At 43.1% G+C, this 203,239-nt stretch overlaps 17 protein-coding genes and 1 non-coding gene across 24 annotated transcripts; 9 read left to right on the forward strand and 9 right to left on the reverse strand.

Moving 5' to 3' along the window:
* Window positions 1-53,133: 53,133 nt before the first annotated feature.
* LOC133891122 (gibberellin 2-beta-dioxygenase 5-like) lies at window positions 53,134-58,218 on the forward strand. Its single transcript, XM_062331841.1, has 2 exons — window positions 53,134-53,524; window positions 56,892-58,218. The coding sequence occupies exon 2, from the start codon at window positions 56,916-56,918 to the stop codon at window positions 57,981-57,983; it is 1,068 nt and encodes a 355-aa protein (XP_062187825.1). The 5' UTR covers window positions 53,134-53,524; window positions 56,892-56,915; the 3' UTR covers window positions 57,984-58,218.
* A 6,661-nt stretch (window positions 58,219-64,879) lies between these two features.
* Window positions 64,880-66,395, forward strand: LOC133890011 (peroxidase 1-like). Its single transcript, XM_062330444.1, has 2 exons — window positions 64,880-65,250; window positions 65,332-66,395. The coding sequence occupies exons 1-2, from the start codon at window positions 64,996-64,998 to the stop codon at window positions 66,103-66,105; spliced, it is 1,029 nt and encodes a 342-aa protein (XP_062186428.1). The 5' UTR covers window positions 64,880-64,995; the 3' UTR covers window positions 66,106-66,395.
* Window positions 66,396-71,387: 4,992 nt separating this feature from the next.
* Window positions 71,388-72,832, forward strand: LOC133891381 (peroxidase 1-like). The gene is made up of 3 exons (XM_062332095.1): window positions 71,388-71,858; window positions 71,954-72,119; window positions 72,228-72,832. The coding sequence occupies exons 1-3, from the start codon at window positions 71,457-71,459 to the stop codon at window positions 72,638-72,640; spliced, it is 981 nt and encodes a 326-aa protein (XP_062188079.1). The 5' UTR covers window positions 71,388-71,456; the 3' UTR covers window positions 72,641-72,832.
* A 6,127-nt stretch (window positions 72,833-78,959) lies between these two features.
* Window positions 78,960-79,668, reverse strand: LOC133891153 (leucine-rich repeat extensin-like protein 3). Its single transcript, XM_062331875.1, has one exon. It carries the CDS (start codon window positions 79,464-79,466, stop codon window positions 78,960-78,962), a length of 507 nt encoding a protein of 168 aa, XP_062187859.1. The 5' UTR covers window positions 79,467-79,668.
* Window positions 79,669-79,776: 108 nt separating this feature from the next.
* On the reverse strand, window positions 79,777-84,730 carry LOC133891805 (kinesin-like protein KIN-14N). Its single transcript, XM_062332562.1, has 16 exons — window positions 84,428-84,730; window positions 83,620-83,764; window positions 83,424-83,533; window positions 83,224-83,343; window positions 82,907-83,110; window positions 82,579-82,788; window positions 82,429-82,503; window positions 82,115-82,261; window positions 81,919-82,042; window positions 81,710-81,819; window positions 81,431-81,592; window positions 81,138-81,337; window positions 80,719-80,800; window positions 80,540-80,644; window positions 80,350-80,454; window positions 79,777-80,254 (listed from the first exon to the last, which is right to left on the reverse strand). Exons 1-16 carry the CDS (start codon window positions 84,632-84,634, stop codon window positions 80,096-80,098), a joined length of 2,265 nt encoding a protein of 754 aa, XP_062188546.1. The 5' UTR covers window positions 84,635-84,730; the 3' UTR covers window positions 79,777-80,095.
* A 5,101-nt stretch (window positions 84,731-89,831) lies between these two features.
* On the forward strand, window positions 89,832-92,239 carry LOC133891154 (uncharacterized). The gene has a single exon (XM_062331876.1). The coding sequence runs from the start codon at window positions 89,832-89,834 to the stop codon at window positions 92,127-92,129; it is 2,298 nt and encodes a 765-aa protein (XP_062187860.1). The 3' UTR covers window positions 92,130-92,239.
* A 4,050-nt stretch (window positions 92,240-96,289) lies between these two features.
* LOC133890048 (uncharacterized) lies at window positions 96,290-99,484 on the reverse strand. The gene is made up of 2 exons (XM_062330489.1): window positions 97,198-99,484; window positions 96,290-97,081 (listed from the first exon to the last, which is right to left on the reverse strand). Exons 1-2 carry the CDS (start codon window positions 99,239-99,241, stop codon window positions 96,495-96,497), a joined length of 2,631 nt encoding a protein of 876 aa, XP_062186473.1. The 5' UTR covers window positions 99,242-99,484; the 3' UTR covers window positions 96,290-96,494.
* A 240-nt stretch (window positions 99,485-99,724) lies between these two features.
* Window positions 99,725-108,083, reverse strand: LOC133890824 (uncharacterized). 2 transcript variants are annotated; one of them, XM_062331406.1, is made up of 17 exons: window positions 107,868-108,083; window positions 107,241-107,351; window positions 106,361-106,755; window positions 105,984-106,209; window positions 105,657-105,905; window positions 105,445-105,560; window positions 105,205-105,300; window positions 105,020-105,107; window positions 104,525-104,754; window positions 103,703-103,887; window positions 103,375-103,574; window positions 102,817-103,149; window positions 102,604-102,705; window positions 101,469-101,766; window positions 100,871-101,019; window positions 100,288-100,572; window positions 99,725-100,148 (listed from the first exon to the last, which is right to left on the reverse strand). In XM_062331406.1, exons 3-17 carry the CDS (start codon window positions 106,660-106,662, stop codon window positions 99,954-99,956), a joined length of 3,054 nt encoding a protein of 1,017 aa, XP_062187390.1. In that variant the 5' UTR covers window positions 106,663-106,755; window positions 107,241-107,351; window positions 107,868-108,083; the 3' UTR covers window positions 99,725-99,953. The 2 variants fall into 2 exon arrangements, with proteins under 2 accessions (XP_062187390.1, XP_062187389.1); XM_062331405.1 differs by lacking the exon at window positions 107,241-107,351.
* Window positions 108,084-109,839: 1,756 nt separating this feature from the next.
* On the reverse strand, window positions 109,840-110,970 carry LOC133890825 (quinone-oxidoreductase QR2-like). The gene is made up of 3 exons (XM_062331407.1): window positions 110,751-110,970; window positions 110,574-110,667; window positions 109,840-110,473 (listed from the first exon to the last, which is right to left on the reverse strand). Exons 1-3 carry the CDS (start codon window positions 110,771-110,773, stop codon window positions 109,964-109,966), a joined length of 627 nt encoding a protein of 208 aa, XP_062187391.1. The 5' UTR covers window positions 110,774-110,970; the 3' UTR covers window positions 109,840-109,963.
* An 8,210-nt stretch (window positions 110,971-119,180) lies between these two features.
* LOC133890696 (uncharacterized) lies at window positions 119,181-123,718 on the forward strand. 3 transcript variants are annotated; one of them, XM_062331189.1, is made up of 5 exons: window positions 119,181-119,357; window positions 120,304-120,712; window positions 120,840-122,253; window positions 122,401-122,547; window positions 122,828-123,718. In XM_062331189.1, the coding sequence occupies exons 2-5, from the start codon at window positions 120,662-120,664 to the stop codon at window positions 123,406-123,408; spliced, it is 2,193 nt and encodes a 730-aa protein (XP_062187173.1). In that variant the 5' UTR covers window positions 119,181-119,357; window positions 120,304-120,661; the 3' UTR covers window positions 123,409-123,718. The 3 variants fall into 3 exon arrangements, with proteins under 3 accessions (XP_062187173.1, XP_062187175.1, XP_062187174.1); XM_062331191.1 differs by having other exon boundaries at window positions 120,843-122,253; XM_062331190.1 differs by lacking the exon at window positions 119,181-119,357 and adding an exon at window positions 119,391-120,165.
* A 146-nt stretch (window positions 123,719-123,864) lies between these two features.
* Window positions 123,865-128,362, reverse strand: LOC133890697 (sugar transport protein MST3-like). The gene is made up of 3 exons (XM_062331193.1): window positions 128,136-128,362; window positions 127,702-128,024; window positions 123,865-125,135 (listed from the first exon to the last, which is right to left on the reverse strand). The coding sequence occupies exons 1-3, from the start codon at window positions 128,266-128,268 to the stop codon at window positions 124,044-124,046; spliced, it is 1,548 nt and encodes a 515-aa protein (XP_062187177.1). The 5' UTR covers window positions 128,269-128,362; the 3' UTR covers window positions 123,865-124,043.
* A 13,170-nt stretch (window positions 128,363-141,532) lies between these two features.
* Window positions 141,533-145,761, forward strand: LOC133891539 (uncharacterized). The gene is made up of 6 exons (XM_062332266.1): window positions 141,533-142,076; window positions 142,842-143,498; window positions 144,051-144,512; window positions 144,650-144,822; window positions 145,147-145,330; window positions 145,426-145,761. The coding sequence occupies exons 1-6, from the start codon at window positions 141,621-141,623 to the stop codon at window positions 145,513-145,515; spliced, it is 2,022 nt and encodes a 673-aa protein (XP_062188250.1). The 5' UTR covers window positions 141,533-141,620; the 3' UTR covers window positions 145,516-145,761.
* Window positions 145,762-152,838: 7,077 nt separating this feature from the next.
* Window positions 152,839-152,977, reverse strand: LOC133891826 (small nucleolar RNA Z247). Its single transcript, XR_009904283.1, has one exon. It is a non-coding gene; the product is annotated as a small nucleolar RNA Z247 (small nucleolar RNA).
* Window positions 152,978-154,429: 1,452 nt separating this feature from the next.
* Window positions 154,430-155,264, forward strand: LOC133891540 (dirigent protein 1-like). The gene has a single exon (XM_062332267.1). It carries the CDS (start codon window positions 154,480-154,482, stop codon window positions 155,062-155,064), a length of 585 nt encoding a protein of 194 aa, XP_062188251.1. The 5' UTR covers window positions 154,430-154,479; the 3' UTR covers window positions 155,065-155,264.
* Window positions 155,265-157,925: 2,661 nt separating this feature from the next.
* Window positions 157,926-158,954, reverse strand: LOC133890960 (dirigent protein 1-like). Its single transcript, XM_062331624.1, has one exon. It carries the CDS (start codon window positions 158,914-158,916, stop codon window positions 158,146-158,148), a length of 771 nt encoding a protein of 256 aa, XP_062187608.1. The 5' UTR covers window positions 158,917-158,954; the 3' UTR covers window positions 157,926-158,145.
* A 13,604-nt stretch (window positions 158,955-172,558) lies between these two features.
* LOC133891424 (dirigent protein 1-like) lies at window positions 172,559-173,331 on the forward strand. The gene has a single exon (XM_062332139.1). It carries the CDS (start codon window positions 172,587-172,589, stop codon window positions 173,190-173,192), a length of 606 nt encoding a protein of 201 aa, XP_062188123.1. The 5' UTR covers window positions 172,559-172,586; the 3' UTR covers window positions 173,193-173,331.
* Window positions 173,332-176,435: 3,104 nt separating this feature from the next.
* LOC133891423 (uncharacterized) lies at window positions 176,436-182,017 on the reverse strand. The gene is made up of 8 exons (XM_062332138.1): window positions 181,534-182,017; window positions 181,311-181,412; window positions 181,123-181,204; window positions 180,968-180,987; window positions 180,312-180,372; window positions 178,181-178,275; window positions 177,358-177,450; window positions 176,436-177,239 (listed from the first exon to the last, which is right to left on the reverse strand). The coding sequence occupies exons 1-8, from the start codon at window positions 181,972-181,974 to the stop codon at window positions 177,174-177,176; spliced, it is 960 nt and encodes a 319-aa protein (XP_062188122.1). The 5' UTR covers window positions 181,975-182,017; the 3' UTR covers window positions 176,436-177,173.
* Window positions 182,018-183,638: 1,621 nt separating this feature from the next.
* LOC133890751 (serine/threonine-protein kinase EDR1-like) lies at window positions 183,639-190,213 on the forward strand. 4 transcript variants are annotated; one of them, XM_062331272.1, is made up of 10 exons: window positions 183,639-183,959; window positions 184,068-184,484; window positions 184,813-185,038; window positions 185,241-187,167; window positions 187,256-187,333; window positions 187,572-187,724; window positions 188,265-188,576; window positions 188,712-188,834; window positions 189,588-189,675; window positions 189,815-190,213. In XM_062331272.1, the coding sequence occupies exons 4-10, from the start codon at window positions 185,446-185,448 to the stop codon at window positions 189,988-189,990; spliced, it is 2,652 nt and encodes an 883-aa protein (XP_062187256.1). In that variant the 5' UTR covers window positions 183,639-183,959; window positions 184,068-184,484; window positions 184,813-185,038; window positions 185,241-185,445; the 3' UTR covers window positions 189,991-190,213. The 4 variants fall into 4 exon arrangements, with proteins under 4 accessions (XP_062187256.1, XP_062187259.1, XP_062187257.1 ...); XM_062331275.1 differs by having other exon boundaries at window positions 184,913-185,038; XM_062331273.1 differs by having other exon boundaries at window positions 183,639-183,911.
* Window positions 190,214-203,239: the final 13,026 nt, after the last annotated feature.

Genomic DNA, 203,239 nt, shown 5'->3' on the forward strand with positions numbered 1-203,239 from the left:
TATGTAGCGGTGGTGGTTTGGGTTTCGTCGAAGATGGCGATCGAGCACGTGGCCATAAACATCGATGTCGGCTTCAGTGGTGTTCAGTGAAATGAGGAAAGCATGGCGTAGAACGCGGAAATACTAACTCAGCGGTATGGTTGGTTTTGGAAGGGGTCATCCGCGGTAGCGGCAAAACAGCGATGACTGCTGCTAGGTTTGGTGGTGACCGCGAACAGATGCAGGAATGAAGAGGCTCGCGTTCCAGAAGATTGACTATAAAATTTGAGAAACCGTTTGAATAGAGATGTTCAGATATCCTGGGAACACAATGCTACGGTATAGTTTTGGGTAGATCATCCACTGAGAGGAAGAACGATCAGCGGAGATGAGACGGGTGATGGCTGCGACGTGTTGTGGTTGGCAATGGCGTCCTGGTCGTGTCACTGCACAAACGGGGATGGGCTCCTAGGGTCACGTAGAAGACTCCATGGGACACGCTGTGACGTGATTGGTGCATCCATACGGCTTTCGGATTGACGGGGAATGCGAATGCAAATCCGGTGCGCACGTAGAACGCGTCCAGAAACCAGACAGCGGGTATATCGACCTTGATTTCGACAGTTTGGCTGCTCTAATGGCCGACCTGGTTGGCGAGGGTGTGGGGAACATCATGGGACATGCACCGGTGAAAGGTCTTGGTGATTTGACCTCTGGTCGGTCGTGAACATCGATGCCAATCCGCTACAGCGTGGCTGTCCGCGACGGCGACGACCGTGGCGGCGTAGATCGAGCTTTGGCCGGGGCTAGAGCTTGGCTAGGGACTTAGTATGATGATAAAACAGTATTAAGGGAGGATAAGAATGGGTCCTCACCTTGCTTTGATGGTCGAGGAAGAAGGATTCGCGGAGAAGATGACGTAGCGCATCACGGGCAGAGGCGGCTCCGGCGAATGGCGGCGCTCCGACGACGCACGGATATGGCAGCAGCGACTTCTAGGGCTTAGGGGCATGGAATAGGGGTAAGAGAGGGTGTGCAACTCATATTTATAGGGCTAAGGGCAGCTGGTTGCGGTGGAGTCCAAACTGAACACGAATCGGATTCGAGTTCGAGTCAGTTACGATTTCCTTTTTCGCAGCTCTCTATTCTGAGAATGATATCCCCATCGTCCAGACTCCAAATTAGATGTTTCTTGATTCTAAATTATATTAGTCGAAAAGATCTACAACTTCGGTAGTCATTGTAACTTCTTAAAACGTCATATTGATTTCCAAAAATGCGCCACAAGATAAACTGTTTGAACTCGGACTTATCTGCACAGCACTGATTTTAGAGCCATAACTCCTAGCTCTATTATCCAAAAGAGCACTTCCATAGGTTCAAATCGAAGCTCTCTTCGAGGCCTACAACTTTGGTATTGTCAAGATTTGCATTTGAGGCCTTTTTAAACTCCGAAACGTTATGTGAAGATGAGGCTGTCTAAGACTCCGCAAAAATTTATAAATTTCATGGATCCTTTGTTGGGCCATCTAGAAGACTTGGCTAAGAGTTTGGACTTGAGCAAGATTGAGCCCAAAGACACTTTAGGTATATCTAGGGTTTAGAAAAGAAACTTTTGCAAAGAAATTTGAATAGGGTTTGAATTTGAATTGAGCTTGGAGTGAATTTAAGAGAAACGAAAAAGATGAGGTTGAACAAGAATAGGAGTAGATAAGGAATTTGAATTTGGATTTGTATAAAATTTTGAGAAAGAGAAGTGATTGACTTTAAACAAGGATTTGGATAAGATTTGAGTTGAACTAGAGAAGGATTATGTATGATCAAGGATTGAATAGATGATAAATTCAAAGATTTTGAATTCCAACCATTAAGATCCTTAACTTATTCACTACTGAGTTTTGTAAAAACCTTTTCAAAATCTTTTTCACTTAAAACACCAAAGAGAAATAAAAAGAAAAAGAACTCTAATACATTTACCTGGCTCCTAACAAAACTTAGCATGCAATGCACACAAAATAATAACCTATATTGATTGATTGATTAAGAAAATGTGTTTTAAACCTATACTACTATTGAAGCTATTTAATAATCTTAAAATTTTAAAATAAATTGTAAATTCTAAATATTAAAGTGTTACACTCCTCCTAAGCTATAAAAGTCCACCCTAGGCACCACAAGACGGCACCCTATGCCATCATTGCCTTGTTGGAGTCCCTTTCGCACCTCTAGCGCCACTCAAGAGCCTCCTTTCTTTCAACTCCGGCTAGAAGTCTAAGTTACCATCTGACTTGTAGGACGGAGCGCTGGTCAGGGCGGGGCAAGACAGGGCAGGATGGGGGTGGGTCAAGTTCTGTCCTGCCCCGTTTCACCCCGGAGTATATGTTACATGCACGTTTAGCGGGTTTATTAAGAAGTTTATTATCCTTTTGTAATAAAACTTTTAGTAAACTAATGCATGTATGTAATTATTATTATATTATATTAAATCTCATAAATCTTAGATATAATTTTTTATTGATTTGTATATTATAATAGCTATTATCTCCTAATAGCTATCAAAAACCCATCCCCATCCGGCTCCATCTGGATCTCTAACTCCGGCAAAGAGCATAACCATGCATGAACTCCGTCACCGAAGCCCCTCTCACGTTGCAAAAGAGCTTCATGGGATCACAAAGAGACAAGGAAGCTTCCCAGACCGCCGGAGCACCGCTCCCCGACGAGCTCCAAGGATCTGCTCCAATCTTCACTGCCACACCATTGCAGTACACTCTATCGCCCAGGCCCTAGCTAGGTGAGTCCGACGTGTATCGAACTCTCTTTTCTACCGCTCATCGGAGTCCATAGGCTAGGATAGAATTTTTCTGCTCACTCTCCGGTAGTGCACTGTCATACCGAAGTCGTCGCTGCCACCCAGTCAACCGGACCCAATCAAGAGCGTCTCTGGGCCGTTTGGTCCACACCGACAACTAAGATTAAAAGACTGTGTTACTCTTTAGTTTGATCAACCATGGCCGTTAGATGTTAAATCAAGGATAAAGATCCATCTCAATTCTTGTGCCTGCGTGGCAGTCAAACCCAGTCAGTCTTGCCAAATCACCTACACCACATCAGTGCCACCTCAGAGCCACATCGATCTCCTTCCGCATGTGACAGTCTATGCCAACATCCCAATCAACATCCTTTAATCCTGCTGACCTCACAATGATGTTGTGATGACGTAATAAAAGGAATTTTAAGTAGAAAAATAATTCTAACAAACCTGGTAAATACTTAATAATTCGTTTAATGTTTTTCTTTAGTAGAACGATTCTAATAAAATCCAGTAAATTCCTTTCTGCTGCAAAAAATTCCAGATCGCTCAAAAAAAAAAAGTTCCTATTCATCTAGAATCTCCTATTTTTCACCCTTTTGCCCTGTTTTAATTTTCTATAAACCCTATCTTGTCTGTCGTAACTTCGAATTGATCAATTCTTTCGGCAAAATTCATCAAAATCCTAATATACCTAATTATGTTGTTTTGAGTGTTATTTGATTCTTTTTTTGTTCTTGTTGTTTATTTTCTTGTTTTTACGAGTAGACACCGACATTATGGAGAAAGAGCTAGGAGAATTTCTAGACTAATATTTCGAAGACCCCACTGAGTATCAAGAAGATAGATTGTCCTTGACCATATTGTACCCATATTTTAAAAATATTTTCTTTTATAAAATTGCATGCAAATAATAGTGTTGGAAATCCTAAGTTAGGCTATATTGTTTTTCTGATTATCCTTGTCGCCATGGTTTTGGTGGGTTTATGGGTAGATCATGCTTAGCCTTGCTTTGGGATGGTGTTAATCATAATTGTTCAACTATAGCTGATAATGGTCTTATGCAACTATGATAAAAGTGGTTGAATAATGTTTTGTTAACAACATGGAATTTTGATTTAAGCAAGTGGTTGGAGGAGACTAGTGCGTGTTGCACGGATGGGATGGTGGTAGTCTTGATCATATCATAAGGACTGGTTCGTGGAACGACCATTCCGAGTTAACAATACAACCGCAAGGAAAGTATTGGATTGGCCTGTCTAATTAATTAGCTGTTTTGCCAACATAGTTTAGGCCAAGTGGGGGTGTAAGGACAGAAGGGTGTACTTCCCAGAACTATGTGGCACCAGAGGGGGCTTGGAGGGTGTACTCCCACATGGGTGAAACCTTAGCAAGCATGCATGTGTTGAAAAATGCTCTGTAAAGGCCTTGTAGTTATTTGTAGCTGCACATCTCGGAAGTGTGTAAGTGTTTGACCAATATGGGTAAAATGGAAAATCATGACTTATGCAAAGTGTAAAACCTCTGCAAAGGGTAAAACTTATTAATCAGTCGTGCTCATGATCAAAAGTGGTGAGAAATGCTCACATGATTAGAACTTGATGGTTTGTATGACTTTAGTCAACCTTGGTGGTTGGAACCATGGTTAAGGTGGTTTGGTTTCTGTCAACCTTGTTGGTGAGAACCATGGTTGAGGTGGTTGGATCTTTGGTTAAGTAAAGATGTGTAAATCTTGAGGTTGTTGTTCACTTAATTAATTATTCGATTTTAACTATTTTAAAACAAATTATGCTTTTATGCAAATAAGTCATGTTACCTTTATCCTTGTTTATGCCTTTATATGCATTTCCCCTATAACTTATAGAGTACGAGACATGCTCACACTTTCTATATCCAAACCATACTTACCCCCAGTTTGGATAGGCTTTTTTTTAGATTTTCCCTAAAAAGGCCAAAAGCTATCCAAATGACCGGCTTCTAGCCCTGGCTTTTGGTGACTTTTGGCTGTCTGAGGAAGCAGTTGTGGTTGAAATGAACTAAAAGCTTTTCTAACTTTTGGGTGTGCTGAGAAGTTAAATGTTTATTATAAAAGCCAACAACCAAAATTCAATAACCAAAGTCATTTCCTCAGCTAGCCAGAAGCTCTGAAGCCACAACCTATCCAAATGGGCCCTTAATCGGGGAAGAGCTTGAGGATTTCACCAAAGAAGAGGTGTATTCTAGGGTGTGTTCTCTGTCGATCGCCGGTGGAGCCACCAGGAAGAATAAAGTCTATGCTTAGCTCCGTTGCAATTTTATTTGCTCCTTGACCCTCGAAGGCCTCTTGACGATTTTATTCGGATAAGTTATGGATATTGTTTTGTTATCATTTATAAATTCACTATGTGTTGAGATTAATTCCTAGGTCAATGTGTAGCTGAAATTGGATTGTTTCTTAGTCTGATCTCGACAAATGTTATTGGTAATAGGACGAGGCTGGAACAGAGGATGGCGTGTCCTTCGAGGAGGAGGAGGCATTTGGCTCCGAAGACTCCTCCTCCATCGAGGAGGAGGACGAGGAGCTACAATCATCATCGTCAAAAGATAACGAGGATCCGAAGGAGCCACATGCGAAGAAGCCCAAGCTAGCATAGGAGTAGAATAGCTATAGAATAGGCTTAGTGACATTTTGCAATTCGGATATTGGTTTTTGTGTAATCCGAATTTCTTCTGTAATCAAGACCTTATATAATTTGTAGTCCATCACTACCTTATTTCTTAGTACCGCTTTACAAATATACCACTCTTTCAGCATGAATTACTACTTCAGCACTATCTGGTTCCTAAATTTTGCTCTGTTGTACCACTATGCCACACCATTAAAAAGCAAGTGCTCATATCAAAATTGATCCTTCCACCGTTATCTTCTTCTTCCTATCTTTCTTGCTCACTGGAGCTTCCTTTCACCTCTCGATCTCTCTCATGGCATGGCGCTGCTCCCCGCCACTAACCCATGATTCCGTGGTTTCTGTTCCCCCTACCACTGGAGACCCTGCGGTGGCGGAGGAGGGGCGTGCGTGCGAAGTGAAGGGTGCGTAGTGAGCTCATCCGTGCCTTGCCCTATCTGGCCCCATTGGCCCCTGCTAGCGCCATAATGCTTTCGCAAATTCCCCTTCTCGTCGACCTCATTATGCACAGTCTGCTGCCATTTTCCATCACCAGCAAGGTCAACAACATCCAAAGCATCCAATTCACTTTCCAAGCATACTCTCCATGGCAACCTACTAGCTCAAATCCAACCAAACACACTGAGGAAGAAATTTTGGATCTAGACAAATAAATGAGAAAATTACAAGTCAGGCCAATACTCTCTTCATTAACAGAAGAAGGAATCAATGGGATTCTAGATGAATCGATTGAGGGCCTGCCAGATCCCCTTCGCTGCCAAGCTCACCATCAAGCTCTCTCCCACCCACGAACTTGCTGGTCTTGGCCTCGAGCTCGAGGAGTTGCTGTGCCTAGATCCAACGCTGGCTGGAGCATGGGTGGGGGTAGTTGGGTCGATGTAGGGCCTAAGGATGAGGTGGGGCAACCAGCTGCTCCCCATGGTTAGGTGAGAGCATAAGGGAAGAGGAGTTGTGCTCATTGAGGTGCTTCTGCCGGAGGGGAGGAAGACAGGGATGCTAGCAGGAGAAGAAGCAACTAACGGAGCAAAACGGTGGAGAGGATCCAAGTCTAATATGAGCCGTTCATTTTCAATCATGTGGCATGGTGGTAGTTGGAGTAAAACGGTGGAACTTGTTAGTGCTAAAAGAGTAATTCAGAGAGCTAGAGTGGTATGTTTGCAAATAGGCTCCCAACTAGTGGTATATAGGCAATTTTCCCTATATATTTATACACACATATATATATATATATGTATAAGGGGACATTTGAATCAATAAAAGAAGAAAAGAAATGAAACAAGAAGGCAACCCGGGCTTTCTTTCTCCCTCTAGCCCACGTAGGCCCCTCCCCCTCCTTTCCTCATGGCCCAAATAGGCCAAGCCAGCCCCTCAACCCTCTCTGTGTTATAGCAGCCTGAGCTGGCCCAAGGCCGCCCCTCTCTCTCTTGCTCTTTCTCTCAGTTGCTCAAACAGGCCGGCACGAGGCCGCCCCTCTCTCTCTTGCTCTTTCTCTCAGTTGCTCAAACAGGCCGGCCCGAGGCCACCCCTCTCTCCCTTTCTCTACGTCTGGTCGCACCGGCTATCGATCGGGCCCTTTCTTTCTCGGTTGTATTATATGATTCAGTCGAGCTCTCTTCTCCTACCTCCACCTGTCTCCTTCCTCTAAGCTCAGTCGCCATTGCCTTCTCCTCAAATCGGTGCCTAGGACCCCGCACGCTACTCAGGTCTGAGTCAAACTCCTTATCTCTAGCTGGCTTTGATTCAAATCACTCCAGATTGGTTGGATTGCGATGCATCAAAGTAATCCCCTCCGAATCATAACCGATTTCATTGCTCTCTATCTCTTGCAAAACCCTAACCACCCACCTATATATAGATGAGGGATGAAGTAGATTAGGGAGAGATCAATCTTGGTTAGCCGAAGCCTTGCTACTCAATTTGCTAGCCATTGCTACGATCTCCAAAATTGGCCATCGCTGCTCACTGCAATTGATCTTCGTGCACCCCTGGCCAAAGCCTTGCCACTGTCAAGCCCTTCAACCAACACCACTGCCATGGTTCTCATTGCGAGTTTTCTCTAGGTGTTCCCAATGGTGGGTGCTGATTTTGTTTTAATCCTCGTATTGGGTACTGGCCAGGATCACTGTCATCATGTCACACCCCAGTATGCTAGTGTGGCGTGCTTTGTGCCACCGTGCTGCATATCAGCGCGATTGGGTGGCCACCCTAAGTTGTGCTTTGATTTATCGATATAACTTTAGCCTCCCCGAGTTAATGCTGAGTTGAATGGTTTGCCAGCAAGGTTGTTCTGCTACCATCGTGCCAATGTTCTGTTTGTGGCTGCCGCTATCTTGCCAATGCTCTTTAAGTTGTTGCCGTCATGCTAGTCATGTGTGCCATGGCACATTGTTTATGCTGGTCTTGTGTACCGCCGTGATTTTGTTTCCAGTTAGTGTGTGACGCCATCGTGCTGTTGTTTTGTTTGTTGGTGTGATTGGTGAGTTGCCTTTGTTATGATTTCTCGACCAAGGTGTGGGTTGGCCATCGTGTTGGTCCTGTGTGCCACAGTGAACTTGTTTCCAACCGTTGTGTGCCGTTATTTTTTTGTTGGTGCGATTGGTGAGATGTCATTGTTATGTTGCCTGGCCAAGGTGTGGGTTGATCATTGTCTAGTTTGTTGTTGTCATTGGTGTACTGCTCCTCCTGTTTGTCACCATGGGTGTCCTGCTCTGCATTTGTTGCTGCACTATGACGGTGGTCGTTGTTGGTCTGATTCTTGACTTGCTGATGTTAGTCTATGTGCAGCCGTCGATGTTGGTTGGCTTTTGACCGCCGTAGTGCATTCTGTTTTCCCAGCCACTGTGATGCTTTATGTTTTCTCGACCGTGGGACTAGAGGCCTCGATGTATGCTGGTGTGTTGTTGCTCCCCTTTTTTGTTGTTGGGTGCGAGCTGGTAGCTTTAGTGCTATATATGTGTTGCCGCCTCCTCTTTTCTATTGTCAGACGCGGTTATGGCCATGATGTCGTCGGTGTGTTGTTGTTTGCCTCTTCCTTCTATTGTCGGCTTGATGATGAGGCCCTGCTTTACAGTTGATATTGGTCAATCTATGCCTGGTGATGTTGCTGCCCTGTAGCTTGAAGTCTTGCTGATGAGGTTGTTGGGTAATGATGGTTTTGCACTTGTGCCCAGCCCCTCTTCTTATTGGTTCCATTTGTTGTGAGATGCCCTTGATAGTACTTATGGCATGATGGTGCTCTTGTAGCTTACTGTTTGGTGCCCTGTGGCTTTTGGGTGTCAATTAGGGCCTTGTTACTTAATGTTGATTGTTTGCTTATTTTTTGAACAAAAAAAAAGAGGGGAGGCTCCTACTGTAATTTTCTATTAAAAAAGAGTTTATGTACAAGCAAGAGGGTAAAGAATTTATAAAAGGGAAAAACTAGTTATAGACTATTCATCCAATTATTTAGAATTGGTTTCAAGGACGATTTAGCTCTATGGATAACCAAAGAGAAAATTGCCCGAACTCCTGTTTCCACCTAGGGAAGGAAAGAATGCCTCCATTGAAGATGATGTTGTTCCTATGTGTCCAGATTATCCGTGCTGCAATGATAATGACCTCCATAAAGCAGTGATATGAGAAGTTATGTCTTTGTTCTTTCGGCATCTCAACCAAAGGTAGTGTGAGACCCCATGAGATTTGTAAAGATAACCAGCACGCCTGTGAGAAAGAACAGCCGAAGAAAAGGTGTTTCATTCTCTTCAGCACCACCTTGACAGAGAACACAACGCACCAAAGGGATCCCATGAGATTGTTTGCTTATTGCTGGTCGATGATGTTATTGAGGCCCAGGGTTGCCTTGTTTCCATAGTGAGGACACTTGGGCTATAGTTGAGGGGTGGAGATGAGAGGCTAGTGACGTTGTGCAGATTGTCATACTCCTAGTTCCAGGTTAGCCCGCGGCACCAGTTGAAGCTATGCGAGACACTGTGCTCCTAGATTTTTCCCCTTTCTTTTTTTGTTTATATCCCTTAGGCCGATGATGTAGCTCACTTGAAGTTGATGATGAATGATCGAGTTTTCTATTGCTTAGGTTGATGATATGAGACCAATGATGCTCTAGGTTTCTTATAGTAGATGATGTGATTATCATTCAACACTTAATGCAGTGTTATTATATTACTGATGTACTTCTTTTCTTTATAGCTTATCCAGGCTCAGAGACCGTTGAAGGTGATGGCCATCAAGTGTAGCTCAATCGAAGGTTGTCCATTGAGATGGATGTAACTAACCAGAAGTTTCACAAAGCTCCAGGAACCAATAATTAGAACAGTCACCATATGTCTAGTTAGATGCGTGTTGCATGAGTCATATGTAACAGAAACTTGTACTTTGTAATTCTGAAAAAAATTAATAAAGAAGTAATGTTTCTTTTAATTTATGTCTTATGTTTACTTGTATACGTTGTGTACACTGGTACGTCCGCGCTTTATACTATTCTAAGATATGACATAGAGAGCATGTTTCTCTTGCACGGAATAGTTACCTTTTTAGTCTAAATTTTGCAACTTCCAAACTTAATGTCTTAATTATTTTGCACTAACAGCTGTGAGCCAGCTCGTGGCATCAACCGATAGTGATAAAATGTATATCCCTGTCGGTTTCAGCCACAAGCCGACAGTGATATACCATTGTCAGTTTGTATTATGAACCGACAGTGATAGGTAGTATCACTGCCAGTTCTAACATAATCATCATTGTTGGGGAACGCCCCAGCTTGGAGATATTTAGATGACGCACTGTGGTATTATTATAGCTATCATAGTGTCTATGCCATCATGTGGTATGTAAAGGGGTATAATACCCAAAATATCTCTCTATACATATGATTGTAACATAATATCTTAGGGGTTGGCTGGTAATTTCCCCTACCCCTTCTCTCTGTAAATAAGCCCTCAAAGGGCATGAGAGGGGGACCCCTAGAGGTTTTCCCCCATTACTAAAACTTCAACGGATAGTTAGACGATGTTTCTCTTAGCTCTCTCCTTTCAGCTCATAGGTTCATCTCTAAGCTTGAGCCTTCTCTTATGAGTAGGGCTCGCGCCGTATCTGTTCAGGGCACAAACTCGTGCACCAACAGCGCACCGTCCATGGGGATTTTTGACACAAGAAGCCATGAGCGGAGATAAGTTGAGAGCATGCTAAACTAGCAGGATCGAAAAACCTGACACCCTTGCAATACTCAAGCTCAAAGTTGAATACTGCGCAGTTCGACGCGTCAGAGGAGCAGGCCCGCCACCCTTCGTGGCCTCAACAGGGAGTATAGGGTGGCCACAACAGCATGGCTCTGCGCGAACGAGCACGCCGTCTCCCATCGGATCCTCCATCATGCGCAGTAGGCCAAGGGAGGCCCCTCGCTGGGCGTCCTCTGTTTTCTTCCGTACACCATGCTAAGGGCAACTCTGGTCACACAGCTCATCGATAGGTAGTGCGCGAGCCTGCAGGCCAAGGAGGCTGGCCATCACGAAGTATATATGTGCGCATATATGTCCAAACATAGCTCCATGTGAAGGTAAGCATGCACAGCTCCGGGCACCGCTCCATACGAAGCTCTTATTTAAATCTCCATAGCTCATTACTATGCGGCCTAGTGCACTGGCTGGCAAGCGCTACACAAGAGAAAAAAAATCAAGGAGCAGGTTGTGTCCACTCATGTGGACCCCTAACACACGCAATGTCCACAGCAGGGCATGGCACCGCAACACTTGACTAAAGCTTTCGTGTTCATACCATGACCCAGGGATCTTTATTCTCGTGGTGGAAATAAGAGTACTTTATTTGCTTGTCATGAACAAACGTGAGTCCCTATAGTTTATGGTCTGTGTTAGAGGGTGCATGTGGATGGTGGTGGAGAATAGCTCTTGATTTTAGAGGTGCCCGTGTATCCTTGCCATTAGCAAGCCTATTTGTGTCAAGGGTAGGCGCATTAAATATGGCAGCCCTCTGTGCCCACGCTCAACTTACTCACACATATTTTTAAGCCAACCATGTCATAGGAGCTAAGCTACCTGCTAGCCACTCCTTTCTAAAAAAATAAAGTATCTTGAGATAGCAGCCTACTGGCCACTCCTTTTTTTTAAGAGGTAAGGACATTTAAGATAGTCTAAGGCATGTGAGCTGAGAGCATGGTCAAAAGGCCTACAATGTTTTATTAAATGTAGTCCAATCGCCCTGTCTCATATCGGCTAGCTTCACCAGGATGCCTCAAGAGCACCATGGACATAATAAAAAGGGCTAGATATTTTTATTGTGTCTTGTCATATCTTTTTCCTAACCCATGCAGGCAGCTTAGGCTAGTCACAGCAACGCGCAGGGATTTAGGAGCGGCCACCTCATGTAGGCCTCAGCACTCTGCTCACGCCAGAGACTGAGCTCCCTGCCAGAGCTCTCACCGCACCTCTGCACTCTTCGAGCTTCTGACAGCTGGAGCTTCTCCGCCCCTCCGGCCGGGAGCCTCACTGGATTCACACGATGTATGACTTCGGGGACAAGCTCTAACTCTCCACGTCGCGTCAGAGCCGAGCCCTACTCTCCGGCTCCACTAGAGCCTCTAAACCTTGGTTGGAGCCATCTGAAATGTCGCAAGAGCACCTTCTTCTCCGTGGCTAGGCGACCCTCCGCATCGTGACCGAACCATTTCACCTCGCTGTCGGAGCCTTCAAACTCTCCATTGAAGGCCATTCCTTCGGTGTCCGAAGTCACCTAGGCTCGCCGCAGAGCCTTCAACCTCACCACCAGAGCCCATTCCTCTGGCGGCCTTAGCCACCTCCACTCGACGATAGAGCAGTTTGCCTCGAGCCCATGCCTTCAGCGATCAGAGCCACCTTGACTTGCCGCCAAAGCCTTCAACCTCCACCAGATCCCATGCTTCCAACAGCCGAAGCTACCCCGTCGCCGAAGCCTTTCATCCTCGGTGGCCATGCCTGCAGAGAGGACCTGCCATGCATCCGGGGCCATCCAGCCATTCACCAGAGACTGGGCTCCGTGGCCACCCCATCGTCGAAGCCCACCATCCTACTCGACCCACCTCTCCTGTTCCATCCATGCCGCGCTCGACACCTACGGCAGGGTGGTGAGCTAGGGCTCTGTGACACGCTCCGCGCCCACCTCCGAGCTTCGGCCACCCCCGTGCCCGGGTCTGAGTTTCAACCCACCTCGCCGGAGGCCACACGTACTCACCGGAGGCCATGCTATCTCAATATATTTTAATTTTTTAGAAAGGAGTGGCTAGCAGGTAGCTTAGCTCCTCGCCAGAGGCTAAGCTTCACACCATCTTCAATGGAGGCCATCGCCTAGCCCAGCGGATGGACGTGACTAGCATGGGCTCGGGGCTGTGAGGCGCTATAGGCCGCTAAGTTGTTGGTGGGCGACCTACCCATAGGAGGGGAGCTAGGCACAACTCAGGTGTCGAGTGGACGCCATATCCCCCAGGCTGTTGCTGCCTGCTGGTCCCCAAGACGAGTGGTTTGAGAGCTTTGGCTAGGGTTGTAGTACTGTCTCGTCTCATTGTGGACTCATGCATGAAATAATGATGTAGAAATTGTTATGTCACCGTGTTGGACTGGTACACGAGGCCCAGCTAGAGCACATTCTGCACAGCCCGGCACCCGCCGCAGACGAAGTAGAGCACCTTCTTCCGTAGTAAGAAGTTAAGCTCGATAAAGAAGATACCGACGTGGATGAACCAGCCAAAGGCGAGGCACCCGCAGATGAGCACGAGCACGAGGAGCTCCCATTACTAGAGGTGGAGCTCCGAGAGCTTCTTCTTGGACAAACTGTGTATGGTGAGGCTGCAGACCAGAGTGCTGACGATGACTACTAGGCTGACCCACTCGACGATGAGCAAGCAGTCCATCGTGTCATGCCTTAAGCCCGAGGTGGCCTTATGAAACCTCAAGTGGGAGCACCATCAACATCACTCCAAGCTCAATCACCTGATATCATTCAAAGCCTACATGGTGGAGTCAGCATGAGGATCTGTTGGTTGGCAAGGAAGCAACGACCAATTGGATGTGCTCCTCAAGTGCCATACCCAGTTTTAGTGGACAAAACCAAGTGCGGCTTATGTGTGCCCAGAAATTTTATCACGCATAAAAACATCACAGGTGAAATAACAAAAGCAATACTTTAACTTACAATCGTTTAAATTTTACATAAAGACTTCACCTAAATAACTCTATTAGCTAAACGACAACAACTAAACAATGGCAGCAGGACGAAAGCATCGGCGACCAAGCAACTCTACAGGCACCAACCGGAAGACACACTCCTAGAACACTAGGTCATCGTCTTGAAAGTTTCCCACTGAGCATCATATATATTGTGGGAGATAGTAAGGGTGAGTACATGGAGTGCTCAACAAGTGTGGGAAAATAATGATATGTAGACTTTCAACAAGAATAGGCTAACACCTGGTTTATTTGCATAAATGCAAGTATAGAAAACAGTAATGTAACTGAAAAGCATTAAAGAGTTATTATGTGAAAGTAACCCATATGACCCAACAACTAACATCCGAGGCTAACAACCTTGTAACCCATAACCATCTGGTATCACCAGTACCACAACCATAATTATATTCACAACCATAACCATAACCAACTAATCATGTGTGGATCTAAGTCTCTCATGACCGTGAGCACGATTGATATATCGGATTTTACACTCTGCAGAAGTTATCAAACTTTTATCCACGAGTCGTAATTTCATCACCTGCAAGCAGATGACTAAAGTCTCCATGTTACAATGCCAGTCAAGCACTATACACACTTCCGGTGTGTGTTTTCAGGAGATCACTATGAAGCCTTTACAAAGAATCCTCCCAGTATGTGTCACCAACACTCCAGATTTCACCTCCAGGGTTTACGCGAGTGTAACTCCTACCCAGAAGCCCCCTCCTGTGCCTTGTGGAATCTAGGAATTAACTTCCCTCATCCACACTTCCATTCTGGTCCACACAGTACTGGAAAAACTCTAATTAATTAGCTAATTCTACCCATATCAGTCTCATATTTGGACGGAATGTCTTGAGTTGTCGCTCCATGAACAAGTCCTTATTTAGGCCACTTGAGCAAAGACTAAACTAACAACATAACCATAACAAACCATAAATACCCCTTTGCTTAAGGCCTGAGGTTCCATGTTTCTATACCATTAACAGGTTAACTTTCATTGTTGCATATGTTCAATAGTCAAGTATAAGACATTTCCCAAGATTCCCGACAGCAAGGCCAATCAATTCTACCCAAAAAACTAGGTAAACCCTAACACTACCCATCAAATTGACAGACATGGCATGCAATTTTGTAAAATAAAATATTTAGAAATATAGGTTCAAGATGATCAAGGATACTTACCTTCTGCTTGTAGCAGCTCAGTGTACTCTAGCTCTTAGTCTTGATGTTCCTCAAACTGATTCGGGATAATGTTGACTAATCAAACAATTACCAAAAAATCACACAAACAAACACACTAAGAACAGAGCAAAAAACAATTAACAACAATATAAAACCTATCTAGAAAGATAGAGCTCTGAGGCACGAATCTAACGACGCAAGAATCGTTTAAAACGGAGCTACGACGAAAAAGATATGCTAAAAACAAGATTATGATTTATTATGAAAAAGAAAATGACTTAATTTGAATTAAACAGAAAGTTTAGGGACTTTTTTTGTAAAAATAGAGGGAACTATTTGTAATTTTAGAAAAGTTTAAGGACCTAAATGTAAAAAGACAGAGACTCTTCATGAAAATAGAAAAGTTCAGGGGTTTCTTTGCAAAATTACCAATTAACAAAATTATTTGGAATTATCAAAAAAAAAATTTGTGTTGGAAAACATTGATTTGCTTACTGGGTTTGACACGTAAGCAAAGAGGGTGACGTGGCAAGGTGACATGGCTTGATGGCGTGGCACTGGAGCTGACTGGATTTATGTGTGCCACGTGGTAGCTTCTGATTGATCGGCGAAGGGGTAAGTTAAGATCTAATTGTGGCTGTAGGCTTCGGATCCGACGGCACGGGAAGGAAGGGGTGGTCGGAGGGGAGCACACGACGGAGCCAAGGGGCTCACGGCGGTGGACGGCCGGAGAAGTCGCCGGACGGTGTTCGGGCGCATGGCAAATGATGGCGAGTGGCGGATCGAAGAGAGGAGATCACGAGGTGGTCATTTTTTGGGTTTACCTCGGGGGCTCGGCTCTGGAGGAGGCTCAGCGATGGCGTAGACGGCGGAGGGAATCGGGTGCACGACGGGAGGCGGCTTCAACGACCGGGAAAGCAAGGAAATGGCAACTCGAGCTTCGGTGGGCGGCGATGAAGCTCAGAGGCGGCTCATGTGAAGCTAGATGGTGCTAGGGTGGCTTGGCAGCGAGTTAGATGGAGGGCGACAACAATGGTAGCGGTGAGCTCGAGAACTCAGCAAGTTGTTCGGAACTCAGCGGGTTTGGCGATGGGAAAACCTAGAGGGGAGGCGGCTAGTTATAGAGGCAACAGAGGAGGGTTCAAAGAGGATCGAGACTCCTTGGCGGTTTCGCGGGAGACCGGCTTGGACACGGCATTGGGTTCAAGTCCGAGACGAAGACTACGACGTGTGGGCGCGGGCGTGGGGTGAAGGCGGCAGTGGCCGGGCGCCTTTGTCTGGCGGGCTAAGCGGCTGCAGCACAGGAACAGGCTAGCTGGGCCGGGAGTGCGGGGAGCAGCCCAGCCAGGGAGGGAGAGTGAGAGAGCAGGAGGTAGGCTGGCTCAGGTTTGGACCGAAGGGAGAGAAGGAGGAGGAGACGAGAGAGGCCTATGTTAGAGTTTGGCTTTTATTTTTCTATTTCCTTTCTAAATTCTATTCCATTTCTAATTCTATGCTAAGGCAAAACCAAAACAACCAAAACTAACCAAATAAACCCTAAATGCTTAACTCCAGCATGAATGCATTCAAACAAATAATAACCTAATTCAAATTTGAATTTAAATTTAGAAAATAGGATTTTTCCTATTGTAATTTTTAACCTATAATCTAATCTTTAAATTTTTTAGAAATTTAAGAAATATGAAAATCAGGATGTGACATCAAGCTACATCAGGAGCTGGGTGAGTTCTTGCACAGCAATGGTGTCATTCCGCGTGGCATGAACAAGGCATGCGAGCAACACGAGTTCTTCCTAGTGACAAACCACGGTGTGGACCCAGCGCTACTCGCCGAAGCACACTACTACCTTGACACCTTACTGAGGTGCCCAATCCATGCGAGGTACACCCCACCATTTCCCTCTCCAGTTCAACGTTGTTGTTTGCATTCGACCCTTACATGGTGCTCTACTGCAAATTAGCTAGTCGCAAACAAAGCAAATATCAAAACATAAGCTATACCTTAGTTTGGCATGCCCTAAGAATAGTCATCTGACCTAGTCATGACTTATGCTGCAACTAGCTATTCACTAACAACAGTAGATGACAAAAGTTAAGTCATATCTCTGTTGAATAGTAGACAGAAAAACCTAAGTCATATCTCTGTTCAAACAGTAGACAATAAGATTTAAGTTATACCTTTGCTCAAATAGTGCATAGCAATTAAAAACCTCTGCAAACGGAGATGACTTAAAAACCTTCCAGCATCTTTAAGGCCTAGCCTACGTGCTCGAGCAGTATGGACCCACCAGCATCTTGAAGGCATAGCCTTCGTGCCAATATGGACATGGACCCTCTAGCATCTTTAAGGCATTGCCTGCGTGCCGGAGCGGTATGGACCCACCAACATCTTGAAGGCATAGCCTCCGTGCCGGCATGGACATGGACCCTCTGACATCTTTAAGGCATTGCCTGTATGCCGAAGTGCTATGAACCCACCAAAATCTTAAAGGCATAGCCTCCATACCAACGTGGACATGGACTCTTGATATCTTTAAGGCATTTCCTATGTGCTGGAGTGGTATGGACCCACCAGAATCTTGAAGGTATAGCCTCCATGTCAGCGTGGATAGGGACCCTTCGACATCTTTAAGGCATCGCCTACATGCCGGAGCGGTATGGACCCTCCGGCATCTTGACGGCATAGCCTCTGCACCGGTGCAGACATGGACCCTCCGGCATTTTTAAGCCATTGCCTAAGTGCCGGAGCAGTATGTGCCCACCGGTATCTTGAAGGCATAGTCTCCGTGCCGGTGTGGATATGGACCCTCCTACATCTTTAAGACATTGCCTACGTGCTGGAGCGGTATGGACCTACCGACATCTTGAAGGCATAGCGTCTGTACCGACATGGACATGGACTCTCCAACATCTTTAAGGCATTACCTACATGTCGGAGCGGTATGGACCCACCGACATCTTGAAGGTATAGCCTCCATGTCAACGAAGACATGGGCCCTCCGACATCTTTTAAGGCATAGTCTACATGCTGAAGAGATGTAAACCCTCCCCACGCCGGAGAGGTATGCCCCCCCCCCCCCGGCATCTTAAAGGCATAGCCTCTACGCTAGAGAGGTTGCATCAAACCACTAGCCAATGAAGAGTTTAGCTCTGTTCACACCCAACGCAAGTAGGCATCCCTAAAAATCGCACCCCCTGACTGCTAGCAGCTGCAGAATGTGATGGGGCTGGGATAGAGGAGACAAAAGAAGCGTTGATGCGACCAAATTTGTAAGGCAAAAGGTGAAGTTAGCACAGTACAATTTCATTCATTCATTCATTCATTCATACATACATACACACACACACATTATTACATCATAGATGCATACATACTTACATGTACACATGCATACATACAAACCTGTGTACATGTATATATACTCACATGTGGTATAACCGCCCTAGGAGCTTCCCTGCCTTGACTAAAGCCATGACAATAGCGCTAATAGAACACGCCCTCCTCCCGCTTGCGGCCAAAAAGCGTGAGGGGTGTCGAGAACTCAGGGAGCCAAAAGGCTTGATTGATCATGCACAGGTTGCAGAGTTTCACTAGCTCCAAAAGGCTTGATTGATCCTCAAAGGACTGGTGCGAGAATCGAGATCGACCCCGTCTCCAGCTACCGTTGCAGGGGGATCCGGATGGCCCAACCTTCAATGAGCCCGTCGCATCCATGGCTGAGGTGATGATGGATTACCCCCCTCAACCTCGTCGTCAGCTCCACCTTTAACTATCGCTAGGGGGGTCACAGACTGCCCCCTTGGCCGCATCATCGATTTCGTCTCTGGCTTTCGCCACCAAGGGCTCCGAACGGCTCTACCTCCATCACACGCGGTTCATGTCGCCAAGCTCTGGATGGACCTGCCTCCATCAAAGCCTCGTCGCGTCCACCTTTGTCGGGGTAGCAGACTGCCCCCGTTGGCCGTGTCATCAACTCCGTCTCTGGATTCCGTCGCCGAGGGCTCCGGACGGCTCTGCCTCTGTCACCTACTTTGTTGACTCCGTCTCTGTCTCACGCTGTCAGGCTCTAGACGACCCTGCCACCATCAAAGCCTTGTCGCATCCACCGCTGAGGGGGTAGCAGACTGCCCCCCTTGGTCGCGTTGTCGACTCCGTCTCCTGCTTCTGCCACTGGGGGCTCTGGACGACCCTACCTCCATCAAAGCCTCGCTGCATCCACTGCTAAGGGGGTAAGCAGACTGTCCCCCTCGGTTGCGTCGTCAACTTCGTCTCCAGCTCCCACCGCTGGGGGCTGCGGATAGCTCCGCCTTCATCACCTATGTTGTCGACTCTGTCGTTGGATCATTTCACCAGGCTCTGGATGGCCCTCCCTCGGTCAAAGCCTCACCGCGTCCACTGCTACGGGGGTAGCAGACTACCCCCCCCCCCCTCAATCACGTCATCAAGTCCATCTCCAGCTTTCCCCGCTGGAGGCTCCTGACGGCTCCGCCTCCATCACTCACATCGTCAACTCTGTCTCCGGCTCACGCCACCAGGCTTTAGAAGGCCTTGCCTCCATCAAAGCCTCGTCGTGTCCACCGCTAAGGAGGTAACAGACTACCCCCTCGACCGTGTCGTCGACTCCATCTCCAGCTTTCACTGTCGGGGCTCCAAATGGCTCCACCTTAGTTACCTGCATCATCGACTGCTTCGGACGGCCCTACCTCCGTCAAGCCTTACCGCGTCCACCACTAAGGGGTATGCAGACTACCCCCCCCCCCCCTCGACCACGTTGTCGACTCTGTCTCTGGCTTTTGCCACTGGGGGCTCCAGATGGCTCCACCTACGTGACCCGCATCATCCACCGCTAAGGGGGTAGAAGACATCCCCCCTTGGCCATGTCATCGACTTCGTCTCCAGCTCACACCGCCTGGCTCCGGACGGACCTGCCCTTGTCATGCCTCGTCGCGTCCACCACTGATGGGGTAGCAGACTGCCCCTCGGCCACATCGTCGACTCTGTCTCCGGCTCACGCCGCTAGGCTCCGGACGACCCTGCCTTCATCAAGCCTCACAGCGTCCACCACTAAAGGGGTAGCAGACTGCCCCCTCTACTGCGTTATCGACTTTGTATCTGGCTCACGTCGCTAGGCTCCCGATGGCCCTGTGTAGGATCAAGGATACCGACTAGAGGGGGGTGAATAGGCGGTTTTGAAACTAATTGCGATGCAATCAATAAAACTTGCGGAATTTAAACTAATGATCACAAAAGCAATAAGTAGAACAACTAGAGCTAAAGAGAAAGCTTGCACATATAAGAGACAAGCAACAATTCAATGTCTAGGAATAAGTTGCTTAAGACAAATACTTGAAAGAAGATATCACAACAAAAAGTAGAATTGCTCAAAGAACACAAAGGAATTTTTCCCGTGGTATCGGTGATTTGCCGATCACCCCTAATCCACGTTGAGGTGAGTTTAAGCTACAACCCGCTTCTCTATCAAGTGTCAAATCTCACAAGAGAAAAGGCTCACTCCGAGCAACTTGATCTTAAGCCGAAATTGACAAGAACTACTCAAACCTCGTTAGCACTAGAGATGCACTTTGTCACTCCGACAAGGTGTGCTCAAACCTTTTACAACCACCACCGCGGCACCTTCACAATCTCCTTGAAGGGCTCAACGGTGCCACAACCTCCAATCCATCTAGGAGGCGGCAACCTCCAAGAGTAAAAAGCCGATGATGCTTGCTTGAAGATTCACTAGTGCCCAAATGCTCAAACCCTCAAGTTTATGCACTAGATTCTATCAAATCTCACAAGAATGCAAACTTAAAGCAAAGTGAGTTAGAGAGGAGAAACAAGAGCTCCAAGAATGAATATGAAGTGTTTTGAGTGCAAGAGAGAGGTCCAAAAGACCAGCACACCTCATATTTATAGCCACCTCAATAAATTCGACCGTTACCGTACACTGACACGTGAAGGCTGACTCTACCGGTCTGACCGAGCCCAATGTCGGTCAGACCGGCCGAGAAAACCGCTGACGTCAACGGCTAACTTGACTTTGAAACACTATGGGACGGTCTGACTGACAAAGTTCTAAGACAGACCGTCAGCACTTAAAAGTTTATGTACGCTCACGGTTAGACCGTGCAGCCCTTCCGGTCAGACCGAGCAAACAGAAAGGCTCAAGAGCTGCTCGGGGGGAAGACAGCGGTCAGACCGCCCAGAGGCGCGGTCAGACCGCCCAGAGGCACGGTCAGATCGCTAACAGAGAAAAATACAGAGACAGTCTTTTTCAAAGGATTTTTCTCTCAAACAGGTTTTTGTCGTATGTGTGAAAGCAAGTTTGAGCAAGTTGGCACTATAGAGGCTTCAAGTAACCAAACATCAACCCCTCTTTATAGTTCGGCATTTAACCTATAAATCCGGTCACTTTCTTCTCTAAACACCTTTGACCAGCAAAATTAAAATGCCCTAACATGTACCTTTGCCTTGAGCTAGCCTCTTACGCCTTCCATACATGCATCTTTCTAGCTCTGCAACGTCTTCGTGACTAACCTTTTCACAACTCAATTTAAACGAGTTAGTTCACAAAGATATATCGTCATTAATTACCAAAACCTATTTAGGGGCCTAGATGCTTTCAATCTCCCCCTTTTTGGTAATTGATGACAATATCTCAAAGAAGTGTTGTGTATAAGTTTTGAGCCCGCTTTTAGCATAAAGCATAAAGAAGACTCGAGGGTGAGTTTCCATAGCAAGAATTTCAAGGATGTGAGTTTTGAAGAAAAAGAAATACATGCTATACAAACTCATTGTAAGGTAAGCTCCCCCTACATATGTGCCCATAAGAATATGAGGAGAAAATGGCACATGACATGGATAGTAAATAGAATTTTGACGGAGTTTTACCTTACTTTCTTGGATCCGACGAAGTGAAGATAACAAGGAGATTTCTAAGAAAGCATGTCAGCAAAGTGCTTCTTCCTCAAGATAGCCAATCAAGTATTGATGAATAAAAGATACGCATAAGATTAAACATAGTTCATCACATATTACAATAAATACATAGTTCAAACATAGTACTTATGCAATAATAAAAAAAATGCACAATGTGAATACCAAAGATATGTCAAATCATCACTTCATTTCTTCTCCCCCTTTGGCATCAAGTACCAAAAAGGTCTACTCATCACTCAGAGGAGGCCGTGGATATATGTTATAGAAGTGCTGGGAGAAGGAGGCAAAGCTGCTAGTAAAGTTATGAAGCTCATTCTGTAGATTCTGCTGCTCAAGAGACACGTTGTTGAACATTTCAGTCAATTCCCGGTTTTGGGCTGCATTGTCTACTCTAACAAGAGCAATATCATTCCGATTCGCTTGAATGACTGGCTGAAAGAAGGATGCAGGAGGATGAGCCTAAAAATCAGTGAATTGCTGTTGAAAACCTGCAAACTCCTGTCGAAAGTCCTGAAATTGCTACTGGAAACCTAAGAACCATTGTGGTGCATCTGCTTGAGCTGCTTCGTGGACAGGATGTGCTGGAGGAGGGACATAATGCTGATGTTCACCGCCCTGTCCTTCCTGAGGTACATCTTGATCATCCAAGCCTCGACGAAGAATTTCTGGATTTACCTTGAAAGGCTGATAACCCAGATGTTTGCAAGTGCAAGATGATCCTGGGAAGTTAGTCTTTAGAAGCACAAGGGACATAATATAAGGAGCAAAATATAGATTTAGCTTGATGCTCATAGTGATATCCTCAATTTCCTTTAGAATATACTTAACGACATTAATTCTATGCCTCTTCATGATATGATCAATAAGATTCCAATGTATATTCCGAATGGCTTCATTGTTCCCACTCTTAGGAGAAAAGGTGGCTCTCATTATTTTGTTAATTGCAGCCGGGAGCACTTTTAATCCTGTAACAGTTCCAAGAATAACTTTGGGAACAACTCCTTGTGCTTCATAGTAAATAACCCATTCATTTTTGGTTAGGACCACTTCTCTATGCACATCACGAGAATCAAAAGCTTCATCATAGGAAATTCTAGCAACATTAGCAAACTCCTGAAAAGAAGCTTGATATTTCTTTGTCCCTGTCATCCATTCTATAAGCTGATGTTCAAAGGATATCTCGACTGTGGCATAAAAATGTTTGATGACACTTTCATTCCAAGGACACTTCAGATTTAGAAATTCATAAAGCCCTAACTCTTGAAAGATATTTTCTAGAGCCGCCAAGTTAGGTTGACTCCGAATATATGTCCAATCAATCCATTTATGCTTAAACACTGGCTTTTCTTCAATAAGACCAAAGAAAGCATCTTGTTGGACCATGGTATAAAATTGAGCGATAGTGGCATCGTTTTCCAAGTCATACTGATATATACTTCGGGCTCTGGTGTATGCAGATGCAGTCCAATGTTTTCTATGACCAGTGTATTCTTTAAAGTTAAACTTATTATCTTCATCACTGGCATTTTCATTCATCTCATCTTCATAAAAATTACTCGCAAAGGAGGAAGCTCCCTCACCATATGTACTCTGAGAAGGCATCCAGTCTGAACCTTGATCATCATCATCATCATCTGTGGCTTCATGTCTCCTTCTTTTTACCTTGCAAGCCAAAACCTTCCTCCATCTTCTAAGTCCACTTGTTCCTTCACCTCTACTGAGCATACAACAATCATAATGCATTAGAAAAACAAATTAGAACAACCTAAAATAGAGATTTATTCAATGAAATTGTCATGGAGAGCACAAGAACACCCCCTTTGATTATGGAATTTTGAAGAAATTCGAACCCATTGAGGTTTCCATCGAACCAAAACATGAGAGTATCATAGAATAGATGATAGATACACATTCCCATAAATTTTTCCCAAAATCCATTGCTGAAAATTGAATCCCCAATCTCAAACCCTAGGTATCAAAAATACCTTGAAATCCATAGTAAAGAGAGAGGGATTTGAGAAAATACCAAGCGGCCATGGAAGAGAAATCCTTGGTTAGACCGGAAAAGGTCTCGGATAGACCGGGAGCAAAGGGATTTGTTGTTCTTGGGATTGGCTTTGGGCACGGTTGAGAGAGAAAGAGAGAGCTCGGTTTGGGGAAGAGACTAAAGAGCCCGAGAGGATAAGGTCGACCTGGGCTTATATTACCGTGACGGTTAGACCGGGACTCTCATCGGTCAGACCGTGGTAGCGTAGAGACGAAATTGTTCTGATGGTCAGACCGTGATTCCCACCGGTCAGACCGTGGTGGCGCAGAGACGAAACTGCTCTGACGGTCAGACCGTGATTCCTACCGGTCAGACCGTGGTGGCGCAGAGACGAAACTGCTCTGATAGTCAGACCGTGATTCCCACCGGTCAGACCGCTGGAGATACATCTTGCTGAATTCGACATTTTAGCATACAAACAAGGTTAGAAATATCAAAAGATCTTTAAAAAGATTTAAACGATGGATCCATATAAGTGGAAACATAAAGTATCTGATCTTGAATTAAAAGATTACAATAACCGTATTTTTGAGTAAAAGAAATTTATAGGATAAGGTGAATGTAGTAGCAAAGAAATACGAAAGGCATGAAATGAGACATTTTATTAGCTAAAAACAAGAATTATATGTGTTCAAATATTTCAAGCAACATTTGAGAAGTCGATGACGTTAAGCTCATTTCGCAATCTGCAAAAGCGACTTTCATCTAGAGGTTTGGTAAAGATGTCCGCTAGTTGATCTTCGGTCCGAACACTATCAACTATGATATCACCTTTGCTAACATGATCTCTGAGAAAATGATGACAAATATCTATATGCTTGGTTCTAGAGTGTTGGACCGGATTTGTGGCAATTTTTACAGCACTCTCATTGTCACACAAAAGAGACACTATATCAAACTTCACACCATAATCTAACAAGGTTTGCCTCATCCAAAGCAATTGGGCACAACAACTACCCGCAGAAACATATTCGGCTTCAGCAGTAGAAAGTGCTACGGAATTTTGTTTCTTTGAAGACCACGACACTAATGATCTTCCAAAAAATTGGCAACTACCGGAGGTGCTTTTTCTATCAACCTTGCAACCGGCATAATCGGAATCTGAATAACCGATCAGCTCAAACTTTGCACCTTTAGGATACCAAAGCCCTATGCTAGGTGAGAATTTCAAATATTTCAAAATACGCTTAACGGCCATCAAATGACATTCTTTAGGGGATGCTTGAAACCGTGCACACATACAAACACTAAACATGATATCGGGCTTAGATGCAGTAAGATAAAGCAAGCTACCTATCATTGATCTATAAAGCTTTAGATCTACCAATTTACTTCCCTCATCAAGATCAAGATGACCATTTGTTGCCATAGGAGTCTTGATAGGCTTTGCATCTTCCATACCAAATTTCTTCAATAAATCCTTCAAATATTTAGATTGAATAATAAAAGTCCCATCTTTGAGTTGTTTGATTTGAAGTCCGAGGAAGAAACTTAATTCACCAATCATGGACATTTCAAATTCTCTTGACATCATTTCACCGAATTCCTTACAAAAATCTTTGTTAGTGGATCCAAATATGATGTCATCAACATAAATTTGACACACAAAGAAATCATTACCAATAGATTTAGTGAACAAGGTAGTATCAACTTTCCCAATTTTGAAGCCCTTTGAAACAAGAAAATCTCTAAGCCTTTTATACCACGCGCGTGGAGCTTGTTTAAGACCATAGAGGGCCTTAGAGAGTTTGTAAACATGACTAGGCTTCTTAGGATCTTCAAAACCGGGAGGTTGCTCAACAAATACAAGTTCACTAATTCTACCATTTAAGAAAGCACTTTTCATGTCCATTTGATATAACTTAATATTGTGAGATGAGGCAAAAGCAAGCAGAATTCTAATAGCCTCAAGTCTAGCTACAGGAGCAAAAGTTTCACCGAAATCCAAACCTTCGACTTGAGTATATCCTTGTACAACCAATCTTGCTTTGTTTCTAACAACAATTCCATCTTCATCTTGCTTATTTTGAAAAACCCATTTGGTGCCAATAACATTATGATCTCTTAGTCTTTCAACCAATTCCCATACATCATTGCGAGCGAAGTTATTCAATTCCTCATGCATTGCATTCACCCAATCCGGATCACTTAGTGCTTCCTCTACATGATTAGGCTCAATAGAAGAAACAAAGGAGAAGTGTTCACAAAATGAAGCAATGCGAGAGCGAGTTTGAACACCCTTACTAAGATCACCAACAATTTGATCAACAGGATGATCCTTGGCAATGGAATGATGAATTCTTGGGTGAGTTACCAATTCTTGAGATGGAGTTGATGAAGTGGTCACTTGGGGCAATTGATTGTCCACATCTTCTACATTATGATCTTGAGCTTGATCATTTGTGGTAGAGGATGATGGAATAGCTTGAATAGAGATAGAGGGATCATCTTCTTGTTCGTCTTCTTCTTTTGGCTTGATGTCACCTATAGACATATTTTTTATAGCACTTCTCAAACCTTCATTACCTACATCATCCAAATTTTCTTGCTCTTCTTGAGAGCCATTAGTCTCATCAAATTCAACATCGTGTGTCTCTTCAACCAAGCCGGTATTTTGATTATAGACACGATATGCTTTACTATTTAAAGAATAACCAAGCAAGAAGCCTTCATCACATTTACTTTGAAATTTAGATAAGCGAGTGCTTTTATTTAGAATATAACATTTGCATCCAAATACCCGAAAGTATGATATGTTGGGCTTTCTCCCAATTAGCAATTCATATGGAGTCTTTTTCAATAACCGATGACAATATAACCGATTTGAAGAATGACAAGAGGTATTAATAGCTTCGGCCCAAAAGTTGTCCGAGACATTATATTCCGAAAGCATAGACCTTGCCATATCAATAAGAGTTCGGTTCTTCCTTTCAACAACTCCATTTTGCTCCGGAGTGTATTTAGCCGAAAATTCATGTTTGATACCCTTATCATCACAAAAGTCCTCAACATTTGTATTCTTGAATTCGGAGCCATTATCACTTCTCACTCTCTTGATTTTGAACTCAAACTCATTCTCGGCCCTTTTTGCAAAGCTTTTGAACACGTTAAATACAATAGATTTATCATACAAAAAGAATACCCAAGTATACCTAGAGAAATCATCAACAATAACAAGACAATAGCTATTACCTCCAATACTTACATATGTAGTTGGTCCTAATAAGTCCATATGCAATAATTCCAATGGTCTTGAAGTTGACATTGAGCTTTTATAAGGATGTGAATTCCCCACTTGTTTTCCGGCTTGACAAGCGCTACATAACTTGTTCTTCTTAAATTTTACATCCTTTAAGCCAACTACAAGTTCATGCTTCAATAAACGATTTAGTTGACTCATACCAACATGACCAAGCCTTCTATGCCAAAGCCATCCTTTAGATGTTTTTGTAAATAGGCATGCGGTAAGGCTTGCATCGTTAGACGAGAAATCAACTAGATAGAGATTGCCATGTCTAAAACCTTTGAAAACAATACTACTATTCTTTATGCTAGAAATAATCACATTACTTGGAGAAAAAGTGCATGTGAGATCGAGATCACATAATTGAGCTACAGATAATAAATTAAAATTCAAGGATTCTACTAGCAAAATATTAGAGATAGATAAATCATTTGAGATAGCAATCTTACCTAACCCTTTTACCTTTACTTTGCTATTATCTCCAAAGGTGATCTTGTCATATTCCGATCCGTCGTTGCTCATAGAAGAGAACATCCTTTGATTTCCGGTCATATATTGAGTGCATCCGCTATCTAGTACCCAATGTTTTCCACTGGACTTGTAGTTCACCTACAAGATAAAGTTAATTTCTTTTAGGTACCCAAATTTGTTTGGGTCCTTGGATGTTAGTAACCAAGGCTTTAGGCACCCAAATGGCTTTCTTTTTAGTACCGATTATAGGAGTGCCAATAAATCTAGCTTTAACACTACCATTAGAGCATCTTCTAAGAATATAGCATGAATCGAAAGAGGCATAAGAATTATCCTTAACATTTTTGCATTCCTTCTCAACATGCCCGGTTTTCTTGCACCTCATGCAATAGCCGTTACCTTTCACAAACATAGTTTTGTGATGCACAAAAGCTTTCCTACCCTTCTTGGGAACATACCCAAGGCCTTCTTTGTTGATGGAGAACCTTTGACTATCCAAAACTTGTCTAATTTTGGACTCTCCAACATAACATCTTGCAAGATCATGGGTTAACATTTCAACTTTTTCTTTCAACATGACATTCTCATTGATAATCAAAGAGTTATTGCAAGGTATGGCATTTGGCATAGCAAGAATATTATCATGCATGGTAGATGAGCTCGAAATAGACACATCATCAAGGATATTGCAAGATATGCTCATATATACTTTTGTTTTGTTGGCTTCATAAGCAACAAGAGAGTTATGAGCTTCCTTAGGCAACTCATGAGTCTCCTTTAGACCCTCATGAGCCGTCTTTAGCTCCTCATGGGATTCTTGAAGATAGGTATACCTTTTCTTCAATTCCTTAAACTTAGCTCTTTCTTTGCTCATGAAATCATCAAAACCATTTATAAGCTCTACAAGATCATCATATGAATATTCATCTTCATCATTCAATACCTTTGAGTCACCTTTTTCCATAAGACAATGTGGAGTGGAGAAGAGTGAAGGCGCTTCTTTGATAGCGACACCGGCAAGGCCCTTTTGAGATGGCTTCTCATCTTCGAAGTCGGAGCTTGAGCTTGCATCCGAATCCCACTCAACATAGCAAGCTTGGCCATCCTTCTTCTTTTTTAGTATTTCTTGAATACTTTCTTGCCATCACCTTCCTTGTTTTTCTTGAAAGATTTTTCTTCCTTGTTCTTGCAATTTGTAGCGATATGACCTTTCTCGCCACACTCAAAACACCTTCTTTCTTCAAAGGGGTTTCCTTTGGACAATTGCCCTTTCTTGTTGAATACGCCTTGATACTTTTTCTTCTTCATGAATATCTTAAATCTTCTCACGAAGAGAGCCATTTCTTCATCACTTTCATCGCAATCATCACTTTGTTCATGATCATTCTTATCTCTTGACGCTTGAGCCTTGAAAGCAACATTCTTCTTCTTGACATCCTTGGCGTCATCATAAAGATCTTCTTGAGACTTCTTGAATATATCATGAGTAAGAATTTCGCTCAAGATTTGCATAGGTGATGTCTCCTTCAAATTTGATCTCACAAGCAAGGTAACAATTGTGTCATACTTGTTAGGCAATGCTCTAAGAAACTTATGAGAAAAATCAACATCGGAGACATCCATGCCAAGCCCCTTGAGCTCATTTATTATGTTATTCAAACGATTGAACATTTCTTCAATGCTTTCGTTTGGTAGCATAGTAAATTTCTCAAGTTGCCCTTTATAAACAAAAAGCTTGGTATCTTTTACCATTGTAGTACCCTCATGAATCTCCTTAAGTCTTTCCCAAATCTCATGAGCGGTCTCAAGCTTGCAAATGCGATTGAATTCATTAAGATCAAGAACACTATAAAGAACATTCATAGCTTGAGCATTAGCAAGAATATTTTCCTTATCAATATCGGTAGGATTAGTGGGATCAATAATCACATAATCATTATCAACAATCTCCCAAAGCTTACCGCCCATAGCCTTTAGGTAGATGGTCATTCTAGCCTTCCAATAGACATAGTTTGACCCCTCAAAGAACGGAGGCTTCCCCACGTTAACAAGAGCATCACTAGCTATAATCCTACTCCTGGATGGTTAAATTCACAATAAAAAGGAGTCCTAGGCTCTGATACCACTTGTAGGATCAAGGATACCGACTAGAGGGGGGTGAATAGGCGGTTTTGAAACTAATTGCGATGCAATCAATAAAACTTGCAGAATTTAAACTAATGATCACAAAAGCAATAAGTAGAACAACTAGAGCTAAAGAGAAAGCTTGCACATATAAGAGACATATAAGAGACAAGCAACAATTCAATGTCTAGGAATAAGTTACTTAAGACAAATGCTTGAAAGAAGATATCACAACAAAAAGTAGAATTGCTCAAAGAACACAAAGGAATTTTTCCTGTGGTATCGGTGATTTGCCGATCACCCCTAATCCACGTTGAGGTGAGTTTAAGCTACAACCCGCTTCTCTATCAAGTGTCAAATCTCGCAAGAGAAAAGGCTCACTCCGAGCAACTTGATCTTAAGCCGAAATTGACAAGAACTACTCAAACCTCGTTAGCACTAGAGATGCACTTTGTCACTCCGACAAGGTGTGCTCAAACCTTTTACAACCACCACCGCGGCACCTTCACAATCTCCTTGAAGGGCTCAACGGTGCCACAACCTCCAAGCCGTCTAGGAGGCGGCAACCTCCAAGAGTAAAAAGCCGATGATGCTTGCTTGAAGATTCACTAGTGCCCAAATGCTCAAACCCTCAAGTTTATGCACTAGATTCTCTCAAATCTCACAAGAATGCAAACTTAAAGCAAAGTGAGTTAGAGAGGAGAAACAAGAGCTCCAAGAATGAATATGAAGTGTTTTGAGTGCAAGAGAGATGTCCAAAAGACCAGCACACCTCATATTTATAGCCACCTCAATAAATTCGATCGTTACCGTACACTGACACGTGAAGGCTGACTCTACCGGTCTGACCGAGCCCAATGTCGGTCAGACCGGCCGAGAAAACCGCTGACGTCCAACGGCTAACTTGACTTTGAAACACTGTGGGACGGTCTGACTGACAAAGTTCTAAGATAGACCGTCAGCACTTAAAAGTTTCTGTACGCTCACGATTAGACCGTGCAGCCCTTCCGGTCAGACCAAGCAAAAAGAAAGGCTCAAGAGCTGCTCGGGGGGGAAGACAGCAGTCAGACCGCCCAGAGGCGCGGTCTGACCGCCCAGAGGCACGGTTAGACCGCTAACAGAGAAAAATACAGAGACAACCTTTTTCAAAGGATTTTTCTCTCAAACAGGTTTTTGTCGTATGTGTGAAAGCAAGTTTGAGCAAGTTGGCACTATAGAGGCTTTAAGTAACCAAACATCAACCCCTCTTTATAGTTCGGTATTTAACCTATAAATCCGATCACTTTCTTCTCTAAACACCTTTGACCGGCAAAATTAAAATGCCCTAACATGTACCTTTGCCTTGAGCTAGCCTCTTACGCCTTCCATGCATGCATCTTTCTAGCTTCGCAACGTCTTCGTGACTAACCTTTTCACAACTCAATTTAAACGACTTAGTTCACAAAGATATATCGTCATTAATTACCAAAACCTATTTAGGGGCCTAGATGCTTTCACCCTGCCTCTGTCAAACCTCACCGCGTCCACTGTTGAGTGGGTAGATTGCCCTCATCAGCCGCGTCACCTACTCCGTCTCTGTCTTCCACCACTGGGGGCACCGGATAGCTCCCCTTCTATCACCCCCCTCAGCCTCGTCAATGAATCCACCTCTGGCATCCACCGTTGAGGGGTTAGTAGGCAACCTCAGCCTCGTCAGCAACTCCACCTCCGGCTTTCACCGCTAGGGGCTCCGGATGGCTTTGCCTCCTTCACGCCCCTCAGCCTCGCCTGCAACTTCGTCTCTGGCTTCACCGTGACGCTTCAGTCAGCCTCGCTTCTATCGAGCATCGTCGTAGGGCTCTGGACCAGGGAGCACCTCCATCATACATTGCCACCGCCTCTTGCAGCCATCGCTGAGATGTTCTACAAGGACGGAAAGTTGTTCAGGATATCTTGACTCTAAGGTAGGGCTGGAGCCAGTTCTCTGATTCATCCGCTTGTCCCTCGGAACCTTGAAGCCAGCGGATGAAGGGGTACTGTTAGGGGAACACCCCACCCTGAAGATATTTAGACGACACATTGTGGTATTATTGTAGCTATCATAATGTCTCAGCCATCACGTGGTATGTAAAGGGGTAAAATACCCAAAATACCTCTCTATACATATGATTGTAACATAATATCTTAGGGGTAGGCTGGTAATTTCCCCTACCTCTTCTCTCTATAAATAAGCCCTCAAAGGGCAGGAGAGGGGGACCCCAAAGGTTTTCCCCCATTACTAAAACTTCAGCAGATACTCAAACGATGTTTTTCTCAGCTCTCTCCTTTTGGATCACATGTTCATCTCCAAGATTGAGCCTCCTCTTATGAGCGGGGCTCTCGCTGTATCTGTTCGGGGCACGTACTCGTGCACCAACAATCATTTTTTTTGCCATTGGTGGTTATGAACTGACAGTGATACCTTATCACTTTCATTTCTAGGAAGACCGGTACCAATTGGCGATCGCCAGTTGGGGTTTCTGTGGTAGTGTTGAAGGAACCTATGCAGAAGCCTTTCAACAAGCTTTTATGATAATGGGTAAGTCATGGAGAACCTTCAAATATGAGCTCAATCATCACTACGAGAAGGAGAAATTGGAACCTTTAAGGTGTATGGCCCGTTACGATCGGTATAGGACGATTTTGTGGCACAAAAGTGACCAAAACAAGCTTTAAAGTCAAGTGAGAGTTACAAGGAGATCCAGAATAAGAACAAACACTAAGATAAGCTAGGCTCATGTGGGTATGATAGGAAAATACCATAATGGATGATAGATAAGAAGAGGGTCATCGGATTGGGAAAAATTGCATTAGATGGGCTAGAAGATCAATGCAGGTTCTAGGCTTACGCTTGGTCATAAACAACCAAAGATGGGAAATTAACCTTCAAAAACCCAGAAGACGGAGAAGTGACCTAGAAAATGAAAGAGATGATTGCCCAACCTTCAAAAGGGTCTTTTAACCTGATAGGTACAACAACACACTTATTATGACCCTAGGAAACAAGGAGCACTCATGTCACACTTGAGGCTTGGGAGCTAGGGTTACCTAGGAAAATGCCTTCCCACAGCATGCCAACTCTTATAGGAGCCAGCAGAGATCCAAAGCCAAGAGCGAAGCATAACTGTTTTCCTTGTTAAACGCATGCGTAGAACGTGTTGTATAGGAAGCACTCAATAAGTCATAAGCCAACATAAATGCACAATCATGCCCCATGCCCGTGAGATTAGCCATGGGTTCAGTCCACTTTACGACAATTTATATCATGGAGGCTACATTGTGCAAGTTTGAAGTGTCAGCTTTGAGTATTTTAATCAAGGCTAGCATGGATTAGGTTTATCCAAACAAGGAAGGGATATCCCCAAGTTACACAAAGGTCCAAGTGGGCATGATACATCCTACCTTCATTGGCATTAGGATGGATATCCCTACAAAAGACAACATAACAATTTTATGGGATGCCCCCCATAATTCCATTATATGGCGCAACAAATATATTGTCTTGGTCACTCCAACGCCCGCCTCTCCAGTTCATTTGCCTCAGCTATCATGCCTTAACCTCTACAGCCAGCATCTTCGCTACCCTCACATCATCATAAGAAGTAGGACAAGGTGAATAGCATGATAACTATATAGTAGAGACATGACCAATCTGTAACCTCTCCTGTGAAGGTTTAGCTACTAGTGCGAGGCAACGCAAAAACCAAGGGTAAGGATTACAACAAAAATGCAAGTTTTGTCGCAATATGAGCGAGGAAAGCCATTCTGCGCACAAAATAAATAGAGAGAATGCCATGGTAGTTAAAGAGATTGCGTTAATCGTACATGGAAGCAACCAACAATAAGGGATTTTTTTTGTCCTTATGGCATACCAATATAAGCATTTCTTCCACCCTAGGGGTAAAATCCTTGTCTCATTTGATGACTTATGCACTCTCTACCATTACGACAAACTTGACCTTAATCCTTTGAATTGTTGGACATTGTAAGTGTCTAAAATCTCTACCTATGTTTGTGCACTGTTCAATTAAATGGCATGCCTAACTACTATTTTGTTTATAGATACATGTATCATCAATCCAAAACTATCAAGGAGCTGGTCGAATTCCTTGACCCACAATCCATTTGTTGGAAACAGATACATCCCAACACTGAAGATGTCAGGGAATACATTACAAATTCTATGCCCCAAATCCACGATAAGTTGTGCATACTTGGTGCCTACAACTTTAAGTAAGGGTTGCAATAAAATACTCTTGACTTGCACTTAATCGACAACCTAACCTAAGGCTTATTGGCTATGGATCATGTGCAGCAACCAATAGATTCTAGTTATGATGATGCAACATAATAGCATAAAGATGTTCTTGGACTCCTTGGACTATCATGCATCCTCCTACCAAGAACTATTATATGTTATTGATAGGGTTTTCGAGAATTACATCGCAAAAGGGGGGAGACACAACCCATCCAAGGAAAAAAAAAGTCTCACCATACTCATTTTCAAGCAATTACACACTTCTTATGCATGTATCTTAAAATTTCCAATGTTAAAGACTAGTCAAACGATGGTTATGTTGGAATATCTTTTGTAGTGTCACAAGCAGCCAACTGGCACCGTGCTATGTGGATATTATTTGTGTTGGTTTACAAGAGTTGTATACAAAGAAAGCATAGTTGGTTGTCACAACACCAAATATTATATTAGTTTCACCTTCTCAAAGAGCGCTTCACAAGTCTAACTCCACATAATCCGAGTAGAGATGCCTCACTTCATAATGTGGGAGGTCAACCACCTATTAGACGAGTTTTATGACAAGGAACCACAAATGAACTATTTGAGGTAAACTTATGATAAGGCCATAGACTTTCAGTTACGATTTTTAGTTTGAATAGATGAATGGTTGAAGATAGGGTTTTATATTGGGATTCCACTGCCAATGATGATAGTTGGCTTCCCATGAGATTTCATGATCATATTTGGAGATAATTATGTTTAGGTGGTACAAAACACCTAAACACTATTACCCCAAGTGTTATTTTGAAAATTGGGTCATAAAATCTGAGACATTCCTTTTTATCTTTTACATCGTTGTTTTCTTTCAACATGCAAATAATGTGATAGTAGATTTTTTTTTCATATATGTGACTACATAGCTCGATTGGAATGGTTATTATACATGCACCTTGCACATGTTTTTACTGTCTGAATCGAGTGTGTAGTCACCTATAGTTATCTCCATATTTTGATGTAGGGTTTGACATCTTCCTCTTTATCTTTTTAAGTTTATAAGACCAATGATATTTTGAAGTTTAATTTTCCAATGATGATTATTTGTCCTGATACTTTTGGCGATCACCGTTGATGATATCAAGGTTTAGGTTGGCTACATAATAGGATTAGCTACCAAACTCTGAGAGAACATTTCACCATAGCAGATTTCACTAAGGCGGGGGAGTGGTAGGTGTATGAGGTTTTCTAGGGTGCTCTTCTTGGGAATATTGACGCCACCTACCTCTCCCTCTACCTCAATGAAATTTGCTCGGTTATACATAGGATTAACCACCAAACTATTTTGAGAGAGGACACATTTCACCTACCCACACCTTGCTACCCAAAACGGTGGCCAAGAAAAGTTATAAATAGCTCATTTTCCTTATAAATATGTCATTAATTTAGTTTCCTTATACATATGTGTCATTAATTTCCTTTTTATTATAGATAGTTCTCATTAATTTTGTTTTCTTTTATATGATGGACAACTACACCATATGAATCTCAAGAAGAAGAAACACCCCCCCCCCCACACACACACACACACATGCTAGGCAGGGGTGGTAAGGCGGGAAAAACAACGGAGAAGAAGCACCCTCACAAACTAAGAATGATTTTTTTTTTTTTGACTTTTGTCGAACTTGTGATCATTGTGATATGCTTATGTGAATGTGATGACTGTGTGACGTCTTATGTCAATATCAGTTGCTAGTGACTATATGACTATGTGATATCTTTTGTTGCTCTCTGTGATATGAGTGAGATTATTTGTGAGTGTTTGTGTAATGTGTTGCTGCTACTTGTTTCAGAGAGCATGGCTAGCAATTCCTAAGGCTAGCCCAAAATTCAATTTTTTGTGTGATGCCTACAGTATAAATTACAATCGGTTTTCTTTTTGAACCTACTGTAAAAATGAACCAAAGAACAATCAATTCAAATAGAAAACCGACTGTATTATCATAATCGGTTCTAGTTGTGATCTGACTGTGATACATCTATTATCTTAGTCGGTTGTTTGTCAGAACCGATTGTGATAATTTATCCTAGTCAGTTATTCGTTAGAGCAGACTATGATAATACAATTATCACAGTCTATCTATTGCAGTTGGTTCTATACCTGATTGTGATAATTTTCGATTATAATAGTCACTTGAGTGTAGTTTGTTTGGAAACCAATTTGTCTTAGCGGTTACAAACCGACTGCATATGCCCTCGCTATATATACTGACATCAATGGCGATAAATTGCAGCTAAAGGCGAAAAAGCTAGATATATATTCCCTCCAGTCCAAATAAGTGTCATTTTAGGTTACGTGCAACCAACTGTTTTAAATTTTAGCTACAAATTATTTTTTATATATTAAGTTTATGTACTTGAAAATAGCACGAGTAGATTTATCTTGAAAAGTATTTTTATAATATATTTTTGTTATGTTTTTTAATATATTAAAAAATTATAATTAAATTTGTATTTTAAGAACATGAAAACACATTTATTTGGAACTAAAGGTAGATGCGCAAGAAGCCAATCAGGAACAGTATGGTGATAGGACTGGACACTGTCGTTTTTGCTGACCACCAATGTCTTATTATCCCTTGGATGCAAAAGGTCCACCAGTGTCCCCTTACTGTGACACTGATAACGATCTTGATTGATATGGACTTGCATCTTTTAAATTTTGTTGTTCTGGCCGGGATGCCTAGCCTAAATTAAGGACAGATTGACACAGAAAGGTAGTCTTTAATTTTGTGTCACTACCAAGTATGTAATTCAATCGAGAGCTAGCTTTCAGTTCCCTGTGCACTGTCTGCATCGGTCCAGATTCTCAAATTTGTGGAAGTCGGATCGGCTCTATGCCACGCCTTCCCAATATCCCACGATGCCTGACTGGTGGCATGAGATATCAAAGGCTACACCTAAAGCGCGGCGCAGCAAACTCAATAGTATTATTATCTATATCATGTGGAATATTTGAAAAGAGCAAAATCGCTGTATTTTCCAGAAGTCGGCAAGTCAATCGGGTGAGGTCACGGGAAGCAAAATTTACTATAAAAGACCTCTTCCTTTACGGTGGCATATGCCAACTTTTTTCTCTCAATTCAACTATTAGATCAAGAGATAAATAGTGTACATATAATCTTAAAAAATCTTTTTAAATAATGTCTTATAAAATTTGCTTTTGAGACCATAACCTCTCTACAGAGGACATCAATCAGAGGAGTGGCTCGTTGTTCTTATTGGAGTGAGGCAAGATGTTTTTCGCTTAAACTCAGCCTGACGCTCATGGCGGCTTCTTTCTGTATTTTTTAGACTGACTTCTCCTTCTTAAAGAATTAAGGCAGAACTCTGCCTGTTTTACGCAAAAGAAATTAATTAGTAGATCGGTTCAAAAGTTGCGATTTAAGCACACATTATTCGATTGTTTTTTCAGATCATTAAGAGGACATTATTCGATTATTCATGGACAAGTGCTGCCATAGCTAACATGTAATTAATGTGAGGCTGTTGTATCACCAGCTGGTATAATGCAAGGTCATGGCCTTGCTGTTCGACCACTACTAATTAACAAATGTCATCCTTATCCTTCTTTCATTACCGGTTCGAAGATAACCGATAATAATAAATTATCACTGACGATTCATAAGCTGAATCGATAAATCTAACTATAAATCCTTAAGAATCAACAGTGATAATTAATATCACTACTGTTTTCGTAGCTAGAACCTGAACCGACAGTTATATTAACTATCATGCCAGTTCAAAAGCTCACCGACACAGTAATAATTAAGTTAATATGAACCACAATAATAAGAATTACCACTGCCGGTTTAAAAGTTCACCAACACGATAATAATTGAGTGAATATGAACTGGTAGTAATAATCCTTATCTCTGTCGTCTCGTATTCTAAACCGACAGTGATAAAGATTATCACTGCCGGTTCATATGCTTACCGATAGAGCAATAATTGAGCGAATATGAACCGCCAAAGATAATTCTTCTATATATCACAAGTTTGTCTCTCTCAGCTATGCCCCATCTCACTTCGTTCATAATCTCCAGAAGCCGCTCCCGAGGAGTAGTGGTGGTCGAAATGATGTAATAGTCACCATCGCCACTGCAGCTACATGTGTCCAACTTCCACGTCCTCCGAGCTCGCCGCCTTCTCTCAAGCCCTAGCCACCTCGCGACCACCCTCGTTTCCCCGAGCCACCTCGCGACTGCCCTTTACTGAGCCCGAAGCTGCTCCCAAAGGGTAGTTATGGTCGAAGTGGTACGATAATCACCGTCACCATTGCGGCTATCCCTATCCCTTGGGCCCAGCTTCCACATCCTCCATCTCACTGACCGCGTTGTCTCCCGAGCTCATGGTCTCCTACCTTCCGAGCCTGTAGCCGTATCTCCCCATCTCCCTAGCCAGTACCCTATCTCCTGAACCCGTCTTCCCAACTAAATAAGTAGCAAGTTGAGTATCAAGTTAGGTAGCTAGATTGTAGAAATAGATATATCTAAATGAGTGGTAGAAAATACATTTGCTTCAAAATAATTTAGTTTTCGTCATTTATTTAGATGTACTATTATCACTCAGATAGTGCAAGATGTAAAAAGGATGGTGCAAGGCAATTGTTCCGAGAGCTCTTCAGTGTTCCTAAGCTTCTAGTATAGTAGTTTTACAACATACATTCCTATTTATCTAAGTTTGAGATGTAGAATACTCTACTGCGAATATTTGGTATAGGGTTTCTGTCTAAGTTTGCAGATCTTCATATTGAAAAGTTCATGATAGAATATTTTTTCATATATGGATGAATTATCATTATCCATTTTCGGCTTGAACTGATAATGATATTTACTATCACTGTCGATTCATAAGTCGACTATAATAATCTATGATTATTACTATCACTATTTTACAAGTATCACTATCAATTTATAAATCAGTTATAATAATTCATTATTATCACTATCACTATTTCACTATCATTCTAAAATTAATAATATGATACTAGTTAACTAGTAGTGGTGACATATTCTGTATCAGTGGAACCACAACTACCTATATTTGTGCGATCTTAATTGGTTAGTACTCCAATGCGCTATATATAGCTATAGATAGCTAAGCTACCGAGTACTTCTTTGTTGTTGTTAGCCCCTATGCATAGCTGTCGGCAAATGGATATCACTAGCCCGATATGTAGATGAAAGCTATGTGACATGGCCATTTTCGAGAAGATCGGCTTTTCCATTAATGACACTATTGATCCGTCTCACAGACCTCACCAGCCTAGCCTTCCCCATCAGACCGACTTATTAATTTCATTATTGCTTATCCTTACTATATAGTTGAGATATGTAAATAATATTTGTCTACAGAAAAGGTGGCAGCGACTTCTTAATTTCTTCGATCAAGGGAAATAACTAAAAGTGCATATCTATCTCTAAATAATACTAAAAAGCTATTTTTCAAAATACCTAAGTATCATTTTTATAGACGGTTCATATGACAAACCAGTTGAGTAGTAGGCTACGTCTCTATATGGTTGTAGATCGTTTGTGTAAATTTATTTTTATAAACGGTTTTTTATGTAAACCGCCTGTGAAAATAACTTTATTTTTACAGACGGTTCCTTATATGAATTACTTGTGGAAATGAGAATTTTCACATACAATTATTTATGCGAATTGTCTGTAAAAATGGGGTCGCTCGACCATCTCTCTTACATAATCTTATTATGGAAAATAAGCTGAGTAAATAGCGAGTTTTCATATCACAAGCGGTTCTCATAAAGAATCACATATGGAAATTAGTTTTCACAGAAAGTTCATTATGTGAACCGTCTATGATAATCTCTCCATAAACAGTACCTTGCAGTGAGGAGCTACATTCAGACAGAGAGTTCATTGTCAAAACAGCAGAGCTCAAAGGCGATCGCGGATTTTAAAAACAGAGGGGGTTTTGAAGTCCTTGGAGGAGCCATCTAAGGTAGGGATATCTCATTCCTAATTAGCATCTTTTTGAAGTTTAGATTTAGATTTAAGGTTTAATTAGGGTTTAGATGTAATCTAAAGATGCTCATGGTTTTAACCACTTAGATCATCGAATTAGCTAAAATTGTGACCAATATTGATTCAATTGCAGCCACCGAGAAGGACGTTTTGACTAAGAAGATAAAGGAAATATACTATCCATGTTCTGACTGTAAGAACCAGAAGTTATGGATCAAATCAAGTATAATCAAATCACACTTGATCTTGAGAGGTTTTATCGAGGATTACACATGTTGGTCCAATCACGGTGAACAATGTACAAGCAAACCAAATGACGACATCGCTGCTGATCAAGTGGATGGTGATGATGAGGTTGTCGAAGGCGACATTGATGTTATGGTGGATAATGATATTGATTTCGATCTGGAGGAAATATTGCGTCACGTAGAATCGTATGTTTTAAGGGACACGAGAGGTTTAAATAATTTTGATATGTTACAGAAGACATCGAATGAACTTTTGTATGAGGAATCAAATGGCTGTGATAAGGAATTTATAGTGTTGCATTTGATGCTTGAACTTCTAAGGTTTCTTAGATCTATTGAGTCTCTTAGCAACCTTGTTTCTGAAGCCTAACTCCTTGCCTACCATCACTTATTAGGCGAAGAAGCTTATATGCCCGTTGTCATTAGATGTGTAAAAAATACACGCGTTTTTGAACCAGTGTATCCTCTACCGTAAAGAGTACGAAGCCATGGATAGATGCTTAGTATGCAATGTGAGTCGGTACAAGAGGAATGATGATTGTGAGGACAAAGTTGCTTCCACCAATGTGAAGAAAAAGAAGAGTAATGCTGGTCGTGATGAAGAAGAGAAAAAGTCTTATCATAGTGATGTGGTACCAGCTAGTGATCTCCCGCTTGCAGCATTTGTACTCGAACTCTAGGGACTCTGAGCTGATATGTTGGCATTTCGATAAGCGCAAGAAAGATGGAACTAAGCTTCGATATCCCGCTGATGCTAGCCAATGGGGAAAGTTTGATGCCATGTATCTAGATTTCACTAATGAACTAAGGAATGTAATGTCCGCGTTGAGTACCAATAGAATGAATCTTTTCGGTGACATGAGCACCTCACATAGCACTTGGCCAATGATCCTGGCCATCTACAACCCTCCTCCATGGCTATGCATGAAGTAGAAGTACCTTATGTTGTTCATTCTTATCCAAGGACCGAAACAACCTAGCAACGATTTAGATGTATTTTTGGAACCATTAATGGAAGATATGGCGAAACTATGGAACAATGGGGTCCAGATGTGGAATGAGTTATGAATTCACGCTGAAAGCCATGATTTCGTTACCATTAGTGATTATCCCGCCCTTTCTCCCTATCAGGACAAGTTAAAGGGAAGCAAGGATGTGTAGTGTGCTTGGATGAAATCGTGTATGTGTACTTCCGTAGTCACAGAAGGTAGTGTACATATGACACCGACGGTTCTTACTCAAAACTCACAGATACCGCAAGATGAAAAAATATTTTGACAACACGATTGAGCAAGGTACTGGCCCAAAACCTCACAGTGGGGCACTAGTGTTTGAAATGGTCAAGAGCATCAAGGTTGTTTTTGGGAAGCCGTCGAAGGGTAAAAAGATAAAAAAAAAAGTGAGACACCAACCGGTATGCTATGGAAGAAGATGCTGATTTTCTTTAAGTATTTGCCCTATTGGAAGGACTTGGACGTTCGGCACAACATCGATGTTATTCATGCTGAGAAGAATATGTGTGATAGCATCCTTGGCCTCTTATTGGACATACTGAGCAAAACAAAGAATGGAATCAAGTCACGTAAGCACTTGGTGCACTTTGAAATCAGGCCAGAGCTACACCCTAAAGACAAACTAAATAGGAAACATTATCTTCCCCTAGCTAGCTACTCTCTAACACCTGAGGAGAAAAAGGCATTGTTCAAGTGCTTATGTGGGGTGAGAGTCTCAGCTGGTTACTAATCTAACATCAGGAAACTAGTCTCGATGAAAGATTTGAAGCTAATCGGCATGAAGTCTCACTATTACCATGTGATGATAACATAGATGCTCCCTATTGCAATCAAGGGTATCAAGCCAGGATACATAAAGGTGGTCATCGCATGGTTTTGCTCAAAAGGTAATAGATGCTGAAAAACTAGGTGCTCTACATAGTTACTTGATAGACACTTTGTGCTAACTTGAGATGTGCTTCCCTCCATCCTTTTTCGATATCATGTTATACCTCTTGGTTCACATCATGGATGAGATAATTGCACTGGGTCCTATATTCTCATATCAGATATATGTATTTGAGTGGTACATGGGTATTCTCAAGGGCTATGTACAGAATCGTGCTCATACAGAGGGCTCCATTATCAAGGGCTATAGTACCGAGGAAGTCATTGAGTGTTGCATCGATTACATAAAAAATGTTAAACCAATTAGTGTACCTGTATCTCGATATGAGGGGAGGTTGTCTAGGAGAGGGACCAAAGGAAAGAAAAGATTCATTGATTATGATTACAAAGTAGTGGAAGAAGCACAATTCATCATCTTGCAGTAGCTCCAGATAGTGGCATCGTACGTTGAGCTACACCTAAATGAGCTTCATACAGAAAATCAAGGCCGCTCATATGATTGGATTTTGAAAAAGCACAAGTATCGCTTCACCACATGGTTCAAGAATCAAAACCTTCTAGATGATGAATCCATAGATAAAAAAAAATGTGAAATATTGGCTTGTGGCCCATCAAGTTTAGTTATATCGTGACAAGCGTATGACATTAATGGGTACGTTTTATACCAAAGCAAAGGAAAAGAAGAGCACAACCCAAAATAGCAGCGTTCGGATAGAAGCCTATGACACAACAGGCGACTATGGAGTGAATCTGCAAATCCCTGTCTTTCGGTGCAAATGGGTCAAACACCCAAATGTTATGGTGGTAGATAACTACGGGTTCACAACTATCGACCTCAACATTGTAGGCCACAAAGATGATCCGTGGGTACTCGCTGATCATGTCGCACAAGTTTTCTATATAAACGACTCCACGAATGAAAAGAAGCACATAGTTGTTGACAGAAAACAAAGAATTATCGGAGTTAAGAATATGAAGGATGAGAAAGAATAAAATCAGTTCGATGACGCGCCATCTTTGGGAGATCCAGAAAAGATCAAACTTGTAGAAGCAACCCTCGATAGATTTCTGATGCCCTACATGCGCCTTGATAGTCTAGAAAAAACAGTTCAAGGTAAATAGTGCCATTTTAGGTAACTTAGTTTGCAATGTGATTTTCATGTCATGCAATTTCTTTTCCAATGTGATATACATGTTTGTAACTTAATACCAAGGGCATGTGTGGAGTACTAAAATGCTTTAATTAATATACGGGATTGTATTAAGGATATGTATTAAATATATGCATCTAGAAAAAATTTATCTGAGAAAAAATTTAAAAATATATATTTAAAATGATTTTCACAGGCTATTCATTAAGTCAACCATCTGTGAAAATGGTTTCTACAAGTGGTTGACTTACGAAACTACCTATGAAAATACATTTTCACAGGTGGTTTCTTAAGTCAATCGCCTATAGAAATGCATTCTATATATATAGCAGTGCGAGGCCCCCGAAACCTTAGTCCCATTGACCAACACATCACCACACGCCCACGTCGTCAGGCTACCTCATTCCACCACCACACCCCTTCGTCCTTCGTTCCGCCGCCGAGCCCTCTCCCTCCGACCATTGTTCCATCGCCTTCCGCCACCGTCGACACTATCCTGGAGTTCGAGCGTCGCGCCCCTTCCAACATCGAACCCTAGTCCCCTCCTTGAAGCGACATGCCCTCTCCCTCCAGCCTTCATTCCACCGACATCCACCACCACCGACAACGACGTCGATGCCGTCCCGGAGTCTGAGCTCCGTGCCTCCCCTTCCCCGCACTAGTAAGCTATCTTTCTCCCCTTCCCCGCGCTGGTTCCTTTCATATGTGCGAGATTGTGTATGTCTCTAGTTCATTTCATATGTGAGATTGTGTATGTCTCTTAGTTTTGTTCAGATGTGAGATTATGTATTTCTCTTACTTCTTTCCATATGTGAGATATGTGATTGCAGCATGTGCAGCCATAGTTTGCGGCAAGGAGCACATAGCAAATGCTGACATGGTGTCAAGACCTGCAATGTGCAACAGTTCTCTCGTCATTACAATGGATTCATGTGATATAACACCGATCAACAAATGAAGTACACATAAGTTTCTTTGGCAATTTAACCCATAGAGTATATACACATGGAGCAATTGTCATTATGATATTAAAAGTAGGCAAATAAACAAGATATACCTAAAATTGTATAGTGAATTCACTCAAACATAATGCGAAGACAACAGATGTCAGCAAAGGGAGATGAGATAAATGGGGGACATAGCAAGAGATAGCAGCGGCTGGGCCAAAGGCCTTCACCATGCAGTCTAGTGGCGGAATTTGCTTGGGCATGGGTGGTTCAGTTGAACCCCTAAAATTTTATTTGTTATTTTGGAAAATAAGTTGCACTTGCCATCGTTGTGAGATTTTTCATATGTGAGATTTGCACATGCTGCAATATGTACCCCAATTTTAATTTCATTTTTTGTTGTAAAAAAAGATAGGCAAAGTTTTACCTTTATAATAAAAAACTTTAAGTTTTTGTAAGTGGTTTAAATAGTCACCGAGCATACCAATAGTTTTTTCATGGCAATATTTTGTAAACGGAAAAGGTACCAAAAGAACAGGAAAAACAGGGCTATTTCTTTTGTCAACTTTTGTCATCCTGCTTCTAATGAAGTGTAATTATGAACTTTGTTATGATCCTGTCATTCTTCTCCTTTTGGTTGTGTTGGTGCTCAAATCAACTTACGATAGTCTGTTTCTCAACTTTCCAAGTGAATAGTGCATGCAGGATGCACGTTTGCATTGTTATTCTTTGTGAGCATGCGTGTTCTAATGTCCTCATATGACTATATAGAAAGACCTTTTTTATATTCGTGCACCCTAGATAAGATGTTGCCATACAAATCAATTAGTAGTAGAGTGTGCCTATTGTGAAAGGCGTATGCACTAATCCTAATGATAAACACTATATTGATGCTACTTTTAGATAATGTACTAACAGAAAGACTTAGTAATTTAGTGGCATATACCTGTAGAACTAATCAAATCTCCTTTTGAGTCATTGAGCTTTTTGGTTACAGTTCAGATGATATAGTTGAGAGAATACTTGGTTTACAATTCTATACTTATATGTAGTGAGCAGCTAAGGGCAAGATTAGTTATGTAGCTTGACTAAAAATGCTTACTGATTAATTGCTTTTATCCCAAATGAGGGTGTATTTGGTATGTAATGTAGTTTCATCACGCATTGTCTTTGTAGGAATGATCAGACTCTTTGATCTCGAGCCATCTACCGTCATCCCCTCTCGGTAAGTGAATATGTTCTCACAGACGTATGAACATCTGCCACACGATGGTGGTTGTGGACCTCTTGCCATGTGATGTGAATCATGGTCGTGCACCCAAGGCATGGCTTGCTTGGGAACATTCCATACGGAACGGTACGAGGTGGTCAATACATGGGCAACTACGTATGAGTTATTCATGTGGCATAGGACACACAGAGGCTGCTCGTGTGTGTTTAATTGACACGAGGGGTCCAACAGTGGTCAATATGTGGGCAACTGCATATGCATTATCCGTGTGGTGTAGGACATACGGAGGCCACTCGTGTGTGTTTAATTGACACGAGGGGTCTAGGATATGATATATATGTTGCTCTATGTTTAGGTGTTATGTTTGTGATGAATATAGGACCCTGTAATTAAATGCTGCCATGTGATATATATGTTGAATATGGGGATGCAGCATTTTATACTTCTTAAATGGAGGAATATTTTTTGTTTATATCAACTCTCCTTTTTTTCTCTCTAGAGGGTGAGGGTGCAAAGATCTTCGCGTCGATCATCTGCGCCACAACCTTCCACACCACAACCTTACGCTCCCTCTGTGCCTAAAACTTCGGGTTCCTCTGGGGGTACTCTGAAACGAAGAGGGGGCGAGCGAAGCAGAAACAAGTTGCTGTTCGAAACTTATACAATAACACAAGTCGGTGTTGAAGGGGAGCCTGCTGCACCTCGTGGGGCATGCACCAAATTTCGTAGTAGTTGTAGATTTCTTGTCAAAGAGTACATCCTAATCATTAATAACTAATTGGCGGTTGCTACCAAATGAGACGAAGGAGTTTCTATGGGTAACATTGCAGAGAACCATCCGATTCCCCTCAGGAACAGAGGAAGCCACCAAACAGAATGAATTGAAAACTATGGGAAAGAGCTTCCAGGGCTAAAAGAGTGAGCTAAATAAGGACTTTGTGAAGAAGAACTTGATACCCTTTAATAAATATGGAAAGATTATATCAGACCAATGGGCAGAGTTTGTTAGGCAGAAGACCACACCTGAGGCCATCAAAATGGGTGAATCGTTCAAGCACCTTACGAAGAAGAACAAGTACCACCATTAGCTGGGCTCGTTTGGGTACGCTCCCAAAAAAATTTAATGGAGGAGGCAAAAAGAAGAGGCTGCTCGGGCTAGGAAACCCAACCCTTTGGAAAATTGTGACTAACGAAGCAGGAACTAAGCCTACGCTCGGTAAGAATGAACCGAGTCTGGGGACTTAGCCTTCAAAAGCCCCGAGACCATAGAAGTGACACAAATCATTCAAGGGATTTCTATGAAGGGTCTCTAGAGCATGACAGGGAGAATGATCTGCTTACCAAAGCCATAGGGAATAAAGAACACCCGAGTCGCAATCGAGGCATCGGATCAAAAGTGGGCTGGAAGCATGGGTTTCCAGACGTTGTGGGCCAGTATAAGACCTATAATAGATATTAGAAGACTCTAGCGGAAGAGATACAAGAACAGGTTAAGGTCCAGTTTATGAAAATGTGGAATGAAAAGAAGAAGGAAAGAGTAGCATTAATGATGATAGAGCAACCAACCAGCCCAGGATTTCGGAGTAGTGTCAGATCCACATAGGTCGATAACTAGAGATATCTTGTGGGAGATATCACATAGGCTACCCCTTCCATGCTACATGTTCTAGTCAGCAAGGGAGACTTCACTATCGACGCTGCCACGAGCCAAGCCATTCCAAGCTGTGTATTTCACAATCAAGACATTCCAACCAGTTACTTCAAGGTACAAGTGGACTTGGTACAACCACTTTTCATGAAGTACAAGCTAGACATCAATACACCTAAGGGCATCGAGATTCTCGATGAGGATGTTGGCAACTTTATTCTGTGGCCCAAACGGGATATCATCTTTAACCGTCAGAAGTCACAATCGTAGCATCACAGCAGGCCCCGCATCCAGCATCTCTGCCTCAGGCACCTCCGCCCCAGAGCCAAGCCTTTCCACCTCAGGCACCTCCACCCTAGAGCCAAGCATCTCCGCCTTATGCACCTTCGCCCCTGCGCCCATTGTCTCTGCCTTAGGCATCTTCGCATCATGCTTCATCGTCTGCGACTCTGGCACCTCCGCCTCCAACGACTGTGACTCCGGCTTCTCTGCCTCTAGCGTCTGCACCTCTAGCACCTTCACCTGAGCATCAGAGAGTCCCTATCGTTGTTACCCCATATGAAAAGACTCTAACATCTCCGATGAAGAGGTAGCTTCTGTCCTCCAAAGCAAAGGCATCATCCACTCCGGAATCTCCAGCGAAGGGCGATCTCGCAAAAGAGACTGGTAAAATATTAAATACCCGTCAGTTGGATTTTAACAACATGCACGCTTTGTTCCACCGTGACAAACTCATAAGCGTGTGGTACATGTAAGTGCATACAATCTACCTCTATGTTCATATATCTACCAATATATTCTATAGAAGCTAATGATTAGTGACTTGTTTTGTAGAATGCAATTTAACAATGCGAAAAAGTTGAAGTTACCGGTCGGATTCATTAATCCGCAACGAATTTTCCAGCCCAACTTGATCGTGAAGTTGAGGACTGATGACCCTCAGATTAAAGGAAAGAGTAACAAGGAGAAAGCAATGGTCATAAGAGAGATGACCAAATCATGCAGACTTGAAATGTTAACATACATAGCAAGTGTTATGCTAGAAGTGCAAGATAAGGACTACATCATAGCTCCCTACAACTTTAAGTAAGTGTGATACGTCAAGAACCTAACATAAGTATTCAACTTAATTGGTTGATCAAGAACCTAACATAAAGATTCATACAGTAATCACTTTATTTGTATAATACTGATACCGAAGTCGAGAAGACACATAGTCCTTGACTCAACCGATCTCTCGCAAAAATCTTACCAAGATCTCATCGGCGTTATACAAAGATAAAGAAAATCCCTATACAGGAAATTCTTATAAATCATTTATGAATTGATAATTACTTCTTAGCATTAGAATAGGGTCTACAAGTAGTACGTAACGAAAGGTGGGATACACGATATGGTCAAGCCGGATACGATGATGGTCGTACACACTTTTTGGTAATAACACACTTCTAATACTTGTATCTCACTATTTATGACTAAGAGTCTTATTGAACTAACGAATACTTTGCGTTTTTATTTGAAGTGCCACACCGTTCTTTGTGGATATTATGTCTGCCAGTTTCTTAGGGAAATGGGAGGTACACAATGAACCCCGAGGATGTAAGTCATCATTGCGCTTGCATATTCTTATTTGATTATGTTTCCGTTGTCAGTAGTGTTTTAACTCTTTTAGTTGTGTTTTCATTTCAGGCATGGATGATCAAATTTCCCACACCCCACTCAAAGACGAAGATATCCAAAATATCCAACATGACATGTGTCTGTTCATCATGCACAAAGTCATTCACAAGAGTGACAGGTTCTTTGACATCGGAGGTGAATTGGCTAGTCATCCGAGGCTTTGTGAGTGGGAGATGAAATAATAATTGTGGAATATTTGGCTTGTGATGTAAAATATTGTACTTGTGGATATTATTGTATTTATGTTAAATATTGGACTTGTGTTGATTCAAATGTTGTTGAAGTCTGTGACATTGAAAACGAACTTGAAAATATGTTAAAATCTGGAGGGAATAAAATAGATGCTCATTATTATTTTTTAAATAAAATACATATCACAAATGGATCCTTATGTCACCCGCCTGTGAAAATCTATTTATCTACAGACAGACGCTAAAGTGCGTCACCTGTAGAAATCTATTTCCACATATGTTTCACTTAAGGAATCGCGTGGTACTGGTTTTTCACATGCAGTTTCTTAAGAGAACCGCCTGTGTAAATAGATTTTCACAAGCCTTTGATCGTAGACGGTTAGGCTAAACACTCGTAAAAATTGATTACGAACTACCTCTAAAAACAGTTTATGTAATAGTGAAACTTCACTAACAGATTTCTATAGCCGTACGTGTGGGCCATAGCTTATACATATGTACCAAAGATAGGTACATATATAAATCTTAATTTTCTTGTTCTAAGTAGAATATCCTTTAAGTTGACACTTTTTAATTTGTCATGGCAACTCAAGGAGATTCAGTACCCTCCTGCAGTATGTCATTCTAAAATGTTGGTTTGGTTTTGAAATAGGCTTCGTTTAGGGACTCAAGAGAAAATTTTCCACCGGATGCCCTTGTTGATTGCATGCATGAGTACGTGTATAATAAAATATTGGGGTAATTATTCGTCCTAGTTCTCTCAGAAGCATTGAAGTATTATTACCTGTGGTTTTATGAAAATTTAGCCAAATTCATGTGTTGGAATAGGTTTAGTTATGTAATAAAATGCAAAATATTAACTCGTCGATTTATATCTGTTACCTGAGATTAAATGAATGGTTTAGATCGGACGAAGTGACATGTAAGAATTTATCTAGAGAGCTAAAGCCACAGGGTTATCTAAAATTCAAATTAACTATATTCCATGTTCTCGTTTCAAAGAAATTCCTCCCCTTCATTTAGAAATATATGGCATTTTAGAAAAGCAAGAGACAAACTTCTCTAACTTTGGACACTAATATTAACAAAGAACATTTGGATTGGTCATGCAAAAATCGTACCATTGGATTTTTCAACGAAAATATTTCCACAAAATATTTTTACAAACATGTTCGTATATAATATAATGGTCGAATTTGCATGTTTGATTGGTCTATGTCTCAAACATCATATATATGTCCTTGAACAAGGGGGTAATTAAAAAAATGTTGGGCATGCTAGCATCTGCAAACCTTTTTTGTGAAAACACAGCACCTGCAATATATGTGCAAGGACAAATAATTACTCTAACAGCTCTCAACAACAAGCTGAAATGGCAATTCTAATGCATCGTGGGACATCTATACATATCTGGGAAAAATCGTATCTGTGCCCTTTCTGTTCTCTTTAAGGGCATTGTTAGATATGGTGTGATCCCTATCCACCGTTTAGTAGGCCAGCTCTATCTCATCAAGCGCTTTACTGATTCATAGAAGTGGAATTGCGACGGCAATCTTTTTCCACACTCCAGCCATCGCATCTTATAGATGTGTCGGCAGGAGGTGTATCCAGCACAGCCGTCACCATCTTCTAATATCGTCTCACCAAGGAGTTGTTTTGCAGCACTCAACTCCTTGAATGAATGCCCGTATGTGTCTAGCTATTTTGGAGGTGCAGGTGACATCGACAAAGATTATCATTTCAAATAATTGCATATTTGCATGAGAAGACGTGCATTTTCAATTTGATATTGTGGTAAGACTCATATTTTTCGGAAGGATGACATGAGTTTTGCCGATTTTTTTTAGAGAAGGAATAAACTTATGGACAAAAACAAAGGTAGGAAGTTTGGAGCAGGCGGACAATAGAAGCCCCTGCTACCACACCGACGCTACAGAAACGACAGCAAGAGAACAGAGTTACAAACAAAAGAGAGAGAACAAATCAACCGAGGAGGGCCCCTAGTAAAAGTTCAAGCTGCTGCTTGATCTTTTTAGCAACCTGCACGACATCACATTATATTCTATTTTTTTGGAAAATTCTAGCATTTCTTTTTTTTCCACATGTTCCAAAAAAGCGATTACTAGCCCATCGAATAATCATCGGTGCCCTTTGTCAATTTGGCGTGATGCCACGGTGGTAAGACCCACATGTTTGTACAAAATTAAGGGAATAGTCGAATATTGAAAGATTTCCGTAATATAGATCCCACCATGTGCATGATATGAATTTTTTTTTAATGGCACGACCCTATCTGTGCGGTCTTGCAGGAGACCAGTGGCTGGTGCAGGACGGGGGAATCGAACTCCCGCTGGTCGGGCTCCCACCTTGGAGCCTAACCACTGGCCTCCTTGCCCGTCTGCGCATGGTATGAATTATGAATCTGCCATCCATATTGCAGTCTGCAGGAGAGCCGGGCGCATGAGGGCTTATTTGGGTTGTCATGGGACAAGTCCCAGCTCGGAGTAAACTTCGGCGTGGATTATATTTGCTTCCGAACCACTTCTTGTTTTATCCGGTCAATCGTACATAAATTTAATCGGCCAGGAACACAGTATACCAATAATTAATCACAGGATGCATGTAAAAGCTTGTATAGGTTTGAACCCTCTAAGAAGAGCAATTGTCTCTATTATTGTTTTATTTCAGTATCGAAATATATTGCATAGATGGTGATCTCTAATTAGGATCACAACAGAAGTAAATTAGCATGGGCTACGAAGGAGGCGCTGTTTAGCTTACATTGGTCGGATCAAGTGAAAGAAGAAGGCATCAATCGTGTGGATTTGTGTCAAATGATGCCACCATCAATGCGTGGGAGGAGGGATGTCGCCGAAGGAGATCGAGGAAGAGCAAAACTCCAGGCGTCCGGAGAAGGGTGGTGGCACTACCTCATTCTTTACTAGAGCTAAGATGCGATAAGAAAAAAAGTCGTGCCTACTCGTCACCTTCTGCTGAAAGAAAATTTTATCTTGATAAGATATACGAGGAGCAAATATTAGTTTTATCTCTGGTAAGTAGAGATCTAACCAGCTCCAGTAACCATTCAATTCAAGGCTTATTTCTCGGCACCAAACACTTTCCTGGGTACGTAGTAGGTTGCGAGATTGTAGTTTCTTAATTTGTACCCCTTTCCTCAGTTGTTCGATTCCTTGGTCAAACATATGCGTTATAATGCTCCTTGACAAAATCTATCTTCTTAGTACAAAGATATGAGGTTTTCCTACATATTATAGAAAAAAAGGTATTGGGTTGTTGTATATATATGGTATATCATGAAATGTAGCCTAATTTTCAAATATTATTATATTATATATACTGACGTAATTAAGAGAAGAAAAGGATGAGGAAACAACCACATCACCAACAAAATATCTATGACTGGTCGAAGATTAAGAGGTTATAAATAAGAAGGTAGCGTCCAGCAACCATATAAATATATAATATTGATTTTTGTATGCATGTTGTAGAAAATATAGGGGAGGCAAATGGGGAGACTGTAGGTAGCCACGTGGTACGTATGTGCTGCAGCCAGATTCACACGCGTGAACGGCACAAGATACCGAACGATGATGGATGTGATCGGATGCGACGCCGACGTACTGCTCTATATGGTGACCAACTAATTAATGACCCTGTAGCCGGCCGGCCGGACATAGATGGCATCAAGGCCTCCTCGTCAACGTCGTAACCCAGAGAGAGAGAGAGAGAGAGAGAGAGAGAGAGAGAGAGAGAGAGAGAGAGATTTTTTTGTGTGAAAGAGAGAGAGATGTTTAGAGAAAGGGACGGACGAATACTGTGAGGAGGAGAGTCGCATGCTCCCTCTAGAACGTACGGTAGATGCAGGGTCGATCGCTCGCTACATGAAACGAAGAGCATAATTCGAGGGAGGGAGCTGGCCTGGTATCGACGGTACTATATAGACATTAGAGGAGGCGCAGGTCTCAACGTTTGCTGGCGACGCTCCACACATTTTTCTGATGGATCTGCTGCCGCTGATGGCTAGAAAAAACTAAACCCTCTCCGGCATCGTCTTCTTTCTTTTGGAGGTGATCGAAGCCTGGCCAGGTCAGTTCAGGTCGGCCCCAGCACACACTGCCCTCTACCAACCAGCTCCTCCTCTGTGTTATCCCTTCCCGATCGATCGGCCCCTAGCTGTAGCTGTGTGTCTCCGTCACAAGCACTCAATAATTGCCCCGGCCACCCAGCCCTATATATACACAAAGCCAGAGCTGCACCTTTTACTCACCATGCCCATGAACTGAACTTCAGCATTACTAGCTAGATATATAGCTCCCAAATGGTTCGGATGCCATGAGACAGACAGCAGATCCACAAACTTCAGCCTATATAAACTAGCTAGCTAGCAATGTACCTGGGGCTGGCAGATCGATCGAGGACACCATAGAGTCGAAGGTGCTAGCTAATGAGATAGAACGAGCGATCGATATATCCTAGCTATACATAGCTTGTGTTCAGAGGATACGCACGCACCAAATCCTTCACAGCCAGGTTTGACAATAATATCTCTCAGTTGTTTCGTTTCCCTTCTATTTTCTTCTACTTGCAATCTTTTATCACGCCGGTTCGTAACACAAACCGAATACGATAACCTTATTACTGCGATTTCAAAACCGACAGTGATACTACCGAGTATCATTGCCGCTTAATCACTGTCAGTTCAAAAACCGACAGTGATATTATTTTTTAATATGAACTTTTTTTAAGTAGTACAATCAGCTCCCAAGAATCCTGAACATTATATGATGCAAAGAGTTCACATTAGTATCATGATATAATCATACTTGTATAATTGTTTTTTCATAAAGATATAACCAATTGTTTGTGATCTTAATAAAGCATTGAATTTTTAATACAGCTACTTTGCAGCAGAGATTGATACTAGATTTTGTATGCATTTCAATGAGTTTCGAGGGTTTTCCGATTGTTTTATTAGTTATTGTATAAGAAAGAAATTTTTAGATCTTGCAGCTAAAGCCTCCTTAAACGTGTAATTATGCTCTGGATAATATATGTACATGTTCTCAGGATTTGTGGCAAGCAATTAGGCTTTCCATGCAATTATTGTTTTTACACTTCCTTTCGTAAAAGAACTGGTAATCCAATTTGTCCTAAATTAAAGTAATTTAATTCTTTATGAGCTAAACTGCTCTATTTGCCACTGCTATTTGGCAAACTCAAGCTATAAAATATTTTGGCAGTTAGATTGGATCAGAGGAAATTGATCATATGCGCGTAGTTTCCTAGACTTGCCTCGATCCTCTTCATATCTATACCTCTAAAGTATAAGCTTCAGTAATATTAAGAGGTTGACAAGACTTTTTCATATATCCTCATCGGATAAGGAAATATTTATCTTATTTCATGTGCTCTATAATTAAGAAGGAAAATTTCAAGTTTCTCAAATAATATTCAATTCAATGTTAAGTAGATCTTAGTTGTTTCTCAAAAGATTAATTATCTCTAGAAAACCACACTTAGGATACTTCAGAATCTCGAAGCGATATAAAGAAAACATAATCTTGAATCAAAATAATGTGGGGGGGGGGGGGGGGTCGTGGGGCGAATCTGCACCACCCTAAAAGAATAAATCAAAATGATATTCCTAGAAAAACCAAATTTATGGTTAAGTATAGATATATGTTCCAAAATTAAGTGGGTTTAAATAGCTTATTTGATTTGTATTTTAGGTTAGTACAGATTTTCTCTATCTAATAATAACTACTTTGTTTAAGATTCATGAACTTTTAGAAAAAGAAGTGCACTGGTGAACCCGAAATGCATAAATTGGTCCTTACTTTTTAGTCTATTCGCTATAAATATTTAACCAGATAGATTTAACCGTAAACATGGTCTATATATGAACGGTTAGTTCATCTATATATTACAATAGTTGAGATTCAAGAGACCTCGAGTTTGCTATAGATACAGGCTAGAAATTCTCATACTAATCTTAAAAAAGAGAAAATCCGATAAATTCTCTCGTATATGAGAAAAATTAAAATAGAAGGATATACATTGCTTGTTATTGTGTGGCAAGATTATTATGGTGTAGATTAATCAAATTTAACAAACAACAGAACCCTAGAAATTATGTCATTAAATGTATATGGAGATAAAAGGAGAAGTACACACATAGCTTATTTTTAGCCTTATTGCGACAGTGTAGATTAATCGTGTGTGTGTGTGTATTCAATATATCTTAGTTGTATAATAATACAACTATGTTCTAGGCAATATTGTTGTACAACTAATACAACCGTAGCACAATTGTGCATGCAATTATAGAATATAGAGAAAATGAACTATATTTTTAATTTGAAACCTAACTGTGCAATTGTGTCGATAATTTGTATAGTTTCAAGTAGAGAAAGACCTTTCTCGGCACCAAATCTTGAAGACGAGAAATGAATAAAAAAATTTCCACCAGAATCACTTTAATGCTCTGAGATCTCTGTTTAAGGAGAGACAACAGAGACATGTTAACTGACCAAAAACCCACGATGTGTAATATATAATATTATAAAATAGTATATATTGCAGTTATAACGGAATCAAATGATACATATACATATAGACACTTATCGTGATTTTGCTAGATAGGTACATAAATTAATGATTAATTAACTGTATTAATTCCTCAAGCAAATTAAACTAGCATTTGTGCTTAATTAATCAAGATGAGCAGTACGCTAAGTAGAGTGATGGTTTAACTGCAACGGACAAGACAAAAGAATCAGCGTAGGTCCTGAGAGAGAGAGAGAGAGTATATATATATACACACACACACTCACGATTAGGAAAGCACCTAATAACCAACTTACTTGTTCAGTACGTACGGAGTGTGCAAACAAAATATAGAAATAATTCATCTGTTCTTTCCCTATTCAACCTGCCAGATAAGCATTTTTGTTAAAAGTTATAAACAAACTAGAATATACTCAAAAGCAAGTTGAAAAAAATGTGCAAGCAAATTAGTTGCAAACAAAATGGCAAATCAATTTGATGTATTTCATTTGGAAAATTTATAGGGCAGTATGGTAGAACTACAAACAAACTAAAAAAATAATTTGATTTATTTTCTTGATAAATTTGAAGCAATATATAGGCAAATCAATACAAAATGCAAAAAGAAAATCGGTAGAATAGAAAGGCGCCGTCGTTGGAGATGAACCGATATTTATGTATATCAGTTTTGTGGTCGTTCTTTGGTGGAGCACTCCAGTGACACCTGAATTCGCTTTTCCTGTCGCCGCTTGCCTGGATTCCCCCTATCTTGGTGGGGGAGGAGAAGATCGAAGGGGGTGGAAATGTTGATGGGGGAGGGGAGGGGAGGCGACGGCAGGGTTGTTGGTGGGTGCTGCTGGTGCTTGTTGAGGAAGTGGCGGTGGGATAGGGTAGTAGAAACGGTCGGTAATGGAGTATCTTATGATATAAGGAGTATATCGTACGATAAATGGTATTTATATGGAGCATATGAGTATATAAGATCATCTAAGTGGTATGTATAATTTTTTTAGTGGTTTGTACATATTTTTTTGAGTGTATTACATTTTACATATAAATATGAAGGCATTATCAAAATTTATTAAAATTGATAAACTTCTTTTCAATTTTTTATGTAATTTACATTAAAGCATCTTAGAATGAGTATATAAGTATACTCGTAATGATAAAGGAGTATATTTAGTTTATTTATGTGGTATAGCATAGTATGGAGTATGTACTTCTGAGAGCATATACTAGTTTTCATGTATATATGTGGGGGGTGTGTACGTATGTATGTATATGTTATTGTCGTATATACATTAGTCGAGTTTTAAATTTTTTTAATTCGAATATATATACATCGCTGCAGCCTACAGCTCGTCCGTCGACGGCAATGGACGACTCCAACCCGCCGCTGATGGCCACGTACAAGCATCTCTTAGACTGTCACCCGCGCCGCGTTGACGCCGGCGACCGGACGGACGACCACGAAGATTGCGCCCTCCCGGTGATCGACCTCGCCAGCCTACACCACAGCGAGGAGGACTCCGCCGCAGCGGAGCAGTGCCGGGCGGCCATTGTGCGCGCAGCGTCGGAGTGGGGCTTCTTCCAGGTGACCAGCCACGGCGTGCCGCAGGCGCTGCTGGACAAGCTGCACGAGGTGCAGGTGGGTGTGTTCCGGCGGCCATTCGAGCGCAAAGTGCGCGAGCCGCTACTGGACTTCTCGCCGGAGAGCTACCGCTGGGGCACGCCCACCGCCACGTGCCTGGAGCAGCTTTCCTGGTCGGAGGCCTACCACATCCCCATCACGTCGGCCTCTGAGGCCGCCGGTGACAAGACCAGCCTAGTGATCGAGGAGGTGTCCTCGGCGATGTCGCAGCTGGCGCAGAAGCTGGCGCGTATCCTGATAAGAGATCGCACGGTAAACGACGGCGACGAGGACAAGGTGACGAGTACGTGCACGCGAAACACGTGCTTCCTGAGGCTGAACCGGTACCCGCCGTGCGTTGCGGCGAGCGGCGCCTTCGGGCTGTGCCCGCACACGGACAGCGACTTCCTGACCATCCTGTACCAGGACAGCGTCGGCGGGCTGCAGCTCCTGAAGTCCGGGCGGTGGCTCGCCGCCAGACCCAACCCCGGCGCGCTGATCGTGAACGTGGGCGACCTCCTGCAGGCGTGGAGCAACGACCTGTACCGGAGCGTGGAGCACCGGGTGATGGCGAGCGCGGCGCGTGAGAGGTTCTCCGTGGCCTTCTTCCTCTGCCCTTCCTACGACACCCTCATCTACCCCAGATGCAGCAGCACCGGCGGCGATCCTCCCCGGTACGCGAGCTTCACCTTCGGCGAGTACCGGAACCAGATCAGGGAGGACGTCAGGCTCACGGGCCGAAAGCTCGGCCTGCAACGCTTTCGACTTCAACTTCCAGGCTCATCTGCTGGAGGCCCAAAGTTCTTGTTCTAGCTACATTGGGCTTTCTTGTCCTAGTAGGATTTGCAATTTTCGGATTTAAAATATATGAAAATAAAAAAGTCCTACTGCTCACTACATTGGGCTTGAATCCTAGATTGATAGGTTTTTTCAAAAAATTAACAAAATCCCTAGATTGATTGATAGATAGACCTGACTCACATAAGTATTGGCCCAGTCTAACTGGGCCTATGAAAAATTATGTGGTGTGTTAGTAACTTCACTATACTTTATTTAAGACATCTAAAAAAACATTTAACATGCGCTGCTCCTGATCAGTGTCAGACAGATAATCTATATATAATCAGCCAACTCGGTTAATCAAATATCGTTTTGACAGAAAATGACTAGCTGTAGCTGGACGCAAACTTTTTGTTGGGGAAGGTGAACACTCAAGATTTGCAGCTCAACTGAGCTAACTGTTCCAGTACTACCACTGGTGCTATTCCTGTCTTGTACATATAAATATATATGACTCAAGTAACTATCTGTCTCAGACAGAGTAATGCAATGCTATGGTGGTCCACTAGTGTTACAAAGCATGACTAGTAGTGACTGTGCAAAGGGCCCTGGAGCAGCGGCAGGTCCACTCAGCGACATGGGTGTACTGTACATCCATATTTTTGTTTAATTTTTTTTATATATAGCATTATGGATCGAGTATTTAGCTGGCTAGCTAAGTCCATAAGGCCACATGCGGCCCAACTACCTACAACCACGCCCCACTCTACTAGCCCACAGCCCATGGCCTCATCTAATGCTGATGCTCCTCACGCCCACGAGACGCACATGACACACGCACGAGTCTAGTAGTCCACATCGTCAGTTTTCTATGAAACCTAGAAGCACGAACGATATGGAGGGCAGGGCGACGACAGCGGCACGGCGCGAGCCGACAGAGACGGGCTTGGCAAGGCACGGGCGCGAGCTCTGCCTCGAAGCTCCCCACCTGCCCCTCTCTGTCTACGGTGAGTGCCCCCTTTCTCAGCCCCTCTCTGCTGCCCTCTTTGAGCTTTTTGCTTCTATTGTGAACGTATGGACTAGGCGAAATGGAAACTTCAAGGAGAAAAACACATGGACAACTTTGGTTTGAACTACGTTGATGATTCGATTTGCGCTCGATATGATCATAGCGTCGGTCGCGCTTCGTCATTCACATTGTGTTCTGTAACATCCCCAATTTCATAACCATGACATTAAGCATTCATGAGCATCATAATTGAAACATTGATCAAGAAATTAATACAATTGAAGTAAACATAAATTATTAAGTTTAATGAGAAATGATGCATTGTGAAGAAACTCATAAAATTACTATGTAACTTAGGGCTCAAAATAATTTTAGAAATTAGTCCATGACATATGAAGAATATTAGTGAATTTATAGGTTTTAGAGATTTATTTTGAAGCCTTAAAAATTAGTGCAAGCTATAAAAGTTAGCAACTTTGAAGAATTTTAATTCGAATTTAGCTTAGACTTTTTGGGCCAAACAAATTAAAATGGGTTACATATGATTAGTATTCGACAAAAAAAATTCTAAAAGTTTTGGAGCTTGGGAAGGATTTTCCTTTGGATCAGAGAAAAGGAAGGAGATATTTAGCTTGTGCCGATCACTATCCACTCAGGCCCACCTGTCATCTTCCCCACCGACCTCCCTCTCTCTGATCATCGTGTGCTTTCTCATCCCCTTGCCGACAATGGCTATCACCAAGCTACCCAGCATGACAGTCCGACGCCATCTTCTTTGACCTTAAGCAGAGCCGGCCGCTGCCCTTATCTTCTCTCTCTCTCTTTTCTTCACAACAGTGTCGAGCACAAGCAAGGAGCATCACAGAGAACAGAGCACAGCACAACGCAGCTACTGCCAAATCTGATGTGCCCGAGCCTCGCTCAACCCCAACCCGATTGTGTGAAGCCTTGGGGAGATTCACTCGACGCTCTCCACCGCTTTCCCTGGCTGATTTCACCCTTTTTCCCACCGGACCGAGTTCCTTCCCCAACTTCGACGGCTCCACTCCGCCCCTCACCATTGAGCTACCCAACTGTTGCCTCATTGCGTCAACCGATCTCTTGGTGAGCTTCCCTGTACCCTCATGAAGCTTTTGCGTGCACTAGTTTGGCCCTAGCCCATCACCGGAGCGGTCGACCACGGTGACCAACCACCACCGCCTTTGGCAACACGCCTCCGGCCAGGCCACAGCCCAACCCTCAGCCTGAGAACCCTCTAGCCAGTTTCCCCTTCGCGCACCATAGCTTCTCATGCCATCGGCCAGCCAAAAGCCATGCTCCTTCGCCCTGCTTCCATGCGTTTGCCGCCGCCACAGTACTGTTGCCACTGTGTGCCGTCGTTGGTCACCTTCCGATCGTCACCAGTCACCGTGAGTGCCTTAAACGAGATCCCATGCTGCTACTCATCCCGCTGACCTCAGCCGAACGGCGGCACTGTGCGAGCCATGGCCTCGGGTCAATTTTGACCCGAGTCAACAAGCCGGCCCCACTAGCCACCTCTGTGGCTAGCTAAGGCTGGGTGAAAAAAGGATTTAGAGCTTTAAATATTTTGATAATCCTAGAAATTGTGAAATTGAATCATTCTTACATTGTTAATTTGACTGAACCTTGTAAAATGCATGGTAAATTAAATATTGATCCAAAAAATAGTGAAACCAATTTTGTTAGCTTTGTATGATCATTATCTACTTTTTAAAAATATTACAATCCATGACATATGTACTAAAATTCATATAACTAATGAAATATGTTTAAGCTTTAATAATTCATAATTCATTATTCGTAAGTCCAAAATTAGTGAAACCAATTTTTTTAATCCTATTATTTTATGCCCTGTTTACTAAAAATACTCACCCTCATATTATGCATAATTAATTTTCTATTTAGGATTAAGCTTTAGTTTAAGCTTAATTAATCCGGAAAAATTATAAAACAATTAGCAATAACTCAATTTAAGAAATCATCGAAGCTATAGACCCATGACATAATGCATTGCATCTCCACTATTGTCTTGCATTGTGGAGCATCTTTCATCGTATGTCATCCATACTAATTGCGATGCATCGTTCCTTTATTTAGAAAAAGACGTTTCGGAGAGTTATGTGCTTGAACTTGAAGAAGAACCAGTGGAATTCGTGAAGAACAGTACGCATCAAGCAAGAATCTATCAAATTTATCCTATATTATGGTGAATTATTGGTCAATCTATTAGATATTGTTATACGTCGTATATGCATGTTATGTAGTCGATGTCGGGAATCGGGTAGAACCTATCTAGTTGTATGTATCACTATCTTATTATTGATGATCTTAATCCTTGTAACCTGAGGATAACCATGTTAATGTCTAACTTAAAATTGATCCGAAATGGTAAGTAATGCATATGCCACTGGTAGAAGTCGAGCAGTGGTTCGTCCATCATTTGCGAGCTATAGTGTTCTCAATTATTGTTTCACAGGATTAACAAGTTGGGATGATGAATTGGTGAGATTGAGACGAGATGTGGAAGGTGTTAGAGGTAGATCGTGAGAGAAGACCCGGGTGTCATAGATCGTTTGCATCGATTAAGCACCGATCATTGGTGTCGTTGGCTTAGCACTTTTTCGCACTATCACATATCTGAATATGATAAGGATGAGCTAAGTATCGTACATCACCACGTTCATTTGACTTATCCGTCCAAGGTGTGAGTTGTACTTGTAAGAGACTCCTTGGGATATCCGAGTGTGGACCTAGGTACTCTTCGCAAGCTTAGGCATGTGAACAAAGATTTAAGGTGGGTACATAAATAGTTGTCACATGAATCATCACTTGCAATCAAAGGGTTATATGGTCTATGGTCTCATGATGTGTGGGTAAAGAAGTGCTCCACTGCAGGGTATAAGACCTATTCGAATAGCCATACTCTTGGTCATGAGCGTGCTTAATGTCCATTGGACATCAATTGTAGAATTTTGTTCAGTTTGGTGGGATGAAAAGCATGTGGGATTTTAGAAGAAGCATCTACTGATGATGATTTGAGTTGAGCAAGTTTATATTCTTGGACGTTTTGATTATTGTCGATCAATATTAGTTGTTCATGTTGTTATATCGATTAAAGTGATTTTTTGTTGAATAAACTTAATTAACGTGTGACATTATTCATTGCTATTCATCTAAATGCATTACCCTTGGAGTCAGTAATAAGATATACACATATTATGTAAGTCTTATAATTACCTTCGTACTCAAGTTGTTGCTCTTAAGTTGTTGCAGGTAACGATGAAATAGTGTATGGATATTTCTATTATACTGATGCTGGCGATGGGCAGGAGTAGAGAATGTCTAATCGAGCTAATCTCGGTGGTGTCTTATGGGCAATGGCGTCACTTATCTTTTGTTTATTAATACTTTTCCGCTGCATATGAAAATTCTGATATTAAGTAGAAACTAAAATTGTGAACAATGTATGTAATATAAGTTAAGTCTTTGCACTCTATTCATATCTTGTGATGTAACTATATTGTAAATGGTATATACTGTGATCTTAGGCTTTATTCAGCATATATCGGGACTACCGAAATTGCTCTCGTTTTAATCGAATAGTGTTTGCGATGTATGTTTTTAGAAGAGTGTTAGCACTCGATAAGTCAAATGACGGATGTATCGTAGCTCTTATCTTTATAGACAGATGGTATTGTAGATTAAGCCGAGTACGATTTGGACGGTTTTGACTTGTTCGGAGCGCTGCTGCAGTGGTAAAAAGACTATGAAGATAGAAAGTTCAGAGTGTTTTTGCTGGATTGGTGAGATTTCTGAAGAAGAGAAAAAAAATTGTTCATAAATACAGTGATGAAAATGACATTTCAGCAGAAAGAGGGAAAGGCTAGGCCATGCAACACCTGAAAGCTAAAAGATGTCATCGATCCAAGCTATGGTGCAGGCACGAGCCGAGGTAGGGGGTAGCGGTGCTAGAACAAGCACCTAAGTTAAAAATACTAGGCCCGGCACTGCACACCTGCACTATATTGCATAAACCAAACTTTCTAACTGCCCCCTTAGTTGTGTTCACCAAGCATGAATGCAAGCACTGTTTCTTCCACAAACACAAAGTTGGTTCACTGATGATCAAGCAAGCAAGCCAGCTTTCTTTTGAGGAGGAAGATGGGTAATCAATCAATCTCTTCTTTTCTTTACAGGGGATCATCCTCAGCTCAAAATTAAAGTTGCCTCTATCTGTAGCTTAGCAATTTAGATGGTGATGTAGACATGAGTCTGAGATGAATTAACAGAGGCATGCATATCATGCAGCTGAGTGAGGGACTTGCAGTGCAGTAGCACTTTTTTCTTTTTCTTTTAGTTTTGGAAAGAAAACTTGCAGTAACACTTACTCCTGGGCATGCAGGCTCCCTGAATCCGTGGAACTGGATCACGCAGGCAATCAGCATCGGCCACACGCACGGATCGATCAGAACAATTCTAGACTTGAACAACCAACCAAACAGGAACAGCGACCGGGTGCCAAAGATGTCAATCAGTCTTGCCGCAGCATATTTGTTTGCCTTGGAAGCAATAGAATGAAGCAGCTTTCTTAGTCCCTTGTCCTTCAGCTTCAGCATAGGCCGGCACGCAACGCAAGCACCAAACGCTCTCTGCTCCTCCTGCTGCCAATGTACATTTCTTGAAATCGCTCGAGACTGCAGCTCGCTACCGAACGAGCCACGAACACCTTACCACACGCCTTGGATTGCACAGCCGTTCCATTTCCGGAACATGCATATGTACATACATGCCTTAACATACAAATAGTAGGTAGTATTTGTGACGACGTCTCAATTAAGCTCTCAACTACTAGCTAGGATGAGGAGTATGGACTACTTTTTAGCTGAAACTGTTTGTTGCACATGTGTTGCAGCCACTGCAAGTGCAGCACACTCGCTAGCTATTTGATTAATTGGACTCTGGTTGCTTCAAGCAGGACTGAAGCATCCTTTCCTTCAATTCCTAATGTTCCTGGGCCTAGTCTGCCATATACTATGCATTGCATGGTTGTTCAATCATCGACTGATTGGGAAAGTAACATGGCACAGCTCAATCAAGCATGGATGCTCTGCAGTGGTTATCTGGGACCAATGAACCATTTGCCTTTGTTCCTTTTCAAACGAACACATCACATGCCGAGCTGGTAGATGAACTTGCATTGCTACTATTGAATCTAATTTCACTGCCTTTTTTTAATTCATCAAGATATAGTTTTTCTCACCCTCAGTGCCCCCCTCTTACAATATCTAATTCAACAAGTACAGCACATAATCCACATATATAAGTTATACAGAGAGATTTCAGGTGTTCAACTGGTATCTAGGATCATCATATATGCTTATCTAGAAGAAGGTTCTGATTAACTATTACCTTTGGACCTGCACTATTTATTATTATGATGATATCTATATATATCATTTTTTTCATTTTTATTAGTTGCATTCACTGACTAGTTGACCTCAAATTAAGACTTGTATAAAATGACGACGAAAGGTGCCCAACAAACTCTTATATACGTCAACTCTTTTATCTAAAACTGAAATTATATTTTTAATCCGGATATTGGAACGAGTTATTACCAGCTGCGTGTAATATGACAAATACTAGCAACAAAAATAAGGTAGTCACATGCACAGAGAGAGCTTAATCAGCGCCCTTTCTTTCAGAAAATTAAAGAAACAATGACAGCTTAATTAGGTGAACACTTAATTAAGACCGGCCTGTCATACAAGATTGCATGCACGCATGCATGCATGGCTACTGACTACCATTACACTTAGTTAATTACTATTTAGTGAGCTAATCATCTCAACGTCACGGACATCGCTAATGCAAAATGTACGTAGAAGCTATATAAACAGTGACCTCCCCATACCGTCTTCCCACAACAACAAGCCAAGCAGCTTCAGCTCTCTGATCCAGCTAGCTATAGCTACTGAGCTCCAGAGTCCGTAGTCGTTAACATCCGATCGATCCATGGCGATGGCGTCGAGGCCTCTCAACAACAGCGTCAAAGTGATGCGGATGCCGGCATTGATCATAGCCGTTGCTGTGCTCGTCTCGGCGGCTGCCTCTGGCGCCATGGCTGCAGGGCTGGAGATGGAATTCTACAGTAAGACGTGCCCTCAAGTGGAGGAGATCGTCCGCGAGGAGATGGTGAAGATCCTCAAGGTGGCGCCGACGCTCGCCGGCCCCCTTCTCCGCCTGCACTTCCACGACTGCTTCGTCAGGGTACGTACGTGACATACATTGCACGCGCACGCGGAGCTAGAAGGATTAAGCTGAAGCTGGTCTCGATATATGATGGTGCAGGGCTGCGACGGGTCGGTGCTGCTGGACTCGACGGCGAACAACACGGCGGAGAAGGACGCGACGCCGAACCTGACCCTCCGCGGCTTCGGGTCGGTGCAGCGGATCAAGGACAAGCTCGAGAAGGCCTGCCCGGGCACCGTCTCCTGCGCCGACATCCTCGCGCTCATGGCGCGCGACGCCGTCGTGCTGGCCAGGGGGCCCTCATGGCCCGTTGCGCTGGGCCGCCGTGATGGCCGCATCTCAATTGCCAACGAGACCAACCAACTGCCCCCGCCCACCTCCAACTTCACCCGCCTCGTCCAGTTGTTCGCCGCCAAGGGCCTCGGCCTCAAGGACCTAGTCGTGCTCTCCGGCGGCCACACGCTCGGCACCGCGCACTGCAACCTCTTCAGCGACCGCCTCTACAACTTCACCGGCTCCAACAACGCCGCCGACGTCGACCCGGCGCTCGACAGGGCGTACCTGGCGCGGCTCAGGTCCAGGTGCCGGAGCCTCGCCGACAACACCACGCTTTCTGAGATGGACCCCGGCAGCTTCCTCAGCTTCGACGCCAGCTACTACCGGCTGGTGGCCAAGCGCCGGGGCCTCTTCCACTCCGACGCCGAGCTGCTCAGCGACCCCGTCACCAGAGCCTACGTAGAGCGCCAGGCCACCGGGCTCTTCGCCGACGAATTCTTCCGCGACTTCACCGAATCCATGGTCAAGATGGGCAGCGTCGACGTGCTCACCGGTGCGCAGGGCGAGATCAGGAAGAAATGCTACCTCGTCAACTAATAATTCGATCCACTGCGTCGGTTTTTGATTTATTTCTTGGTTAATCGAATTTGTGTGCGAATTAAGTTTGAAAGCTTTTGGTTATTTGCTTTGACCCTGGTCGGGTACATAAACATCTACTGGCCGTCCGTCACGCTATATATCTTTATATGTAACTGATGTAGACAGTGAGTGTCCTTCGATTTCCTTTTTCTTTCTTTTGTGGTGATCTGTTCAATTCATGGTGTCATACTGTAATAACGACATAATAAAGATATATCATATATTCATGACTACTTATTTCTTCTTTATTTATAGCTTTTTTGAGTGATTGTAGATTAGTACGTAGTAGCTTAAGTTGCTTGGTTTGATCGATGTTGTTGCTCATTGTTTACACTTTGAGGACAAGATACTGAATGCCTGTCTTACAAGCCAATACATACTCCACTCCATTTTGGTTGCACTGGCACGGCTTTGGATGAAACTTCAACCAACAGAATATTGTTCTAGTGATTGGAATAACAAATGAAAGCACATAGAAACTGTTCAGATATATATCCTTTTTGCAAAAACAAAAAAAAGAAAGAAAAACAATTAGCTCTGGCTTCGTAAGTGCAAACCTATTTAATTCTCGAGCATTGCTTCATGTATAACATGTGTTTGTATAACTCCCTTACAACTCAATGCCGCATGGCTCAAATCGCTTGGTTGTAGATGCAGTTGTAGGCTCACACTTATGAATCAAATAGCTAAAAAACCATGCTTGTGAAGTTGTGCACGTGAAGCATTTCCCTTGATTTTCAGAGTCTCGAATGGACCATTACGAAGGGCGGACCTATATAGGCCCAGTAACAGCTAAGGTTTTGCCATCATAACCACTGGACCCGCCCATTCGGATTATATGGCAGGTCAGTGGTTAGTGTGTAGGCGTATACCAGAACTGTTTCTATGAATAGCAGCACCCCATGTAACTATTGTTGTGAAATCAACACAGCGGCGAATAGCATATGCAAACACAAGTAGACAAAGATATAGGGAGTGTACAATATCTCTCCCTCTCCTGTCTCCTCTGGTATATATGATCATGCTGGGATATAGTTTCAGTAAAAACCCGCAAGCATCCTTCACGGATATGGCTTCATAACACTCCCCCCTCCCCTCAGGCGAGTACCGTAAGATACACATACCTTATTAAACACTCCATCCGAAAATCCAGTGGAAAAATGGTTCTTGAATAGAAGAGTGTATCGCATACGTAAGTTGCATTGTACATGTTGCTTTGTTAAAAACCTCAAGTAAAAACATATAAAGGGGAAAAGGTACAACAATGTACCTTCTTGATCATATAGTCTTTTTAGATATTCTATTTTTCATGAATAAATATTGTTCTTCATGATTATTGCAAAAAAACTTTAATGTTTTAGCAAATATAATCTACTTGGTCTTAATATCACAAAGGCAAACCCTGCCCTTAATGCAAACCCACCAATGTGGGAACCTTACTCACCCTCGTCAATTCGGACTTTTGGTTCTGTTAACTTCACACATTTTACCACACCCACACCACTAAGCACACTAAACACATTTTACACATTTCATAAAAGTGTGATTAACTTGGTTAAATATCATGATTCAACTCTAAAGAGTATAAGTCCTAAAAATACTAGTAAATAAGGCTATCATCCAAACAATCAAGCATAGTTGATGTTTGGGACATTCTAGGGTTTCAAGGTAATAAGGTAAATTAACATCAAGGCACGGAATAGTCAAGCTAGATCATAATTATTCAATTATTTAAATTAATAAAATTACACATGCATAATTATAGCATTTTTAAACAAGCTCTACTCGGTTGTGGTTATAAAACATAGGTTAAATATGATCAGGAAGTTAGGGCATACCTTCTTTAAAATCTTGTTCCTGTCTTTCCTCGTAATCCAGGTCCCAGATTCTTCATCGAATGCTTCTTCGTCTAAAGTACGCAACTTAATGTCGAATAAGTAAACTACTGCAAATTTGACTTGAATTCAAATGAATTCATACAAAAAGTAAAATAAAACTCAAAAATTTATGAAACTAGTGGAGTTGTATAGATCATGAATTTAGATTAATTTAGATGAAATAATCATCAAAATTGGAGTTAAAATAGGGAATATAGGACTCTTGAAATATTGGTCATCAGGTTAATTCGGCAAAAATAAAAGGGGTATATTCCTTGGAATATTCCATGGAATATTGGAGAATGATTTTTGGATTTATTAATTATTTTTGAAAATGCAAAAAAAAAATAGATCAGCTGGTTGATAGGTGAGAGTTAAGTCAACGGTCAATAGATTGGGTTAATTGGGGTTATTGTGTTGTGGACTGGGTCTACAGGAGTTGTGGACCGGGTGGACTACAGAGGTAGAGGTTGGTCTATGGTGGATCGGTACTGGTGAACCAGGGCTGAGGTAGCTAGTTGACTGGGTCAAAAAGGTATGCCATGTTAGCACATTGGCTGATGTGGCTACCACGTGCTCACTAAAGGAGGAAGATGGTTGCCAAAACAGTGGCAACTTTCTCTGTTCTGCGACGAAGCTCATCAGGAAGCTCGTCGGAATAGCATTCTCAGTGGCAGCTTCATCAACATGCAATGGGCCAATGGTCTACCTACGGTGGTGAGTGTGCTGGTGGGGTTGGCTTCGCCGGAGGATCACTGAAGTGGTGTTAATGGCGTATCGGAGGCGGAGGCGGAAACTATGAAGTGCAAAAGTACATGTGCATGTGCGTTGGAGCCAAATGCGTCATGTAGTAAGGTGCTATGTAGCATGGTGAATAGTCCCATGAGGTTTCCTGGGTCAAAGCGACTTCATCTGTAGTCGGTGATGGAGGAGAAGTGAGGTTGGTGGAGGTGCCTCAGTGTTGTGTGTGTGCGGGCCTAGGGAGGTCATGTTGGTGCTTTGGGAAGGAGGAGGGAGGTGTTGTGGGGCTTAGAATTGGGTCACCATAACAGAGAATGGACTGAAGCCATAAAAGGAAGGTGGACAGAAGCGGTAGATATAACTCGATGGTGAACTCTGGACTCTTGATGTTCCCTGGTGAAGAAGATTGAGGTACAGATGAGGGTAGAGAGAGCCAAGAGGCTTTCAAGTGGCAATGGTTTGGTTTGCCAAAGGTGATGGCAGGAGTTAGGAGAGAGAGGGGAAGAAGGAGAGGTTCTTGCTTGATGAGAGGGAATGTGGTGTCCAAAGTGGTGCGGTGAGGCGAGTGGGGTCTTGCTAGCCTTTTTATAGGTATGGTAAGGCAATTCCGCAGCCAAAATATCTCGCCTCCGGTGAGATATTTCAAGACCGTGATGAGACAGGATGGCAAGGTTTGCGGGGCTCAGCAATGCTAATGACAACAGAGCGGTGTAGCTATAGAGGTGGGGATGCGATGAGAGAGAGAGAGAGTGAACGCGATGCAACGACAGAGCTCCAGGGTGGTGAGCTCTCGGGTTAAAAAGGCATAATGGCCACTCTGTACGTCGAAGGGATGGACCGATGGCTTCACCATGAGCATGTGAAGCTTGTGGTTAGCACTGGCACAATGATGGGACAACACAGTGGGAGCTTAGGAGATGAGGGAAAGAGAGAGGAGGAGCGACACGGTATGGGTGGACATGGGTGCCTGTGCATGAGGTTGACAAAGGGTGGTGTGAGCCCTACGTGCTAGGGACGGTGTGAGGGGGTGTGGTGTGATGGGCCAAGGTGGGCAGAGGCGATAAACACATGGTGGCAATAGAGTTTGGGCCAGGCTAGGCCAAAAGTGGGAGGAAGAGGAGGGCTTCGGCCTGATTAAGAAAGGAAGAAAAAGGAAAGGGGAAAGAGAGTGCACTTGACCGAGGTGAGTTGGGCTGGGAGTTAGAGGGGGAGAAGATTAGGCCCAAGGAAAGTTTAGGGTTTTAGAAATGTTTAAATTTTTCTAGGTTTAGGCGAAATTCAAACTTGAACAACAAGTAGAAAATCCAAAGAGAACAAAATGCATCAAGGTGAAGTTTGTGCATATTTCAAAAAATTAGCAATTTAAATTCGGTGAGTATTTGGATAATTTGCCCTATTTAACTCTTGTTTGATTTGATTTATTGTAAATTCTAAAAATTTCAATTTTTAATGACATCCCCTGAATTGTGGTGCCTCTCAAAAGAATTCAGTAGCTGCACCTACATATTAACCATGAACCACTAGTATTGCAATCACAAATAACCCCTGATCGCAGCAGAATGGATCAGGTCCTCTGAATTCGAACGGTTCATGCAAGTTACTGTAAAACAAGCTGACCATTTTCAGGGAAAAGGTGTTTGTTTATACTTATCTTCTCCAGTCTGGTTAGGTGGATATATATAATCTAAAAAAATTGTGTTTATTTGCCTATATCTATTGTTATGATTTGGTTCGAAGGATGTAAATATACGGACTCTATTTTGATCCGGGAATGAAGCTTGATTTAAGCTTCACTCTGGCAATCTGGTTTGATAGGTGCAGATTCTGCATTCGCTCATACAAATAATCTTACTTATTAGTATCATAAAATCATCTTATATGAGTTATTAATTACAGTCTCAAACACACCCTAGAGATTTTTTTATGGTCTTGGAAAGATACCGAATGTATAGGTGTTGTATCAGGGAGATGCAGTGGCCGAAAGTTATAGTTCCATTATTAAAAACAATTATTTTACCAGGCACGCACATAAAATCAAATACTATTAAAGTAAGGCTAGCACCGAAACAAGACGGTTCCTCTGGCTTAACAGATGGATTGTAGTGCTGCTTGACTGTCCGAAGTTGCACTAACGTCTTGGAACCGAAGATATATAAAAACAAGAGGGGAAATAAGAGTCAGTCAATGGGAATGTCTTGTCGATCGAACGTTTCTTTTTCTCTGAGAATCGTAGAACATGGAATGCATTACCCAACATTGAAATTAGTTCCCAACAAAGCAAAAATCTCTGCATATTCTAATAATGCGGCAACTACGTCGTCAGATCCTCCTAAATCCTAATTCATTCATCCCCTCTGCTCTGTCACAAGAGGTTGCGTGGTATGGTGGGAGTGGGATGCATGTCGTGACTGTCATGCCAAGCATGAACTGCGGCATCAAGGTCAAGGTCAACTGCTGCTTCTCCCACTTCCCTGCCTCCACGGAACATTCTCTCTTCGATCTCTCTCACGTCCCCGTAGAAAAATTAAAATCCATTTCAATTATAAGCGCTAGCTTCATGGATTGCCTAGGACTGACTATAAATACTTGGAACCTTCGCGCTCATCGTCATCCAGAACTCCATCTACCATCGAGCTTGCTAGCTCAGGAGTCAGGAGCCAGATAGATCCCTCTGATCATCTGTTGGGCGCCATGGCCGTGGCTGCGTCGCAGTTGTTCAAGTGGGTGCTTCTTGTCGCGGCGTCGGCGAGCCTGCTGGCGCGCGCGGACCTGAGGTACGATTTCTACAACACGTCGTGCCCCGGCGTGGAGAAGCTGGTGCGCGATGAGCTGGCGCTCAAGTTCGCCGCCGACGTCACGCTCCCGGCGGGGCTGCTCCGGCTGCACTTCCACGACTGCTTCGTGCGCGGGTGCGACGCGTCCATCATGCTCAAGTCGCACAACGGCACGGCGGAGCAGGACGCGGACCCCAACTCCACGGTCCGCGGCTACGAGGCCATCGAGGACATCAAGGCCAAGGTGGAGGCCGCCTGCCCGCTCGTCGTCTCCTGCGCCGACATCATCGCCATGGCAGCGCGCGACGCCGTCAACTTCGTACGAAATTGCAACGCTTAATTGCTCTATTCTTTAACTAGCTTGAACTGGAAGAGTAGACGACTGAAGAAGTGTCTCGGTATTGATGCATGCAGAGCCAGGGGCCTCTGTACCAAGTGGAGACCGGCAGGCGCGACGGCAACGTCTCCCTCAAGGAGGAGGCACTGCAGTTCCTGCCGCCCTCCGATGGCAACGTCACCGTCCTCACGGAGTACTTCGCCGTCCAGAACCTCACCATGAAGGACATGGTCGTCCTCTCCGGTATGTATGTGTATATATATATATATGGGTGCATGAAACCTTACCGTGGTGTAACCTTCGCCGGCCGGCCGGCCTCTCACGATCACGATCGCTCGCTCATGCGTGCAGGCGCGCACACCCTCGGCATCGCGCACTGCCCGTCCTTCTCGAAGCGTCTCTACAACTACACCGGCGCCGGCGACCAGGACCCGTCGCTGGACGCGGCGTACGCCAAGAACCTGGCGACGGTGTGCACGCCGGAGAACGTGGCGAGCGTGCAGCCGCTGGACCCGATGTCGCCGAAAACGTTCGACCAGGGGTACTACCAGTCCGTGTACAACCACCAGGCGCTGCTGGTCTCGGACGCCGCCCTGCTCAACGACAGCCTCACCGGCGCCTATGTGCAGCTCATGAACAACGCCTCCTCCCTCGACACATTCTTCGCTGATTTCGCTGTCGCCATGATCAACATGGGCAGGGCCGGCGTGCGCACCGGCACCGACGGCGAGATCAGGGCGACGTGCGCCATCTACGTCGACTGATCCATGATCCTGCTGCCAACATATATTAGCCCTTTTTATTTCTCTTGAGATTTCCTTGGTTTCTCCCGTCCTTTAGTTATTTAAGTCATTCATGTTCGCGGCATTTTGAAACAATACTATATTGGTTGGATGCTTGATTGGTTTGAGGTCAATAAAAGAAAAAAAAAAGAGAAGTGGTAATTTACATGATGAGTTGCTGAGCACATAGATCACCGTGTGACATTGGATCGTTAATTTCATTTCCATTTTCCTGGGACATGTCAAGAAGAGGATGTGAGTGTAACCCAAGTCGGCGGACTCCTATACGGGTAGCACAGGGAAGCAAATTCTATAGAATTAGGTCATGTAAAAGACCGTATTTCCTGTGACAGATACGTGTCCTCTCCCTCACTCTCCTCTTTAGCTCAATCGTTAGATTAGAGGATGTGTGACTGGATCAGGATCTTATGGAGATCTTTCGTAGAAAGACCCACAATCCACCCTGCTGCGGGAATTCCTATAGCTAGATCCCGGATGGGTGGTGGAAAATGGGGTTCATTTGCAAACTTTAAACACATTTTTGTCTCAAACCGGGAGTCCATTTTCAAATCCATTTATACCATGCTGCTGTTTATAATTAATTCATAAAAGTGAGATTAAATATGAATATTTTTTTAAGAAATTAACATTTTTATGTACTATTTCAATATTTTGAATATACTATTTCAACTTTTTGACATAAAATGTTGAACTACTTTTCCAAATTTTTGAACTATTTTTGTAAAATATTGCACCAAGCTTTACAAAATGTTGAATGCACATAAAAGGCCAATAATCACAACTATAGCAAAGTGAATTAATCATTATTATTATAACACCCTGTGTTTTGCACATTTCTTAAAATCACTAAAAAATTGAATTTTTTCAAATTTGCAACAAATTCAAACTTAAATGTGTAAAGACGAGCTAAGTATCCAAAATATACATCAAATTTATTTTTTCAAAAATTGAAAACATGCACAAAATAAACCATATTGCATTTTGGATCTTCGTGGTTTTAGTTGGAATTTTCGTTGTTATTTCAAAATCGAAAGCCTATTCAAATTTGAATACTCTCTTTCTATAAAATCTCAAACCTAATTCTAGATTCCTAAATTCTCTTTGGGCCAAATCCTTTTCTCCTTCCCCATTTCTTCTCCCCATCTCATTGTCTTTTTCTCTATTTTCCATTGGGCCTAATCTCCCCTCTCCCTTCTTGCTGCCCACTAAATCATTGGCCCAGTCGGCCCATCCAATCTCCCTTCCTTCCCTTTTAATTTCTTTTCCATCTCAGGGTGAATCCCTTTTTCCTCAACTTTCGCTCACCTCCTCCCCCCCCCCTCCCTCGCACATGTAAGCCCATTGCTCCGCTCCTTCCAGTCTAATTCGGTCCATCACCATCATCGCTCCACATTACACTGACATGTAAGTCCTGCCACCTTATCTTCTTCCTCCGACCCCCCCCCCCACCCCTATCTCTCTTTCTTCTCTCTCTATATACCTATCTCTCCTCCTAATTTCTCTTTACATTGTCCCATCACTAGCCGGAAGCTCCTACTGCGTGTATGTCTGTGATGCCTATGTGTATGTTGAGTTGGCACACCCCTTGCCACGTTTCTTGTCCACACCACCCAATGCACCCACAAATCAATATTTATGACGTGTTTGAGCATTTTGTGAGATCTATAATGTATTTGCACTTACTGTACAAGTTGTTGCGCCTCTTACGTATTTTACTCATAACAAAAGACAAATAGCCTATAAATTAAAAAAAAAACTGACCCTTGATTTTGGTGGACCCATTGAATGACAACCAATAGATCTATAAAGACTTGGGCTGACTTAATTACATAGAGGACTAAGGCCAATTTGCTAAACCAACTTAATTAAGGCCTGATAGGGATACAGACACCGAATCAGGCCCATCTACCAATAATCAATTTAAAAAAGATCCCGGAATATGTAGACAACCGATTTAGATCCATTTACCAACTTTAGTAACACCCAAGAAAAAGGTGCATTAAGATCAAAAATATTATTATAACTATAAACAAACAAAATGTTGATCATACCGTGCTAGCTTTAATGCAACGATGAAGAATATATGTATGTATAGACCACCAAACAATTGAACGTGTCAATACATATATACACGACCTGATTAGTGATGAGTTTTTTTCCCCAGGGAAGGGATGATGCGTGTCGTGCATGCTTCCCTGTAAACGCCTAAACGACAATTTAAACAACCATCCTACGCCACACCATCTGAGAGACGTAGTTGTAACGAAAATAACTCTATTAAATTATAATTATAATTTTGATAATTAATGATAACATAGGTATTAGAAATAACATAGTTATTAGGACTAACATATTTGTTAAAAATATATGTTAGTAGGTCTCATTAATGCTATACATCAAAAATAAGCTGGGACAAAATTTAATTGAATTGGAAAAGTCACAGAAAGATTTACCCTACCAGATGGTCTGTTGCTCTTTGTGTTGAAGTCACCGGAGTATTTTTGATAAATGTGGAGAAGAATGAGGACTGCACCGGATAGTCCGGTGATGAAATGTATAAAGCACCAAAGTACTTCTTGCAGAGGCGATTCTAAGTGCTGAAGAATGAAAATTAACTCAACGGATAGTCAGGTGATCACAAAGATAGTTGTATCAGAGCATTCCTAGGGAAGAATAGAAGATTTAACTCACCAGATGGTTCGGTATGAATGGAATGAACACCAAATAAATGCACCAGAGTATTTTACACAGAGAGGCTGCAAAGGCTCGAATGACTTAAGTTAACTCACGAGAATGTCTGGTGATAGATTTGAAGGTACATCGGAGTGTCCGGTGTTTACAAAAGCACTGAGTGGAGTTCTAATGACTAGTTTATGATGTTGTACTCACCAGATGATCCAGTGTTAGTACTACTGTTTTCACCGGATCATCCGGTGTTAACAGCTTTTCTGATTCATTAGGAAATGGCTTAGTTGGTGGGTTTAAGGCTATAAATATGTCTTCACTCAGTCATTTGAATGGGTGATATGCTGCTAGAGTCTAGAAAATCTCATAGACACTTGAGAAAATATCCAAGCCACCAAAGTACTTAAAGTGATCATCTAAGGTGATTAAGCACAAGATTAGAGTGTTTAGTACTTATAGGCTTAGAGTAAGTTGTAGCTAAGTGCTGCAGCTTAAAGAATGAATCAAGGAGTGATCCTAACTTGTACCAAGAGCTACGTTAGCACCTTGAAGTCTTGGTGACTCGATGGCAAGCTTGTTGACCCTCCGACTTAGTATGGAGCGGTGGCAAGGTACATGTACAGGGACGCGGTGACCCTTGCCTTGGTGGTGGCTCAAGCTCCGAAATGATTACAACGGCAAGTGACCAGAAGAGAGGTTAGTGGTGAGACTTTATCTTGGTGGTTTGGTGGCTCATCCAACTTGAGGCCTTACCTTGGTAGCTTGGTGCCTCAAGAGTTATAACTGAGTACCGGCTAAGAGTATATCTTTGGAGGAGCTCCAACGTGGACTAGAGGTGTCATTTATGACATCGATACCACGGGATAAAAATTCCTTATGCCGAGTTTGTATCTCTACCTTATTTACATTTCCGCATTTACTTTCTTCCAATTAACCTTGCTAGAGTAGGTTGCAATCCTTTTGAGAGGTAGAGTAGACACATTAAATAAATCTAGAATATATTTAGATAGAAATTGAGATATGTTTATCTTGTGAAGTTTTTGGAGCTATTAGTTTTTAAGTTTTCTAATTCATCCCCCTCTTAGTACGTCACCGATTCTCACAATTGGTATCAGAGCTGGAGCTCACACCTTTCACAAGGATACACATTCAAGTAGCATTTGAGACATCGTCTCATTTTAATCGGTTAGGCTTCACCGCCTAGTGAGTTATGACATCCGGGGTTAGAATGGATACACATAGCATTCCACATTTCTATGGCACTAATTTTCTCTAATGGAAAATTCTTATGACTTCTTATTTGCAAGTCTATGACACTGAAGAATGGATGAGATCACGTGTCACCAACAAGGAGAGGTAGTTAGATGCATTAGCAAAGAATTTTATTTTGTCATCTTTAAATATTGATGTATTTAATCGTGTTTATTCTGTTACCAATGCACATAATATTTGGAATAGTTTTATTAAAATACATGAAGGTACAAAGGATGCGCGCAATAAGAAAATATCATGTGCTTGTTACTAAGCTCAATAGCATAAAAAACTACCCCATAAATATTCTTGTTAATGAGATCAATAAGCTAAGTTTGACGCAAATTAAAGATGCTCAAGTGGTGACAAAAATATTTCAAGCTTTTCTTCTAAAGTACAAACTAATTGTTTCTATCATCTACGATAAATATGACATAATTAAAATAATTCCTAGCCAAGTTTTAGGCAAGATTATCGCCTATAAAATGACCATGAGCATGGAGGTTCAAGCTTTTATCCCATTGGACACCAAGAACCTTGCTCTTACAAGGAAGCAAGCTCAATACCAATGCACGAAGACAAGGATAAGGAGATAAGAGCAAGAGTAAAGCTCAAACAAAAATAATGGTGATCAAGATAAAGAGTTATGAAGAAGATGATCAAAGCACATCAAGAGATGAAGAAATTGATTCTAAGATAGCCAAGCTCATCTCTCGAATAGAGAAGAATATCAAGAAGATCAATGCTAAGATTGATCATCGAATCTCTATAAAAAGCTTGTCAAAACTATTGATCATATCAAAAAGTAGAAGAAAATCAAGAGCAATAGAAAGACAAGGGGAAGAGCTATAATATTTATAAGCATAGAAAGATAGATGAGTGAAGATGAAGATTCAAGCTTAAATGATGTGAGCTCCACCACCCATTCCTCCGAGAAAAGTTCTTTCTCAAAAGCATTATCACACAAGTTGGCATCGCGCAAGTTATCACACAAGTGACTTATGACCAATGATATGGATACGATATAAGTAATGATGAATCCGATGAGGATTATTCCTCCTACGATAAACTACTTCATTTGATCAATGAGCAATAAAAGACATTTAAGAAATAATCTAAAGAACTTAAAAAATTTAATGCTCTCAATAATATTCGTGCTATATTTGTTTATAATTATGAGTAATTATTGAGCAAATTCAATTTGCTAAACAAGAAACAAATATAAAAAGCTTAAGATAAAATTTGAGTACATTGAATCTTAATCTAAGGTTCTTTGGAGTAATCTACATCTCTATTTAATTTAAATTCTAAAGTAAATGTTTGCACTATTTATGATAATTTAATTGGTTTATTTAGTTTACCTCTTTGTAATGAGATATGTGTTGAGAATGCTTTTATAAAAAACATCTAATGAACTTATTGCATAAAAAAATAATAAACTCAAACAAGAAGTAAAAAAAATTAAAAAAGACTTGACAAGATTAAAGAGCATGAATCATATCCAATCTCTTCAAAATAATCATGCGACCATGGTGAATAAACTTATAGAGAAATCTACTGTGATATCTTTCAAATGTCATCAGAAAAGTCACAAGTCGTCACATTATAAATAAATAAAGAAGTAGATTAAGGAGAAGAAAAATATCATGCATCTCTCCAATAAAACTAAACCACTATAAACTTTAAAAAAAGAACAATGGCAGTGACAGGAATACCGGTGGGGATGACGAGACTAGAATGAAGGAAAGGATGACGGGTGACAGAGAAGAAAGGAGAGGATGCAGGGTGAAGAAGGGGCTGTCAGCTGGGGCCCACTAGAGATATAAGAGGGAAGAGAGAATGGGTGTGATAGAGAATGACTGGGTACCGTAAAACAAAAATTCTGAGCAGATCTAGTGGGAGTTGGATGCTTTTCTCTTCTTTTCTTTTTTTTTCCTTGCAAGAGGAGGGAAGAGAAGCAATGCTGTTTTTGGTGGATGGAGTGCTGTTCAACATGGTCGATCTGTGGAAGAGAAATCTGCAACCAAGATCCAAGGTGGTCAAGCCCAGTCACGCATGCATCAGTCCTTGTCTCGACGACCAACTCCGTGGTCAATTGACATGCAGATATCAAGATCACCACTGACTCTATTAAATCTGAATTTTCCGGAGGTGAGGAACAGTGCATAATTCTCAGGAAGGAAAGCAGCAAGCTTTCTAATATGCACAATTTAAACTGTAAATAATAGAACAAAGTGGACAAGAAAGATGCAAAATGAATCGATGAGAATCAGCACGATGGATTGAACCCAGCAAGACAAAATTGCAACTGAATTCTAGGATAGACTGAATCAGCACAGGAAGACTAATCTGCTCCGAGGCCGAGCCAGTCAAGAATAGTCAGCATGAAGCATAAAGGCGCCGTCGGGCTTGGCGTCTCTGGGGCAGCAGGCGGAGGAGGCGACAGCAGCTCGGCGGGAGGCGGCGGTGACGCGAGTGCCGGTGGTGACGACGCGATTTCTGGCGGAGGTGACGGGAATGCCGGTGGGGGTGACAAGACTGCTGCCGGAGGCGGCGGCTGCAGAGGGGGCAGCAGCAGCGGCGACGGCGGCGGCGGCAAGGCGGTGTCCGGGGCGGGAAAGGTGGGATTTTGAGCCGGCGGCGGCGGCGGTCGTGCGGTGGTAGCGGGCTGCTGGATAGGGTCGGGCAGGACGGGCTGGCAGCCTTCGGTGGCGGCGCACGCGGAGCTGGGGTGGGACTTGGCGGCGCGGTGGAGGACGGCGCGGAAGGCGAGGACGACGCTGACGACCGCGAGGACGGCGCGGAAGGCGAGGAAGATCTTGGTGGCCTTGCCCACGTAGCAGCCCCGCATCGCCGATGCACCGCTTCTCTTCTTCTCCGCCTCCGGTGGCTGGCTGCTCTGTCGACTCTTCCCGTGACGGAAAGGTGGGATTTTGTGCGGAGTGGTAGGGGCCGAGGGAGGATCTGGCCAGATTGGATCATATCACACAAGGCCGGGAAGCAACCAACTGCTGCTCATCGTAACACTTGTTGCCGCTGTGGCTCCATGGATGACCCCAAGATAGCCGACCGCTACGCAGACACGAAGCTCATCCTCCAGGAGCTCATGGCAAGGATGGCCTGGCAGTACTGGTACCTCTCCAGTTTTTTAATTCAACTGATCATGTAAACCTTAGTGCTCATCACAATCCACAAAACAGGCAATATGATTAGCATGTCTATCTGACAATCAGTGGTCTACACGGCCAGCCAAGATACAAGTTAGCAACAGCAAAACAAGCTCAAGAATTTAAAAAAAAAAACAGCACACCCCAACATGCAAGTTGGTACAAATCAGATAACTATGATTAAAGAAGCAAACGATCACAGCACAGACACCCCCAACCATAGGATGCAAATGATCGATTGCATCATCAAATCAACACATAACAACATAAACATACACTGGCCACGGCCCATGGGTTGATGGAACATGACAAATCACACATTACGCATCTGGGTTTGTCGCCGAGGGATGCCGATCTCACAAGAGTTCACTCTTGCAGCAAACCGAAGTGAGCAAATAGACTCCCCTGTGGAAGACGATTCCGGGGACAGATTCACAAACATCAGCGTCTTTGAGTCCCCTCCAAGGCATGGCTGTGTTGAAGGGGGAAAAAGGACACCTGATACGTTAGCTTTGCCAATAACAAAACACAATGCTAAGAGTGCATTAGAGAGAAATAGGAAATTACCTGGAGCAGATATGTTAATTTTGAGTTCCTAAAAGGAATATGTTCATCTTTCTTTGCAATTGAGAAGATAACATCGCTTAGGCATGACAAGCTCTTATTAATAGCCTAAGTCAGAACAAAGCATTGGTTACGCATTATTAGACAATATACCTTAAAACAAATAAAACTGAGGGATGGAACAACAAATTACTTGAGTCTCTTTCAGCCGATCACCGGTGGCGCCACTTTTGTTTAGCCGCTCGCTGCCCGCAAGATCTATTAGATTGAGCACTCCTTGCACTTGTTGGTCGGTTCCCTGAAGACAAAAAGGATCAAAATAATGGAAAACACGATGCATCAATCAACATTACAAGTGAAATTAGTTTATACCTCATTCACACCAAAAATTCTAAGTGTGAAAACACAATGGCTTCTAGATGATTCCTCATTCATTTGAGTTCTCCCAACTGACCTGAAAAAGAAAGAATAAATATCAAATAATATCTTACTTTTCTTTCTGAGAGTTGACCTGAATCACATGAGTGAAAGAAAGGTCTGAAGACAAACAAATGATCCGACAACTACTGAAGTCGTGTCATAATGACAGTCAACGCAATATAATGCACTACTACTTCTTACTTTATTTACATAGCTGCAGCGGTGATGCAAATGACCATACAGTAACTAAAGCCTTATGATAAGTTTGCAAGTGCTGCCAAAAATTATGTAAGACGAAGCAATAGTAGCTTCCTATTTTCTACTTTTATGAGTAAATATATGCGCTGAAAATCTGAAAAGAAAAGTGTAACCTGCTCTGAGCAGCTCGCCTGAGGAGAGAAGAAACTTCACTGGTACTTGTTACGTCAACGATCGTGAGGTCAGACACATGGGTGTTACCATTGGCATCATGCTTGATACTGTACTTTGCAGAGCCACCATCTTGAGTAGCCACGCGATTTGTGGCAAGCAGGTCACGGATCGTTTCATTGTAAATCTCCAACATTGAAGCCTATAAGTTCAAAACTTAGCAACATGATGACAATTACAGAAACCTTGGTCCTCTAGTTAGTTCAATTAAATAAATGAATTAGTAAGAACGCACCTGCATCTTGTATTTCCAACCCTGTGAATTAAGAGCCTGGCTAGCTTGGAAAATTTGTTCTAGAGATCTTGGTATCATTCCTTTCTGGTCATTCAATTCTGGGTTCCCCATCATGGTATATGTTTTACCAGAACCAGTTTGTCCATAAGCAAATATGCATACCTAAATAATTTAACATTTGTTGGTTACATACTGCGAAAACGAGAAGCTAATTGAAAAGCAAAAAAAAACTTCTTGAGTAAATACAAAATCTCACTTATATCCATCAAATGATTGTACCTTATAGCCATCTAGAGCGCTTTGGACCAGTTGAGAAATTTCAATGAACACATCCTCTTGTGATGCCAAATGATCAAATACTTTATCAAATGTAAATGAATATTCTTGTGCTAGAAAACAATGAAAAATGCAATTAGAACAAAATAAATATTCTGAAAAACACAGATATTAAAGTGTAAGACAATAGTTGACACTAAATTGTACTTTACCATTATGCATCAACTCGATACCACGACCTAAGTTTTCTCCACTCTTTGGGTAATTGACAGCCCCCAATTCATTCGACAACAAAGGTCTTACTCTACAGAATACCCTAATGTTTCCCTTCAGCTCCTGAAAAGGAACAGTTTTAGAAATAGCACAGACTACATTGAAGGTATGATAGTCCAAGAGTGGAGTCGTTACAAGTATCGTGTTGTGCAGCTTTCTGCGTAATTTCTCTCCATCCAAAATTTGTTGCTCAGCTTCATCAAGGCGTGACTGAAGATCCTCCAACATTTTCTTTTGATTCTCATACCCAGTCATGGTTTCCAAGGCCATCAAATCAGACCTCTGTACAGTTAAGAAAATGTTCTAGATATTAAAAATCTATGCAGTTTTTTCCCTACCCAGGGTAAACACTTAATACATTAGAAACACAGAGATAGAAAAGTAGTTACTTAAATTTAACACACATTAGCAAAATATTATATATAATGAAGAAATAGGCTTGTGTGTACCTTTAGCTTTTCATTGGCAGCTGCGAGCTTAATTTCCAAAGATTTTATCGTCTCTCTTTGGGATGAGCAAGTTTCCTATATCGTTAAGAACAGGTTAGCAAAACCAATTTATGTGGATAGGCATCAAAATATTTCAAGACATAATCATACCTCAAGTGCAGTTGTTCTTGTCATGGCACTGTCTAACTCCATGGCAGACTTCCCGGTCATTTCCTTGTATGTTCCTATCTGGGTCAACAAAGTATCCACTTTAGCTGATTTATTATCACGGTCCTCCCGTACATGCTGAAGCTCACTTCTAAGACCCTCAACCTCCTTCAATAAATCATTCTTTTGTTTCGCAGCTTCATTTTGCAACGACTACAAGTAGACACCACATTAATTATCAAGGCATTAGAATAATTCTCTATACATTCAACAGAAAAAAAATGACATGGAAAACAAGGACATACTGAACGGTTGTAGCTAAACCCTTTACCTTTGCCAAATCTAGCTGCATTTTTATTGAGTTAGCATGATCCCTCAAACCATTCATTGTCTCGACCATAGTATTCTTCTCTTTTTGCAGCTTTGTTATTGTTTCTGCATTCTTTGTTGTATCTGCTTGGAGGTTGCAATTGTATTGCTGCAAGCTTGTGTTGTATTCTTGAAGCCTCTTATTTGTGTCCTGAAGCATCTTGATCTAAAGAAAATGAAAGACAAGCAAATCATAAACAACAGCGAATGAGACATTAGTATAATTCAAAAGTGGATTTTTTTTATAAAAAAGGGATATTCACAAAAAAATGCTTATACCTGATCATTAAGGCGTTTTTCTTCCAACTTAGCTTTTCTGAGATCCTCCAAAATCTCAGTCCGCGAAGATTCAACAGCAGTCCTTGCCTCCTTTTCATCTCCAAGAGACCGGAGGGCATCCTGCGGTTCAATATAATTCTGAGTACACAACGCTCATGGAGGAATAAGATGAAAGGAAGCCAAAGGCATAAGTAACCCACCATTTTCTCAGCTTCCACCATCTTTAGATTCTCTTGTAGAGAAGCATACTGTTTCTGAAGCTCTTCATTTATTGCTTTTGACTCTTCTATAGCGTTCTTCAATTGAGCCACTATATGATATGATGCAATAAAAATTCAGTTAGCAAATCTGCAAATAAGGAACTATCCATGATGTGATAAATGGAAAAGTATGTACCTATCTCAGAGTGGTGTTTCTCTGCAGCCTCAAGGAGACCACTGAGCTTCCCGATTTCGGCCAGGTTAGCATCTTCCCTCTCAAGTAGCCATTTGATACAGGCCCGCAGCTTCTTGATGTATTCCATCATTTGCTCGCTCTTCCCCTGTGCGACAAATCGAGGGAGAGAAACAGGATATCAGCATAAGCAAATCAAAGGGTCGCCACTCGCCAGCAATAAAATGGTAAGATCAGACGTAAAAGCAGAACTCAACTAACAAACGGAGCAAACATTGCAAAGGTTCTAGTAGCTGATTTAGGTGGACCCATTGTCAATATTTGTGATTCTTTGTTTTGTTGTTTCAAAATTTTCTGCTTTTTTTTTCTTCCAAAAAATGGCTTGCTCTCCAATAATTTACTGATGTCTGTAGCCTAGTTTCAGTAGTCCAGAAATGTTATTGCCGCCCTAAGCCACTCACCATTGACAAGAGTGGGTGAGAACTTACAAAGTACTACTAGAATCAGGTAAGAGCGTGAAAGGACAGTAGGCCACAAGCCCACAAGTCATTAACAAGTGAACCAAATCATACAGCAAGTCGACACATCTATCACCTGCCTTTGACAACTCAACTAGAGAAGAAACATGACCGAAATTAAGTGCACATGAGCGGAGCCAAAAACCATTCACAGGATGGAGGCAACCCCTCAAATCGAAGCCCATCCAGGAGGAAAATCCAATACCCACAGGAACTAGCGAATCAAGTGGCAATTTGATCCATCATCTGTTGCTGATCCTGCGGAGAGAGAAGCAGGTAGGTAGATGAGTCACCTTGTAGTCCATCTTGTTTTTGCCCTTCATCTTCTCATTGAGGAGGCTCTCGACGTCGTCCCTTCCCGTGAAGACCACGGGCTCCTCCGCGGGGGCCGCGGAGAGCGGCAGCCTCCCGGCGGCGGTGCGCTGTCGCTTGGTGGTGGACTGCTGCGCGTCGTTCTCCTTGTGGTGGAGCATCCCCGGGCGGGTGGCCCGCGCTGCCATGGCTGGCGGATCTAGCTAGCTAGCTAGGGTTTGAGGAGGAGGATTGGGTTGGCGATGTGGGCTGCAAGGGGAAAGTGGGAGAGGGAGATTTGAAATCGTTCAAATCTCGCTGCGGCGTGTGGGACCCGCTGCCACCAGGAGCAGGAGAACGCTCCCTCCCCCCAACTTGGGCTACTCAAGTCCAGTTTAGGCCCAGGCCCAATAGATTTATAACTTGTTGGGCTCCAAGGTTTCCAGTTGACAAGGTCCACTCAGAAAGGGAAAAAAACTGAGATCACTCGGGGCATGATTGGAGCCCATCTTGGCCCGATGCAAACGTATACTTCACCAAAAGAAGGTCGTTTGGTTGTCTGCTTCTACTGTTTAGGCTTGATATGGTGGGTTCAAATGTACGTTCTCATTCTAGCTCGGGAGCGATAGAGAGATCGAGTATCACTCTCGGGCCAAGCCCGACGGATATAGTTGCAACACACCGTATAGTGCAGCTAGCCAACAAGTCAGACATATTCAACCACCAATCATACATCTCATACAGACAATTAATCATAATATCAGCACATTCAACTCCTCATTCAACCTCAGATTCGATCAACCAAATAGAAACTATATCCAACTTATCTAAACAGATACAATCAACCAAACACTACTCTTTTCTGTAAATACAATTATGCTCAACTTGCATCTCCTCAGCTGAAAGGATCTAATGGCTCAAGAGAAGGTGAATTGGACTATAAAAAAAGTACTCCTACCGAATTCTAAAACAAGTAGCAACATTAGCCTAGATGAATTGAAATACGACTACACAATCAAACTAGACGGAAGCATAAAAAACAAGCAAGCTAGAATATAAAGTAAATACGAAAAGTGATGCTTGCAAGTAAGTAAAATGCTTAAATGTAAATAAGAAAAAGTAAGAAGATAGACAAGAGAACATCAATTTTTTCTGAGGTATCGAGGAGTTGACACTCATCATAGTCCTCGTTGGAGCATCCACAAAGGATATCACTCCCCTTTGAGTCACGAAGTCTTAAGTGCTCACTCATGATTGTTACTTCTCTGTCTCCGGATTAGTGTGCATCAAACCAAACATATAGCTCTTCCCAGGACTCCCATAAGAACTCCAAGAGCTCATCGAGACACATCCAATCATCAAAGACCGGCTAGATGTTGCCAACCACCAAGAGTAACAAGCCAATAGCTTCACTTGACCAAGATCGTACCCAAACTACAGCTAGATGCACACTTGCTACTCTCCAAACACTAAAGATATCATTAACCTCTAATTAAGAACTTTGAAATTCACTCAAGTGCACTCTTTTGCTTCTTTATGACACACACAGTGTATGAGCTTTTCTGAGGTCGCAAGAGAACCAACTGAAATCAAGTGAGGAGGTATTTATAGGCTAGAGATCCAAATTTAGCTGTTGCCTAACAACCCACTTTTTTTGTTAACACCGGGCGATCCGATGAGTATCTCCTCATAATCAACGGACAATTCGGTGAGCATAACTTTCAAAACCATATTGTGCCAGCTACCATTAGTTGTTACTGTTGATAATAATCCGGTGCAGCCATCCGATGAGCACACCTTTAACCCCAGACCATCCCATCAGTTAACATTTATTTTCAAACAGCTGCAACCTTCTCTGCAAAAATTATCTCAGTGATTCCTCTTTGCCTTCGCCAAACCATCTAGTGAGTGTAGCTTCTTCTGGAACCAAGAATTCTTCTCTGCAAGAATTGCTCCGCCACTCCCATCTTTCCATCACCGGATAATTCAATGGGTTTAACTTCAATTTCACTTGGAAAAAATTGCTTCGACTGAAAAAGCTTCGGTGCTCTCACTGGGGTAACACCAAACCATCCAGTGCAACACTTCTAAAAATTTAGCCACGTGTCACCAAGAAAAGGTTCTAATGATGCCTGCATGTTAATCACCGGACCATCTGGTCAACACACGTGATTTCTGTCTGAACCAGGAAAAATGCTCTGGTGAGAACACGAGTCACATCATTAGACTATCTGATGAGGCTAACTTCACTGAGCTCATGCAATTTAATCTTTTCTTGAGCTCTAACTTTACGACACATCAACCATGTGCTTCTATAAGCTACCTAGTGCTAGAATTTCATAAGTGTGTATCAAACCAAGTCTAGACTCAATTAGGTCAAACTACTACTATTAGCCTCTCTTTATAATATGGTCAAAAGACTAAGAAAGATAACATATACTACTAAGTGTCATTTCTCTCTCTTGTGACACTTAGAACTAGAAGATTCTTAATCTTGATGTATATCTCCTTTGATCGTCCATATAATCGCCTTAAGGACCAAGAATGTACAATCATCATTGTGAACTAAAATTTTGATACCCTTCAAAACAAGTTTGTTAGATATAATGATACGATTGTCATTAATCACCGAAACAGTTATCACTTACCTAGAGGTCTAAATGCTACATCAACCTATGTATATGGTCAATACGGAGCAAAACATTATACGAGCAACCAATCACACTTTAGGTGTTGGTGTCATTGTGATGGCTCACCCTCAACCCTTCTCCTCTTGTTATGTCCTTTTCGCTAATGTTGAGTGGCTTTCGGATAAATTGATTGTCAAAAGTAATTCTATGTCCATTTGGATTATACTATTCCTTTTGTCTTTCTTTATCTCCAAGATCAAGTTGTTTTAGTTTCGGGTAAAATGTATCGGTGCTTGAACTTGTCGGTTGTGTCACATAGGTCCTCTTTCTTTAAATCATGGTTGTGGCAGTCGGACGCGGCCCGTGCGATAATATTTAATGTGGTGCATTAAATAATACATGTGTGTATGTGTGTGGTAGATAGAAAGAAAGCAATTAGCCCACTTGTGGATGGCAATTGAACCCATAGGTTCGGTACCCGCGGATCTTGCGCCCGATGGGTCCACATTCAGTGCAATTTTTTGTTCACGGATCTGATGGGTTGTGTATCAGGTCGGGCTTGGGTTTTTGAATTCATACGTAGATTGGGTCATGAATCCATGAACATGGATTTCAATTTTGTTTTACAATTTTTTAATTGATGAAAAGATCAAAATTCATGAAATTTCACCGAACTTCAGTCAATTTTCGTCCCCTGCTCTATAGGTCTTACATGCCAATGAAAGAAAATTTCAAAATTAGATATTTCGTTCCCCTCTGAAATTCCCAAAATTCATGAAATTTCACCAAAATTTTGACGAAATTTTAATCACTGTCCATGAACTCTTGTACCGGTCATTCAATCTCCATTCTCCACTAAGCCCATCTGGCCCAATGGCCCATCCGTCATCCACCTAACCTCATCCTTTTCCTCATCCTTTTCCCATCTCTGCATGAGTCCTGACCGCCTCCTACTCCTCTTCCTTACTGTCGAAATACTAACCCTAGCCGTCGTTGCCTCCCTCCCCCATAGCTACAACGTTTGTACACCAGTGGCTACGTCAAAACTCATCTAGATCCGGTAGCACGAGCTCATCGAGGTGGCGAACAACGGCGCACAGGGCCACCCACTGCTCCACCGCCACCAGTTCCACCACCATTCCACCGCGTGCAAATTAAACTTGATGGGCACCTAGCTTGGACAAGTTCAGGTGTTAGTTTTCACCCGTTTACTATTTTAGATTCGGGTCAAGCTAAGGATAGTGGTTTTAAGTCAGATATAGTTTTGCTCAACCCGAACCGACCGGACCCATTACCATCCCTAATCCCACCGTCGGAACAAAAACTGCAAGATATGATCCTAGCTAACAGAGTAGCACTGAAGTTGGGTTGGGCATGCATGCATATACGCAGCTAGCATGCACCGACCAAAGTGGAAGCTGGAAATCTAAAGAGAGAGATGTTCCAAGCGTAAAAAATACAAAGGCTGTCGCAACTTGATCGATCCATCCATCCACCCCTGCGCATTGCATTGCAGCGTCCCGAAAACGTAAAGGAAAAGAAGAATCGTGCCTTGCTCTCATTGCAAGGAGCCAATGCAAGGACCCAGCTAGCTTGATGATGCCTGCCTTCGGCATATGTGAACTGCAAGTGTGCAACGACTTTACTATACGTCAAGATGGCCATCGAATCAAATCGATGCTACCTCAGCTTTCGTCTTCTAGGTTGAGATGAGACACATCTCTCCTCTTGCCTAGTTTATGTCAAAGCTCTTGGCCATTTGTCTTGTTCTTAAAATAACACCTTTGCTAATTTTCTAGTTGGATGCTGATCCAAATGGTTCGAAAGGGTGACCAAAAAGCAACAAAATCTAAATCAACTGGAAATTAGACACCAACAAAAAAGAGAGAGGAAGAGTTGAACCACCAACATGTATGGTCTATGTTTAGATGGTGGTTAGCTAGCTGCATTTATCTTATTTTGCTGCAATATAGTTAGTGCAAACATAGAAGCTGCATACCTTGCTTTTCTCTGCTTTTTAATTGCCTTGTGGTGCACACCGATGCGATTTTGTTTATTTTTGTCTGCTCTTGTAAACTGGTCCTCCAAATTCTTCCTTTCACTTTACCCTTTTGCTTTCCAGAGAGAGACTTATTCGATCTGCTGCAGTAGGACAACATAATTCGGCTCTGATCCAACACCAGCAGGCCAGCAGACAGCAGTATATAAACAGGTGTTGCATAGATGGCCAATTGCTAACAAGTGTTCACTCAAATTGCACTTGCCAACATTGATAATACAGCTCAACTTTGGAGTGGAGGCACCAGATCAGATTCACAAGGGGAAGAAAACAGGTGTGTGTTCTGACGTATGTACTCCCTCCAATCACAGATAAGTCTCGTTCTTTTTGTTTTACATCGATGAGGGATCTTCAATTGAAACGCTGATCCGATCCATATAGATAGTAGCATGCTAGTAAATCCAAACAGAATTATATATAGCGCTACAAGATTATATTTTTGCAAGACAAATCTTCCAAAAGAAAAGGGCAAATTAACTGGTCATCCAATAGTACCAAGAATTAATTTTGACTTGGAAAATTTCAGGCAACTTAGAAATAGCAATCCTGAATTATCAATGAATGTATCGACCATGCATGCTCAAAGAAAGCAAAGAAACACTGGCTAGTGGCTAACTGGCTATACGTACCCTGCTACTGTACTAATCAATCAATCAATTATGCATGCATGCATGCCCATGCAGGAAGGAAGGGGAGGCAGGTAGTTCGATCGCGGCCATGGGTTTCAACCCACCGGTGCCGCAGCAGGACAGCAACTGGGAGATCAGGGTGGCGGTGCAGCTCAGCCTCCTCTTCCAGATCATCCTCATCTTCGTCGGCCCCATGCGCAAGCGCTCCTCCCACCCCATTCCCCGCTTCTTTGTCTGGTCCTGCTACCTCCTCGCCGACTGGGTCGCCGACCTCGCCCTCGGCCTCCTCCTCAACAACATGGGCAACATCGGCGGCGGCGGGAACCCCACTTCGAGCTTCGGTCTCAAGCGCGGGGGAGGCGGCGCCAACGCCGGTGCCACCGCCGGCAACAACAACGCAAGCAGCAGCGGTCCCATTATCTTCGCCTTCTGGACGCCGTTCCTGCTGCTCCACCTGGGCGGCCCGGACACCATCACCGCCTACTCCCTTGAGGACAACGAGCTGTGGCTCCGCCACCTCATCGGCCTCCTCTTCGAGCTCTTCTCCGCCTCCGTCATCTTCTTCTGCTCCCTGCGCGGCAACCCCGTGATTGCGGCCACCGTCCTCATGTTCATCGTCGGTATCATCAAGTACGGCGAGCGCACCTACTCCCTCTACTCCGGCAGCGTCGACGGCTTCCGCGCCAACATCCTCGACCCCCCGGACCCCGGTCCCAACTACGCCAAGCTCATGACAGAGTTCGACGCCAAGGAGAAGGCCGGCCTGGTCGTCGAGATCACCATCGCCAACGGCATGGCCGAGGAGGCGCAGAAGAATATGGCACAGGAGGAGACCAAACGCCTGGTGGTGACCACCAAAAAGAGCGTGGAAGCGCGGGCGTACGAGTTCTTCCTCATCTTCCGGCGCCTCTTCGTCAACCTCATCCTCAGCTTCAAGGAGCGGCGGTTGAGCCAGGCCTTCTTCCTGCAGGACCTAGAGGCCAGCCAGGCGTTCGATGTGATCGAGGTGGAGCTCAACTTCATCTACGACATGGTGTACACCAAGGCACCCGTCGCCCACACCCGGGCCGGCTGGGTCCTCCGCTTCGTCTGCTCCGGCTGTCTCGTCTCCGCGCTCGTCATCTTCTTCCTCCTGGACAAGGGTCGCGCCAAGATCGAGCGCGCCGACGTCGGCATCACGTACGCACTGCTGCTGGGCGGGCTGGCGCTCGACGCTACCGCGCTGCTCACGCTCCTGTTCTCTAACCGCGTCACTGTCTTCCTCGAGCAGTCCCGGCAGTTCAAATGGCTCGCGAGTCTGACCCGGGCGGCCAAGCGGTGGCGGCCACCGAAGCGCTGGTCTGGGATGACATCGCAGCTGAACCTCATCGGCTACTGCCTGGGCAGGACGGACCAGTACAACAAAGATGGGCGCTGGCTCAAGGTCGCCGACAAGCTGGTCATCGCGGAGATCGTCGTCGACATCATCTTCGTCCGCCGCGTGCCACTCGCAAAGCTCAAGGAGGGGGAGGAGCCCAGCCTCCTGAAGTTCATATTCGACGGTCTCAAGGAGGCCGCCCAGAATCTGGAAGGCACGGACGGATCCAAGAACATCAAGGAGGTGTGCAACTACCGAGGCGAGGGCATCATCAAGGTGATCCTGATGGACCATGAGGAGAAGATCAAGAAGGCCCTTGGTGACGACAAGTCGAAGGTGAACCTGAAGGACCATGAGGAGGAGGAGGAGATCAAGAAGGCCGTTGGTTACGACAAGTGGAAGGTGATCCTGGAGAGCGTGGAGAACAGGGACTTCGACGAGTCCCTGCTGATTTGGCACGTCGCCACGGACCTGTGCCTCGTCAACGACAAGGAAGGGCCGCAGACGGAAACCGAAGCGACGTTGCGACCCATCGGCGAGACCTTGTCGGAGTACATGCTGTACCTGCTGATCAAGCAGCCAGAGATGCTGTCGGCGACGGCGGGCATCGGGCTGCTCCGCTACCGGGACACGTGTGCGGAGGCGTGGCGCTTCTTTGGGTCGATGTCCAAGTGGATCCACAGCCAGGAGGACGCGCGGAAGATGCTGCTGAGCGTGAACACGACGGAGAAGCCGTCGGTGGTGAAGGGCGACCGTAGCAAGTCGGTGCTGTTCGACGCGTGCATCCTGGCCAAGGAGCTGATGGGACTGTACGAGGAGCTGAGGTGGAAGGTGGTGACGGGGGTATGGCGTGAGATGCTGACGTACGCGGCGGGCAAGTGCCGGGGGAGCACGCACGTGCGGCAGCTCAGCCGCGGCGGCGAGCTCATCACCCTCGTCTGGTTCCTCATGGCGCACATGGGCCTCGGCGACATGTACCAGATCCAGGAAGGGGATGCCAAGGCCAAGCTCATCGTCATCGACCAGTAGCCGCAAGCTCCTCTACGGTCGGTTACTGCTTTATCGAGTATTGATGTACACGTCTTCCGTTGTGTGGCCCGCGCAACTCAATTGCGCATTTAGATTCGATTATATGTTAACTCCTGCCGTCCGTTTGAAAAAATAAAAAGATTCGATTATATGTTTGTTTTGTTATGCAATTCAAACTCTTATTGAAAGAGCAGAATATTTGGAATAATCTCAGCTTTATTAATCATGTGTAGCAGTACTAAGGTTTTATATAGTATAATGTACAAGAGTTTATCTCTAACCAAGTTTATCTTTAGTTGTTAGCTTTATCTCTAGCTGTTTCCCGCCGGTTAGCATCAATCGATCAACAGCTCTTCTGCTGCCGTACCCAACAGCAGCCGGCCTCCAACAACAGCAGTGCCGGACGCACCGGAAGCGCAACAGTGTCGTGCTGGATTCCAAAAGAATCGCTCGCGCGGGAGATCAGCGATAAATCAGGAGTTAGGTATGGATATTCCAACACCCTCCCGCGGTTTCAATTTGGATCTTTGCAGATGTTGAGTTGGACCAAAAGTCCGTGAACATAGCGGTTGGCAAGCCCTCGGTGAAGATAGCCGCATATTGAAGACTCGTGGGGACATGTAGGACGCAAACATCACCCAAAGCAACTCGTGAGGAAGTATTGAAGGGACCCCAAGTTGATCATCGTGAACACGTGATAGAGAGCAGTGATGATCCGTTGAAGTAGAGTTATGTTGGACGCTCTAAGAATGAAGTATATCGTCAACGTACAATAGGAGGTAGGTGATGTCAACACTGTTGGTGTGGATGAAGAGGGAGGGATCGACTTGTAGCCACTAAAGCCGACGGAGACGATGAAAGCCTGCAACCGACTATGCCATGCGTGAGGAGCCTATTTGAGACTGTAGAGGAACTTGTTGAGTTAATAGACGTGATGTGGTTTGTCAGTGTCAATGAAGCCAAATGGTTGCTGGCAGTAGATTGTTTCATCCAGAGTACCATTAAGAAGGCGTTCTTGACATCAAGTTGGTGAATAAGCCAGTTATTGTAGACGGCGAGGGAGAGGACCACATGGATGGTGGTAGGCTAGACGACGAGGCTGAAAGTTTTGTCATAATCGATACCGAGTTGCTAGGAGAAGCCTCAAAGGATCCAACGTGCCTTGTAATGACGAGAGTGACGCCATGTGTTATTGGCGGAGAGGGCAGACGTTGATCATCGTGGCGCCCCAGTGAGGATCATTGAGAGCTTCACATACGTCTTTGGTATAGGAGACACCGTAGTAGCAGAGGTGTTAAGGTTGAAGATTTGTTTAGGTAGTCGAAGTCCATCTTTGTCGCGTGTGCGTATTGGATGGTGGGAGTCACCTCCAAAATAGACCGTGATGTGGATCCAATAGGAGGACAGGCTGCTAGCACCATGGCATGGCCGGGCTCCACATCGACTGTGCCGGAGGGAGCTAGGTCGATGTCGGATTGGGCGCCGCATTGTTGGAATCGGCCGCCGGTGCAGAGAAAGTCAAACCGAGAGCGCCGCCAGTGGCCGAGCCGAGGGGCTGCCTGCAATGTACAATGTATAAGAGTTTATCTCTAATTTCATGTTTATCTCTAACCAAGGTTATCTATAGTTGTTAGCTTTTATCTCTACTTGTAGCTATTAGCCATCGGCTAAAATCCAAAAATAGACAACATACACATCGTATATTGTAAAAATAGATAACATATTACCGTATTTACAAATTTAACATGTATATTCGGCACCTTATTTACCGAAAATATGATTTCGGCACCTCAGATGCTGAATATGCCACTGTTGCACCGTATTCAGCATATAAGCTGCCGAAAACAGTTGTGTGAGGTGCCGAAGATAGTTGTGTGAGGTGCTGAATACGCAGGTGTCGAATACAGCCTTTGATGTGCGCTGCGCTCCCGAGAAGGAAGCTAGAAGCCGCATGAAAGTTCAAGTTTTTTATTTAACTTATAGTTTTATTTGAGAGTACAAAAATAATCCAAAAAATTTAAACATTTTTATGAGCAAACTAGAGCTCACTAGCAACCCATTTTAATTGGTTTGATCCCAAAAGCCTAAACCAGTATTTAAGTAAAATTCTCCAAATAAGCCAACTTTTATAAATACTAGCAATTTTTAATGCTCAAATAAATTCTCAAAAATCTAGAAAAAAATCACTAATATTCTTCTCACGTGATGCACTAATTTATAAAAAATGTTTCCAACCCTAGGTTATTTTTTTGAAAAAGTGAGTTTCTTTGTAATACTGTATACATATATATATATATCATTTCATGTGATATTCTCTTTTTAATTCAATTTGAATAAAAATAAAGGCATACATTCATATTGATACATAGAACTCGTTTTAATATTTATCAATTAAATATGACAAATGATATATCCGAAATTTAAACAACCAGATAAGGAACATACAGATGAGGATGCCATTTCTCAAAGTAGAAAGAGAGAACTAAGGAAAAAATGAAACACAAAAAACAGTAAGAAGAGGCTTAATATTAATATGAGAGGTTGCCCGACGTTTTCAGCTTGGTGCCGGCAACAGATTAAATGGAACATGTTTGAATTAATCTGAGAACCAATGTTTTGTGCATGTTTGAATTTTTTATTTAAATTGAATTAAAAAGAGAATATCACATGAGTAGATGATAAAAATGCATATAAATGGAGCATTACAAAGGCTTAATATTAATCTGATAACCAAGGTTTTGTGCATGTTAATTTTTTTTTTCAAATTGAATTAAAAAGAGAATATCACATGAAATGATAAAAATGCATATAAATAGAGCATTACAAAGCCTTAATATTAATCTGAGAACCAAGGTTTTGTGCATGTTGAATTTTTTTTATTCAAATTGAATTAAAAAGAGAATATCACATGAAATGATATATATATATATATATATATATATATATATATATATAGAGAGAGAGAGAGAGAGAGAGAGAGAGAATTACAAAGAAACTCACTTTTTCACCAAATAAGCTAGGGTTGGAAACATTTTTATAAATTAGAGCATCACATGAAAAGAATATTAGTGATTTTTTCTACATTTTTGAGAATTTATTTGAGGCATTAAAAATTTCTAGAATTTATAAAAGTTGGCTTATTTGAAGAATTTTAATTAAATATTGGCTTAGTCTTTTTTATCAAACCAATTAAAACGGGTTGCTAGTGAGCTCTAGTTTACTCATAAAAATGTTTAGAATTTTTGAACTATTTTTGTATTACTAAATAAAATCGTGAGTTAAATAAAAAACTTGACCTTTCATACGACTTCTAGCTTCATAGATTCTCTTCCTAGCTTCCTTCTTCTCAGGAGCGCGGCTCACGGCAGCTGAGATGTCAAAATCATATTTTTGGTAAATAAGGTGTCAAACATACAAATTAAATTTATAAATACAGTAACATATTATCTATTTTTTAATATACAGCGTGTATATTATCTATTTTTGTATTTTTGCCATTAGCCATCGATTGGCATCAATCGATCAGCAACTCTTCTGTTGCCGTAGACATGCCGGACTCCAACAGCAGCCGGACTCCAACAGTTGCAGTGCAGGATGAGCAACAGTGGCGTGCTGGATTCCAACAGAATCGTGCGGCGGGAGATCAGTGATAGATCATGAGCTAGGTATGGATATTCCAACACTTGTGACTAAAAGTGCAAGTATATCTATATTTTTAAGTCAAGTGCGAGTATATTTCCTATAGTTTTCTACCAAGTGCCACCAAGGCACCAATCTAACTCCCCTGGGCCAAAGTCAACCATGTCCAGGTCTGTCGAACTCCTTGGCGCTCAGATCACTTGCTGGTTTGACGCCTTGAGCTCTCCGGCCCCGCGGATCCCGTCATCCCTCTAATTGCTCTGAAGCTATATCATTCATCCCCTCCATGTTTTCTGAACAGAATCCTTACATCGGATCATAAACGGATGGACCAGATTTTAGTGCTACAGCAGTATCTGCTACAGTAAAAACCCGACACAGCACCTCGATGGTGATCTTGTCAATCTGATTATTTATCACACAGCTCAACAAACTTTCTTTTTTGTGAGGAAAGAGATATCTTTATAGTATATAGTTACTCATAGAGAAGTCAAGTAACAATCACAGCCAATGAGCCAATATATATATCTTTCACGCACAAGCATGCATGCAGAGTTGCACAAGCCCAAAACAGTGAGGGAAGAAGACGCTGGCATGAATCGATCGGTACATGCACAGCAGCGATGCCACGTATGCTAACGCGAACGATACATAGCTTATTAAGATGGGATACTAATTCATAGCACACTTGACAGCAACGGAACGCAGGTTTTAGCTACTTAATTATTAATCTGCAGACTTATCAGAGGCCTCTTCTTCTTCAGCCTGCTTGTCCTTCTTACTACTCACGGTCTGATCCTCTGCAGGTTTAGTTGTTGCTGCTGCTTGTTCCTGCGGACTAGGATCCGGCAAGGGCTCGAGGGCGGCGAAGCCTCTGGCCGCCTCGGCGATGGCCACCGGCAGGCCAAGGCACTTGTTCACTATCTCCTTCTTCATCTGCTCCAGGTCCTTGAAGAGCATGTCCTCCCCCTTGGCATCTTTGCCATCCTTCTTGAGGTTCTCCTTGGCTTTGTTGTACTCCTTCTCGAAGAGCTTCCAGCCGTCTTCCAGCTCGAGCTTGGGCGGGCGGAAGACTCTGCCGGTTCGCACCATGGCCCTGGCGTCGTCCTCCTTCCGGCAGGTGACGAGCACGGCGCTCTTGTGGTTCCCCTTGGGCAGGCCGTAGGCGAGGCGGTCCCCCCACTCGCCCTCCGGCGGCGGCGGCAGAGTCAGGTTGCTGTACCAGCCGTCGTCGCCGTACACCCGGATGTCGTCGAACACGATCAGGTAGCCCGTCCTGGACAGCGTCACGTGTAGGATGTACAGCAAAACCCCTGTGTGTCCATTGCATTGCATGATCAAGAAGCAGATTAATTAGTTTTCGTTGGTTGATAAAACTAATCAAGGACAGAGAGAAGAATCATCGAACTGTGTATGTATGTATTCACACCGATTTTGGATTTCTGTACTGCGGGGCAGTCCTCAGCCTTCTCCTTGAGCAGTTTCTTGAACATAAGATCCTCCTGTTCCTTGGTATTTTGGCCGGCAGCAGCCTCCTTCTTGATGACATCGTCAGGTTTCTTGGCAATCTCCTCCTTTTTCTTGGTGGCATCGTCGGGTTTCTTGGCGGTCTCCTCCTTCTCCTTGGTGGTATCGTCGGGCTTCGTGGTTGCCTCCTCCTTCTCCTTGATGGCATCGTCGGGCTTCTTGGCGGTCTCCTCCTCCTCCTTGGTGGCATCGTCGTGCTTCTTGGTGGCCTCCTCGTCCTCCTCCTTGGTGGCATCGTCGGGCTTCTTGGCGGCCTCCTCCTCCTCCTCGGTGGCCTCTTCCTCCTCCTTGGTGGCATCATCGGGTTTTTTGGTGGCCTCCTCCTTTTCCTTGGTGGCATCGTCGGACTTCTTGGCGGCCTCCTCCTCCTCCTCCTTGGTGGCATCGTCGGGCTTCTTGGCGGCCTCCTCCTCCTCCTTGGTGGCATCATCGTCGGGTTTCTTGGCGGCCTCCTCCTCTTCCTTGGTGGCATCGTCGGGCTTCTTCGCAGCCTCCTCCTCCTCCTCCTTGGTGGCATCGTCGGGTTTTTTGGCGGCCTCCTCCTCCTCTTTGGTGGCATCGTCGGGCTTCTTGGCGGCCTCCTCCTCTTCCTTGGTGGCATCGTCAGGCTTCTTCGTAGCCTCCTCCTCCTCCTCCTTGGTGGCATCGTCGGGCTTCTTGGCGGCCTCCTCCTCCTCCTTGGTGGCATCGTCGGGTTTTTTGGCGGCCTCCTCCTCTTCCTTGGTGTTATCGTCGGGCTTTTTGGCTGCCTCCTCCTCCTCTTTGGTGGTATCATCGAGCTTCTTGGCGGCCTCCTCCTTCTCCTCCTTGGTGGCATCGTCGGGCTTCTTGGCGGCCTCCTCCTCCTCCTTGGTGGCATCGTCGGGCTTCTTGGCGGCCTCCTCCTTCTTCTTGGTGGCATCGTCGGGCTTCTTGGCGGCCTCGTCCTTCTCCTTGGTGGCATCGTCGGGCTTTTTGGCTGCATCCTTGCTTTTCTTCAAAGCCTCTTCGGCGACCATCTCGCGGGCCTTTTTCTTCATGTCCTCTACGGCGGCGGCATCGTCCTTGAGGATCCTTTTCTCCTCTTTGCTAGTGGCATCTCTGACGACTTTGGAGTCGCCGACGATGCTCTCCACCTTGTAGGTGTCGAGGCCGAGGTTGTCGAGCATGCGGTAGAGGAGGTCGAACCTGTCCTCGGAGTCCGGCGGGCCGACGCAGACCCAGAGGCGGAGCGGGAAATTGTCCTTGACCCTCCCGTGCACGAACACCTTCTGCGCCAGCGCCGTCTTGCCGCTCCCATGGATGCCCGCGATGCCGGCCGCACGGAACAGCCGTTTGTCGCCGCCGCCGTCCTCCGGGCCGACGAGGGCGTCCACCACATGGCCGGCGTCCTTGTCCCAGCCGTAGATCCTGCTCTCGTCGACGTAGCTCGTGGTCCACTCGTAGTACTGCACAGGCTGCAGCACGTTATCGGTCAGCCGTAGCAGCAGCTTCAGTGACACGGTTGCTTCTTCTTCTTCTTGGCCGCCGCCGCCGCCTCCTCCTTGCTGCTGCGGCGACGACCGGGACTTGAAGGGGTAGCAACCGCTCGCCGCCAGCACCTTCTTATCGGGAGGAGGAGGATGCTGCCGCTGTGGCTGCTTGCGTTGCTCCAATGCGCGCTTGATGGTGGGCAACAGCATCGCCAGCTCCTCCCTCTTGCTCACGTGGAGCTCCTCCTCCCTCTTGCCATCATCTTTTGGTGAGATCTTGATGGTGATCTTGTCTAGGACCTTGGAGATTTCCAGCAGATCCTCCCAGTCAGCCAGATTGCTGTCGGCCCCGTCCTTGATGGCCTTGGACACCTCCACCACTTCGGCCAGCAGCTGCTCCTGCTTGCTCTCTTCTCCTCCTCCTCCATGATTGATATGAGCAGGAGCAGGAGCAGGAGCAGGAACAGGCTGGCTGCTCTGCATCTGTTGGGCCATGAGTATGATCGATACGCTTGTTGCTGTCTGGAGTCGTCCAGTGTTGTATGTATGGAGATGGTGCTTGTTGCTATGTTTGTCCAATGTTCGTTCTGTATCTATAGTCTAAACCTGATTGATCAACGAGTGAACGTTTTGTTCAGATCATCAGATGCTTGCTCACTTGGAGGGCAAAGTAGAGATGCTATCTATGCACCTGGTCCCGGGGCTTCAACCTTGGAGAAGAATCAAACCAACCCGCCAAGTTCTTTCTTCACCTGCACTAAAGCCAGCCTCATCCAACACCTTTGAACAAATGTATGTACCAAAGAGTGGCACCCAAGTAACGAACCAGCATCTTATCTGGTCTTCAAGACTACACTCTTACTAGCTTTTAATCTGTGCATGTGGATCGATCATGACAAGGAAATGTACCTGCGTTCGGGTCGGCAATCGAAAAGGCGCATACAGAATAATCATTCGTTTGCTTTCTCCACTCAAATCTTCTTTAGTATCTCTTTTAACATTTCTTTGAATACAAGTAGTACACAGGTGAGTTGCTATACAGCTTACAATGCTGGAGCCGGAGGTCAGTACTCACTGGAGAAGGGGGCGGCGACAAGGCAGATAGCCTAGGTGAACCTATGTCAGCCGAAAAATCAGCAACGAGCAAAACAGGAGATTGTTAATTTCTCAACCTAGCAACCACTTAGAACGGCAGCGGTGTGTAGAATCAACAAGTGGGCTCGATATCTGGGGTTCTTGTTCTTTCAATGGTGAAATGGTCGACGACCCGTACAGATGTCACAGGGTCTGGAGATGAGGCTGACCTCCACTTGCTTGGGTGCTTCCAATGATGGCTGAGCTGCTGATGAGGCCCTCTTACCTCTGACTCCCACTTGGGATCCAACTTCCAACCCTTCGGGACCTGTTTTACGAAATTAACATGTTCACAGTGGAGCAAACAGGCATTTTGTTTCTTTTTATATCAGAAGAACAATCTACACTTGCATAAGGCGACACAGATCTAAGCAGATGGGAGCAAAAGAAGCAGGTTAGTTTGTTACCTTGTCAACTGCAAGAGTAAATATTTCCAGATCACCATCCTTCTTAATACGGAACCTCGTGAAAGATTTGTAGTTTGCGATGCGCAGTGATGAGAAGGCTTCATCAAAGTGTATATGGAACCAGTTGATGCAGATGTATAGGTAACTACCAAATATGAGGGAAACAACTGGAGTCGAGAAAATCCAGAAATAGATAAACACAGAAGTGTAGTACATGATCAGAACACTCCGTGAAAGAGACATCATTCCATTCTTGCAGATATCTATCCTTGTCACCGCCATAACCTATACAAAGATACAAGTTGTTAGATGCTTGGCAAAATCTACAAAAGATGGATCACAAAGGGAGAGAGTAATGTGCAACAAACTTTGACAAATTAATCTGTACTTAAAATAAGTAACAGACCACATAAAAGTTTGAAACTGTATAAAAAATCTGATTTTCTGATGTTAGATGATAAAGTTTCCTTCATTCTACATACACAAATTGTTTAAAGTAGATCAAGTAAAAACTGTAAGTGCAAATACATTCCTCAAAAATACAAGACAAGTCCACTGCTACATTTCCAGAAAGCATTATCACCTCAGGGACGTCAAAGGCCGACATAAGGTATTTTATGCATGCTGGGTACAGTCCTAGCGTCCATTGTTCCAAACGAGCACGAAGACCAGTCGGATCTGGAAAATGCTCACTTTCCATGGACCGATACCATTCATATAGAGTGTGATAACCTACAAAAGGATTGTATTTGTAATAACCCTCTCACCTTTAAATGCATTTCACATGGATGAAGAATAAAAAAAAATGAGGTCGGAACAAGGAGCCCAGCCAGATTAGCACAGCTAGATTTTTCATGGACTGGAGCACAGTGCAAAAAGGAGAGATAAATTATTAGGTACATGCCATCTTAGCTTTGTTCAGTACGAATATCTTTCTCCAACTGGCCTTTCAAACTAAATTCACTGCCTTGACAGCTGAAACATTCAGCTTTTACAATCTTGCCCAGTTCGAAACCACAAAATTATAACAAACCAGGTTCAAAATATTGCTTAAGCTGTTTTAAAATTTTAGAAGACCTTAAATGAGCATGAACGTGCAGTTGGATCTTGAACTATCATAAGAATTTTTTATCTATAGTATTGCAGTAGAAAGCATGATAGCATGATATGGCATGTCATACCTGAAGTAGCCAATAAATGATTCCGAATACAAATTTCAATGCCCAACTCCAGCAGCAACATTAAAAGTAGAGCTGCAGTTAAATGGGCCAAAACATGGAGGCTGCCTATAATAGCTCTTTTCTTCCGTGAGAGTTTGGATGGTACAAATGAATATGACGCCATCAATAAAGTTAAACTTCCAACTGAAGAGACATATGAGTGTTCAAAAATATAGAGCAGAGCACTCCATATTGTACTTGAGAAGCTTTTCAGACGCCCAGACCAAGTTTCTTCATTCAAGATGTGAACAAGATTACACTGGAGCAAATATAATCAATAATATGAGTATAAATTGACAGGTGGTCAATTTGACCTTCAAAGCGATATTAGGTGACTGAGTGTGCAGTCCAAAAAAAAAAAAGGAAGCAAATAGCAGTAACAAGAAAACTACCACCACTAGATGGTAACAGAATGATTTATGTGATGCAAATCCTCTAAGGCTGGTACAAATAGGACATGTCCAGATGAGTTCATACTTTATACTAGCTGGCTACTTCCGGGTCAATGAACATGCCTCAAGTTTTACAGTCATTAGTTATATTTTCCAAAAGGAAAGGTAAAAATGAACAAAGAGCGAAAGATAATGTTCCCCATAAATTCACAACAGAGGCCAGCAAGTTTTAGTCAAACTTGTCAGAGATTATAGTTGGTATTGGTGGCCAGCTGGGGACTAATACCGTTTAGCTGATGATGACTAACTGCTCTGTTCTCAGTTTTTAAGCCCTTCTTGGATGAGTTGAAGACTCAACCCTTTGATGTGTTGGTTGTCCATCTTACTACATGAATATTTTTAAGTATGCTGCGTACCCCACGATAAGAAAGTTCTGCAATCTTAAAGAGATAATAATAAAGTACTTTAAAAGAGAGGTAATCAAGTGGAAATCAGAAATAATTTTGGAAGATGGAAGTGACAACAGTTGTAAAATTAAGAACAAATATGTAGTTTCAGTTTGCAAAAACCTAGGAAATTTGATGTTCAATTTTACTATTAAAACATCAAGAGTTATTAATTAAGGTGTGAGAGAAAGAGTAATAATTTACGAAAAGTAAGATAACAGAGGAAGAAAATGACAACTTTGGGAATATGGAACTGACCTGCGGGAACATCGAAAACGCCAATATGAAGTAGATAAAACCACCAATAGTGTCAAACTGCCAATTCTTCTTGCGAAACTTCAGTATGTTACCCAGTGCAATCTGTGAATTTAGTAAATAAGATGTTGATCATCTCACAACTGATAGTATAGAACATACAAGCTGATTAATAGGATAAATAAGAAAGAAATTATTTCATAGGGAATAACGTACCCCACTAGACTCTTCATAAGATGGATAAGCTGCCTTGCATTCATAGGTTGTTCCAGAGAACCTCTCAAAGTTTTTGAAAACATGAGTTGGGTGCAAAAAGGCACCACCACATCCATTGACAAGAAAGTGTTGCACAAAATTAGGTTTGTCTGATCGAGTGGCAGAATGCCTCATGAAATGATGTAAATCCCCTGCCATGCGAAGTTTACATCTTCCATTCAGGTATTCCTCAATTAAATGTGAGACATTCTTGCCTGTAGTCTCCTTCCAGTACCAATCAAGAAGCCAGTTTGGTTCATGTGTCACTATAATCACAGAGTCATTCTCTCCAACCTGCAAAACTCTAGAATTGTAGCGGATCAATTAAATCTGGATAAAAAATTAGCTGCAACTTCTAAGATATGTTCTGCAAATATTAGCCAGTATACATAGTTGGAGTGAAGCAATTAAAGGACAGACTGCGTGTTGTACCACACGAAACCAAAAAAAATGACAAATAAAAGCAAACTCCAGTTTCCGGTTTAAAAGAAAAAAATGAGCAAGCAAAGAAAAATGCACCTTGTTCTGACAAAGATCTGCGAAAAACTTGAATTGGTACACATCAACGTCACCATGAAGAGCTAGATCAAGACCAAATATCCACCAACCCTTAGGAAGCTGCAATGCGAAATAACTCTTCTTCTGAGGCAAAAACCATCCACCTAACCAGCTTTTGTGACATATATATCTCATAAAAGTGTGCAGACCGTCAAACCAGTCTGTTATAAAAAGGGACAGAGATGAGAAAGGAAATCAACATGCATTGTACTCCTTACATACTTGATCAAGTATGCAGCAAAAGGGAGTGGAATGAGATATATTAGGTTAATCAAGAAAGTTTGCAAACCATGGTTCCCAGGAATTATGAAACACTGCGGTCCATCATATTCGTTCATCTTTGATACACCAGGAGGAACCTCAGGCTTGTCCAAAGCTATATGTTCAGCCCTATACCAAGGTGGGGGCTGTAGAGCATACTCAAAAGGCCTAAAGAAGCGCCTCTCATATGTAAATGATGAAGGATTTGGGTACCTGCATATTCCAAAATGACAAAAATCTATAGCGCACTAATATAATGAAGTGCCATCTAGTTTATAGAGTGTACCGCGATGGATGGGCAATAAAGATATGGATCCAAATTATAGGAAATAGAAGTCTCTAGTGGCTACAGGTACAAAAAAGTTTAGCTGCATGGAGCCGATGGGGAATATCAACTGAATACCAGGCACTGAGGATCATATGGTTAAAAATATTCTTAGTTTTTTTCTACTAAGAAAGAAACTTGCCATCTTATCCACGAGTGAATGTTGCTCGAAACACATAATCATATGGAGGCAACCAAAATAACCTTTTCTTTTAGAACATATTGCAGTAGATCTGTCTATTCAATTAAGCTGGGTAAGATGCTAGATATTATGGTGCATGGAGGTTGCAAAAATAACACCTACTTCAAAAACTAGGGCAAAAACTGAACCAAGCGGTTACCTGCCTAGCTAGATCTCCCAACATTCACTTAGAATTTCAGTTATACAATTTCCACGGCATTAGGAAGCGAATTGTGTGATCCTACTTGGCAAACAAAAGTAGGCAGAGAGATGCTTTGCAAATATGGATTTATAAATTGACTGCAGAGAAGAGGCAGGTCTGATTAAATATGGTACAATCTTACGCAAGATCTCCGCCGATAAGAAGTAAGTTCCCACGTGGAAGAGTATGCATAGAGCCACCAATCACAGTCTTAATGGCTGGTTGGGCTAACAGTCGAGCAACAGTATATGATGAATTTCCTCCATCACCAGTGTCTGCAACAAAGTCAAACCAAAGGTCTTCCCTTTCATTGAAGTAGTCATACAATAGGTCATCATTCTGAGTGTCATCTGTGCGTCCTTTCATTGCAGCCTGAAGGAGGATGTAAAGGAAAGTTTAAGAAAAAGAAGGCACATATCATCATGTTTGAATACACATCCGCTGTGCATGTTCACATGTGCACAGATGCAGATAATAAAGCTGGAATTTGGAATCTTTAGATTAGACAGTGATGACAATAACAAGAATATCAACATCAAAAAATCAGATGCAACATTTTGGAGGTGAACTAAGGAGACAAATAAAAGTTGTGATTCTGACTTTGAAGCACCCTAGATCCAGAGCAAGAACCCCTTACCTGCATCATGCGCATGTCAAATCGCCCAACAAAAAGAGTTACAGAGACCATAAGATCAAATGCGGTCTTGAATAAATCAGCTGATGTCCTGCACAAAGCAAAATTGGATATGTGAGATGTTTTTTGTTGGTCTCATCTGGAATCTAACTTCTGACTTGCTGTAGTTATAATGTAGAAGACCCTACCCTGAATACCAAGGTACCATGTCTAGGAAATCTGGTTTCATATGTCTCTTCAGCTTCTCCTCCTCCAAATCTGTTGATGGGTGTGTAAGAGCCCAACTGAAATATTCACCAAAAATAATTAAGAAATGCAAAAACACTAAACATTCAAAGGAGAGAATTTGAGGTCTCAGAAAGAAACAATAGCAGCCTCCATCATGACAACAAGTAATGCAGCAATAATAATAAACACTAAACACATACCCAGTTGATCTCTCGACAACAAAGTTTGCGATATAGAGGCCCATGAATGTAGCCCACAATGAGTACAAAGGAGATATTTCATCTGATGGGCCAGCACAGGATCCACTGCAAACTAACTGGAGAAAAACATAATCAAAGAAGTGCAACATGGATGTTGTCATACAGAAGTATAAGAAAAACAAATAGATGAATAAAGGAGAAGCCAGTGGTACCTCCCCATAGATAACCCATTTGGCAAGAAGAGGATAATCACTAGCAGATCCAACAGGAGCAAACCAAGATGAACATATCTGATCTTTCAACTGATTCATGCGGAGAAAATTTGATATCCACGTACTTCTATTTTCATTTTCAAGAAAAGCAAGCAAATTTGGATCAGAACTGCTACCAAAAGATTTGCTTTTGTGCACAGCACGATTACCACAATGACTGTAGAATACACAACAGGCAATACTGATTACCTGAAAGAATTGCAAAATTAATCTTCTGAAGAGCAACAATATGGAGGAAAATAGAAATAGGCAATCTAGGAAACTTACAGTACAGTTCTGGACAATTGTCCATATTCCTGGCCTTGTTCCTGCCATGCGAGCAACCAGCCCAATGTACCAGAGACCAATAAATATGATATGAAAGGCAATTATGAAAAGGACTGAGGAGAAATATATTGTCAAAAAAAGTGAAAGGTTCATGCGCATATCGACCCCCATTGATTGGAAGCTAGGAAGATGGTACAGGGATGCGAAGCAAATCCAAGCGACATACCTACAAATGTGCAATATTGACTAAGTGGTAGTTCACTTCCCCTAACAACTCAGTGGTATACTCAATAATTAACATAGAGCTTTTGTGTCCAACGAAGAAAAACCAAAAAATTATTATCGAGTTTTCAAGAAGTCTAGAAACGGAAACATACCAGCGGTTGAAATTTGAGTAACTTGGCTGAATGGTTCTTCCAAGAAAAGGAGATGAAAAGAAATAGAAGAAACCAATGAGGCAAACATACATGGACCACCACTTGATATTGTGGTCCAGTTTATGTATGAGTGTATGCATATTGTCAGAAGATATAAAAAAGAGACAGGCAATAATCACTGCAGTCATGATATGTCTTGAGTGTTCATGAGGATATGGATAGGTATGCGTTAGGATAGTCCTAACCCTCCCCATCTTGAGGGTTCCCAAGAGTGGGCTACCACTCTGCTTGTCTGAACCCATTTGAATATCTGTGTACAAGCAATATAGCTGTTTTACTCAGAAAAATGGCGTGCCACTGAACTTCTCCTTCAAACTCCAAGCAGAACTGATGTACTGCATGATTTAATAATGTGTCAGATTTTCGCAAAAGAGAGTTGATTATATGAGTGTCACACGCTTGCTCAGTAATGCCTTTGATTGAAAATGTAATTGTGGTGTTATACAGCTGTACTACTCTAATATCAACTATATCTGATTTACACCATTACAATCTGTCCCCGCCAATATCTGTGGTGCAGTTCCTCATTTTTTCTTAACCAGAGAGAGAAGTTATAAGATTTTTACTCTCTTTTACGCATCAATGTAGGAATTTCTAGTTTCAAAGCGAATGAGGTGCCCTTAATGTCACTAGTCATTTACACATTTACATATGTAAAATAGAACAAATTTCGAACCATGCAAGGTACGGTACCAGAATGGTTATGCCTATTGCATAATTTGATTTTGACCACAAATAAAGTGCAATCCTTAAAACCTACAACAAGTGTCATCCTAGTACAACCCTAAGCAAGGATCTAGAATAGTACAACGTATCATACCACGTGAGTAGAGTCAACTGTGCCCAAGCAAGACATTGTGCCTTTACTGAAGAACTAATGCAAAGTGGCCAATATTATAACTTTACTCGATGACAACCATTTGACACGTAGCTGCCGAAACGAAAATTAAATTAGGAAAGGACAGAAGAAATTGACCTTTACATAATATTCTTAGCCCACAAAAAAACAAGGGAATGATTATATTTAAATCTCATACAATAAATACAGAGTGGACTAAAAGCCTAATTTAAGCAGAGTAATTCGAATTAGCGGGGGGCGATTTAGCTCAGCGCGTGGGGTTCAGCTGAGACCCCAAAATCTTCTCTCTTTTTTTTCCTGGAAAGAAACTATAAAGTGCGACCTCACATTGGGTCCCAAGTGGTATGGCGTCAGTCAACTGAGATCGATCGGCCGATGTTGCCCGCACTGAGGAGTGCATATATTAATCGAGCCGAACCAGAAGCATGGGTGGATGGTTCAGAAATTAAAACACGGCTCCACAATGCTGCAGAGAAATCCGCTACTGATCGGATGGAGAGAGGCGAAGATTCGGATTTGATTTATCAGACCGAAAGGAAGGAAGGAAGAAAGAAATGGAGCGAGCGAGTGGCGGTTAGGGTTCGTTACCATGGAAAGAAGGAATGAATCCGAGTCCGGATGGATCTCCACTCGACGCCAATCCAATCCAATCCAATCCAATGCCGGTGGGGGAGGGGAGGGAGGAGGAGGACGGCGATGGAGATAGGCGGGGGTGGCCGGAGTGCTTGGCTTGGCTAGGGTGGTGGGTAGAGAGGGAGGGAGGGAGGAGGAAGAAGAGGGAGGGAGGGAGGGAGGAGGAGCACGTCCGATGCGATGATGCCGGGAGGCGAGCGAATATCCCCTCGCGTCGCTTGATTGATCGATCGTAGCCGTCGAATCCAAAAGCAACGGTGCAGATAGCGTTATGTTGTGTCTGTCATCCAGGTGCTTGGTTTGGGCATGAGTCAGTCAGTCAAGAGGAACCCCAAAAGAAAAAGGGAATGCTTGGAAGGAATATCCTCCCGGCATAGCAGGCCAGATGCTAGAGTTCCTTATCCTCCTCTTTTTTTGGGTGTAATTGGTTGTCGGAATGTGTTTTTTTATATAGATTGTGTAGGTAAGGTTCAGGGAAAATAATTTAAATGGAGTTATATTTATTGAAAAGAAAAATGTTTAATTAGTTGTATCTGTTTGAACAGGCTAAGTTGAAATTCTATTTGGTTGATCAAATATGAAGTCGTATAAGTGAATATGAGTTGAAACTGTGATTGATGATTCATATAAAAAGAATTTTATTATACTAATAAATAAACTCACTTACGTATTTATATCTGTTAAACCAGATTACAGACGTATATTTACACGAGTTAGTCAATCAAGAGGAAAAAAAGAATGCTTGGAAGGAATATCCTCCCAGCATAGCAGACCTACATTAGTCATGCAACACGTAGTGCTGGCACACGCTGACATCATAAGAAGCAATCTAAGCACGTGCAAAAATGAGTTTTGGTCGAGTCAAACCCATGCTTCTCCACCATCGACCATCCAACAAAATAGTATCCCCTGCGTTTTACGTCTTCATTCACTTCAACAAGCATCAGAGTATAACCTCTTTATCAGCCGTGGAAATAGATTCCTACAGAGGAACTGAATGAACCCAATTCTTGTAGCTTATAGTGTACTTACCAAAAAAAACTGTGGTTTGTGGTTTCGAACCCGATTTGGATGTTTATACTCGGCGTGTGTGTATATACACATACGGGAGGAATTTGCATACACGATGATTAAATCCAAATAACCGTGCAACATGAAGATGGATTGTGTTGAGAAGATCGTCATCATCAATCAACGAAGTTGGCCAAAGTTGGTGAGATAGGCACAAGCCGATGAGCAGAGGTAGCAGACGCCCATATGTGGAAGTGATCAACGTGTGACTAGAGTTGAGGTTATTGCATGTCGATCCGATAGGCGGTAGTAGGGACCAAAGACTGTGGTAAGATTTTAGAAATAGACTACGAGAATGAAAGAGAGCATAATCGTTGAAGATTTTATTGTAGTTTTGAAATAGAGGAAGAAAATAACACACCGTTGATTAGTCTTGGTCTTGTATTATGTGATGATCATTTATCTTGATTTAAATTTTAAAAATAAAATGAAGAAAAGAAAGCACGCTGCAATCAAGGACGACTCGTGAGGAGTATGTTGATTGTTAATTTGCTAATTGATTGTGACTTTTTATATTGTAAAAGAGGGAAAGAGACAGAAGATTGATTGTTGACCGTTTAATTATATAAGATATATGATGATGGAGATTGTTCATATTTTATAGGATATAGATATGCAAATCGCTAGACCATTCAATTAAATATATGAGATAAAAAGTTGCCAATATATCTGGTGCTTTTTATATTAAGTCTAGATCCAATAACGATGGCTGGTATTGCGTGGGGGAGAGGATCAATCACTCGTCATACATGCATCATCCTGACGCATGCATGCCAGCGCAGCGCATCTCTGAATATCTTCAACATAAACAATTAAATTGCAAAAGGTACCATGGAATTTTGAGTTGGAGATCAAGTTTGGCGCAAAGCAATGTATTCTTATTCTTCTTCTTTTTGCAAACAAGAAAAGCGGTAGTACATTTTAATCGTTAATGGTGTCCATGCATGCATGGCAGATTAAGCTGCAGTGCAGATACAGGCTCAGGCGAGTGCCGCTCCCGCCTTGAGCTTCTTGGCAATGCCGGCGAAGTACTTCCCCTGGTGCGCCGCCATGGCGAGCTCGGCCACGCTGGGCATCCTGCTGCCGTCGGCGCCGGCGAACGTGCCGGCCCCGTACGGGCTGCCGCCCTTGACCTCGTCCATGCCGAACATCCCGGCGCCGAGCGTGTACCCGACCGGCACGAACAGCATGCCGTGGTGCGCCAGCTGCGTCACGGCCGTCAGCGCCGTGGTCTCCTGCCCGCCGCCCTGCGTGCCCGTCGCGAAGAAGAACCCCGCGGGCTTGCCGGCGAGGGCCTGCTGCTGCCACAGCCCGCCCGTGGAGTCGAGGAAGGCCTTCATCTGCGCCGCCATCATGCCGAACCGCGTGGGGAACCCGAACAGGACGCCGTCGGCGTCGGTCAGCTGCCTCGCCGAGATCACCGGGTGGTCCTCCCGCTTCGGCGCCGCGTGCATCTTCCCCAGCACCTCCTCCGGCAGCGTTTCCGGCACCTGAAGTCGTCGATGTATAATCAATGGAAGATCTTGAGCAAGAAATTTGAGAAAAGAAAGCTGCTGCATGATCGAACAAGAAGAATTGTATACACAGTACCTGCCAAATCGTAGCTTCAACGCCGTCAACTGAATCGGCGGCCTTCTTGATCTCCTCCGCCAGAGTCGCGACGTGTCCCCATGTCGAGTAGTACCTGATGGATGATCAAGCATCAAGCATGGATCGAATAGAAGAAGAGCACTGCACAAGTGCTTGCTTGATTCATTGATTACTTACACGATGTAGATCTTGGTCGCCATTGCTTAATTCGCAGAAGCTCGTCCTCTGCGAATTGCTTTCTGAGACTCTTTCTTCTTCAGCTGCTCTCCTCTGCTCTTCTTCAGATGATGATCCAGGGTATTTATTTATAGAGGAGGCTGCAGCTGCAAATCTGCAATGGAAGGGAGCTGGTAGCTTGTGGTGTGACCAGGAAACGGTATGATGGCAGTGATGATTCGTCGCATTAGTTAATGCCAGCGCTTAGGTGTTTTAATTGGCCACATCAGACCTAAATAAAGTAGTACGAGTAATTAAGATGGCATACGTGTTGATGGCGTCGGTACTGACGTCTCCTGAATCACTCCTGATGCCTCCAATCCAAGCTCGCGTGGAGTTGGAGTTGAAGTTGGAGCTTGGAGCTGGAGTAGCTAGCTCCGGCTTCGATTGTGACGTTTCAAGAGAGGTCTGGGATCTTGTAGCACAATGGTCATAAACACAGGAGATCTGCTCTATGCTGTCACACAATCATGCTGATGTCAAAGATTGGTGGGAGGAAACAATAGCATCAATTGCAAAATCAAAACAAAAAATAGAGAACTCCATTTTCATCTACACTTGCTGGTACATAATCGAAGAATTTTTTAGAAAAAAAGTTTACAACCTTTCCAAATCTCGCAGTTAATTAAGGAAGAGACCTCTGCTAAGCTGAGAGCTGTTACGGTGTCTGGCTGATTGGTTTAGAGTTGTAGCTCTGGCTCTTTTGGATGAGTGTATTTTTCTCCATTGCTTTAGTTTAGTTCCTTCCTTCCTCTAGTGGTTTTTCCCTTTTTTGATGTGCGACCTTTGGTGATGTAAGTTGTGGTTGTTCTCTTCTTTTATAATGAATGGCAAAGCTTCAACCCTATTTTCAGAAAAAAGTCAATAATAAGTATAATTTTGGATATCAATATGATCTCTAAAATACAATTTTAATTACCAATTAATATATTAATAAAATATAGCAAAGATATTATTATAAAAATACTTTTAAGATAAATCTACCTGTATTATTTTTAAGTATACAAATTTAATACATAAACTATAATTTATAGTTAAAATTTGAAACAATTAATTATATGTAACGTAAAATAACACTCATTTTGATGGAGCAGGAGCAGTGTCCTAGGCTGCTTTCATGGTCAGCGGCGGCCGGTTTCTCTCTGATCAAGTCATCAGCGGCGCGGCCGGGAAATCGTCAGCGCAGCGGCAGGTAGTAATAGAAACATATTATTATTATAAGCTGTCCCATTCCAAGTTAGCTGCCTATATCTTCAACCGGAGCTAGTTTCAGAGTACTGGCAATTCAATTGCTGTTAGATTACTGTCAATCAACTAACCTACTATATTAATATTAACTGTTAGATTACTGTCAAATCAACCAACCTACTATATTAATATTAATCCAGATGGATGTACACGTAACCGTTGCGGATTCGGTCGGTGGCCACAGCAGATATCTCTCCCCTCCTCTCCTCCCTTTTCATTCCCCGTGGCAGCAAAGTGATTTTTTTGACGAATCTATAATTTCTACTATTTAAAAAGTATATAGATTTTCTTTACTACAGTCTACCCTGTGGATCCCACGGCCTCTTGCACCGGTGAACGTGGACCCGCACTTTCCCATCCACGGGCTGCCACACCGTATGCTCCCGTGACATGCAAAACTCGTATATTAAACTATTCATATTAATATCTGTACAAGTTATTCCCAATAACTACAATTTCGTGTGTCCATATCACTTAAAAACCGTAGCCATCCAATCTCCACAAATGTATTTGATCTGGCCGTCCATACGACATCGTGTTTCTGCCTGTACCACTGTTCTGTCTCCTCCCACTGAAAACGGCAGAAATTAGTCCGCTACTTCAGATTATGAGTATTGAGGACACCACCAACGGTGGTTTACAACTTAGTTATATTCAACATTGAGCTGGTATATTAGGAAGCAAAAGCTCAATGCATGCCACGAAACTAAAAATTACTGCCAGGATTTTTATCTGTTTTTTTTTCATTTCCACAAGAGTTAAAGTTTGTTCTATGCTCTGAGATGCACTTTTTATTATCTTGTCATATCCTACAATATTTTGATTGTGCCATGCATTAATAATAATTCTTAGCATTTTCCAGGTTAATTTACACCTGTTAGTATTCTAAGTTCTTTCCCTGCATTCGTCATAAGTGACTTTGCACTATTCATCTGCATGTGCAACCGGTGTGGAAGTGAAGACAGACAACGGGGTAAGCATTCTTGCCTCATATATTTGTTGCTTTTTTTCCTTCGATCAGGTACTACGCATTTAAAATCTTGCCTTCGCTGATCTGATTTCGACTTTTGATACAGGTAGGTTGATTTAGCCCTTGATGAATAGAAAGGCGTTCATCTATCCGGCCCTTTATAGCCCTTGTTACAAACCTCTATTTCTAATCGCTCAACACTCGGTACAGTTGACTTAATAAATAGAGAGTACTCAATACTGGGATATAACTCTAGAAGAAACTGGAAGATTCTAGAAGAAGCAAGAGAGAATCTGAGGGAGATGGAAGGGGGCCAAGGTAGAAGAATGGAGCCAATTCTTCAGTTCAGTTCTGGTCTGTTCGATGCCCCTCTGTTGCGCAACAAGTAGAGAGTGACAAATTTACCATTAAGTCTACTGTCATAGACTTAGAAATACCTATTTATCATTTTCAGCGAGGAATTACCACTCCAATAGAGTGTCAAAAAATTAAACATTCTTCACCCCGAGTTGCATTGGCTCAGAGTTAGCCTGATAGCTCAACGGTCCCTCAATCCCAGTGGCCCATCGACCCTCATATCCCTTGTACATGACATTCAAAATTGGGTTAGGTCATCTCCAACAGAAACTCTAAAAATTCACCTCCTATAACACTATTACAACATCCCTTATCACTATTACAACATCATCTATTTTTTTCATCTCCAACAGACACCCTATTTCCTACCTTTCATTACTCTCCTCCTCCCCTCGGACCCACGCGCATACTCACGTGAACAGTGTTACAGCTAGCTACAGCAGCCGGCAAATTTGTCGCTATATGCCGGAGCCCTCTTCACTGTAGCGCACGGCAAATCTTCTTTACGATCTCTGTTGGAGAGCTCCTTCAACGCTTGGAAACGGCAAAAGAACAGGCCACAGTATTGCGGTGCTGGTTTAAAGCTGCTGTTGGAGAAGGCCTTACCCCAGTCGATGAAGCCAAAGCCTTGAGTACTATCTTGAAATCGACCTCGAGTACTGGTGGGAAGCGATAACATTTGAGGCACCTGGATCCCATAGCACTGGAAGATGCTTGAGAGCTGAAGTTGCTTCGGCTCCATGCTTCACTAAACCTTGTGCACCCCTGACAACGTGATGATAGCTTGCTTCTTCTTGTGCCATGACTTGAGTGCCATACGCACTGAAACATGAGCTCTTTATGTTCCCAGGAGATGAAGCACTAGGAAGAACAACCTCTTCATTGTCATGGACAATCAACTTTCCTTCTCTAGTAAACAGATGCAGAAATCCAATGTCAACTGATCTTTGCATTTCTATGTCGGTTGCCGTAACAATTAATATCCTTGACTTGGATTGTATTGCAAACCCCATTACTAGTATGCTCATGAATTATGCTCCCAGGGATGCTTGCAAAGGGGCTGAATGATAGAAAATCCACAACCATTTCTTTACCAACAGTGAACCAAAACAAGGTAGCATCGTTTCCTTTGTGCTGCTCATTGCCAAGAGGGCATCTTGAAAATATATCAACAAATGTGTCCATTTGCCTGTTGAGCTTGTAAGAAACTTCTTCATTGTGCATTGCAACAGCATAAGAAGCAAGAAACCAAAATACTTCTTGGACAGTGCAGCAACTATTCTCAGCAATCAATACTTATTCGCAGCAACTAAATAGATCATTGAACACAATATGTTGTTGAGCCCCATCAGAATATGGAGAAGCAAACAGTGCTAGCAGTGAAGAAGAAAGGAGTATAACATCCTCGGCTACCAGCTGCTTGGCCATGATGTTCATACGAATCAATTTGCAGTCAAGCCAATCACTTATGTCCATACATGGAAGTTATGATTGTTTGTCATTGCAAAGAGGTGCATCTCCTCTTTGCAAAGAGGTGCATCTACTTGTAGTGCCCCCCCCCACACTGTGAGTTGCATTGGCCCAGAGCCAGCCCGATAGCTCAACGGTCCCTCAAGCCCAGTGGCCCATCGGCCCACATATCCCTGTGCATATCAGGCCTCAAAACGAAATGCCAGACAACCACTTTGCCTAACAGGCAAGAGCAACAATTTTGAATAGGAAGGTGTTCATCTGCCGCTGGGTTCTCAGTAATCTGGCAGAATAATCACATTGAAGCATTTATGACAGCAATGGGCTTCTTGTTCCAGAATTGATCATAGTTAATACATATTGGAACTTAGTGTAGGCAAGGGCATCATATGTACTACTCTGAACCAAGATATCACACATAAATATTGGGTCATTTTTTTTTAGTTTGCCATTCTGTCGATGTTCTCTTGAGAAGTCAGTTGTTTGGTTAGTAATGCCTTGGTAGAATTTTTTTCATGTTCAATCCACAACATAGTTGCTTGTGACATATGTTACCCAGATTTCATTATTGCATTTGGGCTTGCTTTAGAAAATTCCTTAATGCCCTTCTATGCTAGCTTCTCATCCTCCACTTACTCTTATGGTTTTGCTAATCAAATTAGCCTGCAAGTTCTAAGATCACTTATTTCATCTATTAGAGTATTTCTTTAACTCCGTTGTTTTCCCTTATGTGCAGCTCTGTGTTCACCTTACCCTTTATCATGTGTTAATTTATCCCAATATTCATTTTAATTGACTTGAGCCAACTTTCCAACTAGATTGTAAGTATCTAGGCTCTTAATTTGACTTTTATGAAAGATCCTTGAGAGTTAGATGGTTTTTAGGAATTCTTGGCTCTAATATTAGTTTTTATCGTGATTGTCAAAGGATATGCATGAAGATTAAAGACTACTTAGCTCTAAGTGTCATAAGGAGTTGAGGTTGACACTCAGGGGTGAATAGTTTCTTTGTTTTTTCCTTTCGCTGTACTATAAAGGGGGGTTAAGGATAGTAGATTGATCTCGTTGGAGCTAGAGAGGTACTATATTTGTGATGCACACTAGTCTAGTCTAATACTAGGTAGCTCAGTTGAAGCCTAAGAAAATGAAGAAGTCGAAGTCGGAACAAAGATTGAATTAAATTGGATGTCCCTACAATTTTTATAGTCCCCGCATCGTGCGATCACATCACTGCGTGAAGCGGTGAGGCATGGACAATGGGCGCTTTATTTGAGGATTCAAATTATGAATTTACCACATGATGTGGTAGCCCATGGTGCGATGCACTATCCCTTTGTTGCAGAGAGGTTGCAACTCAAGGAGGTTTAGAGCTAAGTCACCGCATGATGTGGTGCTTCGTTCTTCATTTCCAGTGAGTTCAAATTTGAAGTTCTACATGAAGTCACTGCATGTTATGGTGCAACGTCTGTCACTTGCAACAAATTTGGAAATTCTTAAAGATCGAAGATGGATGGTCACCGTATGATATGGTGGTCTCACCGCATGATATGATGAGTTGTATATAATAGTAACGACTAGTTTTCCTTACCGTGGAGTTCCTACTCATAGCATGATGGGGTGACCCACCGCATCATGCGGTGACCCAAGTTTTTGTAGCACGTTAATATTAATGACTAGTTTTTCAATAAAACTATAAATACCCATTCACCTCCTGTATTGAGGTTCTCTTGGTTGGTTAGTGAGCTCATTTACATCTTGGAGAGTCAAGAGAAAGAAGAAGGCCCTAGAGTGATTCGTAAATTCTTTAATTAAAGATTAATGGCATCGTTAGTGCTAGGAGAGTAGCTAGGGTGTATCCATCAATCTCTTTAGCTTAGATTAGGTCAAGTGAGATCTTTGACTTGTTACTCTTGGTGATTGGCGTTACCTAGATGGTTTGGTGGTGTTTAATCTTGGCGAGCTTCCTGAAGATAATTTGTTGAAACCCAAGATGATGATGTGCTAGTTTATAGTCCACTGATCTGGAATGGAGGACTATGCACCACTAAAGAGCGCTTGGTCCTTGCATGGATCAAGAGGAAGCTAGAACCTTGCATAGGTTCTCTAATGAGAATTAGTGGGAGTATCAACTCCTCGATACCTTAAAAAAATTGAGCCTTATTGGTTCATCTCTTTACATTTGAGCATTACCATTTAGCATTTTATTTGTGTAATTTACATTCCACATTTATATTTATATAATTGACATGCTAAACTAAGAATAGAACTAGGAAGCAAAACTTTATGCGTTGGATAATCACACCTAGAAACTACAACACACTTAGGCTAAGGTTGTTTTGTTTGTTTGCTACTAGTTTCTAGACTTAGAAAAAGTTTTAGAACCCAATTCATTCCACCTCTTGGACATCTTGGTTCTTTCATAGATGAATGTGTGATTATGCATACATTTGGTACTTTGCCTACTTTGTTTTACCGCTTATTGTAGGATCAGGAGATGCATGTAGCCAGCTGCCTCTTTGAGCTGATCTAATTTTGTCATAGTCAATTGTGGTAGTTTGATTTCTAATTCTTTATTTCCAACTTTTGTCAGCATCTTTTAAACAAAAATTTGCAGCATGGTCTTATAAAGCATGATTAAGACAATTTAGGATTGTATTGAGGCTTCGTTTAGTTCTTTTCATTGTAAGCATTTTTTAAAACAATGATGGGTGTGCTAATTGTAATTTGTGAGTGGTCTTACAGACAATTTTCATGTATGAAGTCACTTTTTTTTTCTCTATAAGATCTACAAGTCATTTGATGTCAACAACAAAAGTCAGTGATTGCATAGTATCAATTATTCTCTAAAATCATGCATTCACGTTGTTTCCCCATCTTACACATGTATATTCCTTCTGTAATTCACGCTCTATTATAAAACAATATACCGTTTCCATATTCCTTCTTAACCATGTATATTCCTTCTCATTCACTCACTCAACACTCATGGCAAGCTAGAGGAATGCATGACAAGTTGGCAAAAATGCTAAAATCATAATGGTAGGTTGTTAATTTTCCGCTATCATATCTAAATCAAATCCGACGACAAGGCACCAATCAACAAAAAATCACCTAAGTCTAAAATGGCAAAAAAAGAGAGATTTTTTCTGCATCCTTAGGAGTGCCCTGACTCATGAGGAGAAGTGTGTCTGGGTCGTCACGTCAGATGTCACCAACGGTGTGCTTGTTGCGATGCTCGAGTGCCCTGACGCGTGCATCCAGGAAGAGGCCCTGGAGGCGGTCTCGGTGATCATCGGGTTCGACACGCACATAGGACACCTGATGGTCGATGGAGTCATCGTGCCCATGATCCGGGTCCTCAACATGGGCACTGGCCCAACAGCCAAGGAGCGAGCAACACGGGTGCTCTGTAAGCTCACTGAGAACCTGAACAACACGTGGGCAGTTGCCGCGCATGGTAGCGTCACGACATTGCTCAACGTCTGCACAAATCACCAGACGAGCGACAACGAGATAATCTGCGCGACGTGCCGGGTGCTGAGGAGCCTCGTGGGCATCCAGGAGATGGAGCTCATGGCTGCCATGCTCACTAGTGACAGCTTCGTCAGGGAGGCTGTGATCCAATAAGGCGTCGTAGAGTCCCTCGTCCGTGCACTCAACCCGTGATTTGATGGAGAAGAGGAAGAGATTGACTTGAGAAGATACTGTGAAAGAAGATAACTCTGACACATAGTATTAAGGGTATAATTGTTCAAAGTGATAAATTGTTGATATGACAACGAAGAGAATATCAATTTAGGTGGCGTTTGGATTGTTGGAAATGTGAGGTGAGTTTGGGAAATAGGAGGTGGGATGAAACATTTCTAATATTTGGCTCATGGGTTCGGAAGTAGAAAGTGGATTGAGAATGTGATATAAAGACTTCATTTCCCACCATTTGAAACCCAGGACAGGGGTGAAAAATAGATGTGATAGATGTATGAAACATGTGAAATTACATATTTGCCATTTTATGTTGCTCTTTATTAGTTATTTCATTATTCTAAAAGGGTATTTTAGTTATTTAAACTTATTTTTCATATCCTTATCCCATGGCAAACCAAACAAAAGAATAGAAATAAAATTTATAACCCTATCCCATATCCATCCCATTTTATCTCATCTCATTTTTCTTTACCTTTCCCATGCTCATCCAAACGCCACCTTAGAGTGTTGCATGTTAAAAGTGGTATTTCGGCGGAGCCCACTCTAAAAGGTGGCAAAAAGAAAAACAATTTTCTAAAAAGAAGGAGCCACATGTTTTTTTTACCTGGTCCAGCCCCCCTCCCCTCCTCTTCAAAATCAAATCCTCTTCCTCCTCCTCCTCCTCCTCCATCTTGGCATCTTCTCCTCCCCCTGCCCTACCCCAAGCGCGCCATCCATCTCGACAGCGTCCTTCCCTTCCAGTCGCCCTCGCCCTCCCTTCTACGGGGCTGCCGTGGACCGGAGATCCGCCCGGGCTTACATTGATCTCGTCCTTTCTTGGTAAGGAACCCTAACCGAGATTGCCTAGATGGATTGCTCGTTTTGTTCTTCAGGATCTTATCCTTTCCTCAGCAATCGAATCGAGACCCATACAATTTGTTGCGCATTTGTTTGTCTGCTGCGTATTAGGGTGCCGATAGCAGCTTCTTGTCCAAAACTTTTGATGGATTGATGAGTTGCCGTGTAATCTTGATTCTGCGATCGGTAGACATCCTTCGTCGGTTGATTGGATTACTGAAGAAAATATGTGAGCTCGCCTGCAAACCGGAAGATGTGGTCTGGGAGGGGGCTACGCGGTCCACCTTCTGCGATGTCGATGCCTCCGAGGCTTCTGTTCGCACAGAGAACATGCAAAAATCTGTGCCTGCTCACGGGGTTAGGAGAGTGTCTCTGTGTGGTGGAGCCCCTGGGTGCAGGGCCTGTCAATAATTAAGATGCTCTGTACTGCATAGCTCTTTTCATTTGGCATTTGTGTTTTGTCATAGGGTCCTGGGGTGGGTTCTTAGCATACAAAATGATCCTATTGATCTGAACAAATTCATGATGCACCGAGTGTTCTAACATTGGATAGGTTCACGATAATCTGACCTATGTCATTATGTGCTTCAGTCTTTTTCTCTCTTTTGCGTCAAACTGAATAGTTTTGGATTTAGTTTATTTCAGTTGAATGTTAATCGATGTGCACCTGATCTGTAGGGAATGCTTTTCTGTAGTAATAGTTGAACATATTCACAACTCATTGGCAGCTATGTGATTCAAAAGAAACTGTGCACGCTTTGGACTTCTGCTATATATACTTAATAACATGGTAAAACTTAGCTTCATGGAAATTGTATACCACGGCAACTTTAACTTTTCTCTCTCGAAAATTTCATATTTGTTTTTTGCTTCAAGATTTTGCATGTCACCAAATGCTTGTTCACTTGTATGCTTTGGCTTTTTGCAGGATTTTTTGACCACATGCATCCTTCTGGAATTGTCTAGTTCCTAAACCCTTCTTTCAGACTGGCAGATATCAAGAGGTCATACACATCTCACACCTCAAAGTGGGTGTGGGTCTGCAACAATCCTTCAAGCAACTTATCCTTGCCTTTGGGAGTAAATCCAACTTACATTTGGAGACTGCGCCGAGTGTTGGAGGGTCTTTTTGTTGATTACGGTTAATTCCCAACAGCAGCTGAGATGTAACAATTTGCAGAGCTGACTTCTCTGGTTAGCAATGTGATTGGTTCGATAATGTTTTTGGTGTGTTGGTGATCACAGCCATCTGGTGTAAGCTCAGTTGACATCAAAGTTGATTTCTTATGGTTAGGTTCCTTTGCTTTTCATCCTCTACTGCACAACACAGATCAAAGGTATGGAAAACTACCTGTTACATTTATTGCTTTCCCATTGTATTCCCATGAACAAACTCTTGGAATTATTACTGTCTCAACTAATGTAGCTCCAACTATTCCTCGTATTTTTCTTTTGTTCTTTTAGGAGATCTTTTCGCCAGTAGATAAAACCATGCTTACCGCTTCAAAGAAGGATTCTTGGGATCAAGCAGTGAAGTCCGCCACTGGGTCAGCTAGTCCAAACCAGATGACAGATGCAAATAATCGTTCAGCTGTTAGTGGGCATTATGGCAGTAGTCCATCATCTCATCAAGAATGCTGGAGGTCAGAAGATTTGAATAGATCTACATGCTCTGATGATGCCAAGGAGGTTGGGCACCTAAAGAAGAGTCAGTCTCTTGGAAACATGCTTCAAAAGGATCATGATCATAGTTATAGTGAAGGCACTGAGTGTGATATTATAGACCATGATTACAAATGCCACCGCTCTAGTTTCAAGATCAGTACAGATGTTGGAGAATCTACTAAGTTGTGCAGCACGAAAAATGAGGATGCTTTTGATGCCTCATCTGACCTGATCAGCCATGACATTTGTGAACCTTCAGGTGATCATGCCATGGACTCCGATAGCCATCAAATGTCTTATGCCCAAAGCAAATTTCCAAGATCACAATCTGCTGTGTTTCAGAATGATCCCATTAGTGATCCAGAAGGTTCTGTTGATTCTGAGATACTAGGGTCTCGTTGCAGATCTTTTGAGGGTTTATGTTCACTGATTGATGAGAAGGCAGACTACCTGAGTGGAAGTGAAATGCATTGTGGACCTTCTTCTCCAGATGTATACCGGACATTAAACACGGGGAATGGTTCAGTTGGTTGCTCTGAAGCTGCTGAAGAGGGTCAACGGTCCACTGGAAGTGCAGAAGAAAATTTTGTCAGGGATGGGATGCTAGTAGGTCATGAATACTGGGATGTCAAATACATCAGTGGTGACCACTCAGTTGATCCAGTTGCCCCTTTCTGTGCTGATTCAGGGGATGTCTGTCACCATTCTGGCAATGATGGTGGCCTCGGTGAAGCTATGGTTCAACAGAGAGAAGAGAAGCTGTGGAACAGAGATAGCACACTCCAGCACCAATCGCTTGTTGTCGAAGTGCCTGACTCAAGGAACATGTCTAGTACAAAGGACATTTGTGGTGAAGCTGAACATAATAAAACTGATATTGATGGGGACCCAGCTGAACTTACTCCAAGAACTTATAGCATTAAAAGAATCGAGGATTGGATCAACCAAATCAATATCGATGATATCGTTGTGAATGAACAAGGAGAAAGCTCAATTTCTGCTTTGGCAAAATCTAGTGAGCCAATGGCTGGTGTTCCTGCTGTGCGGCCTGATGCTAAAAGTCCACTTGGCATGGAGATAGCTTACACATATATTTCAAAGTTAACTCCTACTTCATCCTCGGCACAGTTGGCAAACCTTGGTTTGGTTGCAATCCCAAGACTGAGTGCATTCTCAGGCTTACGCCTATTGAACTTATCAGGGAACTCAATTGGTGAGCCTTCTTTCTTTCTTAGTTTGGCATTTTAGTCATTAGTGCATGCTGTTTTTCTTTCATTCTCTCTTTTTTTTTGTGCTACTGCTCATTTGTTTCAGGAAGATTACACCATCAAATCTTTAACATTTGGGTCTTTCTGCGCAGTGCGAATAACTTCTGGAGCTCTTCCGAAAGGCCTTCACATGTTAAGCCTGTCAAATAATTACATCTCAACAATCGAAGGCCTTAGAGAATTAACACGTTTGCGCTTGCTGGATATCAGCTATAATAGGATATCTAGAATTGGCCATGGTATTGATATTAATATCTTATACTTCTATTCTCCTTATTTTATATGCTGTTCCTTGATTGTGGTCGCATAATAAATTCTTATGTCATTTATACCCATTTACCCCCATTTTCATGTTCTGACACAGAATTCATTATGCTTTAGATTCTTTAGCTACATTGAGCAATTTGAAAACCGTTTATGAAGAATTGATTCATCATAAAGTGCATCATATTATAACTATTCAATTGAAAGAAGATTTATCTTTGTTTGCACTGACTTATGCTTTGGGCCATTTGTTAGGTTTGGCCTCCTGTTCCTCGTTGAAGGAGTTATATCTGGCTGGTAACAAGATAAGTGAGGTCGACGGTCTTCACCGTCTTCTGAAGCTTAAGGTCCTGGACTTGCGCCACAACAAGATTTCTACATCCAAGGGCCTTGGTCAGCTAGCTGCGAATTACAATTCTCTAGAAGCCATTAACCTAGACGGCAATCCGGCCCAGAAGAATGTAGGTGATGAACATCTGAGGAAGTATCTGTTAGGTCTCTTGCCAAACCTTGTTGTCTACAACAAGCAGCCTATAAGAGCAACTGGCTCAAAAGAGGTCTCTGACCGTCATTCCCGCAAAATATCTTCTTCCCATCGTTCTGATCGCGGTGTTAGATCGGATCGCAAATCTTCCAGGCTGGTGGCTGCCACATCTTCTCACAAGTCACAGAGTTCACGTCATGCTCGTTCTGGCTATGCCTCAGGCTCAGGCTCTTTGCTGAAGCATTCAAGGGGGCGAAGCATTCCCATGCCATTGCTGGGATCAAGGCCAACTGATCATGCGAGTGGTGCAGATCTGGCCAAGCAAACCCAAATAGAGGGAAAGGCGCAATAAGATCATTCAAGCGCAACGCAACTATCTGGACCTTCATTGTTCTGCATAGCAATGAAACAGGACACCAGTTTTGCTGATATTTGTTCTCTCTTGTGAATAAAGCTCGAGAAACAATAAGCTGAGCAGTGCTTTGATATCATATAAGTTCGTATATCGTTGAGCCCTTCGATGACAAATGGGGATTGTATCAAGTATCAGCATTTATTTTTTTTGAATAATTCCTCCGTGTTGTCGGGGTGTATGCTTTGAATTTTTATGTGGAACAAGTACCTGACGTTGGGTAATTGAATTTTTATGTGCTTTGATATCATATAGCATTGCTTGTTGTATACTAGACTAGAGTGTCCAACGAGGAAAAATCTGTTTCTTCTTTGGTTCATTTGGCACTTGAAAAGTGACATAACGAACCCTGAGTACTGACTTGTTTGCTCATTCTATCAAGATGAAACCTCAATCTCAGAATCGAAATCAACCATATAATATATGATGTGATAATGAACACTGACTGATACACGTTGTGCAAGAATATACTCCACTAATTGGCGTTGGTAACGTGACAAGAACACACACACATATAGATTACATGAACGAAACTAGCTAACTAAACATCACGAGAGGAATAATAAAATGTACAATCATGCATCGGCAGCCTTGGCGGCCATCTGGACGTGCACAACGTCCTCGTCGGCGACGAACTTCCCCCAGAACCAGTGTGACTTCCAGACGAGCACCATCTCCTCGATGGGCACGTTCTTGGTCTCCGGGAGGAAGAACGCGATGAAGATGGTCATGATGACGACCCAGCCGGCGAAGAAGTAGAAGAGGCCGAACTTGAGGTGGCAGAGCATGGTGAGGAAGGCCTGCGCGATGACGAAGGTGAAGAGCATGTTGACGGAGACGTTGATGCTCTGCCCCGCCGGCCGGATCTCCAGCGGGAAGATCTCCGACGGCACCAGCCACCCCAGCGGGCCCCACGACCAGGCGAACCCGGCCACGTAGGCGCAGATGAACACCACCACCGCCGCCGCGTACCCCTTGGGCATCTCGCCGATGCCGCTCGTCCCGAACTTGATGGCGATCAGCGTCCCGACCACGACCTGGCAGATGATCATCTGCATGCCGCCCTGGAGGAAGAGCTTGCGTCGTCCGAGGCGGTCGACGGTGAAGACGGAGACGAGGGTGGCGAAGACGTTGACGAGGCCGGTGATGACGGCGGACATGAGCGACGCGTCGTTCTTGAACCCCAGCGTGTCGAACAGCACGGGCGCGTAGAACATGATGACGTTGATGCCCGTGAGCTGCTGGAAGAAGGGGATCATCACCGCCATGGTCAGCTGCGCCCTGTACCGGCGCTCGAGGATGTTCCGCCACGGGTGGGTCACCAGCCGCGCCTCCTCGCTCGCCGCCACCAGGTCCGCGTACTCCTCGCCGATGTCCTCCGTGCCGCGGATGCGCCGCAGCATCCGCTTGGCCTCGTCGGCGTGCCCGCGCTCCAGCAGCGAGTTGGGCGTGTCGGGGAGGAAGAGCGAGCCCAGCGTGATGATGCCGGCGGGGACCGCGGCGAGGGCCAGGCTGATGCGCCACCCGTACCCGGCCTTGATCTTGTTGGTGCCGTAGTTGATGAGCTCCGCGGCCAGGATGCCGATGGTGATCATCAGCTGGAAGCCGATGTTGAGCATGCCACGGAGGCGCGCCGGCGCCATCTCCGACAGGTACACCGGCACAGACTGTCATCATATCGTCAACCATGCATGAATTAATATATATCGTTCGTGTTAATTATATATCGACTAGCTAGTTAATTTGTATCATGAGAGAATCAACTATATATTTCTTCTATGGATATCATATTGTTCACTACTCTACTAGCCAAAAGATATGACACCAGCATGCATCTAGCTACTGTTTCACCGGATAACGGAGGAAAGGACAACCAGAATAATGCTGCTTCTGACTTCTCTAAATTGTGATCAAATTCTCATCCTTAATTTGGATTCTGTAAAGATGTCGTTCCTGAAATTAAAGATCCTACTCCTGTTCAGTTAAACATTTTACTGCAGCAGCTACGGACACTAAAATGATTCATGGACCAGCGTAAACTGTAAAAGTCATGGCTGTTACTACTGGTTTACTCATTTTTTTTAACTTCACTCTCTGTCCTTCTCTTTCCATCGTTCTAGATGAAATACTATATCTCTCTGTCTTTCTTCCTTCTTTCTTACGTAATATATGTTCTGAAAATGACACTACACAATGAAGTCAAGTCTTTGAAGGGATATGATCAAGCTAGAAAGCAATGGTCTGTGGAATTTTAATTTTCCAACCTAATCACTTTTCTGAACTTCAATTAGACTAGTCCAAAACTCAATCGTCTACATTAAAATCTTTGAAGGATGACCACGAAACTTTATTTACGTGGTTCCTCTTTTCTTGTCCCCTCTGATATAAGCTTATTGAGTGATACTCATATATAGGCCGAAATGAAATGAAATGAAATCAGTGGAAAGAATGATATTTCCACAGCTAGCTGTTTCATCGAGCAATGGATAACCACAAAAAAGGAAAAAGTTTCTGCCCGTCACTCACTGGCTTGCATTTTTCTTTTCATGATGCATCAAATTAATATAACACCGGAACGGATCGGATGTGTTGCAAATTGACTCCATAGGTTTAACCCCATCCGATCTAATATATATACTTGTTAATCCGTATATAGTGAATGTCACATGAATACGGTTGCTTTCGAATGAAAATAAGGCTTGCACGTGGATAAATACATTATATACGCAACAACTTGTAGACCTGCTTACAGCTACTTCAATGAATATATAATAACCACTGGATAAATACATTATATACGCAACAACTTGTAGTTGCCGCCTATACATTCAATTAATATATACGATATATTAAAAAATTAATATATACGACGATATTTATATATTGGTGTTAACAAGTGTTGGTGCAGCTAATACGTAGTATAATATAAGCTGTCGTTCAAATTATGCAGCTGCGTGAAGCTAGGTAGCCTGGAATTAACATGAGGAATTATACAGTAGTGTTATACTATATAGGGCACAATTAAAGTAATAGAGCAAGAACTTAAATTCAAATGTGTCTTGATTTATATGTAATGAGTGATTGATAAGTTTGTCGATTTGGTTTGTCAAAATTTGGATTGTTTGAGTTTGGTTTGAGCATTTTGATTATAAACTAATTAGAGTTAAAATTGAAGAAATATGTATAAAATGCATGCGACAAGAGTCAGGATCAACAGCTAGCTATATATCTGAGAGGACAATGAACAAGGTGAGAAGAAGCCGGCAGGCAAGGGGAAGCTGCAGCTTGCTGGGAATTGAATTGGGATCAAAGAAACGAACAAAGCTGTCAACATCTTGGAAGTGAACATCTTTGGCTCACTCTCTCAAAACAAGAAGAAAAGTAAACATTCCATCTTTCTTTGAGTTGCTAGTTTGGACTTTGAGAACGAAGCATCATGCATGTTATTGGGACCACGACAAGAGATCGATACTGATACTAACAATAAACTAGCCTACCAGCTTGGACTTTGCACATGCATGCATGTTATACTATGTATGGAGTAGTTTTGTTTAAAGAATCTCCTCGACAGATCATCTTTTCAAAACTCAAGCAAGCATGGACAAACTACATATGCATGTAGCTATCTTACACACGCATCATCGTTGACGGAATCGCCCTTAATCAGCTGTTGCAATGGTACAATAATAATGCTGCAACCATATATTTATTCATGTTTTGTCTCATTAGATCGATGGTTCTTGCTAGCTTCCTGCTGTGGCAACCAACAAGCTAGACAGAGTAGCAGCATCTACTTATATATAATAAGTATCGTAGGAGCCTTGTTATTTAATTTATTAAAGTATAAGTGAATTAATTATTACCCATCTTTTTCCATTAGTTTAGACTTATTGGTGAAATAGTCGGTGAATATATAGTAGCGCAATATTCAGCCAAAAGCTAGCTAGCGTACCAAATCAGTACTGAATCGAACGGACAATATATATAACTGTATATTAAGTGGACGTATTACGTACAAAGTGCAACTACTATACGAGTAGCAAGTTAGTAAGTAGCTAGGTGCTTCGATCGATCGATCGAGCACATGGGGCATCATATATAAATTTCATCACGTTATATTAATCAAAGTGCGACGAGCAAGCACAAATTAATAAGCTTAATTTGGAAAATTAAAGAAACAATGGCCAACGTTACAGATGAAAGTAGGTAGCTAGACGCGTTTACGTATGGTACCTGATTGGCGAAGCCGACTCCGACGCCGAGGAGGATGCGGCCGACGATGAGCATGGCGATGTTCTCCGCGGCGCCGTTGAGCGCGGCGCCGATGAGGAAGGTGAGGCCCCCGCCGAACATGGACCACTTGCGGCCGAAGGCGCGGGTGACGGTGGCGGCGAAGAAGGAGGCCACGAGAGCCGCGAGGTAGAGCGACGAGGTGAAGGTCTGCAGCAGCTGGTTGTCGTACTTGCAGTACTGGTTGTTCTTGTCCGCCAGCTGCTTCTTCCGGAACACCTCCGGGAAGAACTTCTCGAGGAACGGGTTCATGGAGGTCACGCCGCCTTTAATTTGCACCATTAATTCATCGATATCTCGATTAGTAATCCGTATATTATCCATGCATGGAGAAAAATTAAAGATGATGAGGTATATATACATGCATGCATACCGACCTGAGATACCGATATCATATCCGAAGATGAGACCGCCGGTGGCGGCGACGACGCAGGTAAAGAAGACGAAGAGGGTGAGCTTGCCGGGGTAGTCCTTGCCCCCGGCCGTGTTCACGATGGCGCCGCCGGCCATCCTCGACGGGCCGGAGAAACCAAGGAGCTGGTGAGCAGTAGTATTATTTGCTAGCTGGTTAGGTAGGTATGGTAGCAAAGCAAGAGGTTGAGGAGAGAGGGTTCAAGGAGGTGCTCCTTATATAGACTAGAGAGTCAACGCTTGGGGCAGGCTGCAGCTCAGCTGGTGGCTGTCAGAGTAAGCAAGCCCCAACCCAATTCATTGGAGCGGAAGCTAGCTAGCGTCAAGGAGATCGAGGACAGAGCTGAGCTGTGCACGCAGCTAGGCTGAGTTGGAGAAATTATCGATCGAATCCATTTTCTGAGCATGAGCTGCTAGGTTTGACTTGCTGCATGCCCTGGCCATGCTCATCATCGATTATATTTGGAGTTACGTACGTTGTATATATCATCTGCCCGTTGCTTCATTGATTTTAGAGTACATCTCATTAAAAAACAAATAAAGGCATCTGCCCGTTGCTTTAGAGGTTTTTTACGGTCCTTAATTGGTAGAGAAGAGCACGAGAATTGCACTTCATACTACATATACAAGTACAGGCCCTCGACGTCAATATATATGAAATCAAGAACTTGTCTGCATGAGCATATATACGTACATGATCTCTAGCTTGTACGCGGTAAATAATAATTAAATCGGTGATGCTTCGGATGATGATGATGATATTTTATGCACGTAAAATGCAAGACGAAGATCGAGAACATAAGTCGCGGGTTTTGCACGGCGGACGACAAAGTCGATGGATGGAAGCCGCGGTGTGGATATAATTTTCAACCTGCTTTGTTCGGCCGAATTTGAAGAAGCAAGGAATCCATATAATAGAAAATTAAGCCCGTTGAATTTGTCAATGGATCGGATGAAATAGAATTCATGTGAACGCAAGAAAATGCATCCAAATTAATAATCAGCTGCACAATATCATATCGCTCGCTTAATCAATCCGGTCATATATGCCGCCTCACATTCTGGTCCTTGTTCATTCACAACAGAACAGCAGGACAGCAGGACAGATCAGACCGGATATACTTATTTTTATTACTTGGATCTTCTTTTTTATGAAACAAATCAAGATGAGATCGACATATACAGAATGTTTCATTGCCAGTAATTCCGGATAAAACAATGCAAGTAGTTCACCTGCTTAATTATCTATGTACGTTGAACAATAACAATATGCCGTCATGATGTAATTTCATTCTGGAACTGTACTATCTTCACGAGTATTATTCCTGGGAGGTAACTACCATTTAACATTATTATTCTGTGACAAATTTACCCCGGAAAAGAAAAGAGAAGAATCTGCAGGACCGTTTAATTTCCTCGTGACTATATATTGAGCAAATCCAACCTTTTTCGCTTTGCTGCATGCATCAAGCATAAATTCCCTAAAGTTGGAGGGTATCTCATGCATGTAGCATGCGTGCATGTACAGAGACATTCACGCTTATCCTGTTCTAGTTGTCCTTGTATAGATGCATGCAAGATCCTTTTGTTTTTGTTTATGTGTTTCACATTTTATCAACTGCTTGTGATGATTTTTAGATCGAGATTCCGATCTTTCTCTCAAACCTAAACTTTTTGAATGGAATTCTCAAACATACTATTCTATCAGTACGTACGTGATAGTAACATGTTTGACAAATGGGCCGAGCTCACTAACTACTCGATAGCACAATGTGGCACTGGCTTGAGCCGCCGCCATTGCCCCGACGCCACCTCAAGCCGTTGCCGCCCCAGATCTGCTCTGGCTTGAGCTGCCGTCGTCACCTCCTCCCCGACACCATCGTCTCCACCTCGACCGCACCACCGCTGACATTGAGGTGAGCTATCACCCTCTCGAGCTAGAGTTCCCACAAATCAAGCCATCATCCCAGAAGATCATCCCGCACTTGACTGCTCGTTCAGCCAGGTCTAGAACGAGGAATCTGATTTAAATGTGCTGAAGAGTTTGTGCATCATGGGAAAGGACGTAGAATTGAATGAAGTTGCATTAGAGGGCTACACGGATCTCCTTAAGGAGCTGTTTCCGCAAAATCTCCTTGTGCCTCTCGCGCGTTTGGATGTTTGTATCTTTTGGGATCATGTTGTCGGGTTGTTGTCTTTGGCTGTTTCTTAGGCATCAGTTTCTTTCAGGAGGTTTCTATTATCTGGTGAGTGTAGCTTGTTGTAGTTCCGTGTATCCGATTCTTTTGTTGGTCTAGTTGTTGTCCTGTGTTTGCCTCTGGAGGTGTTTCTTGGAGTGGTATTGTGTGGGGTTATTTTTCTTTTTCAGGGTAATGTGCTATGCGTCTAGACTTAATTCCTTCTTTTTAAATATAATAGACATGTCTTCTACCAGTTCGTTTAAAAAAGAACATGTTTCATATTTATATTACTGCTAGCTCGTACCAGCCAGCCAACTACTTAGCTTTATACTACTAAATGAGCACTTCTTTTTTTTTTCTTCAAAACTGGCCTCCGCTACCAGAGCTTTCATTGGAGGTTTTAATCGGAGAGGTACGATAGCGGGGTTCGAACCCCGATAGGCTGGTTGCACCTTGCTGCCTTACCGTTGTGCTCCATGCACGCCCGTCATTCATCGATCACGTACGTACTTCAACTCCAATCTGTACAAGACTTGGAGTTCTAACCAGTTTTCAAATTTAATGTGGTATATATATATGTGTGTAGTGGGAGCTTAGTCGGCCCCTAACGTTCCAAAAGCTACCCTTTAAAAAAAAAAAAAAGTTCCAAAAGCTAGCAAATTGAAGAAAAATAAAAAGAAGCAGCGTCAGCGTAGACTCTGCAACAGCCAACACGTACATGATTCTTGCACATCATGCAAGTTAGTGAGGATTAGCTAGGATAGGATTATTATAGTTACACGAATTAATCACGGAGCGCAATTCGGACAAGCTAGCTAATTAAGAAGCAATTTGGCATGCATGGTGGACGCAAATTAAATCCGGATCGGAGGTCAACAAGTGACGAGATGAGATGCATGGAAGAAGATCGAGTAGAGTATATCGATCCAGTTGCATCTATGTATGCACCTGCTATGCATGCATGCGTGTGAGCTAGCTGTTGTGCAGGCAGGAAGGAAGAAGCATCTAGGAATAAGATAATACGTACATGGAGATGGAGCTGAGAAATTCAAAGATCTCATCAGCATCAAGGTCATTAGCTAGTAATAATTCTTGAAGCAAGGTTGAAGAAGAGTAGTAATATATATACACTCCTAATCAAGTAGCACGAGTGAAGGCAACGGCTAGCTCGACCGATCTGTGGATAAGATAACATGCACCAATTCAACTCGATCGATCAGCTGATGGATCCATCCTTGCCTTGGTCAGAGACTCAAATTAACCTTCAGACGTACGTACTGTCTATAGACAGATATTGCAGTCGCACACGCCGCCGCTATTCGTGCTGTGGGAACAGATCGATTAAAGCTTTGCTAATTTGTTTGCAGACCTGTTGCAGTGCCCATCGTCGCCGGCAACGGCAATGAGGTCGACAGATGGAGCTGAGCTGAGCAATTGCGTACGTGCGTTACTATCTTGATAAAACAGATCACTGACAGCCTCCATCTTTTGCAAGCTACTGACAGTGCGTCATATATCGAGATCGAGGAGAGTATTATTATATTCTTGTGTGCTACCTAGCTACAATGCAATATATAAGTACACAAGTTGCTAATTGGATCTAGCATCTACTTTCATTTGCACACATTTTGACAAGAACGTACCTAGCTAGCTAGCTGTCATCAGACCGTTACGCTGCTAACTCATGCAGCTCTCGATCAACGCAATGCGCACAGCGAAAGAGATTAGGGACGGAAAAAGGGAATTATCCATGCAGGCCTGTCTCGCTTCATCGTCTGAAACTCTGAAGATTATGGATGGTGGTCTGTATTATAAAAGTCTGCAGTCAGAGGCACGCGCCGGCCGGTGGTCATATATAGATGGCGGTCAATGCAAGCCACTGTTCCGGCATGCTGCACTGAGTCACTGACTATAGCTTAGCTTAGCTTAGCTACGTTTTCTTTCACACCGTACCGACAGAATAAATATATTTGGCAGGGGCCGTGTATACATATGTATATACATATATATGTACATACATACTGTATGTGATTGTGATGCATGCCGGAATACGTGTTTCTATACACACATACATACATACAGCCAGAGCCAGGTACTGGTCAACTCTCTCTCCCTCGAGAGCGCAGACTCGCAAGTCGTCTCCTTCGCTATCACATGGCATCACTTTCCGTTTCCATTTTTCCATTGATGCGTTGCTTTCGATCTCTAAGATCCAAAGCAAGCAAGGAAGCAATCGGCTAGAGAAAGAAATTTCCCTTTGGAATTCTCTCTCTCTCTCTCTGTGTGTGTGTGTATTGGAAAGAACAAAATACTGCTGCTTCTGGTCTTACATTGACTGACGGACGCAGTTGTGTGACTGACTGACGACCTGGGTGGAAGGAACCAACCTTCACAACTAGTCAGTGGGATCCTGCTGTTCAGCTGATGCTGGATAGCAAGTAGGTATGGTAACAGACACAACACTAGAGGGTAGAAGCTATATAAATTTATATTTGTAAGTTAATTTTTAAATCTATGTATGTACCAATTACTTGTCAGGGGTAAGAAATGGAACCCGCGCTTTCTGCCCATGGGCATCACATACCTGTATGCACCCTCGTATGCCCACCAGTCATCAACATTGAACAACAAGGTAGTGGTGATGGGGCAGACAGGGGTGGCGACGGCCGAGGAAGGGTTGAAAACTGAATCAGAGGAGAGAAATCAAAAGGACTACTAGTTTATATATCACCAAATAATTTGAGTCCGTATTTTAGATGCTTGGAGCGGGTATACAAGCGAAAAGGACACATGTAAAACTATTTCATGCTCGTGTCTTTGCTCGTTGGGTTTAATATCAAATCCGTATCTAGACCTACGAGCAAAGAATATATACTAAATTCACACACATTAGTGTTTTTTCCCATAGACATGTAGATAAAATATATCTATTGCCATCCCTAATCGCAAGTCAGAGTGTGAGAGAGAGATAGAGCGAGCTCATGGACCTTAATGCTCAGCAGCAGGAGCATGTGAAGGCCCATCTTCACAAGCCCAATTTCAGATTTTTTAAAAATATTCTTTAATTTGAAAAATTATAAAAAAAGACGTCTGTTCTGAAAATTCGGATATCTAGACTAATGTAGCCGATTGGAAGTGCGGCAAGTCAATGGACGATGAGCATAGATATACCATTTTTCAAAATAGATGATCTATTTTTATATTCTTTTATTAAGAAATATGATAAATAAAAAATTCCCCAATTCCACATGGAAAGCCCTCTATCTCCCGGCCACACTAAGCTTTTTAGCTGGCCCGGCCCGACCCGACCCGGCCTGGCCCGCTCACATGCCGCAGCGTCCACCACTCTGGTCTGTGGTCTGGCACTGCCTCCCCCCTGCAGCGCCACAAGTCGAGAGCGCAGACCCGCAAGTCGTCTCCTTCGCTATCACATGGCATCACTTTCCGTTTCTTTTTTTGTCCATTGATGCATTGCTTTCGATCTGTAAAATATTTGTCAGATCATATCCAAAGCAAGCAAGGAAGCAGTCAGCCAGAGAAACAAGTTGTTTCCCTTTTGAAATTCTCTCTGCATTGGAAGGAAAGTAAGTAGTAAGTACTACTGCTCCTTGTCTTACACCTGACTGACCGGCTAACTGACTGACAGTTACAAGGCGAACGCAGCTGTGTGACCGACTGACGACCTGGGTGAAAGGAACCAACCTTCACAAAAAGTCAGTGGGATCCTGCCGTTCAGCCGCTGGATAGCAAGTAGGGATGGTGACAGGCACAATACTCACTGTAGAAGCTATACAAACTTATACATATGAGTTAATTTTTAAATTCATATTTATACCTATTACCTGTTACGGATAAAAAATGGCACCCGCGCTTGTGGCCTGAGGGCATGTCTGTATGCCTGCCAATCAACAATGAACATCAAGGTAATAGTGATGGGGCGGACGAGGGCGACGACGGCTGGCGTGGCGGGGTGGACGATGGCGGTGGTGGCAAGGGCATGGTTGGAAACAATGAGGGGAGAGAAACCCTAAGGACTATTAGCTTATAATACCATCAAATAATTTTAACCCGTCTTTTAGATATTTGGAGTGGGTATATGAGCAAAACGGGTACGAGTAAGACTTTTTCATGCTCATATCTCTGTGCTCGTTAGGTTTAACATCAAATCCGCATACATATGCATAAGTAAAAAATATGTCCTAAATATGCACCATTAGCATTTTTTTTCACAGGCACACAGATAAAATGCGACCATTGCTATTTCTAATCACAAGTCAGTGAGAGAGATAGAAGCTCATGGGTTTTGATGCTCAGCAGCAGGAGCATGTCAAGGCCCATCTTCCCAAGCCCGATTTCGCATGGAAAGCCCTCGATTTTTTTTTATATTTTTTTAGTTAAAATTTAAATAAATAGATTTTCGACGAAGATATTTGCAACCGCCCCCTCAGAGGACGGGTAGGGCCTTCCCGCCCGGTGCCCTCTGCTATAAAAAGGCCAAAAATTGGTCAAAAAATCATAAAAATCCGAAAAAAAGAAAAGTTGAGAAGAGAGAGGAGAAGAGAGGAAAGGAGAGGGGAGGAAGAGAGGTCGGTGAAGCCCTGCTACATTTGGGCCGCGGATTTGAAGGAAAATTTCGGGTAAATCTTTTTTTCCTTTTTATTGTTGTTAATTAGTGCAGTAGTAGTATATGATATAGATTTTAGACATTTATGACCTAGGGTTTAGAAAATTGTCAAATTTAGTTAGAAAATGGTACGATAGCAGTTCAATATAGAATATTATTTTTAGTATATTATTTTCAGTATGTTATTTGTAGTATATTATTTATACCTGTGGACGTAGGAGACAACAGTAGATGATAATTTGCGAACCTAGGGTAGCATTTAAAAATTATTTTATCCGATAATCAGAAATATAGTTTGTTGTCTTAACATGGGTTATGTTTGTGGGTGTTTCCAGGGATGACAGATAAATTAATTTTTCAGATATATTATGGTGAGGATGAAATTAGGTACGGTTCCAACGGTGTAGATCTGTCTGGATTTCGTCATGTCATGAAGGGGCTTAGTAAAGCTAATGAGAGGACTATTGTGGGTGTGTGCAAATGGCTCATGCGGTTTTTCCAACTGGATCCGCAGCAATATGAGCTGAAATTGAAAGCTGTCCTGAGCCGTGCTAGTTATGGATACTTTGGTGAGCTTGTTCCTATCGAAGCCACATCAACTTGGAGGTAGTATGTAGATATATACTGTGAACGTGGCCTGCCGCTTGTTTTGTTAGCTGAGGCATACCTGAAAGATCAAAATGAGGTGAACTTTGCAGAAGCAGTAGCAGGACCAAGTGAGGCAGTGGAAGATGAGTCAGAGGCGGCTAATGTAGGGTCCAGGGAGGAGGTTGGTGATGTTCCGGAGCTGCAACCGATGGGTGTAGCTGATGAAAGGGAGCACATCCCTAGCATCATTAAAGATATGGATTTGGAGGATGAAGAGTTGGAGGAAGGTCTTGCCGATGGGGATTCTTCTGATGAGGAGGGTAATGCTCCAGTTCCTGCAGAGTGGCGGGATCATGAATTTTCGAAGTTGGTGGTTAGCGAGGCTGACCAGACACCGTGGCAGTACCATGAGAATGAGGTGTCACAGGGTGCTATGTACCCTACAAAAGAGGCAGTTATTGATGCAGTGAAATTCTGATCGTTGTCTCTTCGTAGGCAATTCAAGATTGTTAAATCAAGTAAAAGAGAGTATGATGTGAAGTGCTTGGTGCCTCAGTGCCCTTGGCGGGTGCACGTATTCAAAGGGAAATGGACAGACTACTGGCAATGCTCAATAGTTAAGGAACATAATTGTCACATTGAGGAAATAGAGTTCGCCCACTGAGACCTATCTTCTGCTTTCATTGCAAATGTTATGTACGGAAAGATTATGGACAACCTAAGGTATGAGCCACGATCAATAATCTGTGCTATTGAGCAAAGGTTCCAGTACACAATAAACTATGCGAAGGCATGGAGGGCGAAACAAAAGGCTATTGAGATGAGGTTCGGTACATATGAAGATTCGTATCACAATCTACCTCGTCAATTAGCCATAATTTGTGCAAGAAATCCAGACAGCTACTATGATATCAAGCATTACCCCTCTACTGATGTGGAGTACAGCGGAAAAAGAGTGTTGCAGCGTGCTTTCTTTGCATTCGCTGCAACTATCAAAGCATTTAGATATTGCCGACCCATCATATGCCTAGATGGAACATTCCTGACTAGGAAGTACAAATGGCAGATTTTGTCTGCAATAGGGGTCGACGGTAACAACCAAGTCCTGCCACTAGGGTTTGCATTCGTGGATAGTGAGAACGGGGACAGCTGGTATTGGTTCCTAGAGCGGGTTAAACATGCAATTGTTCTTGACCGACCAGATGTGTGTCTCATTCATGATAGACATGCAGGATTGTTGCAGGCTTTGCTGGATATGCAACATGGTAGCGTGCGACGGGGTGTACCAGTATAGTGGCCCGATCTCAAAAGCTGGTAGTGCATGCGCCATATGGGTGCGAACTTCTACAGACAGTTTAAAAACAAAGGGTTAATGAAGCTCTTCAAGAAGTTGTGCAGTCAGAACCAGCAACGTAAGTTCAATGCATTATGGGCAAGACTTGATGAACTGACTCTAAAACAAACTGCGGAGGCTGCACCTAACGGTGATGAACCAATAGCTCTCGGTCCTCTCCCAACCGATACTCCGCAGATTGTAAGGAGATCGGGCTCATCTATTAGGAGCTTCTCACAGTGGATACGCAATGAGCCGAATGAAAAATGGGCTCTGCTGTACGACAGTGGTGGTGCAAGGTATGGAGTAATGACTACAAACCTTGCAGAGGTTTATAACTGGGTCATGCGAGGAATAAGGTCCCTACCACTAGTTGGAATTATAGAAGGTATTTTGCATGGGACCTACAAGTACTTTATTGATTGGTATGCAGCTGCTAAGGTTGTAATAGAGGACAATCGTATGCTTTACGGGCGGATGCTATGTTAGTATATGGAGAAGGCAAATAAGAAGGCCCACATACATCGCGCGAATCAAGAGGGCACTGCAGAGCACAGGTTCAGTGTCCTGTGTCGGGATAAGGGTCGGAGGGGGGGTAGACGTGAGCGGCATGTTCAAGAGTGGTTGCTAAGGAGTGGGACATGTATATGTAGTTGTCAGAAGCCACAATTACTCCACAAACTTTGTACACACGTCATAACTACGTGCACGGAGCACCATATGCTTCCTAGGCAATATGTGTCACAGTATTTTATGAAAGATCAAATACTCAACACCTGGAACCAGGAGGTGTATGGTTACGGCATTGTTGACACTTTTACAAGTAACTCAGGGCCTGCAAGAATATATGTGCCTGATTTGGGAAAGATGAAGAACGCATCGGGTCGAAGACAAACTCGTCGGATTCGCAACGATATGGATGAATCCGAGGCTGGCCCTAGGATTAAGCGATGCAGTCAGTGCAATGAAGTAAGTCACACTTATAAATATTGTCCCAAAAATGCAGGCGGTGATGCACCTGTTGTCTAGGTGAGCTTTATGTGTGTTGTGCTAGTTTTGTACCATTTTAATATTCGTTAATTTCGCATATAGTTAATTTGCATTCAAAGTATATTGTTGTCGTATTTATTTATCAATGTATTAATGTACATGTCTTTCAAATGCAGAGATGGCTCACCCTCCGACCCCCGAGCTTTTGGACCCTGCCATGGACAAGAAGCATCACAGCTTCTTATCCGCCGAGCACCAGACAAAGCTAGGAGTGTTTCGCCCACGAGGCCCTAGAGAGCTGCTGATGATAGACGAGCGATGGTAGCACAGGTACTTAGAAAATTTGATACGAAATTGTCATATCACTGCTGTTGTTCCATATTATTGATATACTGCAACACTTATAGGTTGGCAGCGGTCGGACTCCTACCGCTTTGCCGGTTGGTCGAGGCCCGATCGACGGAGAACCCCGAGGCAACGGCCCGTCGTTTCTACTTCGATCGGTCGCTGATAGCAGCACTGGTCGACCGTTGGAGGCCGGAGACACATACGTTCCACCTCCCGTGCGGAGAGATGACCCCGACCCTGCAGGACGTCTCCTACCTCTTAGGCCTTCCTTGCGCGGGAGCTGCGGTTGGGGTCATCGATATGCAGGCTGACTGGATGAACGACATGCATCAGCGATTTGGCCCGGTGGAGCGAAAGGCGGACGCACCCCCCTAAGTGCCTGGGTTCTTATCTGATGCACGAGGGCCAACGAAGAAGTGGATCCTATAGTTCCAGGTACGGTAACATACAACCTATCGAATACTAACAAAGTATGTCGTAATGATCCTTTCTGACACCAGTCATATGAGCAGCCGGCGTACATACACCCACACGCCAACGCATACGCGGTCTCGAGACATTTGGAGGGCTTCCTGCTTTGGTTGTTTGGGTGGGTGATGTTCACTAGTGGCCAAGGCCACCTGGTTACCAGGACGCTTGTGCCGCACGCCCGGTCGATAGCGGACGCTGATGCGGAGGACGTACCGCAGTTCAGCTGGGCATCCGCTGTTCTTGCTATGACGTATCGGGTGCTCTGCGATGCATGAACGAAGAAGGAGGCACTAGCCACTTTCGCCGGGTGTCCACTTCTTCTTCAGCTATGGTCGTACGAGCATTTCGCCATAGGCAGGCCGGTGGTGGACCGCTTCCCGTACCTAGAGGAATGGTACGGCGAGACGGACGAGGACGCGCCTACAATGGCCTCGATGTGGTGTCGTCGACGGGTACGTATTTTACATTAACAGTTTTCTTCGTATTGTGTTTGTCTCTGAATATTTGTATTGATGTTTGTCACTCAGCCACACTGGGTGCACGGGCAGCCTCGCAACGCGTACGAGCATTTTCGTACCCAGTTTGACAGGCTACGTCCTAACGATGTGATATGGGAGCCATACAGCGTTCCGTCCGTGCAGGCGCGTGCAGGGTTGGGTTTGTCACCCTTGTGCACCCGCGACGAGGAGTACTGGCTCACGAAGGCGCCCCTTGTCTTCGACATCTACGTCGAAGAGTACTCACCGCACCGCGTCATGCGGCAGTTTGGCCGTCACCAGGCAATCCCGCTCGTCCCCATCCGTAGCGTCCCCGTGCAAGTCCACAGGTACATTTGTAAAATTATAGTTTTAGCAACATTCGTTTCACTGTGACTTACATTTACCGTGGTTTCAATGCAGGACACCGCATACGACATCGTCCGTGACTTCTTCAGGGGCACACCTGACTACGATGTCCTTCAGCGGTCCCAGGTTTCCAGTGCTCCCCTTCGGACACAGCCCACGCAGGACGAGCCCTCGACACTGGTGGTCCCTACTAGGCCTACCAGACACGTCGGTCCACCCGACCCCCTCACCTACTCCAGGGGTCATGTGAGGGTTAACCAGCGGCATCGGGACCACGATGGGGCGCACGGGCGACGGCAACGAGGGAGGTATGAGTAGAATTTTACATTTTATGTAACTAACATATGCATATTCGCTTTGTGATGTACTCCTATGTATTAAGACACGTTTACTTTGTATGGTCGACTTAGCATTTCGTAAATGCATTTCATATTCAGACACGTTCAATGAAGAAGTGACCACAGCACTAAACTTTAACCATGACTTGACAACACATGCCTCCTGCCGCAGGCTTTAAACAAGATGTGACAACACTACCCAGCTTTTTTCAATCAGTAAATGACAACACGGGTACCAATAAACATGGAATCTCTGACCATGGGCAATGACACAACTTTCCCATTCTTCAAGATGGAATCCGATGCTCCTCCCACCAGCTACGCCCATGCCATCACTCCTTTCTTCACGAGTGAATCCAATGCTTCTGCCTCCCCCAACTATAAATAGCCGAACCTCCTTACGGTGAAGCATCGCTCATTTCTCATATCTCTCAAGTGCAATGTCTTCCTCAGCTCCATCGAGCCCACCAAAAAAAAATTTGGGGGACTACCATACCTGAAGGTCTCAAACCACCAATGTGCTTCTGTGGTGACCTTTGTAAGCTCCGCGAGTCACATGACATCTCATACACCTATGGGCTACGCTTCTTCATGTGTACCAACTACGAGTATGACAAGTCTCGTCATGCAACAACTGGTTATCGACCGGTACGGTAACAGATATCCGCCTCATCTCTTCCGATTTCGCACCCTCTTTTACTAACCGCTCATCTTGTTACATTTGTTCAGTCCCCTCCACCGCTCTGTGATTTTATTCAGTGGCTCGATAATGAGCAAAATGACTCACAGAAACTGTGGGTCGACGTGAACATGAGGTGGAGAAGGGAAGCGTACGCAGGTTGGGAGTACGAGCAACAGCAAGAGGAACTTCACCTCAAGCGGGAGGAAGAAGAGCACATGAGGAATGCGGCGCACGACCGTACCGTGGCTCAAGCTCGAGAGGCTGAGAGGGAAAGGAAGCGGGAGAGAGCCAGCCGTGCTAAGGCGGCAGGTCCCGATGCCCTCCGAAAGGGAAAGTATCCTAGATGCACGCAGTAGAGAGTACTTAATGTAACCCGACATACTTTCCCCCCTAAGGCATGTTATGATTAGGATCGGCGCACTAATAAGTAGGTCTTAGTACGAACCGTACATGCCACCTTTGTTTCCTCATCGTGTCGTCGCGGTTACAGTGTATTGTAATGTTTTCACCCTATGTTTAATACTATATTTGTCCTCATTCGCACCCCATATCCATGTAAAATGCTGCGATTACTAATTACTGATTTTTTTCTCCCGCTATTACATAACCTACTCCAAATTTAAATTCTTAATTTCCTTACACCCATTCCTTTTTTATTTTTTTAATTAAAAAAATACATTTTTAGAGGATAAAATGGAAAAAAATATTTTTAGAGGAAAAAATGCCCCTAACCGTCCCCTCAGAGGCCTACCGCCCTCTCAGGAGGCGGTTAGGAACCGTAACCGCCCTCTCAGGCGCCTAGTTTTGCAAATACCTTCGTCGGGAATCTATTTATTTAAATTTTAACTTAAAAAATATATATAAAAATAAAAAAAAACTCGAAAGCCCTCTATCTCCCAGCCCATTACCGGCCCGGACCAGCCCGCTCACATGCCGCAGCGTCCTCCCCCCTTCTCTCCCCTGCGCCGGCACAGGCAAAACATTAAACCCTAACAAAACCTCCTCTCTTTCCCGCCTCCACCACCGCCTGCGGCAGGCCCAGCTAGCCCCAGATGGCGGACACGGTGCAGTACCGCCTCGAGCGGATGACAGACGAGCTCGACGACCTCGAGCGCAGGGGCCTCTTCACCCGCGCCGAGCTCGCCGACATCGTCCGCCGCCGCCGCGACTTGGAGTTCCGACTTCGACGCCACTCCCCGCTCCGCGCCGACTTCCTCGACTACATCGCCTACGAGCTCCGCCTCGACGCGCTGCGCAACCTCCGCAAGCGCGCAATCGTACGCGCCGCCGCATCCGAAGACAACCACGACAACGGACACGACGACAAGGGAGGCAGAAAGAGGGAAAAGAAGAATAACAAGTGGAAGAAATCCATCTCCGACGTCTCGGGGGTCCTCCGAGTCCTCGACATCTACAGGATGGCGACCGTCAGGTTCAAGGGCGACCTCGACCTCTGGTTCCGATACCTCGAGTTCTGCCGCGACAAGCGACACGGCAGGATGAAGCAGGTACCCCTGCCATCCCCATATTGAGGAGTCCATTATTAGTACATGTTTGAGATTATGAAAAACAGCTTGTAGATCATGGATTGTAGAAAGCTAGATTGTAGATTGTAAAAGCCGGTGGGAGACGGATTGTCAGATTGTTATAATCTGGGAGCTAGATTGTAACAATTCAGTTTTTCAAGTCCTGCTGTTTGTTTTGCTGTTTGTTTTAGCTTGTAGATCGTGACAACAATCCAGTTTCTACAATCTGAAACAAATAGGGCCTTAGTTTGTTGAGTTGATTTATCACAGCAATCCATAAATATACCAGCTTAGCTTTTGTATGTGGCACTGATCCACTAGTAGGATTGTTTCGGGTGTGGGGATTTCCTCTTGTCATAGGTACATGTAACGAGGTATATGACAAGCTAATATTCAGTAGCTCATGTACCGGTCCATTAAGATCGAACTCCACCTCTTTTTGTTGTTATTATGCCGCATTTGAACATTTGTTCTCGTTTTGGACTATGCACTGCCATTGATGTTCAGATATTTTTAGAAAGTTGAAACCTTTCTGTGCTCTAGGTGTATATTAGTTAGAGATGTTATACTCTGAAATTTTGGGTGACAAGTTAGCCAAGTAAACTGCATTTTGCGTTTTTCATGCGTTTCGTATCTTGCGGGAATGTTGAATTTGAGCTATGATCAGAAGGAAGACGTTAATAGTTAATATACTTATAGTGGCAGGGATTGATTCTGTTGTCCTCGTGCTTGTCCTATTACTTACAGGTTCTGGCACAAGCTATTCGCTACCATCCCAAGGCTCCTGGGCTTTGGATCTATGCGGCAGCATGGGAATTCGATCAGAACCTGAATGTTGCTGCAGCACGTGCACTCATGCTGAGTGGTCTCAGATCTTGTCCAGAATCAGAGGACATGTGGATTGAGTATCTTCGCATGGAGCTTACCTATCTTAACAAGCTTAAAGCTCGAAAGGTAGCTCTTGGAGAGGATGTCAAGATGCTGCAAAAGAACGATAATGATGCAGGTCAATGGAAAGAGGAAAACAAAGAACTGTTCATGTCACTGAATGAACAAGGTGAAGGTCCTGAGGAGTCTGGCTCAACTGGAGTTGCTCTGGAGGAGAAGGAAGACCAGTTTTGGCAGCAAGGATTGTTAATCATTCAGACCATATACCATGGTGCTGTGGAAGCCCTTCCATCAAGCTTAACCTTACGGAAGAAATTCTTGGAGATATTAAACAGTGTTGAATTGGTGCATTCTGATGAGTTGAAGCTAGAGATCATGGATGACCTGAAGAAAGATTTCTCTCATAATGAGGGCTACTGGGATTGGTTTGCTAGGCTTCAGCTTAGTGGCTTAACTAATTCCAGTAATTCGAACAGAAAGGATGCTTTATCGAATAAGTTGAACAAATCAATTCAGGTAAAAACATTGTGTCGTCACTTCTCTATTACTAGAAATCTCCATCATGGGTTATCAGTGAATTTAACCTTGCTTGTTATTTCATGTGTGTGAGAGAGAAAGCATATAGATGAATGCACCCTGGCCATGTCTTGCCATAATCAAATGTTCTCAATGTTAATTTGCCTAGACAAGTAATATTACAGAGACAAGTGATTTTTATTGTGATATCTGGTGTGCTCACACGCTTGGTATCTGTTACTTTTGTGGGTTTATGCAATCATAAAGCTACGTTGAACAGTAACGTTCTCCATGACTAAATTATTACCTAATAGATTTACGTGGTAATTGTTAATGTATGCCTGTTATGAAAGCTTTTCTTTCAATGCCATGGTCAATTATAATCTTAGAGCTTGACTAATCCATACCGTAAATTGCGTACCCTTTAAAGCTATCCTTTTGCAGTAGCGTTTTTCTTTTTCTTTTTCTCGACCGAGATATGGTCATCTACACTGCACTGTTTTCGATACACCTTTCTGAACATTGTAAATATAGTTTGTCTATGAATTATAGGTGTATGATGAAGCTGTCAGAAGGCTGCCTACTTCCAAAATGTACACCCTGTATGCAAAGTTTTGGATGGATGCTCTATACCCCGATAGAGAAGAGTCTGTTGCATTATTCCAGGGTGCTGAATTTGATGCTTCAGAGTTCACTTCATCTATACTAGAAGTATATGAAAATGCTGAATCATGTGGGTGTCTTAATGACGATCTCGCTTGCCAATATATATCACTTTGTTTGAAACTTGAAAGATCGGAGGAAGCTAAGAATCTTGCAGAAAAGCTTTGCAGTGGTCCTCTGTCAAATGCTGCAAATTTGTGGAGTCTGAGAGCTTCTATGGAGATAAATTCGTTTGCTACTGCTACTGGCAGTTCTTCCTTCAGCAAGGAGAACTTGAGTTCTCTATTTGATCTATTTAGTACTGTACTTTCTAAGTTGTCCATAACTGAGGCTGAGGGATTGTGGCATATGGTAAATACCTTATACTTGCTTCAATCATTTCCAATGATTATAGTTTCCAAGTTATATTTACCTTGCACTATCCTGGACTAGTATTGGCAAGATTTGATTTTACCCTGCTATTTCTAATTGTTCATAATGCATTTCAGGCCATGAAATTGTTTTGTCATGAGAAGAACTATTTAGAGAAGCTGGTGAAGTGCGCAATGCTATCGTTAAGTTTGGCTGGTGGGAGTGATTGTGGAGCTTCAGTTTCTTCTGCTATCGTAGGATGGTATTTGCAAAGAGATGGTATGAAGCAAGCTAGGAAGATGTATAAAAGGTATTCATTTTGTTGTCCTAAAATGGAATATTTTTCATTGTTCAAGAACTAGTTCTCCCTAGACTGAATATTTTGCTCTAGGATCGCAATTTGTTTCTCAATGTGCAGTAGGTGGTTGCTAGTTTGGGTAGTGTTTAGAGAATTATTGTCTCTTCTGTCCTCATGGTCCTTTTTATTACGATTGTTCATGCACTGAAGTTATAAAAGAGATAACTGTAGTCGATATTGCTTCTTGGGTTTTGCATTGGTTCGTACCAATACCTTGGGCTATCGCTTTTGGAATATACAGCAAGCATGTAACTCACATGTCTGCATCCAATACAGATTCCTGGCTTTACCCCGTCCGAGCCTCAAGTTCTTCCAGTACTGCATAGAGCTGGAAGCTAACCTTGCATCACTCGGAGACCATGATGCCCTTGCAAATGCTCGAAAGCTTTATGATTCAGCAATCGATCTCTGTCCCCATGAAAGAGAACTATGGAGAAACTACTACAACCTGGAATTGAAGGTGAGACTATATATTACTAATATTTGTTTCTCAAAATGCCTGCCCTTTGTAATGGCTGATCGTAGTCACTGACATTACATTCACATTATAACCAGGTGGGAACATCAGAAGCTGCAAACGCTGTATACTGGCGTGCTCGTAAGGTGCTCAATGATTCGACTGCCCTGGCCACTCCTCGTAGCTAAGTGACCTGTGTAACATATGTAATATCAGTTTTGATTGGATTTATTTTTTGTGAGCATATTCGGGTCAGCTAGTTGACGCAACAAAATTTTGGCTTCTGTTTGTTCTGTTTGTGTTCAATTGTCCTAGCCCCCTTGAAAATTGGTGAGTGTGTATGATTGTGAAACCCATCACAAAAGCACATTAGCAGCCTGGGCATTTTTGGGCCTAGTATGCAACAAGGCATACAGGTCTACTTATGGCCGGGGACTGACTCTGATTTGGTGGAGTTTTCTCCTTTTGAGACTGTTTTCCTTCCTCTAAAAAAACAGCGAAGCACTACTGCTGCTGCTGCTGCTGCCGACCGCTTTGGCGAGACAGCGGCGATAGGCAAGGTCCTCACGGAGGGCCCCCGCATTAAGTCCAAGCCGGTCGGCCGGGCGCATGCTGGCGTCCCTGCACATGCCCGTCGTCCTCACCGACGCGCCCTACAACGGCAGCACCATCGTCGTCTTGGAGGACGTGCTGTGGAGGGTGGACAGGCTGGAGTCGCAGGACCACATGGGGCTGAGGCTGGACGTCTGTACCATCCAACACTGCTGCTATCGTTGGGAAACCCTGCCAGGCTACGTTAAGATAAATTAACGTAGGGAAAATCATACGAATAAGGGATTATGGATTGGTATCCGTAGATACGTAGTGTAGCGAAAAAAGAGTTGTGTGTATCTATGAAGAGGAAGTAGTCGATCACGTTGATTACCTTGTTGACCATGAAGATGAAATGATCGATCTCGTCATAGTGTCTTTATCACCGATCAGCACCGTAGCAATGGCAGCAGCGGCTCTACGATATCCACATGTACAGGGATGAAACGCCGTATGCTATTGTGCTAGCACGCGTCCGGCTAGGGTTTCGTAGGGAGTTCGGGAAGAGGTTGCGACCAAGGTTTTGATGGTCGAATCAACTATATCGCTCACGACTCCTGCCTCCTCTTATATAGAGTACGCTAATAGGTATTTAATCATATTAAAGTCCATCATAACTCTAAACTCTAATGCATATTTAATCATAGTAAATCTCACTTGAAGATCTATTCTGCATATATGATCGTCTCTAGAGCATATAACCAACAATCTCCCATTTGTACTAGAGACGATCATGCAAGTTTTTAAATTCCATCCTTTTAAGTGTGTGACTCGTTAGGTTCATGTGTAAACGGCTGCTATCTGGAAACCCTTTCTGAATTACAAGTCAACAGTGGTACTTAGCAAGACATATTGACTCCCGAATGCACACAAAGATCATATCCGTTGAACTTTGATATACTCATACAACAATCCCTTTATAACACGATACCAGTCAAGCTCAAGACGAGATACGTATCACTCTTATGATAGCTCGACCATTCACTCGATCTCATAGTGGATTACTATCTTGTGACCAACTTTTTAATCACACTAGCATGGCTATGAACTTTCTTAATCCATCCACATCAAGGGGTCTAGAGATATCTCTCCCATTATCTAGGAGGGGCAAATTTCATCTTGATCACTCATATCCCAAGACATATTTCATAACATACCTAAAAGCTACCTTTATAACTATCTATTTACGGAGTAGTGTTTGGAAGCCCCTAAGTATGTTACTTCACATTCTGAGAATCAATAACGATCTTAGGTCAAAAGATTCTACAAGTACACCATTCGAGACTATAACTGAGGATACAATACATAACATCCTAACAATATCTCAATGTGGGTAATCCAACACCATATTCTCTAACATATGTTCATATTATTGATTCGATATCTCTATATCTATGATTCATGAAACATGATCATCTATCAATCAATGTGCTAATCTATGAATCATTATTGTCCCACATAATGATATGAGATTAGAGATCATTTAGAATAACATCATAATAAAACAGAGAGTTTCAGAAACAAGTCACATACTTGCTAATCAATGTAAACGATAACTATTCAAGGAACTAAATAAATGATTATTTAAAAACACATAAATATAGGCATGATAAAAATCTCTCACACGCATTAGACTCAATCATGTAAGTATCTAATACCCATAGAGCTCATGTGTAACTCATGCTTGGGCTGCGAGAGAGGTTTCGTCAATGGGTCAGCAATATTCGAATCCGTGTGCACCTTACAAATCTTTACACCACCTCTATATCTATGATCTCTCGAATAAGGTGATAGCATCGTATTATGTGCTTAGACTTCTGGTGCGATCTAGGCTCATTGGCTTGTGCAATGGCTCAACTATTATCACAATGGAGGTCCTTTGGACTAGATGTACTAGGCACCACACCTAATTTAGAAACAAATTTTTTGATCCAAACAGTCTCCTTTGCAGCTTCAGAAGCTGCTATGTACTTGGTCTCCATCGTTGTATCGGCAAGCGTTTCTTGTTTGGAACTCTTCCAACTCATCGCGTCTCCATTAAGGCAAAACACAAATTTAGACCGCGATATGAAATTGTCCTTGTCGATTTGAACGTTAGCATCAATGTAACCATTTACAATGAGCCCCTCTTCACCTTCATAGACCATGAACATATCCTTAGTTCTTCTAAAGTACTTCAGGCTATTCTTAGTTGCTACCCAGTGAGCTTCACACGAGTTTAATTGGTATATACTCATAACACTTAGAGCATAGAAAATATATGGGCATGTACAAAGCATGGCATACATGATGGACTTGATAACGGAAGCATACGGGATCACACTCATCCTCTCAAGCTCATCAGGTGTCGTAGAACACTGACTCTTGCTAAGAGTGATGCCATGTAACATTGGCAAGAAACGATTCTTGAAATCCTGCATGTTGAACATTTTCAATACCTTGTCAATGTACGTACTCTGGCTTAATCCAATCAGCCTTCTCGATATATCTCTATAGATCTTTATGCCCAATATGCATGCCACCTCTCCTAGATCTTTCCTTGAGAAACTCTTTTGTAATGAAGATTTGACAGCATCCAGTTTCGAAATATCATTCCCGATCAATAATATGTCATCTACATATAAGACCAGAAACACAAGTACGCTCTTAGTAGCCTATTTGTAAACACAAGGCTTTTCTTCCAACTGTGAGATACTCGCTTCAGCCCATAGATGAACTTTTGAAGCTTGCATATCTTCCCAGCAATTTTTGGATACACAAAACCTTCAAGTTGTGTCACGTATATATCCTCACCAAGGTTCCCATTAAGGAAATACGTTTTGACATCTATTTGCCATATCTCATAGTCAAAATATGTAGCAATAGCTAGAAAGATCCGAATAGACTTTAGCATTGTGATAGGCAAAATTATTTCACCATAATCAACACCTTAAATTTGCTTGAAACTTTTAGCCACCAACCATGCTTTATAGATATGAACGTTTCCATCCATATTAGTCTTTTTCTTAAAAAACCCATTTACACTCAATGGTTTTCACACCATCGAGCGGATCAACCAAGTCCCAAACTTAATTCTCTCGCATGGATTCTAATTCGAATCTCATGGCTCCAAATCATTTCTCAGACTCCAGTCCCACCATTGCTTTCGTATATTTTTTGGGCTCATCATTGTCTAACAACAATATATCATACTACCCCGTGGTTTGGAGTGTGAACCATTCAATTGCGTGATGTGACCTTCCAGACCCACGTGGGGCTGATGGCTCAATAACAGGTTTTACAACATCTTACACATCCTGTTGAGATTCAGTAAGAGCTGAAACTCTTTCTTGTGTCTCATAAATTTCTTCGAGTTGCACCATGCTTCCACTAATTTCTCCAAAAGACACCATTCTGGGCAACAAACACTTTGCCTTCTTTCCGGTTATAAAAATAATATCCTTTGCTTTCCCTAGGATACGTCACAAAGAAGCACTTGTCTGATTTGGGAGTGAGCTTATCGGACATCAAACGTTTTACATAAACCTCACAACCTCATCAAAGACAACGCGGGATGCTTCTCAGTCCGTATCTCATACGACGTCTTCTCTACAACTTTAGATGTAACCCTGTTTAATGTAAACGTAGCGGTTTCTACAGCGTATCCCCAGAAAGACAATGGAAGATCATATTGGCTCATCATGGACTGGACCATGTCTAACAAGGTTCGGTTCCTCCGTTCGGATACCCCATTCTATTGAAGCGTTTCTGGCGGAGTCCACTGTGGAATGATTCCACATTGTTGGTGAGTGAAGGAACTGACACACCTTGTTCACAGGAAAAGATATATCAGGCCTGGTGAGAGTTAAATACTGAAGTGCTCCAACCACACTTCTATATCTAGTAGAATCCTCAGGTCCAAGAGCTTCACCCTTCTGCAAAGAGAGCTTCTCTGATGTACATAACGGTGTGACTGCTGGCTTACAGTGTGCCATATTAACTCTTTTTAGCAAATCTGAAGTGTACTTATCTTGTGACAATAATATACCATCTTTCATTTTTGATACCTCAATTCCCAAGAAATAATGCAAGTCACCAAGATCCTTTAGTGCAAAATCAGTTGCAAGATCTTTGAGTAAGACAATAACTGCATCTTGCGAGGAGCTAGCTACAATAATATCATCAACATATACAAGCAAAAATATTGTAACTGACCCTTTGCTGTAAAAGAAAAGTGAGGTATCTGCCTTTGAAGCAATAAAGCCAAGTTGCTGCAATTTCTGGCATAATCTAGCAAACCAGGCTCTAGGAGCCTGTTTAAGACCATAGAGAGCTTTTTCTAACTTACATAGGTGATGTGGCCTTTGCTAATCCTCATAGCCTGGTGGTTACCTCATATAGACCTCCTCCTCAATAACACCATGAAGGAACGCGTTCTGTACATCTAACTGCCGTAGACACCATCCCCTGCTTACTGCAATAGACAAAACAAATCGTATGGTTGCAGCTTTGACTACAGGACTAAAGGTGTCCTCATAGTCTATTCCATACCTTTGTTTGAAGCCCTTGGCAACTAAACGTGCTTTATACCTATCAAGAGATCCATCAGCCTTTCTCTTAATCTTGTAAACCCATTTGCAGTCTATTATGTTTCTTCCATGTTCAGCCGGTACAAGATTCCAAGTTTTATTCTTTATTAATGCATCAAATTCACAGTCCATAGCCTGCTTCCACTTTTTATCTGCTAGTGCTTCATTAACAGTTTGCGGTTCACCTGTGGTAGTAAAAAATGTGTACATGATCTGCCCATCTGTGTAGATCTTCGGTTTGCTAATTCCGCTTTGTGACCTCGTCTGCGGCCGACTCATCACACCGGATGGCGCAGCCTCCACAGAAGATCCCTCAGCCGGCTCATCAATCTCCGAGTCCTGATGCAAGGCACCAGCTCCGGACGGCGCCGAGTCCCGATGCATATCGACCGGGACAGAGGCCACCGCGCTGTCTGGAACGTGCGACACCAAGTCCCGATGCCCTGGTGACGCCAAATTCCGATGTACAGGCTCCGGATTTCCTGCTGCAGCCGATGTTTCTTCTGACGCATCACCGTAACTCGTGCCTGCATCTTGATCTGTTATTTGATGTGTCGCTTGATCTGTTATTTCATGTGTCCCTTGTTCATAACCTGCTCCAGAATAATCCAAATCTGCCACAACTTCACCAGAATTATTAGTATCATCAGGATGATTAGTATGCGCATTAGTTGACTGATCACATGACATTGCGCCCCCTTATCAGTACTGGAAAGAAGGTGCGGATAAAGGAGAATCTCAGAGCGGAGGAGTGCGCCAGCATTGGAGTGGAGTTGAGTGAAGGGAAAAATATTTTCATCAAAGACTACATCACGAGATATGTACACACGACCCGTGGACACATGGAGGCATTTAAACCCCTTATGTAGAAGACTGTAGCCCAGAAAAACACATTGTTGGGATCGAAATTCAAGTTTTCGAGAATTGTATGGGCGAAGATTTGGCCAACACGCACACCCAAACACGCGAAGGAGCGTGCAGTCTGGTTGTTGGCCAAGAAGCCGTTCCAAAGGTGTAGAATATTGAAGAAGCTTGCTAGGTGTACGGTTAATAAGATAAGTGGCTGTATTAAATGCCTCATCCCAAAATTTCAGAGGCATGGAAGCATGAGCTAGAAGGGATAAGCCAACTTCAACAATGTGTCTGTGTTTTCGTTCGGCAGATCCATTTTGTTGGTGAGCGTGTGGGCAAGAGACACGGTGAGTGATGCCTAGTTTTGAGAAGTAGGAGTTTAATTTCTCATACTCTCCTCCCCAATCAGATTGCATGTCAATAATTTTCCGATTTAGGAGTATTTCTACAAGGGCTTGGAATTCTTGAAACTTTTGTATAACCTCAGATTTATGTTTGATCAAATATATCCAAGTATATTTACTAAAATCATCAATGAAGCTGACATAATATTTCTTTCTACCAACTGACTCGGGAGCAGGACCCCAAACATCAGAAAACACAAGTTCTAAAGGAGCAACAGAAATACTTGAAGATTTAGAATAGGGAGCTGATGGCTCTTGGCCTGTTGACAGGCATCACACACTAACTCTTTATTGGATTCTTCAGAAAACACAAGTTTATTTCTAGAAATAACTTGTCTAACAATGGCACTGGATGGATGACCTAACCTATCATGCCACCTAGACAAAGTGGGTTTGATGATACTGAAGGCTTGCTTCTGTGATTGAGGCGATGATGATGTGGGTAATGGATACAGACCACCTCTACGCTTGCCTTGAAGCAGGACTTTTCCCGTGACCTGATCCTTGATCAAAAATAATTTTGGATGAATTTCAAAGAAGGCATGGTTGTCAGTGGCAAGGCAAGAAACAGATATCAAATTTTTCTTGGCATCAGGAGTATACAAGACATTATTGAGATAAAGAGGACGATCAGGGGTGCAAATTTGAGTGTGACCAGTATATCTAATGCACATACTTGTCCCGTTGGCTGTATGGATCTGATCTCCACCGTTGTACTTCTCCCGAACGCTCAACTTGTTTAGTTCGCCTGTGACATGATCTGTTGCACCGGTATCAACATACCAATTTGTGTCAATTCCGTAGGACTGTATTACAGGAGACTGAATAGCAGCAGACGCAATCTTCTCCTGTGAGACGAAGTCCGGGTCGAAGCGATGCCAGCAGATGTTGACCGTGTGCCCGGCCTTGCCACAAAGTTGGCAGACCGGACGCTCACCACCACGGCCTCCGTATTGGCCACGTCCTCCACTGCGGCTACGACCAGAGTTGGAAGCAGGATGATTCCCACGCCCGCGGCCACGTTGATTCCCGCCTCGTCCAAACGAGGCAGCGTTCACCGAAGCTTGGTATGTTCCTTGCTGAAGATCAGCTCTCCCTTCAAACCCGAGCAGCTGTGAGTAAAGCTCGGCAACTGTGACCGGCTCCACTCTAGCCGCCAACGCAGATACCACCGGTTCAAAATCAGCATCTAGACCGACGAGTATGTAAGACACCATGTCCTCATCATCAAGTGGCTTGCCAGCAGCCGCAACTTCATCGCCTAACGCCTTCATCTTGGTAATATATTCATTGACAGTCATATTACCTTTCTTCGTGGTGGAGAGCGCGATGCGAGTATTGATCGCACGAGCACGAGTCCTTGAGGAAAACATCTCCTCAAGAACCGTCCAGAGTTGCGCCACCGTTGTGACCGACACCACCTGTGTCAGGACTTCACGTGAGAGGGATGATATCAGGTATCCAAGAACCTGTTGGTCTACAGCGACCCACTGCATGTATGCTGGGTTCTGTGTCTTGACGATCTTGTCGCCGTCTTTAAGATCGATCTCCTTTGCGGGAGCGACGATGGTGCCGTCGAGATAGCCGAACATCTGGGCTACCCTCACGGCAGGCAGCACCTACACCTTCCATAGCAAGTAGTTATTCTTGCCAAGCTTCTCTGTCACCGGAACACCAAACGGCGAGACTCCGGCCAGAGCTGAAGAGGATGATGCACTCATGGCTGCAGGTAGATGAAGCTACGAGGAGGAAGGCTCTGGTACCATGTGAAATTGTAGAAGCGTTCTCACCTCATCGCGAGGCCGCATACCTTTGTTAATATAGCTGTAAAACTGCAGCGAAGATTACATGGTGGTTATGATCATCAGGGGATTCATATCCTTATCTTTTGACAGTTTCTATATTTAACCAATTCATATCTATCTATAGAATCTATCTATAAGAAAACTATCTCTATCTCTAACACGATGAACAACCCACGACCGTTACAGTACAGGCCAACAACAAGGTGTGCTTTTTTTTCATTTCATGACAGAGACAAATCACCCTGTCCTGTGTAATGAGCCTGAAATCACAGCAGACCTGAACGCATGCAGTAGCTAGCATGATTAAGATCGAGATCGAGACTGACAGACTAATTAAAAAAATAATCAAGTAGCTAACATGATTAGCGAATACATTTTTCCTTGTAAGATCTCATCCATTTCAAGAGCATCATTACATATATAGCTAGGTAGTGAGTAGTATACTGTACAAATGGACGGAGCTAGCTGGATGAATCGGGACAGTCATAGCCTATTTAGCATCAGCTAGCTTGCCAACAACGATCAGGTGAAGACCCTGAAAATTGTTGCTGATTTTATGCATGGTGAACCAAACTATCTTATTTTATTTTTTCCTATCTGGATGAGACAAGGCAAGGCTCTTTCTCGTGATGTGATGTCAATAGTGCTCATGGGCTAATGACAACACGGCAGTGGTTATTTGTTGAGTGATGTGCCATCTACTTTTGGTCTAATTGTGTCCGTCGTCTAAAAGTCTAGAGGTTTTAGTTGGTTTACCATTTAATTAACCATATTGTTATAAGGTTTTTAGTCCAATTTTTTTCATAAACTAAATCATCTATCTTCTTCTATAATAAAATCGGAGAGTCCATATGATCCTTTCGAAGAATATATATAAGGTCAGCTTGGACAGACAGACTCCAGCCACCAACACAGTGAGTCACAAACTCACAATGGCCACAGCAAAGCAGCAACTGCAGCTTCTCGTCACAGTAGTACTCGCTCTCTTACTCGCCGGGGACGTGGTCTCCGCCCGTCGGCGACCGGTGCACCTGCGGCTCTACATGCACGACATCATCGGCGGGCCGGAGCGGACGGCCATCCGGCTCATCTGGGGAGTCGGGCCGCCGCATACGTCCATGCCGGGCAGATGCTTCGGCGACACGGTGGCGATCGACGACCTCGTCACGGAGGGCCCCGGCATCGACTCCAAAGCCGTCGGCCGGGCGCAGGGGACGTACATGCTGACCTCCCAGCACGAGTCGGTGATCGTGGTGGCCATCACCGTCGTGCTCACCGAGGGCCCCTACAACGGCAGCACCATCGTCGTGGCCGGCCGCGACCGCATCCATGATGAGACGAGGGAGCTCGCGGTGGTCGGCGGGACGGGTCAGCTCCGGCAGGCCGCCGGTTACGTGCTGTGGACGACGGCCAAGCTGGAGTCGAAGCTGCATATGGTGCTGGAGCTGGACGTGCACGCGTCTGTGCCGGCGAACGCTGCTGCTGCTCGCGGCCATTCGTCACTTGCGAGCGAGTAAAACGCAAACATCTATCTCAACCGCAATTTCGAACAGAGCCTGCTGCTTTTTTTTCATCTTCTTGTATTTCTTTTCTTTTTCTCTCTCTTGAGAATAAGAAATTAAAAGGGCTAGCTGATACCGGCCCCAGCTTCTCTTGTATTGTATGGATATGGAAATCAGCCAGGCTCCAGATGATCTGCCGTTGTGATCTTTCATCACTGTACCTCGTCAGATACTGATTATATTATTGCTCCAACAACTAATTGCAGGTGTACGCATGTCAGTAGATCGAAATCCGGAAACTACAGCACGATAAACATATGACACATGCAGTAACTGAATATATAAACGCAGTTTTTTTAAAAAAGAGATTAACTCCGCGTGTATTAAAAGCCAATAAAAATGTTCACAACCAAACAGAAAAGTAGAGATCACGAAGCCGGAACAAAAGGGGCTAAGGACACCAGCGACCTGTACAGGAACAGAACGTTTCCAGACCAGGACCTCAACCAACTATCCTATTACATATCGGGCTGACTCCACCAGATCATATTTCGCCAACATCAGATGCAGGCCTAGGAGTAGGATTGAAGTCTCGCAGCCACCCCCGAAGCTGGGCTGAGGCACTGTCTACCTTCATTTTTATTGTTATCATAAATAAGGATACTCCATTTCTACACGAATGATACAACTAAGATTAGAACTTCATCCGATCTTTTAGAGAACTTCTTCTCGATCGCTATAGTGTTCCTCATCCTCCACAACGCCCAAGAACCACCTGTAGTTGAGTTTTTCTACCAGGCTCTTTTCACGGCCTTAGCTTGAATATAGATTCCATCTCTAAGGATCTTGGTGCTTGCCCTAGTAGCAATTGCTAGTCCTCTCCTCTTATAAGTTCTTACCTTTGATATCGGTAACAACCACCCACCCATGAGAGATGTCCCCTCATCAGTCTTGTCTTAGCTGGGACCCCTCATCAATCTTAGTACTTACTCCCTCTGATAGAAAATGTTAGTTGTTTTAGCCTCATCAACTATTCTCTAAATATAAGTCATTCTCAAATTTTTATGCACTTTTTTCTCTTTTGTTCCATTCTTACCCTTGTTTAATAAATGCTAATACTCTCACAAATGAATACGTTATCTTTTTCAATGCAGAATAAATAAAGGGCAATAAGGTCATTTGATATACTTTCTTAATCTCTGTGCACAAGTCTAAAACGACCTACATTTACAATCGGAGGGAGTAGTTAGGACAGGATGTCAAAGTCTTCTGCTTCAGCATCCTCATTTTTTTTAAGTCTTTCAGGGAATTATTTGTCAGGAGAGTTTAAGTACTATGTCCATATTCCGGCAATATAAACGCAGTTGGAGTTGGGTAAAAACAAACAAGATGGATTCCGGCAAAAAAAAAAAAAAAAAAAGATGGAGACCACGATCGAGTCGTAATGAGCCTAGTCAGATATATGTGTGACCAGTGGAATATAAATGCAATTGGAGCTGGGTAAAAACAAACAAGATGGATTCCGGAAAAAAAAACAAACAAGATGGAGACCAGGATCAAGTCATGATGAGCCTAGTCAGATATACGTGTGACCAGTGGCTAGGTACCGATGCTTGTCAACGAACAGTGCCTAAATAGTAAGAGTTAGGTAACCATCTAATTGTAAACAGGACAGGATCTATCTTTTTGTCGACCCTATCCGATTCAAATTTTTTATTTTAAAAATTAAAATTGCAAATATATATACAAAGATATGTCTTGTACATATAACTCTGCCTTGTCTAACATTTTTATTTTTAAACCTGTTTAGATTTGTAATTTTTCAAAAATATGTATATATTTATAATTTTTTATTTTAAAAAATAAAAAATAACAAAGTTTGCAGATTCCAGATAGGCCGGGAATCATTTTCAGCCCATCTTACTACTCCTGGGCCTAGTATGCAACAAGGCTTACATGTCTACTTATGGTCCGGAACTCTGATTTAGTGGAGTTTTCTCCTTTTGAGACTGTTTTTCTTCCTCTAAAAAAAGAGCTCCATAAAAGAAAAACAAAAAAATAGGTAACTCCATAAAAGAAAGGTCTGGATTTTCAGAGGGGTACATAAATTTTCTGTGCTACGAATGCTGCAACTTGCGGCTGGTGCATTTTGTTGATTTTTTCGGTCTTACCTTCCCTCGAGTCTGATCTTGAGAATACGCTTAGGCGAGCCCCTATCTTCCATTTTTTCACCAACGGTTCTGACAGTATGAAAATCACCTGTTGCCAACCATGGTCTGTATTCAGCATAAAAGGGACCTTCTCCTTGTCAATCACCTGAAAACCTGCTACCTTTCAGTCACCAATAAGGTCCGTTGGATCAAGATCAAAGTGCCCAGATTGTCCCACAGCTCATATGAGGAACAACCAAACCCTATCGTTGGCCTCACGTTTTCTGACGTCGACCCGGGAAGATGATGTGGCGGCGGTCGGATTCCGAAATACAAAAACATCGCCATTTCCTTATGTTAACAAACAAATCATGCATATATGCTTCGCTTTTTAGGCATTGTTGTGGCTTTATTTTTTTCGCTCAAATGCACTTAGCTTGTTCCTTTTTTACTAGTTGATTAATTTTGGGTGTTAAATTTTTATAGGTATATTATGATTTAATTTGGCAGAGCTCTAATTTAAAATTTATAGAATAAAATAAAGTAATTTAAATATCTATTTTTTTTTTCAAAATAAAAACAAAAATGTCATAATAAAGATCTTAAACTACATATAGCTTAACTCTAAGAATTTTTAAAACCAAAGATTATAAGATTAAAAACATTAGAGCTAGAATTCTTCCAAATAGACTCTAACTAATAGCCTCGTCACTATTCAACAAGAAATTAAAGGGGACAATGAATCTCTGATTAACAATGGAGATGTTTGCATGACAACTCAAGCAAAAAGAAAGGTTCAGAACTGTGATGTGATGATGGAACCAGCCAGCAACATGCAGTCATGCATGCAGCATCTCACCAAACCCCACTACGTACGCCGACATCTCACCAAGTTTTCCACGCACTCAGACATGTTCTCCTGCTCTCTCCGCCACTCATCGTCAGCTCACCAAACGCGGTAGGAGCCAACGACCGCAACGACAACGGCGACGACGCACGCATTGACCCACCCGCCGGCGTAGACTCTCACGGCGCCCGAGGTCGCCTTCGACCCGGACCCGCCGTCGCCGTCGATGGTGGTGGTGTCGTTGGAGGTGGAGACGTACAAGTCGAGCTCGACGGTGGCGTCGGGGCCATTCATGCTGCTCGTCTTCCACAGCACGTACCCACTCGCCATCCTGAACTTCCCCGTCCCACCGACCACGGCGAGCTCCCGCACGTCCGCCGCGGTGTCGTCGCGGCCCATGACAGCGATGGTGCTGCCGTTGTAGTCCCCGGAGGTGAGCAGCAGGTTGCCGCACACCATGAGGACGGCGCCTGACTGGGAGGAGAGCATGTAGAAGCCCTGCATGCGGCCGACGGCGGCGGAGGTGGCGGAGGAGGTCTCGGTGAGCAGGTCGTCCATGACGCTGGTGTCGCCGAAGGACATGCCCAGGGACGGGGCCGTGGAGGAGCCCGGGACCTTGATGACCTGCACCGCCGTCGGGTTGCTGCCGGTCACGATGTCGTGCATGAAGAAGTTGAGGTGCGTAGTACCATGGGCCGCCGGCGCCACGAAGAGGAGGATGACGAGGAGGGCGGCGGCCATCGCTGCCATGATGGATGGATTGTGGGCTGGGGAGCTAGAGAAATGAAAATCTGCGACTGCGAGCAGAGGATGCAGATACAGAGAATGCAGGTGGTGGTGCTCAAGAGGTTTAATAGATAGATGCGTCATGCATGGAGACAGGTCAGGTCAGTAATTAGGAGGATTATATTGCTGCAAAGCCAAGCGACATATGATATGACGTAGTGACCTAGTACTATGTTATTAATATTATAATCTAGGCTAGGCTAGCTATATGATCGATCGAGACTGACTGACTAAAGGTGGTGCGTACAATTTGGGCAAACTATGCTACGCACGTACTAAGGGCTTATTTGATTAGTTATGTCACAATTAAAATTAGGTAAAATATAGTTATCATAAAAGTGTGTTAAGAAAATAGACATTACATTTATATAAAGTTTGGTAAAAAAAATAAGTCTATGGCATATGGGGTAGAGAACTAAGAAAGTTTGGCAAGCCACTGTTAATTATAGCGTTGAACCAAATACATATTTAAAAATATATTGCACGTCTAAGTTAAGCATCAACCAAACAGACCCTAACACAATCGGATTGGCTGCTTTCCTCTGCATGTCACCTTTTGCACCTTTCTTCTCTCTTTTCTTATTCTTCTTTTTAAGATTTCAGAGCATCATTATATAGCTAACCTACGAATAGAATTAGGCGAGAGCAGGCCTTCGCGTCGCTTGCGACTCGAGGGTGACATTGCCTCGTCGTCCCCTGCCCCAACAATTCGACAAGTGAGGCCGCCGCCACCATTGGCAACCAACGTTGGTGACGGGCTAGCAGCGGAGCCAAACGGCCTCCTTGTTTTCCTTTTGTCTATCTTCCTTTTCTCTCTCTCTCTGGGATCTAGTAAAACTTCAGAGGATATTTTAAGAAGATAGAGGCTAAATTTTAGAGACGTGAGTAACTACTACAAAGGTGTCAAGCTCTCATGCGTCACTTGGAAGAAGTGTCACGTGAAAGAAGGGAAAAATATCTCCGATCCACACAGTAGAATATATTTTTTAATCTCCAACATTATAATATTACAGTGAATTTTGTGTTAATCGTAGACGTCCAACTTTACTAACAAAATTATGTGGTAGTTCAATCCCTTGTACTACTACGTGATAGTTTAATCCCTTGTACTACTACATTACATGATGGGATGAACCTTTCGTGCAATTGAAAAAATCGCACAAGGAATTAAAGCAGAAAGCTAAGGCAACGCATCAAGGTACAACGATTCTAGTCATACTAACTTAGAGTGAATTGTGAGGATGATTTTGACTACCAGTAGATGGCACCACCATATTATGCTAGTGGATGAGGAGGAGCAAGCGTTTTATGGCATGGGTAGGGGCACTAGAGATCGAGACATACGATAAGATAATCAATGTATATGACCTGCTCGTCCTTCTCAGGAGGAGTTGGAATAGCATCAACCTCCGATTGCAAGTCGAAGATATGGTCTCAGAGGTGATAGATGCAATCTTGGATATTCCATTGAACAGGAGGATTGACCCATCTCGTATAATGCCAATTGTCTCGGTCATTAGAGTTCTGCAAATATATAGAGGTTTATGACTAATTGGTATGAAAAAATAATCTTGAAGTTGTTAAAGCTCTCACCCTTCCAATATGACATCGTAAGAATTAGCGTCCTCCATTGATGCTCTCATCATACATATGAAAAACACAGTCATATCCATAATAGCACTCGTAATTCTTAAGATGATGTGGAGGACGAAACTCACTCTTTTCCTGCAAAGAAAAGTTATCGAGTGGCTCGACGTAGGCACTAGGACTAAAGGAACCCTCCCATCTCGCTGCTGCTCTCCCCGCCACCTTTGATCCATGGCCTCTCCCACCCTTAGTCACCATTGAGTCTTATGGCTTCGGTTGGAAGAGACCTCTGTCATGGTTGTGGACACGCTTGCTGGGCATGCCTAGAGCCTTCTTGCCTTTGGAACACTTCTCCTAACTTTAAACCCTAATTACAATGCTAAATCTAACATTAAACCTTAAGTACAGTGCTTTTCAGACATAGGCTTTTCGGACAAAGCCTTTCCAGAAGCAACATTTTTAGTAAACATGATCACTCCAGATAGATGAATCAATTCCAAACTATTTTCTGTCGGCTTAGTTTATGAACCAGCATAGATTTTCTGTATAAATAGCAGTCTAGGAGGCCACTTCTAGAACGAAACCAAACGCCTGAATCCCTTCCACTCCTACTAAAATGGCCTCTGGTCTTCTCCCAAAGAAATATATGTCGGCTCCTACGCCTGTTGTGCTGATGTGCTGGTGTGGAGATCTTTGTAGGTTGAAAAAGTGTCACGTCCTAAAAATTCTAATTACGTAATTATGCATGCATAATCATCATCGCATGTGCTTAGACGTGTTTGTCTATCAAAAACTAGTTAAACATGTTTCAAATACTTTAGGGATGGTTTAGAGCACTTTGGATAATCCCTAAATACTTTGGAGAAAGAAAAGAATAGAAGGAGGATGATGAGGGGAGACTTAGGAAAATTTCAGCAAAAGAATCCCCTCGCGGTTTCACCGGTGTCACCTGTGATATGACTGCCAAGTGCGTTGCCACGTGGATTTTCCGTGGTCTGACCACCCGAGCTCGCGATCTGACCGCTAGCACATAGAGACTCGAGTTAAGTCAATCGATCACGTTCTTTGACTCTCTCCCTCTCACTTTGCTCTCACTCTCCCTCTCTCTACTCGACCCTAGAGAGAAAGAGAGCTCTACTCGTCATGTTCGAAGGCTGGAGATCGGAGGTGAGAACTCCTACGAGCTTCCCGAAGGACGTACCCAAGTTTCCCCCTCTTCTCTCTCACCGGAGACCCGTTCATTGACCGCAAACTTCATCACCACTCTGAGAGCCGATCCACGAATCGGAGCCTCCTTGAAGCATTCCAATCCAATAGAAAGCTTCCATAAGCTAAGGTGAGCTACCCCCCTATTGTTTTCCTGTTGTTTCTGAGCACGATTCGACCCTCATGTCGTTTAGACCCAAGTTCAACTAGCCTAGATTCAATCCATGGGCTATTCTTGAGTTTAGCTCGGTGAATGATATCTAAATCACGTTAGAAACACTCCACTAGTCTCATAGAGTATTTTGGTACATTTCATTGTCGAAGGTTTCACCGAAATCCTCGCCGGTGACCCCGTAAAGGCGCTACCGGCAAGGTCTGCCGGTCTGACCACTACTAGGGCTGGTCTGACCACCAGTTAGGACCAGAGAATTCGAGTTGAAAACTTATACAGAAGTCTGACTGCCAATTGGTCCAGTCTGACCATTGGTGGGCGGTCTGACCGCCACCATTCCTACAGTCAAACTGTCAAAGACCAAAACTTTCTACCGGCGAAGTCGGCATTGGGGTTTTCATCTGAATGACAGCAAGAGTGAGTACGGAAGGTACTCAGCAAGGCCTATACTACTTCAAGGTGTTGATAGATACATAAAGGGTTTATTCAAGGATAAGCTTCACGGTTCGGATTTAAGCGTAAAACAGTTTATGCGGATTACTAATTGTATCAATTATGATCGACTTCAAAACATTTTAACTAATTCAAAAATGTGCAACAAGCTGTATCTGGGGTTTCTCGGTCCTGGGAGCGGTTATACCTCACTCCGCAGTCCCTTTTATCACATCTGGTTTACCTCTAGTACCACACAGCTTCCGGCGGAGTGAGCCAGGAACCTCATCACACGGACATCTAGTCCACACACTCACTCATCAAGGCTCATGCACCCGAAGTCTATTCAAGCGTGACCATGCCTTCCCACGTCTATGACCGTGGACATGGCTATTCGAATATATTTACACTCTGCATAGGTTGTATAACTTTACCCAAGTGATATGCTTAACCTCCAACCGTTTTGCAAGCGGAGGAGCGAATCATGCAGCCAAGTCCCAGAGCTGCATGTTCCGAAGGCCAACCTCCCTTTTCAAGCCTAAGCCGGTCCCTGAAACCTTCAAACAGTGGGACAGATGAACCCTTGGCTGCTCGTTGCTCTCAGCCTCCTGGTATAATGCCCAACTCAGTCCAGTGAAAGGAAGTCAAGTTCTGCCCTTATAGGAAGCATGGTTGCACGGGGGTGGCTAAGCATGACGCCGCAAGACTCGGCCCTTAAGCGGCCCTGCTAGGCATCTTCATGGGCAATGAATACCATCATTTAATTCAAGCCCCCAAGAGTAACCTCCCTAGAGGACCACTCTACCTACCCGTACCAAAATAATTTTCACCCCTTTTTACATATCCCCCTCCATATCCCACATGACATCAAGGATTTCACACCCATCAAGGAATTCACAAACATCGAAGATTCATGGTATATGAGTTGTCATTGACAACAATAATCTTGTCTCCGAGGAGAGGTGTTTTAAAAGCGACATCTCCGAGGAGATATATTCAATCCTAAGCATGCTAGAAATCAATGCGTCGTCCGACGTTAATATAGATAGCGACAAGTAATTCTAGGGTAATATGTATTCTGGATGATAATATTCAAGACATGGCATATGTTTAATAGGATTAACTATTGCAAGTAGTTTGTAAAAGCGTAATACATAGCACATGCAATGATAAGTTTAGTTTTAGTTGATCATGTATATTATTGAAAACATAGGTTCAATATGATCAAGAAGATAGGACTTGCCTTCTCTGGAATTTTCTTCTAAGTCCTGATTATAATCGGGATCCTCCTCACTCCTGATGCTTCCTGCGCAGCACTCGCAGAACTCTGGTTGCCCTAAAATCACGACTACGATCAATAATGGTGATACTAAAGAAGAATCAATTAACACCAAATGGAAAGACAAATGATCTCTAATGGATACCATAACATGATATACAAGAATCGCTGAAATCGAAGCCAGAACGGAAAAGTTATGGCTCTCGGAAGATATAATAAGAATTTCAATCGGGAAATTAAGAAATAGCACTGTTTATGGGTGGGGCCCACGGATCGGACCCACTGAACAGTAATCTGACCCCACATGAACAGTAGCCGGTGGGACCCACATGAGCAGTACAGGTTTGGGCTGAATGGGCTTGGGTGGGCCGAATCTGGGCCTAAATGGGCCTCGATGGGCCGTGTTTGGGTTTGGATGGGTCGGGTTGCATAGTGTTGGGCTCGCACTGTGCAGGCCCACTCGGGCTTTTGGCTGGTTGGCTAACAGGCCACGGAGGCAGGCCGCCCCACTCAGCGGCCCTTCTAGCGGCTGGGTCGGCGAAGATGGCCACTAGGTCGAGCCAGGCTGAGCAACGGCCCAAGGCCGATTTCCACATGTGCGCAGGCAACAGCCCGGCTGCACGCTCATGCGGGTGCGCGGCGGAGAAGGGGGGAAGAATCGATCGACAACGAGGGATTTTGGCGGGGCATCACCGGAAAGGTCGCTGGGGTTTGGTTTTCTCTGGAGCTTCATGACGACGAGCGGACGCCGGCCTTCTACGTGATACGGAGGACTTGGCAGGGAGCATCTCGACAGCGACCGGCGACGAGAACGACACCAGATCACTGCCGGAGAAGAGACAGCGGCGCGACGCAATTGGACAGCACCTCCCTTGCACGGGGAGGGACCAATCCTACAAAGAAAAGAGGCCGCGACGCCTCTAAGCATCACGGCACGATGGCCGGACCACAATACCAAGTAGAAACACGCTGATGGCAAGCGCAAGCACGGCGGTGAAGCTATGCACGGTGTCGCGTAGCAAAATGCTAAGGGAGAGCACGGGGACACTTACATGCTATCTAGGAGGGGGTGCTAGGGGCTTGGAGTGCTCACCGTGCTGAAGAATGATGAGAAGCGGGACGGCGGCCGATGACTCGTCGAAGAGGTGGCAGCGGCACTGCTTGGCTATTGGCGCGGACGGGCTCCCGTCGGGCTTCCGGTGATTGGACAGCGGCACAAGGAGAGTGAAGGCTCCCCGATGCTCCCTAGCAGCACGTCAATGGCAGATGGTCGACGAAGAGGTCGCAACGGCGACAATGGCGACAGCAGCAGCGCTGTGGGGAGGCGAAATGGAGAAAGAGGGGGAGAGAGAGAGAGAGAGAGACGTGGGCCTGCTACTTATAAGACGAGAGGGAGCACAGAGGCGGTGCACGCGAGATGGCGTCACGGGGACGTCGGCGGCGAGGTGACGGCTGGCACCCACCTTTTTCTCCGGGGCATGGGCCGACTGCGTCGGCCAAGAACGGGCGGGTTGCAGAAGTCGTGCGTGCAGGGCATGGGAGGAGAGAGAGAGAGAGAGAGAGAGAGAGAGAGAGAGAGAGCGTAAGATAGAGAGAGGAAGTAGAGGCTGGTCAGCACGCACGGAGGATATTTCCCAGAGGAACGATGGCCGGCGAAGTCGTTGTTGCGCTGGAAGGGAGAAGGAAGGAGAGGGAGAAGGAACGGGCCGGTGGATGGGTGACACATGGACGGCGCAGCGAGGGCTGAGCACGGGTGAGCGCTGGCACGCGCGTGAGCGCGCGGCTGGGCCGGCAGCGCGGCGGCGTGGGCTGAGTGCTGGCGCACGCGAGTGAAACGGGCCGGCAGCGCGGGAGAAGAGGGGGGAAGGGGAGAAGGAGTGGGCCGGCTCGGTGGGCCGGGAAAGTGAGAAGAAATGGAATTCGACACGAGAAGAGGGAAAAAGAATAATTGGGATAAGAATAAGGTTTAAATTCAAATTGAGGTATTTGAATTTGGATTTGATTTTGAATTTAGATCAGCTTCATTTAGAATATCTGATCTTTGGATCTCGAGACTTTTTGGAGATGATTTGAATCCAAGAATTTAAATTCGGATTGGACTTGACCTGAACCGAATTTAAGAGTAGGTTTTGAATTTGAGAGGCATCCCAATTCAAAACCACCACACAAAGAACCACAAAAATCTCAACCAAAGCATATGAACCATTCTAATGTTGAGATTACTTTGGAGTTGACTCTTGTGCTATTTGGAACGCTTATTCAACCTAGCACATCTAATGTACATGAAGGTATATATATATACATCTACAGACTTAGTTAGATTAACTAACCCTAAAAAGTTTTAATTTGGAGCTAAATTTGCAACTAAGTAAACATGTTCAACTCAGGATGTTACAGAGTTGATCGGTTTTAGTATCCTCCTTGCTGTAAATTGTTAAATTTGCAAATGCTTAAGAACTTGTAATATTATTTAATTACTCTCTCTTTATTAAGCTTGGTTATGATTGCTTATGTTGGAAAGGCATGTAATCTGATCTTAGACATAAAACACGTATAGAGACTATAGGAATGATATTCTAGTTAATCATTGAAGTTGTGATTATGTAAATGATCGATTCAGTGATTAACTAGAATACTATTTGGACAGTTTCCCCACAAAAAGTCCAACAACTTCTCAGATACTTACGGAAGGAGGTTCTTCGTGTGTCTGAACTACAAGTACGACCCACTGGCGGGCAACATACTTGGTTGTTATCGTTAGGTACACACATGTGGCCAAACTATCATTTACCACTGATCATTTGGTTCTTCATTTCTAGTCTCCACCACTACTCTGTGGGTTTGTACAGTGGATGGATATTAGGGATGACAATAGGTCGAATCGAGTTCGGGTGAAGCAAAATCGTGTCTGACCTACAACCCAATTTGGGCTACCCGGTCCATGCCTGCAAAGGGTGGTGGGCATAATATTGTGCCCATGCCTGTGCCTATCAGTACCTGAAACCTGTGGGTTGCCTATGGGTATTTGACTGCAACGGCTCGGCCAGGCCAACTTCGTCGGTGCTCAAGCGGCCCTGGCGGCGGCTCCGGCGACAAGTTCGATCAGATTAAGGCAGCACAAGCACCAGTGAACGATGGTTAACACATTAGAGAGGACGTTGAGCGTTGATCCTGACCGAAAGATGGCCAGCATCGACTGAGGGTTAGCGGTGGTGGTAGGCTGAGGCTAGACCAACGTGTCTACAAGCATGCACGAGGTTAGCTAGAGCTCACCGTGTGCTAAAATGGTTAGAAGACGTGCAACAACAGCGTGTCAACGGTGAGGGGCGAAATATGGTCAGGTAGCGTGCAAAATCCGCGATGAAACTTACAGGATCCGACCGGGGAAGCTCGGGGAGACGTCGCTCGACCTTCTTCCTTGCTCCTTCGGTCTTGGGTGGGCAGATCCGGGCACCAGGGTGAAGGACTTAGGTGTTGTCCACAACATAAGCGCTGAGTGGTGCTGAGCAAGCGGAGTGAGGAGCGCTAGAGGTCTAGAGTGCACCAGCTGGGCGCTGGAGTCCTGGAGGCTAGAGTGTGGTGGGTGGCTGCTGGAGCTGGAGCGTTGGAGTGCGACGGGCGATGTAACCGTGTGAGTGCGCAGTGGGGTTGGCCGGTTAGGGAGCAGGATAGATAACCTAGGGTTACACTTAATTGTGCTGGACCAAAATATTTTGGGATGGGGCTAGAGTTTGGTGCACAGTGTCATGGGTATACTGCGGGCACCCGTGGGCGGCTGTCATACCCGTACTCGACTCGCAACTTCACGGGTACCTAACCCGTCGTGCCTATAGGCGAAATCATAGACCTATGCTCATGCCCTTCGGGCACAATACCCGTGGGTACCCACACTCGTGGGTAAGATTGTCTTTCCTAATGGATACTGAGCAGTCGCCGGCAAATATGTTCCTCCTACACAACGAGCATCGGGCGGCATATAGACGATTCAAACAAATGGAAGTGATGAGAGTAGGGAGGCTGAGCGCAAATGCATGCAAGAAGAGCAGCGCAGGCTAAGATAGGAGGAGATCTGCTAGAACAAGGATGCACGTGGGGTGGAGAGAGAGGAAACATGAGAGTGCACATCGGGCACATGAAGGACCAGATGCTGTGAGGAAAGGAAAGTATCCCAGTGCACTCAGTAGAGTGGTTGTTGTAATCGGTTTGTTTACATTTCATAAGGCATGTTAGGTTTAGAGATGGTATATTACTAGGTTAGTATGAAAATATACCGTATATGTCATCGTGTCTATTGGTTGCATGAATAAAATTATGATCTTCAGCTCTGCTTGTTTGATGATTGCACGTCAAGCTGTCCTGTGTATGTTTAAATACTCTATGTCTGGACTGAATGTTGTTTGAAAATTATTTTCTCCTCAAAAAATAAAAATATTTTTTAAAACTATTAAAAATTAAAAGGTCAATGTCGGCCTATGGGTTGTCAATAAGCCTATTATCGGTATTTCGCCAGCTGACAGATAATCTTGTCAGCAAAGGACCTACAAATAGGACTTGTCGGGGTAGGTACTATTTTGGCTATTATTTTTGCAAATTTTTATTGAAATAATATTATTTAAAAAATAATCTTCGGCCGACATGACTTGTCAGTATAGGGTACTATTTTGGTTTTTTTTGGCTATTATTTTTGTAATTTATTATAAAAAATATGTTCAATATGGATCTTTTTTGTTGTATTTATTAAAAAAAATCTCGAGCTTCAAGTGGATTTCAAAACAAATTCACAGTTTGGGAAAAAAATGCATTCAAAAATCGGAATTCAAAGACACAAATTCCTTCCCACGCCACCGTGTGCAGCCACTTGTGCCGCTTGCATTACAGCCATCAATTGTGGCCGAGCACGAATCTCCAACAATGACGGACCTGAAGACTCGGGCCGGTTGACCGATATATAGCAATTAGCAAGCGCTCGGTTACACTATATTATTATTATTATTATTATTATTATTATTATTATTATTATTATTATTATTATAGTGTTTGCCTTCTCCAAAAGAAAGAATTTAGATAGGCCTTGAGATCTGGGCTGGGCTTTAGGCCCAAGCAGTCGGTGATTGTGAGCGCCGGTGTAATGTATGAGCGACCTACTCCATCGTATGTTTTTGTTTCGGACCACTTTAAAAGTTCATGAAAATCACAAGGATTTTAAACTCTTTATAGATTTAGGCCGAATTTACAACTTGTAATAATTAAGCATGGGATAATTTATCAAATATAACTCAAATTTAAATTTTGTGCGCTCAACTCTTGCCTCTATACATTTCACACCTTAACCTTTCATCTCTCTTCTTCTTCTGACTTCAAGAGCATATATCATTGTGTGGGTAGTATACAAATGGAATTGGGACCTCACCTTTTCCTTTTCAGTAGTAGCTTTAGCATCCTCTTTGCTCTTGCCAACGATCCGGGAAAAAGAGAACGTGTTGACTATCATCGGCTTCCGCCTGGCCTGGGATTGGAGAATTTCAATTTTAGTGTGCCTTTCTTTCTTCCTTTTGTAGTGGGCTGAATGGCCTAGGTAATGAAGGCAGCCATGATTTGGGCCGAGGTTTGAAAGTCTGATTCGTATTTCTTGCCTCCATCTATCTATGCCATTGATAGACAAACTAATTAGAGATCTAGCAAACAGAAATGTGAGAATTGGTGCGTGAAAAAGGAACAATCTGACCGCCAAAAAAGAGAGAGGAAACAGTATAGTTTGGCTCTGGAGATTCCAAAGCTCATTTGCATGTATATATCTTGCCTAGGGTAACGGCCGCATGTGTCCCATGCACCGTACGCCTTCATGTCCCATGATGCAACGTTATCTCTAGCTAATCCTAACAATCTTAGATCATGTAATCCTTATCTTGTACCCAACCAATTCTTGTGTACTTTATATAGAGAGAGCAATGCAACGCCATCACATCTGGCTTATTCTCCGATAATTTTTCATGGTATAGGAGGATTTTCGTTCCTGAACCGAACTTGTGGCAGGCACGCCTAGTGCGTAGCAGGATAAAAGAGGATGGCTGGACAATAGTAAAAGTGAGATGAGTGATTGATAAATTTGTGTGAATTTGGTTTGATGATTTTTTGATTGCTTGATCATATATATATATATATATATAGGAAAACTAGTATGTACTCCTGGGTGTATATACTCTCACCTCTCATATACCACTTTTACACGTGTGTTATACTTCTTTATCACTTTAAATATACTTCATTAGTAATTATAAGATACTACAATACAAATCCCACGAATTTTTTTATGAAATTCCATGATTTTTATCTTAATTTGCGTATATACTTCTTTTATGTATAAAAAAGAGTATATAGTAAAAATAAAAGGCTAACATTGAATTTTATTTCATACAACTCATATTGGAGTATCTTAGAATTAGTATTAGAGTATACTAAAAATGATAAAAGAGTATAAAGTGTTTGTTTAGGTGGTATATTGCATATAGGAGTACATACTCCTAGGAGTATAGAATAGGTGTCCTATATATATATATATATATATATATATATATATATATATATATATATATATATATATATATATATATATTGTAATGATAATCATGACTAACCAAAATTAAAAAAAAAATAGAGTTGGAAGTTTTGTCTCTGTCCCGTAAAATTTACACATGCCAAAAGGTTCGATGCAAAAAAGGAGTATGTACGCCAGATGGTCTGGCGATGATACATTAAGCACACCAAATTGTTTCAGGAGGTGGAGCTCAGAAGATCAGTGCACCGGATGGTTCAAAGATGTACCATTGTGAATGTTACACTAATTCTTGTAGAGAGGAAGCTTTCAAAGGAAATCAAGCTTTAAATATCGGATGATCTGACGATGGAAGTATTGAACGTCGGATGCTTCATCGGAGTAATTATTGCAGAGAGGTTACAAGATTACTAATCTGGATGAGTTGCATATGCCGGATGATACGATGATTGGGATTGTGCACGTTAGAGAATATGACAGAGCATTTAGTATAGAGAGGTTGCCGATGTTGCTGGTTTGATGGTTTGTACACACTGGATGGTCCGGTGCTCAGAAGGTGTGCACGCCAGACTATCCGGTGTTCACGATTTCTCTGATATGTGATTTAACTGAGGATTTTTATTATAGACTAATCTATAATAGAATTAAAGATATGTAGTTGCTTGTCTAATGTTGTGCATATGATGGATGCAACTTGGCGTCTGACGGTGGGATCATCGAGACCAAGTGAGGTGCTTGGTGAGGTCATACGAAGTCAAGGGTGGTCCAAGCTGTGTACATAGAAGTCAAGCAAAGCTTGGAAGGAATGCTGAAGATGACGTGTTAACAAAGCCAAGTGAAAGGGATGCCAGTGCAAGTAACAAGACGGTCCGAGGGATCGGGAGCAGGAGAGGCTTGTCGGCGATCAAGATCGTAAGACGAAGTATATGTATTGACATCAGGATGCTTGTTTGTGGTCAAACCAAGCAGCAGTGAGTCACGATTTGAGAAGGGTACGAGACAGTTTCGTGAAAAAGAAAATAGATCAAAATGCTCTTAATGGTAGGTAGGGGTGTACTACAAGATAAAGATACTTTGAAAGAGAAGCTAGGAAACTTAGGGATAAAAAAACCTAGGGTTGTAAATAGAGGCTTAAGGCTATGTGAAAGGTTGAACCAGCCACTTGAGCCTCTTGAGCTATCCATATGAGAGTCTTGTGCTAAGGTTTTAGAGGAGAGGAAGATACATGCTTAGCCTATGTATTAGGTGAGTTTTATGAGAAAAAATCTTTTTAATCTGTTTAAAATAGGGCTGACATTTAGAAGTAATAAAGTTTATTTTTCTTCTCATGCTTATATTTATCTCATTCTAGTTTTTCTCTATTGGTTTCCTTGCAAGTTTGCAAGTTTTTCGGTTTTCGGTTATGATTTTTATTTTTGTATTTATACTGAAAATTTTCATCTTGTTAGAGTCATTCTTCTCGTTGCTAGAGACATAAAATTCACATATAAATATACACAATTATGTATTGAATTCTCTTGCCTCTAAACTATCAACTTGGAGAGTTTCTTCCTCCAGTGTCTATCTTGTTGGATCAAAGTGTTTCTTCGCTCAAGTTGCAATCTTTTGTGGCTATAACTTGTGGAATTGGTTTCAATAGAACCTAGAGTTTATATACAACTATGAGAGCCATGATTTTATTTGTGTTCTTGATTGCAACTTGTTTCTTTCCAGATTTTGCTTCCGCTTGAGTTCTGATGTGCGTTAGGTGACACAAAGGAGAAAACCATCTGATTTGAAAGAATTTGATAAGACGTCTATTCACCCTTCTCTAATCGCTATTCTAAACCCTATACCCAAACAAACAAAACCTAAATCCTAGCTGATACAAGCCGAGCCTCTCTACTTCAATCTCCAACCCTCTAGTGTTTTAGTTTCATACTTTTTCCCTTTCCTGCTTTCTCTTTATGTTTACTGTAGATTTAAGATTCAGTTGTTTTAGTCTACTACTCCCTTCGGTAAAAAAGAACACAATATTTTAATTTTTACGATCTTTGATGTGCAACTTTAACTATTATTTTTTATTAAAATATAATTATAATAGTTAATAAAAATTAATATTATGAAATTATTTTTTTATAAACCTACACGTGTGATTTTTATATTTACAAATAAAATGTTTTAAAAACTATTAACGATCAAAGATTTAAAAGTTTTATTAGATTTTCATCAAAACAATAAATATTTATAGTCGAGAGGATGGGCAGTCGGCGCGTTGCTTGTCGTAAAGTAGACTAGTAGTAGGTGGCGGTGGCAGTGACAGTGAGTGCGGAGGCAGCGGGGAGCTCAGCTGGCCCCGCCACTCAAGTGAGCCCACATGGATCTACGCATACGCATGCATGCATGCATCCCTAGCTAGTTCATTCCTTTTGGCTTTTGCCACGATCGCTGCTATCTATCTATCTATCTATATAAGCACAGGCATCGTCCACGCATTCTCTACGCTGCTTCATCTCGATCGCATTATATAGCATAGACACGCATATATGGCTTGCAGCGCATTAAGAAGAAGAAGCAGCAGCTTAATAATGCAGCTACTTCCAAAGACAAATAGTGCTAGTGCTACTACTACTGCCTGCGCAGCAGCTCTCGTGGCCATTGTGCTACAGCTGCAGCTGGCCGTGGTCTGTCCCGCCGCCGCCGGCGACACGCACCACCTGCACTTGTACATGCACGACGGCTACACGGGCCCCAGCCCCACCGCCGTGCTGATCGTGAACGGCACCGTCCCGGTGATGACGGGCGTGCGGTTCGGCGACACGGTGGTGATGGACGACGTGCTGACGGAGGGCCCGAGCCGCGCGTCGAGGGTGGTGGGGCGCGCGCAGGGGATGTACGTGACGGCGTCCCTGCTGCGGGGCGCCCCGGCGATGCTGCTGTCGGCGAACCTGGTGCTCACCGACTACGGGGCCTACAGCGGCAGCACGGTGGCCGTGATGGGCCGGAACGACATCATGCAGCCCGTGCGCGAGCTGGCGGTGGTCGGCGGCACGGGGCGGTTCCGCATGGCCACCGGCTACGTGCTCTGGAAGACGGCCACCTGGCGCGGCAAGAACGCTGTCCTCGAGCTCGACGTCTTCCTGCGCGCCTGATCGATCGACTGATCACCGGCCGCATCGATCTATCCTATCGACATGACATCATGCGCGCCCGAATAAATAAAAGCTCCGTTAGTTTTCGTTTTCAGCTCGTTATTTGTTAACTGAAGCATGGATATGATGGATGTCATGCATGCCATGATTGAAATCAAACACTTGTAATACGTACGCCTTTTCTGTTGAGAATTATATGTGTATGTGTGATGTGTTTTCTTCATACTCCTAATTGAAGACAAATTACTATATAAGCATGAATATACTCCTATATATGTTGTGCACTAGCTAGCTAGCTAGGGATCGGATCATCGGAACAACCAAAGAATTAATGCGTTCACGCATATATGGCCGGATTGGAGGAGTGGACGATCGACGGCGTCCTGGCTTGAACAGCATGCATGCTACGTACGTACGTCGTCCATCAGCACCGTACCGTACACACCGGCCTCCTGCCGCTGACCACGCACGTACGTACGTCCATCGCCCTTCGTCCCGGTAACGACCGCAGAAGAGGTGCACGCAGATGCAGGTGAGCGACGTCCAAAGCCATTGCTGTTGAACACAAGCAGAGATGCATATGCATGCCGTGACGATCGACAAGTAGCGAGAGCTTCATATGTAACGTCGTGACAACACTGAACTGTGCATGCATGGTAAGTAATGATCTGACGCGTGCATGCTTGTCCATATATGGATGGTATCATGAACGTCCTGCATGCTTGTCCATATATGGATGGTATCATGAACGTCCTGCCTGCAGCCAATTGTTAATCTAGTAGTGTCGTATCATATCAGATGCTTTCTTCCTTTTGAGAAAGAGTGCTTCAATTCCTTTTTGGCTGCACAACACAACTGACAAGCATGATGATAAAGTGATCGCCGGTGGATAGATGAGCGAGCTATATCAATATCATCATACCCTCACTGCCTTTTTCCTAATCAACTATATCGATCGGAGTCAGCAATCAGCTAGCAGCGCAGATAACATGCAATAATGCATTCAGCTCCATCACTAAAGCTGTGAAGATACTCTATTTCGTAGCTAGCTGGAAAACGGTCCTGGCACAGAAAGAGAAGAGCCAAAGATCTCTATATATTATTTTAGGGTGCATTCGTCGACAGAGACCGGCACTGCAACGCTGGAGATCTGTTCGTCTTATGGTAAATCATTCATGACAAGTTGACTCAAATACAAGGTTATACGCAAGTGCTGAATGTGATCACCCATTAATTCCAAAGCTTCGTTCATGGGATGCAATGCAACCTGACAAATCTGTTTCTATTGCTTGTTGGACTTCCAGCTTTCGTGTCAAGACAAGTACCATATTTAGAGTCTCTGAGGATAACATTTTTAGATTGTATTTCTACCGAATATATGGAGGATTTATTCTTAATCTGAGGATGATTTTTATAGAAACATGATAAACTGTTTGAAATTTCGACAAAGATTATAAAACCTACCATATAGGTTTAAATACATGTTATGGCAGATATCCATCTTTAGATATACCGTGTTTTTAGCACATCTTTAATTATTTAGTTATCAAATCCAGACATCAACCAACTGCACCAACAAGGGTAATGTGACTGACGGGTGCTGCAAGGGTGGCACCATGGGCATCTCCTCCAAGGGCAACAGCGGTGGCAACTGTTGCGGCGCTAGCTCGTGGCAACCGGACCGCTGCATCGCCTCAGTGGAGCCCTATCCATCTAAAATCCTTGGACAGGCTCCATCCAGATGCCACCAACACGCCGGCCGGTCTCGGGCCTCGTCCTTCGGCTCCGACGCGCACACATCGGCGATGCCCTCGCAGCAAAAGCTCTCCTTCACCGATCTACTGTACCTTCTCGGTGCGGATGATGCCGGAGGGTGAGTCCGGCGGCGCGCCGACCCCGAGCGCTTCCACGGCAGCCCTGAGCTGGCCCGCGGCGTCCTGCGGCGCTGACGCAGCCGGCAGTGCCCTCGCCTCGCGCGCGCGGTCGCCGGCTCCCAGCGCGCAGCCGTTCATCGACAGCGAGCACGATAGCCGTGCCCATCTCCCCACCTGTATGTGCTAGGATCTCGGGACTCCGGCCGCCACGCACGCATGGTCGGAGCAGGGTCGATGCTATCAGCGCCGAAACTGGTACGCCGCAGGTGATGATGGCTGGGGAGCGGCCGGCACGGAGGCGGCGAGCTGCGTGCAGACCTCAGCAAAGGCGATGAGGGTGGCGGCGTGGTGGTGCGATGCATTGAGCTCCAGTGAGGATGGTTGTGCTCCTGGAACCCGGCGAGGACCAGTGGTCACTGGAGATCAGCGTCGGTGGCCTCGTGAGCGCCCTCCTCAATAAACCGTAAAAAAAGTCTTGCAACCGGAATAAACATATAAAAAATCAAATATTTACACATCATACAAAAAATACTGAAAAATGTGGTGATCCCACCTAAACAAACACATAAAAAAAAATAAAACATTTACATATCATAAAAAAACCGAAAAAGTATAACTGATAAAACCATAATACTGCCATATTCTACCGGAATATGACTGTACTAATAAGTACATTTACAAATATATCATTTTCAGCATTTTTCTTTAATTTGCTTCAAGATTGGTGTATGAAATGTACTGATGGTTCAGATAACCTATGTGTGCATACCACATTCTGAAAATTTCCCTTCTTTGCAGCAGCCACCTAACAACGATTGGTACGTAGAGTATGATTGATTACCTACATAGGTTTTGCCCGTATAGACTATATATGCAGGCTGAGTAAAGTCATATTTTTTGAAAAGAAGAGTGTTTGGTTGATTATATATGTCTAGATAGGCTGATCTGATTTTTTATTTGGTTAACCAAATATGAGGTCGTGTGAGTGAATGCAAGAATTGAGAATATGATTGGTTAATCACATGAAAATGATTTTGTGATACTAACAAGTGAGCCCATCTACATAAGCGGATGCAAAAATCTGTATCCGTTGTGTTAGGTTGCGGGTGTACATTTACATCTGTCGAACTAGATTGAAACAATGCATGTATGCAACAAAATATGTATCTCCCTGAAATTATGGAGGTGATTGGTTACCCGCATCTAGAGATCCTGCCTCGACGGATACGTATAATTTCATAGAAAAATGTATTTTGTTGTCTACATACACTATTATATCCTAGCTCGATGTATGTAAATGTACACTCGCAGTCTGGTCTAGCGGATGCAAACTCCTACATCCGCTTATGCAAACGGACTCACTTGTCAGTGTCACAAACTCACCTTCATACGAGCAACCAATCAGAATCTCAGCTCTTATATTTGCACATACAACCTCAGATTTAATCAACCAAATAGAAACTTAACCCAATCTTTCTAAACAGATACAACCAATTAAACACTCTCCTTTTCAACACTCTAATCATTACTGCTGCCTTGCATTCCCTCTCTCCCTCCTCTCGTCGCGTCATTACTGTTGGTGATTGGCTTTCTTTACCCGTCACTGGCCACACATCTTTATCTCTCCTTTTTCCAATTGCCCTGTTTATCTTCGCAATGTTCTAGTTGCTAAAAATCTTGTCTTTGTCAATTCGCCACTGATAATAATTTGCACTGTCGAATTTGATAGCTTTGGCTTTTCTGTGAAGGATTCACAGACTTGGACAGAGATACTCAAGTGCAGTAGTTCCGGTGATCTCTACCAAAGCTTCGTGCATGGGATGGGATGCAATGCAACATGTAAGGGCGGGACTACTTTTGTTTACCTACCTACATTTAGACCACATGCTTCTCCCAAAACAAAACAAAACAAAACAAAAAATATTTAGCCCAAATACAATGCAAAAAAAAAAGAAACACACACACACACACACACACAAGGAGAGATGGTGTTTTTGCATATCCAGAACTGATTTCACTTTAGAAGTCGAGAAGACAAAATTGCGTAGCACAGAATACAGGAACAGAATCAATCTCTAATGCTCCTTCGACTAAACAGATTTTTTGTCTATTCGTCGTCGTCAGAAGAGGCACCCAAAGCGGCCTTAGTTTGCTCACTCGCTACAGCAGAATCCTACTCATAAAACATAGAGAAGTAGTTAGATGCAACTAGAGGCTAAGTAAATGCACAAATTATCAGTGTGTTGCACTGGTGCAAAAAAAAAAACACCTAATAGATCAGGAGGCATTACCTGAATTTTATCCCAGTCCTTCAATTTAGAACCAAGCATGTATGTGTCACGTAGAGGTGCCCACCCTGGTTCATCTTCATCCTTGCCAGTACGCTAAAAAAAAAAAAAGATCAGTTATGAAGTTGTCCAAACAATGGACTAGCGATCAACAATCCAGCTTCAATAACTACGGGTTACATAGCTGATACACCCTAACGAGGTTGTGATTGGTACAAATCCTGCTATTCAACACCTCCTGCGTCTCTTAATGCCACATGGCCTCACTGCAACAATCCCAAACTTCATCAAAGAAGGGAGTGTATACTATGTTGAGCTCCACAATACTAAAGGCTCAGACTCACGTATATCATGATGGTAGTGTGCTATGGACATTGCTTCAAGTTAGATGTCAAGTTACGATATGGAATTTTTTTCCCGGATATCAACCTAGTGTCAAATCCAGTTCGCCAAATGCCATGTGATTTTTTACTTCTGCAGTTATTCTGTTGATTAGCTTCAGAACATAACCTGTGTCAAATTCAGCCTGAAACACTGGTTGCCAAGTAAAAAATGCAGCAGTTCCCGAGGTCCACTAACTTGATTTTGAAGGTACAAGAATTTATACTAGCATCAGAAGCATTTAAAGTTTTAAACTAAAGAAAGTGATTTGAAGTAAAGAAGAGAGTATCACAATATGTCACTTCCACTGAATAAGTGAATGTTCTACAATATGCCACTCACTGTGAGGCTGGCATGTGGGTCCTAGGCCCACTTGGCAGTGAGACATCAGTGGCATATAGTGAACACATAAGGAATTGCTCAGGAAATAATTAGTAGTAACTACCTTGGAGAAACTGGAAGATGCCTGGCTCTTTTTATCTTGATGAGATGTGATCGCCAGTTCTGCGAGGAAGGTGTTTTTCCTTTCTTTTGCTAAAACTGTCAGGATTATCAGGAAACCGTTCAGAATATTTCGATGTCATTGTAGAAAGGTTGGTGTATGTGAAAATGGAATGCAAAAAATAAACATAACGAGTACAAGAAAGTTTATTATAATGTGGTACTGCACTGCAATGAAAGGCAGCAGATGCTGCTGTTGTTTGCACCTCTTAAGTTGTATGTTCTCAGGCAAAATGTCAAACAAGCCTGCATATGCTTATATTCATAGAATATACAGAGGTCAAATTCAGAGCTGCCTCTCCCACTTTCTATTTAGTGGTCCATCAAATGTTGTTTTTATAAGTCTAGCTAACAGAGTCCTGCACTGCTCAAGTACAACACGAGCATGAACCAACCCAATATGAGATTTGAAGTTCCAGATAAGACCTAATTAGACAAGGGTTTACTCAAAATGTGGGCCATCTCAGCCAATTTTAGCCTCACTTTAATAACTCAAAATCTTGAAAGATATGCCCGTGAGTCAAGTACACAGATCAAACATCAAAGTATCAGTTAATTGTTTTCAACATTGTTCAAAGAATTGGCGATCGGTAGCTGCTCGGCCGGCCGGGGAGTAGAGATTAATCGGTTAATTAGGGATTAACTGAATTAATCGGTCGACCATTAATCGGTTAATCGGGGATTAACTGAATTAATTGATCGACCATTAATCGGTTGGTTTAAAGTACTTGAGGGGCTTACATACAAAAATATTGCACTGCATCTACTTTTTTTTTCACATTCATGATTGATACACATAAATCCACAAGCAAATGCATCATATGATTAAAAAGAAAAAATAATTAGATGTATTAGGATGCCATAGCCCATCCAGCCCATTCTATTGCCCTATACCTAACCCCCTTCCCCCTGAGGCCCGAGTCCAGCCGCCGCCCTCTCCTCCCCTTCACCCCAACCGCCACCCCCACCCCATCCCCGCCGCCTCCTCCCCCTCACCCCCGCCTTCCCCTCACCCCATCCCACCTGCCGCCTCCTCCCCCTCCCCCCCCCCCGGGCAGCGGTCGTCGCCTCCTCCTCTACCCCCTCCGGTCGATTATATAGCCGATTACAGAGTAATCTACTTGTTGCCCTGCCAATCACCGATTACTCGGCCGGTTAATCGGCTGATCGGACAATTTTTTCATCAATAGTTTTCACGTGTGACTAATCTAGTGATCGCATCACTATGACTTGACATGCTGATGCTCATCTGTTTGGTACGATATCTAACCAGAAACTAGAGAACAAAATTGCAGAAGCAATCCAGGCCCCATGATTTTACTAGTTCTACAGAATTTACTAGTAACTAAATTCACCCTCTTAGCAAGTGCTTGACAAGCACTTCGCATATCGGACATTAAGCTGCTTTGATTAAAAAAACACAAAAATATTAATTAAGATATCCATAACATTAACTACAGGACATTTCTTACAGTAAAAAGTGTGTACGGGCTTACTACTACTCCCTCCGTTTCACAATATTTGTCCATGGCCCCAGGAGTATTTGTCTTAAATTGTTTGTCCATTACGGTAACCAAGGATGTTTTATGTTCCATTTTACTGCTATACCCTTGAATGCATGCATGCATGCATTTACTCTAACGCTGGTGAGTTACTTGCTCTCATCGTTGCATTGATTAGGGGTAGCATGGTCATCTCATTGCATTTTTTCACTCGATTTCAGTATTTCTTGGTTTGTACGCAATGGTGGGCGTGGACAAACATTGCGAAACAGAGGTAGTATGTCTTTAGAAGCTTTCTTATATCAACGAGCTACAAACATGCTGGAAAGAGGCTCTGGTGCCATTTAGAACTATACCATAATCTGTCCACAAAGCTTCTAACAAGTACAGTTAGTCATCCACTACTTCTAAATAAAGATATATCACAATAATTTTCTAAATGGCCTAGCCAAATTTGAGTTTTAGCAGATGTAGAATACAACAATGAACAAAATAATTCAAAGCAGAATTTAAAAATAGTAAGAGGAAGAGCGGTTACAACATACTAGCGTGAGAATGTGAAAAACAAAATACCTTTGGCATCTTTACTCCTTGATGGGTTCAAATCTTTCCGAGTTTTCTGTGCCTTGCTCACCTGGAAAGAAAAACAATTTCAATACTCCCTCTGATTGCAAATGTAAGTCGTTTTAGCCTCATCAACTATTCTCTAAATATAAGTCATTCTCGAACTTCTATGCACTTTTTTCTCTTTTGTTCCCTTCTTACCCTTGTTTAATAAATGCTACCACTCTCACAAATTAATACATTATCTTTTCCAATGCAGAATAAATAAAAGGCAACAAGATCATTTGATCTACTTTCTTAATCTCTGTGCACAAGTCTAAAACGACCTATATTTGCAATCGGAGGTAGTAACATTCAATTCAACAATGCAAAAATATTCAAAAGCATACGAAATATTTTTTCACTATCATTTAGTAGGTAAGTGAAGGCGTTTTTGCACATTGGACCAAGAAAGTCTATGTGTTGAATAAACATGGACAACCGAATTAAGTACACGTGCAAGATGTTGTGCTTCAGAAAGAAAAAAGAGTTATCACCAAAAGCTTTCTTCTGTGTCCTAAGACCTAGAAAATAACCTAATACGATTATCAAATAATCGATGAACCCCTAAAACAGTTAAGGAAGGAACATGCATTTTGGGATTGAGATAAGAGTAGTGTGCTTACCGCATTGAACAGCCTGACAACTAAATAGCCAGCAGCCGGATAATTCATGAAAAAGATATCGGAGGGAAAGCATCCAATTAGTGAAAGCATTGATTTTGGTGAACTTGATGGTCAGATATATGCAAAATGGCATGGTATTAGAAACAGAACATTACCCCCTTGGGTTGCAACCTTGATGAGCTCCTTGTCTTTGCTGTCCAAGTGGTCTTTGGGTATGACATGGCCCTTCTCCGCTGCCTACAGTTTTTTCCACACACAGAGCTAAATAGCTAATGGCTTAAAAGTAAAAAAAAAACATTTTAAGGAGGGAGCGCCTAATGAGCAAGTGAGGTGAGAACCGTACCGCACGCTTCTCCTTCCGAGCCTCCCCCTTGGGCTTGTGCTCCTCCACCTCTTCGGCCAACTTGGCGGCAACCAAATTCTTGTGCGCTGACAGAATTGGACCCTAATAAGAAGGCAGAGAGGGAAACGTGTTAGCCTCTCTGCATTCTTCTTCTTCCGTTTCTTGGTGTGCATCAAGAAAGAAATGCAAAAAAATGTTGAAAGAATGTAGGGAGGCAACCAACCAGCGGGTCGTCGGGGAGCTTCTTGGCCATGATCTTGAGGAAGGCGACCCCGAAAGCTCTGCAGCCTTGCTCGAACCTTGTCACGCCGCCGGATTCGTCTCCGGAGCTCGAGGCATCCCCCTCCTCCTCCTCGTCCTCTGAGAGGGCCTCTTTGTCGTGGTCGTCATGTCGGCGGCAGGGAATTGGTGGGTGCTCCTTCTGTTGCCGTCGTTCGTCGTCGTCGTCGTCAGAGTTGTAGTCGCGGGCACGCTTCCGGAGGAGCTTGAGGAACTTGGCGCTGGGCTTGTTGCTGCGGCGGCGGACGGGCTCATCGGAGCGCGCGAGCTTCTTCTTCTTGTTCTTGTTGCCCTTGCCCTTAGGTGGCTTCTTGCGCTTGTAGGGGTTCGGGGCGGCGGCGGACGCCGGAGCCTGAGGGGCGGCGGCGGCGGCGGCGGCGGCCATGTAGAGTATAAGGTTTAGGGCTTCGTCGTGTTGTCCTCTTCTCTCCTCGTGGGGATTTTAGCATCGCCGTCGTGGTGGGCCTGGATGGGCCCTGATGGGCCTGAATGGGCTGGTTTAGTTTAGAAGTGAATCCTACGTGGATGAGAGGCCCAGCTACACCCATCGGTTGCAGCTCTGGAATATCATCAACATCCTCCCTGGACCCGACATTAGCCGCCTCTGATTCATCTTCCACTGCCTCACTTGGTCCTGCTACTGCTTCCGCAAAGTTCACCTCAATTTGATCTTTTAGGTACGCCTCAGCTAACAAAACCAGCGGCACGCCACGTTCACAACATATATCTATATACTGCCTCCAAGTTGATGTGGCTTTGATGAGAACAAGCTCACCAAAGTATCCATGACTAGCACAGCTGAGGACAGCTTTCAACTTCAGCTCATGTTGCTGCGGATCCAGTTGAAAAAACCGCATGAGCCATTTGCACACACCTACAATGGTCCTCTCATTAGTACTAAGACCCTTCGTGATATGACGAAATCCAAACAGATCTACACCGTTAGGACCGTACCTAATTTCACTCTCACCATAATATCTCTGAAAAATTAATTTATTTGTCATCTCTGAAAACACCCGCAAACATAATCAATGTTAAGACCAATAAACTATATTTCTAATTATCGGATACAATAATTTACCGACACCGATTCATACATAACAATAGGTTTTTAATACTAGTCCTAACCAAACTAACCTATAAATATCACTCTATACAATCTATATTTACTACCTATTGTACCGTGTGCAAATTAGACGTTACCATTTTCTAAATGCTACATCCTAGATTCACAAATTATCATATACTGCTACCTCCTGTGTCGCACATTACAACCCTAATATAGTAAAAATAATATAGTAAAAATAATATTCTATATTTCACTGCTATCGTACAATTTTCTAAGTAAATTTAACAATTTTCTAAACCCTAGGTCATATATGTCTAAAACCTATGTCATATACTACTACTGCACTAATTAACAACAATAAAAGAAAAAAAAAGATTTACCCAAAAATAATATTCAAATCCGCGGCTCAAATGCAGCAGGGCTTCGCCGGACTCTCTTCCTCCCCTCTCCTCTCCTCTCTTCTCCTCCCTCTTCTCAACTTTTTTTTTCTGAATAAAATGAGATTTTGAGCTAATTTTAGTCCCTTTTATAGAAGAGGCCGGGATGGGGGGAGCCGAGCGGCGCGGGTGGGAGGCCCTTTAACGCCCTCTGAGAGGGCGGTAAGGACCCCTACCCGCCCTCTGAGGGGTCTGTTAGGCCTCCCGCCCTCTCGGAGGGCGGTTAGGTGGCCTAATCACCCTCTCAGAGGACTGTAGGCGTCTAGTTTTACAATTTGTCCTAAAAAAATCTATTTATTTAAATTTTTAATAAAAAATATAAAAATAAAAAAGCTCTAGAAGTGAATCCTACATGGATGAGAGGCCCAGTCCAGCCCAACCCAGCCTAGCACATGAGAAGAGAGGAGGAAGCCCAGCAGCAGAGGGGAGGGGGAGGAGGAGAGGGTGGCGGCAGGGGAACTGGTGCAGGCGCCACCGGGTACGGCACGCAGCAGCACGTGATCAGGCGTGGGTGTGGCGGACCGGCGCCGGCGCCGCCGGGCCAAGGTTGTGGGGCCCGCAATCCAGTGGGATACTGGAAACTAGCTGGCTACCTCTTTGTTTATTATCGGGCAGGTAGATATCTGAAACTAGAGCATATCCGATGTTGGTGAGCATAACAGGGAATCACACCAATTACCACAGCTTGCTGGTCACATTTTGGCTTATCGAAGATGAAACACAATCCACCCTGGTCCTGCTCACTGGTGGAATGCGAGGAACACCTCCATTCCATGGATGGCCCCAGAGTTGCTGGCAATGAAAGTATCCGAAAAGGTACTGTTCCGAGTCTTCTTGATGACTTACAACTCTGCAAGTGTCAAGGTATTTACATAGTGCTGAAAAATCATGGTTTCTGTATGTATGCCCTTCAATTTCACATGAACATGGTCTCGCACAGCTGAAGAAATTTTGTGATTTGCTTTGTGACAGTGATAGTGAGCGCCGGTACTACGAGCTACTACCAATATCATACTCCACAGCTAGCTCAGCTTCTCCTAATCATCCGGCTCAAGACTAGTGCCTACGCATGACACCGCTGCTCACCTGCCGTCATGCTGGTAACCAGATATATAGCTGCAGCTTGCCTTTTAAATATTAATTGCTAAAATAGTAGCAGCAACTGGACTGGGAGCTACGTTGCAGCAGCGATGGGCTCCATTTGAAGGCAACATATCCAACTGGGCAATGGACGGCCTTATAGTATAGACTCCAAACTGATTTCGGCAATTCTGGATCATACAAATCAAGGCTGACAGAGATGAGAGCTAATATCATGCTTACATCTGACAATGACAACCAAGGTATTAAGAAGGGCCGCCCCTTGCCCCAGGTCATGTGACAACTGAGGTTCGAATCCTCTTGAATAGTATACATGATAGGTATATATATTAAGTAGAGGTCACAGCTCGTATAATTCTGTATAACTGTGTAGCTTTTTAGATAATGTATATATGCGTAATTAGATAAAAGATCATTCAGATAACCATATAGCCCACAGATTATGCAAGTTGGTGAATATATTATGACAAAAGTGGTAAGAAACTCTTGTCAAGCTTAATATTGGACTTACAACATACACAATAATTTAAAAACCAAGCAGTTGGGAGTAAACAAGCAAAAATCAAGAAATGGTGGTGTACCTTTATTTAAACTGTTGTTTTCTGTCGTCGTCAAGTGATTGAAGGTGCTGCCGACCCAATCGATCAAATGCCTCACAGCTGAGTCAGTTAACACAACAATTTCTATCCACTCATTAATTTGTCCAAAACTATCAGACCAAGTTGACTCGGCTCAGTCGTCCATATTAGTATCTTGAACACAACGGAGGCGAACAACATGAACCAGTTGGCAATGTTCAATTCTGAGCTCTGGTAGCAACCCGTCAACTGAAACCCACAGAGGTTAGTAACATCATCTCTTCTGCGTTCTTTTCGTATTAATTTTGGGCACCCAACTCAAACTCAAAAAAGTTAGAAAGAAAAGCCATTTATGGTTCTCTTGCTTACATTTTTTAGTTTTAGCAATTGGTTCCTTGTTGCCATCTTGTGTAGTTCAGTGTACAAGGATTGTCTTTCTATCATGACCTGAGTATATACGTGCTAGATTGAAGGTCTTGGACCTACAGATTCAAAGGTTCAACAAGTTTGCCATCAAGAGCCCTTCACGTCAGTCCTAGGACTCCAGATGGTTTCTTGGTGACAAGTGGTCAAAGAGAAGCACTGAAGTATCTACTTCAGTCAGACTGATGAGGGATTTTCACTTGAAAGCAAACATGACGAACCCTTAATGTTCAGACCATCACAAAAGTATGAGAACACCGGCACCAGTAACCAGTCACATGGACTGGAGGGAACAAGCTAACATTTGTGAACAGAAACCACAAAAGCAGCTGCCAACATATCCTCCATTCAGTGACACCAGCAGCCAAGGATCTTGCAAGCGATTCCTCCAAAACCCTTATGAAGTTGAACCAATGAAGATCAAGTTTATCTGCAACTTTGGCGGTACATTCTTACCAAGGCCAAGTGACGGAGAGCTCCGATATGTCGGTGGTGAGAGGCATCTGGTTCAGATTAACCGGGACATGTCATGGTATGAGCTGACCTGCAAGACAACAAAGTTAATAAGGCAGGCTCACACAATCAAGTACCATCTCCCAGGGGAGCAACTAAACATGCTCATTTCTATCACCTCTGATGACGACCTTCGGCATATGATTGATGAGTGCATTGTGCTAGATGGAAACAAAGAAAGGCTGACCATGTACCTCTTCTCTGCTAATGACGATGAGCACAATGTGCACTTCCTTGTAGAACGCTCATCCGATGCAGAAAAGGAAGCACAGTTCATTGCTCTCGTCAATGGATTCGACAGACCAAGAGAGGCATTAAGAATGCAAAGCCTTGGCAGCACCTCAACCAATGACCTAGATCAGGTGGTGTTTGGTATCAAAGAGAAAAGACTGCTGGCAGACAGGGCAGAGGAAACTTCACTGTACATTAAAGGTAAACCCTCACAAAGTATCGTTGTAGAATCGCCAAAAACATCAAGTGGACAGCTGGAGAGACTTCCTACTCCACGTTTCCTAACACGGATGGCCAAAAAAGATTACAAGGCGCAAAACAGTGAAGGGAACCTGATCACCTCTGGTAGAAAGATGACTGGTGTTCACTTTGGTTCATTTGTGCCATCTAAATTCATGTATAAAGCTAAGAGGGAGCCAGGTAGTGGCAAGACTGTCTCAAGGCATCAGCTAGAACTGCAGCGAACTGCTACCAACATGATTGAGAAGGGCCATCAAGCTACAAGAGCTCAGGAAAAAGGATCATCAAGAAAAGAGCTGCTGATACCACTAGATAACAGTAGTGTGAATATATCATCATCGGATTCAAACAACAATAGCCTAATGGCACATACAAGTCGGTCCGCGAATGAAATGCCTGCATCTTTATCAAAGGGTTCCCAGAAAACAGTGAATCAACAAACAAGCTCTGACAATAGCAAGATGAAACCAGAAAGGCATAGCACCCAGGAAGAACGTATGTCTCATTCAGCAGAAGAACCATTATGGAAGAATAAGAACTTCCAATTGCAAAATAAGGTGGAGATGCCAGAACATAGTCATGAGTCTGCTACACAAATGCAAGGCCATGATGATATGTACATGAGTTTAAACCTGCATACTATGGAGAAGTCAGTTGCAACCAACAGCACGGCAAAGCCTGCCGTTCCTATTACGTGTGGTAACACTTCAAAGAAAGATCATCCTTCTAAGCCTACCATCACTAGCGCTGAAACAGCACTTTCTAGCTCTTTTACATCTTCCGACAAGACAACTGAGCTGAAACCAAATATTCTAGTGCGTGCTTCAAGCGAGAGACAAGGGCGGCCCAGCAGTCTAAGACCAGATAAACAATCATCAAAAATGATCAAATCTCGGTCAGTTGGTGCTGATAGCATTAATCCTCAGATCAGAAGTCCATCACAAGAGTCTAAAGATGACACTGCACCATTGATATCGGAGCTTGAGGTACATCTGCGCATCTCATTTCATATGCTAATTTGAGGAAAGAAAGAAAATTCACTGCATAACTTCTGAATAATCTTTTTTCTGGCAGGAACATGAAACCAAGAGCAGTGAACAAGGTCTTCCGAAAAATGAAGTGTTGGGCAGAGGTCTTACAAGTAATGTCCAGGTTTGTAGTCAACTTTTGAAATCTGTAACTTAGCTACTTCTGAAGGTCAAACTGCACTGATAGGAAAAATATCTGAAAGGATAAAAAGAAATAATTAAAAAATAATAATTGATTCGTAATACAAGACTTGAATGAGCATGTCCAAAAGAGCGAATTTATCAGCAAATATCCACAGACATTCCTACCTTTTCCATTAAATAGAAAAATATACAGTACTTATTCCTATAATTGATGGCAGATAATTAGCAACGACGACCTTGAAGATCTCCGTGAGATGGGCTCCGGTGCATTCGGAACAGTTTTCCATGGAAAATGGAAGGGAACAGATGTTGCCATTAAACGGATAAAGAACAGCTGCTTTATGCTCCCATCACCTCAAGCAGAAAAACTGGTAAGCCTATATAAATTCACCAGCATTTTTTGAAGTTACAGGCTTAGAGCCCAGGAGTTCCTTGTCCATGGTCACCTCAGATGAGACCAGTTTCAATAATTGATCAGTTTAGGAGGTAGATTCTATGGCTTTGTACTCCTAGTAATGAAACACCCTCATGATTCTGCATTTGTATCATGTTACCATTAAGTGTAGCCATGTTCTGATATTTCATATTTGAGATTATCTGAACTGAGAAATAATATCAGAGATCACCAATTTCACCAAACTCTCCTCTAAACAAGCTAAAATGCACATTATAGGGCCCAAACCAGACAGCTCCAAGCCAAGCAGTCAGCTGCTATGTTTGGCTGCAAAAGTGAGCTAGTGTGGGATGAGGGCAACAACTGCAATGGCCACATAGTATCATCTTGATACTGGTTTCAGAATCAGAGATTCTATATAGAAATTGTTCTCAACTAAATCCTAATAGAAAGAAGGCATGAAACATTGCTTTGTCCATCGTAACTCATAAGAAATACAACATGTGTAAACATGCAGATTACAGAATTTTGGAGAGAAGCAGCCATCATCGCGAAACTTCACCACCCAAATATTCTGGCATTTTACGGAGTTGTAAATAATGGACCTGGGGGAACATTAGCTACTGTAACAGAATTCATGGTCAATGGATCTCTCAAGAAAGTCCTCCTTCGCAAAGACAAATATCTTGATTGGCGCAAACGGATAATGCTGGCAATGGATGCAGCCATTGGAATGGAATACTTGCACTCCAAGGACATTGTCCACTTTGATTTAAAATGTGATAACTTGCTAGTGAATGTTAAGGATCCATGTCGCCCCATTTGCAAGGTAAGTTACTATTCAGTAGCATAAAATTTGTTTCATTTCAAGTTCTAAATGCAAGTAGTGGACAAGATGACATGAAAGCTGAATTTTTGCATACAACTTGTGTTAGTGGGCATAACAGAGAATCAATTACTACAGGTTGGTGATTTTGGTTTATCGAAGATGAAACACGCCACCCTGGTTTCTGGTGGGATGAGAGGAACACTTCCATGGATGGCCCCAGAGTTGCTGACAATGAGTGGCACTAAAGTATCCGAAAAGGTATTTTTCTGAGTCTTCTTGATGACTGCAAGTGTGAAGGTATTACATAGTGTTGAACAATCATGTTTTATATATGCCTATATCTGCCCAAAGAGTTCCCTATATCTGCCCAAAAAAGCCTATCAAAATTTCTAATGTCGAAATTCTCAATTAGCTTCCGTTACAAACCAATCATAAACTGTACCCGCGTGAAAAAAAAAGGAAAAAATAAATAAAGAAGAGGAACTATGCCTATTGTGTCTTTGTAGATTTGGGAACGCGAAGATGCTATGGGAAAACAACTTGGCAGCATATTGTCAGAAAGGAAAATTGATATCATAGAGTTTAACACAAAAGGACTTGATATAACAGGTCAATTTAACAAACAACTTGTTGATTGATATGTAGGCTCTTTCTGACAACAAAGATGGACGTTACATTGCAGAAATGAGATATTGATGTACATGGTATTTACTCAACAGTTATCACAACGTTATTTTAACCAAATTAAACCATGATGGCAAAGATATTTTATTTGCTCACTGGCAATTATCTATAAATATTAACGACCATGTGATTTAGACAAAAAAATACAACGTACTCACAAGCAACTTATGAAAACTAAAGTGATGCATTAAAGCATAACGGGCTAACGGCAAGTAATTCGTCAAAAAATAATTTTATCATCACAAAAAGAAATAGTTATGGTGCCTAACTTAGACGTTTTTTGTTCTAATTTCTAGCTTAAAATACGTCTTTTTTGTGTTGACACAGATTGATGTTTATTCTTTTGGAATTGTAATGTGGGAAATTCTCACGGGTGAGGATCCATACGATGGCATGCACTATGGAGGAGTCATAGGTATGCTTATAGTTTTATTTCCAAGTTTGATTCCCAAGTTTGTCGGAGTTATTGTGTACAATTTCCAGGGAATTTTGTCTGGGTTGTTAGTCGTGGCAAAGATATTTGTGTAATAGTGATTGCTGATGGTGGTATGCAGGGGGTATTTTGAGTAACACACTGAGGCCACCAGTGCCAGCTTCATGTAACCCAGAATGGAGGAAACTGATGGAGCAATGCTGGTCAACTGAACCTGAGAGACGACCTTCCTTCACTGAAGCCGCATCCCGGCTTGGTGCCATCCTAGAAGCAAGCCAGAGTGAATTGACGAGTTAACCTGCATGAACAACACTCTCTATTTGTGTATCTGTCCCGTTAGAGGATGATGCAGTCATGTATGAATAAATTTGTTCTAAAATTGGTACCAAGTCTCAGTATGAAAAATGTAAAGTTCAGTCTCCCCATGTATTGAACTCGCATGCTACTGTGTTGTTACTGAAACTGTGGAATTCAAACATTGGAAATTGGGAAAATGTAGCTGCGTTTCTTTTCTTTTCTTTTTTTGGAGGAAGGAGCTGCATTTCTAGTGATGTTTGAGTGATTGAGGGAGGCGTAGGCCGGCCAGCCTTGTTGGGCTCAAACCACACCTGACCGGGGAAATCTCAGGCTGCATCATGTCCGGCTTACTAACTAGGCTAGGCCCGTTGGAAAGGAAGGGACGGCGGCATTGGCTGGCCTGGTTTTGCTTGATCTGGCCCAAGACGCTTGTTTTAGCCCAAATCTGTTGGCCCGAGAGGAACCTTGCTGGAATCTGATTCGGTAGATATTTATAATTTTATAGAGGTATATGTTTGGTTATCTGTACATATTGTTTTATTCTTGCTCAGTAGATGTAAATACATATTGTAATCTGGTTTGAGATGGAAGCTCAATTTCGTAATCTGGTCCGACGGATGTAGACTCCCGCATCTACTCATACAAGCGAATCTACTTGTCAATGTCACAAAATCATTTTTATACGAGCAATCAATCACATGCTTAATTCTTATATCCGCTCATGAGGTCTCAGATTCAGTCAACCAATCAGAAACTTAACTCAGTCTGTTCAGACAAATTCAAACAACCAAACACTCTTCTTTTTAACAAATATGATTTCGCTTAGCCTGCTTCCCCTTAGCTTACATATATGTTTCATACGGGATAAACACATGCGAACAACCAATCACATCCTTAGCTGTCAATGAACCGAGCTCGAGCGAGCCTGACATAGCATGTCAAGCACAAGCTTAGATAGAAACTCGAACTAAGTTTGAGCGAGCTCGAGTTGCCGATTTAATCTAGAGATAAGTTCGGGCTCGGCCCAATTGAAGCTGATTTTGTTCAAGCTTGACTCGAATAGACTCGTTAACAGTAAAAATAAACAAACGTATAAATTATTAAATTATTGAATAGTATAAAAGGTTCGCTAGCTTCAAACTAGACTCAAGCTCGGCTCAAATCTCAGCTAGCCAGTCTCAAATCAAACTTTCAACGAGTCATTCTAGTAGCTCACGAACATCCGGCTTTTTTTACAATCCTAGCTCCACTACAGCACAGGAAAAAGCAAGCACCACACAAGCAAGCAGTGAGTGAGGTCTCTGAACCCATCGCGTGAAGAGAAGAAAGGCAACCCCTTTTCTGCCTGAAAAGCCCCCTGCTCCTGCTACCATCACCAATCTTCTTCCACATTCCCCGCCCACTGTAAAATGCATTCAACTCGGCGACACATGATCTTTGTAACACAAGAAGAAAAATCTGTTTCCTGCGTACTGTTCCTTATGAAATTCGTGCAAAGATTTTGCGAGATATGAGTACTATTTCAACTGAGATGTGCCCAAGTTTAGAGGCTTGATAATTTAACAATCAGTTAAGTACAATGCTCCCTTTGATCCCAAATATAACTGATTTAAACTTGTCATAAGAATTAAGGTAATAGCTATAATGATCTTCAGAGATGACCAATTGAGCCGTAACTACTGGCAAACCCATTGGTCAAGCATGGCAAGCTTTGTGCCAAGCCAACCTAGCCATGGAGTTATGCATGGGCCATCACCTTGGCATCGCATGGCCTGCAACAATATTGCACCTAACGGGCGGCATGATTAGCCTGTTTAGTTTATTTATTTTGAAAATATAATTGTTTTTAATAGCCATTTGAGATATAAAAAATACTAAAAATAAAAAAATGCCAAATTTTGCCTATAAATAGGACACCCCCCCCCCCATCACATTCCACACCAAAAATCTTGCTAGCTCTATCGTGTGCTCCTCTCATTCTTCTCCGTAGTTCTTGCGAATTTGCAAAAATGTGGTAAAATTCATAGTAGTTATTGCCCAAAATCCAAATATTCAAGATCCGGCTTCCAGCTTGTTTGAAGAAATCAAGGTACATATTTTGCATCTAAGTTTGTTGTTTTAAATATTTTTATTTCTCTAGTCTTAATAATTTTTTCATTGCTCTAGTCTTAATATTTTTAACTTTTTGTAGTTTCATTCATGGATCATGATTTTTTTCCCTCAATGAATGGAAGGGGAATATGCACCCTTTGATAGCAGTGGAGGGGCGATAGTGAAAGTGAAACTGCATCAACATTAGCAACTGTAGCTCCATCGTTAGGCTCTATAAGTGCACAAGCGTCATCAATCACTTGCACAAAAAGATCAAGACTCGTTACGTCCTTAGTGTGGCAGGATTTTGAAAATGTCTAAAGAAAAGAATATGTGGTCAAGGTAAGGTATACTAAGTGTAATATATGCAAACATGAATTATCTTCAAAGTCTACAGGTGGAATGGGACACTTGAAGAGGCACGCTGCAACTTGCAAACAAAAGTCTAGAGTCAGCATGAGGCAAATGTTGTTGCAGATTGTAGTACACCCCTGATGGTTTTGTTCATCATTGGGATTACAACCCCGATAATGCTCGAAAAGAGTTTTGCCTCTCCCTTGCAAGAGCGGATCTACCCTAAACATCGATGAGTCTCCTGTATTTAAAGATTACATTAAGCAAGCTCATAATCCTAAGTCTTTTTGGTGTTTCTAGACAAACAACAACTAGAAATCTTGTTAACTCCTATATTGAGTGTCGTAGCAAGCTTAAAGATCTTTTACAAATATGTAATTTTTTAGTTGCTTTGACCTCAGATATATGGGTAGGTAAGGTTAGAGAGGATTACCTTAGCGTAGTTGCTCATTTTGTGAATAATGGTTGGTAACTATAGAATAGAATAATAGGATTTTGATTGTTGAACACGTGTATACTGATGAAAATATTGTAGAATGCATAACATAAGTAGTAGAATATTTAGGTCTCACAAATAAAATATTTACAATTACTTTAGATAATGCTAGTGCGAACTCTAGATCAATAAATATTCTCACTCCGCTCTTTAATTCATATGCTGAATCTTTCTTACATTAGCGTTGTGCCTATCATGTTATTAATCTTATAGTAAAATCTGGTTTAAAGAGGTTACAAACATACCTCAATGATTTCCCCGCTGCAATATATTTTCTGAATGCTTCTAACCAACAAATTATAACATATAAACAGTATTGCACTGCAATGGGAGTGCATGCACATAAGTTTGCTTTGTACATGCCAGTAAGGTGAAACTCTACTAGGGATGGTAATTTAACCCGATTACCCATTTATCCATGGGTAAATACCCTAATAGGGTCAGGTATGAATATCATTTAGTATCTACGAATACATTCGTGTGCGAAAAATACTACCCGGCAGATAGATGGATACAAGTATGGGTAAGGCATACCAATACCTGCGAAACTCGTAAACCCTTATAGCTCTCTAACAGTTGGGCCCCAACGCTCCAAACCCTAATCCCCTTAGTACCTAGCCGGCCCTAACTCAGATTACACTCAGTCTCTAGTCCCCAGTCTGTGACCTCGTCCCCATCTCTCTCCCCCCGATCCAGCAGCTACAGTCCATCGTCCACGCCATCACCTCCCAATCCCATCACCGCACTGCACCGTCGCCTGATCCCTGCCCCACCGCCACTAACCTTGCCCCTCTGCTACCCCGCCACCGCCAACCCCCACCCCTATGTTGGCCAGCCCCACCCATCATGTCACGTCCCAAAACTCCTAAGTGTGTATTTAAGCATAAGCATGCTTAATAAGCATCATGTTAATTTGAGCAAATTTATTTTGGAGTATTAGAGTACCTTGATTTGAGTTAATAAAAGGAGAGAAAGATTTTTGAGAGAGAGAATAAAATTCGCATTGAAAATATCTTATCTCTCTAGCAAATTGGGCCCACATAGGTGAGCCAACCATCCCATCTCTCAATGGGGCAACAGCCCCACCCACTCCCTCCCTCTCCCTCACTCTGTCTCATGCTCCCTCTCCTCCCAACTGGCCAAGAGTAAGGAGCTCTCCCTCACTCTCTAGCTCTCTCTCTCTCTCTTCCTCTTCGGATTCCTCCCCCAAGAAGTGAAACCGAGGTATGTATGTGGTACCCACATGATCACTAGATCCTAAGCTTCCCATCCATCCATTTTTTTTGTGTATTCCCAAAGGATCCGAGCTGTTCTTGACTCGTTTTGGTGTTCTTGGTTGAAGAACGGGGAGCATCGGTCTTCTTCCTCTTCCCCAAGCGTTTCCACCATTTCCTCATTCAACCAACGATCACCAACCTCGGCAAAAAAACCTTGGGTAAGCCCCTAGGATCCCATAGCATGAAAGTGCATTTTGCTTGGTCAAAATCTGAGTTTTGGAGCTTCGTTGCAAAGTGCCTCGAGTTCTTGATGATTTGGAGCAAAGGGGGGAATTCAGATGAGTTTGAGCTATAAAATCAAGTTGCTAGGTTGATGAGTGAGGTCTAGACCCTATGAACTAATGCAAAACCCTTTCTCCTTGGATTGGTGTGGCTTACAAATCAAATTGGCAAGTTTTCCCCGCAAAAAATGCTCTCTATAACAACCCGGATGTTCCGGGTTTAACCCGGCTTACAAATCAAATTGGCTAGTTTTCCCCGCAAAAAATGCTCTCTATAACAACCCGGATGTTCCGGGTTTAACCCGAAAGTTCCGGGTAAACCAAATTGGTTTGTACTAAAAAAAATCGTACGGTTTTAGAGTGCAAATTGAGTCTAGAACCCTTTGTATAGTGCATATGTAGGTTTATGTGGGGTAGATTTAACATGCAAGTTAAATAGGTCGAGGAAAATCATAGTAAAGCTCAAGTTTGTCCAGTCGGAGGTTCCAGGTTAGAACCTGAAAGTTCTGGATACCTCAAGTTAGGTTTAATAGAGCCCCCTCGCTCGGAGCCTCACCCGAAAAATCCAATCACCCGGAAGTTTCGGGTATAACCCGGAAGTTCTAGGATAAACAAAGCAAAGCCAAACAAAGAGCCCTTACCTGGAAGCTAACCGAGATATTCCGGCTCAACCCAGAAGTTCCAACTTGACCCAGAACTTCTGAGTTAATTCAGAAATTACTAACCAAGGGCCCCTGTCCGGAGGTCAACCCAGAAATTCCATACCCGGAGGTTCCGAGTTGAACCCGGAACTTCTGGATTATGCCTGAGTTTTTAAAGTTGTTTAGATTGCAAACTTCGTTGTTCTTCCGCATGTCTGGCACTTTTAACTTAATGTTAGGCATCATGTGGCATACTTCATTGCATCATATTCATGCTCATCACATTGCATGTGTTCTTCCTTAGAGAATGAAGGACCAGACTGTGACGCGGGCGCGACCGAGAGTGGTCCGAAATTATGTGAGTGTTGCGCGTGCAGTGTCAGGCATATACCGGAGCAGTAAAGCAAGCATCTAAGAATACTCAACCTACTACTTTGGATCATATGGAGTCAAATTTGGTAAATTATGTTTTATGTGTGTTTGCATGATTAGAGTGTCCAATGTCGGTTTATATGGGTAGAACCTATGTTGATTGCATTACCTCTACCTTGATGTTGTTGTTGATCCTTATCCTTGTAACCTCAGTATGATATTGTTGACGTCTAACTTTAAAGGTTAACCGGAATGCTTAGCAATGCATAGTTCATCGGTAGAAGTCGAGCGGTCGTTCAACCCCCGTTTGCAAGCTTAGGGATTACTTAGTTCACAAAGGAAATAATATTGATGTTGGGATGTATGAGTCGTGAGGTTGAGACGAGGTTTGGGCAGGCGTTAGGGATGGATCTAGAATGGAGCCTTGGATGCCATAGATCCGTCTGAATCGGTTAAGCACCGACCGTTGTTGCAGTTGGCTTTATCACTTTCCGTTCTTACAACATGTCGCATATGGGAACGATAAGACAAATCCTTTGGCTTGAACGTCTCGGGTGTTGTCAGCATAATAGGCTTGTAAGAGGTATCTAGTTTGCTCCGAGAGTAGTTCTAGATGACCCCGCACCTAGATGCACATGTCCCAATCGGTCGGGGCTTACTTGGAGGTTGATATGAGTACCTCCTTTTGTGGACCTATGTGGTCACGCAAACCATATGATCCTTAAGTCTTGTGGGTAAAGGAGTACCCCTTACAGGGTGTAAAAACAATTAGAATTACCGCGCTCTCGATCATAAGCATGCTTCTGTCCATTTGCAACAGTCACAGAGTCACGAATGTGGGATGATATGGTATGATATATTGGGTTGTGGTTGAGATGGTTCTATTAATATATATGTTTATATTGGTTCTGTCACAATTATGCTTATGATATTGCTCTCTGAATAGAAAGGTGTAGTTGGTTAGGTGTAGGTGCTTACACACTTGAGTCAAAGTTGCGTTTGGCATAAATTTACTTAACCAAGTGGTTGTTTCCTTGCTAACCTCCAAATGCATGATCCTTATAGTCAGGTTATTTATATGTACCAATTATGAATTAAATCTTGCGAGTACCTTCATACTCACATTGCTCTTTCAGGTGCAACCGGAGAGGAGGAGCTAGTGTTTGGCTACTTCACGCCTGCCGACGTTGGTGGATGTCACGTCCTAAATTCTTAATCACGCATTTAAGCAAAAGCATGCTTCTTAAGCATTATGCTTAACTTTTGCATAATGGTAATCCGGAGCACTAATGCACTTCATTAAAAATTATTTGGATAAGAGAAAGAAAATTGAGGGAGAAAAGAATAGAAATTGCATTGAAAATACCTATTTTCTCTAACATGTGGGCCCACCAATCACCCACTCCCTCTTTCAAGTGGGCAGCACCCCACCTGCCCTCTCTCTCTCCTCCCGTCACTCCACACGCCCACCCAAGCTGCTGCAGCAGCAGCTCTCATCCCTCTCACTCTCCCACTCAAGCACTTTCTCTTTTCTTCCAAAATCCAAGCTCAAGTGGAGGATTCAAGGTATGTGTATAGTACCATTGCATTCTCTAGCTCATGAGCTACTCATCTATCCAATCTATTTTTGTTTTCGTGGAAGAATTGAGTAGTTCTTGAAGTTCTTGGCGTTCTTGAGCTTTTTGGAGCAAAAATGGGGTTTTAGTCGAAAATGAGCTCTAGAGTCGTATTGCTAGTTGATGAGTAAGTTCTAGTACCCTTATACTATCCCTAACATGTTCCCTTTAGGCTTGAAAAAGATCGCAACTCGAATCAACCAAAAATCCACTCGAGAACAGCTTTTCTAGGCTGACTCGGATACTCCGGACTCACCCGGATACTCCGGGTCCAGCAGAATTTGCCCGTTGAATTGTATTCAAAATTGGTTAGGGTTTAGGGTGCGAGTTTGGTTTAGGATCTCTTGGATAGGGCATATGCACGTTTGTGTAGCACAGATTTGTAAAATAAGTCAAATCACCTGAGTGGGGAAAATCATAAAGAATCCAAGCCTGTATCACTCGGATTATCCAGACAAACCCGGAGACTTCGGGTAGTTATGTGATCGTGTAGCCGAGAGCTTCGTTTGGAACCTCACTCGGAGTGTCCGGTACATCCAGGATAGTCCGGACCAACCCGGAAGTTCCGAGTCAAGTTAGAATAATGCTAACCGAGAGCCTTCCCTGGAGGATGGCCTGGATACTCAAGAATTCGGACATTCTGGATTCACCCGGATACTCCAGGCCAGTCAAATAAAAAGCAGTAACCAAGCACCTCTTCCGGAGAGTCACCCAGAGGGTCCGAGCCCGGATACTCCGAACCATTCCGGATACTCTGGATGGGTGTTAATTTCCGGATTTCGTTTAGATCGTTTAGTATTGTGTTGATTCGCATATCTTGTACTTCTAGCATGTGTTAAGCTTTGTGGCATGCGTTGATTCTTTTTGCACTTCATTCATACTCATTTGCATTGCATGCGTTGATCTTTTTTAGAGATCGTCGATCTATCGATCCCGAAGGCCGAGGGCGATCCCGAGGTGTCTCACCTGTTTGAGCCAGTGCATCCAGGGAAGCAACTAAGTATATTGATCCCTCTTGTGTAATTGGATAAGTTTAAAATTGATGAAATATGCTTATGTATGTATGCATGTTTAGTGAGTCGGTGTCAGGTAACAATGGATAGAACATATATCGATTGCATTCTTCTACCTTGAATACTTATGTATTTACATTTTTTGTAGCCTTGAGATGTTGTCAATGTCTAGGTATGAGTTCAACTTATATGCTTAGCCATGCTTAGATCATTCGGTAGAAGTCGAACGATGGCGCATCCCATTGTTCGCGAGCATAGGACCTTCTTATGATTACATACACTTGTTGAGATTGAGATGGTTGTATGAGTGGTGAGTATGAGATGAGGTGTGGACGGTGCTAGGATGGTGTTTTGTCCTGTCCGGATGTGGAGTTCCCCTGGGTAGGTCGGTAGAGGAAAATCGGACACCGTAGATCGCCTTGTGCCGGTTAAGCACCGATCGTCGGTGTTGTTGGCTTTAGCACTTACCTTACCCACCGCATGCCGATCTAATGGTAAAGCGAGCCGAATACCTTTGCAGCTGTGGCTTTTTGAGCTTGGACATGGACGGTGTGAGCGGGCGGGCTTGTAGCGGTACTAGTTTGCTCCGGGAGTAGTTCTAGTACCGCCGCGCCGAACAATGCATGATCCAAACGGTTGGGGCTGGTTGGGAAAGGTTGTCACGAGTACCCCCTTGTGTGCACTTTGTCGGTGGCACAAGCTGAATGGTCCTCGTATCGTGTGGGTCCAGGAGTATCCCCTGCAGGGTGTATAAACAGTTCGAACTGCCACGCTCTCAGTCATGAGCATGCTTCTGTCCATCTGCATCGGTCGTAGAGTTTCGAGTATGGTTTGTGGTTCAGTATGTGGGAGTTTGTGATGTTGGTTCTTGTTACTTATTGTTATACATGTTGTTTCCAGTTACACTTGTTCAGTTGTTAGTTGCAAGGTAGTTTTCATATGTTTTGGTTAAGTTTCAGTCGCTCGCACATATGTCTAGGATGCTTAGTGCATATGTTTTACCTAACCTGTGGTTCATCCTTGCTAATGATCAACGCATAATCCTTGGAGTCGAGCTATGTATATGTGCTCTATATGGTTTAAGTCTTGTGAGTACCTTCGTACTCATGCCTGCGCTTTCAGGTACTCCTGTTGTTGGAGAAAAAGCTGTTTTTGGCCACTTCGTGCCTGCCGATCAGGGTCGCGGGCAAGAGTAATGCATCCTACTCTGAAGGTGGCATTTTGAGACGGTGACTAAGGGCATGTGGCGCCGTCCTCTTTTGTTGTTCATAAGTTTATCTTTTCGCTGCGTAGTTCTTTTGTGGTTAGGAGTTGAGGGGTTTTGTCTCCTTCTAGCTCTCTTTTGTTGTAAATTGTTGAAATCGGTTGCATGCTTAATTCTTGTAATATAAATATTTATTAATCGCTCTTTATTAAGCTATGTTGTGATGTACATGTTGGAAGGTATGTGTTCCTATCCTTGGGCACAAAACACTTGCCGGGACTACCGGGATGATATTCTGGTTAATCGTCGAGGTTGTGATTATGGATAATGATCCTCCTGATGATTAATTAGAATATTGTTTGGACGGTTCCCCACAATGGAGCCTAAGGGCATATGGCTCCTCCTATCTTTTATTGTTTATAGCTTTTGTCTTTCGCCGCGTAGTTTCTCTTTTGTCTAGGAGTTGGTCTATTTATTGTCATCCTAGTTTTCTTTTATTGTAAATTATCAGAAATTGTAAATGCTTAAGAACTTGTAATATAATGTTAATTACTTGCTCTTTATTAAGATTTGCTGTGATGGTATACATCGAAAAGGTGCATGTTCTGATCTTAGGCACAAAACACATGCCGGGACTACCGGGATAGTATTCTGGTTAATCATTATAGTTGTGATTAAGGAAATGACCGACTTAATGATTAATTATAATAATATTTGGATGATTCTCTACACAACCCAGTCCCACCCCGCTCCGAGCCACTTCTAAGAGATTGTGTAGTTCATATGAAAACTAAATATTAAAAATATTGCAAAGAAATTCCTATCACGTACTCCTTTGCATTCATTTTAGATCCTAAAGCTAAAATCTGAGGCTTTCATAATGTTATCCAACTTCTAGGTGATGCTATTTGACGTGATTATTCTAGTTATTTTATAGATGTTCATAGTAAATTATTTAAAGTTTATGGTAAATATGAAAGCAAGTACGTCAGAGTTCACTTGCAGCGACCTCCACTAGCAACCATAACAGGTAAGAAGAAAATAACATGGGGGATATGGGGTTCAAATTCTTTGCCACGATCATCTTCGAGCATTGCGACACCAGGTATGGAGCTAGCATCCTTCATCGACAACAATACTATCATTATGAAGAAGATGATTTGAACATACTTTATTGGTGGCATGAGCACAAGCTTTCATATTCGGTGCTTTCCTTATTAGCACGAGATGTACTAATAGTTTGTCACGTCCTAAAACAGTAATCATGTAATTAAGTATAATCATATATCATTAGCTCTTGTTTAAATTTAAGCATTTTTATTATGGAGCACTAGAGTATGTCGTTTTGAGTAATTACATGAGAGAAAGAAGAGAATTTACATCTAAAATGTCTTCTTTCTCTAGCATGTGGGACCCACTTGGGTTGGCCAACCACCCCATCTCACAAAGGGCAGCAACCCTTCTCTCTCCCTCCCTCCCTATCCAACTTCCTCTCACTCCCACCCTCTCCCTCTCCCATGCCAAGCACAACAGGGGCAGTAGCCCCTTCCCCTCTCTCTCATGCTCTCCCTCCCCAACCGAACCAAGAAGAAAGAGAGAAGAAGAAAAAGGAGAAGAGGGGAGAAGCAAGGGGAGGCCAAGGAGGGGTCCCCGGCGAGCTGCCCCACCGCGGCCCGCCGAAGGTCTTCCTCCCCGTCGAGCTCAAGCACCTCGGCCACCTCTTCTTCCTCCTCAAGCCGGCCACCACCACCCTGGCTTCATCTCAAGCTTCGGCCCTTCCCTATAATAGCCCAGATGGCTTAAGCATGTCATTAATCATCATAATCATTATTAGCATCATGCTTAATTGTTTTGGTGATTTATGAACATGCATTTTCAATTAAACATAAATTATGAAAATCAATATTAATTGGTGCATTACTAAGCAACTCAAAATATTGCTATACAACATAGGGTTGAAAATAATTTTAGAAATTAGTCCCTGTCATGTGGAGTATATAAATGAATTTTTCCAAATTTTTGGGAATTATTTTTAAGGCATAAAAATTATCACAAGTTAGGAAAGGTTGCATGTTTGGAGAATTTTATTTTGAAATTGGCTCAGGCATTATGGGTCAAACTAGTTAAAATGGGTTGCACATGAATTTTAGTTTCACACAAAATTTGTCCCATGATTTTTGAACCACGGGAAGATATTCTTTTGAATAGAAGATGTGGAGATGATATTTTCTTTAATCGATCACTGTTCATCGGTCCCACATGTCATCCCTCTCTCTGCCTCTCACCTCTTCTCACTCGCCGGGCTCTGCTCAGGGGTGGCCACCGATTTTACTAACTTTGGAGGCCAGCCACGTTGCTGGCAAGTTGAGCATGGCACTGTACTCCTTCCCGAGGTGCTGGCGCCGCCCTTATCTTCTCCCCCTCGCTCTCTCTGCTCTCCTCTATCTCTCACTCAGCCGCCCAGTCCAGAGCAGAGCAGAGCACCGCGACATGGACGCCATCTAAATCCACCGTGCCCGAGCACGAATCTGTCGAGCCCGAGCTGCAAGAAGCAAGAGAGAGAACCCAGGGAGCATCACCGACCGCCTCTTACGCGAATTCCACCTTTCTCTAGTCAGAATCACCGCGCGAGCGTCATTTTCCTCAGCGCCGGCCAAGTGGCTCCGCCCCTCACCGTCGAAACCGCCGGTCCGAAGCTTCTCCACCCCGACCAATCATGCAGTGAGCCTCTCCTCGCTCACCTCTTCCTTTTGCGCGCGTCTGATTTCCTTTAGCCTGTTGCCGGCGCGCTCCTCCTCACGCTACCGAGCACCGCCGGCCGTGCTCCGGTCGGGTCCAGTGGCCGATGAGCACACCGTTGAGTCCACATGCCTGCGTAGATGCTGTAGGAGTGCTCGGCTAGGTCGATTACGCCGCCGTTTGGCCAAGGGCATGCTTGACCGAGCCGCCACCATTGATTGCCGCCGTTTGCCGTCGATGGCCACCCTCCGGTCATCGCTGTCGACCACACGTCCCTCAGTCGAGTCCCCCGTGTCACACTGGTGCCGCCGGTGCCCTCCGCTGACCGTGCCATGCTGCCGTTTGCTACCGGTGAGTTCGTCGTGCCGCCGGTACTGTGCCGCCCCGCGCTCATTCAATTTTTACCCGAGTCAAAACCCATCGAGCCCACTGTCAGTGACTGTGGCTAGCCGGCCAGGTGTACAAAACGTTTCTAGGCCGTTTTTAATTCGGTTATTTGAGAAAATGTGAAATTGAATTTTGGTTCAACACACAATTCGACTGAAACTTGTAAAATACATAGAAATTTGTATATAGCTCCAAAAATCATGAAACCAATTTTGTTAGGTTTATATGATCAGTATCTACATGTTAAAAATACTGGGAGATATGAAATGTGTATTTAAATTGCATGGGTTAATAAAAATATGTTTGAGCTTTATTAATCCATAATTAAATATTGGTAACTCCAAAATTGATGAAATAAATTTTGTAAATCTTGTTAATTGTTTCCCTGATCATTAAAAATAATCACCCTCATGTTATACATGATTAAATTCCTGTTTAGGGTTAAGCTTTGTGTTAAGATTAATTAATCCAGGAAAATGAGTAGATGTTGAACATTAATCTTAATTAAGAAAATTTTGAGGCTTTAAAACTCATGTCATGATGCATTGCATCTCCACCTTGTTATGCAATGTGGAGCATCTGTCATTGCATGTCATTCGTGCTCATCATTGCATGCGTTCTTTAGTAGCGAACGAAGAACTGGAGCGTGACACGAGTGTGATCGAGGGTGACACCAAGGCATACCACTTCTGCGAGTTCTGTTCAGGAGTATCAGGTAAAGCTCGGAGCAGCAAGGCAAGCATCTAAGCATATTGCACCCTTTGTCCAAATCAAATGGAGTCTAAAATTGATAAATTATGCTTTATGTATTTTTGCATGTGTTGAGTCCAATGTCGGA

This window comes from Phragmites australis, chromosome 14, assembly GCF_958298935.1.
Source record: "Phragmites australis chromosome 14, lpPhrAust1.1, whole genome shotgun sequence".
Taxonomy (NCBI): Eukaryota; Viridiplantae; Streptophyta; class Magnoliopsida; order Poales; family Poaceae; genus Phragmites; species Phragmites australis.

Excerpts from the sequence above, each read along its gene's own strand:
- LOC133891122 (XM_062331841.1), top strand. The coding sequence starts at position 56,916 with ATGGACGACTCCAACCCGCCGCTGATGGCCACGTACAAGCATCTCTTA.
- LOC133890011 (XM_062330444.1), top strand. The coding sequence starts at position 64,996 with ATGGCGATGGCGTCGAGGCCTCTCAACAACAGCGTCAAAGTGATGCGG. Across the intron at positions 65,251-65,331 it reads TCCACGACTGCTTCGTCAGG|GGCTGCGACGGGTCGGTGCT; the intron begins GTACGTACGTGA and ends ATGATGGTGCAG.
- LOC133891381 (XM_062332095.1), top strand. The coding sequence starts at position 71,457 with ATGGCCGTGGCTGCGTCGCAGTTGTTCAAGTGGGTGCTTCTTGTCGCG. Across the intron at positions 71,859-71,953 it reads CGCGCGACGCCGTCAACTTC|AGCCAGGGGCCTCTGTACCA; the intron begins GTACGAAATTGC and ends TGATGCATGCAG. Across the intron at positions 72,120-72,227 it reads GGACATGGTCGTCCTCTCCG|GCGCGCACACCCTCGGCATC; the intron begins GTATGTATGTGT and ends TCATGCGTGCAG.
- LOC133891153 (XM_062331875.1), bottom strand. The coding sequence starts at position 79,466 with ATGCGGGGCTGCTACGTGGGCAAGGCCACCAAGATCTTCCTCGCCTTC.
- LOC133891805 (XM_062332562.1), bottom strand. The coding sequence starts at position 84,634 with ATGGCAGCGCGGGCCACCCGCCCGGGGATGCTCCACCACAAGGAGAAC. Across the intron at positions 83,344-83,423 it reads TGGTGGAAGCTGAGAAAATG|GATGCCCTCCGGTCTCTTGG; the intron begins GTGGGTTACTTA and ends ATTGAACCGCAG. Across the intron at positions 83,111-83,223 it reads AAAAACGCCTTAATGATCAG|ATCAAGATGCTTCAGGACAC; the intron begins GTATAAGCATTT and ends CATTTTCTTTAG.
- LOC133891154 (XM_062331876.1), top strand. The coding sequence starts at position 89,832 with ATGGGTTTCAACCCACCGGTGCCGCAGCAGGACAGCAACTGGGAGATC.
- LOC133890048 (XM_062330489.1), bottom strand. The coding sequence starts at position 99,241 with ATGGCCCAACAGATGCAGAGCAGCCAGCCTGTTCCTGCTCCTGCTCCT. Across the intron at positions 97,082-97,197 it reads AGTACAGAAATCCAAAATCG|GGGTTTTGCTGTACATCCTA; the intron begins GTGTGAATACAT and ends ATGGACACACAG.
- LOC133890824 (XM_062331405.1), bottom strand. The coding sequence starts at position 106,662 with ATGGGTTCAGACAAGCAGAGTGGTAGCCCACTCTTGGGAACCCTCAAG. Across the intron at positions 105,561-105,656 it reads AATGGGTTATCTATGGGGAG|TTAGTTTGCAGTGGATCCTG; the intron begins GTACCACTGGCT and ends GTTTTTCTCCAG. Across the intron at positions 100,573-100,870 it reads CGGCCTTTGACGTCCCTGAG|GTTATGGCGGTGACAAGGAT; the intron begins GTGATAATGCTT and ends ATCTTTGTATAG.
- LOC133890825 (XM_062331407.1), bottom strand. The coding sequence starts at position 110,773 with ATGGCGACCAAGATCTACATCGT. Across the intron at positions 110,668-110,750 it reads GCGACCAAGATCTACATCGT|GTACTACTCGACATGGGGAC; the intron begins GTAAGTAATCAA and ends ATCATCCATCAG. Across the intron at positions 110,474-110,573 it reads TTGAAGCTACGATTTGGCAG|GTGCCGGAAACGCTGCCGGA; the intron begins GTACTGTGTATA and ends CGACGACTTCAG.
- LOC133890696 (XM_062331189.1), top strand. The coding sequence starts at position 120,662 with ATGGTTAGGTTCCTTTGCTTTTCATCCTCTACTGCACAACACAGATCA. Across the intron at positions 122,254-122,400 it reads CTTATCAGGGAACTCAATTG|TGCGAATAACTTCTGGAGCT; the intron begins GTGAGCCTTCTT and ends CTTTCTGCGCAG. Across the intron at positions 122,548-122,827 it reads GATATCTAGAATTGGCCATG|GTTTGGCCTCCTGTTCCTCG; the intron begins GTATTGATATTA and ends GCCATTTGTTAG.
- LOC133890697 (XM_062331193.1), bottom strand. The coding sequence starts at position 128,268 with ATGGCCGGCGGCGCCATCGTGAACACGGCCGGGGGCAAGGACTACCCC. Across the intron at positions 128,025-128,135 it reads ATATGATATCGGTATCTCAG|GCGGCGTGACCTCCATGAAC; the intron begins GTCGGTATGCAT and ends TGCAAATTAAAG. Across the intron at positions 125,136-127,701 it reads GAGTCGGCTTCGCCAATCAG|TCTGTGCCGGTGTACCTGTC; the intron begins GTACCATACGTA and ends ATATGATGACAG.
- LOC133891539 (XM_062332266.1), top strand. The coding sequence starts at position 141,621 with ATGGCGGACACGGTGCAGTACCGCCTCGAGCGGATGACAGACGAGCTC. Across the intron at positions 143,499-144,050 it reads AGTTGAACAAATCAATTCAG|GTGTATGATGAAGCTGTCAG; the intron begins GTAAAAACATTG and ends TATGAATTATAG. Across the intron at positions 144,823-145,146 it reads GCTAGGAAGATGTATAAAAG|ATTCCTGGCTTTACCCCGTC; the intron begins GTATTCATTTTG and ends CATCCAATACAG.
- LOC133891540 (XM_062332267.1), top strand. The coding sequence starts at position 154,480 with ATGGCCACAGCAAAGCAGCAACTGCAGCTTCTCGTCACAGTAGTACTC.
- LOC133890960 (XM_062331624.1), bottom strand. The coding sequence starts at position 158,916 with ATGACGCATCTATCTATTAAACCTCTTGAGCACCACCACCTGCATTCT.
- LOC133891424 (XM_062332139.1), top strand. The coding sequence starts at position 172,587 with ATGGCTTGCAGCGCATTAAGAAGAAGAAGCAGCAGCTTAATAATGCAG.
- LOC133891423 (XM_062332138.1), bottom strand. The coding sequence starts at position 181,974 with ATGGCCGCCGCCGCCGCCGCCGCCGCCCCTCAGGCTCCGGCGTCCGCC. Across the intron at positions 181,205-181,310 it reads CTCGGAAGGAGAAGCGTGCG|GCAGCGGAGAAGGGCCATGT; the intron begins GTACGGTTCTCA and ends AAAAAACTGTAG. Across the intron at positions 180,373-180,967 it reads TTGTCAGGCTGTTCAATGCG|GTGAGCAAGGCACAGAAAAC; the intron begins GTAAGCACACTA and ends TTTTCTTTCCAG.
- LOC133890751 (XM_062331272.1), top strand. The coding sequence starts at position 185,446 with ATGAGAACACCGGCACCAGTAACCAGTCACATGGACTGGAGGGAACAA. Across the intron at positions 187,334-187,571 it reads GTCTTACAAGTAATGTCCAG|ATAATTAGCAACGACGACCT; the intron begins GTTTGTAGTCAA and ends AATTGATGGCAG. Across the intron at positions 187,725-188,264 it reads CACCTCAAGCAGAAAAACTG|ATTACAGAATTTTGGAGAGA; the intron begins GTAAGCCTATAT and ends GTAAACATGCAG.